The sequence below is a fragment of the Cyprinus carpio genome, chromosome B5 (genome assembly GCF_018340385.1).
Source record: "Cyprinus carpio isolate SPL01 chromosome B5, ASM1834038v1, whole genome shotgun sequence".
In the NCBI taxonomy this organism is placed as follows: domain Eukaryota; kingdom Metazoa; phylum Chordata; class Actinopteri; order Cypriniformes; family Cyprinidae; genus Cyprinus; species Cyprinus carpio.
The window spans coordinates 14,817,479-15,105,836 of NC_056601.1; the positions used below are offsets into that span (position 1 = coordinate 14,817,479).

At 36.5% G+C, this 288,358-nt stretch overlaps 8 protein-coding genes, 2 long non-coding RNA genes and 1 pseudogene across 14 annotated transcripts; 4 read left to right on the forward strand and 7 right to left on the reverse strand.

Moving 5' to 3' along the window:
* Positions 1 to 701: 701 nt before the first annotated feature.
* LOC109070157 (survival motor neuron protein 1-like) lies at positions 702 to 3,422 on the reverse strand. Its single transcript, XM_042724568.1, has 9 exons — positions 3,264 to 3,422; positions 2,917 to 2,988; positions 2,703 to 2,822; positions 2,417 to 2,614; positions 1,479 to 1,640; positions 1,263 to 1,337; positions 1,050 to 1,160; positions 886 to 952; positions 702 to 795 (listed from the first exon to the last, which is right to left on the reverse strand). Exons 1-8 carry the CDS (start codon positions 3,309 to 3,311, stop codon positions 896 to 898), a joined length of 843 nt encoding a protein of 280 aa, XP_042580502.1. The 5' UTR covers positions 3,312 to 3,422; the 3' UTR covers positions 702 to 795; positions 886 to 895.
* Positions 3,423 to 3,742: 320 nt separating this feature from the next.
* Positions 3,743 to 4,751, forward strand: hspb11 (heat shock protein family B (small) member 11). Its single transcript, XM_019086745.2, has 5 exons — positions 3,743 to 3,967; positions 4,076 to 4,182; positions 4,265 to 4,333; positions 4,412 to 4,455; positions 4,546 to 4,751. The coding sequence occupies exons 1-5, from the start codon at positions 3,747 to 3,749 to the stop codon at positions 4,636 to 4,638; spliced, it is 534 nt and encodes a 177-aa protein (XP_018942290.2). The 5' UTR covers positions 3,743 to 3,746; the 3' UTR covers positions 4,639 to 4,751.
* A 660-nt stretch (positions 4,752 to 5,411) lies between these two features.
* Positions 5,412 to 10,729, reverse strand: mccc2 (methylcrotonyl-CoA carboxylase subunit 2). The gene is made up of 17 exons (XM_042724567.1): positions 10,455 to 10,729; positions 9,866 to 9,932; positions 9,666 to 9,750; positions 9,464 to 9,565; positions 9,231 to 9,358; positions 9,024 to 9,136; positions 8,501 to 8,614; positions 8,353 to 8,417; positions 8,167 to 8,266; positions 7,988 to 8,083; positions 7,831 to 7,903; positions 7,664 to 7,740; positions 6,897 to 6,963; positions 6,618 to 6,774; positions 6,375 to 6,489; positions 6,156 to 6,241; positions 5,412 to 5,663 (listed from the first exon to the last, which is right to left on the reverse strand). The coding sequence occupies exons 1-17, from the start codon at positions 10,590 to 10,592 to the stop codon at positions 5,546 to 5,548; spliced, it is 1,701 nt and encodes a 566-aa protein (XP_042580501.1). The 5' UTR covers positions 10,593 to 10,729; the 3' UTR covers positions 5,412 to 5,545.
* A 435-nt stretch (positions 10,730 to 11,164) lies between these two features.
* On the reverse strand, positions 11,165 to 30,129 carry LOC109070148 (transcription factor TFIIIB component B'' homolog). Of its 3 annotated transcripts, none has more exons than XM_042724571.1 (44): positions 29,998 to 30,129; positions 29,256 to 29,492; positions 27,940 to 28,504; positions 27,696 to 27,802; positions 27,360 to 27,416; positions 27,003 to 27,116; positions 26,297 to 26,427; positions 26,009 to 26,103; positions 25,823 to 25,877; positions 25,595 to 25,720; positions 25,213 to 25,461; positions 23,509 to 23,679; positions 23,311 to 23,386; positions 23,103 to 23,238; positions 22,552 to 22,625; positions 22,280 to 22,453; positions 21,938 to 22,184; positions 21,464 to 21,512; positions 20,766 to 20,908; positions 20,462 to 20,669; positions 20,171 to 20,340; positions 20,000 to 20,051; positions 19,784 to 19,861; positions 19,509 to 19,677; positions 19,265 to 19,410; positions 18,638 to 18,839; positions 18,431 to 18,530; positions 18,276 to 18,342; positions 17,689 to 17,866; positions 17,378 to 17,582; positions 16,940 to 17,281; positions 16,633 to 16,857; positions 16,334 to 16,433; positions 15,722 to 16,004; positions 15,314 to 15,650; positions 15,052 to 15,157; positions 14,808 to 14,937; positions 14,567 to 14,717; positions 14,364 to 14,469; positions 13,438 to 13,796; positions 13,029 to 13,113; positions 12,658 to 12,937; positions 12,351 to 12,545; positions 11,165 to 11,835 (listed from the first exon to the last, which is right to left on the reverse strand). In XM_042724571.1, exons 2-44 carry the CDS (start codon positions 29,477 to 29,479, stop codon positions 11,721 to 11,723), a joined length of 7,182 nt encoding a protein of 2,393 aa, XP_042580505.1. In that variant the 5' UTR covers positions 29,480 to 29,492; positions 29,998 to 30,129; the 3' UTR covers positions 11,165 to 11,720. The 3 variants fall into 3 exon arrangements, with proteins under 3 accessions (XP_042580505.1, XP_042580503.1, XP_042580504.1); XM_042724569.1 differs by having other exon boundaries at positions 21,938 to 22,190; XM_042724570.1 differs by having other exon boundaries at positions 11,165 to 11,831; positions 12,350 to 12,545; positions 21,938 to 22,190.
* A 1,643-nt stretch (positions 30,130 to 31,772) lies between these two features.
* LOC109086786 (disabled homolog 2-like) lies at positions 31,773 to 53,708 on the reverse strand. 3 transcript variants are annotated; one of them, XM_042724575.1, is made up of 14 exons: positions 53,326 to 53,708; positions 45,230 to 45,438; positions 41,251 to 41,399; positions 41,022 to 41,120; positions 40,794 to 40,925; positions 40,543 to 40,626; positions 39,743 to 39,766; positions 39,604 to 39,636; positions 39,067 to 39,129; positions 36,758 to 37,369; positions 35,313 to 35,460; positions 34,302 to 34,790; positions 33,595 to 33,674; positions 31,773 to 33,431 (listed from the first exon to the last, which is right to left on the reverse strand). In XM_042724575.1, exons 2-14 carry the CDS (start codon positions 45,309 to 45,311, stop codon positions 33,363 to 33,365), a joined length of 2,064 nt encoding a protein of 687 aa, XP_042580509.1. In that variant the 5' UTR covers positions 45,312 to 45,438; positions 53,326 to 53,708; the 3' UTR covers positions 31,773 to 33,362. The 3 variants fall into 3 exon arrangements, with proteins under 3 accessions (XP_042580509.1, XP_042580507.1, XP_042580506.1); XM_042724573.1 differs by having other exon boundaries at positions 34,302 to 34,793; positions 53,330 to 53,706; XM_042724572.1 differs by having other exon boundaries at positions 34,302 to 34,793; positions 53,326 to 53,705.
* An 11,109-nt stretch (positions 53,709 to 64,817) lies between these two features.
* Positions 64,818 to 184,445, forward strand: tmem8b (transmembrane protein 8B). The gene is made up of 13 exons (XM_042724576.1): positions 64,818 to 65,122; positions 102,153 to 102,342; positions 111,478 to 111,685; positions 123,095 to 123,228; positions 125,278 to 125,546; positions 154,119 to 154,498; positions 165,787 to 165,883; positions 166,865 to 166,988; positions 167,870 to 168,012; positions 170,328 to 170,506; positions 171,024 to 171,170; positions 172,626 to 172,742; positions 183,160 to 184,445. The coding sequence occupies exons 1-13, from the start codon at positions 65,038 to 65,040 to the stop codon at positions 183,493 to 183,495; spliced, it is 2,409 nt and encodes an 802-aa protein (XP_042580510.1). The 5' UTR covers positions 64,818 to 65,037; the 3' UTR covers positions 183,496 to 184,445.
* A 3,130-nt stretch (positions 184,446 to 187,575) lies between these two features.
* LOC109073287 lies at positions 187,576 to 191,374 on the reverse strand (annotated as a pseudogene).
* A 25,485-nt stretch (positions 191,375 to 216,859) lies between these two features.
* On the forward strand, positions 216,860 to 224,895 carry tars1 (threonyl-tRNA synthetase 1). The gene is given in 19 exon segments (XM_042724577.1): positions 216,860 to 217,041; positions 217,364 to 217,429; positions 217,985 to 218,175; positions 218,730 to 218,853; positions 219,049 to 219,167; positions 219,864 to 219,984; positions 220,103 to 220,167; positions 220,384 to 220,462; positions 220,652 to 220,798; positions 221,713 to 221,811; positions 222,109 to 222,275; positions 222,429 to 222,591; positions 222,864 to 223,001; positions 223,149 to 223,226; positions 223,322 to 223,422; positions 223,609 to 223,713; positions 223,804 to 223,876; positions 223,969 to 224,083; positions 224,613 to 224,895. Coding segments are annotated over 19 exon segments (2,157 nt in total). The 5' UTR covers positions 216,860 to 216,984; the 3' UTR covers positions 224,762 to 224,895.
* Positions 224,896 to 225,276: 381 nt separating this feature from the next.
* On the forward strand, positions 225,277 to 227,507 carry LOC109065636. Its single transcript, XR_006154876.1, has 3 exons — positions 225,277 to 225,661; positions 226,216 to 226,273; positions 226,560 to 227,507. It is a non-coding gene; the product is annotated as an uncharacterized LOC109065636 (long non-coding RNA).
* Positions 227,508 to 259,021: 31,514 nt separating this feature from the next.
* On the reverse strand, positions 259,022 to 260,969 carry LOC109065549. The gene is made up of 3 exons (XR_002013534.2): positions 260,813 to 260,969; positions 260,624 to 260,733; positions 259,022 to 260,065 (listed from the first exon to the last, which is right to left on the reverse strand). It is a non-coding gene; the product is annotated as an uncharacterized LOC109065549 (long non-coding RNA).
* Positions 260,970 to 280,211: 19,242 nt separating this feature from the next.
* Positions 280,212 to 283,038, reverse strand: gas1a (growth arrest-specific 1a). The gene has a single exon (XM_042724578.1). It carries the CDS (start codon positions 282,483 to 282,485, stop codon positions 281,703 to 281,705), a length of 783 nt encoding a protein of 260 aa, XP_042580512.1. The 5' UTR covers positions 282,486 to 283,038; the 3' UTR covers positions 280,212 to 281,702.
* Between the last annotated feature and the right edge of the window lie 5,320 nt (positions 283,039 to 288,358).

Sequence of the window (288,358 nt, forward strand, 5' to 3'; positions counted from 1 at the left end):
ATTAAAATGCTCAATTTTAAGAGGAAAATGTATGGCTTTAGTTTATTGAGGAAAATTTTTTTTTTTTTTTTTTGAAAGATTCTTCTCACATTTTCTAATGTCTTCTATGTACTGTATGACTTTGGAGATATGGCAACTTAATTGTTCTAAGCAATAAGTAACCAGCGTTTTATAATTATATTTTATTGATGACCTTTCTTAGATCATTTATAGTGAAATGGATTTGATTTAGGTCAACACATAAAATAAATGTATGTGTAATTGTATAAATAAATAAATTAAATTAACTGCATGAATAAATGATCAGATTTGTGTAAAATGTGTGTGATGTGTGTAAATTACCAAACAATTTACTGAATAATTAAAACATATAGAAGTTTGAGGTGTCCGTGACAATAGAAATAGCTTGATTTTTAGTTGCTTTATCTTAATTTAATAATGTTAAATCATCTAAAGCACAAACCAGCCACTTGTAGTACAAGTTAGTACATTTACATTACAATTTAAATTGGCTGGTTTAAATAATAAAGCCCTAATACTGTGATCTTGAATTTAATATTTTGGACTTCAACCACATCAGTGACATTCAGCAAATGAAATCTGAATGTAAATTTGTAATGCTTGATCATGATCCCAAAATGATTTGTAGGTAGTCTCTATTAAAATGAAATATTAATAAAAATATGCACACACAAACACACTTTGTGCACAATTACTTTTAATTAATTTATTTACAAACAGTACAAAATAGAAATCTGAATCAAGCCTGCTGCAGAATCACGTTCATATTCCACTCTAAATGGAAAAAAGTAATAGTGAACCTAAATCAGAAATTTGAACAAGTCAAAGCAATTTGTAAAAATTCTAAGGTTAATAAAAACCAACCGCTGGGTCTTTATTTCCGATGTGATTTCTTAGATGCCGCAGCCTCTCTACGACCTTGTTTTAAACCCTGTGAACGAGACAAGAGTTTAAGTTTAAAAACAAGAAAACAGGTGCACAAGACGACACTTGTGAATGGCAAGAAGTAACAAATAGTAATACTATACCAAATAGTATCCTGTGTGATAGCCACTCATGTACCAGGAAATAAGCATACTGCCCAAAGCCTCATCATCCTCTAAAGAGTCTGGACTCATTGGTGGAGGTGGTGGGATCATCTGGTCCCATAATAAATTCATATTTTAGTTAATTTGCCCCATAAAGGCTGTATGTTTGTAAAGATCACTTTTCATGCAAGAACAGGTTTAGAAAGTTCTTACTGGAGGACCGGGTGGAATCATTGGAGGCCATCCAGGGAAGAAAGGTCCAGGAACTTCTGATCGTCTGCCATCCATCTGGAGAGAACATCATCTTTTTTTAGTGTGTGGTGCAATATAAAAACTACTTTTCTCACAAGCTAGCGAATCGCTTTGCAATATTGAATACTGCCTTTTAAAACAAGAAAAGACAGCACCACAGAGATTTTAAATATTCACCTTTTGGAAGTGAGGTCCTGGTGGGGGTCCAGGTGGGAAACCTGGAACCCATGATGGAGGCCCCATGGGAGATCTGCCTTTAGATTTGTGCTTCAGATGGCTGGACTGCTGCGGAGTGAACGATCGATCGCTCTCCTCTGTTGAAGACTCAGCCTCTTTGACCTGCAATTAGACAAATGAACAGCAATATTATACAACTGCATTATTAAAGAAAAACTTCACCCAAAAATGAAAATTTGCTGATTTACTCACCTCCAGGCCATCCAAGATGTAGATCAATGCGCTTCTTTATCAAAACAGATTTGGAGAAATAAACATTACTTGCTCATCAATAGATCCTCTGGGTGCCATCAAAATGAGTTTAAATTGGTGATTAAAACACCACAATAATCCACAACATGACTTCAGTCTATCAGATAACATCTTAAGTGAAAAGCTGTATGCTTGAAATAACTACAGTGACAATTCAAAAACAATTCTAAACAATTATGTTGGTAGATTTTGTCATAAGAGAGGAATAGCAGATTTCTGTTTTCTCTTTTCACAAATTTTCCTCTTTTTCACAGGAAGAAGCAGTGCTATGGATTATGTATTTGGCCACAGACGAAGGTTTGAAGTTAAAACACCTAAGTGATTAATTTGTTTCTTACAAACATGCAGCTTTTCACTTAACAAGATGTTAATTGATGGATGTAGTCGTGTAGATTATTAATGTTTTTATCAGTTCTTTGGACTCTCATTCTGACGGCACCCATTCACAGCAGAGGATCCACTGGTGAGCAAGTGATGTAACTACATTTCTCCAAATCTCTTCCAATGAAGAAACAAAATCATCTACATGTTGGTTGGCCTGCAGGTAGGCAATTTCAGAAAATTATAATTTGTGTGTGAACTATTCCTTAAACCCCTAATTAAAAGCAGTGTCACATTCTACATACATCCGCCGTTTTCTGAGTGTCTTCATCCAAATCTGAAGCCTCTGTCAGAAGGTCACTGAGGTTCTTCTCTTCCTCATTACCATAATCAGTATAAAAGACCACACAGGTGCCCTTCTCCTGATCGATTGAGGAAATCGTAGCCGCATACAAGTTGCCATCTTCAGACCAAAATGCGTAACAGGAATCCCCAACTTGCCACTATAAAACACATTTCAGGTCATCTGCATTGGCCAGCATTATTTGGATAGTCCAAATCAACTCAACTACTGACACCATTTATGTTTACCTCTTTATCAGGTGCTGCGCTACATCTTTTTCTGCTATTACTCTTTTTGTTGTTTTTCCGCTTCTTCCCGGGGTTGTCTTTTTTGTGTGGCATCACATTGTCCTCTCCTTTCAATGCATTCTGGTGGGTAAAGGAGGAGGAGAGGTTACTGTAGAAGCAAAGTAAACTGCAATGTATCAGCTGTCTGGTCGCATCTCTTTAAAAGCATCATTACCTTGAACGACGCCACCGCTTTATCATATGCTTGAATTAAAGCTGTATCGTCCCAAATGTCAGAATCATCGCTCTGAAGAGAGGGAAGAGATCATTGACCTCTGAACTCTGCTGAATGATTATGCTACATATTTCTCAGACGTTGTTATTTCAACTGACTTTAAAACCAAAACCACAAAGCAAAATAATCACAAACTAGAAATGTTGGAGTTTTAATGTGCGGCCAACATATGCTAGCTAACGAGCCACAACAACAACCTGTTATATTTAACGTTACTCAAATCTTAACTTAGCTAGCGTAGCTAAATCTAACATCTTTGTCTCTCTTTTAAATGGGTTAATACTTACTTGACCCGTCCCACGACAAAATACGATTTCTTCAGCATCATTCGCCATGGGGATTTTATATTTAACACAGTATTATTTCTCAAGTACAACGTGAGCACTGATGACGCTCAAATCATGCGACACTAGCCAATGCCATGCCCGATTCCTGAATGAACTGTTCTTTTGATCCGGATCTTTTCAACAAATGGATCTAAAACGGTGTGAACGATTCGAACAAATAAAACATACTGTAAATAAAATACTGTATAAGTGTTTTATTACTTCATAGTAATATGTAAACACAAAACAGATGGTTTTTATTAATAGCATATACAATGTGCAAAAACTTGTTAATCACGGCTGTAACTAGGATACATGAAATTGATAAACAGACATGCATATCGCAGATGACAGGAAGCGATGAACACGAAGCAAACAACGTTACATCAGAAAAAACAGAATATTTGAGTATTAAAAACCGGTTCTTTGAAACGAACTGTTCAAATGAACCGATTCGCGGAAATGAGTCGGCTGCGACACATCGGGTGTACGTGTTGCTTAGCAACTCAGGTTTCCTCTCGTGAAAATTCCTGCCTCTGGCATATTTCTGCATGTAAATATCTAACATCCACAATGCTGGACGCTGCTTTAAGTTCATACGGAGCACAGGTCGTGCTGGCTACATCCAGCGATGAGAATCACCCACCCGAGAACATTATCGACGGGTCTGTAGATTGCTAAACGCTGGAAGAAGAGCTAACCTAGCTAATGTTGTCAACACTAAACAAATGTGTTTTGCTGTGACTGATGTATTTATTTGTTAATTTCTATAGAAAAACAGAGACTTTCTGGATTTCAACTGGCATGTTTCCACAAGAGTTCATTATCCGCTTCCCGGACAACATGAAGATTTTCACTGTCTCCATTCACAGTTACAACAGTAAGTAAAAAACACAAGCATCTTCATGCAGCGCTGTCAGGCTTTAATATGGTAATATCTTTACATTCACATTTCATTTCAGTTAAAAGGCTGAGAATAGAAAAAGGCACATCAGACGATGCTGAGAAATTTGAAGCGGTTGCAGACACCGGTAAGTGAAACTATTATTCTATTATTTTCCATTCACTGATCATTTGAGTGTTTTTCACGTGAATATTGTTTGTTTCAGAGTTTGAGCACACAGAGAACAGCCTACAGGCTAATGATATTTCTGTGAGTTACATTTTAAAGATTTGACTCCTCAGATACAGTAGAACGCTTAAAACCAAGATCTCACTTTTTCCCCCTTTCTTTTCTCTTCAGGTAAATGTATTAAATACAACACACTTACGGTTTCTCATACTGTCTGGATACGGTCCCTTTGTCTCTGTTCACAAAGTTAGTGTACAGTCATGAGATGATCTCCATCTGCCATGCCTGCTTGTGAACTCACATGATGAGTAACCAAAGTGGATCCCTGTATAGTTTTCTTAACAAATAAACATTCTTATTATTTCTGTTGTTTAATATGCAAGTCTCCTCCAGTGTTGATAACTCAAATTAAAACTAAACAAATTAAAACTTAATTAAATAAAGCTGAAATAAAACAGAAATATTAGACAAAAAATGAAAATGAGAAATGTGACCCTGGCAGCTAATTGAAATAAAACAAGTTGAAGTACAAAATTACAAAAACCATAACAAATGAAAAAGCAAAACAGAAACATTTAAGAACAAAAATCCATGTAAAATACTAAAACCTAAACTAAAATGAAAATGGTCTAACGAATGATATGGTTTCTTTCAAATTTAGTTTGAAGCATCTAATTGAACAATACCTTTGACTTTGAATTATTGACAGTGTGGATTGAATCATGGAAACAAATTGCTAGCCAGTTTGTCCCACATGAGCAATTTGATGAAGCTCTAAAGTGTAACAAATGGAAGATTTGAAATTAAAAAGTGTTGTTGGTATTTGAGTAGTGCATTCATATAAGCACATATTCATTTGTTAAAGAACCATGGTTTGTTTAAAAAACACACTATAGGTATGCTTACAATGATTCTTCCTTTTAAAAATATAGAAAACTTAAGATGTTTACTTTTATGTTCTTACAACAAACAATATTTTGTGCTGATTTACTGTCTTATGAAGGGTATAAAACAAACTTATGAGACGCAACACTCAGTGACTGGTTTTACACATTTTACTGTTGTTTTCAAACATACAAAGACACAACAAGTCTATAAAGTTAGTGTGTACTGCCCAAAAGACATAGTAAACTAATTTAATTTAAAATTTCTAATCTTTACAAAACCAGATTTACATTCTGAAGACACCGAAGCGTGTTTTCTGTGTGGGAGCGTTGAGAGCAGCACTCAGACTCAAGCCTAGCACCAGTCGAGTGTCGGCAGGGTCAATGATCCCATCGTCCCACAATCTGAGTAGTAGAAGAAAGTGCAAAAAAAGGGAACATTAGACATTACACTGGGAGGGAGCAGTAGGAAATATGACATTCTACCGTTCAAAAGTTTGGGGCCAGTTAAGACTTTTTTTTTTAAGAAATAAATGCTTAGTATAAATGCTTATTAATAATATATTAAGTAGCACATCTGTTGTCAGTATTAATAATATACTCTGAAATATTTCTTTTAGCAGTAAATCAGCATATTAGAATGATTTCTAAAAGATTATGTGACACTTAAGAAAATTCTTTTTTGCCATCACAGGAATAAATAACAGTTTAAAATATAAATGAATATAACATTTACAGCTTATGTATAAAATACAAATATTGGCAAGGATTAGAGACTTCTTTCAAAAACATTACAAAAATTTTACGGAGCCCAAAATTTAAAGAACAGTAGTGTATTACACTTTAAAGCAAAATAAATTAAAAATCTACATCTCACGGGCATTCTGAACTAGTTACCTGGCACTGGAATAATATGGATTTCCCTCCTCCTCGAAGCGTTTGATAATTGGCTCTTTCATTGCAGCTTCCTGCTCTGCAGTAAACTGGAATATTAACCGAAATTGTTACAAGTTAGCTGAAAAATAAGCTGTAAAAAAATGAATAATTAACTTAATTTCCCAAGCCCTAGAAAAGATTAATAAATTCAGTAAATTTGCTTTGTTTTTCAATTCGTACCTCTTTTCCTTCCCTGGCTTTTTGATCCTTCGTTATGGTGGCCAGCACTGTGGCTGCCTGCTCCCCTCCCATCACAGAGATCCGGGAATTAGGCCACATGTACAGGAACCTGGGGCTGTGAGGTGCACACACAGACTTTTGAATGAGGTCATTTATTATGTGTTGTTTAGTCAACTGGACACCTTGAGCAAGTTTTTAGTGTTGTGCCTTTGAGCAGCCAAGTTCATTTATAATAAAGCTTACCCATATGCTCTGCCGCACATGCCATAGTTCCCCGCACCATACGATCCTCCAATGATGACAGTAATCTTAGGCACATTGGCACAGGCCACAGCGGTCACCATTTTAGCTCCATCTTTAGCAATACCTCCAGCCTCATACTCCCTGCCAACCATAAAGCCTGATAAAAAGAGACATCATGATGTTAACAGCAGACATGTATGATTCAGTGCTGACTCAATCAGTAACAGCACTGTACTGGAACTCTACATGTATACATTCAGATGAAGCACACATACTGACCTGTAATGTTTTGAAGAAAGAGCAGTGGAATGTTTCTCTGACAGCAAAGCTCAATGAAATGAGTTCCCTATAAAATCAATTAAAAAAAAAAACATTTTTTTGCAATTATTTAAAAGTATACACTTTCACTATATGGAAAAAAGCTTCATGGAAGATGATACCAACCAATAATTTAGGTTTGAATTTTCATTTTTGTGTGTATTATCTAACTGCAGCACAATGCATTTTAGTGCTACATAAAAAAAATAAATAAATCAAAGATTACAAGATTAAAGTCGTAATATTTTGAGAATAAAGCCAAAATTACGAGAATAAAGTTGTAGCAATATGATAACGAATATTTTGAGGAAACTGTCAAAATTATGAGAATATATTCATAGCAACACAAGAATAGTCAAAATATTTTAAGAATACAGTCAAAATTATGAGAATAAAGTCTAAATATTTTGAGAATAAAGCTGAAATTAAAGTTGACTTTATTCTCGTAATTTTGACTTTTCTTATTTTTTAATGTGCCACTAAAACACTCGTAGAAAGTAGATTGTAACTTTAGTTTTAGTTTTGAATTGTAGTAAAATATAATGTGTTAGTAGTTCCAGAAGTTTTAAATAGCTTTAGCATAAAGATGGATCAATTTTGCTCTGTTCCATTGTGTGGCACTTCCTTAATATTAAATTTAAATTCTCAATACTTCTTTACACTGCACTGGAAGTTGACTGATGAACTTGAAGCATTAATGGTCAGAGCGATGATCAGGAGATACTCACCTTCTTTGCAGATTCTGAAAACAGCACACCATTATTGCCAATAATTCCCACAGGATAACCAAATATCCGTGCGAAACCTAAAGCAAACGAAGAAAGCCAGAACAAAGCAAGTAAGAAATCATTTGTGAAATTCAAATCGAAAAAGATGTTTATTGAAAAACATCCACCTGTGACGAGTGTGTCTCCATAGAAGGCCTTGAATTCGTCGAATTTACTGCCATCAACAATACGAGCTATAACCTGAAATTAATAAATTAATACTTCAGTCTGTTGAGGACACATTTCAACAGGCTTGTATTCCGGAGATCAAACTGTGGCCATTACCTCTCGAATGTCAAAGTTGCGTTTGAGGTTGTCCCCCACAATACCATAAAGCTCATCGGCAGGAAACAGAGGAGCTTCGGGAGCTTCAACAGTGACCTAACGAGCAGTGGACAAGTTCAAGAAGATCAGCATCAAGCCATGAATCATCTCTGAGAAGACAAGAGCAGTTGTGTCCTCACATCAAGATTCTTCTTGTAGTTCAGGCTTCGTACGGCTTTGCGTGCAAGATGAAGGGCGTGATTATCATCCAGGGCATAATGATCAGTTACACCCGACTTTCTGAGAGGAGACGAATGTTGAAAATTATATTAGTCCCATCAAGCTCAAAACAAGTGTTTATGTGAGCATACAGATGTTCCTCTAACCTGCAGTGAAGGTCTGCACCTCCCAGGTCTTCAGCGGACACCTCTTCTCCTGTAGCAGCTTTTACCTGTTGAATACAGAGTGGGACATTTACCACTTATGAACATAAGCGTAGTGTCAAAACATGGCCCTTGGGACATTAACACATACCAGCGGTGGGCCACCCAGAAAAATGGTCCCTTGTTTGCGTACTATGATGCTCTCATCAGCCATCGCAGGCACATAGGCGCCCCCTGCTGTACAGGAGCCCATCACAACAGCAATCTGAAACACATCAGTTACAGTTGATCCACCATGATGAACCAGCAAAGCCATATGTCATGTAATCTAATATAGTCATAAAAGGCTTATATTAATGGTTCTCAAACTTTTGGACTCCAAGGCATCCCAGTGTCCGACAAAATTAAGCTAAAATGATAAGAACACTGCTTTTCTGAATTTTTTTTAATTAACAGAAACTGTGAGTGTTGATAAATTAAACTAGCTAAGATACTGGAAATACTGATTCTGTATGTTCTTCGATAAAACTATAGTTATTAAGAGGAAAAAATAAACATTTCACTTAAACATCATTACATCTAGACTTTTTGTGTCTTTAGTGCAATTTTTTTTTAAGATATTCGATGTCACCCCCCAGGTTAGGAACCACTGGCGTATATGAAAACAATAAGACCTGTGCAATGCCCTCTGAGGAAAGGCGAGCCTGGTTGAAGAAGATGCGTCCAAAGTGATCTCTGTCTGGGAACACATCTGCCTGTCTGGGTAAATTGGCTCCTCCAGAATCCACTAGAGAAAAACAGATCAGAGATAAAATATTAAATATAAGTATTACTAGGAAAATGTTATTTTACACAGAACATGAACCCTCTGAGAAACTCACCCAGGTATATGCATGGTAGATGGTTTTGCTGTGCAATCTCTTGGGCGCGCAAGTGCTTCTTCACAGTGACCGGATAATAGGTTCCACCTTTGACAGTAGCATCATTCGCAACTATAATACATTCCACCCTGTGAGGTGCACAGACATGGTCTTATGAACTATAAACATCTGTAGGTTATTAACAGACGTACCAATGCATAGGCTATATATTGATGGTATTGTATGCTGCTCACCCTGACACCCGACCAATACCAGTGATTATGCCTCCCGCAGGAACCTCCTCACTACCATATAACTGATAGGCCGCAAACTGGGAGAACTCAAGAAATGGAGACCTGCATTCACACAAAGAAAAAAAGTTCAGTGTGACTGGACAGCAACATTTAAATCACAAACATTTAATTGTTTGTTTATAAAAAATGACTTTGTTCTTACCCGGGGTCCAAGAGTCTGTCAATGCGTTCCCGAGGCAGGAGCTTTCCTCTGGATGTGTGTAGGTTTCTTGCTTTTTCTCCACCTCCTTTGAAAGTGGCAATATTGTGTAGTGTCAGGAAATGTGCTAATGCTGGCACCCTTGTGTAAAATTCATTCACTGTGTTTAGAAGGATCAAATTAAATACTTTGAACTGGCTCACCAAGTTTGATCTTCTCTGCTCTGTCCTTCAATTCCTTCACCAGCGCTTGCATTCGCTCATAATTTTCCTACAATATGAAAGATTTCTGGATGGTCAATAACCATATTCAGAGTTTATTATTATATAAACAACTAGCCCCTGACTAAAGTCCTAAATATGGTTCAATCAAACCTCACCAGACGCAGTTTATGGAGTTGACAAAAAAAAAAAAAAAAAAACGCCGTATTTTTTACATATTGTCTATCACTCATGTACCAAAAGCAGTAAAAATTTCCTTCGTTAAGCCTGTGTGACCTTGGCAAACTAATGGCAGGTGAAATATGAAAAGAGAACAAACCTTAATATTGTTTTCAAATTTCAAACAAGTTTCCTCGTCTAATGTATGAGTATTATATTTGAACTATTTCACATGTCTCTTTAAATACTGACACAGGCATGAATAACTAAGAGAAGGTAACTTTTTTAACGGTTGTTGTAGCAGTTGTGCATGTAGTGCACAAGGACACGACACGCACGGCTGCAGAAGCAGATGAACCCCGCTGCCGGCTGGCTGCTAGAGCTCGAGTCCGAGGCTTCACTCGCGGCCTACCTGAAAGACCGGAGACTGTGAATCGGGCTGCGAGCCCACTGTTGCCACTTTGTCCGCATGATATAACCTGGAAACTGCAGCATTTACGCTCCTGCTCCGAATGAGGGAAAGCACCGGTCTAACATAGTGCAGAATCATGGTTCATCCTCTATCTGACAGGTCTAAGGACGAACTCAACATGCAGCGTCCCCTGACCTCACCGCCGCTTCTGTCGGACAGCAAACGGTTAACGTTGAAGGTTAGCTCCCCTTTCCTTAGCCAATGAAAACTGGTGGATTTGTAACAGCCCCTTTTCTCTTGACAAGCATTTTCTTTTACTGTCTATGATTTCGATCTTAAATTTTACGATCTGCAACTTTTTGTAATAAGAATTTAATCGAATTGCAGCCGGTGTGCATTTAGAATAGTATTTTGTGATTCAACTAATGCTGCTTGATCTCAATAACCTTGAGTTATGACTCTTAGCCAAGATGCTGTTATTTTGTCAAAACCACCATTACGGTTTTAATAAATATTTGATTTTTACAAAACTGTCCATCATTTGAAAAAAAAAAAAAAAAAAATCAACAATAACCGGGTAACACACAGTAGTTGGAAAAATGTGTTCAATTTAAATCTCTCTCTTTTCTTCTTTTTTGGTCATTTACATTTTCCTATTTAAGTGCACAGTATTTTCTGAGAAAGAAATTCCATCTTAAAAAAAAAATAGGTTGGAGAAAGTGATTATTCATTTATTTACTTATAATTTCTCCAGTGCTGTAATATCCAGACTGTACCACAAATTGCAAATACAACTAACAATATCTAATTATTCATAAACATTCTTTATAATATATTCTCACTGGAGAAAGGTATTATAACCCACAAAAAGGGCTTTGCCCTCAGAAAGAAAAACAAATGAAAGTAACATACAGTAACCATAAAAACAAATATATTTGCACAGAACAAAACAAGATCACTCAGTAAAAACACACTGATAAAAGTGTTTCGATGTTCAGCGTTAAATAAATAGAAATAAATAACAGAGCTGTGACTTAACCTGTATCACCGCATGGCTCATCACCAAAGAAGGGCAAAGGCCTCATAACAGTAATGTATATAATATTTATAAATGTTCCCTTCATGAACAAAATTTAATTAGAGGAACTATATTACAATTACTAACAGGTCTAAAATTAGCAGTGTAACAGTGTTACACATCGTCCAGTAAGTGCAATGAACTGGAATAGCAGCAGTGAAACTGAACCAAAACAATCCAAATGAAAGTCAATCCAGATCCACAACTTCAGTGAAGATGTCATGCAGTAAGATGTGGGACACTTGATCAGGAGTCTCATCAGCATCCAAACTGGAGACGGGAGGGCTGTTTTGAGGAGACTGCACAACAGAGGATGTAGCATTAATGAAAACTACTAATATAAAGATGGTCATCGATTTAAAGCTAAGAAGTCAAATGTGACCGTAGTCATAAGGGTCAATTTTTGGAAATTGAGATTTATACATAATCTGAAAGCTGAAAAGTTAAGCTTTCCAATAATGTATGGTTTGTAAGGATAGGACAATATTTGGCAACTATTTGAAAATCTGGAATCTGAGAGTGCTAAGCAAATTACATTTAAAGTTGTCCAAATGAAGTTCTTAATGCATATTACTAATCAAAAATTACATTTTGAGCAGTAGGAAATTTACAAAATATCTTCATGGAACATAATCTTTACTTAATACCCTAATGATTTTTGGCATAAAAGAAAAAAAAATAAATAATACCCACACAAAAAACAAACTACTATCTATACAAACAAACCATACCTACTCAACACATGACTTGTTCTCCACTCCAAGCACACAAATAATGTAAATAATGCAATGATTTGATGATAGATGACAGCATGTACCTGATGAGCCTGTGTTCGGGAGGGTGTGGTGGACACTCTAGCTGGGGACGAAGTATGTGTAGAAATGTTCTCATCAGTAGCTTTTAATGGTATACGATGAAGGACAACCCTTGGCGAGTAACCTGGCGGCATGGGTGATCCTAAACCAGAGCTTCTGCTTCCATGCAAAGCCAGAGATGCCTTGTCCATCTCATTCCTAAGAATACAAACAGATGTTTTTACTGTGAACAGCACGAAATATTCTAATTTCGACAATCTGAAAAGAATTACATACTATGTCATTGGCATGAAATGGAAAACATCATTACCCTCTAGAAGTGGGTTTTACAGTGACAGGTGTGCTGTGGTGCTTTGGTTGCAGGACACTTTGAGCACTGCAGATTTCCTCTACAGATAACCTTTCTAACTGTACCCAGCATGCACTTGAGATCTCTTCTGTTTGTTGTCTTGTTGGAGTTCCCATGGACTCTTGCACTTTTGATGTCGGAGTTCGCTGAGGTGCTGTTGGGTCAGCTTGGGTTGACTTCAGCATACAAGGCTGATCTTTAAGGCGTCTTTCAGGTGACCTTAGTGTCATCTGAAATGTACCTTTTTGAGAGAAATCAGAAAAAATAAATCAGTAATACAAAAAATAATGGAGACAAAGATTAATAACAGTCTGAGATGAGGAATGACTAACTTCTTGCTGGTGATTTTTTTGCTTGTGATGCTGGCAGACTCTCATTTGATTTTCTCATGTCAGAAGTAGTGTCTAATTGGTGTACCTATAAAACAGGTTTTTGCATTGTCATTTGCACCTTGTTTAAAGTTTTATATACAGTAGATTAATCTCGAAAAACCTGTCCAGGTCACATTTCACTCCAAAAATTAATAAATAAATATTTTGTTAATTTTATTCCCTCTTTATATATTTTTTAATAAATAATTGTATTTTATTATTTTTTAAATCATTTTAATTATTTAACATATTTTTGAAGAAAGGCTTTTTTTTTTAATATAAAATGTGATCTAGACACTTCTTCATGAGACTTATCCATATAAAATCAATTGTTATGAACTGCAGCTAAATGCTGCTTAAAATAACATACATCACTTGAAATTTCAGAGGTTGTCTCCTCACTCTTTGTCGGACTAAGCGTGGTTTGCTCATGCTTATGAGGACTGCTTAAGACAAACACTTTTAGCTCTGTGCTGTTCTCTCCAGTCTCTTCAGAAACGGGCACAAATGCATCTGACAGCAACATGTGGGAAACTCCTTCACACCAGTTCTCCATCTCATCTGAGTCCACGGGCAGCATATTGCTTCTGAGAGACCATTCCGCAGCTTGAGGGTCCAGGGACTGCTGAGGTGTAGCTAAAGAGGTCTGTGTAGAGCTGGGCTGACCGAGGTCATTTTCTGAAGGATCATCTTTTCTTTTTGACAGTTTAGGCATTGGACGCAGTGTGCCTGAAAAATAGATTCAATATTGATTGAAAGCATGAAATTAGAAGCATATCCAGAATCATCTGTTTAAATAATAAATGTGTGTTAATAAATGCTTAAATTTGATGGAAAAAAATTACATGTTAAAAAAAAATCATGATTTAGAGTTTTTTTCTGGATCTGTCGCTCCCAATGAAAGGGCAAAAATGATTTTTAATTGGTTTCATTTTTAACTTAAGCTGCTATTATGGGGGAGTTAGCTATGTTTCACGGTTAAAAAAAATATATATATATATAGCTAACACTTTAGTATAGGGACCAATTCTCACTATAACGTTTCTTATTAGCATGCGTATTATTAACATATTGGGTATTTATTAATACTTATAAGCACATATTCTGCATGATCATATTCAACATCCTAAATCCTACAAAATACCTTAACTTAACAACCTTACTAACTATTATTAAGCAGCAAATTAGGAGTTTATTGAAGCAAAAGTCATAGTTAATGGTTTGTTAGCGGGAATTGACCTTAAAATAAAGTGTGACAATTATTTTGCTTTATATTATTATTTTATACAATCTTACCTCTTCTACAGCAAGGTGTTTTCCATTCCACTGCCACAGATTGACTTGAGGTCATCTCTTCCATTTCAGTATTTGTTGGTCTCTCAATATCTGTTGACTTCTCAACCTGTGGCAGGTAAAACAATTTATATTTTTGCTGAATTTTTTGTTAGGATTAATGAGTACTCAAGCGATCAATGACCTGTCAAAATACAGAAACATACTTCTTGAAGACCAGCAGATAAGGGGTCTTTGTGATGGCTGCATTCAGCGGTCTCATCCAATACAGGCACCAAAATATCAGACAGCACAATGTGTGAACCTCCCCCAGATGCTTCCTCATGGTTCTCCGAGCCAGTGGGCAGGAAGTGAGCACTATCACAGAAAGACCAACCCATTAATAAGTAATCTGATATTTTGGTGAAAATGTGAAATGTATAGATCAGAGAATAAAGTCACTCATACCATGTCTCAGCACTGCACTGTGTTGACTCCGAGATTAAGATTGACAGAGGAACGGTTTGTGATTGCTCGCCACTCTTAGGGGAATCTCCAGTCTTTCTTTTGGGAAACGTCATCTTTACCAATAACTTGCCTTAAAAGCAAGGGGCATAAAAAAAGAATCAAAAATGTTACTCAAAGAAAATTCATCAAATTGTTACAGAAACTAAACCGTGTGTTGAGGAAAGTTTTGAAAGCGTTTCATCACTTTTCTTTCGAGTGGGTCTTTTCCTCTTGGGTGATACTGATGGTCCCACATTTGATGATTGTGACACTTGACAGAACAGGTCTGCGGTATCTGGATCCTCTCTCACCTGTAGTATAGATTTCAAATAAAAGTCAAATGAATTATGGGTATTACAATTTTTGCCAATTTGAAATAAAAATTTACATTTAAATATTCAATATTGACCAATACCAATAAAAATCTGCCAGTACTCCTTACTCATTATGCCATTCAGCTAACTAACCTGAGATCTTCCTTCCTCATGAGGGCTTTTCTCTCCAGCTGTTGTCCGTTCCTTGTTTAAATCATCTTCCATTTTCTCACAGACGGGGATCAACATATCAGTCAGCAGCATGTGTGAAACACCCTCATGCGAAAGCACCTCCTGGTCTGCTTCTGCAGCGACAACCTGCTGGCTCTCTTCACCCATTTGGAGACTGCTTTGGACAGAACTTCCACTCGCCATATGATCACCATTTTCCATTTCAGCAGAAACCGGCACCAATATATCAGGCAACACCACATGTGACGCATCCTCATGCCTACCCTCTGTTTTCAGTTCCACTGGATGCAATTCAGTGCTATGACAGAAAGTTGCCTATAATAATTGTACACAGATTTAAGGATATTTATTAAATTATATGTTTCTTACCATGCTGTTGATTTTACAGTGCTGAATGGTATAAGCTGTTGAAGTTGTGAGGATGAAGCAATCCCAGCAGGCTCTCCGTCTAATTCCTCCTTTGGAATATCAGAGAAAACTTCTTGCTCGGATCTCTGTTCCACTTTACTGGATTCTTCTTTAATCAGAGGTTCTGGTGAAATTATTTGAGTTGTGGCTGGATCATTATACCCAAAGTCAGATAGCTTCTGTCTAGAGCAATCGTCTTCAGTAGATGTTGTTTTGGGGATTTTAGGCTTCACTTGCAACTTGCCTAGAGAACAAGGAAATAAAGGTTATTAAAAGTAAAATAAATAATAACTGGTTAGTTCTCAAGTGTCAAGCAAGTAAGTGTGCTTCCATTTATCCATGATGTGCTTTATGTATGCATGTATGTTGATCAATAAAAGCCAAAATTATATATGGTGTCTTTTCTTAAGACTTGGATTAAACCACTTAAAAATATCTCAAAATCTCTCAACAAAAAGTCTCATGGGTTTGTAATTACATGAGGGCGAGTAAATGATGACTATTTTAATTGTTGGGAGAGTATCCCTTTAAACAGATAAAATAAGTCAGTTAAAGGGACATTAATATCATTACCTCTCCTAGAGGGCATAGTCTTCTCTTGAAATGCAGATGATGACACACATCTCTCTCTGCAAGTATCAGGATTTTTAGAAATATCTGCCATTATTTCCTCCTGTGGACATAAGTACTAATAAACTCATGTGATGTGTTCCAAGTGAGCTTGAAACATTAAGTAAAAAATGAACTTCAAGGAGATTAAAAAAGTAGATAAATACTTATTGAGCTTTATTTCTGGGAAATGGACCACTCGTCAGGCAATTTCATAACATTGAGGACTAATGTTTTGTTTGGATATAAACAAAAACACTTACTTGGTCAATAACTGAATGAACAGATTTCTCACTCTCTGTCAGACATACAGATAAGCCCTCAGGTATTTGGAGCTCACTATCATAAGGGCTTTCTTTTTCCTTATTAAAAACATCCTTCATTTCTTCTGATGAGAGTACGAAGGCATCAGCCAACACTATGTGTGAAATACCCTCATAACCAGCTTCGTTGTTCCCCTCAGACTCCTTTATGAATGTACTGTGTACCTGTGAAGAAACACTTACGTGAATGACTGATTTATACAGAAAAAAACTGGTCTGTTTCAACAGAGAACAGCCTCTGACTCACTGGAGGGTCAACAACAGAGTCCTCATTCCTCTGGAGTTCTGTTCTGAGAGGACATTCCCACTTCAGGTGACTCTCATCTCTCATATCTTCAGACCCTGGAACAATGGCTGTTGATATCATGCCATCAGGCCCAGGACGGGCTTCCCTCTCACTGTCTTCAAGGCTTGAGTGGCTTTCAGGACCAATTGTTTCCTGCACAGATAGTTTCTGGTTGGTCTCAATCTCAGTTTGTGCTGTGGTTTGAGATGTTGGTAAATTCTGACATCTACATCTCCTCTGAGAAGGTGCTTTAGTTTCTGGGGATTCTGTCAGGATCTCATCCAATTTCAGCACATGTGTTGGCTTTTACCAAAAGAGAAAACATTTTAATTTCCAAAGCTGCTACAAAATATAAACACTCTGCAAATTATGATAACAAAAGGGAGTACTACATCATACCGTGGCAGAATTACAAGAGAACATCCCGAGTGGACTAATTAAAGAGTTCACATCATCACAACTGCTTTCCAGTGAGGATATCAATTGTGTACTAGCATCATCTGCTGCTTCCTTTGAAAGAGGATCCAGGGAGTCATCCACCACCTTGCGAGAACTACTTTTATATAGATTACTGGTCTCTTCAGACGCCATGTTCGGAGATGCACTGCAAAACAAGGTCATCAAGGATGAAAGGAATGGATGATCAAGGATTTTGTTTTTTACTGTGTAAAATGTTACCTAATTAAATCTAGACTGGAAGAGAAATGTACCTGGAAGGCTCTAATGTGAAGTAATGAGAATGTGAACTGCTTGAGAACAGCAAGGGTGTCTGGACTTGTGCTGGCTGCAGTTCATAAGGGGGAGTGTCCTGCTGCCCAAAGGCAGACTCAGAGACTGGAATCTCATATAGAGTTAAAATAAATGTGGGCTCCTCCTCAGAATGTTTATCTGTGACAAGGAAGGAAATTGTTAAAACAATAATATACACTACCATTCAAAGTTTAGTGTCAGATTTTAAAGAAAGATTTTTTTAAATAAATACAAAGTATCTTGAAAAAAAATGTATAGCAGTTTCCACAAAAAATATAAAAGCAGCACAACTAAAATTAATAATAGTAATAAGAAATGTTACTGGATCACCAAATCAGCATATTAGAATTCTAATAACAAATAAATGCAGCCTTTGTGAGCTTAAGAGACTTCTTAAAAAAAAAAAAAAAAAAAAAAATCTTACCAACCCAAAACCTTTAAACAGTAATGACAGCACAGTACATTTACAATATTGTATTTATAGAAATTTTCTATAGTATTTAAATTTCTCTGGATCATGTGTTCATGTCATCACTACCAGCTGCACCTGTATCCACTCCAGCTGAATCTGAAATTTCAGATTTTGCATTTTCATTGAGAGAGGCACTGCATTCCTGCCAGAAAAAAAATCATTAATTCAAAAGTTGTTTATTCCATTCAGCAAACACAGAATACACAAGGTATTGTTTTTCAGGACTCTACCTCAGAAGCTTCTGATGGCTCCTCTGTGCCGTCCTGATTTTCTGAATCCTGCTCGTCTGGTATTTGAACGTCTTCAGCTGCAGACTCACTAAACTGCATCCTAAAGCAACATTTAAACAACATAATAACCTTAATTTAATAAGACTATATAAATTATTAGAAACTATTATTAATTAAAGCTGCTAAAAAAAGCTACATTTTACATACATGTCCATATCAGACATGTTGCTTGCAGGTTCGTTTGGAGGATCAGAAAAAGGGGACAGGAGATCCTCATCCTGTTTATGTTCCTGTAAAGTTCCTTCAGATGACAGAAGCTTATCTTCTCTGGAGATCTTCTCTTTGTCATGATCCAAATCACTATGCTTGGCTTTAACAGGACTCTTATGTTCAGGCTTCTCAGCAGGATCTAAATGAAGTGAAAGTGAAAGTGACGTGACATACAACCAAGTATGCTGACCCATACTCGGAATTCGTGCTCTGCATTTAACCCATCCAAAGTGCACACACACAGCAGTGAACACACACACCGTGAACACACACCCGGAGCAGTGGGCAGCCATTTATGCTGCGGCGCCCGGGGAGAAGTTGGGGGTTCTGTGCCTTGCTCAAGGGCACCTCAGTTGTGGTATCGAAGGTGGAGAGAGCGCTGTACATTCACTCCCCCCACCTACAATTCCTGCCGACCCGAGACTCGAACTCACAATCTTCCAAGTCCAAGACTCTAACCGTTAGGCCACGACTTCCCCCATGAAGATGTCATGTCCCAATCATTGGCAGCAACACTAGTGACATTTAAAGCAATATTCTCAATCTGAATAACATGAACCCCACCTTCATTAGGCTCTGAGGTCTGTTGAAGGTTTATCATGACTAGAGATGCCCCTTCCAGCTTGGTGGGTGTTTGCTCATCAAACTGACCGTGTCTCTCTGGGGCAATACTGCCCTGAGCATAAACTGAGGAACCATCAGCAGAACAGCTGTACAGATGACACCACAGAGCAAAGGCATTGTTAAAAACAGTCAAGACAAACGCTTTTAATTTGAGCAATCTATTGATTCATCTGCCACTGCACACCTGACTGGAATAATCCTCTTCTGCTCTGTCTGAGGTTCCTCGATCATAGTGTCTGTGACTTCAGACTCAACAGCCTCTGAATCCTGTTCCTCCTGATCAGTAATTCGATCTTCATTCTCAGACGTCCGAGATGGAGACCTTTCAAATTCTCTTCTTCTTTCAGGCACATCTGTAAAGGTCAGTGTCTTTTAACTTTTTTTTTTGGATCTGCTGCAAACCAAGTTAAGCACTTTAATTGTGGGTTTTTGATTTCTGAAAAAAGTCTTCTGTTGTACCTTTGTCTGACGGTGTGGTGTCAGGAACCAGAGGCCTCTCAAGAAAGAGTTCGATCTCCGGGTCCTCTGTCTTACTCACTATTGGAAGCGTTACAGAGACAAATACGTAAAATTAAAATGAGTTGAAAGAAAAAAAAACAAAGACAGAGAGACAGGAAAGATGGACGGAAGGAAAGACAACCAAATATATATTTAAAAAAATCCTTTTAATCTTACCAACTGATGTCAAGGAAGGAAGATCATCTACTGTGCTTTCTGCTTCATCATCCTGGACATACAAAAAGGCATTAAAGAAGAGAAAACTCACTTCAAGTCAGATGTATGTTTGGTTTTCCATCACATCATCAGAACACACACTCAAGGCACTCCTTTTACAAGATCCCTCACCTTCACATCCTGAGGGCCGCTCACTTCTGGAGTAACACAACATGTAAGCTCTTCCTCAGGACGGTCCCTGTGCTCTTCAACAAGGCATTCATTTGGAGCAATCTTCACTTGGACTTCCACAGGAATGCTACATTGCAGCAGCACTGATTCATGTTTGAAAGACTGGGTATCTGGATTTAGAAAGAACACATGCCTTTGATTAGAACAGAAAACAACACACAGCATTATACACTTTACACAGGCCACTGGATAGTCTTCTTAGCTCATGGTTTATATGAATCTCAAGCTCACTTTCATTCAGAGGTCTGCGGATGGACTGTGCTGCCCGGCTCAGACTGGGTTTGGGCTTGGAAAACCTTCTCCTTTTTTCAGCAATGCTTAGTTGGGCAGAAACAGAGGCAGTGTCGGTTTCCTTCACATCTGGATCTTGAGAGACCCTCTCTTCCAGAACACCACTAGAGGAGCCGTGCTCATCAAGACCATCCCTATGCTCTCCCACCTGCAAATCACATCAACAGTCACTGTAATGATTACTACATGAGCAATGCGCAAGCATTAACAGATCACACAAAGAACAAACTCCTCCAGTACTGACATGATGGCCTCTGGCAGGTGCTGTGTCCTGCGGACTCTCAGAGGTTGTTGATTCCTCTGCAGTGGTTTGTGCTTGACTCCTGAGGTAGTGCTTCACTTCGTCATTAGACACCAACACAACTGCTCTTCTCAGTAATGTCTGACCTAAGAGGATATTAAAAGCAGCATTACAGCCATTTTCAACTGGTAATATGCGTTGCACCTCAACAACAGATTTGTGTTTGAGATTAGATAAAGCCTAGAAATAGACTCTTGGTAATTTCATCCATTTGCATTCATTTACATTACCATTCAAAAGTTTGTACTGTCTGTTACTCAGCAAGGATGGATTAAATTCATGAAAAGTGATGGTAAAGACATTTATAATGTTTCAAAAGGTTTCTATTTCAAATAAATGCTGTTCTTCAAACTTTCTATTCATCAAAGAATCCTAAAAAAAAAAGTATCACAGTTTCCATAAAATGTTAAGGAGCACAGCTGATAACAACAAGAAATGTTTCTTGCTCTCCAAATCAGCATGTTAGAATGATTTCTGAAGAATCATGTAACACTGAAGATTGGAGTAATCACAGACAACAGTTATTTCACACTAAAGTAAGCTTGAGTACAAATTTCAACAACACACAAGTGCTCACTTTGTCTAACTGGTTTTACTACGATGATATGAATATCAAAACATCAATATGAAAGCATACTCACAATTTACTTCAGATGGAGTTAAAAACTCTAAACGATGTAAATTTAAATCCTAAAAAGAAAAAAAGGTAATTGGTCTCAACTATACAGATGTGTATTATCTAAAATGAGTAGTTAAGTCTTTCTGTTGGTCTGTTTACATTCAAACCCTGATCATAATAGTGACATATTTAAAAAATCTGTAAAATAATATTCCACATCAAAATACTGTACAACAAAAACCTCATCGGTTTCACTGAAGTACAATGCACTACAATCATAAATCTATACATACAGTATAATGATCATACAGTAGCTTTAAAAAACATTACAGAGCACTAAAGAGACAACACCTTTATACTTTAGTGATTTCTAGCACTCTGTTATGTTAATGTTGGATAAAACAGATCCATGTCACACTACACAAATTCAAAGCTTCTCTTTTTTTTCAGTATTGTAGGAAAGTTGAGCACATGCAATTAGAGCTATTTGATTCACCTCCTCCATGCGTTGATCATCCTCCATCTCTTTAGAGTCCTGGATGCCCAGTTGATTCAGCATGGTAGTGCTGCTCACATCCTCTGGTGATGGATGTGAGCCAGTATGACACTGGTCTATCTGATCCCCTTCTGAAGCAGTCAGATTGTGCTTGACCTTGTCTGCTCTCGTCTGCCGCCCAGGAGAATGTTTGGAGGAGCTTTGTGAAATCTGCTCCTTAGTTGAGCTCTCTGGAATGAGCTTCACCCTGACACTTTATGAGGCAATTGATGAAGATTTGTAATTAGAGGACTACTGAAAGAAAATCCCATACCCTGATCTTAAGAAGATAATTTTGCATACCCTTGATCCTCTTTAACACCGGGGCCTGCTTTCGAGACTTCACTACCATCACCGGAGGCAGTCAGATTGCGTTTGACCTTTTCTGCTCTCATCAGCCGTCCAGGAGAATGCTGCGGGCTCTGGGAGGACTGTGGTTGGTCTTGGCTTTCAGATGAGCTGTGTGAACCTTTTAGCCTGTGATGTGATTTAATTTATAACATCTGAAAGAATGAATTTTTTTTCAAAAGATCACTGTGTAGTACTGTGAGTGCGGAAAGAATGAATCAATTTACCTTGAAGGAGTTCTTTCCAGAACAACTACCGGCTGATTCTGCAGCTGTTTCTCTGCAAGACGGATGATCCTCAACTATAACGATCAAAAAAAAAAAAGAATGTTTCAGGATTATCCCAATTAATATTACCTGAAGTTTTCACTAATGAAACACACTGGTGTCTTTGAGTTTGTTCAATGTAAAAAATTGTTTTAAAAAATGGTCTGGTAGATGAAAAAGCAGTATGATCAATGCAAAAAAAGGGATATTTCACCAAAAGCTTGTCATCCCAAACCTGTATGACTTTCTTCAGTGGAACACAGAAGGTATTTTCAGAAATGTCTCAATTAATGTCAACATTCTTTAAAATATCTTCTTTTGCGTTCCACAAAAGATATTTATAAAGGCTTGGAGTGACACGATAGTGAGTAAATGCTGACAATTTTCATTTCTGGATGAACTATCCCTTTAAAACATTATTTTATCCTGGGTGGTTATCTATATACTGTGGTAAACAAACAAAAAAGAGGCTAGGCAGGTGTGGAATCAAACTCAGATGTGTGAAAACATACCTCATTCTCTGCTCCGCTGCAGCTCTTATCTTGACATTCTTCTGCTGTATCCTCAATCTCTACTGTTGCTTTTGGCTCTGAACATTTTTTGGCTTTTCTTTTTGCCAAATTGAGCCTTTTTGAATGTTTGGAGGAGCTATGTAATAAAGATTTGCAATTAGAGCACTGCTGAAAGAAAATCTCTGACTTTGGTAAAAATTTTACATACCCATGATCATCTTCAGCACCGGGGTCTGTTAAGAGGACTTCACTACAGTCAGCACCCAGCTCAGATCCAGTACACTCTGTGTAGAACATAAAAATCAGATGAATTTTACAAAACAAACATACATTTTCAGTGAGCACTTTGAAAAATCAATTGTAATGCATTGTAAAATCCTCCTCCAAAAAAAAAAAAATCCACTACCTTGCTGTGATTTTTTGCTCTTTTTAGTCTTCCGTTTACATTTTGTAAGTTCCTGTTCTTCCTTCTTGCACTTTTTGGAGCATTTCTGTTTTTTAGTTTGGATGCCAGAAGCCTCATTACACTCGTCATTCACTGTGCCATTTTCTCCATCAGCAGATTCTTCATTCAGTACTGGAAGTTAACAAAAAGTATATTTTAAACATGCACACTGCATTTCAAAGGTTTGGGGTAAGATTTGTAATTTTTTATGAATACTCTATTCAGCAAGGATTTAAAGAATTACACTGATCACATGTGACTAGATTAATGTCTGCAGAAAATTCAGCTTTGCTATCACTGGAAACAGCAGTGTAAATCTGCCAAGTGAATTTTTAGTAGAAACCTTTATGTGTCTTTTTAATCTTCTGTTTTTCTTCTGTTTTCACTTATTCTCTCTCCTGGGGCCTGTACCATGAAGCCGGATTAGCTGGCTAGGCAGGTAAGTTTCAGTTTAGTTTGCACCAATCACGGGTTTTAGGTACCATGAAAGTGGCTTGGCTTTTAGCGACATTCATTGCCATAGTAACTTAACTCCACAGTTAACCTGCTCCAGGGAAGGTTTTGTTTTGTGTAAGACGTCTCAAACTAGAATTGGACCAATCAGATGTGAGCAAAGTGACACATGACTGACACAAAAAGTCACTCCCCCAGCTTCTCTTGCTCCAAATTAAAGGTCACAAATACTAAAACACACACACACACACACACACAATGTCTGGGTTTAGTGATAATTACTTAAGAGTTATTTTATATGATTTATATAATTATTATATGATTCATATTATTATTAATCCATTGCACACAAGCAATTTTATTTTAACAGTTATTATAAATCATTTATGAATATTAATGTATACAGATCATGTGATATAAATGAGCTGTAGTTTCAATAGATAACACTATTTTAAAAATGACTACATGTCCTTACGTTCGAGTCTCTCTATCTCTATGGCTATATATTTTCAAATGTATAAACTAACTTAAGTTTCACTTGTGAATTCACTGATAGAGCAAGATAATTTCTTTTATTTGTCCTCTTTCATGTTTCACGACATTTAAATTTGTCATATTTTTCAATCTCTTAACCTTTAGCAAAACCTTTAACCTTTAGTTTTGAATCACGCTGGGTCTCTCACGAGAAGTAAATAAAACTTGCTTTGTGTTGCAAGGCTTATGATTGACTGTTCGCCAGTGATGTCACACATTCATGTGTACGCGCTCTACAAACTCAGGATCAAAGCCTTAGTTGACAAAGAAAGTTGATGATCAGCATCATGGCACCAACAAAGCCAGATTGGAGAGGCTTGGTTTTGTCAACTCGAAACTAATCCTGTAACTCTGAATTTGTTCAGCTACCATCATGGTACAGGCCCCTGGTCACTCTTTTTTGATTGTTTGCATTTCTTTTTTTATACGGACATACATGACTGATCTTCATTGTCCATACACACAAGATCATTATCTTCAGCTTCCATAAAGCATTAGCCTGAAATGAGAAGCCGATCTAACTGTTATTCAGCTGCTTATTAATACAGGAACCTATTATGTTCAGACACTGTGTGGGTTTTGTACCATGCTCTACAAAGCGACAGTGAGAATGGACAAATCTGAATTGCAATTACGAGTAATCATGTATAACATATTGCCAAACACATAGTGTGAAACCTTTTTTCGGTGTCTTGTTTTTCTTCCTTTGCTTGCACGCTTTCTCACATGACAACACTTTTGGCTCAGTGTCTTTTGTGCGTTTACGCTTCTTGCTTGTACTTGACAACACATCCGCTTCATTCATATCACTGCTGTCCTCATTCTCCTTTTCTAAATCAAAACAGACACTGTCCACACTGCACAATTCATCATCTTCATCATCATTAATTAAGTCCTTGTCCTCAAGCTGTTTGGATTTTTTACCACCTGGGTGAGAGAAGAGAAGGGTTTAGAGTAAAAATAAAATAAAAATAAAAAAAACAATGACACAAACAATACAGTAGGACAGTGTAGTACAGTGGGTTCTGAGATCTGACACTGCAGTTCTTGAGCACATTACCTTTGCTTTTCTTTGCTTTACTGGATTTCACAACCAGTTTTATGGATTTGCCTTTTTGTTTGTCTTTGGCCAAGATCCTTTTGAGCAGGAAACTGAAAAGCTCGCTGTCATATGGTTGCTTATTTCCTAAATAGTCAAAATGTCAGAGCAAGGACTGTACAGTAGATTTTTAACAATACAATAGACAGGCAGACGGATACAAAGCAAAACAAAAACAAAACAACTCACTGAAAGCTTTATCCACTCGCCATGAATTTGTTTTCTCCTCCTTCCTAAATTTATTCTATAAAACAGGGGAAAGACAAAAGCTCACAGATAAATTCTAAGACCTAATGTGATCAAATTTAAATGAACACATTTATCCTCAGGGTCAGTCAATGGTATAAGTATGTTTGTTATAATTAAGGCATGTACCTTAATTTCTGCTCTGCTACGGTGAGTCAACAGCTGAGCAATCATGGAGAAGTCTGTTCCCACCATACTAATGGCCAAATAGAACATATCCGTTTCTGAAACACACACGCACTAAAATTTCAAGATGCTCTTAATGTGTTTCTTCACATAACAGGGAAGGAATAAGCCAATAAAAAGTACAGCTCATTTAACATTCAACCTATTTTTATGCTCAACAAGTACGCAAACATCAAATCTCATGTTTCTACACAATTAAAAACCAACAGCTGTAACATTTAGTGTTCGTACCTCTGATAGACCAATTTTTCACATGGCATTTTTTCCTGAAACTTGTGTATGTTGTAGTAGAGCCTCGCTCAAACAGTGGATTTGCATTCTCCACAACTGTATCCGACGTCCTTTGCACGCGCACTGTCAAACTGAACACAACACTGCAATTTATCAGTAATTAATGAAAATTATGCATTACATAAGATGAAATACAATGTTATGGGCTGTGCTAAATGACATCTTTAAATCTATAACGTGTTATGCATCATTACACATAACAAAACAAAACACCTTAACAAACAACTTGAAATAAGATAAACATTAACCGAAATAAAATATATTAAAGAAAAACTTATTTCAGTTAGTTTCCCAGTCAGAAGTATTATAACAACTAAAACTTAATAAAAACAATATAGATATGTGTAAAAAATAAATAAAATGACAAAAACAACAAAATGACTAATGTTTTGACTAAAATTGGTGTAAAATGAAATTGCATTAATTAATAAGGTTTGACAGGACTAACAAGTTTAATTAGTAAGGTCAAAGTTTGGGAGCACATCTGAGAAGCAGTAGGGGAAATGAAAGCAAGCACTTCCAAAAATCTAGCTAAATAACTGAACTAAATAAATCAATAATTCAAATCAATACATTCAAATATAATGCTGAGATGAAAGTTTCCCTTTTTAGGAACTGGATTTTACATTCTTTCAGGCCACCACACCTTTCTTCATCTAAAATCAGTGAGCCATCTTCTGCCACCTTGACTTTGGGAACAAGCAGTTCCTCATCAGCATCTTCCTCCTCCTCGTCTGCTTCTGCCATATTTTTCTGCACCCTGAGACACAAAAACAATAACATTATCTTGAAAGACATGGCTCTAAACAGCATGCAAATCAATCCAAATATTTAGTCTATAATGCAGGAAAAACTGCAGTCCTGAATGTCATTAATTTTACACCGAGTGTCAAAAACAGTGTACATAACAATATGAAACGAAGTACCCCAAATACAAACAGCAATTCCTTTGATGTGACACATATGCATATAAAAATAATAATATAGGTCTAATTTCACTTACGTGGGAGTTGGTGGAGCAGTGGTCTGTGTTTGAGTCTCCTCTGTGGAAAGGGAGGACTTTGAGATGTAAACAATCATTAGTAAGCATGAACTAACAGTGAACTCTTATTTTGCATCTAATTCTACTTCTCGGTGTAAGATCAAGTGTTTTATTGGTTAACATTAGTGCACTGCAAACTAACATGAACATTTATATTAACTAACATTAACAAACGGGTTAATAAATGCTGTAAACATATATTGCCCATCGTTAGTTCAAACACAGCATACATGCAAAAAGAAACCAAAAGAGGGTAAAAGATATCATTGAAGATGTATTATATCAGAGTAAACTTACTTCATAGGGTTTGACTCTGGCAGGTAATAAATGAAGCCAGCTAAAGTCATTTTTTCATGATCTGGCTCAATGCAATGCTCACGTTTATGCAGTCTACTCTTCTTCTCCTTTGAAAACAAAGTTTACATACAGGATTTTAAATTTCGACTTGTACTTGCTTTTTAATGGAAATTTGTTGAGATTTTAGTAGATATCTCTGTTGTGAGAAGCTTAAAAAAAGTGGTATTTTTCTTGTTGACTTTACCATTCTTTCTTTCTTCCTCTCCAGCTTCATCAGTTCTTTCAGTTTGAGGGCCCTCAAGACCAGCCGCTTGTCAGAAGAAATTTTATCCCTGAGAGGAGAGTCTGGTCCATCAACACGAGACAGTTTCACATACGGTGAGAGTGTGCATGACATTGGAGTTGCTCCTTCTTGAGGCCTGAAATCCTCATTTGGGATTTTTTGGGGAGTTCGGCAAGGCTCTTGTTGTGACGGTGTTGATGATGGAGATTCTGGACAGCCAAATGTGGATGGAAGACATGGTGAGGATGGAGGGCAGTTAGCTGCTGTAGTGGCATCTGAGAATGTAGAGTGTTGTGAATCATCTCTGCTGATAGCAACTGGGATGGGAGACTGAGGAAAAGACTTGGCTGCCTGGAAAGGGGATGATATCTTGGATGGCTCTGTTGGAAGAGAAACAGTCTTTCCAGTGGATGGAGGAGCAGAACAGACTTTGGGTCTGGCCAGGTTTGGTGTGGCAGAGAATCTGCTCCTCCTCTGATGTACTGTAGTTGCAGGTGTGCTGACACTAGATGGCGCGCCATCATTACTGTCAATGGAAAAAAGAATAAAAAAAAAAAACACATTTGATTTGAAGTGCTTCTCAATCTCAGGTTTGATCACATGAGACTTTGAAGTATAGCTGCCATTTAACTAACTTTTAACATACTTTAGGCAGTCTGAAGATGAATACTGATATTCATTTTTGTGGTTGACAGTTTTTCTCCCCCAAGTACCTAGTCAGGAAATATAATCTGAAATACCAAAGTTCACATTCATATGCAACAGCAATGCAATAGAAGATAAAAAGAAAAGAACATTGAAAACAAAATGAGATAAATCTAATGTTTATGATAAGAAAAACACAAAGATAAGTCAAGGACTATGATGAAACCAAGTATCAAATAATATTTTGAATGAGATTTTATTGTTATATTTCAACTTGAATTTTATTTTAATTCTTATTATTTTCTGTTCTTTTTTCTTTAGCTTTCACTTATTTTTTTTCCAGTTGTGTTTTAGTAACTTAATATTTCAACAAACTTTATTTTAACTGATTTTTTTCCTAATATTATGTGTCTTTACTCTCACGTTCGAACATTTTAATGCATATTTGCTGAATAAAAGTACTAGTTTCCTTCAAGATCATAAATAAATGTATTAATTTCCACAAATGTTTGAATGGTAGTGAATGCTTAATCATAAATGTTCAATTTGAAAAAAAGAAAGAAAAAAAAATAGTTCCAGGGAGATTAAATATTATTTAGTAAATTCTGGGGGTGCTGTCAGGGTGTGCTTACATGTTCAGTGATGCTTTCTCTGATGGACAGCCGGGCACATTTCCATCTCCTGTCGCCACAGCAGACTCTTTGACTTCCAGCTGAGACTGTGGAGAAGATGACAGCTTTTGATGGGTGTCATCAACAGCTGTGGACCCTTGGGAGCTCTTGTCCTCAGCTGCGGGTGCCACACCTCGACCTCCTGGCCTGACATTGGGTTTAATAATAATTCTTGCTCTTCGCATCTTCTTCGAGTAACTGTGGTCAAATCAAGTCATGTATGTCATACACACACGTCTATATAAGGATGATGTGTCACGTGACTGAATTTGAGTTGCACTCAGTCACAGCGATACAAACCCTATATGATATAGATTACAGTTGTGTCATGTGGTCAAGACTGACTGATTTCATCAGTCTGGTGGTGGCCATTTCTCGCGTGGCTGCTAAGCTAAATTTCAAATGATATTGTGGACAGTACTGTCCAATTCCTGTAATTTTTACCTGTAGGCGTAATGTATTTTGTTGACTGAGTGAATTAAAAACACCAACGGTAGTTGAGATTAAAAATATAAAAGGGGCATCTTTGAATTGTAAGAAATATAATTTTAAATTGGACACACAAACGCCTCAGACTCCCACATGCCTCAGTGTGTGGCGTGCCCACACTGATTTCCCATTGCGCTGACAGAAATCAAAATGCTGAATTACAAGCGATAAAGCGGTAAATGTGTAATAACAACAGAAAAGCATCAAGCCTTACTTCAGTTTAAATCACCGTGTAACCCTGTCAATGTGGTTGTCGCGATTTAAAGTGGTAAAATCCCTTTAAAGCTAGTCACATGGCTCCCTGCCGCAACTTTCCCTGCGCACCGGCCGGTCTGACAACCACGCTGACACCTCTTCTCAGTCCGCGAACGGCATTGTGGGTCTTTGTAGTTTTACTGTTACTCACTTTGCCGCGTTCCTCCAGCTAAAAACTACATTACCCAGCAGCTTCAGAAAGTCAGCTATGACTGAAAGTACACACGTGTTTTTTTTACAGTCTATGGGAGCAACACTCTGTCGACCAACCGCCATAAAACTCCTAAAGAAGAAAAAGAACACTCTGTCGGAAGGCACGTCGTTGACATGCAATTCTATGAAATTAAAACTACAATTTATGTTTTTATATATATTTTTTCCTCCAATTTTGTAAAGAACATTTTATGATAACTGAAAATCCTTCTTACATCATAAGAAAAATTTACATTGTAAGAAGAAATTACATCGTAAGAAGAATTATTTCGTAAGAAGAATTGCATCTGCACTAAAAGTAATCTGTTTCTTTCTTATTTCGAGGTCACCATAGCCACCAGATCCAGTACCTATCCAGATAGTGGATCAGCACCTAGAAGACCTCTACAGCCCTGAATTTCAGCAGAGACCAGGACAACTAGATGAGCCCCAGAGACAGATCCCCAGGGAAGACCTTGTCTCCTAGAAGGCCATCGGGAGAAGACCAAGGGAACCAGATGAGAACTCTGCACAATCTGTCTTTGCTGCAGCAACCTGCTGGTTTGTCTGGACGGAGGAGAACTGGTTCCCCAACTGAGACTGGTTTCTCCCAAGGTTTTTTTCCATTCTGTCATCAGTGGAGTTTTGGTTCCTTGCCGCTGTCTCCTGAGGCTTGCTTAGTTAGGGACACTACATTTCCAGCGATATCATCGACTTGATTGCACAGATACTATTTAAACTGAACTGAGCTGGACGATGACATCTTAAAATTGAGTGTTTACTGTTGTCCTTTTGCATTGACACACTTTTTTCCTATTTGATACTGTAAAGCTGCTTTTGACAAAATCTGTATTGTTAAAAGCGCTATATAAATAAAGGTGACCTGTCTTGAAAGATCAGTGTTTAAGCTGCTTACCCAAATGATACACACACACACACACACACACACACACACACACACACACACACACACTCATATTATAGATATATATATATATATATATATATATATATATATATATATATATATATATATATATATATATATATATATATATATATATATTCAAGAGATAATTCAATGGCTGATTGGAGCACCAAAATATAATATTATACTAGCATACTACTCTTACTACCTCAGTTTGGAGACTAGGCCTAGGCAAAAAATGTTTGCTTGACTTGACATTACATTTTATGTGTGCTGAATGAACAATCATAGCAATCATATTAACCACAAATTTTAACAATCTTTTTGGACTCCAAACTTTAGTCTGAGAATACCCCCCATCCCCCTGCTATAGCTGCTTTAAGATATAATTAATTTTGAAGTGATAATTGTGACTTGACTTGTAGCATACTACAGTTATGTAGGTAGCACGCTAGCATTCCATTCTGAACATTGCCAGTCTGAAGTTTGAAGTGTACTTCATTCAGCACGTTTATTTTCATCTAGTTTAGAAAATGAATTGAGTTCTCTTCTGATCCCATTCAAAGATTATAAACCATTATACTAACAAAACTTAAAATGTGAGGCTCAAAGCATTCAGCCATTCATCACTTTATTGTGAAGTAGACCCAACTGGTCTCATACAGACTTGAATACAAACTTTGCAAAAGATAAATAGGACAATTCTGAATCTATTCCACTAACTAAAATTCCAGTTTATTGCAGCGACTACATTTTTTAAAACACCTTAGTTCTATAGCATCCAAGGTAGAGATGGCATAGTGCATAACAGAGCAGATATTTATATATGTACACACATACAATTCACATAGTTCATTTTGACAAACTCTTCAGCATCCACTACAGTCAGTATAGTACACACATTGTCTCTTTTTTTTTTTGCTTATCCATTAATCCACTGAGATGAATGCATTTCTGTTACACGTTTAAACCTTGCAATATTATGTTTTCTCCACTTAATTTGTCTGGTGGAAAATGATTATATCCCCACCTATCAAAAGGGAAAAATAAAGAGCACTGTAGTAAAATATCATAGATCAATCAGACACATCAGTATGCTCTTATCAAGTATTACCTGAAGCATTCTGGATCATCATGTTACACACAAAACAATGTGCTTAAATAGTATCATCCTCCTATTCTATGGATAGATATTATTTTTGAAGGTGTTTATATTAGCAGAACCGTTGACAACATGCCAGTAGTAGCAATTTAGATTATTCATTCAATATGATTATTCATTCAATGTCAAATCAAAACAAAAACAAAGAACTTTTGACATAATGACAGTACATACTGTATATATTAGTGAATATCGCAAGCTCACCACCTCACAAATAACAGAACACAATACAGATCAAAGAAAATACAGGTTGATAAGAGTCAGTCAATCTTTTGTAATGAACAGGTCAGTACAATATGATGTTGATTGCACAGTTATCATATCAGAGCATCTCTACAGATATTATATACACTGTCTCTCTGCTGTCCATCATGATGGTTTGTGATTGGACATTTAATATTGGATATTTCAAAAATCTGTCATCTTATTCAGTTTATATGCCAGTTCATAAAAATGTTTCTCAAAATTAGTAACCAGTCATGCCCTAAAGCTTTTGATAAATGTGGTAAAGTAAACATATAATGTCAAGATAATACTGCAATGAAGAAAAAGTGATCAAACAAGGCAACAATAACTTGTCTACTGGTGCAAAAATGACAAAATTGCCTTCAAGTGCTTTTAGTACGGAAAACCAAACCACTGTCATCATGTTGTCATTTATAGACAAAATGCACTCAAATTCATGTTTGTTTGGGATAAACATGTTTTAACAGCAGACCAGCACTGGATGAATTATTTTTAGCCTGTCCATGACCATGGTTCATAAAACGAGGAGGGTTGCACATGCTTCATTTGGCTGTCAGACATTGGCTGTGACATCAGAGCTAAGAGACCTGCTCTTGAACAGGATGCACTTTAGTGGCAAAGCTACATAAAAATGGTGCTCTGTGAAAAGCGGTTGTCGTTATGTATCAATTAGCTTAACCACAACATTATAAAGCTGAAACATCTGGGATGGAATTGTATTTTGCATAATTTCTTGTTCAGTGATTTGTGTTTGATCCATACTTGGACCCTATGGAGTCATCAAGATGTCCGGATATCATGCAAATGGGTTTCCAAATGGGTCTCTGAAAGGATCTAAGCCCACTGTCTTTATGGGAGGTGCACTCTGTAAAGGTCAAAAGAAAAAAGAAACATAAATATAAAAGAAAAATTAAGAAGAAGAAAAAGAACAAACATAATCATTCTTGAGGCTTTTAGAAAAACTCAAAATAATGTTATTGTTTGATAAAATGTTTCATAATATCTTATAAGGATGCACATATACATACAGTTGCAGGTACAGATGTGCCAAACAGATTTTTTCCAACAGAGTTGTCGAATGGGTTCTGGCCTCCAATCTTTAGTTCATCTGAAATCAAATACAAACTTTTATTTCAGCTAGTTGTCAAAGCAACATTTCTAATTTTAAACAAGTTTAACTTGATGTACTAAAATAATGAAAAAAAAATCTATATATAAACAGACTTTAATAAACTAACAAAAATAACTAAAAAACAACAAAATTACTAAAACTTAAAAAATAAAATAACAAAAAACAACAAAATTACTAAAACTTAAAAAATAAAATTTAATAGAATAAAAACAGAAATCTAAAAATTAATTCAAACTATTATATGACACAAATATATCACTGGTTAATGGTCACATGACATGCATGTAAACGCAATCTTTTTTGTTGTGATATCATTGCAGTCCACATCACATTCACACTGTGTTTTTAGGAACAGAATAATAATAAATGTATTGTATGCATATTATTTTTTAACTCTAATTCTAAAAAATAAAGATACTGTATAACCTATTTCTGAAAACTGTTGAAAATGAAATAAAGTGATCCTGGTGTATGCTGCATTCCCAAATGCACATTATGAGCAACTCTAAATGACATCAGATGCAGAGGTGAATTTCATGCCATTGTCATGTAATTGTTAAAACAGCTGAGATTTTAATTACTAACACATTCATATCTGCTCACCTTTCCTCGCTGGCACGTTTGGTGGCTTAGCCATCTGGAAATCCTTAAACATGTCCTTGATATCTCTCTTCTCCTTTTCTCCCAGAGGATCCAGGTCAACAAAAGCATTACTGTCCACTTTTGGAGCTTCTTTGGTGGCTACTGCCCGAGGTGGAACCAGTGGAGGGAGACTGGAGCTCTGCTGTCCATCGGGCACAAGGCTGGGTGGAAATATGCCTGTCTGGAAGGGGTTCCCCAGGGCTGAATGAGGGCTCCAGGATCCATTGCATCCGTTGGAGACTGGGGTGGTGCTCCATGACGGAAGCTGTTGGGTAGCAGTTGAACTCCCAAAACTTCCAGGAATGTTTCCCCAGGCAGGCGCAGGAGAAGTGGAGAAGACAGGTGCTTGATTGAAAGGCTGAGAGACACTGGTGGTGCTGGGGAAGATGGAGGAGAGCGGCTGATTCCACAGAGGAGTGGAGACTGCAGGTGGAGCTTGTAGAGACAACCCTTTTAAAGAAAATATAGTGTTGATAAAAAGAAGATGAACTATTATTATATTCAGTGTTCTACATATGACAAGCATCGAATGGACCATGCACTCCTCTTGATACTAAGAGCCATTATTAATTTCAACACAATGGTATTCACCATATCAGCCCTCATTTTGTGAATTTTATACTACTGTACTTGAGTCTATTTGAATCATGCATATTGCTTATAAATAGTGTAAAGTTTTATTTGTTCACCAAAGTCTATTTTCCCATGTGTTTGCCACTTGCTAGGTATTCATTTTGGACTCTGATGTCAACTTTCAGTGACTTACGCTGCGTTCAAGATTTCCCTGAGAACCTTTGGCCCTGCTAGTGCCGTGCCCTACTGTTTGAGCTACAGTAATATACAGGTATGAACAGAACCACACTCATTCTAGGCTCAAGCTTTCATTTAAATGAGAATCGCTGACATTTTGAAAAAGCATTTTTGGAAGCTCACAAATGTCAAGATATTTATGTATTGTCTCAAACATCTTACCAAGAGCTGTGAGTGTGTCAGTGGAGGAAGGGCTTCTGCTGAACAGACTGACGGAGTTGACAGGGCAGTTCTCAGGTTGAGGAGGTGGTGATTCTGATGGGTTTGGTGGAACAAATGGATCTGTCCCGGGTTTTTCATTGGAAGGGGACTATAAAAGAGAAAACAAAAATAATTATAAAAGAGATTCAACCCATTATCAAACCAAGATGATTAAATAAAAGTAAAAAAAAAAAAAAAAAAAAAAAAAAAAACAGAACACCGATTAAACAAGCATATTGTAACAGATTAAAGGGGTTGAGAATTGAGAAATCAAAATTCCCTTGATCTTTTCATATATAAGAGGTCATTTCATCAGGCTATAAAAACATCCTGTAAGATTCAAAATTTAAGACTTTTTTATTAGTCTAAAATCAGCTTATATTGATGGCAATCTGCCAAAACAGTTTGTAGAATCTACACTTCCACTTTATGATGTAAAAGTGCAGCTAAACACTGCGTCCGCAGAAGAAGATCAATCCCTACTTCTTTACTACTTTAGCCCCGCCCACCGATTCGCACATGTTGTAGGTAAATGACAAGAGCACCACACAAGTGAGAGTAGTAACTGTTTTTATTACGTGATCACTATTGCTTTCTCTGTTAAACAGATCATTTAGTATGTACTTAGTATTGATGCTTTTTTTAAACTAAAACACAGCAGCTGTGAAGGATGTAGACTGTCAAACATACACAACAGTTAGCCAATTATATCAGTGGGCGTTTACTTCCGAGTCTACAATCTGCCACGCCTATTCAAAAAGAGTGTTTTGATGAGGGGGTCAAAACAGGACAGAAAATAGCCTTTTACTTCTAAATCATTATATTTTTTAGTAAAAAATTTGATATCATTATAACTTGACCTCCGAAAACAACACAAATAAAAAACAACGGCAGTTCATGACACCTTTAAATGAATACTTTTGTTTAGTAATGATGCATTAAAATTATCAAATTACAGTAAATACATTTATAATGGTACAAAAGATGCTTGCTTGAAATAAATGCTGTTGTTTTTAACTTTCTATTCATCAAAGAATGCATAAAACACACACACACACACACACACACACACACACACACACACACACACACACACACACACACACACACACACACACACACACACACACACACACACACACACATATATATATATATATTCACATGTAGCCTAATGTGATGGGAAAGACATTAGCAAATCCATCCTTACCTTATGAGTACAACTCACTGAAGCATTAAAAATGGAGGCAAACAACATTACCAATCATGAAGTGGTGTTAGATATAGATTAGAGAGCTTAAAGAGACACGAAAGGAAGAAAAAAGAAAGCTTTGAGAGGTGAGGTAGAATGTTATTTATCGAATTAAAAAGCAAGAAATAATACAGTGTCATCAATGCAACCTCACCTTTACACTCCTCCTGCCCCTCCCGGCTTTCATGTTGAGTGGTGGAGGGCTTATAATGACCGAATCCTTGGTTTGATTGACAGGTGGCTCTATGCCTCCATTCTCATGTTTCACACCATTCTGCACCGGCTGCATTTTCTCTGAACCTCCCACAAAGGGATTAGGGATCGCTTTCCCATGTCCATTCTGCTCTTGAACTGGGACAGTATTCTGAGTCCAGCTAGTGGCTTCTGCAGCTCTGCCATCTAAAGGCCAATGGCCATTACTGAGAGCATGGATGATTGTCCTGCTGGAGAGTTGGTCAAACTGCTGGCCTAAGTAGTCAGAGTCACCATTCTTAGGACCACCATTAAACAAGTTATTAGGGTTGTGGTTGGCTATGGCAGGGTCATCTCTGATTGATTGATCATCACTTTTGGAAAATGGGTCGTCACTGAATGGGTCATGGATAGGGGCGGGGAAGAAGCTGTGTTGAGAAGAGAAGGGGTTCTCAGGCGAGAGGCTGGATGGGGCTCTGGGGACAGAAGACGAGGTGAAGGGGTTTCCTTTAACACAGTTCTGATTGCTGTCTATCTCAGTGGACAAATCCATCAACAGGATGTTCTCAGATTCCTGAAAGAAGATTTGAGGAGGGAAGAATAAATTCTAAGCGGATGCCAATAATATAGATTAAGTCACGCATGAAGTAAAATAAACTTTAGGTAGATGCTGTGTTCAAGCAATCAGAAATTTTAACAAGATGGGCATGCATGACGTAAGTGTAGGGCTGCCAACCATCCTGTATGATACAGAACTGTTCTGTTTTTAGAGGAAAGAACTGCATTTCATTTTCCACAAAGGATACACTCTGTTCTGAATTTTAGCATGTTATACCCACACAGTTAAGAACAATATTTTCCCATTTGAATCAGTTTTACACAACCATTCAAATGTTTGGGGTTGGTAAGATTTTGGGAGGGAAAAAATCTGAAAAGCTGAATTTATTTAGAAATACAGTAATATTGTGAAATGTTATTACAATTAAAAAAAAACTGTTTTTTCGTTTTTGATCCTGTGATGGTAAAAGCTGAATTTTCAGCATCATTACTCCAGTAATCAGTGTCACATAATACTTCAGGAATCATTCTAATCTGATGATTTGCTGCTCAAGAAACATTTATTAAGCATTTCAGTATTATCTTTGTCGAAAACTTTGGCTTAATATTTTTGTGGAAACATATTTTTCAGGATTCTTTGATGAATAGAAAGATAAAAAACAGAATTTATTTGAAATAGAAATCTTTTTTAAGATTAGAAATGTGACTTTGCACTTTTGAATGGTAGGTTTCATACAAGTAAAAAAAGATCCAAATACTAATTGCAAAAGATGGATGTGAAACCCAGAGAGTTGTGAACTGCCCTAATACTGAAAATGCTACACAGACGCTACATTTGACAGTAAGCAAAGAATCAAGGAAGAATAAAGGGCAGCTACTGCTAGCTTTTCTTTTTTTTTTCTTTAATTGTAAATGGTGAAACCTAAAGACATTTGTCCATTATCTTCCGCTACTGAAGTTGGCAACCCTGCTTAACTGTTTTTCCCCAAAATACCATGCTTTCGACAACACGGGTTGAATAATGGATGACTTAAAATGAATGAATACACTTGACAGTATATGCACACATTACCTGAACTTGTTCTCTCACAGTGATCGCAGTGTTAGAAGTTAGAAGAATAAGACTCTGCATCAACACCACTTATGAAAAGTTCAACATGAAAGTAAACTCTAAGCAGAAGATGAGGGACTACGGAAAGACTCATTCTTTTTGTGGAAACTCATATATATTTTACATGTAACCTATTTAACACTTTCAAGGGGCTGAGAATTGAGGCAAAAACAGCCTCATACAGCTTTTAAACTCTTCTAAAGTGCAGTGTCTTTAAACAACTGAGCCTTGTTGAGTTTTTAGTGCTTGTTATTTTCGTTGGCCTGAACATAGTCCTTCTACTCCCCATGACGGCATTTTCTTCATTTGAGGTCAATCAAGCACCAAAGACTAAACAAGGACTATAGCAGGATATGAGACTTGTCTGAATGCCGCTAGTCTCTTTCAAACAGTGTAATGTCTCATTTGGATAATGTTGCTTTGGTCTGGTGTATAATAGATTTCCGTGGAAATAACATTAATAATGTTAGTGTGTCTTTTTGTGTTAATAAAACACAGTGTTACCGTCAATACAATCCATTAATAAACAAAACTGGAGTGAAAAAGCCTCACATTCAGTCTGAATGTGACATGTGTGACTCATTCTTGCCCAACAGTCTTACCGAGGGAGAGTTTAAGTCAGGTGGGGTCGACATGTCTCCAAACAAGTCCAGCTGTTCGACGCCCTGCAGCACAGAGTTGAAAAAGGAAAAACAAGATTCAGACCAGATTATGGAAGCCAAACAGAGTCAGAGTAACCAAAACACCTAAGAGAAGCGCTATTCATACTGTGGGCAGATGAATAGGAGGAAATGAGCAATGAAGAGAATGAGGAGAATTGTGTTTTTGTTTTTTTTTCCAAAGACTTTGAGTGAAAGGAGAATGGCCAGAGCTGCTATGTGATGCGTCTCAGTTATTTCCTGTCTGCTAACTTCATTAGCTTCCACCCCCTGAGGAGACTAGTTTAGGTGCTGTGTGCAAATGGTGAACAACAACATGAAGACAACCCAGCAGGGGGCTTTAGGAACTGAGCCAGAGGGACACAACTCTACTGCTAACTCTGCCTTCAGGTTGGAGACCACTAACAAAATACTTCCACTGTTGTTTTGCAAGATCAGAACCATTTGGTAAAAAACCATACCACAATAAATCACACTTACTTTTCTGTCATTGTCTGAACCTTCACTGCCATTCTGTTGAAGTAATATTGACAGAAATTGAGATATAGTTGCACTGGCAAAAATATACAGTATGATATGAACATTTGGCAGCTGAAGCTTTTAATGTCTCAATACTTACTTCCATCACTTTATTATTTTCATCCTAAAGAGAAAACAAGGTCTGATTAGTAGGTCAGAATAAAAAATGACAAAACATGATAAAAGCAATATCAATACACAAGACAGACTAAAGCACAGCTGAACAGAAATGTTTTCAGTCTTCATGTTATGTCTGAGAGACGAATGCGTTATAAATTTACATAAAGTCTATAACAATGTTTGATAATGCAGGTTGTGGTGATACATACTATATACTACCTTTCAAAGGTTTGAGGTTGGTAAGATTTTTGAGGAAAGATGTTTCTTATGCTTAGCAAAGCGGCATTAATTAGACCAAAAATACAGTAAAAACAGTAATAATGTGAGATATTATTACAATTTAAAGTATGTTTTCTATGCATATATATTTAAAATATAATTTATTCTTGTTATGGCAAAACCAAATGTTGTTCATCAGCTATTACCTCAGTCTGCAGTGCCATGATTCTTCCGAAATCATTCTAATATGCTGATTTGGTGTTCAAATAAAATGTCTTATTATTTTCAATAATGAATAATATTCTTTGAATGGAAAGAAATTTTCAAAAGAACAGCATTTAAATAGAAATCCTTGCATAATTATAGATGTCTTTACTGTAACTTTTGATCAATTTAATGCATCCTTGCTTAAAAAAAGTAAAAAAAAAAACAGTATTTTTTTAAACAGTAGCATACAAAACTTGTTGCTACATTTGATGATCGCCTGCGTGTACTGTAAATGTTTCTCAGCAGCTCATACAGCCTAAAATCATCTAAGAATCATTTTAAGAGGTCCTGCACCTTCTTTGAACCCTCAACTTCTTTTTTCTTCATATTAAAGATTAGCTGGAAAAGATCCTTCAGGTCAATGACAAGAGGCTCCGCCTGAGTGAAAACACAAACAGTGTGTTAAAAGGCATGCTTCCTGCCGGTTTATGGGTGAATGTTTTTAAGTGGGGGGAATGGTTTTTCAGAACAAGTTTGTCTGTATGTGCCTAAGGCATAAGAGTGTGAGGAAGGAAAGAGCTTTGCTCAATAAAATCTCACTGGACCTGCTGTGCAGTTTTAATGGCGAAGAACTGGTGCTGGCCTTCCGCACCGCACACATAGCCAAACGCTCTGTTGTCAGTGACATCCCGAGCGATGAAGGAGATCTTATTTACTGCGTGCTCCAGTAATGTTGCCTGGAGAAGTCAAAACAAAATAACAATGAATACTGTTGGCTTTTAAATGATGTTTCTGTTGAAGAGTTTATACTAGAGTAAGTGAGAAGAACGCACCCCTGTTTTCTCATCAGTAACAGTGATTCCTGAGAGAGAAATGTTCACCCAGACTCTCTGCTTGTGTTTGCCCTGAGAGCGAGCCGCCACCGCCTTGCCCTGTGATCACAGAGAAAAAAGACAAATTAATGATTCATAAACAATATTTTGACTACTTGATTCTGGATGTAGTCAGTATCCTGCTAAAAAATGTCTGTCAACATGCATGCATGCTCAACCTTACACTGACCTTTAGTTTCATCATGGAGTCTTGGCTCATTTTGTCTCCTCTTGCTTCAGGCACATCATCTACACCAATCAGCTTGGCTTTGTAGCGAACTCCATTACCTTTGAACCTGGCAAGGAGGAACTCATCTGTTTTCTCTGGGCTCGCTACAGCTGAGAAGAGGAGATAAAGAAAGATGATAATCGAAAACAAAATGTAGTACCGTGCGAATTAAAATTATTTCATTTAATCATTAGTACAGTGTGTGTTGGCATGTATTAAAGGAGAAAGAATGTAATGCTTTTTAATTAAAAAGCTTATTAAAATAGTTCAACTGCAGTGACACAGATCACCATAAACAGATACTCTATAAATGACCTTTTAGAGAGATTGAGACAATTGATATTTATACTTAGTTATGTTAATTCCGAACCAGAGATATGAATACCATAGAAGGTACCTGGACAGATTTTGATTTAGCTTTGTTAAACCTATAAAAAAAGAGGCTTACAAATATTAGGGCTGTTAATAAAGTAAATTTTTATTTATTTTTTTCAATTGTATGTTTTAAGAAAACACACATTTATCTGTTTTAAGAAAAGAAAAATACATGTGCATATATTTTATTAAATGTGCAAATATACACTACAATTCAAAAAACCTTTTTTTTTTTTTTGCTGTTCTTTTGAACTTTCTATTCATCATCCAGAATTCAAAAACTAGCATCATGGTTCCCACAGAAATATTTAGCAGCACAGCTGTTTTCAAAAATAATAATAATATGAAGTTTTTTTTAGCACCAAAACTGTACATGTCTTGGATAGGTTTATCCTTTTGAAAAGAGCTGAAAAAAGCAGGTTCTTCACTCATCCATGAAACCACTAATTAAGTGTCCTTTCTGTAGTGCAGGACTAGCCCCTGTCATTTAACCTTTTTAAAATACTTCTCCATGTAATTAACTGATTACAGTTTACAGCTGTCCTCACAAATCCAGCTGTCATTCAAAACAAAAGCATCTAAAATGGGAATGAATAGCGCAGTGCAGAATCATTTATGAAATCCTCTATTCTTAGAGGAATGAGAAACGATTCAGCGACATAATTACAGGTGTCACTGGGACTGATTGATGCCATTCGGAAGGAACTGATGGTACCAGCTGTCTGAGAGACAGAGTTATCTCTAGCAGCTCTGAATCTCAGTCTGAATGTTATTCAATCACTGGAAATGTCAGCAAGTTAGCCAGACGCTCATCAAAATATGTGCGATTGCTCAATTGCGCAAAAAGATCTGAAGGAGGCTGATTAAAATGAACACAAAGTGCGTCAGAGCGCTGCTGATATGCTGATCATGGAAATTTATCGGGTTCCTCCCAATGCATGTTTTAATATACTGTCTGTCTGGCCACATTCTAGCCCTGAAATAGTGTTGTTTTGAATATGCGCCACATAATTTGCACATTATTAGTTTGAGAATTCATATCAGTCCTTCTTCCTCGGAAGCAACTCCTCTCCTCTTCATTGAGTCTTTTCATTATCATCTAACTCAACTTGCCTTTTGATTCTCTGGACTTTTTGCCATTATATTTTGTCTGTCTGCACTGTGTCTCAGTTCAAAACCAGAGCTCAGCTGACTATGTGGCGATGTCCCCTTTTGGCAAGTGGCGCTGCTGAGATGGCAGAGGCGGAGAAAGAGGGAGTAAGCCAGACACAGAGAAACAAAAAGAAACTGAGAGAGAACAGCCTGGCGGAGGCCCAGACCTCATGCCTTCTGTGGCCAAGCTGAGGGACAGCATTGACATTCATCCCATGCAGGAACTCTACAGGCTTGAGGTTTCTGCTCTACGACTCCCAACCAACATGAACATATAATACCTGTAAATATGTGCTTGCTTTAAATAGACACTAAAATAGATTGTTCTTTAAGAGTTCTTTACATGTAACAACAGTTCTATTTAGAACCATATCATACTGAAGAACACTGAAATGGTACTGAAATGGTACACTCAAATGGATGAAACACTGTAACTCTAAACTCATTTGTGTATTTCAGATGCTTTCGCATTTCACATCCTCATCATCTGCAAAAAGAAATTGCCACTCAGTTACACCAAAATACACACATAGTGATGGACTTAAAGGCAAATTCCATTGAAAAATGGTGTATTGCTCACAAATGAGCCGGATCATGAAGGAAAGCTATGCCATTTTTGTGCCAGTCTAAATCAAAGAGTTTACTTAAAAGCCAAAAACATATCAATCTATAATAAAGTTAAAGATATGAAAGAAAAATAGGCCTATACATAACATGTGGCTGAAAGATCAAATGGCATGTTGCAGCATTATTTTTATGTTTCTATGTCCAACACATGACTATGAAAGACCTCCTTCAACCCCAGATGCACCTCATCACCCAAGTCACTGCTGGCTCCTCAGCGTGAGACTGTGGGAATCATTCTGCTTGTTTTCATGCCTGTGGAAAAGGCTCATAAATAGACATGTTGGAGAGTGTCTTGCAGTTGCAGCTGGAAGGTATTGTGGAAACAGCAACAGGACTGTAATGGAATCCATCACTAGTGTTCTCTGTTGGTATGAATGAGCTAGGCAAGACAAACAATACCTCTGTGCACAAGGTTCCAGCTTAGAAAAATAAATCCAGAGAAATATTGGGTCAAAGAGGCCCCTGGAGCTCTGGACAGAGGATTGTAAGTTTCTGCAGGTGGCTGTTCGCCAACTTTGCACTGCGCTCCACGACATGTCAAGGAATCTCCAATAGTCCTCTTCAAATAGTCATCTTGGTGCCTTATTGTACCAGAAAGACCTTCATTTGTCAACTGTAATCACTAGTTTATAAACATATTGCATAATCATCATGCTACTACTGCATCAGCTTTGCATTTAAGTACCAAAAAAGTGATTCAGATTAGGTTTAAATAGAGAATGTCTGATCTAACATCCAAAATTTGCTGAAAATATGCTAAAGTAATGAGAATGCAGAAAACATGGTGCTTGAATTTTGTATTACAAGATTTTGTAATTTGCTTTTACCATTGCATGCAGGCTGCAAACAAGCACAATGTTTCTAACTGTGCTCTATAGAAGGGAAAAAGTAATATATTCAAATAGATAAGTTAAACTGGCACATCTAAGATGAGGACATCAAAATATATTCAAATATTAAAATGTCAAAAAGGCTTAAAAGCAATTTCATGTGAAACTAATAAAAAGCCCACCCATGCTTAAAATTCCACAACAAAAAAATAACAACTGAAACCTTCCAAAGAAAGCTAATATTTTTTAATAAACTGATCAATTTAGGTTAACACATTAAACTATTAAATCATTTTTATCTGTTTCCAACTGTACAGCCAGAGAACAATATGGCAAATCGTTTGGATTCCAGACTGAACCATAAATCATGGATGTAATCTCAAAATGGTTTTCTTAACCAGCTCTTAAATTCATGTAAATTCTCAGATCAAATCTCCAAAACAAGCTGCCTTTTCATTTAAGGAGGTGGCAAGTACAATAGAAGTATTTTCAGGTTTCAAAACTCTTATGAGGGCTTAGATTTACCTCAGGTTCATTACATGTTTGTTGTGGGTTTTTCTAGGTGCACTGGGGACGTGGACGCTAGCTCACACACTCACACACAGCAAGAGACTCACAGTAAACCTCAGCGGGACACTCACTATACCACTAATGATGTGCTAGCAGACACAAGTAGGTCAACAAAGACATCTACTAAGATTTTGTACTTTCTTATAACAATACATTACATATCATCTTATAATGGCGAAGTTTCAATCAGGAACTACCAATTAAATAAAATGAAAAAAAAAAAAGATTGCAGCCTTTTAAACAATGATTGGCAAAGCTGTGCTTGAGAAAAAATGATGTAAAAGTATTTGAACCATTTGCATTTGAACCGTTTGAACCCAAGGTCTGGACTTAACAGAGCAAGATACTGAGATGTGCCAAGTGAAGCCCCCTGCCCTGTCACATACCCTTTTTCTTTTCTTTTTTGGAGGGTGTCTTGAAAGGTGCCTGCTCGACCGGGGGTGTGCTGGATTCCACTTCTGCAGACATGTTTGGAGGCCAGCCTCGTGCAAAACAAGTGTGAAGACAGGATCAGTTGAAGCACTCTTGCTCTCCTCTCTGCAGTGTGTGCACCACAGCTTAACTCAGCAGTGGACCATGCTCAGCTGTGCCCGCACTGAAGAGGAAAGAAAGTGAGAGAGAAATCAAAACAGGAAACAGATTTAGTAGCTTTTAGAAGTCCTCAGTAGCTTAGTAGCTATTTGCTACTAGGATGAAACATTTAGGAGGCAGGTTACATTTTCAGCTGTCAAATATCAATGATTTAAATTATATAATCTAGTTTGTGTTGTTGTATTAAGTGTAAATTCATTGATGATGGATGCATATAGTGATTCTGATTACATTTGTATCATAACTTGCACGCACTCTTATGATATATCTGATGAAAATGCATATGAACACACACACATTTTCCCATACATGTTAGTCACAGCCTGTATTGCTGAGACAAGCATTATAGCATGACAACACTATAGCTGATAATGAATTCAATGTCGGAAGTTGGTGAATTTTTTTAGCGTGTGCTGATCACTTGCTTTCTGAACTCATACTGGTTAGGTAATGTGCTTACCAGCCCTGGTTTCATTCCAGCGAACTGAATAAATACACAGGGAATACTATTAATCAAAGTAGCTGTGCTTAAGCAGAAGCTGAATAAACACACTGGACTCTAGAGCATTTAGCTGTGGTGACTGCACTGTTCAGCCTTAAATACTCTCCACTCGCTGCCTTTAACGCACCATGTGATTCATGTTCTGAATTCATTCAGATAACTGGCTCTCCTATAGACTTATCTGAGGTGATAGGTCACCGAGGCATTTTTGTATTCTCTAACCTGTCCTTTCTTGGCATATCCATTACAGGACCACAGTCTCCTGCTGTCTCTGCACTGCAATTATCCTGCCCTGCACCCAAAGACAGGAAGTCAGAGCTTCCCTTCCATCTGGGATCTATTCATTCTCCACTTTCTTCATAACACAGACTGGCTATTTTTGAACATTTGTTTTCAATCAAAAAAAAAAAAAAAATTCCAAGCTGCTCATACATAAAAAAATATTTAGGATGTTTTTACCCTCATCTATCCACTGACTCAATCTGCCTATAAATATACAGGCTCCAACACTTTTCCTTGAAACATCCTTCCTGTGGAACATTCAACACAATGCTGAAATAATGTTATGTAATTAAAAACTAATTAGAATGTTAATATCATCTACAGATTAACCATAAAATCCTTATTAACCTTCTCAAACTATTAAAACAAACTATTTTCTTTCTTTTTTTTTAAGAAAAGCTAAACAAATAAAATGTAAACATTAGATGAAAATTTAAACTAAAGGAAAATTAGAAATGTCGCCTAAGCAAATACATGAACTAAGTTGAAGCACTAAATAAAGCACTAAAAATTACACAAATTAAGCACTTTATTAAAAATGTGACTAAAATGAAAAACTTAAAAATATAAAATTCAATAAATATAAATAAATTAAAAGTGGTCATTTATTAATCAAAGTTCCAATTAAATTTCTAAAATAGTCTACCTTCATTTTCTTGTAATCAAATTTGTTATTTAGTCCAACTCAAAATGGTATGCTTTGTGTCTCACCAGCTATAAATAGCTCCTAACCCATAATCAGCTTCACCTCTCACACTGGCGACCCTCATGTGACCCCAGACTTCTTGCTGGTCATCTATAACTAGTGAGCAGATTCTATTATAAGAGTACAGAGTACCAGCTGCTCTTCCTCTGAAAGACAGCTGCTGGCAACTCATGGTAGACAGAGCAAACATGGCATAAAACATCCACAAATGCAGTGTCCTTCCCTTATTCCTGGCAAAAAGGAAGAATGGAAAAAAGGAAGAATGTGTCATGCTGGTGACCTATTAAGATGTCCTAGACAGGAATAAATTCTTGGTCTCTATCTAGCTGACACCCTGATACTATTAAGTCTACAACAACAGACTTGAGAAAACATACTGTGTTTATATCTAGCACACAGCCACTGTTAGCAGGGCACACCTAAATAACAATTCAAATCCCAGATTGCAAGAACCACATTTACATCCATACACATTTAGGTAATTTGGTCGATAGAGAGTACAAAGATATCTTTAAAACGCCATTATCTTAGCATTATCAATTTATGAGCACTAAATTCCTGGAAGGATTTCTAAACCATTCAGTACTGAATTCATTCAGGTGTTCAAAGGTGAGTAGTAACAGAAACTGACACAGCTGAAAGAGACTGACACGGTGCATCAAAGACAAGTGATGGTTCATTGTAGTAAACAAGTAATTCTGACTGAAAACTAGAGTAATGGCTACTGAAAATTCAGCTTTGTCATCACAGAAATACATTTTAAAAGATATTAAAACAGAACAAAATCTGAGTGGATGGTCTGTGCTTTAAGCTACTGTGAAATGACTGTAGATAAATACTGCAGAATCTGAAGTGGCAAGTTGCTACGTTACGTTAACAGCAAATAACATAGTTAGGCTAATGATCTATACTACAGTTTGGGGTAGATTTTCCCCCCATGTTTTTGAAAGAAGCCTCTTATGCTCACCAAGACTGCATTTATTTGATGAAAAATACAGTAAAAATTGTTATAAAAATTGTTACATTTTAACGTATTTCTGTGATGGCAAAGCTAAATTTTCTGCAGCCATTACTCAAGTTTTCAGTGTCACATGATCCTTAAGAAATAAAAAAAGCATATATTTTAAATACACAATTTTGTAACAATGCGAAAGTCTTGGTTTCTTGCTTAAAAAAATAGTAATTTCTCAAATAACACCCCAAACTTAATGATTTTACTGACCACAAGATTTTGATCAGTGTATATTACTTTTACTAAGAGTATAGTTATTTACAAATTTATTTCACTGTAATAATTATAATTAATAACATTAATAATAAAACACATCCATTTCACTCAACATGCTTTAATAAATCGCACAGTGCGAAAAGCTTTAAAAAGCAAAAGTTGTCATTGTTTATAGTTTCAGCTCATTTTTGGAGCTTGTCCAATGTACAGAAACCCAGTACACAGGAAACATAAGAGAAAAATGTAAACGTGTGCAGGAATTAGTGCATTGTAATAGACAGACCTCCCACTAGTGCAGTGTTTTGTTTTGTTTTGTTTGCTTTGTACACAAGCAAAACCTCGTAATGTGTTACATCTGAAAAATAAATGTGACATTTAATTACAAAAACATATTATCCATTACCACTTCATAAACTGTGGTCTAAATTCTTCAAAAAGTCTCATTTTACAATGACTACATGGTCTCAAGCACAGAATTGGGCCGTTTTGTCTAAACAGACAATTCATGCTCTTCTGCTAGCCAGTAAAACTCAGTGAACTCTATCTTCCATCCAACCATATGGTCACCATATGAGGCATAAGTTGTTGTACAGTATATGGGCTCTTGTACCTTTAAAACATTTTTTGCACTCTTCCTCGCATGACTTTAGTACTTCCTGGTCAAAGTGCAAGAAAAACATCAATAGTTGCACTTTCTCGCTGGTCTGTCCATTTTCTCCTCCCTGGCATCTCAGCGGGTCTTAAGCACTGGAGCCGGAGAGGACTAAGAATGGGTATATAAACACCATCTTTCCTCTTCCCTGTCCCCGGCCCCAAGGCTGTCGCTTAACATAAGCTATAGAGTATGCGTAAATATCCCCATGAAAAAAAGGAAAGCCAAGACACATCCTCCCCAGCTCAATGCCAAGAATCTCAGAGCTCTGAGGTAAACACACTGGACAGACAAAATCTCCAGGGGTGTGTTGTCAGTTGTCAACAGGACACTGGATAACTAGAAGGAACACACAGTGTACCAGGAACAAAGACCCGATTATACTCATGCCACATGCAGGACCGATCAATGTATTTAATGGCCTCAAAACACATCCACATTTAAGACTCCTTCAGTAACTGGCTGAGGCTAATGAACTGTTTGAGAATGGAGATCAGAGAAGAAGCTGGAGGCTGCTGAGGTGATAATGATATTGATTCTTGTAACATTTTGCAATTCAAATGTAACGTGCCTAGCCAATTATTGTATGACCCTTATGGCTTTGGATTGTGAGGGTTGCTATGACAACCGTTGACAGGTATGGGCAACTCTTTTCATAGTGCTGCACTCGCAGGCTGGCTTTGCACAGCAAACACACAATCCATCATCCAAGACACATAATCAAACAAAATGAGGGCAAAGCACACGGTACACACAAAGCTCGGAAGACAAGTTAAACAATTACAATTCACTTTGCAAAAAAGCAGCACAAATGTTTTCAACACTGCTAATAATAGATGTTTCTTGAACAGCAAATCAGCATATTAGACTGATTCATGAAGGATCGTGTGACATTGAAGACTGGAGTAATGGCTGCTGCAAATTCAGTAATTACATCACAGGATTAAATTGTATTTCATAATATTAATACATAATTTTTACTGCATTTTTGCTAATAAATGCAGCCTCGATTAATGTATAAACCAATCTATTTCACATACAGTATACAGTATAAAAGTCTATTAACAGTAGTCTATTAACATTAAAAATTCAGCTACATTTATATTTATCAATTTATACTTATAAATCGGAATATTAATCCAAACCTGAAAGCAATAAATTAGTGCAACTGTACCAAATTCCAGTTGAGTTCTAGAATAGTACAATGTTATTGTACTTCAGGCTAGATACGTTAACTTGTGCTTCAAATAGCACAGCAGAAGGAGACCAAACCCACTCCTAAAGTCTTGTAGAATGATATTCATAGACATCTAGTCAGACTGCCCCTCGTTAAACCTCTGGGGTCCTCAAAGTGTAACCGTACTACTAAGGCATACCCTGTACGTTGATTTCTCAAAATGAAGGCTGAAAATGTCATGCAGGCTTTCTCACAGGAAATCATTATACAGTTAATCTTCTCAGCATGAGGGCCCATGATAAGTAGAGGTTTTTATAAGTAAAAACATTTAAAAAGCACAGTAACCCATAATTTTAGCTCTATGCTTGTGTGGTCGTTCAGGTGTTCCAGAACTGCTACAAAAGAAGCATTAAAACGTCTGGTGTACAAACACTGCCTAGCCCATAACACTATAACTAGGTTCATCTAGTGACAAAACAAACTCTTTATGGAATACCAAGCAAAGGAAATTCCTCTTTTCACACAATAGTTTACTGAAATGAAGACAAACAGTACAGTAAGCCACAGGAGTGTTTAAAAGATACGAAATGAACAGACTAAATACCTGTGTTTTAAACACAAACCTTAGACTCAGGGTACTTACAGAGGATTAAAGTATGTTGTTTGTGAACCTATATTGTATATTTATAGCGGTTTGTAGAAAAGGTGAAATTGAGTACTTCAGTACAGGCAAAAATGCAGCAAAATGTCCTAATGATTTTCAAAGTTTCTGTCCTAAACAAGAAGGACAAGGAGAGTTTGTCCTGTCATGGGTCAAAGTCCCTTCTGATAAGCCGAAAGATGGACAGTGTCATTGTAAAAGTTGATTCTAGGGAGAAATCTACACTTTATTTATCAGAGACCATCTAGGAAAGAAAGAAAATGGGTTTATAGCCAGATAAGAAAGCGTTTGATTCCTGCATTATCTGAGAGGATAAAATGGGACCGCCACACATTTAAAAAGATAGTTCACCCCAAAAAACTTAAATTCTATCATGTACTCATCCTTATGTCATTCCAAACCTGAATGACTTTCTTCTATGGAACACAAAAAAAAAAAAAATAATATCAAATATATCATATATTTGGAGGCTGTAACTTCTGTATATAGATCATACAGAAAATCGTCTGATCCCGGTCCCTGGCCGGTTGATCGGTGCATCTCTTAAATATATCTAATAAATACACAGTTTTTTTTATTTTGGGTGGACTATCCCTTTAAGTGTGTGGAGGTTAAGTGTTATCTCAGCAGATAATGTTGAAAGCAAAGGTTTCCACATCTGGCCCTAAACCACTTTTTCTTTCCTTACAGGTATAAAGGAAAAATCCCAATTTCATTCCTTTTTTTTTTTTTGAGGGGGAAAGTGCAGTACAAACAAACACTTGGGGCAAAGGTCACTTACCTCAGCATGTGGCCACTACAGTAAAATACTACTCTAAACATAAAAGAGCTGCCATGACTTCTCTGCTGACCTATATATGTCCACAATGAAATGCAATAGCAGTCCCTTTTGTCTAATAAAATTTCACAGAGGCAGGAAAAGACAGCAGAGTTAGTGGAGAAGAGTCTTATTGAAGTCCAAAGTGATGGAAAGTTGCCTTTGTTTCTCTCTTTTCTGGACGACTTTCTCCGCTGAAATATGTTGGTCTTTTTATGAAAAGAGAGGGAAGAGGGTGAAGGTGCTGGATAGCATTTAAAGAGTTCAGAATGAGGGACAGAAGAGAAAACTATGTTGAGTGCCAACATCTGGTTCCAATAAAACAGCACACACATCGTACCAACAGGAGAAAGAAGAATGTCTTGATGTGAGTCATACCCAGCATCATTTTTAAACGTAATTCACATTTGAAACTGTTAAAAGAGTTGGCTACTCATCCTTGGTAAAGTCATTTACACATACTTAAGTAAAAGCACATTTGCTGTTTTCAATAAGATTGAAAGCGTCTGCCCATATCCAATGTTAGGAACAAAGATGTTTTCCTTCAAAGCTTCAAATAGGTTTTTATTCTTTTTATTCAACATCGAAGTGAGCTCACTATAAAATTGTTACATGTTCCCTCTACATTTCCAGTTTTGTGAGAGGAACAGGAACGTATTTACTGTGGCATTTCCTCCTCTTAAAGTATTATGGGGGATGGTGAAGCAAAAGAAGATGAAAATGCCATACAGGGAAAGTTAGAAACTGTAGGCCTTACAGTTAAAGTGACTGAAAATTCTCTTGTCCTCTCATCACTCTTACTCTAACACCACATTAAGTTTGCATGTTAAAATTGAGCTTTTCCCAGTCTTGCACTGTCATTAAGAACTACCAGGACTTAATGATATACATTCCCTGGAACTTAGATCATACCTGGAACCAAAAGTAAACAATCACCTAAGCTTGTGTGTCGCTTAAAAAAGCAGGCCATTATTTAAGGTCATAACATAGTATATGAGGACATTATCATCCTTGGGCCTCATGTGATACTGCTGAGAAGTCTAAAAAATTAGGTTTAGAAAATACAAAACTAGCCTACCTTATGAGATTTCACAGTTTAACTTCAGACATGAAGGTGAGGAGGCTGTTTTTAAACTGATATTAAAAGGTTCAAAATGCTGATCATGCTATTGCATGTTTTATTTTATGCCATAAGCTATATCTCATAAATGCATATGAGTGTGGCATCAACATGAAGTTGTCTGACATCGGATGTGGTCACTGTTGATGAATGCAAACATCTGTGAATTTAGGTCAGACCAGCAGCCAACATCAGTGTCGTATCCACCTATTTTTCACTGAATTTAAAATAGAATCGTATAAAATCAACAGGTTCTATCTGCAAAAAGAAATAGACGTAGATTTCATACAGATACCGTATAAACAGGAGGTATATTCCTCATTTTCATAAGACCTGTAAATGCCTGAAGATTCAAGCATGTATCGACGACTCAACGGTAAATGAAACATGCAACACTTCTTCTAGGCACGTTAGAATGTCACATTTGTCTGGTCTGTGAGAATGCATTAGCACGCGTTACTGTGTTAATGTCTTCGGTAATTCCGTGGAAAATCTGTAAAAAGCATACAATACGGCATTGCGAAAGACAATATGAGGACTTTAGACAGTAACAGAGCTCATGCTGCAATGAATGGAAACGGACCGCTATCATTAAAAAATAAATAAAAATGAAATAAAACCCCTAATTATTTTCCCCTCCCGTTCATTCGTTTAAAGCACGAGATCCGTTTCAATAGCTGGCCGAAATAGTCAGGTTTTCTGACACAATAGGCTACTACATTCATTTAGGAAAACGTAATACACACCTACGTTAAGACATTGAGCGGATCCTGGAGCTCGCATACTCCGAACCGGCAGAGAAAACGCGGCTTGACAACAGAGTCGACGCGTGTCCGGTAGTGCAGTAGGTATATTTCCCGGGATATGGGTCTGAGATGTTGACGGTGAAGGTCTTATTCCCGGGATGTTGGCAGCTCTGAGGAATGTGCTCTGATGTTACTGCAGATTCGGTAACTCCCCCTCAAAGTGAAATTTAACCCTCTGAAGACCAGAGACAGACGGCGATCTCCTTGTATTCACTGCATCACACGACACATGATCGTCTCTAATGCGCTCTCACTGGCTGTTTCTATAGTGCATAATTCGTCTTTTATCAACTACTGATTCTTTGTAACTCCCACCTATATTTTTCGCTTGCCTGTGCACTTGTTTTCTTTTCTTTGTAATTTTTGTCTTGATGACAAAATATTCATACTGCAGCTGGACATTACAACACTGCTGTTTCCAGTCAAAGAAATTACGCAATAATTTACCGTCAACAAGCTGTACATGGTGTTCCATGAACAAAATTCAGTCACCTTTAATATGTTTATGTAATTTGATTCATTTCATTAAAAAAATATTTTAAGTAATTTGTTCATGTGTAATAGGCTATTGTAGATTTGTAGATTTTAAAGTGTTTTTAAAAATTTTATAAGATATAGGCCTACATCTTACATTTTGTTTCTCTGTTCTGTATTTTTTGTTATGTGTTATTTATATAGCCTCCTCCCAAAATAATATCTTTAGAATATCATGGAAAATATTAGGCCTATTAGAATGCAATTAATATAATCCTATTATTAAAATATTTATATTATAAACAATACATAGGCCTGCTTATTACACAATGGGACTAGAAAACATGGGTATTTTAATGGCAATTAAATGGTTACTTGTTCACAATAATTCTTGTGCCAATTCTTAATTTTTGGCCCAAACCAAAATAGGCCAAGCCTAATTGTTTATGATATGGCTCTGGTCCTTCCTTCAACTTAAGTCTATGGGATTTGTATCATCTATGATCTTTGGTTAGTGGGGGATATTCCATCTGTAGAACAAATTACAGTGTGCCTTGAACAGAGGAGGGCTTGACAGTGATAGTAATAGAGAAGGAAAGCAAAGGAGTTGTTTTCTCAGTGCTGCAGCTGATTGACAGCTAAATGGACAGTATTTTTAGAGCAGGTTTTGCATTGTTTGAGAGAACATTGCCCTCGTTTTAAAATGGGATCCCTGCTAAAAACAACGATATTACATGTGAAGTATGTAGAGTCTAACCCTTATGTCATGTTGTTTATTCTTTTCAGGTTTTATGCATACATTATATATAGAGAGAGAGTGTTTTGTTTCAGTATTTTAGTTTCAAGCATGTTCTTTTTTTTTACTCCCTATTCAAGTGTCTCATGAAGAATGTCAGGCCAGGAAACTGTTAAGATGTGGCCCTAAAGCGAGCACCGCTGCTTCTGAGGGAATGTTTTTTGTTCCCTGACGTCAGTGTATGAATGAACAACATGTACAGTACATTGAAAATAAATGCTTGTGTTACAGTGTAAGTCAGAAGAAAAAAAACTTGTTTTGTAAACTAAAATATATTATGTGCCTAAATGTGAACGCTGAGAGGAATATATTTCCTGAACCTTGGTGTATACACTGTAGATATTGTATAGTACATAAATAAAGATGCTTATATTGCACATTTAGACACTGAATTTTGTTAACAGCCATATGATGAATTGTGACACAGGAAAGACACCAAAAGGTGAAAAGGAAATGAGTAGTTGTCTCGTTGCCCTTGAAATGACAGACATTCCCTCCTTCTGTCCCTTTCACTTCCCTTTTTTCTGCTGACTCATCAAACATGTGAAAAAGAGCCACATTCATAAAATCATTGGAAAGAGGCATTGAAAAACAGGCAAGTTTGCTCCATATCTGTTGTTAAGCACAGGTCTAGATAGCTCCCTTATCTAAACAAACTCTTATATAGGGGTTTGCGGATTGGTCCATCTATAACTAAACTGTCAATCAACAGTCAGATCAGCAGTGGGGTGTTGGAAAAACTGAGCAGACGACACCAGTCCTGAGATATATCATGACATTCTATTAGTATTCAAATAAACAGGCTCTTGTAAACAAAGCAAGTTTAATCCACACCAGACGTATCTTCAAACACTAAAGCTAAACATCTTCTAAACCCCTGCTTATGGCAGTCTTTATTTGGACTAATATGAAGCTTAGTTACCATAGAGATGGGTCCATAACAGGGCTGAATGCCCAGAGCTTGTTTTACTATTTGACTTTTCAAATAATGCCAGACATATGAAGGTGTTTTTCTCTGGATAGTATGTCTGAAAAAAAGATTTGGAAAAGAAGTGGGGATGGATAAATGGAAAATTCTTTATAGGAAAGTTGGGGGTGTAGATCTTCCGGCTTGAAATGCCTCGACTCCTCGAAGGCCACTGCAAGCCATTCATCCAAGGCTCCGAGTTCAGTGGTCAAATGACGTTACCTCATTTTTTACAGGAACCCCTTCAATGGGTTGGGGTTTGCCAAATAAAGGCTACATTCACTGGCTCTGAGGCTCTTGAATTTATGAGATGAAGAATCCAGTTAATCGTATGTGTGTTGAACAGTCCAACACTGGCGTGTCTTTGTTGCTGAACTGTACACCAAATGTTTGGGTGGTTAAGAATTAAGCAAAACATCAGAGACGTTTCCTGAATACAAAGGATTCCCATTTCTGCTTTATCCCAATGGATCTATTTATTTCTTATCACTGAACACAAGTTAACTCTTTGCAGATATACTATACTAAGCTTCTCTGCAAACATAGATAAGATAAAAACAGATATGTGCAGCACACATTTAATATAAACACAGAAAAATATAAAAGTGTGCTGTGTTTTCTCATGATTGCTACAGAGAGGACAGTCCATGGGCGTGACACGTGTATATCTGTGTTTATATATCATGTTATATATATCATGTTATATATATACCATCAAAGAATCGTGAAGTACACACACACACACACACACACACACACACACACACACACACACACACACACACACACACACACACACACACAAAACACTTCAGTGTAAAACACTTTAGTAAACACACTAGTTTAGGGACCAATTCTCACTATTACCTAGCTGCTTATTAGTATGCATATTAGTTGATCACACTTTATTTTAAGATCCAGTTCTCACTATTAAAAAAAACCAAACAATTAACTACAACTTTTGCCTCAATAAACTCCTGATTGGCTGCTTATTAATAGTAGATAAATTTACGTATTGGGTAGGATTAGGGATATAAAATATGGTCATTTAGAATATAGTAAGAATAAACAGCCAATATGTTAAGAAATAAGCATGCTATAAAGCAACCAATTAATAGTGAGAATTGGTAAAGTCATAAACATCTGGGAAGACTTGAGGATGAGTTAATGATGAGAGAATTATCCTTTTTGGGTGAACTAACCCTTTGAAGAGCAAGATGTGATGCAGAGGCTAGAAACACATTCCAGACAGAATATAAGAATGTGTTGAATTAATGAGGAGAGTCAGAATTAAAACATACAACATGAATGTTTTGAAAGACCACTTTTTTGTGTGTTGTCTATTCAAAGCCACTGTCTAAAACGACAATTAATCTTAATTGATTATTTGGGACATTTAGAGTTTTTTATTTCTCAGCAAATATTGATAAATAATTATTTGCAATTAATTTTATTTGCACTCAATCTTGTGCATTCAGCCAAAATATTACACAGCTAATGGCTCTATCAAAACAGAAATAATAATGAATAAGCCTTTTTTGGGAAATCACAACTTTGCTACCTCAGTATGATTCCTCAGATTTGATGGTGAACTTTTACCTGATGAAAGAATTCATAACTGAAGTAGAAATGTGTGTGCTTGATGCGTGAAAACAATGATCATTGGTTCTCATGTCAAGCACGCACGTTTGAGCTTCCCTTTACCATATGTGCATAAGATAAAAGAAAATGTACTTTTCAACATGAAATAAAATTGTAAGGAGTAAAAAGTACTCTTTTTTTCTTCAGAAATTTAAGTAAAAGTACAAGTACAAGTAGTCCGTTTAAATTATACTTGAAAAAAAGTAAAAATCCCCCAAAATAATACTTAAGTACAGTAAAATTAAACAATTATACAACACCCCTCATCAGTACAACAATAAGACATAATAAAACAAAAAAAAAATAAGGAACATCACAATTTATTTATTTATTTATTTTTAACATAAGAGTTAAGATTTCTTACAGTACACAAATAGTACAGAAGCTAGAGCAGAAGTAAAAGTAGAGTATTTTTGAAAAATACATAAATAAAATGTGTTTACAGGAAAGGTCCTTGCTGTTATGCTCTTTAAGAATCAGATAATAAGTCCTCCTCACATTTAAGCTATTGGAGTTGCAATACAGTATGTTCTTCTCACTGAGTATTTTGCTTTTCTCAGAATGCTGATTCTTACATTCCAAGAGCCGGTGAGACACAGGCATGTGCCAAGTTTACACTGTCAGAGTGTGTGTGGGAGGGCGGCAGCTCATAATGAAGAGAGCTTTACATCTAAACACTCAAATCTGACAGTAAACTGCAGTTCAAATCAGAACAATTTATGAAACAATCCCAAGACTGTCAAACGAAGTCATGAATCTTTTCTATTTTGAAGTCTGGCATGAAAATGGTAAATTAAGGGACAAATTTCAATGTGAGTGACGCAAGCAAGAACCATCATCAAGAATCATCCGTAAACGGACAACAGATGTTTGTTTCCAATGCTCATGATTTTTACAGTGAAAGCCTGGAGTGTATTAAATCCCATTCACTGCAGGAAGAAAAAAAGTAAGAATGACAGAGAGAGCATTCCCGGAATGTAGGAGTTACATCTTTTCCCAAAATTCAGCTTTCTTACTCATCTCTCAAAGGAGATGTTATAACAGATGCCTAGAAGTGTTTTCAAATTACTTTTTTGGGACAAGAGAACAGAAAACAGTTTTCCAGTAAATCCTGAGTTGTTTTGTAACACATTTCTGGCATTGTTGCATGTGCACGTGAGTGTGTCAGTATGCTTGTGTTTGTTTACCATAGTCTTTCTAAAAAGTCACCTCACAAGTGGACACTGAACAACCACACAGCTTGTGCCAAACTGGCGAGGAATGCCTCAGTGGGTTACAGGCTTCACATCACAATTTTCCTTCACAAACACAAGCAGAGCAGCACTTTCCAGCACAAGAGAGGCTCCCCATCTTCACAAGAGTCTTTGAGCATTCTTGAAGTCACTTAGTGTTTTCATTTCCCTGTCAGAGGAGGAAGCTAGTGGTCTTTGAAGTGAGAGGCCAGGCGGACTGAGAATCCTGGTCCGAGCTCCAGCAGTCTTACACAGCAAGCACAAAAGACTTTAAACATTTATGTGTTTTTGTGGGTGAGAGTGTGTTCAAATCTCTTGGAAACAATGCTGCCCAAACATGAGCAAAGTACCTTTTTACACCAACTAGTGGCTGTATTAGTGAATTAGGTAGGGAAGTCTGGCTTGCTGCCCAAGGTACAACAGAGGCTGCCTTGTCGAATGCTGAATAAAATGTACAACAGTGTGCCGTACCCCTCTCCTTCTTGTCCAGTAAAACATTTCTGTGCTTGATGGAGAAAAAAAAATCACACAGACCCACAGATGGAACTTATTAGTGTGCTAGGAGAAGACTAAAGCCAAGAGAACTGTGGAACTAGGGCACTGATCCACAGAGAGATGTTAAAAAACCTGGGGATGTTAACACAGGCTGAGGTGAGGCTGTAATGGAGGTTGGAAACGTGTACTTTGGCATGCAAAATATGATTTCATCATTGTGTTTTAATCACATGTATTGCTAAGTTTAAATACATCTATAGTTAGATGACTTCTCGAACAACACTGAAACAATGAGCTGAAAATCAATACTGTAAAATATAATTTAACGCAAAATTTTTAACTACAGGTACACTACAGAGGCTTTCTTATTTAACTTTTCTTATTTAAATACCCATATTTTTCTATGGGTACATATGCTTTTGTGCTTTCAGGAAGGATACTGGTTTGCAGCTTGTTTTTTTTAACCAATTTATGGGCATATCAGAAACATAGGTCAATCATGGTTTGTTTTGTACAATTTTAAGTCCATATGGATGGTTTTACAGACAGTAGTGATTATGAAAAACAGTATGCAACAATACATTTTGTCTGTTTCTCACCCACTGAAGTTACGCTCCATGTTTCAAAGTGTAATATTTTTTTGAGTTAGGATAGTTCACCCAAAAATGAACATTAGTCATTATTTATTCATCCTCACGTCATTCCAAACTTGTATGACTGTCTTTTTTCTGTGGAACATAAAACCATAAAACCAAACCATTTTGGTTCCCATTGACTTAAATACAATGGAAATCAAAGGGAACCAAAACTGTCTGGTTTTTTGATGCAACAACATGAGGGTAAGTAAATGATGGCAGAATTGTAATTTGCATAAAGTGCATTAGCTTCATTTTTATTTTAAAATTTCCAACATTTTTGTGGACAGAAAGTTGTACCATATTTTACTGAACAAAAAAATTGAATATATGCTGTTTGCTTACACATACTTTATAAAAAAAAATTTTTTTGGATATACTTCATCTTCTTGTCAATGGGTCTTGATGTTAAATCACAGATCAGTTCTGATATGGTGATCAGTCAATCATAGATATACAGTAGACCTACCTACCTATTTTTTTCTCAAATGGTTGCAGCCACAGATGGTGACAGAGAAGCTAGAATTATGTAGTGCATCTTTTAGACAGCAATAAGGGGTTTTGAAAGTTTAGTAATTCTGTGGGGAAAAGGATAAAACATCTCTTGTGAAGGTACTCCCATAAATTGAAAATATAAGCGAGACAGAGTGGCTTCTTGTGTTAAGGTGTTTGAGAAATGTGGCAAGAAATTTGTAATGTTTCCTCTGTAGCATCATTGAGAACATCTTGAGCACCAACATTACCATCCGATTTGGCAAAGACGCTGTTCATGATAGAAGAGCCACCCAGAGAGTCGTTGAGATCTTTGAGACAGATTTACCATCTTTTACAACAACAAGGCCTGCACCATTATTCAGAACCATGTTTATTACAGCTAGTTAATAATCATTAAGCATTAGATTCTTTAATCTTCGACTGTAAGCAGAATAATGTATAGTCAGACGGTCATTATTGCGAAATAAACAATGATAGGTTTGTTTTGCGATAATGATCAGTTGACTGTATATTATCATATATCATACATTATCACGCTTCTCAAATAATTACATAAATGGCCATGCAGTGCTGATTCAAATTGAAATGATTTGATTATATGAGACAAGAGACTGCAGAGCGAACTTTTGCACTCTTGCAAAAATGTTACTAGTCCATAATGGATACACTGTAATCCATATATGTTTATTTTTCATTTCATTGAAGAAATGGGAGAACTGCTTTCATGGGAATGATGAAGAACAAATGCTGCATTTGAGTCTGTCATTAAGTGGCTTTCTGCCCTGGAACACTCTTCAGCTATTCAAAGTCTGCCTGTGTTGTTTGTGGTTAGACTTAGAGTGACATTAAATGGTGCATTGACAAGACTAGGACTCTTCTAACACCATAAGTGGCGCAGTGCGTTCAAAGCAGAAATCTCCATCAAACCCCCCACTTATGTAGTGCTACTGCTATGTTTTCAGAAGGATTATACTCAGCTTGGCAAAAACAGCACTAAATCATAGTGTGAGAAGAAAGTGCATTACTTTTTCTTTTCTTGGTGGTCACAATAATAACAGTTTTGAAGAGTCCAAGCGTGATTTATGACACTCTTTTTCTTCATGCTTTCTCTGTGTTTATGACACTCCTTTTCTCCATGCTTTTTATATAATTTTGTCTTGAAGTATTATAAAGTATGATACGACGGAAGCCGGTCATTTCAGGGATGAATTGAAAAGAAGTTTTTTCTTTCTAAAACAGCATGGCCTGAATCATTTTTTTTTTTTAAATTGTATGGTCACTTTTGGGAAACAAGGATGTACAGTATGTCTCTAGAACATGAAATCACATGCACATGAGTTCCTGAAAGCTACTGACCGCTGATGTAAAGGAACATCTTTTTGTCAGATCAGCTCTTTTCCCTCTCATTCCCTTATCCCTAAACGAAAAAATATGCATTTTGTAGTGACCCAGTTAAACTGAGTTAGAATGTACAACCTTTTCTTCAGGATGCACCTGTTATGGTTTCCTGGAACAACTCAGGTTTAATTTACTGATCCTTTGACAAAACCACAGAACTTAAGAACTGCATGACCTTACAACACAGGATACTGCTTCTAAAACCTCCTGCTTCAAACATATGCCTGTACAGTTAGAGTAGATGCTGCATTAACATATCAGACAGTGTAATCCAAGTTAAACGTTGTTGTTTTGACTGCACTGAGAATAAAACATTGGCGCTAGTTTCTCAACTAGCAGATTTTGATTGGCATTCCTCATTGAGAATTGACTTGAAGTATAGATAGGTGGTTACAGGAGTCTAAAAATAATTGTGACTTCATCTCACACAATTGCAACTTTATTACTCCTAACTGCACAATTATTTCAAAATTTGACTTTGTCTCACAATGTTACTTTGTATCTCACATTGACTTGACATTGTGACTTTTTTTATTTGTTATTTTAAATTTAATCTCACAATTATTATTATTATTATTTTTTTTTAATAAAAAGTAAATTTTTAAAACATTTGAAATCTCCTATGTTCACCAAGGCAGCATTTATATGTTAAAAATAAACAATGACTGTTTTCTATTTAACATATTATACAATTTTATTTATTCGTGTAATGGCAAAGCTTAATTTTCAACAGGCATTACTCCAGTTTTCAGTGTCACGTGATCATTCAGAAAACAATTGTGCTGCTTAGTTTTTTTTGGAAACATTTTTCAGGATTCTTTGACAAATAAAAATTTCACAAGAACAGCATTTATCTGAAATAGAAATCTTTTTGTAACATTATATATGTCTTTTATTGTCACTTTTGACCAATTTGCTGCTTCCTTGCTGAAAAAAATAATTATATATATATATACCATTTCTTATGAGTCATCAGTTTATAAAGTCTGAGCAATAGAGGACGACTAGAAAGACCACAAGTGCTGAGTAAGCATGCGGCTAATGTGGGTGGTCCTCCATAAACCCACTCAAACAACACACACACACACACACACACACACACACACACACACACACACCCACAACACACACACACACACACACCAACACACACACACACACACACACACTCACACACACACACAGACACATACACACACACACACACACTCACTCAGAGTTTCCCCACTGTCCTCCATTCCACAGGCTGAATTCATGCAGGTCTGACAGCAGTAACTGTGAACACGTGAGCTTCAAGCAGCTGTAGGGGGTCCAGCTGGCCAAAATGAAACCACATGATGGATCCTCGGGCCTACAGAGCGGCATCTGGGAACTATTAAGACAGTCAAAAACAGTGATGGTGTTTCACAAACAGAAAATTATTCATTATCAAATGCATTCTCACCAAATACGTCATTAAAACTATAAAAACACACCAAGGGCAACACAGCGAGAAATATTATTAGGTGACAAAATAAATAGTCTAGAACATACAATGAAAAACAATACTGGTTTAAGGGAAATTCAGTGGCTCTCCCGATGCAATTTACCTGTTTTTCTACTCACTATATGTTCAACAACTATTGTTTATCTTCAGGGTTAAAATGAACAGCAGGAGATCGACCATACAGTGTCATTTTAATTTTGCTCAAATATTAAAAAAATATGAGTCAGTTCTGGTGCAAAGTTTTCTTTTGTAATCTTTTACTAACCTATTTTTGCAACATATGGTGAATATCCTATGGTAATTATAATACACTAACAAAAAAGATAATAATAAGTAAATGCAAGAAAAAAAAATGAAACAAAATAAGAAAAAATGACTGCAAAGGTCCACAAAGTTTTAAATATTTATTCACGTCTCTACTGATCAGTGATGGGGCAAGAGCGATATCTAGCGGTGAAAACCAGAAGTGCAGGTTGTGATTGAAAGACGTATTCGTTTGGGTTCACCAGACTAGCAGCCATAGTTTGTGGCTGTAATAAACAGTCTTATCAAAGAAACCAGCCTAGCTGAAGGTAAGTGAACTTTAGTTAACTGTCGCTTCTCCGACTCAGGTTCACTTTCACACATGAAAAACATCGTACATTTGTAGTTTTACAAAGCGTTTGCCTGACAAAATGTAAGTTTGGTAGCGTATTAATTTGCAAACGCAGTTTTATCCGTGATTTGAATTGGTCACAATGGATTGTAAACACTATGCAACATAAATTCACCGTTGTGGGGGAAAAACGATTCATCTGATATCTGTGTTTTGGAACATAGATGCTGTTTAAAGCTGGTCTAAGCTGATCCAGGCTGGCCAGGCTCGTAGATCCAAAGATTTTGGTAGACCTCTAGAGCCAGCATTCTAGATACCAGCTGGTCATACCAGTTTAAGGTGGTTAAGCTGGTTTTTGGAGCATGGCTGCTGGTCAACCAGCTAGAAACGCCCAAAAAACTACGCTTAAATTATAAACATATATTAATACACTCAGGGCCGGCTCTAGCCCTTTGGTTGCCCTAGGCGAGATTGAGTTTTTTCATTTGATCTACTGTGATTTTCATGTTGAAATATTGGGGGGGTTGTAACTGATGGATTTGAATATTGGGGTGTTACCTCCCCCCCATCCCCCCCATAAACTACGCCCCTGCTTCAGGCTGAGTATCCCTGGTCTCAGTGGTCTGTGTTTCACTGGTTCCCTGCTTCATTTTCTTCATCAACTGCGCACTTGCCTAACGTAACGTAACGGCGACCCAAGAGGGTGCCCGCGCCCCCAACATATTTGTCGCCCTAGGCAACCGCCTAGTTCGCCTATAGCAATCGCCGGCCCTGCATACACTGTAAAATTCGTGGATGAAAAATTCTCAGTTCCCTTATTGAGATGTCAGTCTGCGGCCAATAGATGGCTGTATTGGCCTCCTTCTTCGACAGAGCGAAAGGGTCTACGAAATCTAATGAATATTACCTTAAATGTAGCCATATATTTAATTACTACAAAATAGTATTTATTTTCTGTTTACCTTCAAAGTAATAACAATAAACAACGCTATAGTCACAATTCATTGATAAAAGGAGAGGTGTCAAGGGCATTCCTTGTCATCAAGTAGGCTAGTTGATGTATTCAGTTACAAAAAAAAAAAAAAAAAAAAAATTGAGGGGGATTTAAAGACACGGAACACCATCGCTGTAACTTGGTTCTTGAGGAAGTAAACTTGAAATGCTGCTCATTTGTCGGACAAACCACTCATGTCTCCTACCAGCACAGAGCGAGACGCCAGTCCCTTTGACTGACCTTCCCATCCGCCAATCAATCGAATGGATGTGTGGCGAACCTCCAATCACAGCAGAGAAGAGGCGGGGCGTTCTCGGAATAGCCTCTTCACTATTACGTCATGCGCGAACAGCTGGTCCGTTGCAAGAGCTGAAAATGTGGACAAGCGGAGCGATATAAAAATCGCGTCCGTGCCGTCGGGGCGTAAACAGTCAGTTTATCACGATGTGGTGGCTGGAAGGGTTTAGGTCGGGGATGGGCCGCCCGGAGATCCTGTTGCTTGTTTACACCTTGCTCTGCTCTCTCGGAGGTGAGTCTCTCAGTGAGGGTTGAAGTGAGATCTCTATCTTGATGCAGTGGAGCTGTCTTTTGTGCTGGTGCTGAACTACTTCACTCAATGGCTCGGCCGTAGCATACATCGCATTCAGTGCTAGTGCACTTTGACCACACAGCAGGTGGAATGCCTTGCTTCTTTGCGCTGGTGTCTTATTTGTGTTTTAGTGTTGTCCTAGGCACATCCCCGAGAATAAAGCACGGACAGAGTGCTACATTCTTGAGGAGCTTCGCGCGAGAAGTGGATGCTTCTTTATGCCTAGCAAGACTTCTATCATAATCTCGGGCTAAACTGAGAGCAAAGTAATTATGTATCACGTTCCGCACTTTATTGCATTTTATCCCAAGTGTACGTTGGCCTATATCGGTTTACCTCAGTTTTATTCTATTGTAGCCAATAATCAGTTTTAGTTCAGCGTGTTTCCCGTATCGGAATCAGTTGCCTTCGGGAAATATGCTGGCCAATTATCCAATTATTGCTTTTTAATGTTAGCGTGTAAGTCTCGAAACTTACCTCTAGTCATCAAACGCTTGATAGCGCTAGAAGAGCTCCGAGTTGTTTCCTTGTTTATCTCTAGATGCGTTTGTGATCGCATCGATAAGGAAGTTCATCTGGCTGCCAGAGCAAGACAATACCTGCGCTGCTGTGTCTGAAAGCGCATCTGATGGATGCTGTGCTTGCTTTAGTGTCAGCTCTACTTGAGTTCCGACACTGACTTCACATCTCTTGCTGTTCTTAGGAATAGCAGGCACTGTGGTCTTCGTGTGTCTTGTGCTCTGTTTTTCTTTACTCCATCCCGTTATACGAGGATGATAGTATGATTACGAACAGCACACAAACCCAAATAGTAGCAATATTATTGTGTATTTGCTGGTGGGTTTTGGAAACGTTACAAGGCAGTTGTTTGTTTGAAAAAACAAAAGAGATATAGGCGAAAATAACTTGTGTTTAGATTTTTTTATCACTGTAAAATGTGTTGTTGTTATTAAATATTATTATTATATTATTATAACATTTTTTGTTTTTTTATTAACTTACAATTCTTGTAATTTTTTTAATCTGAGTTTGAGTTTCAGATTTTTTTTGAATGCAGCGTGGTTGAAAAAGTGTTATGAACCTTCTAACACACACAAACACACTCACACATAGTAGAAAATGTTTTCGTTTTCCTCCTGTGATTAACTTTTTATTATTTGTCTACTTTACCTACTGCAGACAAGATTCATAATTCATGAGCAATTCATAAACATCACTTGATTAACAGGGCACCAAATGCGTTACAAGGAGATACGCCAGTCACAGGACTTGGCTGCGCGCTCGCACTGATCACAGTATTGACAAGCAGCAGGAACGGAGTGATGCTCTTAGGCTAGCACAAAGAAGCAAGACCAATGAGCCATCCAGTCTCATGGAAGAATGAGTCAGAGCACACCAAAGAAAACAGTTCAATGTGACAGACATAGACAAAGAGCTGGGCTGAGACTGAGTGACTGAGAGAAGAGTCCCCTAGCCTACCGATTCTGTCTCTGTCTCTGTTGTTAGTCTGGAATCTGACTGTCGCTCTCACACTCCCTTAATGTTTTGACCGGGTTCGATCTGATACTCAGTCCCTTTGTTTTTTTTAGCTGTTACAGTGAATACACACATTTTTCTGGGTCAAAAGAATTAGATAACTGAATCTATCTATCTATCTATCTATCTATCTATCTATCTATCTATCTATCTATCTATCTATCTATCTATCTATCTATCTATCTATCTATCTGTCTATCTATCTGTCTATCTATTGACAATGTGTGTTTGAGTGTAACAAACCTTTGTAGTATTTTGAATATGAGAGTGACTTTTATGTTAAAACGAAGCATGCTTGTGAGATCCCATTATGCTGAGATGTGACCCGTGAAGGGAAGCTTTGCACCGTGTGGTAGTACATTACTTAACACTCACATTTAATGTGTAAGTAGGTGGTGTGTTATTATTGAGTTGAACTCACTTTAACATGAGGATGACAACCGTTGCTGAGGCAGCACTGGCTCATCTGAACCAGCAGCTGTAGTTTATTTGTTGAATGACCAATTAAGATTTATTCCTGTTGTGAAGCCAAAAGCTTAGTTGTGATGTCAGTTTGTTGGCCAAACCAGCTAATTTGGGTTGGGAATTTCCTACGGGGTTTTACATTTACATTTATGCCTTTAGCAGATGCTTTTATCCAAAGGGACTTACAAAAGAAAAAAAGTTTTTAGATTGATTTATACATGGATCTTACATGGTTCATAATTATGGTTTATGATTTTATATTTTTTGGTAAAATATAGTAAAACATCTGTGGTTAACATTATTTGAAGAGACTTTCATGTTTTGTGCCATACCTAAAATAGTGTAAAAAATTTCAACAAAGTTGTTAATAAAACAAATAATATTGGAGTGTGTTCGTCTGCAAATTTCAGCTATTTTACTTGTTTACTTGTGTAACTTGCTTTTTCTTTGTAAAATTTACTAGAATTTTCTTCTTTTTTTTTTCTCTCCATGCAGTCATTCCTCATATGAATTATATAACTTGTTAAACAAAAGTTACAACTACCACAAAGGATGTTAATGTCAATTTATGTGCTTGACAAATTGGATAGTCTTTATGTAGAAAATTGGTGTTCCTTATGTAACAGTTTGCTAGCAACTTGTTTTTAAATCACACAGCAATTTCAGAATTCAAAACTTTTAGGATATTTAGCATATATATAGGTATGTTATAAGAAGCCTATTTTTCTATTGTTTGTTTAAAAATACTTTGATATTGCCATGAAAAAGCTGTTGATAATAAAGAAAAATAAAGAAATACATTTTCAAAATGAATTAAATGTAAGAATTTGTGTCATTTATGTCCCATTAAGTGATGTTAACCACAGATAAGTTATGAGATATTTATTTTACTCAAATCAAAACTAATATTCTAAAAAGGATATAGGCAATTCTTGAGTAAACCCATGGCTTTACTGTACTGTACTGTACAATATTATACAAATATATTTTACATATCAGATATAGAAATTTACAAATGTCTCTTCAGTTCTTTTGTATAAGGCCTTATTGTATATTGACAATGACCACTAACATTTTTTTTTTTTATGAATTTGAAATAATATTCCACAAATTCATCACATCTTTGCTTTACAGTCCTGTATAACACAGTGCAAACTTTGGTTTCATCAGCTGTCCCCATCCAGTGATGCATATATCACCTTTACTCACAAGCAAGTCCGAAATCAATTAAAACACTGCAAGATGAACGGCGCCACAACAAACCCGCAGGGAGATTTAGGGCTTCATTACTTTGCTCAGTCCGATGAATGCGTGTCACTGCTCTCTGATTGATGTGATGCCATCGCATAATTCAATATGCGCCGCACCAAGCTGCTAATCTCAAAGTCTCCGGTAACTAATGGAAGTCTGCTTTTGTGATGTCTAAATTGTTGAGCACTGTCAAAAAGTTCTTCAGATGGTTGAGTCAAGTGTGCATCCAAACTGTGGGAAAATTTTACAGTCAGTGATAAAGATGTGGAAAAAATGTTTATAAATAATATATGGAGCCCTGGATAAACTCTTGAGATTTTTACACATGGAAGCCTTCTAGCTTCTCTCTATGTTCCTCAAGATCGTATGATTGGGGCAACCTTGTGGCTTCTTCCTTTATTGAGAATAATGTCCTTGGGGGTGTTGCATTTTATGTAATGAATTCTTAATATCAAATTCTTCTTGTTTTGCCAGAGAAATAGCTAGAAGAACAGCAGTAATCTTCTACTGAATGTAAGAGCACAATGTGCAGTTGTTAAAAAAAAATTCAAACTAGCTTTCTGAAAGGATATTGCATAAAAATATAATTGCCTGAGAAAGATGTATGAAAATGGTCACACGCAATATGAGTGATCTCACTGCCTATGTTAAAACCATCTTGAAAATGTGTATATTCTTGAAAACTGCAGTGATAACTAATATGTTTTGTGCTTAACACAGCATACAGATGGTAGAGATGCTTTAATCAGGTTGAGTTCAGTACAACAGGATATCATGACTCAAAATGTGCTCCACTGGTTGAGAGGCTTGTTAAAGGGATAAGGAGCTATTTCTACCTGATCTGACACTTAAAATTGAACTGCGTTGGTGTATCTAATGTAATCTGGTTTAATAATTTATAATTAGTTTTTTTTACTAAAGTTACTATATTAGACCTGTTAATTTTAGATGTGTTTCCTGTGTATTTGTGCATTGCCTTTGACCTGATAATGTTGAATTTTTATATTTATATTTTATATAAAGATATTTGTCGTATTTTATATTCAAAAACAGCAGAAAAGTTACTGTATTCACATGTCATAATGTAGATTTATTTAGCTTTATGCTCTATTTTTTGCTCATAACAGGGTTCCTACATGGTTAGGAAAAAAGAGAGCAGAGTATGAAAAAATATTTGCATTTCCACTTATTTTGACTTTTGCCCTTATTTAATTTTTATAATGGAAAATTAAGAATTCAATGAAAATAAATTTATCAGCAAGAAGTGTGTTTTCCGGACAGCTGTTTAGTGATTCTTTAGTGATTATTTAATTATGCAGAATGCAGGTTATGAACATTTTGGGTTTCTTCTCATGATATTCTTAGCACCGTATTACATAGCCCTTAAGGACCTCTGCAAAAATAAAAAAAATATACAGACTTTTATGTGCGCACAAGAAAGCATTAAATAGGATATATGCATATAGGACAATGCACACTGAGCCACCTACAGTATTGAGCCATCAGCCCACTTCGCAGTGTGGTTTCTTGGCCGCCACAGGATATGTATTAAAGAAACCTAAGGCCTTGAATTATGACATACTGCCCTAATGAAAGCCAAGTTTTGAACAATTTTTTTACAGTACCAGTCTTTTTTTATAGACCCTTGAACTTGGCAAATAGGACAATGCACAAAGCCGTATTATGCCATCAGCACATTTCATGTCATGGTTTCTCTGCCCCCCACAGAGGATGTGTTAAATTGGACAATAGGTCTTGATATTAGAGGTACTACCATAAGGAAAGCCAAATTTTGAGCATGTAGATCTTTATTATTTCATATGCATCCTTTCTCTCATTTTATTCATAGTAAGATGGCAGTGATGCACAAAGGAAATAGGTTATATAAAACTAGAAACTGTAGTGCGTAAGCATGCAAAACATTCCCATGTGCATATGAGTAGTTTCTCTAGGGCACAAAAAATTTCTTGTGTTCATGCTGAAGTATATTCTTTTATTTTAGGGGCTCTGTATCTTGTCATTTTGAGAAAATCAATGAAAAAACCCTGAGAAAATAAAAATACTTACAGATGACTGTACTATATACCATATATAAAGCTGAAAATAATGCTGTATGAACTATTTATGTTAAATATGATCTGGAAATCTACTGAAATGTTTAGACATTTGAATATGGAAATCTTGAAATGGAAAATGTGTAGGAATCCTGTCATAACCTCATAGTCACGGTGCACTGCTGTTTGCTGAAAATGTGCAGAACAAAATCTGGAATTAAAACCAAGACATTCACCAGAATCACCAATTCATCTTTTCCAATACTATTTAGCAAGGATGAGTCATTATGAATGAATCATCATCGTGGGATAATTCAAGACACATTTTTTTTTTTCTTTTTCCTGTTTGTTTTTAGAATCCTATGAAATAGCTGACAGCTCTAAAGATAAGTTTGGCTGTGGAAATAATGTTCAGCAGTTTTGCAAGTACAGTAGTGCACAAAACATCATTAAAAAATTCAAATGATGTTGTATAACGGAGCCATTGGCATAAAATTTAATTGCCAATCACCTTTCAGCAATTTGTTCTACCAAAATTGCATGTTTTTACATTGCAGTCCTGACATCTATCTAAAAACAACCACAAACAAACAAGCAAACCAAAAACATGTGTTTGTGTGTGTGTGTGTGTGTGTGTATATATATGTATATATATATATATATTCAGAGAGAGGATAAAAACACTCATTGGTATGACTGAGGAAATGCAGCAAGTAATTGATGAAGCCAAAGATATTCTCGGATTTAGCCTATTGGTGAAGATGACAGTTTTACGACTTGGACTTTATTATATCTGCATCAGACGCCCTGTTTGTCATTTATTACTGCCACACTATCTTTGCCATGAATCACTTTAAGGATCACAAAAAACAGTCAAAAACAAAATCTATTATAAAGCCATCCGTTAACTGACACTGACTGCACTTGAGCAAGTGACAGCTGAAGTGATTCTAAATGCTTTTGAGCATAACACCAACATAAAACATAAGGATGGCAGAAACATACACTGGCATTATCAGATTGTGTTTGTTTTGAGTGCCACCTTCTGATCCAGCAGCTTTATTCAATTTAAACCAGCAGTACTCTTCTCTCTGTTGTTGGAATGAGGAGACATACGGTGCGACGTACACGACACAGAGGCTTGTGTTCTACTCCAGAGGGCTGGTCTGTCGTCCTCTGTTCTTCTCTGTGTGATTTTGGCATTAGGGCCACTTTGCTAATTGCACTCGGCTCGGCACATCCGTTCCCTTACTGAGACACCAACTGCTACCAGGGGAAAAGAGCTCTCTATCCCTCATCAGGATCTCTTTTGCCTTCTTTTTTACAATCACACTCTCGCTCCCCATGACTCTATATCCTCCAATTCACCGGCTTGCTGTGAAAGGTTACCACAACACATTTCTCTCATCCTCAAGCAAACATTAATTAGCGGAACTGTCTGAAGAGGAAACTTCTCTTTTCAATTTCAAAAGACTGTTCTTGATTACAGAATGTGTTGAGTGCAACGGCTTAGAGAGAAAACAAAAACATTGAAAATCGTTAACGAGCGGCTTCGCCTTTCTGTTGTACAGAAAAATCAGCGCATATCGAATTTCCAATTCGCATAAGCTGGATTTTTGTGATTTCGCTTTCAGTTCTTCATGTTTCAGATGAGAAGGATTGATGGGAATTAGGAGAGATCAGGGCCATTAGGAGCACTAATCCACATGTAATCCAGCACCAGCCAAACTAAAGTTTCCTCTGGGAACTTGTGCTACTCTTGGTGGGGAAAAAGCGCCTGCTTTTGGTCTGCATAAGAGAAAAGGACATGATAGAGTTTGTGTGATTATTAAAGTGATAGTTTACTAACCAAAAAATAAAAAAATGTTATCATCTACTAACCCTCATGTCTTTCCAAACCTGTGACTTACTATCTTCTTTAAGAAGAAATTTTGAAAATTTGACTTATTGTATGTAACAAAAACATTCTTTAAAATGTCTGCTTTTGTTTTCCACTTGAGAAGGAAAGTCATGCAGGCTTGAACAACATGAGTAAGTGAATAATGACAAAATTTTAATTTTGGGGTCAATTAATCCTTTAATGAAGTAGGAACATGAACCAAGCAGCCCAAGCTCATTGGCAAAACATATCTGTGGCGACATTTCTGGAAAAATGCAGAAACTCCCCTCATCTCACCATCCAAACTTTGATGCACATTTTGTGTAAACTTTAAAGTGAAATGGCTTGTGAGTGGCTTTAAAAGTGTGTTCAGTTTTATTCAAAACAGATGAATGTGATTCTGGCAATGCTTTATTGCATTGAATGTTGTACAGGTCTGAAATTAAATGTCCAGTGAGGTCAGTGCTCTATTGCATTTGACAATGATATACACTACAATAAACTCTATATCCTAAACCTATCCGATAGTGTAAACAAAAGCAAACATGAGTTGAAACTGCATTTACTGAAGTAATTACTCATGTTTCACAAGACTCACAAGGCAATCACAAGGGAAATGCTGTATACCAGATGAGCTACCGAGCAAGTTTACTAAACGTCTGAAAAGTCATAAAAGGTGCTGGTTATAATGCGAATGCCAAAATGTGAATGTCAACGTTATGTGGGGTCATATCATTGTATTTTGCTAGGAAGCACACAAAAATATGTGTTAATTAATCAATAATTTGCTCTTAATTTGTGTTAAAAGGAATAATAAATTGTTGGTGTTCTACTTAGTGTTCATTTCAGTTGGAAACTGCAGTGAATTTTTATGCATTGGTAAGTTTTTGTGAAAATGTAGGAAGTGGCACGTTTTTCCAATGAGCCTATGTTAAAACCAGTTCCTGTCACATTTTTCATTGGGATGTCTACGAGCCATACTGTATATTTACTCTGAAACAACGAGAGAGGAAGCAAGAAGGAGCGTAAATATGAATGCTAAGAAAGTGACAAGGACAGGAGAGAGAAATGGAGAGAGACGAAAGCGAGAGAGTGAAGCTGACAGCTGCTTTGCCTGTGGCCATCCAGAGCGGCTGGTTTGCTGAGGAGCCTGTTTGCACAACTGAGGCCTGACGGATAAAATTGCGGACGGATAGTTTGGATGCCGAGAGGAGAGGAACAAGTCACAGGGAGAAAGAAAAAGCAGAAAACTTTTCTGCTGTGTCTGCTAGTGCAGTAACAACGTCATCCATCATTCCTCTTATTATCATTAATTATTATCAACGCACCAGAGGCCCATTTACATCAAGCTCACAGAGAGGCAGAGAGGGGATTCCTGAACATTCACGGAGCTGCTGCAGTCTGTGTGTGTGTGTGTGTGTGTGGGCGAGCATCTTTTTTGTGTCTGCCAACGGTGTTGAGCTTATTTCCAACAGGCCTAGTCTAGGCAGTGACATCTTGGAGTGTGGTATTTTTGGCTTTTTCTTTTTTGATTGCTTATGCAATGCCCAAGTGTCACAGGCATTTTCTGCTGCTCCCTTTTAAAAGGGCAAGTCATAATGGCTAAAATGGCCCCACAAGGGCCTTCTGAATCGGCCTGTTTTAACATAAAGAAAGACCTGCAATATAAATATGTGTGTTTTATTACTATCATGTAATCATTGTCATAATTGTAGATCTGTCTTTTGGGAAAATGCCTGACAGAGTCATGGGGTTTGCTGGCTTTTGTTAACTTTTTTTATACTAATAGTACTAATTAAATTTCTAAAAAATTGTTTGATCATCAGTTGTAATAATTGGCCATCATATCATTTCCATGCACACACAGTTCTCTCCCAGGCTGCATTAATTTAAAAAAAAATCAGTAAAACATGAATATTGTAAAATAGTTTTTACAATTTTAAATGAATGTTCTCTATTATAATACATTATAAAATGTAATTAGCTCCTGTGATGACAAAGCTGAATTTTCATCGGCCATTACTTTAGTCTTCAGTGTCACACAATCCTTAAGAAATCATTCTAATATTATGATTTGGTGCTCAAAAAAAACTTTTTTTTTTTTTCTTCAGTTCAGTTTAAAAAAAATATTATTTGTAATTTTTTTGGTTTTTATCTATAAGGCGTTACTGTCAATTCCGTCAATTTAATTCATCCTTGCTGAATAAAAGAAAAAAAAGGAAGAAACGTAAATCTTTTGAATGGTAGTGTGTATATATAAGGGATAAAAAAGACTTTCAGTGCTTTGAAATAAAAATATCTCAGCTAATTAAATGTAAAATTTGTAGATCAGTAAAAATAGATTGGTACATGCAAACCTGCAATATAAATGTGTTTTATTGATCTAATATAGTACCAGTAATAATGAGATGATATTTGCATATATCTCCACTGTGGGAAGTTTTTGAGTATATAAGAATATTAAATACGTCCAGCTTGGCCAGGCTGGGCAATCATCTATAGACCAGTTGGCCAGGTTGAGAGACCTTGTTTGAGGCTAAATTGTTTGTTTGTGAATGTTTTTTTCTTCTTCCGTCCTGCAGGGTTCTCTTTGAAGGAATTCAGTTTTACTAAAAGCATTTTTGGTTTTTGTAAATCCCTTTTTGACAGGAGTTATACAGATATTCCCTTTAAAAATGGTTTCGGGTGTAACATCAAAATTCTGATTTGCCATGTCTTTTTTAAGCATTTGTACTGTACATATCCTCTAAGACATTTATTTTGTGTCCCTAAAAGCAGAGCCAACCCCACTTCCGAACCCGTGCGGTATGTTTGCGCTGCAGTTGCCGTGGGTCTCTATTCAGCAGATGATGCCTTGAATGATTCATGACCCGAGTAAGCTACAGGGGGCACCTGGGCAGGAGGAAACTCCCCTCAGGAGGTCTGCCTGTGTCAAAGGAAGGCAAAAAGAAGAAATCAATAGGGGAAGATTTCTTCAGACTCTGAGCATAAGGGCATTGCAGGCATCAGAGAGCGTCTCAAAATCACTCCAGTGCTGCAGTGCACAGCGTTCCGTGGTTTTGAGATGGTGGCATAGATTCATATTTGATTGTTTTGTTAAAGAAATATTTCAGGTTCAGTTCAAGTTGAGGTCCATCAAAATACTGCTTCTAAAATATTGACACAAGAGGTATGTTAACAATTTTATGTTTAAACTTTGTCAATAAGACAACACAACTCCATAAACTAACAGAAAAATCACTGATTTAAATTTTCATTTCAAAGCTTTACAGCTCAAATAATACTCAAGTAATACACAAGTAATAATACACAAGTAAAACTTTACAAGCTTTACAAAAAATAATACACAATACAAATAATTCACAAGTAATAACACACAAGTAAACCTGCTATAAAATCATTTAAAAGCTTTACAGCTCAATTAATACACAAGTAATGCAAATACTTAATAATAATAAAATTAATACTACTGTAAAAAGGATTTCAAAGCTTTAAAGCTCAGATAATACATAAGTTTTAACAGTGCTATATAAAATTATAAGCTTTACCTTTCGGCATTCACTTCCATTGTAAGTGCCTCCATTAACCTCGATTTTTTTGGAGTCAACATTATGCCACAAATGCTGTCAGTTGCTGAACCCAGAAAATTCCTTGAATACATTTTTAACAGCCTTACATAATGCCCTAAGCTTCATGTCAAATTTACCACATTCGTATTTTTTTTTATTATAGCATATTGGATTATTGAAGTGTGTGGGTATTTTTGCACACTTTGCTAGTCCCACAATCTTCAATCAGTCAATAAGACCTCAGCACTCAGCTCACACTCAGAGCTGCACGACCCAGCAGGCAAACAGTTCTCCAATCTCTAGGCCTCGCCGCCATCTCGTTTCATAGCCTCTCTGAGTGCCCTCTCAATTGTTCGTACCTGATCCTACGTCTCCATTTTCACCCTTGCTAACATTAATATTAAAACCTCACATCTTCTTTATTACAGTCTTTCACCTTTCAGCAAGGCCACACCGAACTCTCGCTGCAGCCCTGCCAAGAAGCTGAAATTGGCTCTCGGTCTTTGCCCTGGGTCCTGTCAGGTGCAATATGCCAAACGCCAGAGACAAGGCTTCATTTTTGGCAGCAGTAAATGGGCCTGGCAGGCCTGCTCTTTTTATAGGTTTGACAGATGAAGAGTGAACATTAAAGATTTTTTTCAGAGGCAAATCCTTCACCTGTGAGCTAGCACTCGAAACAATGCTACATAGCCTGTTTAGAAGGCAATTAGCATACCTCAGCTGAGAGGAAGTGTGCTGTAGAGTGCCAGTGTGCTATTTAGGATTTATGTGTTCCTGTGGCTCAGTGGTAGAGCATTGCGTTAGCAGCACAAAAGGTTGTGGGTTTGATTCCCAGGGAATACATGTTAGGTAAAAAAGTCGCTTTGGATAAAAGTGTCTGCTAAATGCATAAATGTAATGTAAATTGTTATGTCGTGCCATTTTCACACTGGTGGCCTTTTCGTGTAATATATTTGTTCTTTAATGGATTGCAGTTGCTTGAGTTTGTGTCAGCCATTCGTATAAAGAAAGGAAAAGAAAAAGACATTTGCATGTTTATCCAAGTTGAAATCTGTTTTTTTTTTAAATACTAAAAATGTTCAAAAAATATTTTCTACATATATATATTTTATAAAAAAATATACATTTTAAATATATTTTATATATATATATATATATATATATATATATATATATATATATATATATATATATATATATATATATTATTTTTTTTTTTATTTTTTTTGCTGTATGTGCTGGACACAAAAGAAGATATACTGAAGAATGTGTGCGTCTCCATTTTTTCCTCTTAGGAATAAAAACAATAAAATCCTTCAGGAAGAAATGTTGAGGAAAAAATGTTGTCCATGTGTCTGTCAGAGATTAGTAGTATATTCAATCAAACCTGTACCACTTTAGGCTACAGAAACTCTGTAACAGCAGTAAGCCCCACAACACGGGCAGAGACTTTCCTCATGCTGCTGGAGATCAGTGTGACCCCTGGGCTGCTAATCTGCAGACAGCATATCACTGGGCTCTGCAGCGTTCTGTGTGTGTCTTTCTACCCCAGCAGCTTGAGAACATATTTGAAAGGCCATCACAACACCTCGCCACAGAGACTGATGGGCTTCTCAAGTCATTCGGTTGAAAGCTACTGGATAATAACCAAAAGAAACGTCCCTCGTAGTCATCTAATTGCATTTCCGAAATGTTATAAATGCTTAATGACCTGTTCTGAACCCTAATAAAATCCTGTGCTGACCTTCCTCTCGGGAGCTACTTAATTGGATTACTTTTTACCTCCATCATCTGCTTCTCATTTCTGTGAAAAACCCTTGTCCTTGATTATCTCACATCTTATCTTTTAGCCTGCTACCTCGTAATTTTATTTCAAGATGAGATTGTGTATCTTTCTGGCTGGTTATTGGCAATTTCATCTGCATGTCTCTACATCAGAAGAGAGACAGAAAGCACATTGTGAGTGCCAAAAACCAGCCTGATCTCATTATTCGTTGGTATTTTACAAAACAAGAAATGTACAACATGGAATTTTTTTTTTTTTTTTTACAGAATCTAAAACATATTTACATACGCACAGCTTTAGAAATGTAAAAATACTTAGCAATCCACTAATGTTATTATATATATTATCTATATTACAATTTTGATGTCGGTATGATTTTTTTTTCTTTACTTTCTTTTTTTGCAGTTTTAGAAAAAAAGATACTTCATTAAATTGCTAAAAAAATGAGTGAGTATTAGAGACTTCTTATAAAAATGTATTTCTTACAAAAAAAAAAAATAAAATAAAATCTTAACTAAACTTTTGAACAGTATGTGCTAGAACCACACTTTATAGATGAATGCATTACTAATGATTCACATTTAAGAGCTGCACTTTTGGCTTGTAGAGTTGCCATTCAACTGCAATCACATTAGACAGAAAATGACATTGGCTTGTCTCAAAAGTCAAACTAAGGTAAAAGGCTTCTTTTTCCCCCACTTTTTGATGGTTGCAGTCTATTTTTCAGATTCACAGCTGGAGTATTAAAACCAATTGTGCCATAAAGTTTATTTACAGAGCACTGGGTTAATGCCGGTCATAAACGGCAAATCAAATTTACCCTTGGTTTTACACCAGCTTTGAGAGTACTTATCGACGTGTGCTCTCTGCCTCCTCGTTGCAAAGGTGTGTTTTAATGAATCACTCCACCATTAGACATAAAATACCATCCTGTGCTGATCTGTGCATTTAAAGTCTTAAAAGATGTCCTGCCATAAGTACAAATCGATATCTCCTCACCTCCAGTTTTAAACTGTTGCACATTTAGTATTCTGTCCCTGCTTGTTACATATTTAAGGAAAAATATCTAAATGAACCTTCCTAACAGCAGGCTTGTTCTTTGTCTTATAAAACAAAGAAAGGCTTTGAAGTATGAAAAAAAAAGACAATGTCTTTTATTGAATTGCACATATACTGTAGCTACTGTTGGCCTTGAAAAAAAAAATCAAGCTTCCTGTCAATACATTATAGGTAAAAAAGACATCAATCTTTTGGTTGCATATACATATGGAAACTTTTCACTTTTCCATTTTTCCATCTTGTCGATGAGTCCATGTTTTCCTGTGCCCTTATCTTTTCCTTTCTCTGAGTCTCTCTCTTTCTTTTATTTAACTCTGGCAATATATCACTACATCAGTTCTGAGCAGGTTGCCATGCAACGCAAAGGCACGGATGGTTCCTCTATGTGTATGGCTTTGAGAAACAGGCGATGAAGTGGAGATTCAGAGCTTCTCTGATATGAATGTTGAGTTGTTTCTGTAAGGCCTGCAAACTGAACAATGATGAAGTCATAAACAACTGCGTGGGTGTCATGTGTTGCATCCGTATTTTCATTTTATTGGCATATGTTTTCTTACTACACTCACTTACAATCTGCATTGTTCTGCAGATATCTCTCTCTCTCTATACAGTATATATATATTTGGATTGTACACACTGAAGAAATGGCCATGGTAGTCATGGGCCCAACTTACAGAGACCTCTTTAATAAGTCGGATAAACAGTTGCAAACTGAATTATTTGATTTACTCTGCGATTCCTGCTTGTCAACTTTTTAAACTTTTCAAATAATATCTAGCTGGCTGACATAAATGAAGCTTTGCTGAAATGGAAATAATGATTTGTGATAGCCTTGGTGTCATTGTTAAGGAAAATTGCAAACCAATCAGTAATGCTATGGCATCATAATTTTTGAAGTCTTGGATTATCTTGTTATAATTACTCATACTTTTTCTATAATTAATAATATTTGTAATAAGATAAAATATTTATGTGTTTGAAAAGCGTGCAACAAATATGTTTAAGCATATTAACAATTATACATTTAAAGGTGCTGTATGTAGGATTGACACCGAGTGGTTGAACTAGTATTGCAGTCCAAATTCAAAATATTGGAGAGGGTTTTTTTCACCCGGCCCTTCCTCCTCAGACTTGTCGCACATGTAGGTTGCCAGATTGATGACACAAACAGGAACGAGCGCACTTGACGATGAACGAAATGAAATACGCTGTGTTTTCCGCCAACTGGCAACCCGGGATGCTGAAATACAATTGGGTAAACTGACAGTGGGCGGGGTTTACAAACCAAAACAAACACCGACATTCTGGCCTAGAATGGACATTTTCAAAGGAGAATAACTGACCTTAGCATTGTTTTTTTCAGATAAACAAGTATGTTAACTTAGCATGTTTCTTAAATATCTGCAAACATATTGTGGTATTTTTATGCTTTTGTAGAGTCAAAATCTTACATACAGCACCTTTAAGATTAGAAATTATAAACGCAAATAAATGATTATATATTTTAATTACCACCAAATCTTTCCGAAAAAATTACTTTAAAATGTAAGGTTTTATTTTTTTGAAAGAGCAGGGAATCTTAGCTACTGTCAACTTTATTGGCAAGTAGAAAAAAAAAATTCTTTACTGTTGTAACGTGCTTTAACATAACAAGCCGAAATTGCATTTAGTGAAGGATCTGGCTCAAAATAAGATAAGAGAGTTTTATCCTCATTTAAAGATAATCTTTGAAGTCTTGAAGTCAGAACCAAAAATAGAGAGTACAGTAGTTGCTGAACTGAGTTTTTGCTCCCTGCCAGGCTGTGCTTTTGAAAATAAAAAAACTTTGTCTCAAAACAAGCCGTCTCCAAACCATGATAAAGAATTCAGACGCTGGGAGTGCTTATCTCCTCAACTACTTTGGAACTTCACTTGTCACTTGCCGTTTGTAACTCTCAACTTTTCATCCCGGCCATTATTAATGATTACTTTTCATATGCAGCTTCTTATGAATTTGCATATGCTGCTGAAATTCTCCTGGCAGTCACAAACAACTCTTTGTTCTATCATTGTAAATTTTTTCTCTCTCTCTCAATTTATGCTTATTTATTTTGATTATTTATTTATTCAATTTTGTTTTCTCTAGGACGAGGTTCCAGAGAGAGTCAGTATTTGTTGTCATTTTCTAAAGAGCAGATACAATGTTGATGCCTTCACATGTAATAGAACGATCTGAATAATTCAGCTAGCACTGATTTATGGTGCTTTATATATATAGTGTACACACTGAAACATGCTTACTGGGCAGAGTTTCTATCAGTAGTCTGAGCCAGGTGGTGGCCTCGGGTTGTCCAATCAGAACACTGCAGGGAGACGACGCTATGTCTTCCCCTCAACGTAGTGTGTGTTTCTGGGGAAATGGAAACAAGGTTTTGCCAAAGGACAAGAGCTGCTATTCGACATGTGTTGGCAAGGTCATCATCTCTCAGGGAAAACACTGGTGCATGCCTGGAGTACGAGACAAGCTTGTGCCAAGGTGGAAATGATGTAAAGTAGCTATTTTGGCTTCTGTGCCTAATATGAGCATTCACACTGCCTGACCAGGGATGGCACGTAGGCTTTCATCCAGGTCCCACAGTTCCCGCTTCTGTTCTTTCTTCTAGTTTTGCTCAATCCTTGTGTGCTCTCTGACCTAGTTTGAAACTCTTGACTCGACTTGATTCATCCCTGCACTCAGTGTGAGCTCCCCTTGCTTGTGGTTTTGTTTATCCTCAAAAAGAGAACAATTTTTATTTGGAAGCAATGAGAAATAATTACTGGTTTGACAATGTCGCGTTCCTTTTTTTTTACACATTGAAAAAAGAGAAAATATGCTGTTGTTATTTAAGGAAACTTTTTCTACCTCATCTGATATTGGTGTAACCTATTGTTGCCAGGTTGTTTCAGTCATATTAAATTACTTTTTTTTTAGTAGGAATAAAACCACTTCAATTAGATGTTCCCACATGAAGGACGTTTTTAGGTTACCTGACAAAATGCTTTATGGTAAGATTAAAGACATTCACAATTTACCATTTGGCATGCAAACACCCCCTTTTAAATTAATATACCTTATAAATGTATTCACATTTTACTCTTTTGTTTCAAGCAGCTTAGTACTATCATTTCAGTTAATTTAGTACGAGCACAGGAATCGAGCACTATTGAGCACACTTAGTGGAAGATATCACACAGTGGAGGCGATTTCTGCATGATCAATGAGTTCACGTGGAAGAAGACTGCATTTATACTTTGTAGAAATATAACCTCAGGTTTTCAAATTGAGAGTTGATTGGTACATTATTTAAAGGGTTTGCTGCATTACTGTCAGGATTTTAAAGGAATGTTTCACCCAAAAAATACATTCTGTTATTTACACCCACCTTTGTGCCAAACCTCTATGAATTCTTTCATTTTTTCAGTAAACGTAAATCTCCTAAAATAAAAAAATAGAAAAACATACACTATATAAGTATGTAAGTTGTAAGTGTAATTCAGTATGCATTATTCAGATTTGAAAATGTTATCATCCTCTTGAACTCAATTATGGGTGAACTATTCCTTGTGGTGAATAAGGTATGTTCAGTGAGATAATGAGAAACTACATTATTCAACAGCTGTACTGAATAATAATGACAGACTATGAGTCTGTATATTAGATGTTATGCCAGTAGAAGGTGCCATATGTGATTAAATTCCTAAATTAACATTAATTAATTTAAATTAATTAGGGTAATTGGGTAAGTAATTTTATCATACACACAACAGATTTGTTTAAAAACTCTGTTTCATTCAAAAATTACTTTCTCAAAATCTCTTGTCTTTATGAATAAAATACTGAATCATTTTGCTCAACAAATTCATTTAAATGCTGATTAATTTTGTTTAGAAACAATCATGTTGATAAGTGAGTTCATTCCACTCAGATTTCACTGAAAGTTCATTGGGCTTAATAGAAAAGTTATATGAACTCAGTTATGATTATTTTAAGTAAAACTCAAACTGAATGAGTTATAGCAGATTCCTAGTTTCCAGCATGCTTTGCTTCAGATTCTGTAAGGAGAGTAAAACTTGAAATGGAATGCTCTTTTATGCGTTTTTGCATGAGATTAATATAAGCAGAGATCTGTTGGTGTTGGGATTTAAAAGGATTTCTATTATGTTTGAGTTTTTGGGGGTTACTGTTGTGCTGTAGAGTAAGTCGAGGATGGGTCATGTTAAGATTAACTACTACTTTGTAACTAGTATTGGCACTTATTGATACAGCAATAGTTTAGTTGTAGTATCACTGTGTTCCTGCTAGCTAGTAGGTAAATGTAGAAAATAAAAGTCAATATTATTAAAGACACAATATGTAAGATTGTTTTTATTAAAATATCCAAAAAACACTAGAACAGTGTTATATATTTATATGACTTGTGTACTTACATTATCCCAAATGTTTCGAAGAATGTTTAAATGCAGAGAAATAAGCAATTTTAACTAGTGACACCAACCGTGTCCATAGTGTCATTGTGTCACCTGCCAATGACGTCATAACCCCTTGATTTTCCGGTTTTGTTTTGTAGAAAACATGTAAACACCAAAGGCGTTTTAATAGACCGGTGACGACCACACAGAGTAGCATTATAACAACTTTCAAACGTATCTAGTATGATGCTTTTTTCCCCACATACGCACGACTGGAAAGAGCGAAAGCGGTCGACTATGGCATAATAAAAACTCTGCTGCTTTCGAGCCGTGTGTCGCGCTTATTCAGCGGCCTCGTTTCGCTTCGACCTGCTTCATTCTACTACGTTAATAAATCATTAGCTCATCCATGAACATGATTTCTGCCCGAGTTCCATCGGATTGGATCAGCTGTGGGGATGAAGAAGACAACTCCCATGATTCCACACTCAGTCACGGCGTCATCAAACTATGCCTTTGGTTCTTTACTTGTTTTGAATACGTGCCCTCTAGCGGCGAAAAATTACATATTGTGCCTTTAATGTAAGTCCTTTAAATTATTACAGCTAAGTTTCAGTAACATAAAATAATCGAGTTTAAATGTACTTTTGGAAATAAATTCTTTTAGTGAACTCACTTGTAACACTATTGGTTTCTAAACTTGAATGAATCAAGGCAATTCGTTTCCTTAATTGAAATGAGTTCACTTTACAGTGGATTTACAGTGTAGTTACACAATATTATTTATTATCAATAATTGTATAAATAATAATGATTATTTCTTATAAATAATTGGTGCTGAAACAGGACACGATGTTTACCTTTAATGAAGTGATGCTAGATGAGGTCATGCTATAGTATCTTTATTCTGGGACATTTTGCTTGTCAATAACAAAACCACAACACAACATACTGGCAGAGGCAGCTTGGTGTGTCTTCATGTTTGACTGTTATTATAGTAAGCCACAACCACGCTCATAAATCCTCAAGAAGGTGAATATCGATTTGAAGGAGAGATGGAGTGAGACTGATGGCCGTTTTCATGTCAAAGCCCTTGGCTGGGCTCTGCAAGCAGTGCAATAACACGAATGGTCCAGTTTATCAAACTACCCTCCCCCTTCATATCATGGCCTGTTTATCACCTTGGCCAGCCTCATAAAAACAGAGCTTCATCTGCTCAGTTCAGTGACCTCCAGCTCTCAGCGACAGTCATGTACACTTATCGTCTCATTTGAATAGGAGTTTTTAGAACACCACAGCCAAGCAATTAATGGATGCTGTGTCATATGAACACTTAGATATGATCTTACATATAGCAGAAAATACTGCACACATCACTCATTGTAATGTGGAATAAACATAAACAAAAAGAATAAAGAATGTATTTACAGTTCAAAACATTTCACCTTATACTGAATCAACCTAAACACATTAGTATACATCAGCAAAAATATTTTTCATGCATCAGATCAGGTAGAAAAAAAAACTGTTTGTAACAGTTTGTATAGTTATAACCAATTACATTTATAGTATATTTTGGTATCTATGTATCAGACTAGTATCTGACTAGATGGCTAACTTTTATATGAAATAACAGTACAAGCACTAGAGAATTTCTGTCTCTAGACAACATCTGGTCTGTTTAGGTGGGTTTGATATAGTATACTATGTTTTATTTGGGTCAAGCAATCCATCTTGAAGTTTTTCAATTCAGAGTGTCTAGCAGTGGTGCAAAAAATCAATTGCTTTTTTAAGAAGTCAATTCCACCATCCATTTCAGGATATTTGTCGATAATTGAATGGCCATGGACTATTTCCCCACCAAATGGAAGCACTCACCACTAAGTAACCATATAGAGAAGGAGAGTCTGTTTGGTTTCTAGGAAAGCAGATATGTCTGTGTTGCATGATAAGGATATATTAAACCATAGCAACATATTCCAGGAAAGAGCCCCAGCACAGAGACATTACAATCTTATTTTATGTGATCCTCATAATGGAGTCACTGTTCAGTGCATGTGTCTTTGACCACTGGAAAATAAACTACAGGAAAAAATATATATTTGGTCTAAACTACAAGCCTGGACAGGCTTGGCCTTTTTTTAATCTAAATGCTTAAATGTGTACACTCTCAGAAAAAGGTACAAAATATGTCACGTGGGCAGTAACCTTTCAAAAGGTAATAATAACTAATATGAACACTTGCGGTAATGATATGTACTTTCATGGTACTAATATACACCCTTTAAGAGTAAATAAGTAAAAAAGTGTACCTTTTGAAAAGCTACTACCCCAGTGACAATTTTTTTGTATTTTTTCCCAAGTTAAAATGATTTTTGTATACACATTATGGTTGTGTTTATTTACAAAACAGCATTTTAATTGCTATTTTAGTTGCATGAATTCCTTTTTATTAATTTATTTACATTTGTGGACTGGAAAGGAAGAAAAGCTCCCATTTTGACAAAGAATAGCGACTATAAAGAGGCTAAATTACAAAATCTTTATTTTAATATAAATTAATTTTGTTTCAATTTTGGTCACTACATATTGAAACCTCAGTTTCTGTTATTTAATACATTTTTGACATTCTTATTACTTTTAGGAAGTGTAAAATATGAAAAAAATAAAGAATATCCATTAACACGTAAAACCTTATCACAAACTGTATAATTATTATTTTTAAATTGTCTTAAAATAAAACGGCATATTACACATCTCATTCGAATTGCTTTTTATGATGGGTAAATGCTCTGTACTGACAGATTAATATTACGAGCCCAAACTCGTTTGAAGATTAAACAGGTATGCTGAACTCATTTCCACAAATCAATAGGAGACTGTTAAAAATGCATGATCACATTGATCAATAGCAGGAGATGAGAAGAGCTCTCATGCAGGAAGAATCATCAATACCTGAGACTAACCAGTTTAATTCAAGAACATGTATGAACACAAATCAAACAAGGTCACTCATTATATTCTTTTTTACACAAGGGCTTATTGGCATTTCAAACATAATACAATAGAGATACATACAGATAACCATTCAACCCTCAGCGAACAAGCACACACCCACACACACTCGCACACATTCACCCAGACTCAGGTAATAGCTGGGTTTTCTTTAATACAGTGAATGAATACATGTCAGCACTGCACCATGGTATGTGATTTCTGTTCCTCTGTAGATGCTTTGAAAGCCTACCCCAAGTCTGAATGCTTTTCCATTGATGCATTATGTTTTTAAAAGTGCCATTTCCTTTAGATTCAGGGTCAGTTTGGAAGACTGGTTCCAGATTTCATGTGAGATTTGCATTTAAAATGTGGACCTTTACAGTAAGTTTACATTTATGTCAGTTGAAACTGACAAAGAAAACATAGACTTTATACTATTGTAAAATAAATAAAAATTGCTTTTATTTCTACAAAACTAGATGTTACAGCATTCATAAAATGTCAAAAGCTGGAAGAAAAAACATACAAAAATCTGTTTTTGCACGTTTTTAAAATGATAAGAATTACACTTGCACTTTGAGGCCACATTAATTTAGGTTTAGCAGATGGGTGCTCTGTCAGAAGGCTAAACATGAGCTGCCTCCACAAATATCAATCTATCCTATATCGCTGCTGCGCCATAATTATACGCTCTGAGTGAGCGCTGCACTATTTTTGGGGTGAGCTAATAAGTAGCACATTAGTAATGATCCATTTACTACCAGACAAGCAAATGTTACTGCGTTAATAGTCGTTAGCACATAGCTGTAAAGTCGTTTTTAAATGTTGCTGCTCTGTGTTGAGGGTGAAGACAGGAATATGCAGAACAGACCTGGTGTTTTGTTCTTTTTTTATGCTGTGGCATCATCAGTCATTTGACGTTGAGAACAAAAATATCAATAAATAAAAGTGGTTCACACATCAACACATATTCAAAAACACGCGCAATTAATGAAAGTAAATAAATTTAAATTATTATTACCCTGCTTTGTGGACATGCTTCCATGGCAGTACTATAGTATTTTTTTGAAGTACACTAATGTTCAAAAGTTTGAAAATTTAGAAATATTTTTATAGAAAGTTCGAAAGAACAAAATAAAAGTATCAGTTTGTTGTTAAAGTCTTACTGACCCCAGACTTTTTAAATGGTAGTGGATTTCAAAGCACAATATTAAACTGATTTTTAACAGGAAATTTGAACCCTTTCAATAGAAATACAAGGCATGACGTGTTATTAGATGGTGTAAGTGGCCTTCCTTTCAAAGTACAACACATTTTTCGCCTTATTTCTCCTCTGTTAGACCTGTCATGCCCTTTAAGACTGAAAGTTGTGTGCGTGTAAGTGTGCGTGCAAGAGTTGTTAGCCCACCAGGGTTGCTCCCTTATTCAACATGTGACATTTGTCATTTTGACATGTGCTGATGCCCTATGGAATTGTGCCATTTTTACTTGCTAGAAAATCTTCATATTCTGACCCCCTTCTGCCACCCTGTGAGACACAAACAAACCACAGCAGTTAGGCTCCATCCCTATTGTTTTCCCTCATCCCCTGGGATTCTGCATAGGACCGTACAAACGATTACTGAGAAGTTATGATAATCCCAAGTTACAGGGACCAATTGTCTTTTCAAGGTTAGTGTGTGAAGCTAGGCATGCCACATTTGCTCAGGCAAGTGTCTGGTTTTGTCAAGGACGGCCTTTGGAAATGCACTGGAGAGAGAGAGAGTGAGAGACAGAGAGAGGTGAATACCAATTCAGGGTCTTGATCTCTATTCAACTGCATTAACCTTAAAAGAATTCACAATAATTAACAATTAAACAGGCTGTTATTCACACATGACATTATCTCTGAGATGTACTATGACCACGAAATGAACTTTAATTACTAGCTTGTTTTTTTTTCACTCCAGATTTTTTTTTTCCATTACATGTGCCTCTGAAAGGATGTGAAATGGATGATCATGCAGCTTAAATTTATTCTAATCTCTCAAATGTATCTATTGTGTTTTCCACAAGTACACATTGTTCCATTTGGATCAATGAAACCATTGCGGATATTAAACCAGAGGAGTCATGGAAACATTAAGAAAAAATTGGCTGAAGAGTTATTAACAGCGGTTAGTTATATCACCCATCACCCAGTTGCTAGGAAGCTAATTTTAGGTGATTAGTCAATTCAGAGAGCATACAGTAGAAATGTAATTAGGAGTCTCTTTTGTTCTAAGAGGATGACCTTGTGATGAATGTTTACAGGCAAACCAGTCTCAGGGGACGGTGGTAGACTTAAGACAGTCTGATCTTGAGCAAAGTCATGGTGTATATTATATGAAGGTTTGTGTATGTGTGTGTGTGTGTGTGTGTGCGCATGCGTGTGTGTGTGTGTGTGTGTGTGTGTGTATTAAGGGCTATCAGTTATGTAAATTAGATAAATGTAGATGTAGATAAAATCAATCTATCTATCTATCTATTTATCTATCTATCTATCTATCTATCTATCTATCTATCTATCTATCTATCTATCTATCTATCTATCATTTATCTATCTATCTATCTATCTATCTATCTATCTATCTATCTACAGTATCTATCTACAGTATCTATCTATCTATCTATCTATCTATCTATCTATCTATCTATCTATCTATCTATCTATCTATCTATCTATCTATCTATCTATCTATCTATCTATCTATCTATCTATCTATCTATCAATCAATCAATCTATCTATCTATCTATCTATCATCTATCTATCTATCTATCTATCTATCTATCTATCTATCTACAGTATCTATCTATCTACAGTATCTATCTATCTATCTATCTATCTATCTATCTACATTTATGATATTAATAACTTTGGAAATGCATAATCATAGGGTCCATTTGACAAATGGACATGTGGTTTTTTTCTTTGTGTAGATGTTCTAAAAATAGTAAATTTGATTTTAACTCTGTAAATATCCTTTTAGGGCTAAAGTGCCTCAAAAAAGTCCCTGATTAAACACTAGTGTATGACTTGTGGACAGGGCCTTGTATCGTGGGCCCTGAAATTTGCAGCAAGCTGTTATCACATCAGCATAATAAAGAACAGCATGCTACTTGAAAATCATTTGAGGATGTACGCATATTCTTTTTCTCATCTATTATTAGCGGGGTCCATTTTGCTGTCAATTGTATTTGCCTGATGTTGATAGTAGGATTTGTTTTTCCTCTCTGAGATCTTAGATTGATGAGTGCTAAGATAAGTAGAGAGAGAGAGAGAGAGAGAGAGAGAGAGAGAGAGAGAGAGAGAGAGAGAGAGAGAGAGAGAGAGAGAGACAGATGCCGAGACAAAGACGGAGACAGAGATAGTTTGGCAGGCCTGTTTGTTTGCCCTTGCCCGAGCCAAGCCTGGTGTTTACAGCCACTGCTGATCCACTCCACAGCACTGCATAGATGAGCGATATGAGACTCATTAGCCTTCATTGCATTTATCCACTTCTGTGCTCCACTGGCTGGTGACAGCTCAGGCTAGTGATGGATAGAAATACAACAGGGGTCAAAAGCAGAGAAATTAGACTCTGTTGAGTGGAGGATTTAAGTGTTTTGTCGGTACATATTGTGTGGTTGCTGGACTGTGTGTTTGTTAGCAGAATTTTGTGTGTAAAGCCACTTAAAGTAGTTATTAAAGTCAACATGAAATCAAAATTCATCCATTTGCATAGTACTTGTTGTTGGTCTTGTTTTGCATGCATAGGGTCAATTCACTAAATTGTTGTTTCTGTTGATTTTCTGTTGATCATGGCAACAATTATTCTTCACGGTTTGCTACACTTAGAAAAAAAAGCTACAAATATGCACCGTTTAGGTACTTATATGTGACCCTGGACCACAAAACCAGTCATAAGGGTAAATTTTTTTAAATTGTGATTTATACGTCATCTGAAAGCTGAATAAATAAGCTTTCCATTGATGTATGGTTTGTTAGGATAGGACATTTGGCTGAGATGCAACTATTTGAAAATCTGGAATCAGAGGGTGCAAAAAAATCTAAATATTGAGAAAATCATCTTTAAAGTTGTCCAAATTAAGTTCTTAGCAATGCATATTACTAATCAAGAATTTTAAGTTTTGATATATTTATGGTAGGTAAGAAATTTACAAAATATCTTAATGGAACATGATCCTTACTTAATATCCTAATGATTTTTGGCATAAAAAAATTTAATTTTGCAGCAAGCAAGGTGTACCTTTTGAAAAGGTACCAGCCTAGTTACAGCTTTTGTACTTTTTTTCTGAGAGTGTACTTGTACTTGTGTACTGTTTTGAAAGATTTTCGTATTTTTATTCAACAAGGACACATTAAATTAATCGAAAGTGAAAGTAAAGACATTTGTTATGTTACAAAAGATTTCTTTTGCAAATAATCCTGAAAAGAAAAATGTATTCCAGTTTCCTCAAAAAAAAAATTGTTTTCAAGAAATGTCTTAAGCAGCAAATAATGGTTGCTGAAAATTCACCTTTGCCATCACAGGAATAAATTACATATTAAAATATATTAAAATAGAAAAAAGTTATATCAAAATTGAATAAGATATCTTGATTTTTGGTCAAGGCTTGGTGAGAATAAGAGACTAAGACCCCAGACTTTTTTGTTGTATAAGAAGGATGTGCATTAGTGTTGAACTGCATAAACATTTTTTTTTTGTGATTTTTACAATTCTTTTTTTCTTCTCCTGTATACATCCGTGGTGTGATGGCTTAACATCTGGTTTAAGTGTGATCATGTATGACCTCACTTACTCTGTACCATACACCGTTGCTCTGTACTAAGAGTACTGTAGAGAAATCAGTCCCTTTTGAATTAGCACTGTTAGTCTTATTGCAGTTTTCTATTCATCTTTGTGCAAACTAAATCTCAGACAACAACTTTTCCAGACTAACAAGTGGCCAGAGTAATCCTGTATGAGACTCAATTAAAATCGGGGATGCGTATTGCATTATCTTGCAAACACTGCTGCAATACCTCATGGCTTTCAAGCATCTTGACAAGGCTCCAGTATTCAAGCTCAGGGCTGGAAAAGCATCCTTTCATGTCAGTCTAGATCAGTCATCGCTGCATGTGGAACCTCGGCTGAATGTTGTTATGTCAGGCAGAATGTAAAGGGCAAGTGACAGAGCCGTGGTAAAGAGCTCCAAGGCAGCAGTCTGTGCTTTTATCAGGGATACAGGCTCAGAAACACACGCGTGGAAGGAGAAAAGAACTGCTCTCTGCTCACTGCCATTAATTATGGAGCAGACAGCGATGGCGTGTGCAGACAGACTGTGTTTTATGCAGGTAGAATGAGTTGTCAGTCTCGGGGCGGCACATTACTGAAACCCTGGGCAGCACTGACAATTCCCAGGATTTCATAAAAAAGCACTTTCAGTTGACTTTAACAAGGAGGTTATATAGCAAGTCGAAAATTGCTGTCTAGGTACAAAGTATCAGGACTGCATGATCAGGGTTCACCAAGGGCAATGTGACTGATGCTTATGGGGTGGCTTTCACTGCTCTGTCTCACCTTGTGCTCTTCTCTCATTTGGCCTTTAACGAGTGTCTGTGCACTTTTGAAAGTACATGCTGGTCTTCAATATGATAGCCTCTTATTTGACATCTGCTACCTTTTTAACTTTGATCATGTAGGTGACCTGAGACTGATCCATGACAATTGTAGTCATTTTTCTTGAGAGAAACACCCTTCATGTCCCAGCAGGCTTTTTTCTTTCTCACCTCCGGTGTTGACTGGAAGTAGTTTCTGCACTCAGTGAGATGCCTCGCTGCCTACAGAAGCGTCCTAATTGTCATGGATCATGAACTGGAGCACTCATATGCAGTGACTTCACGCGACATTCAGTGTTGCTGACTATTGGCATGACAGCAGATTTCATGCTATGCAAGAGGATCATATATATATAGTCATGGTAATATCGATAATGGTGGTGGATGATAACTTGGAGACGAAGAATTGTTGTATAAAGTCATTATTTTTGTTTTATTGCACACAAAAAGTATTCTTGTAGCTTCGTAAAATAACAGTTGAACTAATGATGTCACATTGACTGTTTTATCGATGTCCTTACTACGTTTCTGGGCCTGGGAACATTTCAGTTGTGTTGCACTCTAAGGAGGGTCAGAAAGCTCTTGGATTTCATCAAAAATATCTTAATTTGTGTTCCGAAGATTAACAAAGGTCTTATGGAATTGGAACAGCATGAGGGTAAGTAATTAATGACAGAATTGTAATTTTTTGGTGGAATATCCCTAGTAAAAAAGTAATAGATTTAAAATGCATTTATTTAGTATAGTTCAAGTCTATTAACATAATTACTGACACATCACACGAGACTTACTGATATAATGTTTTTAATAAAATTTTATTTGAAGTACTACTTTGTGCACAATGCACATTTCTTAATATTAAGCCTAAAATATGTTTTAACGTCGCTATTGATGAGATTGTATGATCATTAAATAATATTGGTCTTTAAATGCAAGATACTTAAAGTGTACCTAAAGTATACTTGCAATTCCACTTTAGCACAATCATATATTAAAGTATATCTTTAGTTGGACTTCATCACAATTAAATTGCATTAAGTACAACATTAGTTCCAATTTAGCAGACTTTAAATATTCCGGTTTGGTATAATACAAGTACAATTGCAGGGTATTTTTATATAGTGCATAATATGTAAATGTATTTGTAGTATACTTAGCCTGAAATAAATGTATTTTAAATACATTTTTGTATATTTAGTATATTAGTATAAAATACCTTGCAATTGTACTTTTAGTATACTAAACTGGTATATTTAAATTGTGCTAAATTGGAACAACTAAATTTGTATTTAATGCACTTTAATTGTGCGGAAGTAGTGCTGAAGTCCACCTAAAGATCTACTGAAGTATATTTGATTGTGCTGAAGTGGAACTATTGCAAGTATACTTCAGGTACACTTAAATTATATTGCATTTAAAGACTGATATTATAGATAGATCATACAATCCTTATTCTTAGGAATCCTTATAGTGATATTAAAACACATTTTAGGCATAACATTAAGAAAGTAAGTTTGTGTTAATTTTCAGTGAGTCTTAGGTCACTCTTTCTCTCTGGACAAGAACTGGCACTTAAAATTGATGTCTTACTTCGGTGTCCTATGGCCATCTCCTTTTGATCTACGATTTGAAGTATTTCCTTTCCGTCCAACCAGGGGCTAAACAAGCTGCAATATGTCACCATGATGTATGTGCTAATACACAGCTATTAAAACATTTCAAGTAGGGCGATTTCACACAGGCAGATTTTTGAGGTCTAAGCTTGCAGTAATTTTCTTAGTCCCCCCATCTCTGGGACGTGCTGAAATACTAGCGGCCTAGGTAATGATGTTGCCAGAGCAGATTACAGCAGGCTTTGCTTGGAGTGTCTCTGTGAGCATCTCTTTGAAGATTGTAATCCATGGATTTGGGTACGGATGTGGGAGATGAATGGAGAGAACGCAAATCGAACTCTGAGAAGAGCATCCACCAGGTCAACCTGCCTCGAGAGCTTAGTCTGGGAGATGCAGACATTGCTTGGAGGAAGAGTGTCAGTGTGTGACCCACAAATGTGCATATTTGTTTGATGCAATTTATAAACCTGATTGTCTAAAGCAAAAAGAGCAGTTTTGAAAGCATTTCATGTAAAAAATGTAAGACTGGTGGCATTTTTGGCAACATGGTAGCACTGCAAAGGGAGCTGCTGAGTGTGTGTGACCACTGTTAAAGCTTTCTACATTATTATCTCAGTGAGGTTTCTTTATGAGTTGAATGTTGAATTGGTTCTTGTAAGAAATATCATTATAATAGCAACACATTTAATATCAAATAAAATCAAAAGGATGTATGATGTATATGTATAAACATTGCACTATGCTAAATATGCAGCAAAGAAAACTGGTTTAAACTTTAGCCCATCAAATCAAATATTAGAGAGGTAGAAAAAGGTAGAGAGTAAACCATAAAAGTGTTTTTTTCTTTTCTTTTACAAAACACTTTTTTTGTGGTAGTTTTTTTTTTTTTTAGTTTTTGCAAAATGTTTTTTATGCTGTCTAAGGCTGCATTTATTTGATCAGAAATAAAAGCATTAATATTGTGAAATATTATTGCAAATAAAAAATGGCTAACTTTTTTCACAGTGTAAAGCTGTTAAACAATTTAATGCATCATTGCTGAATAAAAGTATTAATTTCTTTCAAAAAGTTAGAAGTGACCATCATGGCCACTTTGTGGTTTGATGAATTGAAAAACAGCTCAAAAGAATTACAATTCAGGTTTTTCCCATTCACTCCATATATAATTGTAGCTAAAAAGAGCCATGTGCCACCTTTTATTGTGTCATTTGCACTCAAAACACCAGTTACCTACTTCTCTTTGCATAAATTAGTCATGTTTCTGAATTCTTCTCCACTCTTGTTCCTCCATTATAAATGCAGATCTTCTATCTCATATGCTCCCTTAAAACACTTTCTCCTCATCTACTCTCTGCGCTCTCGCTAAAGCAACATACTGTAGGCAGTACTGCGGATTTAGGGGTTGGATGACTTTCCCTCTGGAGATGCAATCCGATGGTAATTTTATGATGCACATGTCACAAGTCATCTCTTCATCACAGCATTCCAGCATGATGAAAACTGACAGAACAGCTTCTGCCCTGATATGCTACTCAAGAGATGAAGATAATTAACGCACCGAAACTGTATAACCTTAGGGAGAAGAATGACGTAGATGCACATATATAGTAGCCTGTCTATGTGTGAGTGGTGTGCAAATATGTGTGCCTGCTAACTCGGTTTTTCCTGGAATCATTCCCAGCGCGCTTGTCTTAAGCGAGCATTTGAGGATTTCTATCTCAATCTAAAGCATCCTTCCAAGAACTCCACAAGCTTTCCATAAAACTCCTCTGTTGCAAGGACACACTCCCTCCATGCTATCTTCATAGCACTAATCCACCTTGTGTCAGTACAGATCACCTCCACTGATGTAGTGAAGCTTCTCGGAGAAATACTAATGGTTGTAGACATCTGTGCGGGGAGTTTTTAAATTGGTGTGGTAAATTGCTTATACACTTTTTCGTTTTTGCAGGAGAGACCAGGTGTGATTGAGAATGACCATGAATCTTGTTTATTAAAGAGTGTATTAAAGGTGACATATCATGAAAATCGGACATTTCCAGGTTTTAAGTGCTATAATCTGGTCCCCGGTGCATCTACCAACCAAGGATACATGAAAAAGATTGACCCAGTAACTTTGTTTTGGTAAGCCTTTTTCTGCAAGCATCTGAAAAACGAGCGTGTCTGATTTTGCTCCCCTAGTGATTTTGCAAAGGGATCTCATTATGATATTACCGCCCTGTAGGTTTCCACCCACCGCGCAGTCATTTTGATTTCACAAGCTACAATGGTGTACCAGTTCTAATGCCATGGTGAAAGTTTGAGCAACTTTGGTTGCACAGACGAGCACAGAACAGTATTTAGAGTCCCAGCCTCAGAGGAGACAAGACAGCGGTGTATTTATTGATTTACTGTATATTATGCTGCTGCCACACAGATCTAATATAAACATGCAATTTCTTTCCCACCGGTTTACCTTCACAGACACAACGGACTGTTTTTGTAACTCATGTGTGTTTTTAATGTAAACTTGTGTGTGAATGAGAACTTAGTTTAATACTCACATGCTGTGACAGCCGCTTTCTGTACGTGTGCTCTAAGCCGTATATCAGAAGTTTAAACTATGGTTTAAAATGCATGATTTCAGTGCGATAAAAATGATAATCAGAACCAAAACAGATGTTTTTAGCAGGTCTGAGCTGTAATGGCATGGCTCTATTCTGGAAAAGGGGGCGGGGAGCAGCAACTCATTTGCATTTAAAGAGACATGCATGAAAACAGAGTGTTTCTGCTTCCACTCAAAATAGGCATTTTCAAAATTATATAATAAATGATCTCTGGGGTAGTTTTTTAGTATTTATGTTTTTATTTTAATATCAAGTAGTAAAATGTCTGTAAGAATCAAATTCTGTCATTCAGAAACATAGCTTTTCATATCACTGCTATGCTGATGACACTCAATACTACCTCTCATTCCATCCTGATGATCCGACGATAGCTGCTCGCATCTCAGCTTGTCTAACAGACATTTCTTGCTGGATGAAGGACCATCACCTTCAACTCAACCTTGCCAGGACAGAACCGCTTGAGGTTCCATCATAATTCCTTCAAAAACAGCCAGAATGCTTCGAGTTATGACTGATGATCAGCTGACTTTCTCAGACCACATTGCTAAAACTGCCTGGTCCTGCAGAGTTTCTTTATTCAACATCAAGAAGATCAGGCCCTTTCTTTCGGAACATGCTTCACAACTCCTTGTTCAAGCTCTTGTTCTGTCCAGGTTGGACTATTGCAATGCTCTCTTGGCAGGTCTTCCAGCCAGTTCTATCAAACCTTTACAATAATCCAGAACGAGGCAGCAAGATAAATTTTTAATGAGCTAAAAAGAATGCATTTCACACCTCAGTTTATCAATTTGCACTGGCTACCAATAGCTGCTCGCATACAATTCAAGGCATTAATGTTTGCCTACAAAACCACCATTGGCTCTGCACCCATTTACCTAAATTCATTACTTCAGACTTATGTGACCTCTAAGCTTGCGTTCTGCAAGTGAACGTCGCTTGATTGTGCCATCCCAAAGAGGCACTTCTAAATGAAATGTTCCCTCCTTGTGGAATGACCTGCCCAACTCAATCCGAGCAGCTGAGTCCTTAGCCATCTTCAAGAATCGGCTAAAAACACATCTCTTCCATCTTTATTTGGCCCTCTAACTCTAGCATTCTCTATTCTAATTATATTCTTAAAAAAAAAAAAATTGTCCCTTTTAGAATTGCACTCTATTCATTTACTGCTTGTTTTCCTAAAAGAAAAAAACACTTACACTATATCGTTTTGTATTCTATTTGTTTTCTTTTTATTTATTATACAATTAAAAAAAGCAATAAGGCCCCTAACACTAGCTTGCTCTATTCTTTTCCTATTCCTGCTCCGGGTGTGTGTTCATGGTGTGTGTGTGTTCACTGCTGTGTGTGTGCACTTTGGATGGGTTAAAAGCAGAGCACGAATTCTGAGTATGGGTCACCATACTTGGCTGTATGTCATGTCACTTTCTATCGGTTTTCTTTTTATTTATTATATAATTAAAAAAACCTTGTTACGTATAATGCATTAAGCTAACTGACACTTGTCATAGCAATTGTATATCATTGCTCTTTTGTTGATTTTGATTGCTTCCATTGTCCTCATTTGTAAGTCGCTTTGGATAAAAGAGTCTGCTAAATGACTAAATATAAATGTAATATACAAATGTAAATGCAGTTTAAATAATAATTACAAATGTTAAAAATGTAAAACAATTTTAAAAAACAAACTTTAATGAAGCTTAATGAAACAAACAATATATTGTAACATTAGGAGATCTCTTCTTAAGAAAAATTAAGATGAATTTAGTTTAATGAATAAAAATATATTTACTTGTGAAGACACTTTTGTAATTTTTTTTTCGATGTGTTCATCTGCCACAATAATGTTGTAAATATTGTTTTGTTTCTAATTAATTTTTAACTGATTTACAGCCCTAGTTTTTTTCTCCGTCACACTGTGTCCTAATAAGACACGACCGCTATGAGTGACAGGACATTTTGTAGGTCACTTGTTTTTCACTTCTGCAGCGTCCGGGTATGTGAAAACTCGTAGGTCCAAAATCACGTTCTTACACATTACACATTTTGATGTAGATTCTGTAGTTATGCGTAGAAACCTCATTCGACCGCTCCAGATGTATCCACCATTGGTCAACTTTTCAGATACTGCTTTTCAGTCACAGTAAACTAATGAACACAAACTAATGAATTTTCATTGAAAATGCCACAACATTCTGCAGCGTATGCTTGGAAAAGCCATAGATATCTACAGTTTTAACCAGTATTCTTTTCTATTTAACATATGCAGCATTATCTCACAAAAATGCTAAACTAAAGCCTGTGAAAATCAATAGTTCAGTAGTCTGTTAAAGACTGTTAAAGACGCTAAGAACTATACTTGCAGACGCACACTCAATTTGCTGTGGACTGTTCAGTGACAGGCTTACATATAGACATCTATGGGTTCTGCTGCAAACATAAATAGAGATTTTGCTGAAAGGCTATAAAATGTTTTTCATGAAGACATACGGTAAAAGCAATCTGACCTCAATATCTCTGCCTCTCATGTGTAGAAACAACGACAGTGGGGAATATGGGGCTCTACATATGTGAGAGAGAGACATCATTAATTATTGATTCCCCGTCACTGCTGAGAGGTAACGTGACTGGGAGAAAAAAATATTCATTTTAATACTTTAAAGAAGGGAACCTGTATTGAGCAGCAGTAAACTTTGTTGTGTGGGGAATATTGACATGAAATGTAATAAAAGGGTTTTGTGATTTATTACTCGTCTGGTTCATTGTGAAACATCTTTTGTGGCCTGTGTAGTGGCAGAAAGGAAAAAGACACATAGAGACATGAACAGACTTTCCATGCTCCAAAGGACAATCACTTTTCTGTGGCTTCCTTTTAATTAGTGCCCATTTTTAACTGTTGTATTTCAAAGATTCCTCAAAGTTATTTAAATACTGATTAAATACTGTTAGATGCTAGTTATAACAGTGCTTAAAATCAGGGTTTGTGCTCTGTGAGAGAATCAAGAATAAGATGTGCTGTAGGGACAGAATTACTTTAGAAATATTTATACCCCCATACTTAATAAGTCTAATGTATTAAAACAAGCTCAGTGTCATCATGTATTCATTGAAAATTAATAAAAAAATAAAATAATAAAAATACTAAATTAAAACCAATATTTAAAATCAATAACATCAATATTTTACCCTTTTTAAAATATAAAAATATACAATTTTATATCATTGGCTTGTAGGAGTAGATCACTTTTTTCTTATTCAGGATTATTTAGTGTGATTTAGTGCATGCAATTTGGTATTGCTGGATTGTAATAATATTGGATCAAAAAGATGAGCTTGATATGAATCAGACATAAGAACTGGCCATCTAACCTGACTTACAAACTTATGTGATCAATGTGTGTGAGTGCACTGCTATTTGGCAAGTTTAGTATCATCAAACCCACTACAAATTGTTGCAACAGCAATGGTAATATCAGGCTAAATCATTTACTGTAGCACTGAAACATTTTGCTATGTTGTACTAAAACAGATAAATGTTGTTCCCTTAGTGGAGGACAGTTTTTACTGCATACTGAAGGAGAATTTCACTAAAAATGAATTACGCCCACTAATAATGTTGTTTATTTGCACATGCTGTCTTATTTTACACATGCTGCTTTATTTTGTTCTTAAACCTGTTTCACTTTCATCTGTAAAACACAGAAGATATTTGAAATAATGTTGGCAATTAAACCAGCTCGGTGACCATGTATAGACAAAAGAAACACAGAGACATTACTCAAAATGAAAAACACAAAAGAAAAGAGAGTCATACAGGTTTGAAACATGTTCTTTCTGTATCATTTTCATTTGGAAAAATTCTGGTTGCTGATTATCCTGTGTCAGATAACATTGTTTTTTTTTGTGATTAATGTTTTAAACCTAATTTGAATAGAAAAGAGGAATGTTTGTGTTGGATAGAATGACACTGATGTGTATTAAATACACATGCCATCACATGCGCCTGGTTAAGTTGTTTGCAAGCCGAGATAAACGTTTAGTGACATCACCACACAGTATAAAGGTGTAATTTCCAAACCTTAGTATCCTGCTGCTTTCAAAGCACAAGGATATCCTTGTCTGCTTTGTGGACAAGACATGCGGATGTATTTTGACACACCTGCATTGCATTAGCCAAGTTATGGTCAAACAACATGACATTTCCGTTGTTCCTGATTGACATGAGGGGTAATCAGCCTGTCCACTTCTGACTGGGCCACTAGCAGGGTTTCTGTCTGACAGAAATGCTTGCTTGGAGAAGTAAATCACTTTTCGAACTTAGAGTTTCAGTTTGCTGTATAAATTCTAGAATTGTTTACTTTCCTGAAAATTCATCAGATTTTTTTTGCTCCTAAGATACATTAATATATTTAAGCCATTGAGGCAGTTGTTATAAATTCTACATTTCAGCCCTGGATGGACATTGTTGCAGTTCATACGGTACCAAATGGTGTGGGTCCATCCGCTATATTTCACTCAGTAATTTTACTTGCACTGTAAGTGATTGCGCGTGAAGCCCATCAGTGGGATGTGCTGTGCTGTCTGAGCTAACAGATGAAGAGGCCATACTGGCGTCATACCTCTGAGAGTCCATCAGCTTAATAAAAGTGTCACAGCGGTTGATTTGTTGTGTCTGTTAATAACAGAAGCAAAGGGTTCGACGGGAAAGAGATTAAACAGACGGCTAGAACTGACATACAGGTGCTTTCATTTGTCTTCACTCATCCGGCTTCCCAACCTTATACATTTCTTCTCATTTAATCTGTACGTCACACACAAACTATCTCCAGAGATATTTACACTGCAGTGAGGCTGCTGTGTGAGCTTTGGGGATGTACAGTATTGATGGGTATGAGATTTGAGATCTCCTCAGTCTGGGAGCTTTAGGATGTTCAGGCTCAGGCTGGCAACAAACGCATTGAGGGCGACAACTGCATTCATTTTCAGGACTGAATTATATTATTGTTCTGAATGTGTATGGCAATGTTAGGAAGGCTACAAACTACTCTTAATTTAAGTACTTAAATTTCAGTAAAGCTACTGTGTTGAAAAATTATTTTGTAACATAATTATATTATATCAGATTGGATCAGGAAAAAAATGATTATATAGTTATTTTCTAATTTAATAAGAACTCATAAACAAAAGGGGTTTTAAATGAATGAATCTTGGTTAGGGAGAAATGAATATTTTTATTCAGCAAGGGTGCTTTAAATTGATTAAAAGTGACAATAAATACATTTGTTACAAAAGATAAATGTTTATTCATTTGCCATTGCTAAAATAAAAATACATTTTAAAATATAATCAAATAAAAAAAGTTATTTGTAAATTGTAATAATAATTCACAATATTACTGTTTTGCAGTACTTTATCAATTAAATGCAGCCTTGTAGAGCATAAGAGACTTATTTCAAAAACATTATTTTCTTAATTAAAACATTATAAATTGAAAGTTCAAAAGTACAGAAGAACAATTCTTACTGACCCCAAACTCTTGGGCATGTAGAGTATAGAGAATATTAAGTCTACTGAGCATCTTGACTGCTCTTGACAGTCATAGATTATCGCCATGATAAAAGGGCAATAAAGATGCTCATTAGAAACAGCAACATTCATCTGGGGCAAGCAAACTGCATTTGCACCTGTGTGTTGAACACACAGGGAATACATGAATATCAAGAAAGCAACTGGGCAGTTGAGTATAAATGTTTCCCTCTACAAATCTGAGAAAGACTGGAAGCCATTAGGCTCTCTGACGATGGAGCCATAGGAAGCTACGGCTCATTAAGGCAGATTGCAAATGTCATTTTGCTGCTTCCTCCCTGGCCTTGTATTGAGGGATTGCAACAAAATTAATTTTGCATAGAGTCTGGGTTTTTGAATCGAAGCCAAAGCATGCGTGACCCACGGCAAGTGTGATTAAATCACTGGTGGAGCTTTCAGAAGGAAGGTCAACCAAACCGCATTAAGACTGATTCCTTCAACCCTCTTCCCACTCAGCTTCTAGCCAATCACCAAAGATCACCATCTTTTATCTAAATAACTCTCTCCTTGTTCCATTCCCTAGATTGCCTGTTTGTAACTGACTATTTCACCCGGACGCCTCGCAAGCTCAACGCCTACCGCTCTTTTGCCAGCGTGGAGCTGTTCCACTTCAACGTGCCTGAAGACACCGTGGTGGCTGTTTGGAACCTCATCACCTTCAAGGAGCAAGGGGGCACCTTTGGAGACAGCTGCCCAGACCGCAATGTGACAGTGTGAGTTGGCTAAACCTCCAGGTTACATCCATTGAGGGTTGGTTGGGGGGGCAGACAAGGACAACAGCGTAATGTGGTCAGATATGTCCAATCAGCATTTTAGATGAGATTAGGGGATATGTAAAAGCCAAATGCCACATGCGTGTATATAATGACCTTTCAGGCATGCACACTGAAGAGTACTCAGTGTTTGCCCTGATAAAATAGCTTTTAATCCAAGTCTGAGGATCATTTCCCAGATGCTGTTCATTTTCTGTGCTCTCCATAAAAAGTGTGTGTGCTGGCAGAAATCACAGCATAACTGCACACTAGAGACCCATAAGCATAAAATACCAAGTGACACACAGATAAGATTTAAAATTCAAATCTGACACTTTTACTAATTTCACAGGGTCACATTCAGTAGAATTGTTTTAATCCATTTTAAATGGCCTCTAAAATTAGGATGGTCCTATATTTTATTAGTCATAAAAGACATTGAGTCATTTGGTTCTTATCTCAAGGTTACAAAACAAAAAATGAAATTTTTTGGTTGATGAGAATATGGGATATTATCAGATTTAGCACAAGTTAAGATCAGTGTTGATTACTGTGACAAAATACAAAAAAAAAAAAAAAATTCATTCACTGGTATAATGTTAATATACCAATCTACTGTAGTACTAATATATGTCTTGTACCATTGTAATACATCAACAACCACCAAAAACAGATTTGATGAATCACAGATAATCACAAACAGCTCTTCCACAAACTGAGGAGGTAAATACTAATATATAGAAGGTGCACAGTGTCATTCACACAAATACAGAACAGCATTATGGTAACACGCAGGTTTGTAAAATAATGCAATAAACAACCATTTAATGACATTAGATGTCAGATAAAACCCTAATGTACACAACTGATAAGAAAAAAAACGAAGTAGAAACAGTTATTTCAATGAAAATGTACAATGTATTTCACTGTACAATAACTTTTCACGTCCAAAAAAACATAATTTTAACAGTGCTTTTACTGTAAAATAACATTAAATGTAAGGTTAGCTATAGTTTATTCACTGTATATACTGTAGTACGGAAACGTCCTGTCAACCAATTAACAGTTTTTTTTTTATGTGCCAATTTTACTGTTAAAATCGCAATCATTTTTTTACAGTGAGTGAGGTTTTATGGGTTATCTATCATGGCAACAAAGTTTGTAAAATTGAATATAACTTTACACAGAAAAGGTTAGTAAGTGATTTTCCCAATAAAGTATTTGTATTTTCTTTGAAACAATTTTTTAATGTTTGCAGATTTGCTGCATTCACTTGCACTGTAAGTGCCTCACTGTAACCCAGATTCTTCTTTTAAAGAAAAGGACGGTCAAAATGAAATAAAATTTTGTGGTAATCAACACTATGCTGTTGATTAAGCCAAACTTGTATTGAATGCTGAATATCTCATTGAACCTGGTCAGATTTTAAGCTAATTTTACAAATAAAAAACAAGAACATTATCCTATTTCCATGCTTTCTAGGCAAAGATGAAGCCAAAAATGTCCTGAAATTAAATGTGAACACACTCACTCTTGTAGATTTTTTCTTCAGTGAGCTCTCAGATACTTCATAAGGTGTTCTTTTAGCCTTTATCTTTCTCTGTCCATTTCTTTTAAGTCATCCTTGAATGATCCCTGTGCACTTTCATAGCCAGCACATTGTGTGCTAGCACAAGAGCTGTTGTTAAAGTTAGTCTTGGCCCTTGGGTAATCAAAATGTAGAATATTATTCACTGAATACTCAGGTCTTCAAATCCCAGCACACTGGCTGTCATTAAAGTTCCATCAAAACACTGACCTTGTTATTGCCTGTCACTGAATGTACATCATAAGTGGTGAGGAAGTAACTGGCTGTCTTTAATGTGTGACATTATAAAGAGGAGAAGAGACTGTCCTTGAGTCAATGTTCCACTGCTGGTTTCTCTGACAAATAGCCCCATCACAGAGGTCTGCTTTTCACGCATTCAGCATTAGCATTAGAACATTAGTGTATTTGCTGCTACCGCTGCTGCTACTTTGACCTAAAAAATTAACATAAAAGGAGCATTAACTCTAGCATTAAGCACAGGTTATGATGTTTTAAATGCACTCCCTCCACAGATGCTCTTTGGCTCTTATGCTTCTTTGATGTCAGATTTCTTTCAGACTGCACATATAGAAGAACCTTCTCAAGCATCCTCTTTTATCTCCAAGGGGTCTATATATATAAAAGTTGCGGTATAAACAGTGATCTCAGTGTTAACTTCGGAAGGACGTATTTTAAACTCATAATGTCAGTCATAACTCCAGGGGAACATATTGCCTTTCATAATTACAGTAAGTATGCCTATGTTCCAGTTTGAGCAATAATGAAATATGTGTCTTCGGGGCCTAACAAGTAATATAAATGGCCTGTCTGCAGTTTATATATATATAAAAGGAAGATGTTAGAAAGAAAGTTGGAAGGATGGATAGAAAAATGGCTAAAGGATAGGTGGATGGATGGATGGATGGATGCATGAACAAATGGATATATGGATTGGTGGAGGATGGAAGGAAAGAAGTATAGATATAAAGATGGAAACAGAAATATAGATGGACAGATGGATGGATGGATGGATGGATGTATATATGGATGGATGGATGAAGGGAAGATGATAGAAAGAAAGATGGATGGATAGAAAGATGGATGATAGAATGATGGATAGGAAAGGAGGATCGAAAGATGGATAGATGCATGGATGGATAGATGATAGAAAGATGGATGAATATATATGGATGGATGGATGGATGAATACAGATGGATGAATAGATAGACAAAGATGATCGAAAGATGGATGATGAATGCATATTGAGGAATGGATGGATGGATAAATGGATAGAAAGATGGATACATAGATGGATGAATGGATAGAAAGCGAGATGGATAGAATGATGGATAGACAAAGATGGATCGAAAAATGGATGCATGGATGGATTATAGAAAGATAGATGAATATATATGGATAGGTGGGTGGATGGAAGGAAAGAAGGATAGACAAAAAGATGGATTGATAAAGAAGAATGGATTCACAGACAGACAGAGAGATAGAAAGAAAGATGACTTTATGGAAGTTCAGATTGATAGATGTGCCTCCATAGATTGCACTGTTTTTGCGTACAGAACATTTACCGCACAAGGTTTGCCATGAGGCCCCAGGTCTTCTTGCTGTTTTCATAATGAACAAGGCAGGGCTCCATTCTGTCGATTCAGCTGTCAGATAGCATGCAGGGGGTGCCATAGAGAGATGGTAATTAAAACAGGCTGTACTCAGAGCTGGGGGAGAGATAAAGCGGACGGATAAGATAAAGAAACGGGAGAAAGCAGGACGACTGGGTCTAGTGGATAACAGCCCTGCGCTAAAGCCTGTAGATCAATATGATGCTGCCGGACAGGCCGTGACAACTCTAATTGCAGTCCATACAAACCAGGAGGCCTGGGCAGAAACAGTGCTCCCGAGGTCCTCCCAGCAGTCCCTTTCCATTGGATCATCCTTCAAACATCAAACCAATGCTTTTGGGAAGTCTTCTTATGTGGAACTGACACACCACATCAGATAATCAATGTGCAATGTGGGTTTTAGGGATAAGTGATGTAATGTTCGGATTCACATTATAATTGAGGTCACAGATGTGATTCTCCAGTCTGTTTGTGTCTGGCCTCCTGGCTGAAGCCTGGAGTCTTTGCTTTATCTCTCCCTCATCAATAATAAGACAGCGAGTGTCATGCACATTAATGATCTTAAGATCTAATTCATCTCACATGCTCGCTGAGGGACCAGGCACTCAATGCACAAGGCATGGTAATGCGAGACAGCAAAACAATGATGGAAATCACCTCACCTCAATTAGTCTTCAGCACTCAATCTGCATTTCATGCCTGTTTGTTTAGACAAATACAAGAACAAGAACAGCAAGATTTATGCCATTCATTTGCATAATGCAGGATCTAGGGGATGAGATTGTCAACAGACCTAATCAAGACATAAACTAGGAGATGAGTGACAAAAACACAAAGGCTGCATGTCAAATTTTTCATTTTAACCTCAAAGTTTACCACAAGTTACATGCAGAACAAAGTCTGTTTTAAGGACTAAGGCTGTGTAGGTAAAACTTTTACCCAGCCATCCATTCACAGTGGAGGAGGGACGGGGCAAATATCACCAACCGTCACATTCTACTTGTACAATGACTGAACACCAATGGAGAAATAATAGCTAAATATTAGTGGTTTCCATTCATGGGTGTAACTAAGCACTTCGCCTTCAAAGTGCTCTCAAGCGCCGCAGCTGGGTGTTTTCAAAAGAGTGCCTGGCATTTTCAGCTGGCAAAGAAAAGATTGGACATATGGCCTAAATGTAAACTACTCCTGCTATATACCAGCAACACTGACGTAAAGCCTTGATATCTGGAGTATATTAATATCAAGGTTTTAGACCTGCCTCCCAGCAGAACTCTATAACTAAATGTTATGGTATGCTTCATTTGTCTTTCTGTTCGTCTGCTGTCCATGGTGCTGAAAACAAGATGAGGCAACAACAAATAATAATTAGGGCTGTCAATTTAGCATGTTCATTTTTTACATTCAATTATAAAAAGTTTTAAACTATTTATTCTTGCAAAAAAAGCACCTGACACATCAGTGGTCATTACTTACATGTAGTATCCCCAAGTGTGCACATTTTAAATGCCTCCTTTCTCTGACGCACTCATTTCTGGTTCTGGAGTCTCTAATATCAAGCTGATGAGTTGAATGAGATGCATTTGATTGAACCCATGTTTAAAGATAAAAAAAAAACAATATATTGAGTTCAAAAAACATCTAACTGATATCTATTTAATGCTTAGGGCATGTTACATATCTGCTTTTCATATCACATTATAATCCTTTAAGCTTTTACCACCGTATTGAAAATATCCTCAACCAATAAAACAATAGTGCAGTGGACTTAACCTAGATATCTTCTCTGGGCTGGCATGCTTTAGTCCAGATTAAATGTTTAAAAACATAAATATTGTTTGACTTACTTTATTCTCTGTGACAAACTGAGTGTTGGAAAGGTATAGTTGTGTTATGTACCAGGTTAACCAGAGTATTTTTTCTTTTCTTTAGAATGAAGTTGCATTTGCATTTGGCTTGTTGCATCATACACACAGTGTTGTAAATTTTTGATGAACAAGAAGCTAATGTATGTTCTAAAAGGTAATAAGGTACCAAGACTTATACACTGTATTTTTAGTGCCTGTGATAATTCTGTGCATAATCATTTCCAAAATATACTGTATTACTGAATATGTACATGTACACATACTTACTTACAGTATCTTCAAATTACCTTCATGTAGGATCTTTTCTCTGAAAATATTAATAAATGTAATTATTTGCAATTAATTTGCAAGATTAATCATCATATCATGTTTACTTGATTACATTTGTTTTAATGGATTGACATTCATAATACCAATTAATGTCCTTCTTATCTTTGTCTCCCAGCTTTTGTGAGTGCTCATTTGTGTTATTTTTGTAGCCAAACTTGCCTTGTGTTAATTACCAAACCTTGTTTTCACCTTGTTTCAAACTCTCTCCAGCCTAATTGACAACTAGAGATTAATACAGTGTGACCTTAAACACTGTGAGGAAATGCACTGACTACAAGAGCATGTTGATCTGATTATTATGATCTGTTTGCTGAAGGGCCAGTTTACATACAGCTTGGACTCTGATCTTAGGACAGCTCTGTATTGCTTTGATGAGCCTGGCAGTAATATGTTTGGATGTGATTTGCTAACATGTATGGATGTATAACTAATTGGGGCACAACAGAGCACTGCATGCTCTGCAAAGGGTAATGAAGCCAGACCTTTGGAGCAAAAAATTGCATATGGCATGCATATTTTATATGGCATGTTTTTTTTCACCTTGTGTGAGCTTAAGTATTTGAACTGTATGGATAAGAGCATTAAGGATGCATGGTAACCTTATGGGGTAGATTCATTCAGTCCCAGGGAAATGCTCATTTACAGTACATGCTAAGTTAATTCGAAAAAAAAAGAGTGTCTTTTGCTGTGGTCATTTATGTATGTGTATGTAATTCCTGTGTCACAATATTGCACCATACTCAAAGTTGGCATTGCAGATTATAAGAAAATGAAGAATAAAATTGGTAACACTTTACAATAACGTTCAGACTGTTAAAAGATATTTATTAGATTTGAATCATTACTTAGAATCAATAACAACAATGTTTTACTGCTAACTTATTTTTAACATTACAAGACGCATACATTGAAACAAATTACTTAATATATTGTAAAAGAACGAATTAATTTGGAAACATGAATTTAGCAGGATTTTATACATTTTAGTTTATATTGTTATATAAGTTATGTACGGAGCCCCACACATGGCATGCAGGAAAATATAGTAGGCTAAATCGTGCGCACGATTTACTAATTCATTCCCTCAATGTACTAAAGCGTGCAAATGATTACTATTGCGTTCCCTCGATTTACTATTTTGTTCACTTGATTTATAAATTGTGCGCTCGATTTACTAATTCGTTCCCTCGATTTGGAAATCAAAGGATGTATTTACTCACCCTCACATCTTTCAAGATGTAGATGAGTTTGTTTCTTTACTTGCTCACCAGTGGATTGTCTGGAGTGAATGGGTGCCGTCAGAAGGAGAATTCAACAACTGATAAAACGTCACAATAATCCACAGCATGACTGTAGTCCTTCAGTTAACATCTTGTGAAGAAAAAGCTGCATGTTTTTAATAAACATTTCCATCATAAAGGTGCTTTAACTTTATCACTTCTGGCCAAAATACATTAACTGATGAACTAGGATTACTTGTGGACTATTGTGATGTTTTTCTCATCTATTTGGCCTCTCATTCTGATGGCACCCATTCACTGCAGAGGATCCACTGGTGAGCAAGTGATGCAATGCTAAATTTCTCCAAATCTGTTCTGATGAGGAACCAAACCCATATCAGATGACAGCATTTTGGGTGAAGTTAAAGTTTAACATTGCTAAAAAAATAACCTAGCACCATAGCTGACAGTCTGTGCAGTGTGTTCATATTACCTGCACAGATGTCTTTATAGTTTGAACACTCCCTCAGAACTCTTAGTACAAATCTGGAGCTGCCACTGCAGCCTCAAAGAAAAATGTTCATGGCTCAGTGCAAAACACAACCCAGATAAAATCATTATCCAGTGCTGAAAACATCTGTCTGAAAGTGCTGGATACAAGCTTGTGCTTCAACAGCGTAAGCAGTATGGGGTCTCCGTCTTAGAATAAGACCCTGAATGATGGGGCATGTTTTAGGTATGCTAGCTCAGAGTACAAGAAGGGCAGGATGACTTATCTAATAACCCTGCTGAGCTCTAGCAGAAGTACTTTGAGTTATTACCTGTCAAGGATCCAGGACCTCTTGGTTAGCATGACCATCTCTGAAGATTGCATGTCTGTTTCATGAAGGAGAAACACACAAAGAAATCCGAAGACATTATAAGGCCATTCAAAGAAAAATGGGAGAATTTGTGTAATTGTCAATTTGTAATTGTCAAAATATATTATCAAAACATTTTCTTGACAGGTTTAGTAGATAGGAACTGGACTACTACTGCTATGCAACAGCAGTAGATTGCCTCCTTAAAGGTACTTATAATGTATAGACAAGAAATCAGTTTTAGCTGGTGAGATTTTCTGATATTTTAAATATAAAGGGGTTTATGTGTTTTTGTTGAGGTAGTTTATTTACTTATTTATTTATTTTTTTGTTTGTTTTTGTATCTGTAAGGGTAAAAGGTATTATTTACCTTTCTACAATATAATTTCCTGTTTTGTAGACATACAAGTGACATTTTTATAAGATATTGTCTTTCCATGAAAGACTATCCAAATGAATATTAATTATTATATATTTTTTAATTAAGTAAGGTGTATTCAAGTCATTGTATATATGCCTTTATTATATACAGTATATATAATTTTTTTGTGGATTAATAGCTAGGACATAAAGTGAGCATCACATCATTGACCCAGATTTCAAAAGGCACATTTCCGGAGGGTGCTGCACTACCTGAGCAACGGGAAACAAACAGCTTTCTCCAGGTGTTATATTCTTCTTTTGGTGGGTGTTTAGCTAGCTGTGCACAGTTATGAAGATAAATCCATACGTGAACATTTAAAATGTGTCTGTGATGAATGCAATATCAGTATTCATCATGGATATGTCTGAATTATTGAGACTCTATGTGGTTGTGCTGTCTTTTGCCATTTTTCACAAAGCCATTTTTTACCTCTGAAAATGAGAAATATTGAGAATAAAAGAGTAATTGATATTCTTTGTTGTGAAACCCTTCATGAAGGGGCTTTTTTCCACACAAGGATTGTCAGGGTTGTGACTGACAAACTACAGGAGACACAAAGCAGTGCATTGAGCAAAAATAATTGCAGACAGTGAAGACTTTTAGAAAAAGTGTCATGGCATGATTTGTTGCAGGCTCCTACTGTCTGTCTGTGACTGACAGGCTAGAGACTGAGGGAAGACTCTTTACTTTCATGGCCTTGTGCTCCCATGTCGAAATGATGAGAAGCACATTGCGGTTTTGTGTTGAAAATGAGTCTGATGTAATTGAATGATTTTCATCTCTTTCATTCTTCTCTCCTTTACTTGTAATTGCAGCCTAGTCGAGGCGCTGTTCCAAATCAGTGCTTCCTAAATTTGTAACCATTGCTCAAAACGTTAACGATGAAGTTAAATGTTGGAATATTTGTTTGCGATTTACTTCCTGCATAATTTAGAATCAGTCACAATGCTCCACTTCCTCTCTTGTGATCGAGTGAGAAATTGTTGCATCTTCTGCATTCTAATTGATTCAGGACTGATGTCAGTGAGCTCTCTCTGGCCCTGTGTTTCTCACTACATGGACTCAACTGGTTTCATTATATTTCACTCCAAATGCACATGTGATATAGTTTTCCTATATAGTGGACATAAATGATCTCTTCCAAGGAAAGAGTCCACAGTATGTCTTGAAATGTAACTATCATCTTGGTTTACAGGTACTTCAGGTCAGGAGCTCCACCTGTAATCAACCCCCTCCAGACACGTTTTCCAAAGGACACCATTGTACCAGGCTCCTTCGCTGTCACTTTGACATGGACGCTGCCCAACCGCACCACAGGGGTTTTCAATGTCACCAGCCCCCTCCCAGGAGACTGGTTCCTGGCTGCACACTTACCAAAGGATGAGGGGAAGATCTCTGTCAAGGTGAGTAAAAACATACAGGATAAAGCAGTAAAGCTGTTAGTGATCACAGGGCTAAAAATGAGAGAATCGTTTCTGCTTTTAACAAGAGCTAAGCTTGTTGATTATGAAAAATGCCTTATGTTCATGGTTGTGCACGTACTGTACGTTCCTCTCGCCATTTATGCATTTATAATTGAAGCTGCTCACTTCCGCACAGTTAGTGGGTGGCCTTCATGGGTAGTAATTTAAAAGTGAGCACTGTGAGTTCAGAACTTGTCATAGACTTCTTTTTCAAATGAGATTATGTATGCGTTTCCTGTCAGAGTGCTCATTATTTCGCTTGGGTTGTAATCTCAGAGACAGTGGCATTTTTCTTTTGTATAATGCCCTGAATATTCTTTTATATATATTACATGTTAGAAGTGCATTAATTTTTTTAAATTGGTTTAGTTTAGTTTTTTGTTCAGAAAACCACACACTTGTCCGAGTATGACGTCTGTCTCTGTGGGATGAAAGCATGTTTCCAAGTAAAGAATAAAAAACATAATTGTGAGGTAAAGTGTAGGATTAGAAAGCCATGCTGTGAGATATAAAGTCACACTGCGAGATCTAAAGAGAGTTTTAAAGTAACAAATGAGTAGTCACATTGTGAGATGTAAAGTTAAAGTTATAAGTTGGAGAAATTAAGTATCGATTATGAGAAATAAAGTTTATAAAAAGATTATACAATTTTTATACACTTTTTATTCTGGCTTTATTACTGCCTGATACCAAAACTATTTTCATCACGTTTGAAAGTTCACAGAGCTACTGTTTTGCTATACTCAAAAATGGTTGTTGAGTCTTCTATAGACATCCAGTGCTTTTTTTGTGTATTTAATAAAAAACCAAAAAAACAAAGCCAGTTCATATTAAAACACAAGGGGTCAATTACGCATCATAAGATATGCACAAGTAATAGCATGTCAGCAGTGGCTAAATTACGGCCTAATAATGCTCCCTGCCAGTAAACACAAATATACAGCAGGTTGTAGTATTCTTATTAAGGGTATTACTGCCCAGAGGGAATATTTAAATAGGGAAAATCAGCCAGTGGAAAGTGTTTAAAAAGCTCATGCTGCTGGGAGTCCACTAGGAAGCACAATGCAATGTACTGGCTCACAGTGAAGACTGAATTCACATAAACAGCTTACATATACAGCTTACATATTTTAATTCACTAAAAGAACGTGCATTTAGTCTCGTATAAAATATTTAGAACAACTAAGTCATGCAGGGCAAGTCTCTTTCGTTCATTCCTAGTTCTGTTCACAGTATGTATTTATCTTACAAATAAATGATGTATTTGTTGTTCAGAAGTATTACATGGTAAAATACAATATAATGAAAGTGCTTCCCTAAAATATATTTTTTTGTATTGCGAGATGTTTCATAGAAATAAGCAGAACCTTCAGACCAGAACCAAGACTGTCACAATCAAGAGTTGAATTATTTTTTTTATGTTTGCATTATTATAAATTTAAATGCTTTACATGCTGTCCAGCTACATTTTCTCCTGGTGTATATTATACAGGCCACACAATCGCCTGGTAAAAATTGGATATGCCAAGATTCATCCTATGTCTGCCTTACAGAGTTATGACTGGATATATTCCACTGGTTTGTATTTGCATGTAGATACAGAGAACTTGTTTTCTCTGTTTGACTCACATCTGCTTTAATTGTGCTGTCATGCATAATTTAGCCGATGTCTGACAGTTCTGTAACATGGGAGAAAAGTGCTATTACAATCTGGAAAATAGGTCTAAAATATGATTATGTACTTGCTTTAATTGTATTAGAAAATAACAATAGCCAAAGTATGTTTTTGGCCTCTAGAACTTCAAACTGTGCAAGTGAAACGTATTATTGAGATTTGTTTTTTAAAAGAACAGTTCACTCATAAATAAAATGGCCATAATTGAATTATCTTCATGTTGCTTCAAATCCTGATGACTTTTTTTTTCCACCCGTGGAGCACAAGTTGAAGATTCATGAGAACTGTCCAGGTTGTGAACAATTAATTGTTTTGAGTTGGATATTTGCAAGGAATCAGATTCAGTTTACAAAATCAGTCTAAATGATTCGTTAGTGAATCAGCCTGATCTTATTATCACTTGTTCAGTGATTCTTTTAACAGCTTACTGTTGAGGAACTTGTATCTCTGTTCTTCACAACAAGCCATCATGTTACATCAGAAGAATCGTATTTGATATATATATATTTTGTATCCTTCTGAAGCTTAGAATCTTAGTCCCCATAATTGCTTGGAAAAGAGCGTCCAGCAAATGAATCAAAACGTATGGTTTTATGTTCCATGAAAGAAAGCAAGTTATATTAGTTTAGAACAACACAAGGGCATGCTAATTATTTTCAAGTGACCTCTCTGCTTAAGATTTTAAACAACATCACTGGCTGCGGTGGATTGCATCTAAATGGATCTCACATTGGAGTAAACTTCTCGCATTTTAATTGGAATTCTTACGTTCACAATAGCATTACCTCAATCTCCATCCACGATCTTAAAAAGTCCGCCTCAGCTGAGTTTTGTCCTTTGCTGCTCTTACTTATCTCAGAGCCACCAGGCCCACACTTCAGCCTTTCTCTTTAATGAACTGCAGCAGGTTTGGCCATGGTGGAGGCCATTCTCCTGGATTAAGAGCAATAATTCTACTTCGGTGTACTCCGCTTTAAGGGCACCGCTTTCCTCTGAGCCCACAGGGTCACAGTGCCAGCCAATTAGACAGAGACAAAGCTTGGAACGACGAAGGCTTCCTCTTTTTTCTGTTGGCCTGGGGAACGACAGCACCTGTGGAGCAGAAAAGCTCATGGCTGAACATACTGAGGTGGAGTAATTGGAGGAAGTGTGGAAAGCGAGGCCATGCTTTCCCTGAGGAATACATTTTTTATTTATTATTCTGTGTAGTGTAATGGGGGTTATGTTGTATTGGACTTTTATTTTGTTGAAGGGGCTTGTAGTTAGATTGTGCCACAAACTGTCTGCACAGTGAACTATCATAAATTTACTCATAATTGGTAATGTTACCTGGGCATCAGTTTTTTATGTGTACAATAAGCAATAAGCAATAAGTTTTGGACACTGCATTATTTCTCCATTTCTCAGGACTGTTTAAAAAACATTATTCAAATCAAGTTGCTAAAAAAATTAGGCTGGCATTTTGGAGTAAACAAACTCTGTTAAAAAGATGATTGGTGCCTTTAACTGAATATCCATGGCCAACATTGACAAATGCATTTTTTAATTTTTTTATTTTTCTAATGGGTGGTCCCTCTCCTTCTACTTACTCTGACATTCAAGGAAAGTTGATAATGAAATACAACTGCAAATTTACTACTACTACTGCTACTGTTATTATTATTTTGTATAAAAATTACAAGATAAGATTCTAAGAATTTAACGGTTGTTAAATTGTTAAGTCACAAGCAATGAATAATAATATTAATACTGTTAATAATTATAGAGACTGAGTTTACATTGCTGTGAACCTTTGGAACTGATAAATAATATTATGTAAATAAGATGAGATTTGAAGAATGTAACAATTGTTACAGTAAGTCACAAGCGTTTGTTGTTATTATTATTGTAACTTAATGGATGTCTTGTACAGCAAGTAAAATTCTTAAATTCTTAAAATCCCTTGAAATTCACATCATGATCGCAAACTGCTACGACCCAGGTACAAGCCTGTAGCTGACTGTCAAGTAACAGCTTGCTGGACTGAAGCTCCGTGCACATGGTGCACAGAGGTGAATCTCAGCAGAGCGATGCTGCAGCGGCCCACAGCAAAGTGCATGTCTGTTCTCTCAGCTGATGAGCTCCACAGTGTCTGTGAGGCTAATCAGGGAGCAGCCGGACCCTGCTCTGCAGGCGCACAGTCACACAAGCAGATGGCCAATTGTAGAGAGAGGAAGAGAGAAAGAGAGAGGGAGGAAAGGAATGAGGAAAGAAGGGGGGTGAGTATGAGTCAAGCACGTAGTAAAGATCAGCCGGCCGTCTCTGCTGGATGAAGCTGCCACAGTGGATAAGCAGCGACCAGAAGCTGAGCACCCTGACAGTTTGCCTTGCACTAACTAAACTCTCGGAGTAAATCAATAAACTAATTGGAAACTGTCAGCACTTGGAGATATGTTATCGTTCAGTGCATCTTTGTTGTTTTGGGGTAAGGTCTACACAAGTGGGGAGGGGGGCAGTCAGTTTTGTGGCTGTTTATCTCTGTATTGAATTTGTTTTAAAGATCGTGAACAGGCCAAAACACATTCTAGATTTTCTGTGTTATTAAGGTGTGCTAGGTCAATAGATGCAATTGTTCTTATTTAATGAAATTCACTATATTGCACACCCATTTACTAGGGTTAAATCATTTTCAATTTTTTAAATTCCTTGTTTTATTGTTGTGATTATTTTTTTAATGATTATTTTACTTTCTTTTATGTAAAGCACTTTGAATTACCATTGTGTATGAAATGTGCTATATAAATAAACTTGCCTTGCCTTGCCTTATACTGTAGACAGTGTTTGTTAGGGAGGAGGAGAAGGTCAGCCATTTTAATCAGATAATGATCTATGACTTTACTCAGTTGGTTAATGGTGAGGTGTGGATTTTTTTAAAATGGTAAAATCCCAAGCTTGCCAGTTTAATACACTCAGACTACAAGGTATTCATAGGTTGACTGCCCTGAAAAGTGTAAATAATCTGGTTTTGACACACAATCAATGTATTTGAGGTTGCAAATAGTTTGAAACGGTACTGTAATTATTTTTATATTCAATTCTTTGACAACAATGATGGGGAAACTTCATACTTATCATTTAGCACCCTCATGCATATAACGAATGACAGTGGACAAGTCAGTGTTGTGTTGACATTTGAGTTTCATTGTATGAAAAAAAACAACAACCTTGAAACACTTTTCAAACTTTTCTGAACTGTCCCTTTAATGTAATTGCATTTTCTGTAAACAGATCTGAGCTTTACCTTTCTGATAGTATCCTGTCTTTTGACAAATAATTTTTTAAAATCTAATTATAGGGCTGTCACAATATCAGTTTTTTACCACACGATTATTATGGCCAAAAGAAGTCAAGTAATTAAAGTATTATCATAATGTCTATTGAAATATGGAAGAAATAAATAATGATATCAGTCAAATTCATTTTTAGCTTTGTTTATTTAGTTTTTTCTCTTTTTTGCCAAAAATCAAGCTGGAAATATGACTGTAGGGAGGTGGAGAGAGTTTGTAACCATAATACGAAAATAGCTTGCTGTTGATAGGCACACCCTGCAGACTGGGGTGTCTTAACACCTCATCTTTTTTTTTTTTTTTTTTTTTTAATGGAATCCAAAAACTCCCACACTGATAAGCTATAACTTTTTTGGGTGCAGGTAGAGTGTATCATTTTCATCTGTCATGATTTTGAGAGCCAGTAGTCACCACACACTACATCATCTGCTGTTTTCTGTTTTATGATGAGTGCCAACCAGCATTAAGGTGTAAAACCATCACCTACTATTTACAAGTGTCTACTAGAGAGTTACTAGCCTGGATTATTAATGATATTATTATGTGTGTATTGTTAACACAATATATATATATTTCAATTTTTAAATTTGATCATTATTGTCAATTCTATATTGTGAATGCAAAGTGAAAAGTGGTAGCTATACAAGCACCCAGCTGTTGATTGAAGTATGAAAACTGGACTTTTATGTCGTTACTGATTTATTTCTGGACTTGGGAGCTAGAGCACAGAGCAGAAGTGGAGAATTGTGGGAGATGTGCGGGGGAACACCAGGCGTAACCAGTAATAAGACTGTGGATCCCTGCAGTTCTGTTCCTTCACAAATGATACGCTCAAATGCCTTGGTGCCATATATGCTGCGGGTTCATTCTCAAGTATTTTTTATTTTTTTGACTAGCATGTTAGTTACATTACCAAACACATGTTTGGAGTCCACTGTGATCCACCATAAATGATAAATGAATCTTTTTCTCATTGGCCATATGGACTCTTCCTCATGGTTCTGCATGAGCAGTGTGTCAGAGAAATTATCCCTCACACAGCTGGAGACCACATTAAACATGCACAATGCCAACAACAGTCCGCTATTATCTGTGTACTGTTTGGTGCTCTGCACGCATGCTCTAATTATTTCACTAGTTGCTCAAAGTTGCCAAATTTGTGCTGTGAAAAGGGAAGCAATTATTTGCATCTTTTTCTCTCTCTCTTCCTTTTGTCTGTGCTGGCACATGAGTTGCAAACATCCCCCCTAATCAAATCAGATCAATGAAGAATTGTAAGGAGGCAGAGGCGTCACGAGTTGACAAATCTTGCATGTCAGACACAATGCAAAAAGTGCGGGGTGGGGGCACAGAAGCAAGGCCTTGTCTGCCTCCACCAGCACCAGCTGTGCCTGCTTTATGTATGCAGCCATGGACAAACAACAGATGGGGCTCCTTCTCAAGTTTGTTATTTAATGGTCGCTGTTTTGCTTTTCCATCCTTATTATCCCACCTACAACTCCAACCTGACATTTTAAGATAAAAAGTGATGTTTCCATTTACTTACATGTAGATTGTGTAGTAGTTATTCATTACATCTTGGATAAAATATTGTATCATGGCCAGAAGAACACTTAATACTTAACACTTACTCGCTTAGTAGGTACTTCCCTCTGGCAGGCATTTTAGATTTTTAGAATAGTTTTCTCCCAAAGGCAATCTATTCAATCCATTTCATACTTGTAGTTTTATTTTTCATATTTACACTACCATTCAAAACATTGCGGTCAGTAAGGTGAAAAGAAAGATTTTATTCTGCAAAGATTCATGCAATTGATAGTGACAGCAAAGACATTTACAATGTTATAAAAGACTTCTTCTTTTTTAAATCAATGCTGTTCATTTGAAATGTCAGTTTTTTACAGAATCATGAAAAAAGTTACAGTTTACACAGAAATATTTTCTACATCAATAGCAATGGTAAATGTTTCTTGAGCAACAAATCAGCATATTAGAATGATTTCTGAAGCATTCTTCTTATTATAATTTTATAATTATAATTATAATTCTTCTGAAGCATATTATTATTATAGACACTGAAGGCTGGGATAATGGCTGCTGAAAATTCGGCTTTGCCATCACAGGAATAAATTACATTTTAAAGTATATTAAATATAAATATATTAAAACATATTTTAAAATATTATTCTGTTGTATTATTTTGGCCATCAAAAGGACATTTTCAAAATTGGTGCTCATCCATCACACTGGATGTGAAGTTCAAAATGTACAGTATACTGCTAATAGCAAATGTAATGTAGTAGTTCACCCCAGGAGATCTAGAGTAACTGGTTAGTATTTCCCTGGTAGCCTCTGCTGGTTGATACCATTACACATTTTTATATTATAGTCATCTGGATTTTTTATATGTATATACTGTACGTAATATTAGAGAAATAGATAGGAGTAGTGTGGCAGCACAAGCAAACTGCATAGCAGTCTATGAAAAATCCTGCGGTAATAGGGGAAACAAAGGGTTTATTGAAGCCATCAATGAATTGTTCTTTGCGTGTCCATGTAAATGTCTCACTTATTACCGAGAAGACAAACCCGACGCCTTGAGACTATCTTAGTTCTGGTGTATGGCTGCAGAAGTGATTTGCACAACGGTTCATGCTGAAATGAATGAGTCTTCTAATCAAGCTGAGAGCGAATTAGACCTTGATAATACACCAGAGATAATGAGCGACACATGACTCAGAAAACCGTCTATGCAGTGACACCTGCCCAGTGGTGCAAATCCACCAAATAGACCTTAATGAAATGAGAATGTGTTCTGCCACCATTAAAACACATACCTCTATCAGGGCTACTTATGAAGGCTCTGAGGTTTCCAGGGGTTAGATGCATTACGCATTAAAGCAAATGATGAAAAATGTGTGGTTTTGATTAGCTGCTTCTTCTGAAATATTGATATTGATGTTAACTGTCATAATGAGAGCTGCGAATAATAAATGGTGGATGATTTGCTTGCTTCTTGCGTGGGACATTGTCAGTGAGCTGGCCAGGGAGTCAGCTGTTTCTAAGGTGTCCCTTTGTCAAAATCACTTGAGTGCACTGAAACGTTTAGTCCCTTGAAAATACCCAGACTGCGTCGGCTGCTCATTATATTCACTAACCAGAAATATCTTCGTAAGTCTTTCAAGTGTAATTATATGAAGACAAATCCTTATTTTTCCTGTTTTTAAAAGAGATTTTGTTTGTGATTATCTATCATCTCTAAGATGCATGATGTTGATGAATTTTTTTTTTTTAAGTATATATATATTTTTTTACACAGTATTCAGACTCAAAGTAGTCAGAAAAAGATTAAAAAGACACCTTTTATTTTTTTAAATTTACTCTTTCATTTATGTATTTTCTGCCATTTTTTTCTATTGAGATACTAATTTATATTGTAAAAACAGCAATATTGTGAAATAGTGTTACAATTGTTTTCTATTTTAATATAAAATGGAATTTATTTATGTGGTGACAAAGCTGATTTTTCAGCAGCCATTATTTCAGTCTTGCCACATAATTCTTCAGCAATTCTTCTAATATGCTGCTCAAGAATAATTTCTTCTTATTAATAAAGTCAACTTTTTGCAATTTGTAGCACATCATATGGCAATCTATAAAAATGAAACAGAAAAATGTAAATAATCTTATTGAAATATATTTTTTATAACAATATAAAAGTCTTTAACATTATTTTTGATCAATTTATTGCATCCTTGCTGAATAAAAGTGTTTTGACCCCAAACTTTTGAGTGGTAATATGTGCATATTATTTGGTTTTCTTAGCAGAAAAATGCAGTATAAAAGCTTATGCATTTTATATTGTCATTGTAGTTTTTATCAGCTGCTATAAAGATGCAGACTGATGTGTTTATACAGTGTTGCCTGATATGTTTTAATGCACAATGTTGCAATCATGTAATCAGTGTCCTAGTGTTTAGTGCAGATGAAAGCCTTCAAATTCTCTGAATATGTGTTATATTGTACTGTTATACTGTACTAATTCATATCACAGTCATTTTGGAAATGACATAAATCACACACAGTTTTTAGTTAAGGCTTTTTAAAGATTTTTTTTTATTATTATTTCATGTCTTGAAAAATATCTAATTATAAGATGACTATTGAGGCAGTGAATCGCACAGCATAATTAATCACACACCACTGCAAGCCAATTAGCTCTTTCCGTCGCCCCGCCCCCACTCTTCACGTCTACTGAATAGCATTTCAGTACTGGAAGAGGCCGCCGCTGCTGACGACTGCTCGGTTATTGTTTAACTGCATTGAACTGACAGATGCGCCAGCAGACTCTCGCTCGCTACCTTATGAAGTAATAACATGGCTGACTGACCTCAACAGGAAGACGGCAGCGATATGCGGTTGATATTCGACAGCTCTGTGGGTTGAAAAAGCCAATGAAAATGACCCCGTGTCTCAGGCGGTAGTCCAGTACAAACAACAAAAACAGAGGAACGCGGACTCTGAAAAGCTAATGTGTTCTTTTAGCGTGATTACTAGACATTTAATACCTCTTTGTTTGGTGTGATTGTGTTTCTCTGTGTGGAGATGGTAAGAAAAGACACTGGCCCGAGTGGAGAGGAGGGGTTATACTATGCCGTTCGACAATGATGAATGTGTTTAGGGCAGGAGTACCTGCATGAGAGAAGCCGAGGTTTCCATGATGAAATGCTGCACTGTAATTTGCCATGGTGTGCCATAATAAATAAAATCTCTTGGATTCTCCCACCTTCTCTCCGTCTTTAATCCCTCCACCTCCTTTTCTCACACATCAAGTCTTCATGCAATTGCACTGTGAAAAATTGTCTGCGGATCTATACAGATCTTCGGATCTTTAATTGGAGCATACGCCACAACATCTGTCGTATACTGAAACCAATGTGGTTTTTACAGCTATACGCATCTCTTGATAACACTGCTAACTGTGATCCTGTAATGGTGAAAACAAACAGTTCAGATTAAAAAGACTTAGTATAGTCTGTTAAAGCAGTGCATATCATAGTTATCAGTGGCATGTTAAAATACATTGCCGTTCAATCATTAGGGGTCAGTAAGAATTTTTTGTGCTTTTGAAAGAAGTCTCCTATGCTCACCAAGGCTGCATTTACTGTATTTGATCAAAAATACAGTAATATTGTGAAATATTATTACCGTTTAAAGAAACTGTTTATTCCAAAAAATAATTTATTCCTGTGATGACAAAGCTGAATTTGCAGCATCATAACTCCAGTCTTTAGTGTCACATGATCCTTCAGAAATTATTCTAATATACTGATTTGGTGCTCAAGAAACAATTCTTGTTATTATTAGCAATGTTGAAAACAGCTGCTATATATATATATATATATATATATATATATTGTTTTTTGTGGAGACCCTAATAACATAATCACCCACATAAATTTAAAAACAACAAACTCTTATTCCAAATATAAATCTTTTGTATCATAATAAATCTTTACTGTCACTTTTGACCAATTTAATGTATCCTTGCTGATAAAAAAAAATCAAAAATAAATTGTACTGACCCTAAACACTTAAACGGTAATGTGTGTTACATTTGCATTTGTTATTTACACCTGGCACACCTAGTGAAAGGCACACCACCTCCGACTATGAGCAAGGAACCAACATTTTTGACACATTGTTTTATATCAGACATAATTAAACAGATTCTGCTAAATAAATGTCTCAGATTTCCCCTGTGCTCAGTATTCATTTTTTATTCATGAATTTCAATTTAATTTCATTTTATCAAAATAAGTTGTTCCTTCTTTAAGATGAATGATTCATGTTGTTGTATTCCTCATTTTTAAAACCACTTTACATAAAGGTGCCTGCTAAAAGAGGAAATGTAAATGCAAAGCAGAATTCAAAGAAGACAAGGTTTTGGCTGAATCCTCCACTTGTTTGGAACCAGTAAAAATTGCAGACAGTTCAAAATCTTTTATCTGAATTTTTCACCAAGTGGAGAAACGACAATAGTGTTTGATCTTTTTCTCCTGAGTCTGAGGTGGGAGTTGTTGTGCAGTTGGCCATGAGAAATGTCACACAGCAAATCACCAGAAGCAATGCAAATGCAATGACAGTTTTCCTCCATTTGAAGTGATCATAAGGCTCTCTCATTGGGAGTTGCCCCCCTTCCACGAGTATTTCCATATCATGATACGCATGTATACATTTTTGTGACACTGTATTTCATGGCTCAGTGTATTTGAAGATGGATACTGAGTGGATTTTAGCCTGTAACTAATCCATCTATTTCCTGTTTGTTTCACTGTTTTTGTCCAGGGTCTTCACGAGGAATGTCAGTACCTCTTTCAACCTCAGCTCATTGTTCAGAGACTCATTGGGATTTCAGTGCTGTATCCTGGTTACTTCATTGACCAGATGATTCCTCTTCACAATAGATCTGTACTCTACAAGTGAGTGATTATTTTTAAGATGAAATATATCCACTTACACACACACACACACACACACACACACACACACACACACACACACACACACACACACACACACACACACACACTTTTTTTCTGTGAATTGTGGGGACTTTGCATATACTTCTATTACTTTTATACTGACCAAACAATATTTTCTATCCGTTAACACTAAACCAACCCCTAACAGAAATCCTGTTTGATTTGCTATTTTTAATATATATTTTTTTTTATTAATTTTAATAAAAAATCCAGGTTTCAATCAACAAATCAACAAATATTCAAAAATTATAGGGATAGTTTTATGCCAAAAGAAAGTCTGTTGTCATTTACACTAACATTGAAAAGTCTAGGGTCAGTTTTTTTTTACCCTGAAAGATTACTATTTTAATCAATACTTTTATTCAGCATAAGTACATTAAAAAGTGCATTAAATTCAATAAAAGTGACAGTAAAGACAATTACAAATAATTTCTATTTCATATAAATGCTGTTCTCTTGAACTTTCTATTCACCCTGAAAAAAATGGATGATGGTTTCCACAAAAATGTTAAGCAGTGCAACTATTTTCAACATTGTTAATAATAAGAAATGTTATTTGAGCACCACATTAACATATTAGAATGATTTCTAAAGGATCAAGTGACACTGACAATTTAGCTTTGCCATCACTAAAATCCATTTTAAAATATATTAAATAAAAAACAGTTTTGCTGTATTTTTGACCAAATAAATGCAGTTTTGGTGAACACTTCTTTTAAAAACATGAAACAATTTTACCACCCCAAACTCATGAACGGTGGTGCAATCACCCACATGTCATTTCAAAACCATCTTTCAAGATTGTGAGCATTTCTATTCTATTGTCATCTTTGCAGACTTACACACATCTTTACTTATCAGACACACGAACACACACACACCATGCAAGTCTCACACCTTTTCTCTCCCTCGTTCTGCTCTCAACACTTTACCATTCCACACACATCCTTTTCTCAAGCTTCCCTCCATTTCAGGCTTCTACTCTCATTAGGTTCAGATATTAAAGCTCTCCTCTCAATTAGCAAATAAAGTCTTTCTAAATGAAAAAGAGGGAAATGGAGGAGAGAGAGGTGATGAAATGCATTCATAAACAACAGGGTACACAGAAAAGACCTTGAGCACTGGACATTATGAAGATGGGCTTTTTTGTATCATTGAAAGCTGGTTTTCAACGGTGACACTTAGACAGCTGCTGTTTAATGGATGTCTGGATATTAGTATACACTATTTTATAGCATATATAGGATATCTGCCACATGAAATAATGTGTAGGAAGAAATAGGAATAATCTTATATGTAATAAAATCTAGTGGACTATGTTAAATATAATTATTATGCATAGCTCTTGTTATTTAGTTCGTCAGTTAAATAAGAATCTGTAATATTCATAATAGGACATACTATTTATTCAGTTGTGAAATACAAAACAGTACAGCATAAAATTGGAAGAAGGGATAAATTAACCATGCAGTAAATGATTTTTTTAAATTTCAAAGACCAAGTTCATATTCCAAAACACTTTTTCCTTAAGCAATACAGCAGATCTGTAAACAACTTGTGTTCTGTTTGATTGAGCATTTGGTGTGCTGCTCATATTGTTAATTATCAAAAACCAAAAGACAAAGCCAATTGTGTCATGGCCAAAAATGTAGATATTAATTATTTATTCTAACTTCACAGTTGTTCTCCATCTCTGTTCAAATTGAAAAGGGCGACTTGCATTTGTTTCCTGATTAGTTGTTATTGATGTAGAAAATTAAGACAGAGAGATATCACTTAATTGCTTTATGTATTTTCAACAAGTTTGTTATAATGGGCTGAAGTTTAAAGTTCTCCTGAGGGTACAAAAATTTTAAATCCCATTTAAATGCTTCCTTGGCATTTCGATAAGCATACTAGTATTGTTATATCTCATGAGACAATGTCTACAGTCAGTGTAGCTTTCAAGCAGATGTCAGCTACATTTCTTTCCCTTGTACCTGGCAGAGTGTTCATCCCAAACTACATCTCTCGGGTGAAGGTACAGCTTATGGACTGCAATACAAAGAACAGAAGTGGGGAGAGCTGTCCGGTTCTGCTGAAGATCCGCTCAAGGGCCCCGCCGGTGCATAACTCCAGCGCTATGGACTGCAGAGAGAACGTTCCCTGTGAGCTCGAGGTCCCGCTGCCATACTGGGAGCAGTGGTACTATATTTTGGTGGAGCGTTACCTCAGTAGCTCAGATGTCTACTTTCGTATTGGCATTCAGGTTAAAGGTAAGAACTTGTTTTAAATTCTAATTGGTATTGGATTAATCATAGATTCATAATCAATTTGATCATTCCTTCCTCCACAACAATCACTCTGTATTCTCTATTTCTTTCTAATTCTGTTGTCTAGGGCTTTGCTAAGCCTTTAGCTCTGTATGAACATACAATAGCCCCAAAAACTATTTGGACACTTGTGAATCCTAAAAAAAAGTCAGAAATTTTGCAAACAATTTATGAGTTTTTTTCTTTTCTTTTCTTAACTTTCATTTTCCTTTTCTTTTTTCAAAGTGATTTAAGTGAATGTGTGAAGTTCTCCTCTAGTTCACACAGATATATCATAGATTAGATATCTTTATTGAATAAACTCATCTTCGGCCCCACAAATAGATAATAAATAAATAAATAAATAAATAAATAATATTAATAAATAGATAACAGCAGTTAGTTACATAATATTGTTTTATACTTTGATCCAAATATAATATTTATACATTTATATTATATATTATTTATCTATTTTTTTTTTGGTAATATTTATAATTTTTTTATATATCTATTTTATAAGTCTTTTTAAAAACAAGAATACAGTAAATAATAACCAACCTCAAACTTAGAGTAGTGCACAGTAAATGTCACTTCATTTGGTATGATGTATGTAATGAATGACGTTTATTCATTAAAACTTACAAGTACATTTTCTTTGGGTCGACTGTGTGTATAATGTTTTACCATCTTCTGTTAATCTGCAACAGGTAAAATTTAATGCAGTAATCCATATTTTGATGAACCCATAATACAGTACAATCAATGTTTTGGGTTCTGACATATCACTTACCATGGGCTTTCCACTGGCACATAAAATCACACTATGAATAGGCTCACCTGGTATCATATTTTCCAGCCAGTGTTTGGGGGCACGTTACTGGATGCCAGTACATTCTCTGATTCGTTGATGACCTGTAGTGCTGTAGGTTGCCACAATCCCAGCAGACTCCAGTGGAAATATTTTAGTCCAGCACAAATGAGAGGGCAACAGCTTGCAGATTTGATCCAAGCTTCATTAATTCTTCATTGGGATTTATCATTACAAATGTTACAGGCATATGGCTCCTAGTCATTGTTTGGTTTCAGCATTGCGATGAATTGCATTTGAGCATATTAAAGCTTCCTGGAATGCATTCTGACTTCACTGCTGGAAGGGTTTTTACAAAAATGGCAGGTGTTCTCATGGCCCAGGTGGAGTTGGGAAATTAAAGTGTGTTTAGAGAGAGACAGGCTTTGTTATGAATCTCTGACAAACTGGAACCTGGGTGGGCTCAGATGAGGACCCTGTCATGGATTGGAGCCTCCGCCTTTAAATCTGCCTGATGTTACAATGAAATGTTGATGAATTTTGTAGTTTTCCGTGTCTTGAGTCCTCATGATAAAAATGGCAATTGGGCTGCTCGCAAAGTGTGAAATAGACGGGGGACTCAATTCGGTCACATGGACCGTATTATTGCAGCATGGGGAAGTTGCACGCTCACTTTAAAAGACTCGATTTGAGTCAGATTTGCTCATTCTGCTTAAATCTGAACGTTGTTTCAAATTACACATCTGTTGTTTATGGTACGCTCATATCACCTGATTTTCCCAGAATGTCTGATTGGATCTCAATTTTAGAGCATTAAAATATTATCACTCACAACTTTAATGACTTTCCTATCAAAAAACACCTCCAGTTTACAAGGTCAAAACTGAACTTCCCTCCTCACAAGAGTTAGCAAAAATCCCCCACTCTGCTTCTATCAAATCTACCTCGTTCTCTCATTTTGTGTGAGGTTTCTCTGTTAGTCTCTTGCCCCATTTTTCCTTCACGTCCTGTGGTGCAGCAGAATCCCCGCCTTTGTTACAGCCTTGATGCCAAGGGATGTTGGTGCTGATGGCTCAGTAAGAGGGGATGAAGAGGAGGGCCATTGATGTGAAATGAGGCTGAACAGTCTCAGACCAGCTTAGATAAAGCACTCACAGGGGGAAACAATTGGCCATGATGAGACGGTGTACCTGCGGAGAGCATTATCTGTGCGTGTAAGGTGCGGAAAAAGGAAAAACCTGTCTAGCAAGGACTTATTGCAGTGCCGTTCTGTCACATTCAAGGCTGAGAGTCAATTTTATCACTTCAGACTATTTGCCGCATTCATAAAGGAGGAACAAAATCCCTTTTGCTCAATGAATTTGGGCCGTCAAAATATTAAAACATTACAATAGATTAAAAATATCACAATTTTTGCAGGTTTTTTTTTGTTGTTGCAGATTTCAATTCAATTTGTTTAATAGGAATTGTTATTACAAAGTTATTAGGAATAGATTTGCAAGTAATCTCAAATTTTCTCATTACTTTTTAATGCATTCAGTCCTTTTTTCATGAAATATCAACATAATAAGTACCAAAGATTTGTACTACTAGCCTACAGCAGTCCATGGGTTTTTTTCTGCGTTAACAGTGTTTTTGCTCCTAGGTGATTTTTCATATTTGTTGTTGCTTAAATTCTTCCATGCAAAGACTGTAGATGAATATAAATTTGTTAAAAAGTATAACAGTCACAGAGCAGGCAGTGGTCGAATTGTAAAAATATTTCAGGGGGGATGGTGTTGTCATTGTCTTTTTTGGCGGGGGAGGTGGGGGGCTAATTTTAGCTAATCACTAAGATAATAATCACTGTAGCTAATCACTGTAGCTAATTTTACATAATGATTACAACATTTGTTTAATTTTTAAAAAGTTTTTTATTTAATGAAAAATTTGCCTTATTAAATGAACTAATGTTTATAAGCCTTTTTCCCCTCTGGTGCCTGAAATGGAGGAATTTTGGCCAATATTTTGCTAAATGTGTTTTTGTGCTGGTAGTGCTGGCATCTTGTCTGGTTAAGGCCTGTCATGGATAAATAATGATGACAATAAAACCGCCAGTAGGTGGCAGCAAGTCCATGATTCCATGTTTTAATATATTATTTATTGAAACATTCAAATCAAACGATTCGTTCAAAACGGCTGATTAAATTAGAAACGAAGCAAGTGTGTCCATCTCGATTCGTTCAAAATCTGATTCATTCAAGGAACAAAACACCGTGTTGCTAAGCACTGTTGTATCAAATTAATAGCATATTTGTGCTTGTGTAATGAATATAAAAACGTAAAAACTCATACATGTGTAATGGGACACGGTTTGGGCACAACAAGTCCCAAAAGCCCCAGCGTTATATAAGGAAGTAGTGAAGTTTGTTTGCTCTTTCACTTCCGCTTTTGATTTTGGCGGATTTAGAACTTTGAAAAGAATGGTAGGCAATGAGATTTGTTTGTGAGAGGTGCCCTCTCACTTCTTCGCTACTTTTATTGATTGCATTCCATGTATGAATTGATGTTGCGGCAGATATAGCACTTTAAAAGAAGGGCAGCAGATAAGCAGTTATGTTAAATCCTTCCGGAGCTCCGTCGAGGACTGAACATATGATGCACTGATTAAGGAGGTAGTAGTTTTGTAATATTGATGACTTAGTTCTTAGGAGTTCGTTTTAATATATTATTCTTGTATTATTCTATTTTTAGTGTTGTGGCTTGATTATTGTCTGACTGATTGTTTCCTGACTGTTCCAGTCGAAAAAACACATGGGTATTTTTTTCTTTCATTGCTTGAATTATAAGGGCATTCTAACTGTATTCTAACAGGCTTAATTGCGCAGTGAATGCTTTTCGACTCTCAAGACGTCTTTTTGTTTGGGTTTTGCAAAGTCGGTGACTCGATAATGTCAGCTCTACTATCGTCTCTCAATCCCTCACAGTCACACATTCAGCACAATAACAGAATGTCGGGGAATGTCTTTAAATTGTAATCAAGGAATAATCATACCTTTTCTGTTGTCTTCTTTTTAACGAACTTCAAAGTTGCGCTTGAACCATTTTGTGCGAAAAACTATGAAAACTTGCTTCTGCTTGTGAGCAGCTTGTAACAGTACCGAATTCTGATTGGCCAATCGCCGCTATTTAGATTTATCATAAGTAGGGAATTTTAACATTTCATTTGCATTATAAGTTTTACAAAATACACGTTATTAATCTAAAGGGGATGGAAAGGGGGGATGGTGGTTTTACAAAGGAGATTCTTTTTGTCATTTTTTTCAACCAGGGGGATGCCATTCCCCCGCATCCCCCCTCAATTCGAGCCCTGAGTGCAGGTAAAGTGAGACAATATTTTGTCACTGGCTTTGTTCTTAAAACATGATCCAAATGGACACATCAATGTCAATGCACAATAATTACGGATGACATTAATTCAGATTTAAAGTAATGGAAGAATGTATGCGTAATGACGGATAATTATGATTAAGTATCCCACTATACCCGTGTTCACCCGTCATTAGTACCACTTATTACTAAATGTAGCTAATCCAGTGACCCGAGAGCACTGCAATCAAGGTAACTACTAGACATTATCTAACACTGTCATTCATTTCTCCTCTATGCTATTTTTCACCAGTTGTGATGGTCCATACCCTGCATCACATGACCTTGTAGTTTCACCTGTGTCTGAAGGTTTTGGTCAGCGCTTCTGTCAGCCTTAATTCAATTATTCTGAACCTAGCTCCCCTTTCCTTGATCAATTTCTCTGAACAGCAGATACTGGCTGGCTGCCATCTCTCTCCCATCTCCCAAGGCCGTATGACCCTCCATGTCCTTCCTTTGCCGTTTCTCTACACCATTCAGTTCTCTTGAGATTCTTAATGGAGAGAATAGATTGTTTATAAGTTCAACAAGAACCATCCGGAGTTGCTGTGTGTTGGGGAATTCATTTGCTTGTGTTTATTGATAGGACTAAACTGATTCAAATTCTGATTTTATATGGTCGTCTGATGAATTCAACTACTCTTATGGTGTTACCGAAATGATTATGAAATTACTGTAATACTGTATCAGTAGACATCTTAAAAAAGATTAAAAATTTTAACTTTTTATTATAGTGATGTGAAATTGGGCAATGGATTTGTTTCAGTAGACGCTGAATATTATTCTTGTAATGGCTTTGATGTATGGTCGTTCTTCTCTCTGTGAGATACAATGATGTCTTCATCATCCGAGTGAGTCATATCCAGAACAAAACAAACAGAAACCGACAGAAGTTAGACAGTGACCGCTGTTCCATAGTGTGTTGTTATTTTGTAGGAATGTTGTTGAGGTCTGTATCTGCTAAAAAAAGACATGTTGTGGATGTTCAGTTGATCTTTTAGATCAGGCCTGTCAAACACATGACTAGTAGAGGAGTCAAACTTGGACTGAAGGATGATTTGAGGGGAAAACTAAATTATGCTGAAAACATTCCCATTCACTTATTTCCATAATAAATATTCATTCATACTCTGATAAATTAGATTTAGTAGTTTCCATTTGCTCCCTTTTGTTTTACACCAAATTCTGTGGCTGGTAGTATAAAGTCTTTCAGGGTAGTCATTTTTTTTTTTTAGGCTTGACTATTTTAAGTTAGTTGCATGAAAACAGATTGGTTTTAATTTGAATCTAAAAATATATTACCTCTCAGCTAAATGCTAGTTGGTTAAACTTGTTTTTAAGACAAAGTCTTAATATAGTGACTGTTTATTCAGTTGGCCCTGGAATTTAATTCAGGTGACATTTAGTCCACTCTGGGCAGTGTAAACCAATAAATTGACATTTTACAAAAATGTCCAATCTTGAATGAGTTTGACACCCCGTCTTAGATAATCCTCTTTGGTTTTCTTTCCTTGTATAGTAGACTAGCTCGATCTAATCACCAAGCATGATTTTATGTAGTTGTACATAGCAGTAGTACTGTATTAGTAGTAGTAATAGCAGTACATAGTAGTAGCTCAAGGTGCTGCAGTTTGAGACCTTTTTTTTTTTTTCTGTTTTTCCAATTTTTACTTCCCCTGTTGCTGTTGGTGACACCAAATGGTCATATTGATAGTGTCATTAATTGTGCTAATCACTCATGAGCTCCAGGCTTCAGGGAGTCCTCTTTGTTTGAGAGACATCTACAGAGCCAAATTGAAATGGATCCCAGTCGTGGGATTTCAAAAGCAGTTTCACAACAATGAGCTGCAAATTTTAGCCCCCGAACTGCACTTCATCACACAGTTGTAATTGAAGCAGTCAACAGAAAGGGTTTGGGGGTTTAGCCACACTTGCAATTACTGCAGACCACCGTTGTTGGGAGAGCTGCAATGCAAATATGTGATTTTACATTTTGCTTGATTTTTCTGATGCTTATTGGACTCCATTTAGCCCTCAAGGAGACAAGAAGGTTAAAACACAATAAAAGGAGGCTTAATTGAGACTGATGTGTTTTTATCAGCATTAATAATGAGTTTCAGTGTCTTAACATGGTGATATAACTGTTAATAGATCCAGACCCTCCAGAGCTCCGAGGACTGGAATGAGCTAATTCAACACTGAATGAAATAACTACATTCTCTACAGAGGCATATTTCTCTTCAGTAATGGCATCAGCACAAATGTGATTGGGAACCGTAACGCAAAATGGAGAACAAATAACATAGTTAAACATAATTGTGTTTTCGACGAGCCCCATTGTTATTGCTATTGATTGTTTGGCTGGTCTCATGAATATCTGGAAATTTCTTTTAGGTTTAGCTTAGGTTATGGTTAAACAAGCTTTAAGCTAGCTGTAAAGTAAATATAGACATATTTTTTATAAAAAAATCTTTGTTATTTGACCTTACAGATCAAGTGTGCTGTGATAATGCACAGTTACATGTTCTAAACGATGAATAAAAAGTGCAAGAGTGTGATCAATATTGAAGAGCTTTCTCACTTTGAGGATATTGAAGCTGTGACCTTCTAACACAGCATTTTAAATGCAAAATAAAGTGTTATTTGCCCACCGGTAGCCATGACTTCGCAATGTCCAACCTTCATGGAGCCATAAACCAATTTCACACAGGGAATTGCATTTTTATTGACTTTTACATTCTCTACAATGGGCATTAGAAGCAAAATGTTTCAGATTCAGGACTTAAAGGGTTAAGTCGGATTAATATATGGTCAGTGACAAAAATGGGTTGGCAAGATGAGAAATTCAAAAATGTTTTAAAAACTTGTTTTAAAAGCATGCATAAGATATTTTAAAATGTACACAGCGTGTTTATGTTGATTTTATTTAATTAAAAATGACATATGTACCATTTTTTTTTTTTTTTTACGAAAGTAAAGACTGAATTGTAGCATATCAGAGTGAATCAGACAATTTAAGATTTGATCAGATTGGTGTTGAACAACCCAAAGAGCAAAAATTCCACAAAGAGGCCCAGGATAACAAGACAACGTCATAAAATCGGTCCTCGATACCCTGGCGCCATGAGGAGAAACGCCACCTAGTTTTGTCAACTTTTACTCTTTTCTTTCTTTTACTTTAGTTTCTTTTCTTTTCGTGTTCTGAGTTAAGTTTTGCCGCAAACGCTGTGTCTCCGAGTTCACCTCGAGTCTGTGACCGTCTCAAAACTTCAACCAGCCCACAACTCCGCATCTACAACCAACGCCCAACCATTGGCTTTCTGAGACATTGCTTCAATGACTACTGAACTTCTAGCCAATCAGCAACCTTGGGAACCCCTTTCTGCAAGGACAACAACAAGGGAACCAAGGGAACCTCCAGTACCTCCAGATCCTAGCTGAATTGGTGCATTTAATATAAATTTTAACCTCATTGAGGAACTCAATGCGAGGTTTAATTAAGTGATTGAGGTTGTTAAGGTCTATGTAATTGCACATATTGCTATAAACTTGGGATTTCACTTTTTCATTCATATTATGTTGCTAAAAAGAACATTATTTTGTGTGTTTAGTGTAATGAAATGTGTTTATGCAGTTTAAGTAAAAAACTGTACTGTACATTATTGTTTCTCCTCTATGCCCTACCTACCTGAAACACGTAGTTTTTACAAAGCTCATCATTCTGAAAAGCAAGGTGTGCTCTGATTGGCCAGCTATCCAATGCTTTGTGATTGGCCGAATGCCTCAACTTTGTGATAGAAATGTAACGTCCCTTGCCATACTGTGATGCGTACAGTACAATACAAAACAAAACCAATAAAACCCATTACAAACGAGGCATTTGTAGCATCCAATGGGGACATTTTTACTGATAATAATGACTTATACTTTCTTTTTACATATTGCGTTGCATCGCGCCGCATAAACATAAAACCATGCATTTGTGAACGGAGAAATGACAAACAACAAGTGCTACTCTACACTGCTTAAAACTCAGTGGCAAATCATTTACATATGTAAATGTACTTACAGACTGTGAATCAGAACAGCCGGCAGTGTAGTCTACTCCCAGGATCTGGAAACAATCCTCCATAAAATGCGATGCGCACAGCTGTATATTTGGGTCGAACTGTTCTGGAACAGTGTTGTAAATACAACTTAACCGCTGTCCTCTTTTGGCAATGTATTTTCACTTTCACAGCGAAACAGCATCTCCGCAACATGGCACCAGCTCCAACAGTATTTGTATTGTAATTTTGTATTGTAATGTGGCATCTTTTGGGGAAAAAAGGGACTCTGTGATATCATATTATAAAATATCCGAAATTTTATGAATTGTATTTTACAGATGTAAATTGTAATATTTGGTTAACATTTTTATCTGTGAATTTATATTCAAATGTAGACACCCACTTCCTTCTGCTACATTATTAAATAACTTATGTATATAATACATTAAATGTAACTATATTTTGCCTAAAGGGATAGTTCACCCAAAAATGAAAATTACCCCATGATCCACCCCCACACCCCTTTAAACCATCCTAGGTGTATATGACTTTCTTCTTTCAAATGAATACAACTGGAGTGTCATTAAAAGTGAATGGGTGATATTCAATAGTCCAATAAACTGCATCCATCCATCACAAAACAGTGCTCCAGACTGCTCCAGGGGGTTAATAAAGACCTCCTGAAGCGAATCAATGCGCTTTTGTAAGAAAAATATCCATATTTAAAACTTTATAAACCATAATCTCTAGCTTCTGCTATCTATCGAACTTGTGTTAACCACACATTTTTAATAAAGCATTTAAATAATATATATGAACTCAATTTAACTATTGAATATCACCTATTCAAATATCACCCATTCACTGCCATTATAATGCTTGGAAGAGCCAGGACATTTTTTTTTAATATAACGCTGATTGTATTTGTCTAAAAGAATTAAGTCATGCACCTTGGATGGCTTGAAGGTGAGTAAATCAGGTGGTAATTTTCATTCTTGGGTGAGCTATCCCTTTAAAATTTAAAGTGAATGGAATAGAAATATGCATTTAAGCTAAACATTTCAAATACACTAATGTTGTGCAACATAATTATTTTATCCTAGACTTTCAGAGCTTTAATAATAAAGTTGTAGATAAACACTTTATCAAAAAATATAACATTAAACACTTGAAAATAGTTTCTATTAGTAGGTTAGTTTATATAATTTTTTTATTTAGCATCATAAACTAGTGATATTTAACTAAATTGGACCCTAACAGAAAGGCTTGTAATATGACTTTACATTTCAATTTAATATCAAATATGACAGGCATTATCATGGATACCTATGTACTGTATGTACATGGCCTTGGTGGGAATATTTCAAATGTAAATTTTAAAGTAAATATTAATTTTTATAATAATGGTGAATTATCAATGTATTCACGAGGTCATACCATTTGACATGCATACCTTAGAATACCTGACCATACCCGAACAATGTCAAATAATCAAAAATTTTAAAGAGAGTTACTAACGTTTGCATGCAGCAGTTAGTATCACCAGAGGCCCTTCTCTATGATATAATTTCCTTTCACATGATCTTCTTGTAAAATATTAACAAAATGGCTCTTTGAATGGTGGTTACACCACCTTGACACTCAAGGAATTTGGTGCACCATTTACTTGTATTTAATATTAACAGACACAGCTCTCATGGAGAGATTGAGCAAGACTAAGCATATGTACTGTATGCAGAGAGATCAAACACCTGTGGAAAGAGACAAACAGCTGCTTATCCTTCTTGTTGACACACTGATGAGAGATAATGGCAGGAGATAATGAGGAGAGACATGTTTAAAGTGTGCTGTTGCTATTGATATGTAAGCTGTTCTGGACACTTTCCCTCAGTCTTCTATTGGGATCACCAGTTGTGAGGCTAAATGGACCAATTTAATGGATAAGGGAGTTTGGTAGTGGCCCTACGTCACAGAATTGAATGTAAATAGTGAAGAAAAAAAATGCTTGTTACATTTTAGAAAACAGTGTATACATATAATAAACATTATATGCAATATGTAATGTTACATATTTGTACACATACACAGACACATAATGTCAAATAATATAATAATCAAATAATTGGCATTACATTATCTGGTAAATATTTGCTTTTTAAAGTTATTATTTCATAAATATATACAGGTTTTTGCTGTTTAAAACTACTGTAATTCTGCACAAAAGTAGATCACTGTCACGTGTAATGTATGTTCACGTTTAGTTCCTCTTTGTCCTTATTTGGTCTTTCCTGTTCCTGTCCCCATCTAGTTATATTAGTTCCAGGTGTTTCTCATTAGCTACCCTCCTCACCTTTCTGCCCCTCGTTATCTGCCCTATTTGAGTTGTAGCCCATTCTGTTCTCCCTGGTCTGGAATTGTTGATGTTAACCCTTGCTACTTGTGTTTTCCTGTTACCCTGGATGTTATTAAAGACTGTATGTTTGAATTGGACTCTGTGTCTCCTCGTTCCTTGCTCTGTGCTCCTCACAGCATCAGACCATGACAATCACATATTGTTGCATATGAAAAACCTAGCTATACATGTATTTTTCATGCTATTAAAACATTCTACATGTAATTAAACCATTTTTTTACTAGTTAGGCTAACATGTAGTCACCTTGACCTACCTTGGACTACTTTAGGCCTTAGAGCTGGAGCCGTGCCTGGTGGCCATTGTTTTTTTTTTTTTAATAGAAATTTTTTTTTTCCAAAACAATACACTCATTGTCTAGACTTGTCAACCAGAAAGCACGTGCTTGCATAACACTTTTGTGGTGAATTGTTGCCAGACAATTCAGCAGTATGGTAATTTATTGTTGAAATGCAAAATCCTTTTCAGAAATGTTTTGTTTCTGTTGACGTTCTTTCAGGTTACTGCTGATGTCTTGTCAGTGTTCGTTTGCTTCACTAATGCTACTGAGTTGAGTTCCGTGGGGCCACTGTGGGAAATTATTATTTTAGGAAATCTTAATTCCAGCTGCTAAAATATAATGGATCTAGAGATGAATCAGAAAAATCAGTCTAATAGTTTATCATTAGAGCACATTGTAAAACATTAGTGCATCATTGTGTATTTAAAACATTTTATGTAAAATAATTTTGTTTGACCTGGAGAAACACATACATGCAGAAGTCGTCTTATTCATATGTTAATTTTGCCACACCATTAATTTTGTTTTCTTTGATTTATTATTTTTGTTCTAATAAACACTGGGGTTTGTTCTCTTCATTTCACAGTGGCTCTACCATTGTGCAGTGATGTTTACAAAAGCACTCATCTCCTTCATCGCCTCTGTGATTGAATGTTTTATTATTTTCTCATGGACACAGTAACCTCAAAAGCCTGCAATCATAATTTCTTCAGGCCATTCATGTGGATTCCTTAAAATCATTTTCATAATTAGATGGCATGCCATTGAATAATTAAAATGTGTAATTCTGTTTATTATGATTTAAATTATGGCAACAAAGCTCATTCCTCTCCATCAGCAGCACAACAGTTTGGGCTGTTAATACTTAAGAGAATTATTATTATTTGCACATCACTGGACTGTCACGCTTGATTTAAGAGAAGAAAAACCAGTATGTTAAGTGCATAGTCAAAATGTTAACCCTGAAGCCATGCATATACATTTAATAGTGCACTTAGGGTTTTTTTTTTTTTTTTCACAAATAAAGACATTAATATTAATCAAAACTGTCTTGATGGATTTGTTTATGAAAAACATGCTGCCTTTCACTTTAAGATGTTAATTGATGGACTGGAGTCATCAATTATTGACATTTTTTTATTTGCGGTTTGAACTCTCATTCTGACGGCACCCATTCACTGCAGAGGATCAAGTGATGTAATGTTAAGTTTCTATAAATCTGTTCATATTAAGAAACAAACTCATACCTTGGACAGCCTCAGGCGGAATATATTTTCATTTTTTGGGTGAACTATTCCTTTAATAAGCTAAATTAATGCAGGATATGTGTCAGTATAAAGTTCAGGATCACTGGGTCAAATAGAAGTCAATGAACCATAAACCAAATATTACCGACTGCACCTTTAAAAATAAGCATAAACAACAGACAAGACTGATGGAGTCATTCTCTTTATTCTTCTGTTAATGAAATGAAAGGCACTTGGTCAGCAGGCCGATATGTTGATATGGCTTCAGATAACTGTTTTAATTACTCAGTCAATTAGTGAAGTGAAGCAGGACTTTGGTAGTAACAGAAGACATTAGTTTCAGTAAACTAATTACCTGCTCTACGCTCAACACAGCGGGGAAAACAAGCTATAACAAAACCATCAGTGGATATTACAGAACTTATTTAATGCGGCAAATAGGGAAGGCTAGAATAAATGCTGAGCTTTTCCTATAAAATCAATTGTATTGATGGAAATGTCTCAGAATTTTATGACTGTTCTAGCTTATTTTAGACATTGTTTGGTCTTAGAGTTATTACTCTCATTCTTTCTTTTATCTTATTAAAAGCATAACCATAAACAGGCCACCTGATAAGGGCTAAAAAGCAACATAAACCTTTCTAAAATAGTGAGTGATGTGCCTCTTAAACAGAATTAGATGGCAAAGTTGTTATAATGCCATTACTATTGCATGTCTTGTAATATGACGTCATGCAAGAAAAGTGGCATCAGGGCAATTTGTACTGATCAGCTTTATGTTTTGCTTATGTATTCATTTCTTTTTAAATATTCAGAAATGCATTATGCCTTTGCATCTGGTGTGTTTGTTTGTTGACTTTGCAGTTTGTTTCTTCATTCTTTAGTTAGTCAAATTGCAGATAAAAGTGTGCGTATAAGTTTTGGATTTTATCTATCCAGTTTTTAAGTCATCCAGTCTTCAGTGTCACATGATCAGTGTCTTCAGAAATCATTCTAATATGCTGATTTAGTGCTCAAACATATATTATGAATGTTGAAAATGGTTGTGCTGCTTAATGTTGTTGTGGATCAAACAGAACAGCGTTTATAAGAAGTAGTTGTTATTAAGATTAAATGTCATTACTGTCACTTTTGATGAATTTAATGCTTCCTTGAGGAATAAAAGTACAGTACTAATAATAAAAAAAGTACTGACCTCACATTTTTGAACGGCAGTGAGTATGTATGTATGTTCACTTTAGATGACCTTACATAAGTTATTCTGTGTTATTAGTATATATAAATATGGTATGTGGTGTGATTAGTATCATTTAGGATCCGTAAGCAAGTAGTGTGATGTATATGGTTTGAAAAGCAGCATGAGCTGTTGTGTGTGAAATATGAGTCCCACAAAGAAGGCATGAAGTTTCCCCTCCTGTCTCTCTTCCCACTTGAATTCAGAAATGAAGTATGTCATGGAACTTTTACCTCAGTGTGACTGGAACAGAAATTCCCAGAATCTCATGATTGGTCACGATATATCCATCAAGTGTCACTTTATTCAGATTTACACAGAATGTCTTGTTGCTCTGTGCTTTCTAGTTTCCACAAAAGAAAACTTAAATGAATTTCATTGTGACACAGTGGTGTCCTGACAACAAGAAAATAGGAATTCATGCCTTGTTTTTTCAAACAACTTACATTCAAAGGAAAATAAGGCGATTATAGTTCATGCCATGCTGGTGTAAAAGTTTGGCTTGTAGGTTTGTTCGCTTTAAGTGGCTTTTTATGTACTGCAGAATACTGAACACATCTTTAAACAGCCTAGGAACTTAAAGAACCAACATGCATGCAAAAAAACAAACAAACTCATGACCACCATAAAAATTTTGGCCCACACCTATTTTTCATTGTTCCTCCATAACAGGCCCATTTCACTGGAGTCCAGAATAAAGCGCCTGTAATTAGTAAAGAAACTGCTTATCACAGCTTGTGTGTTGCTGCAAAACTCAAAACTATTCCAAAAATATAACTCTTAATTAGTGTGCCTTTTCTTTTCTTTTCTTTTCTTTTCTTTTCTTTTCTTTTCTTTTCTTTTCTTTTCTTGATTATTAAATTAATTTCGCCATTCTCCATTGAAGTAACAGCAGTGTAGAATAGTCCGACTAGACAGACAGAACAGCAAAGACATACAAATCAGTTAGAACAAGGGCCACTTGCTCCTTAATTAAATATTCATTGGCCTAGGTGCTGAAAAATAAAATTACACATGCCATGAACACAAAAAAAAATAAGGGCTTTCCAATTTGAGCATAGCAGAAAAGTTGATAAAGAAAGCACATGTGTTTTAGGCTGATAAGCCACCGTTTGACATTGGCCCTCCTGCCATTTTTTGTTATGGCGGTGCATGGGTTAGAATTAAAAACAGAAAAGAAAGAAATTTTAATGGGCAAAAGAAGGAAAAGAAAAGAAGTCTAACCTTAAACAACCTCGTCTCTGCGGGAGCCCGCGTCTCAGCTGGGGGAAAAAACTTCCATGCGCCTGTTGACCCATCGTTATCAGGACTCTGTGGAATCAAAGAGCCAATTAAAAAGGATTTAGAGTGTGCTTCATTTCCCACTTATGTTAGTGAACAGCATGAGAAATATTGCCCGTGTCGTACCGAAGCAGCACAGGCAGACGGGGAGAGCAGCAGACACGGATTCCCAGACCGCCTAGCAACTAAAAAACAGTTAAGTTTTGTTGTAAATATTCCATGAGTCATCTTGTGTCAAATAGCAGATGAAGGTGATTCATCTTCCCAAAATATTCTTGGTTTACTTTTATCTTTTTTTCTCCTTGTGCCTGAACACCTCATGCATTAAACTTTAAAGCCACTCTGTGCAGACAGGCGTCCTGCATTAGCCTGCAAAGATATTTAATAATAACCCCATCCATCTTACGAGATAGAAGATGACCTTGTTTAACATTGTTCTGAGATAACGGTCAGATGTTGGGAAGAGCTTTTCATCCCCTCTGACAATAAAGCTTGGGTAGGGATGATTGCTTTTTTTCGGTATGGCACAGAAATCCCTGTAAGTAGTGTTGTCAGGAAGATGTCTACAGCGAAAGGAATTGTGTCGGCTACAGAAGGACAGAGAACCTGCATGCGCCCCTGTGTCTTGGTGGATCACATCAGTGCATTTGCTAATCTTCTGGGAGTCGAGAGATTGTGAAAGCAGCAATTTCTCTGTGGATGTATGCAGTGTTTGTCCTAGAAAGCTTGAAAGCGTGTTTTCTCAACCTTAACATTACTCTGCCTGTGACTAACGTCTTTTCGGCGAGAGTCCCTTGAGGACTGGAGTTTCCAGAATGTGGAAATATGATTTTCATTTATTACACAGTTCTGTGGATTGCTTGACTCTGATTGGTCAGTCCTGGCGGTCAAATGACCTCAAAATATTTCATATTTCACCATTGTCCATGCCAGCATACTGCCTCTGGTCTCATCTCGGATCTCTGATCTCTTGTATCATGTTGCAAATTGCTTATATTTAAAATAATATAAAAAACATTTTTGCAATGTTCATTTTTATAAGCAGAAGATTTAAGATGAATGACAAGTAAGATAATAACAAATTTTAAAATTAATAATAATTAAAATTTCCTTAAATAATTTCGATAAGAAGTCTCTGCTTTGCATTGAAGTCTGTAAATTATCCTTAACATTTTATCATGTGTGGAAAGTTGGATATTATGCATTAAATATTTAAATATTTATAATTATGTATTAGGCAAAGAATTTTATCGAAAAAATGATTGAGATTGCATACATTTTATCAGTGCCCTGGGAATCAAACCTGTACTATTTGAGCTACAGGAGGGCAAAAACTGTAAACGTTTTTGAATGTAGGTTTATTTTTTAGGATAACAAAAGCTTGGTGGTAGAAGCATTGATGTTTATGTCAGTATCCCTGCCAGTACCTGAAATAATTTGTCATTTTCAAAGTGTTTTGCTGAAAGTGACAGTTGTAGACTAGTTTTTACAGAATAAAACACCTGCTCTCTATTTATTACACCATTTTTTTTTTCAGATTATTGATCATATTGTCTTTCACATGTCCAAAGGTATTACTCTTTTATAAAACGGATTATCTTCCCCCTTTATTAAGGTTTGTAATTCAGAGTATACAGTCACAGTACACAAACTTTGTGATAAACTGTTTACACAACAGTCATTTCTGTTTGTCTTAAGTTAGCCTTCAGTAATGTCTCCATTATGGCCTTCAACTGTAAGAAATGTCATTTCATTGCTGTTGTCATACCTTTGATACTTTCTCCTGTTGCAGTTCAGTATACAGAGACTGTTATTAAGCCATTAGTACGTTTATTCCCCAAAGTACCACAACTGGTTGAAAGTTAAAAACTTTTAGTTTATTGATTTAATTAAACCAGTTGCAAACATTATTTTGATGTCCTCTGCTCATTCTAGCCATCCTCCGCTCACTTTAGCCAGTCTCTGCTCACTAGAGCCGGCCTCCGCTCACTCGAGCCATCCTCCGCTCACTTTAGCCAGTCTCTGCTCACTCGAGCCATCCTCTGCTCACTTCAGCCGGCCTCCGCTCACTCGAGCCATCCTCCGCTCACTTTAGCCAGTCTCTGCTCACTAGAGCCGGCCTCCACTCACTCGAGCTGGCCTCCGCTCACTCGAGCTGGCCTCCGCTCACTCGAGCCATCCTCCGCTCACTTTAGCCAGTCTCTGCTCACTAGAGCCGGCCTCCGCTCACTCGAGCCAGCCCCTGCTCACTTTAGCCAGTCTCCACTTAATTTAGCCAGTCTCTGCTCACTCGAGCTGGCCTCTGCTTCACTTCAGCCGGTCTCCGCTCACTCTAGTTGGCCTCCGCTCACTCAAGCCGGCCTCTGCTCACTTTAGCCAGTCTCAAATCAATTTAGCCGGTCTCTGCTCACTTTAGCCGGTCTCCGCTCACTCTAGTCAACCTCCGCTCACTCGAGCCGGCCTCTGTTCACTCTAGCCGGCCTCTGCTCACTCGAGCCGGCCTCCGCTCACTCTAGCCAGTCTCCGCTCACTCAAGCCCACCGTGTGTGATGCTGTATTTCGTTGTGAAAGTGAAACTACTTTGTTTGACCTTCCAAAAGAGGACACAACTAGAAATCAATGGTTAAGTTGTATTTACAACACTGTTCCAGAACAGTTCGACCCAGATATTTAGATGTGTGCAACGCATTTTATGGAGGACTGTTTCCTGATCCTGGGAGAGTAGACTACAATGCCAGGTGCTCACAGACTTAAGTACGTTTACATATTTAAATAATTTGTCGCTGATGATTCAAACGCAAGTTTTGAGCAATAGCGCTTGTTGTTTGTTGGTTCTCCGATCACAAATGCAGACATGGTTTTATGTTTATGCAACTTAACGCGTAAAAAGACAGTATAAGTCAGGGGTTTTCAACCTTTTAGGAAATGCGCCCCCCCAAGTTTGTCTAATTTCACTCGCGTCCCCCCCCCACCATGTTCACAACGAATTACTTTATTAACATTAACATAAACGCAAATATCCATTAAAGCTATTAAAGCAGTGAACAATTTTTCTTTTGCTCTTTTCACGAATCCGTTATACTGATGTAAATTTTATATTTTCTTTACTGTTTACATTTATTTAAAACAACCGACTGTGCATACAAGGATACTTGTCAAGACAATCATTGGTATTCACTTGCTGTCTGAGAAGGCTAAGGCTATCTGTTTGTGCACTTCACATGTGTGTGCGCGAGTTGCACATAGAAAGGCTATCTGTTTGTGCACTTCACATGTGTGTGCGCGCGGTGCACATAGAAACGCTTTATCACAGCTCATGAGTACCGCATTAAAATGTCTTGGGCTTAAATGGCTTAAAATTACTTTAGTGTTAAAACTGACAAGACTTAAAACACATGAGAATGAAAAACTTTCTTGAGGAAGCATCACTGGCCTGATCGTTAAGATAGTTTTGGGGGGCTAAGGTGACAGATAAGGGGGCTAAACCCACCTAAAAAGGGTTTAGAACCGCCCATGGTATAGCTTGCGTAATTATACTGAAACATAAATATACTGTATAACCAGTTTACATGATTCAGTGTAATGGCTGAGTGTGTTTCTAAGAAAACAACATACCAATCCGTGGTTGGATTTCCGACACGGCTAACCGTAAATCATCTTACACTGTCAATAAGCGTGACTGATACTCGAGCCAACTCTGCTCTAACTGTTGACTAGCAGTGGGAATCAGATTGCCCCCTAGTGGATGGTGAAATATTTGCTAACTCATATTCATAAATCCTCAAGGTAATGTCTCTGAATTAACTGATGCTCGCGGCCCCCTTGACAGGTGCCGGCGGCCCCTGGTAATTATGTTCCCACTGGATGCAACAAATGCCTCGTTTGTAATGGGTTTTAATGTTTTTGTCTGGTCGTGCTGGGAAACGGCATCACAGTATGGTGAGGGGCGTAACATTTCCGTCACACGGTTGAGGTATTTGGCCAATCAAAATGCACTGGATAGCTGGCCAATCACAGCACACCTCGCTTTTCAGACCGATGAGCTTTGTAAAAATTTACGCGTTTCAGAAAGGCGGGGCATAGAGGAGAAACAATAATGTACATTATGTGGAAAATAATGTTATTATTTTTTATTAAAGGGGTGATATGACATTGCTAAAAAGAACATTATGTTGTGTATTTGGTGTAATGCAATGTGTTTATGCAGTTTAAGGTTTAAAAAACATTATTATCTTTTGTAAGGCCAAACAAAATAGTTTCTCTTTCACAACGAAACACAGCGTCTCCACAACATGGCGGCAACAACAATACTACAGCAAGAAAAAAGTTACGCCTTCTTTCTTTGTATGAACATTTGGGCGGTGTTATGCAAATCTCCCCACACAGTGACGTAGACATGTGGGGGTGTGTTTAAACGAGGCATTTTAGGAGAGCATGAACGAATCTTAACTTTTATAAAGAATATCTCTATAGATTTCAGACTTTAGTCTTTGCAACTTTACAGATCTTCTTTATGCACCAAGAGCTTGTAACACTCCAAAGAGAAAGGAAAAATTTAAATCGCATCATATGACCCCTTTAAAAAAACTTGGAACAATGAAATTCTTGAAGACTTTGAAAGTCTTGATGACTTTGACATTTGGGTAGTGGTTTTCTAGTTCCTCCCAGCATGCTTTGCATAAGAGTGAATAAGCAGAATAAATGTTGAAATTAACTGTTATTTACAGTAGGTCTGTGTTGAAGACTGTTGCTGATTGTGCTGACAAGTAGTGCTTGAGTTGAGGCTACATAAGTGTACATTAATTTAGTCTCAGCCTCAGATGTCATGCCCATGGACCATTGATGCATATGGCACACAAAATTGGAAACACTTCAGGAGTTTATAAGTTGTCATCTGATTGGTTGAATTATACAGGATTTTCTGTGTGTCGCTTTCTTTAATGTTCTGTCTGTTCTGGAAAACAAAGATGCCGTAATGCCAAAACCCCCTTATTGAAGAAGAAAGTTGTCGTGTTTATAAATTATCAGGATCAACTAAACGCTGGATTTTCAAAAGTATGTCAAATATGTAAAGTTCACAGCATATACTCTTTAAAATACGTCCAAGAGTTTTACACAACGGTCTCACACCTAAACAACACTAATACACCCCTAAACATGATGTGGCACAAAATGAAACATAATTGATTGCATTGCGTGTCAGTCACGTGGCCTCTTGGGCGGTCCTTGGCCATTCGAAGCTGCCAAGGTTCACAGACCTTCTGCCGTCAGTCTGAACTTAGGTGTGGCTATACGAGACTAACAGTAATTTAACTCCATATCCAATCCAGTACTACCTGATCATTAACTATGTTAAGATACATATTATCCGATATACTAGCTGTTGATTTGAACCAAAATAGATCAAATTAATTGTTTACAGAAACACAACTCAATTACCGGTAGTTGAAACAGCTTTTTTTTTTTTTTTTTTTTTTTTTTTTTTTGAGTAAAAAACTTTTTTGTACTTTGTTGGTTAAATATAATTTAAATAGAAACATTAAGCACTGTTGCATTACTTTTTGTTGAGCCAAAAAGTGATGTTCTGTATCAGAACATGACCCTGTTTGTTTTAAGCATCCCAACCACTCCGTAAGAGCAATATTGACTCATTCAGTGGTGCGGCAGGATTATGTGGTACTGTATGTTTGTTGGATTAATGGAAGATGGGTGGAATGTGTGTGGGATCTCATTCGAAAACAGCAATTCTGTTTGTGGTGCAGAGATACACCACCAAATTAGAAGATGGTTACTGTTTACCTGTTTGACAGCATTATTTGGCACCCTTAGTCATCTCGGCCGGAAAATTGAGGACTTTGAGAAATTGAAGGGGCTTCAGATGAGTGCAATACTTTTGTGCAAAGATTTCAATGAATTTCTGAATCAGGCTGGCTACACAAGGGTATGTTTTTATCAAAACTCCCACTCACAATCACAAAAAGCAAAGGTCTTGCAAAAAGCAAACACTTGTGCTTGTTAGTCACTGGTTGCATTTTTAACCACTCTTTGCTTTTAGTGAGTGTGAATAGAATGAACATCACAGTGGGCCTGCCACATGTCCCACAGAGGACCAGAACTTCTGTTAGCTCAAGACCTCAGTCACAGTACATACAGAAGTGTTTGTGGAGGGCAGAACACTTCCAATCCACTGTAGTACTGTAAGTTACTAAGGCTTTTAACAAGTGACTGGGAGCTCAGGATGAATGTTGTTGTGAATGTGGCAGACAGTTGCTCACTTCCTCTCTGTTGTTTTCTTCAAGTTAGCAGAGGTGTTGCGCTTCCTCGTCTTTTGATCTTGATTGTCATGTTCTGTTTGTTAACCAACTTGCTTTCATCAGTGGATTGTGTTTTAATTTGGAAATAATAGAAGTTTTTGTTTCATTTGTTATAGTGTTGACGCATGTACAGTGGTTTGAGGTTTTCAGACACGTACTTCCATAATACACCTGGTAGCTCTGACAACTTGAAAATGTGAAGTATACTTTGAAGTGCAAGTGTCTGATGTTGTACAATAGGTGCTATCAGTGGAATAAGGGAAGTAATGTTCTTCTCAACAGAAGGCTGGAGCCCATGTACAGCTGGAAAGGTAAACTGGGCTTCCTCAAAAAGATTCCTAATGCAAGCCTGGGGCAAGGGCTTTTCATATTCTTTACTCTTGAAGAATATGGAAAAGTCACGTTGAACGTCAGCTTTCTATGCATCGTACAGTACATGCTAAAGGCAACTTTTACAGCTTACATGACCAGTCTTTCTATAGCACAGCAGTAATAGTAAAAAAGCCATGCAGTTTTTTAGGATTCTTTTTATGTTTTTAAAAACAGCATTTATTTAATAGAAATAGAAATCTTAGAAAGACATTATAAATGTCTTTACTGTAACTTTTGATCAATTAAATGCGTCCCTGGTGATGAACAGCTTGTGTGTGTTTGTATATGTATATTTAGTCTCAGAGATGCTTTTGTCTGAATTTCTTTGGCGTTGAGCCTGAGGAATTATTTGAATGATAAATTATCAGGGAATGTTTGGCAGATTATCAGCATTGCTTGTGGCACACTGCATTGTAAAAATCAGAAAATCTTTACAAGTGCTCATTAACAAGCTTTCCTTCTTTTTTTCACACATTTTTTGTGTGTGATGTGCCTCCAAAATCTGTATAGTGTCAAACAAGAACATTTATGTTTTGTTTTGTCTTTCATTGATATTTCCTTTATAAGATTGTACAATTTCCCTCTGCATCAGAGTCAAATGTTGTCAATTTGTGAATTTTTAGTCTGCAAAATTGTATGTGTGCTCTTCTGAGACACCTTAAGCCTGACAAATTATATCTTACAATGATGCATTGTGGTAATTAACAATTACAACAGATGGTTTTAGGTCATAATGAAATTAAAAATACAGTAAATTGTTCAGATAAGAACATCTGCTATCTCTGAAAATGGCCTCTTCATCAATATTTTACATTTGCTACCAATTCATCTGTTAATTTTCTAACTCTCAAAACCTTTGGAAATGCATCAGCTGGAATGTTTTTTATTTCCTTCTATTATCTATTATTATGTTGAAGCATATGATCTTGTCTCACATATGCTATTTGTTGAAACCTAAAACGGTTTTAAAAAGAAAAAAGATTTACAATTGCATACAGCTTAAGGGTCCTCAAGTTTTGAAGTAGTTTGTAGTATCAATGCTAAGGAATGAATAGTACTTAAGTAAATGTAGCCCCTTTTAATTTTCTGCAGAAGAGAAAGGCATCTGTGCAAGCCTCCTGTTCAATATGCTCTCTTAAACCTTTTCCATCTCATAGAATAGTTACCATAGCAATACAGCAGGAGTTATTTCCTCTCTCCTCTGTTTTACTTGACCTCCACCAGCGGCCATCTCAGAAGAGGACCTAGATCGCCTCTGATTCTGAAGAGAGACCCCTGCATAATTTCTACTGTAGTAAAGTCATGTGTATCACAGATGCATCCAGCCTCATGATTGGGGGTGTGACTTGCACTGGCAGGTGTCTGGGGGAGGAATATGCTTGAGGAACATGTACCAGCCACCCACATCTCATCTGTCCACTCCTCTCATTCATCTCTTCACACCACACCACTGTGGAAGTTTAATGAAAGTCTCAGCTTGTGCTCAACTGTATGATCTGATCTTTTCCGCTCTTTCCGAATCAGATAGATAGATAGATTGATAGATAGATAGATAGATAGATAGATAGATAGATAGATAGATGGATGGATGGATGGATGGATGGATGGATGGATGGACGAACGGAGGGATGGATAGACATTTAGATGAACAGGTAGATGGATGGATATAGATAGAGAGGGATAGATAGATAGATAGATAGATAGATAGATAGATAGATAGATGGATGGATGGATGGATGGATGGATGGATGGATGGACGAACGGAAGGATGGATAGACATTTAGATGAACAGGTAGATGGATGGATGGAAGGACGGAGGGATAGATAGATAGATAGATAGATAGATAGATAGATAGATAGATAGATAGATAGATAGATAGATAGATAGATAGATAGATAGATAGATAGATAGATAGATAGATGGATGGATGGATGGATGGACGAACGGAGGGATGGATGGATGAACGGAGGGATGGATGGATGAACGGAGGGATGGATAGACATTTAGATGAACAGGTAGATGGATGGATGGAAGGACGGAGGGATAGATAGATAGATAGATAGATAGATAGATAGATAGATAGATAGATAGATAGATAGATAGATAGATAGATAGATTTTTATGACAGATAGATGTATTAATAGATGGATGGATAGACAGAGACAGATGAATAGAGGTCGGTGGATGGGTGGATAGATAGATAGCTGATTATGAAAGTATGTAGTTTTTCACATCCCTAATGGATGGATGGATGGCAATATGAAAGAAGGAAAAGAAATGAGTGCTCAGTAGCCCAGCAACCTGTTTCCTCAGTAACAGATATTGCCTTGTTAATCTCAATGACATTATTCACTCTTTTCACACTGCATCTGAATCAATACTGAGCCCAGCACACTTTCATTAGAAAGCAGTGGGTGCACACCAGGCTTTATTGGTGCTCCATGTAGTAAGAGAAACAAAGAGGAAGAAAAAGAGAAACAATAACATGGTGGACAGCCATGGCAGAAATGACCATTCGCTCCATCAGAGCCGCACAGATAATGGGGTCATTTCAGTAACTCAGCATGAGAGACGAGTTGCACTCTTACTCTGTGCTCAGCATGATGTTTTCTTTGTTTTATATGCTTTTCATCATCACTTCAAAAACCTTTTGACCTTTTGTGTGCTTCTACGATTGACTTTTGTTGCAAGATACTGGGGATTGATGTGAAGTATGAAGTGAAGAATTTATGCAAGCATTAATTAATACACATCATTCATTGAACACTAAATCTTCATTTTTAACTTCAAGAAATCACATGAAACAAACACATTTATTAACAAAGGTGAGTGCAATGAATTCAATGTAACACAACAGTACAGGCTTATTCTCCCAGGCACTCCATGTCTCACACATCTCCACTAATTTGTGCAACATTTGATCATACATATAAGCAGTGCCATTAAAATGGTACTTAGCTAAACTGAGCCTGCATTAGCCGTGAGCACTAGTTAAGAAGTGGAACTTTGATCTAACTCAGTCTCAGGAAGGAAATCTCTGGGCCCTAGAAGGCAGTTTTGCATACATTTACATCACCAGATGCTGGGTTCACGAAACGGTCGGAAGCCAAACTAGTTGAAGCTGAAGTTTGTTACTATAAAGTTTAATATTAGGCCTTGGTGGTCCAAAGATAACGCCTCAGGAAATGTATTCTAGACACATCAGACAAAGATTGCGTTTGGTTGTGATTCTGACATTGAGTGAGAAATGAACAAACATTTGCTGACAGTCACAAGCGAACATCATCGTGGAGTTTGTTTGTAGCAATCTGATGGCAGTACATTGCTGCAAAAGGTCTGTGCTGGCTTCAATGTCAGGGTTTTTGGGTCTCCAGGAACTGATTTCATGAAAAATACATACCTACATATACTGCTTGTGCTTTTCCTGAGGATTTTTCCTTTGCTTGACAACGTCATGTCAGTCTGTCAATATCAAAACACTTTTAACTGTTGTGAGATGTTGTGAAACCCTCAAGAGAGACGTGTTGCTGCAGAAGAATTCAGCTTAATCTCCAAGTGAATATCCAGTGGGAAGTGAAGAACTTTTTTCTCATAGTGTTTAAAGGTACCTGTGAAAAGCAGTACTGAATTTAGCCTCCCTTGACGAATACATCACACAGCTTTTAAATCCTTTATGTGCCCACAGAGCTGTTGATAAAAGCAGCCTATACATAACAGCCCATATATGTAGGCTGTGTGCGATTTGGCTAGCATGGCTGTGGCTAACATGGACTGCATTTGACCCTAAAGCACACCTTCTATTCCTTATAAAAAAAGAAAATCAGAAAGTGTATACCAGGTGGTTCAGTGATTATGCTATAGTCTTATGTATTCTTGCTTATTTTTTATGATGTATTTGTGTTTACACCACCATTAAAAAGTTTTGGGTCAGTCCTTTTTTTTGATAGAAAATAATATGTTTATTCAGCAAAGATGCATGAAATTTCTATTGAATTTACAGTAATTTCAAAGGATTTCTATTTCAAATAAATTTCAAATAAATGCTGAACTTTTGAACTTTCACTATTTCCACAAATTTTTTTCAACATTGATAATAATAAGAAATGTTTCTTGATCAGCAAGTCAGCATATTAGAATGATTTCTGAAGGATAACGTGACACTGAAGCCTGGAGTAATGATGCTGAAAATTCAGCTTTGCCATCACAGGAATAAATCACATTTTAAAATATATTCACATAGAAAACAGTTATTTTATTCTATTTATTAATTCAATAAATGTGTGCTAATGGAGCTTAAGAGACTTCTTTCAAACATAAAAAAATATATAATTACCCTAAACTTGGTAGTATTTATTTATTTATGCACACGTTATAAAGAAAAGGCTTACAAACTGTATATAAGATGCTTTGTCTCTCAATGTCTGTGATGTTTCCCCCATCCAGTGGTGAACAGTTAATATTATTTGTGTGGAGATCATCATCATCTTGATAACACATGACAGTGTCATCCCATAAATCATCTCCAGTTTAATTGGTGTGCCACTACTGTAAACTAATTTAGTGCAAATCCATCATAATCCAGATTGTTTTCCACATTTGTTTTCCTCAAACATCAGGGAACACTGGATTGTTTTGAGCTAATTTCAGAAATCCAAGTATGCATAGAGTTATATATTTTCATGTGAAAATCTTGCCAGGAAAGCCACTTTGACATTGTTATGCGCTTATTGGATGTTTGGTTGCTAGGTAACCATCTCTTGAAAAAGAAATCTCTGACACTTTCCCTTTATATTGTTCCACATCTATATCTAAATAGACAATGGTAAGTTGGAGAATGAGTCAGTGATTCCTAATACAGTTCTAGCGTTATTTTCTCAGCCTGAGCAGTACGTATACAGCTAACCTTCAGCTGCGGTGCCTGTGGCTGAACAGGTGCTGAATAGAGCACACAATGAAACATCCTCATCCTGAACCAGACGGCATGTTCAAGTGCAAGCCCTCAAAGATGTCCTCAGCTCACTAATTGTGATCTTTTGTCCATCATTGCTTTTGTCAGCAAGTATTATAATGACATTTTACGGCAAAATAGATGTAATTACAGAGGAGCAAAAAGGATTGATTTGATCAGACGGTGAGGGCTTATAAACACTGCAGGATTTGCGTACTAATCAGGCATGCCAGTTTCTCTTGAGATGTTTCTGCCAATTTCACCCTTCTGTGACAAATTATTTACTTTTTTTTTTGTGTGTGTGTGTGTGTGCATGTTTAAGTGTGTGTGTGTGTGTGTGTATACATATATAGCTTTCAAACGTTTGGGATTTGTGTTTTTTTATGTTTTTGAGAGTAGTTTTTATACCCATCAAGGCTGTATTTATTTGATCAAAAATACAGGTTTAAAACTTTTTACTTTTTTTAGTAAATGTAACATTGTGAATATTATTTTAAAATCCTTCTAATGTGCTAATTTGGTGATCAAGAAGCTTTTATTATTATTAGCAATGATGAAAGCAGTACTGCTTAATATTTTTTGTGGAAACTCTGAAACATTTAATTTTTTATTAGGATTTTTTAAAAAATAGAAAGTTCAAAAGAACAGAATTAATTTGAAATATAGATCTTTTGTAACACTATCAATGTCTTTACTGTCACTTTTGATCAAATCAGTCTGTAGTAATTAAAAAATAAAACAATAACTGCAAACTTTTGAATGGTAGTGTATATTTTATATTTTGGTAACATATACATAATTTGAATCTTGACCCATAGTATAAATGATTGTTGATTCATTTTCCATCAGGGGCGATTATAGGATTTTCATTTTATGGGGGTGAGGGTATAATTATAGTTATGTGAGGGTATAATTATATATATATATATATATTTGTTAGATAGATTGTGATCTCATTTATTATAATGCACATCAGTGATGAAATGTACATTCTGCACTCCTGTGATGTCATGCAGCATAAAACATTTGGGTCACCAGAATCCAGGTACAACGCTCTTCAGTGACGGGCATTTAATTACCCCACCCAGCAATAATCCACCTTTGAGCATGATGAGCTTTCTCATCAGGACTGTTTTTAGATTGTGGATGTGTAAAAACAAACAAACAAACAAACAAACAAAACCCTTAATCTAAAGTCATATCATGACTATTGGAAGCATTCCCTCATGACTGGCTCAATGGCTGGATGTAAAATGAAAGTGAAAAAGTGTTTCAGTAGGAGAGCAAGATACGTACTGTAAGCGATAACACAGCAAACAGAGCTGTGGGGGGAAAGTGACCTGGCATTTCAATAATGATACCATTTCCACCTGATTCACTGCATTTTGCAATAATTGTGGGCGAGAAGAGAAATATGACTGTAAGACTCCCAAGTCCTCAGTAGCATAACTGAACGTTCACACCCTGAGGCAATCAGGAAACAATGAGATGTGTGGAGAATTTCCTTATTGTCCTCATCAGTGCCAATTAGTTATCTCAATTCCGCAGCATTGTTTTGCAAATTTACATTTAATCAAAGGTTGTTCCATAATCCTGTCTAATTTACAAAGTACTATGTTATGACAAAGCCTGCAATTAAAAGATGTTAAGAACAATCATGAACTTGTTTTTATGTTTTGGGACACACTGTTTTTGTATTGCAAAAAATCAGTCACCATTTGAATGAAGACTTTAAACTTCAAAAACAAGGGTTTAAATTGTTTGTGTGTGTGTGTTGGGGGGGGGGGGGGGTGGGGGTTCTGTGGTCCTACATAAAACACAACACACAACCAACTCAGATCATTTCAGACTACATAGACACTCAGCAATCATTTGGCCTGTCATCTCGCTATAGACATCTAAGCATATTCATGAAACGGAAAAAAAGTATGTCTCTGCTGAAATGCTAGTTAGATCTAGCACAAAGAGACGGGAATGACAGGAAGATGCTTTTAGCCTCAGAGTAACCTGAGTGGAGAGTTTGAGCTGTCGGCTTCAGTCAAGGGATTCGTCAGAGTTCAAGACATCTTTATTTCATTCTTATTTCACATCTCCCGAACTAGCTCTATACCTTCAAGTTCCTCAGTGGAAAACGTGCGCCGTCTCAATTTTAAACACCTCCTTTGATCTTTTCTCTGCAGACTGTTCCAAGCCCAGTGTCTCCAAGGGCTCCTCAGCCATGAACATGCCCCAGTCATTTGGCACTGCGATGGGTTTCTCTCTATCAGAGACCCTGCCTGCTGCCAGCCTGCCTAACGTGCCCCAGAACGGTTCGGATCAAGGATCTCTGTTAACTGCTGAAGACAGCATCACTTACTTAGCACCCATGGCAGACACGAATAAATGCTGGCCCATCCGGCCAACGCTGCGGAATGAACTGGACACATTTTCAGTTCATTTCTACATCTTCTTTGGACCCAACATCTCCATCCCTCCAGACCGGGCAGCGATATTTGCCATCAACCTAATGCCGGTGCTGGACAGCGGAGGCGTCCTCAACATGGAGCTCAAACTCAATGTGGTGAGTTAAAATTGTAACATACCAATGGAGTTGTTTTTATCTAGTGCAAAAAAATAAATGATAAACAACATAAAAAATATCTATTTGTATTTATTTGATAAATGCTACAAATTGTTACTAGCAATATAAAATGTATTGTTACTACTGCTGTCAAAAGATTAATCGCGATTAATCACATCCAAAATAAAAGTTTTTGCTTACATAATATATGTGTGTGTACTGTGTATATTTATTATGTATATAGAAATACACACACATACATGTATATATTTCAGAAAAATATGCTATTTATATATTAAATATATTTATATATAATATAAATTTTATGAATATAAATATATACATGTAAAAACATACTGTATGTGTGTCTTTATATATACATAATAAATGTACACAGTACACACACATGTATTACAGTATGTAAATAAAAACTTGTATTTTGGATGCGATCAATCACAGCACTAAATTTAACAGCACTAAGAATTGTTACATTTACTTACATTTACATTAAAGATCTCATAACAAAAAGACACTGTCATTTTATAATGATAACTAAAAGGCCTTTTACTTGCTAAAAAAGGTATAAACTTTTCACACAACAAAAGATTGTGTACAACGTGTTTTTAAAGGGTTCATATGATGCTGCTAAAAAGAACATTATTTTGTGTATTTGGTGTAATAAAATGTGTTTATGCGGTTTAAGTTTTATTTATTGTTTAATTTAACATTATTATTTCTCCTCTGTGCCCCGCCTTCTGAAACGCATTGATTTTTACAAAGCTCATCGCTCTGAAAAGCGAGGTGTGCTGTGATTGGCCAGCTATCCAGCGCGTTGTGATTGGCCGAATGCTTCAAGCATGTGACGGAAATGTTACGCCTCTTAACATATTGTGATGCCTTGTCCGGAGCAACGAGACAAAAACATAAAATCCATTATAAACGTGATATAAACATGATTTCTAGTCGTGTTTTCTTTTGGAAGGCCACACAAAGTATTTTCGCTTTCACAGTGAAACACACAGCATCTATACGACATAGCGGTGGCAACAATAATACTACAATGAGAATAAAAGGTTACGCCTTCTTTCTTTGCGTGAACATCTGGGCAGCGTTATGCAACTCTTCCCACATACTGACGTAGAAATGTGGGGGCGTGTTAGGATGAGCCGTTTCAGGGGGGCGTGGACGAGTCGCAACTTTAATAAAGAATATCTCTTTGGATTTGAGACTTTAGTCTTTGCAACTTCACAGATCTTCTTTATTCACCAAGAGCTTGTAACACTCCAAAGAGAAACGGAAATTTGAAATCGCATCATATGACCCCTTTAAGCAAAGTTTTATTTATGTTGATATTTCAGAGCCCTTAGAATTTTAAGGATCATGTTTTATAGTGTTAAAACTGGAAATACATAGTGGTGTTAGACTTGTATACCTTTTTTACTTTTTAATTTTTTTTTAAACATGTTTTTACATTTCACATTTACATGCATGCATTTGGCAGACACTTTTATCAAAAAACAACTTACTGTACATTGCATTCAAGGTATTCATTTAATTACTTCAGGCATTCCTTGGAAATTGAAGCCATTCCCTTGCCATCGCTAATGCCATGCTCTACAGTTTAAACTACAAGAATACTGTACATACACACATGTACACTTTTACAGTTTATATCCAGGTAAACATTCAAAGAGCATTACTTTTTTTTATTTTACCTTCTGAAATGTGTTTACTTTATGTTAGAATGGATTACCTTGTGTACCAGCCACCATGGTTCTTGTCAGAACGAATGCATTCGTAATCTGTAATACCCTTAAATCTGTGAGGGTATTACATATACTTCCCTGAAATCCATCAAAAAAGCATGAAACCGCCTCTCAAAATGGTAGAAAAGCAGAGATTTTGCTTTACTATTTATTGTCCTAAATCTTTTTTTTTATGCTTCTGTTGAAAGAATATCTTTAATGCAGTGTTCTTCCATCTGCTGGAAAGATCAGGCATTCGGTGAAATACCCATTGGGACTCTGGTACCCAAATACCTTTGATGGAATCACGCAGGCAGTTCTAAGGTGTTTGAAGGATTATGAATAATTCAGATCTTTACATTTCTCCTGAAACCAAGAGCCCATATGGCATTTAACTGAGTCAGGGTTACAGCTCAGGAGCTCTTCAGCTAAATTCTTGTGGGTGGCAGAGACTTGATGCACCATTGCCTGATTAATATCAAATGTTAGCAAGTGTCAGCCTGTTCTCACAGCATGAGAGGTGTAAGACTAAAAGGGGGATGGTTGCAAATGTCACCATGCTTGTTCGTTTTAGGTGCTTGGTGAAAGTGTTGGCTTGTAGTTGTCGATAATGTGTATCTGCCTTCATCTGTGTGTCACTAAAAAGCCCTTAAAAGTTTCTATGCCAAGTCCACACGTCCAAACAAACAGAAGACGAACATGGACCTATTTATTAGTTGATATCTCACGCCTCCACTGAAACCGTGTTGAAGGCCACAGTTCTCTCGACAACCTCCATTTCTCTCAGATTGAATTGATGCATTTAATGGATGTTTCCTAGAGTGGCACTGAACAGGAAAAGGAGAGAAGAATGAGCTCTCTGTGGCAAAGGTTACTTTAAAAAGCCACATATGAGGCTTTCAGTAGCTGAAAGGTGGGATGTTTGGCAGCGAGAGTGAACGCTGTGAGATGCCTTAGCGGTTAGGACTGTATTGTTGAGGAGGGAGGGGATGATAGCTGGTGATGAAGAAGGGAGAGTGAGTGCGTGGTAACAGGTTTCTTGACAGCTTAAATGCCTGCGACTGCATTGGTGTGAAGAGTCATCACAGAATGGCCCCATTTCCATTTCTCAGAGTAGGAGATTCTTATCTAAAATTCAGTCTCTGAGAGCATAATACGGCTTTTATTGAGGAGCTCTTGACTTGTTAAATATTTAAGTTCAAACATTTAAACAAAGTATGAAATTGTTTATCTTTACTGTCTTGATGTTATATTCTGGGTTCAGTGCAAGTTATGCACACAAAAATAAATAAATAAAATACAATGGGTTTGTATTCTTTAAAAATGGAGGTTATAAAAGGCACTTGCAAGAATGTGCCTTTCAAAGCACAGTGGAAGTAAGTGGGGCGAGTATTTAGAGGATTTAAAAGCATAAATGTGAATAATGTTTATCATTTTATAAAAATACCTAAATTTTAATATTTAATCATTTTTGCAGTCATTTCAGGGCTTACGACATTACAGTTTTATGGTGATGGAGTTGTAAATTTGGAAATACTCTACCGTAAGAAACTTTGGACTTTGTAAGATTTTTATTTATTTATTTATTTATTTTTTTTCTAAAAACGTTCAGTGGTATAAAGTAAAACTGTAATATTATGAAATATTATTACAATTTTAAACAAATTTTTTTTTTCTATTTAAATTAGGGTGACCAGATGTCCCGTTTTTCCCGGGACAGTCCCGTATTTCAGCTCTACAGTATTTTCAGTGTCCTGACTTATTTTGGAAAAAAATACGTTTTGTCTTGTATTTTTTTAAGTTTCTTTATGACTGGGTGATCAAAGTGAGTAGTAGAAGTATTCTGTCATGTGAGAACAGACTAATCAAAGGTAACTAAGCTTATCGTAAAGCAAAATTACCATCCAATCACAATTAATTAACTTGCAGGAAGTGAAGGCGTGACAGTTGGAATACACACAGCTGTCAAAATGTCTATTGTGTGGAGCATCTCACATAAATACAGTTGTTGAATGTAAACAGGTGGGTGGAAACCGAATTATTCGTCAGCATATTACATCAGTTCGGTCTTAAAGGGACAGCAGCGTAATTAAATACCTGTCTGTCTCATTAATGTTAATCAAACAACAAAAGATGTTAAATAAAATAAACGTTAAACCTACCGTATTTGAAAAATTAGTTTATTTAATATTTAATGTGTATCTATTGTATTTGTCTTACAGTTTGTAATTTGGTTCTTTATTTTTATATAAAAATAACTGCGTGCATATGTACACACACACACACACACACACACACACACACACACACACACACGCACACACACATACATACATATATATATATATATATATATATATATATATATATATATATATATATATTAATTAAGATATCATGAAATATAATTTCTCATATCTTGGTGATATATCACTATACCAACCAACCCCTCCCCCCCATTACTCCAATTTTCAGTGTCACATGATACTTCAGAAATCATTCTTTTATGCTGATTTGGTGTATATTAATGACACATTTATTATGGTAAAACATGTTCACATTACAGTTCACAGTACAGTTATACATTCATATTCAATCAAATATTTAATTCTGAACATTTAATTCTGAACAAATATTTAATAAATTTTTTCATGATTCTTTGATTTATATATATATATATATATATATATATATATATATATATATATATATATATATATATATATATATATATATATATATACTTTACTTTTTTATTACTACTATTCAGTTTTTTTGTTGATGTTTGTTTTTTTAGTGATAACCAACATCAGGCCACAAACAAATTCTGACTAATGATTTTTTCTTTCTCTTTCTCTTTCTTCTTTCTTTTTTTTTTTTTTTTGTTGGCAAGGAACTTCAAAAAAGTTTCTCTGCTCCATTTTTCAGCTAAAATGGGTTTGGATTATGAAGGAGAAGATTCAATTTTCTATTCAGCACTTTGGAAGGTAGATGAAGACTGGTGGTATTTTTGTCTTTTACTGGCCATCAAGGGTATTTTAAAGGGTTTTTTAAAGGTAGACCACAGACCAACCTTGTGAGTGGGTGCCATGGTCGTAAAGTAAATGATTTTCATCTTCTAGCCATATGCTGCCATCAGGGAAATATCTTGATAAGACAGCTAGATGATGGATGTCTACTCCATTGACATATCTCAGGTTTATGAGCACCACGCTTAATAGGAGCCATTCCTGTTTCTACCGGCAGGCACCTGGCCTCTCCTGGACTCAGGGCAAGTCATCAGAAAGTTGGACAATGGAAAAGTGAATTGTAGCACAAAGTATATTATGGAGGAATAGTTCCCAACTGAGTTTTCCTCAAACAGAAGTCAGTAGGGGGGAAATGACATGGCTGCACTGTTGTAAAGGTACACAACAGGTAAATGTCCTCAGGCTTGCATTATTTCTCTCGGTTTGTTAGAAAGGGTCCATCTGATCAGTCCTAGATTCACCTCGCTGCCCTTCAGATTCCAGTTTCCACTCCTGATTACATCATTAAAGGAAATCATGCCTTCACCTCAATGCATAACTCAAAGGGAAGAACAAAACAAAACTGCTTCACGAGTCACTACATGTGGGATTTGAACTAACAACCTCCCGACCTCCAGCAACAACTACATCACTCTGCCACAACTTTGACATTTGCCAAAAAGAAATACCACATTGAGTCAGCACAACCCAGTTTAGCTGTAGCTGTGACAGCATGGTTTTGAATACAAAAAAGTCCACTCAGTTATATTTTGTTGTAGTGGTCTTAAGGTCAGGAGCCAAATTTGGTGAGAATTGGACAATTTATAGAAGGAGTAGGCTCCCAAACTATGCTAAGAGCATGGAGTGTAGGACCACTGAAACGGTTCACATTAATAGACCGAAGTCGTGATACATTGGCTAGGAATTATAAATGAGGTATTGCTGGAATTCTCATAACCCAAAACAGAAACCTGGGTGATCTTGTTTTACGTTTTACACTGATTATATGTTTATCAGGGTTACAGTTATTCCTGGGTATTCATAAGCAAACATTTCAAACTGTACAAATTAACCCTGGGCTAAAGGTCTTATTGAATTTTTGCAAATCAGTATCACTGACTGGATGAACGTGACACTTGACCCATTTAGGATTAAGCCAATATTACCAATTTTGGTGAAAATCTGACAATTTATAATATTTTATAATACTTTGAGGGGTTCATTAAAAAAAAATTGGAAGAACTCAAAGCTGGTCTGGAGATTTTTCAGGACCATTTCAGCCAATTATCACAACAACACTCTGAATGGTTCTAGTGGCTCCCATTGGGCAGAATAACAGTAATAAGGGTACTAGTGAATGCAGAAGCTGTCATCAGCTTCAGTGTTCGACCTCTAATAATGAAGTAATGGCTTATCCTCATGTCAGGATCCACTCAGAATGGCAGCTTGGAAAAAGTCTCAAAAAGAGGAAATTTCTTTTAATGAAATGAAAGTGGCAGTTACTCAGAGAGCCAAAGTAATCAGCAACAGCACAAGTGGCATTACAGGCTTGTTTGATGAAATGTCTCAATTTTAAAAACTGATATAATAGCACTGATGCCCTGTACTGCAGAGATAATGGTTTTAGATATGATGTGCCTGAAGGCACTGCATGGAGATTTCCCAAGTTGCTGTGCGTCTGCTCAAGCCTCTAGTCTGTAAGAAGTTGAATATATGGTCACTCAAATGATATTTGAATCAAATACTAAATTCAGACTTTAATTTCATCAGTAGGCTCAAATTCTCACAACAGCAATATCTGCTTGAATTGTTATTACATTTCCGTACTAAAAAAACAGCAATATTTAATGAAATAAGACAGCACTGTTATTTAGTGGTATTTATAGACCACATTCGATGAATGACATCCTTGAGTTAAATCTCATATGACTTGTGAGTGCCATCATCTTTTATCATATTGCACAAGGCGGATCTATCTAGACTAGTTTTTCTTTTCATGTGTCAAGCATAAACACTACTGGTAAAAAGTCAGTAAGAATTTATTTATTTTTTTTTAATGTTTTTGAAAGAAGCTTCTTATGTTCATAAAGGCTGTTTTTATTTAAAAAATACAGTTAAAAGGGTAATACTGTAAAATGTTTTTTATTTGTATTTTTAATTTTTATTATTTCTGTGATGGCAAAGCGAAAATGTTCTATATTATAGATCAGTGGGGCCGAAGCAAATTTATAGCCTTTTGTATTTATGTTAAAATTTGTGATATGCACAGACAAAGCCATTTTTTTAACCAACGCTTTTTTATTCTAGATTATATTGTACAATAGCTTTGCAATAATAAAGATGCATTTGCAGTGTTTATTATGTGTCCTTTTTCCCTAATAAAATACAAAAGTAAGTGGATAAGTTCCAAGTTGTAATGGGTTACGAGTAGTCAGAGGCTCTTATTAATTTACAAACATTTTCACGCACCGCTTGGATAACAACGCTATTGGGATACTTGCCATACGAGATTAAGTACTTGCATGCAACTAATATCTTTCTTAGTGCTTTGGGGAGTCAGTCTGATTCTGATAGCACTGCAGTTGAAAGACTTTGCAGTTAAAAGACTTTTTTTTTTTCTTTTTATACTCCATTGACTAAGGATGAAAAGTTGAAAAAGGTCAGAGTACTGTCACATGAAAAGATCTGAAACAGACCTAAATTACTGTTCCCCATCAGCTTTAAAGGAGAGCAGAGACGCAGAGTGTTTTTATCTGATTTACCTAGATTTTCCTCCTATCTGGGTGTCATTGTTCCTTTCTTGTTCTTCAATTTATTAAGCTCTCTGTGCTTCCCTAAATTAGATGTTATTCAGCCGTTTTACTCTGGCAGCATAAAATGCTTTCAGTTTGGCCAGTGTTAAAGCACAGTCAATCTAATAAAATGTGCTACTTAATTTGATGTTTATTTTGATGCTTTGTATCATTTTATTTACTGTATATTCATGCATTATCACAAGAGTGCTGATATTTGAGAAAACATCACAATTGTGAGGGTGACATTGTCTTTATACAGCAGTTTAATAAACAGAAAATTAAATATAGAGTAACTTACATTTTAGACCCAATATAGCTAGTTACTTTGTCTGTTTTTGCTCTGCCAATGAAATTAGTTTCAGATAAAGTCACAGCATAGCTGTTGCATGTCTATGAAGGAAAAGCATTAGTAGTGTTTTGTTAATCAATGAATGAGCATTTTTTAAAAATGAATCAGTGTGTATGATTCAGCGACTCACTCATAAGGATTTTATTTCTAAAAGAATTAGTGTTTCTAAACGAGTCAGTATGAAAAGAACATTTACTGTATCTATTTGCTAAATGCATCTTAATGATCTTGTGCGATCAATTCATCCATGCATATGTTTAATTGAACTTTTTTGTTGGCTTGTAATTTTTAATCAAAATATCATACCTTGAGTAAACAACAGACTTTTCATTCAGATCTGCCTTCATTCAAATAATAACTGACAAATTGAACCCCTACAATTCCGTTTCACGTGGATGTACGTCATAACACACACACACACGCACACGCACACACACACACACACACACACACACACACACACACACACACACACACACACACACACACACATGCACACACACACACACACACACACACACACACACACACACACACACACACACACACACACACACACACACACAACAAATTATCAGGAAAGATCAACACGAACATTTCCAAACAGCCACAATCCTTATAATGAATTTTAAAAAATGCATTCCATCCGTTATTGGCAGAATATTTATTCTTAACAGCAAACACTGCTCATCATTGCTTCTCCTACTGTTGCAATCAATTCTTTCCACTCATCAGGTGTTGCCCTGTCTCATGAATGCCAATACTGTGGTAGATGTGGCTTTTACTTTTGACAGCAGACGTGTCAACCATACTGTGGTCACTACAGTTTTGAAATGCATGGAGGAAACTTAGGAGGCTGTTAATTTTTAAACCGTCTTGAATGACAGCCAAGAGCTGCCTTGAGTGAACCCATCTGGTCATCCATCATTGTTAAAAACTTACATCCCTGATTGTGGTCTGGTCTGAGGCCAGCTCAACACAGGTGCTTGGCACAGCATTGACATTAAAGCACTCCACGCTGAATATCGAGCAAAAGAGAAGCCAGGAAATTTCAGTTGCTGTTGTACTGATTACTAAAAATACTGGCTCGATAAAAGCCTGTGGTTGAGACGCTCTTGGTTCATTTAGATTACATGGTTGCAGACAGTCCTATGTCACAGACAGTGGCTCTCATTCTTTATTTTCTATTTTCTACAGCTGTCAGGCCTTATGCAGGAAGAGACAATGTCAGAGATTTACAATGATGGATGACTAAAGCTTGCTAAAACAGACACAATAGATATAATGAATGCAAATAATATAGAAATTCTCAGGGTATGGTTATTTTGTATGTAGTTAATTTGAAATTATAATATGTATAGATAATGTGTGTCACTGTATATACACTGCCTGGCCATTTGGATTTAAATAAGCAAATACTGAAGAGTTTAGGATTGGATTATTATTGCAAATAACATATTTCCGGCAAGTTGCATGTTTTGCAATGATTATTTTAGCAATACCTGATAAAGTACGTACTGTAGCTTTTCACATCTTAAACAACCATGTCATATTCGAGGATGACAATACCAAGAGTAATCAGACTTGTGAAATAGTGGTTTATTAAGCATGAGGAATCATTTACTTGTATGAATCGGCCACCGCATTGTGAATCCAATTCAAAAGTCTTTGGGATGTGCTTGAGACAACTTTACAGAGTGGTTTGACTCTCCCATTGTCAGTATAAGTTCTTGGCCATAAATTGATCCAAACCTTGATGGCAATAAATGCTTTAATCTTGTGTGATAATGCCACAACTAATGCACAATATAATCAAAGCTAAAGGCAGTCCATTGAAATATTAGTGTGTTCAACCTTTTTTGGACAGGCAGTGTAAATTCGACTCTAGCACATCCCAAAGGTTTTTCAGTGGGGTTAAGGTCAGGACTCTGTGGTGGTCAATTTTTTACAATTTGAGCCTGGTGAATCTTGGTATTATCATCTTGGAATATACATGCATTGAAAAAACAACTTGTAGGATTTACTTGATAAAATCTTCATAACAATTTTCTCTAACACATTTTAAGTACATTTTACTGCTACTGCTCTGTATAATTTAGAAGTTATTGTTGAGTAAAAGCTACTTGCCTAAGTTAAGTAAGTTGAACAAAGAAAATAAGTAACTTTAGTTTGGCCAGTAAAAGTTTGAGTAATTTTTATCTAGTCAAAGCTTACTTTGCATTACTTTTATTTAACTTTATGTTGAATTAAACCATGCTTTTGAAGTGTATGTGTTAGAAACATCTAAGTAAATAATACAATAGATATCATGTAGTCTGTCACCATATCTACATATTTAAAAAAATTCCATTTATTTTTCCTTCACCACAGAATATTTTTTACTGGGTATATCAAAGTTAGGGATAAAAGAATTGTTGCAAAACATATACGCCAGAAACATATAAATCACTGCAATAATGATTCAGTCTTAAAATTGAACATATTTGCTTACTTAAATCTATATAGTGACTTTTTTGACCATGCACTGTATGTGTATGTATATATACAGATTATATATAAATATCATAATATTTATTATTATATGTACATATGTAATGTACATATAATAATAAATATTATGAATAAATAAATACCACCTGTTTCTACAAGTTTGTTTGTTTCTAAAAGTCTGTTTGGTGAACCCTGAAATTATTCACATTTATACACCTTTAAATATGAAAACAACTCTTTACGTCTGTAATACATTAGAAACAGACTCTGATCACTATTTTTTCTTGAGGTCCAGATTAAAGAGTAAACGTTGAGTTTTTGGAGCCCACATGCAAAGGACATGTATGTATATGGTTTCTTTAGGGTTCAGATAGCACCAAGAACATGACATGTCATTGAATTATTAGCCTATCATTGCTATCCGACTGCTTTCTGTCATAAAATGTAATGAATAACTCTGATTAGTCGGAGAACATGATACTTTGCTTCAAAGTGTTATTTTTCCCCTCTCTCCTACAATTTGTGCATGTGCGAGAGATCACTAATTTGCCTCGTGTCCTGGATTCGCTTATTCATCAGGCCTCTCTGTATTATTTATGAACGGGGTGAAAGACAAGGGCGAACGTCTTTATTTTCAGATGTCTTTGGATAAGAGGCTTGCTGTGGGAGATGATTGGCCTTTCGCTCATCTACAAAGAACCTCTTTTCCTTTGATATTTCTATGAAATTATCACATCTCCAACAGTTATACCACAGCCTTCTCCCTTGCTTGCCAAACCCTTGTTTGACCCGCTTTATGTCACCCACTGTCTGTGTTTCAAAGTAACTTGTTAATTAACTTTGATGTTCACTTATCTTATACAGGATTCAAACCTATTTTGTCTTTTTTTCTCTCCTCCAGTCTTCAGTGAGAGGAGAGAATATTACAATCTTTGGCTGCCTGAATCATGGGATGCCACTGTCCCTTCACGACAACACTTCAGTCTCATGTGAATCTGGTAGGAAGCTCATAAAGCCATATGTAGACTGTATAGTATCTTCAGCATCACATTTTTAAATACTGTTTGCAGTTTTAATAAAAAAATGAATGCTAAAATATAATTGTAAAACTTTTTTATTTTTACTGTTAAAAATAAATAACAGTAATAATGATAGGTTAATTATAAGTTATCTCACAATACAGTATATAGTAAAAAATTATTAAATGAGCAAATATATAGTTATAGTGGTATACTGATTAGTAAAAATATTGATAATATATTAAAGTACAGTAAAAATTTATTAATTCTAAGTTTAAAAACATCTACTAACAGTACCTCTTATTATTTTTTACCTTAACATTTATAGTGAAAAAATATGTGAGACATCAAATTTGATTAGATTCTATTTAAAATAGTATATGTATTTATATATTTATATTAATAATATATATATATATATATATATATATATATATATATATATATTATATATTATATATAATATATATATATATTAGTGTCATGTTTTTTGGTGAAAAACTGTTATCATAATTTTTACAGTGAAGAAAAAAAGTGTAGGGACAGACAATGTTTAAATGTATTTCCGTTTGTCTTTTAAATTGCTTTGGGCCAGTACCCTTTGCTGTAATGTTAATGAAGACAACTCACGTTCCCTAGGGCTTTGATCCCAAATCATGGCAATAAAAACAATGAAGTGCCTTTTTTGGAAACAATTCAGGTGAAACAAAGAAAGATGTCGCCATTTCTATGCAAATGTAACATAAATTGCATCGCACGGTTGCAGGTGAGATGTGGTAAACTTGCTTCTACCACATGAATTTTCTTTTATGGTCCATTTTATGGTTGAGCACATCACTCAGATATGCACTTATCAGGGTTTTCTTTAGAATGCTCACAATAATAATTGTGCGTTCAGTCATCTAATGGTGGTACTAAGTTTTGTCTTCTCCTTTACCTGTTCTGCTCTTTCTTTATCAGAATCAGTTTCAGGATTTCATCTGTCCATTAACACCACTGCAAATATCACCAAGCTGAGGATTCCCTACCCACAAACGGGCACGTGGTATCTGAGCCTGCGATCCCTGTGTGCCACTGAACACGGGTGAGCATATTTGCATGTCTTTCTGTTTGCGTTTCTGCACTAAATTATCAGACTGCAGTTGCTGAGAAAAGGATGTAAAATATTCATAACACTCCATGTATTTACCTTCTTCAACATTTAGCAAGTGCAGTAGTAGCAGCATGTGAACTGTGGGATGTTTCCTATTTGCTGCTCTGAAATACAGTACTTGTGAAACAATTCACTTTTCTGTTAACGTAGACTCTCGTAACCTTCCATTTTAACACATTCAAAATGAAAATGAATTCTGACAGTGAGAGTTCATGTTAAGTGTGATATCTTCATTCGAAATTGCACACAGAGGCTGTACGGTATTTATTTTTACACTACCATCGAGATTATAGCATCAGTTTCCCATTATATTCACATATTCACATATATTATCTTAAAGGAAGAGCTCGCCCGAATTAAGGTTCTGTTATCATTTACTCACCCTCGTGTTGTTCCAAACATTTTCTTTCTTCCACTGAACACAAAAAGAGTTATTTACAAGACTGTGCTACTTTGTATTTTCAATGACTGAGGAGTTCAACTTCAAGAAAAGCACACAAAAGCACCATAAAAAATATTGTAAAAGTGATCTATGCAACTTGTGAACTATAATTCTTGTGAATTTTTGTGCTATAGCTGTGTGAGAGAAACACAGAAGATAACATCTCTAATTTTGGGCTGTTTCTCATACAAAGCTTGAAAGCTTTTACAACCCTAAAAGCTTCAATCCCCATTTATTGTTACTGCATTTTCAGAATTCTCTGAATTCTCTGAATGTTCAAAGAAATTTCATACTGTTCATTCTTGGTAGTTTTCCTAAAAGCTTATTTCGACTTTTCACTTTTTTTTGTCATCTCCATGTTCTTGTACAGGTTTGAGATGTGCACTAACGTAACCGCTGAGGTGTACCTTCGATCTTACCTGACCCCCTGCATCAATGACTGTGGAACCTATGGCCAGTGCAAACTCCTGCGGACCAACAACTACCTGTATGCTGCATGCGAGTGTAAAGCAGGTGAGCACCCAAAGACTTTCTTGACCCATGTGTTCTCTTTTGTAAAATGATTGGTGTGATATCTTAAGGCAAGAGTGGAAAATGTCAGGTTTCACCTTCCAGGTTTTAAAGGCTGAGGAACTTAAGAATCAGTTCACATATACTAGATAAAATTTTCATGATTTTTAAAGGTTTTTAAGCTTTAAGGCAGCATTAGTTTGATCAGAAATACTGAGAATTACAGAGAAAAAATATTACAATTAAACTTATTTGTTTATTGTTTTTGTATATTTTAAATTGTAATTTATTCTAGGCTGAATTGTTAGCAGCCATTACTCCAGTCCTTCAGAAATCATTCCAATATGCTGATTTAGTGCTCAAGAAACATTTATTATTATTAGTGTTGAAAACTGTTCAAAATGTATATTTATTTGTTCTATTTATTATAAATAGAAATCTTTTGTAACATTATAAATGTTTTCTTTTACTGTGTTCTTGCTGAAGAAAATAAAAAATAAAAATCAATCAAACAATCAATCAATCTTACTGACCTAAAACTTTTGAAAGGTAGTGCATTTTCTTCATTCCAATCTGTTTGGTTTTGTTTTGTTTTGCCAAGAATCAACTCATGCACTTGCCATACTAGAAATACTAGATGTAATTTTGTGTCACAAATCAAAAGTGGCACCGAAATCCCCCAGCAGTCCAAAAAGTGGCGTGCAGGACAGTTTTTGGTTCCTATACTTATAATGTGACGCGTGTGATTGAAAACTCCTTGAAACTTTATCTTTCAGGAAAAATAAAGGAGCAGGAATTCTGTGTCATTCAACTAAGTGAACAAGTCTATCCTCCCTCCCCAGGGTGTTATCACGCTTGTGGTTAATATGATGATAATCACAGTAATATTTTATAATTCCATGTATTATCTTTCTCCTCTGCTGTCAGATGCCAGTCAGAGTTAATTGTCATGTTAAATGCTTCAGTTACACATGTGCCAATCATGTTGTGCTGTATAACTGTGAGATCACAAATCAAGTGGTTTTTAATTAGAGGACATTTGATGATCCTGAGAAATATGCTAATCACAACCTCTCAATTACAGCGCCATTATAAAGCTCTGGTGCCTCGTTTCCCCTCTCCCCCTGTATTCCTACCCATAGTTTCTTTTGTCATTAGCATAGACAAATTTACCCTTTTAATGAATGTTTCCTGGCAAACAGCTGAGTGCTCTGATACAGCACGCATGCAAAGCTCTTCTCTGTTCTCAAGTGTCTGGTAAAGCTCAATTGACCGTCTTTGTCGACACTCAGCGAGACTTCAATCACGACATGCCTTTGAGGATTTTTGTTTGTGGTTTGGCTAATTAAGGCTTCGTAATCAGAGAGATTTCTGGTATATTTTCTAGCAGTTTGTATGAGAGGTTCGAGGTGCAGTACATCTATTTCCTTCATGGTGTTTATATAACAGTAGGCTGCCCGAATCCAATCTATATTTATGAAGCTGTTTACAACAGCCGACAGATGAGGAACAGAATGTGTGTGTGAACGAGGAAGAAAGTACATGTGTATTTCTGTGATGTTTTTTTTTCTTTGTTAGCTTTACATGCATTGCCAATGTGTTTTATTATTTTGTTTTTCGCTTGCTTAGTCTGCTTTGAGGATAAGGACAGGAGTATATTGAACATACACTACCTTTCAAAAACTTGGGGTTGCAATACAGTAAAAACTGTAATATTCTGAAATATTATTACCATTTAGAATAGCTGTTTTCTGTTTGAATATATTTTAAAATGTAATTTATTCCTGTAATGGCAAAGCTGAATTTTTATCATCGTTACTCCAGTCTTCAGTGTCACATGATCCTTCAGAAATCATTATAATATGCTCATTTGCTGCTCAAGAAACATTTATTATTAGAATTATGAATGTTGAAAACAGGTGTGCACCTTCATATTTTTGTGGAAAGCATCATGCATGATATTTTCCAGGATGCTTTAATGAGAAGCAAGTTCAAATGAACAGCATTTACTTGAAATAGAAATCTTTTTAACCGTTAATAATTTAATGAGTCCTTACTTAAAAAATAAAATAAAATAAAATAATAGTAGTGTATCCAAAAATGAAAATTCAGTCATCATTTGCTCAAATTCATGTCATTCCAAACTTAAATGACTTTCTTCTGCAGAACATAAAATACATTTTGAAGACGTTTTGCACATTCTTTTCCATGTACAGTGAACTGGGACTGAAGTTTTCAGGATTTACGCTTAAAACTGTATTTTTCTTTGAGTCTAGCTTAGGACCTTTTTGGTTAGTAACACGTGTTTGCTTTTCTAGGTTGGGATGGCTGGGGTTGCACGGACAACACAGAGGCGTACTCATACGGCTTCCAGCTGCTCTCAACTCTCCTTCTGTGCCTCAGCAACCTGATGTTCGTCCCACCTGTGACCATCGCCATCCGCAGTCATTACCTGCTGGAGGCATCTGTCTATATTTTCACCATGTTCTTTTCCACTGTGAGTTTGAAGGCCTGGTTTATATCAAAAATACACCCAAAATGGGGATAGCATAAACATTTCAGTTGCTAGTTGCATGTTAATATTAACAGGTCATATTCCTCAGTCGTCATGAATCACCTGAAATTAAATAAAGATATGTATAGTTTCGAACATAATAAGAATTAATAATCCTAACTCTAAATTCTGACTTGATGAGATATGTTCAAAGCCGTTGTAACTTGTAAATCAACTTAATGGACCAGTCGTATGAAAGCACTGGAACTAACTGTTGTATAATTTATATTTTATACTAGATTTGCATTCTGTTCCAGTTTTGAACAAATATTCCTAATTAACACAATAACTGTTTGAAGACCTGCTGACTATTTCACAAACCCATCATGAGTTCTAATTCAGCATATCAGTGGCAGCTGAAGTATGGAGATTACAGTTAAGGACCAGTGACATGTCAAAATGTCATATTTTATTCATGCCTCCTCTGACCTATTTGTTTTCTTCTTTCACCCCTGAACAGTTTTATCATGCCTGTGACCAGCCAGGCATTGTGGTCTTCTGCATCATGGAGTATGACGTGCTGCAGTTCTGTGACTTCCTCGGCTCGCTCATGTCTGTATGGGTCACTGTTATCGCCATGGCCAGACTCAAATCCATTATCAAACAGGTAAAAATCACTCAGATGCAAACTCATATGCAAAAAAAAAAAAAAACTTGTTAAACTCTGTGCTTCCAAATGATTTGTAAGTGTGGCTATAATGTTCAGTGAGTGTATTTGCATTGAATAAAGAAGAAAACAATCAAACCATACAGAAATTATACCATTCAAAACTTTGGGTTGAGTATGATTTTTAAAGCAATTAATTTAAATTAAAATAGTCTTTTGTTTAGCAAGTTAAATAATGGACAGTAAAGAATTATGTAATGTCATAAATGATTTCTATTTTAATTAAATACTGTTCTTTTGAACTTTATATTCATTAAAGAATCCTAAAAAAAATGTATCACAGTTTCTAGAAAAATATTAAGCAGCACAACTGTTTTCAACATTGATAGTGATAATAAATGTTTCTTGAGCACCAAATTCAAAGAAATGAATGAAAATTCAGCTTTGCTATCACAAGAATAAATTGTTTTAAAATATATTAAAATTGAAAAAATTGTTTCAAATATTTCAGAATATTACTGATTTACTGTATTATACAAGAAATGCAGCCTTGATGAGCATAAGAGACTCCTTTCAAAATCATTACAAATATCACAGTCCTCAAACTTTTAAAAAGTAGTGGATGTGCCCAAAAGTATCTTTTTAGGGCCACTGTACTGTATATAATAACCACAATCTGATAGTTAAAATTACATACGAAAGCCCTGGGGACCAGAAATGCTGTATATTTCTTGTGTCATCAATTTCTATAAATTCATTTTATGTGATTCATGGAGGCCAGTAGTTTTTCATGGACTTTATTAGCAAGAAAAGAGCTTTCCAAGATGTGCAAGAGAGCAGAAATTTTGTCCACCTCAGTAAAGCGCTTACACAGAGTGTAAATATACGAATGTCAGCAGTCTGTCATGTGCTGTCATAATGATGGTGACATTTCGCTGTGGAGCTGAGTAAATATAGGTGGACATTTTCAGGTGTGTGCATACTCTTCAGTTGCTCTACCGCTAAGGGAAAGAGTGAGATTTAAGGAAAGGAACACGGGGAGAAAGACAGTAATGTGATTAACTTTATGTTTGAGTAATTTAGAATCAGAAAAATAAAGTGAGAGGACTGCTGTTTGTGATGGAAGCGTCTAATGGAAAGACCAAGAAAAAATAGCTCTCCTCTAGGGAGAACGCTTCTATATGCGTTAGGTGATTGCGTGTGTTTTGCTGAGTGCTGCAGTTTGCAGACACTAATCAAATCACCCATGTCACAACTGTTCTGAACTTTAGGAGGGAAGGAAAGAGAGTGAGAGAGACATTTTTAGCACCAGCACTCTTTACTTACAGTCTGTCTGAGAGAGGGTGGCCGATGCAAGATGGTCCTAATTGGACTGGGGACTCACTATCGCCTCTAGACATGATGAGTTGTCCATGTTTGGACTAATATTTTCCCTCTTTGCCACTGTCCTACCAGGTGTTGTACTTGCTGGGGGCGATGGCTCTGTCAATGGCCTTACAGCTGGACCGCCATGGCCTGTGGAACCTGCTGGGCCCCAGTCTTTTTGCTTTAGGCATCATGGCCATCGCCTGGGTAAGTAGCATTGTGCACATGCATAGATTCCATGTGTTTAGGACTGTAATGCATCCTTATTAAATGTTTAATATACCAATAAAACACACCAGATTGGATTTCAGTTATATGGCTCAAAGCATAAAAAATTAACAGATGCTGGAGTTGTGGTTGCAAGATAGAGACATTGTTGTTTGTCACGAATGATTGTTACCTTAGTTTTTGTCTTCTAAACCTTCACCTGCTGAAACTACTGGTGTAAACCAGCAAATTAATAGTGTAGTTTAAGTTGGTTTTAGCTGGTCTTCCAGTCTGGCCAAGCAGGTCTTTAGATAATTTAACTGGATAGCCAGTTGGTCTTTAAGCTTGGCCAAGCTGGTTTTAAGCTGCCAGTTGATCTCCCAGCTGGTATATCAATGCCTTAACTGGTTTAGGCTTGTCTTCAACTGGACTAGCTGATCCTCCAGCCTAGACTTGTCAGCTAGTTGGTCTCCCAGCTGGTTTATGCAGGTCTTAACTGATTTAAATTAGTCTTTAGCTGGCTTAGCTGACCCTCCAGCCTGGACAAACAGTTATTTAGCTGGTTTAGTTAGACATCCAGATGTTTTTCTTGCTGGTTTAAGCAGGTCTTAGCTGCTTTAAAATTGACTTGAGATGTTCCACTTGGTCTCTTAGCCTGACTAGGCCCAAAATCCTTTTGAAACTAGCGAACAGACCAGCAAAACCAACTTTTACTGATTTAAGATAGCTTAAGATATATTCTTACAAGCTTTTCAGTCTCCTGAGTGGATAAAATAAATGTTTTGATTGTTTGTAAATGTAATGAAAACATCATACAGTATTATAAAGCAATGTGCCTGTGTGTCCAAAAATAACCTTGTTCTTTCAGTCTGATGGATCCGGCAGTTAAATGCCAGTGCTATTTTTTTCTTTGGCTGCTGAGTGACAACAAAGCACCTTTTCAATATCTATAATTTATGAAGGCATTTCACGTTACCTGCTCCAGCATGCGACCCCTCGTTCAAGGCTGCATTTATCTATGCATTAGCATGGTGTGGCATTAAAAGTTTTTTTCTGTTCTGTCTGTATAGAGACACCCTTGCTGTTCTGTTAGCAGGCAGCTTGTACTTTATGCTAATTCTTCAAGCGACCACACTGCTTTCCTGAAGTGAGATGATAAAAAAAATGATGGGTGTTGGACAAGGAAAAGTCTTTGCCAGAGCCTCTGGCAAATTACAGTTGAGTGTGAGAAGCACGTCCTCCCTTGAGTCAAATGTGCTGCTGGATATATACATGCAGAGAGAAGGGGAGCCAATGAACTTCTACTGCAGCTACAAAGATATACTGTATTGTGTGAGAGAGAACAGCACACGTTCAACAAGACTACGACAAGCAGAGATCATTTCTTCCTCACGTAGCCTAAACTCACATCTGAAGGCACTAATAATGCTTCTAATAGAACAGAATGAGGAAAATCACATCTGAACAGAATACGACATGTTTGTATTTTCTTATTTTGGTTTTGATGTGCTACATATTTGCTATGCTCAAACCTGATGTTTGATGCACATTTTTGACAACTGGTGATGCAAATGAATGGTGTTCAAATTTTAGTTAATCTAAATAACTATTATTAACACAGAACTGCAAACAATTTTAATATAAGCACTACAGACAAAACAAATGAATAGGCTGAAATCTTCTTGCATTTCTGAATGTCATATTCAAAGACAAGAGTACAGATTACTCTAATTCTGTCTAAAATTCATTGAATGTGACACTGACTGTCAAATACATGTCTATCATCTCCATGGCACATAATGGCTTTGTAGTTAAAACATGTCAGTTACACCTTTATTTCAAAGCTCCCCAAGCCTACGCAAACACAGGACAAAGCATCCCACTGTGTGATTCTCACATCTTTTTTAGCACTGAGGAAAAATCTACAATTTATCAAGCTTGTGACATGCTACGTCCACACAATTTGTTTACAGTGCAGTTTATCATTATCTTCTGTGATCCTGTTGTTGTGTTTTTGGGCTCTGCATTCTGAATGTATACGAAAAGCTTAAATTAGTGCAGGTAAAAAAGTGATTTTCTATCCTAGTAATTTTCTCCATTGGCATTTAAAAATTCTTAAGTGAAGAGTTGTACGCCTAAACTAAACTAACCAACAACATTATATCATAATATTTTTTTTTACAAATATTGAATAATTTCATCCGTGTTCATTAAATTTTTTTTAATTTAATGTATTTGGTTATATATACTGTATATATATATATATAAATATATATATATATTTATTTATTTATTAATGAAGAATCTCTCTCTCTCTCGCTCTCATTTTATATATGTTTGTGTGTGTGTGTGTGTGTGTGTGTGTGTGTGAAGAGAGAAAACAGATAACCCAGTTTCTTCAAAAATCATGTTTTTTTTTCATTGTGCATTCCAATTCATCTCAATTAAACTGCAGTTGGGTTATTTTGATTATATTAAAAATAACTAAAAAAATACAGCTAACTAACTCTAACACAATATAATCATGATAACATGACATGAAAAAAAACGATTTAAGAAAAAAGTTATCTGAAGTTATCAAAAAGAGTTATCTGTTTTTGCAAATAAACTCTTCTCTCTCTCTCTCTCACACACACACACACACACACACACACACACACACACATATACAGACACACACACACACACACATATATATATACATATGAATTCATGATAGGTCCATCTTCTTGAATGGTTTGTTATTGTTAAAAATCTATTTCTTTGGAAAATTTATGGGATTTTTACTTCTAGAACACTCCTGTTGATCTCTATTGAGAGACAAAGAGAAACATATTGTCTGGATGGGTCTTCTCTCTTCCCTTACAGTGAGATGTGAGTTTCATTTGGTATATCCAATAACAGCCACAATTTGAATTATAACACTTAAAATCAAATTACACCTGCTAGAGGAATAAACATTTTATTTTTTACATTAGAATAATGCTTGAGATATCGCCTACAAACCAAATAAAGGCACATGATGTTTAAAACATAGCTTTGTGAGGGGAAGAATAAGAACCCTTTGGAATTCTCAGCATTTCTGTATGAACGTTTCTAAAGTGTGATCGATGTCAGAACATTTTCTGTAAAGCTTTCTGTTTTGATCATACCACTCATAGCAGTTAGGTATTTTGACTGGGGTTTTAATTGTTAAGTTTTAATTGGGTTTTGGGATGTTTTGCTGAAATGGCCTGCTTTGATCAGGGCATAGCAGTTTATTGGAGGTCAACATTCTGACTAAGCCATAATAAGAATGTATTTGATGTGGATATACAGCTACTTTTGGACTGTCATGTTGCATGACCCTTCTGAGTTTCAGATTCAGGGTCATTCAACAACTTCTGCCGTGGAATTTCCTGATACAACTTTAGTGCAGCCAGGCCCTGATGCAGCAAAGCTGACAAATCTCATTACACTTCCCCATGCTTCATATACAGGATAAGGTTTCTTTCTCCTCAGATATAAAATATTTAATTTTTTCAGTGATGATTTGGAATGTGGAGGAGGTCTTTGCAAACTTTCTGTGGTCATCAGCAGTAATGTTTTAAAAGAGTTTGGTTTATCTCTCTTTGGTGACCTCCCATGGCTCTGTTTCATACTGTACGTTGATCCATGACTCAAGCATTTTTTTGTTATGAACCTCAACAACTCCACTTTATAAATTCTCTGACAAATATTACAATTACGATTAAAAATAAGTACAATTAAAAGGAAATATTTACGATTTCCCCACTAACTAAAGAAATTTGTCTGGGAGGCCTGTAATACTGCATAAAGTATCATATACAATAAATTTGTATTTATTTTATTTTATTTTATTTATTTTTATTTTTTGTATGCAGAAATAGATTAAGTACTTCTTGTGAACATAAAAGACAGTTGATAGAGAAAAATATCATTTACATCTATTTCATCATTTTTAAAAAGAATTTTTTGCAGAATCAGGTATGGGTAAAATAATAATAATAATAATAATAATAATAATAATAATAATATATAGGATATATATATATATATATATATATATATATATATATATATATATATATATATATATATATATATATATATATATATATATATATATATATATTGTTATATATATATATATATATATATATATACAGTGGGTACGGAAAGTATTCAGACCCCCTTAAATTTTTCACTCTTTGTTATGTTGCAGCCATATGCTAAAATCATTTAAGTTCATTTTTTTCCTCATAATGTACACACAGCACCCCATATTGACAGAAAAACACAGTATTGTTGACATTTTTGCAGATTTATTAAAAAAGAAAAACTGAAATATCACATGGTCCTAAGTATTCAGACCCTTTGCTATGACACTCATATATTTAACTCAGGTGCTGTCCATTTCTTCTAATCATCCTTGAGATGGTTCTACACCTTCATTTGAGTCCAGCTGTGTTTGATTATACTGACTGGACTTGATTAGGAAAGCCACACACCTGTCTATATAAGGGATAAGCAATCGAGGGAAAGATTAATGCGGCCAAGTACAGGGATATCCTGGACGAAAAACTTCTTCAGAGTGCTCAGGACCTCAGACTGGGCCGAAGGTTCACCTTCCAACAAGACAATGACCCTAAGCACACAGCTAAAATAATGAAGGAGTGGCTTCACAACAACTCCGTGACTGTTCTTGAATAGTCCAGCCAGAGCCCTGACATAAACCCAATTGAGCATCTCTGGAGAGACCTGAAAATGGCTGTCCACCAACATTTACCATCCAACCTGACAGAACTGGAGAGGATCTGCAAGGAGGAATGGCAGAGGATCCCCAAATCCAGGTGTGAAAAACTTGTTGCATCTTTCCCAAAAAAGACTCATGGCTGTATTAGATCAAAAGGATGCTTCTACTAAATACTAAGCAAAGGGTCTGAATACTTAGGACCATGTGATATTTCAGTTTTTCTTTTTTAATAAATGTGCAAAAATGTCAACAATTCTGTGTTTTTCTGTCAATATGGGGTGCTGTTTGTGTACATTAATGAGGAAAAAATTAACTTAAATGATTTTAGCAAATGGCTGCAATACAACAAAGAGTGAAAAGGGGGTCTGAATACTTTCCCTACCCACTGTATACACACACACACACACACACACTGGCCACTTTATTAGGTACACCTTGCTAGTACCGGGTTGTACCCCCTTTTGCCTTCAGAACTGCCTTAATTCTTCATGGCATAGATTCAACAAGGTGTTAGAAACATTCCTTCAGAGAATTCATCATGCCCGAAAAGACGGTAACCTTTGGCCAATCCTGGATTTGCGAGTCTTGAATCGGGCCCTTCACAGCGTCTGTTCAAGATGTTGATGCAGAAGCGCATCATCAGATGCATTCAGTCCCAGGATTGCTTTGCAGTGGTCAACCTGAAGGACGCTTACTTTCATGTCTTAATTCTTCCTCGACACAGGCCGTTCCTATGGTTTGCATTTGGGGCTTGGGAATGGCTGTACAGGGTCCTCTCCTTCGGGCTTTCCCTGTCCCCCGTATCTTTACGAAACTCGCATATATGTGGACTGCACCTGGAGCTTCAGAAGCTCTAAGCAGCTCCTTTTCTGCTATGGAGATCAGCAGAAAGGGAAGGTTGTCTCCAAGCAGAGGTTGGCCCGCTGGATAGTGGATGCCATCGCCTTGGCATACCAATCCCAAAGCAAGCCATGCCCCCTGGGGGTGAGGGCTCACTCCACATGGATCCCATATGCGTTTTCTTCTATGGAAAGGTTTCCCTCTCTGTAAACCCATGTCTTCTCCTTGACAGACCATTCTGTCTGTCTCTGCTGGTGTCCGCTCCTCCCTACTCCTAGGTAGGACCTGCCTCAGAGACGCATTCCATATCAGTGTCTCCACATGATACCTCACTTTGGGTAGGACGTGGCCTCTGTAGCATCCTTTTCTGGAAGGCTCACTTCCCCATCGTTATTGCCAAGCTATAACAACAAATAGGACAGACTTTAAGCAATCTTTCATCGAAAGTCAGAAATTTATGTGGTAAAAGGACCAGCAGCTTGGCTAACACCAGCAGCAATATACTCACCTTTGTTCCCTGTGGGTACCAAGGTCAGCGAATTTGCGCTGTGGTGGTGGAAAGGTTATGACCTTTGCATAGCATTTGTCTGACACGCGACTGCTTGTCAACATTTGCAATGCCTTAGGGTTGTGGTGGGGTTCAGGTTGTGGTGCTTTCCATGGACCCCTAATGTCTACATCAACATAACTCGAAGTGACCGACAGATAGGGAATATCTCAGTTCATAAAGGACATAATGTCTCCATTCCCTCCATTCAGGGAACGATGGTTATGTATGTAACCAAGACGTTTCTAGTTAATAAGCTTCTATTCTGTGATGTGAATATACTGTCTGAGCTTCATGCATGATGCAGCATCTTAAAGACAGAATGATAAATAACTGCTGAAAACATAAGCAATTATGCTGAGTAGTTTGTGGGCTAATAATACATTTTGCTCTGCATTTCAGTGCTCCAAAAGCATGCTAACCAGATTTGAGGCGTGAAGCACCATGTTTCAGCTTGTGTCCAGGCATCATTGATTTATGTGTCATCTAATCAATATCTGAAGGCATATCCTGCTTGACTGATGAATTCTTTATAAATGTATTAGTGCTTATCCCTCAGAGGTGGTTAAATAAGTGTGATTCATCTCAGGAGCAGCCTGTACTGTTTAAGGATGTGGTCAGGACCGTGGGTGTTGGATTCCAACCCCACTGTCAAAACAGCAGCCTTATAATTGGAAATATAAATGACAATCAATTTCAATGCAAGTCAAAAGAAACATATGGGAGTCAAGCACATTTTGAGAATAATCCTCTTCAATAAATAGCATGCTTCATGAAGACCAGGACATATGGGTTTGCTGTGATGTACAACAGTATGAAGTGTTGTTTTGTTGTTGTGTGTTTGGGTTGGTTCAGACTAGGCCCATCAGTTAAGTGTCACATTTAGAGATCATCCATTTTCATTCTGTCCTTTTGCAGCATGCACCTGTTATGTGCCTGGAGATTAATGAGTGGGGAAACGTTGACAGAGGGCAGGATGTTTCTTTCTCCTAATGGTTTAAGCTGTAGAACTCATTATAAACTCATAATGATACTGATATTTGCATACACTGTAAAAATGTTTTGTCATCTGTCTAAATGAACTGTTTTTTATATTTATTTTGTTAATGTGACTGAATGAATGTGATTACACTAGGTTACACCAAAGAATGTTATTTTTAAGGGTAAGCACAGGTAGAATTACCACCATACTGTAACAAAGGCACATTTTAAGTAAGTATAAATGATAGATCGATAGATAGGCTTGAGACTGTCCCATAGACTGCCAAATAAATAACACTATCAAGGTCCATAAAAGGTACGAAAGTCATCGTCAGAATACTCCATCAGCCATCAGAAGTACAAGGATGCGCTGTTTTACTTCAAATCAAAGCTAAATACACATAGAAACAGCGCATCCTTGTGGCCCGGATGACACAGAAGAGCATACACAGCATACTGTGATATGGAGAGACACAGAGGAGACCGTTGACAAAGGATTTCTTGAATAAAGTCGTTATTTTTGTTTTCTTTGCTTACAAAAAGTGTTCCCATCGCTTCATATAACCCAGATTGCACATCTGATGGCAGATGAAGTATTCTGACGACGACTTTCATACCTTTCATACCTCCCGGTTTTCATCCAAAATATCTTAAATTGTGTTCCGAAGAAGAACTGAGCTTTTACGGGTTTGGAACGGCATGGGGGTAAGTGTTTAATGACAAAATGTTCATTTTGGGGTGGAGTATCTCTTTAATAATAATGTGTGTGTAATTAATTAATTAATTAATTAATTTATTATTATTATTATTATTATTATTATTATCATCATCATTATTATCATTATTGTTGTTGTTTAATTTATTATTATCATTATGATTATTTTTTTTTAAAATTGTGTATTGCAGGAAATATTTTTTATTCTCATTTAGAGGACAAACGTGGATAAATTGCAGCACTGTAAAAGAGAACAGTGAATCTGAGGAATGTTTCTACCTCTTAAGTGTCTTTAAAGACAAAACTTTAATAAAATGAATGGGTGTTGGCATAAACACAGGTTGAATCACAGCTGAATTGTCATCAGGAAAATCTATAAAATGCATTTTTTTACAGAGAAATGCATGTATAATAACTGTCAAGGCCACTCAAGCAGTAAATTCAATAAACTTGCACAATCGCCGTAAGAAAGGATTCGGTGAGTGCTCTTTCCAATGTATGGAAATGACAAAATATACATAATGGCTTTGAAGGCTTTCCGGGACATTCTCAGATAAGGATCTTCTGAAGTATGTGACTGTAATGTGACAAGAAATGAGGACAAGAAATGCAATTCCTCAGCAATTATAAAGTTTCACAAACTTTAGTAACTTCGGTTTTGAAATTGCACAGGAAGCCGGCAAAAGCTGGAGTCGAATCAGTAATCAGAGGGAATATAACATTTGCAATGTCTCGGAGGACCCACACCTTTCTATATGCAGAAGAAATGTGATTGAGTCATCAACAGTCACCTGAGTGTGTGTGTGTGTGTGTGTGTGTGTGTGTGTATGTTTGATTGACTGCTGCACATGCTTGACAGCGGTAACAATGTAGAATCATGAGATTTAAAGCGTCTCTGCCATTTTGGTCCCTTGCTTTTTAAATCCTGCGGCTTGCTATACTGTCATAGGATATTAAACATCGGCTTTGAGTGTGTGCTAGAGCTACCATTGTGTATTCCCTCAGCTATATAAGACAGTTTTTCACAGTTAAAATTCATGCCATGGCTATAAAATTGTGACCTGGGGCAAAGTTCTAGTCTACATGTCGTCAACCAGTGGAACATTATAATTGAAATGTCAGGACAGATAGGGAGAAAAGCATAGCATTTCATTCTCTCTGCACTGTGAGGACAGGAGGAAGGTTAATAATGACAAGGAGAACATCAATAAGTGGTAGGGCAAATCGGATGGACACAAACTAGTGACAACTGTGCAAAAGAGCCTCTCCAGTTCTAACCGTAGAGTTTACATTTGTTAATCTGTGTTACACATCTGTTAAACAGTGTTTCTCTACACTCAGTTGATAGATTAATACCGTGTAATGGCATTAGTAGGAGCATGAGTGGTGTGAAGAGCGTGTGGTGTGAGGTGTGGGAGGACAGCGTGCTTTACGGTCTTCATAAATATCAGGATCCCTACAAGCTGGAGAATTGAATTTCTATGAAGTCTGTAAATTGTATGTCCAACTTTATAATTGTGTGCATTCAGATCCAGCTCAAATAGCAGTGGTTTGTGTATATAAGAGCATCTTTATGGGTCTGCAAAAGCATCATGGGCATTAAATCTAAAGGGGCGAGTTCAGATATCTGAGCCAGTTGGATTTAAAAAATGTTTATGTTGCACCATTATTGTAAGTAATAAAATTAGTGTTTTAAATAATGTTACAACATAGTCATATTTGTGTCAGTCAGTCTCATTTTGGTCAGTCTACTTGAGCAGAGTTGTTTTTTTCCTCCATTCAGTGAAAATTCACACTGGCTGTTAAGTTCCATTGCAGATGTGTTTGGTTTATTAAATACAAATTAAAAATTAGGTCAGAATTCATTGTGAATGCTAACAGCAATGTGAAATTAAACGTTTGTTGACTGAGTTTTTGCTACTCTTACACTGGGTTTAATCAAGTTACCCAACTATGGAAACCTATTTTTGCCACATTAAAAAAAAGAAAGAAAGAAAGCTATACAAAAGTGTTATATTTTTGACAAAAAATCTTATCATAAATGTGACAAAGTAAAATTCTGACATTAAAAGTTTAAATTATAGAAGTCAAAACAAATAAAAAGTCATAATTGAGGGGAAAAGTCAAATGATGAAATAAAATTTTAAGTCGCAATTATGACTTATTATAATTAGAACTTTTTAGTTCATAATTCCAACCTTTTTTTGTCTTATAATTATGATTTAGTGTTTCAATTAAACTTGTTTGTCATAATTTTACCAGAGCAGTGGCAGAAATGGGCTTCCAGAAGTGCTACTTACCAAGAAAAATAAATTTATGTACAGTATAATTTACAATGTACAGTAAAAAGTATAATCAGTTTTAATTCTTTTAAAAAGTTTTTAAAATGAGTTTGAAGTTAAAACAGTAGCCTAATACATAACTGTCAACTGTTAAGTCTTTGAGATGACCACAATCGGTGAACCTGATGATACCCAGTTGGTTTGTGTGTCTTATTAATTCATGCATCTTTCTCATGCATTTTAGACTGTGCTGATTTATTAATGACTGACTGTGTGTGCGGCTTTGTGTTCTTCAGACTGTGCGCACCATCCGCCGGCGCCGCTGTTACCCGCCAACCTGGAAGCGCTGGGTCTTTTTCCTGTTCCCTGGCACCACCATTGCCACATCAGCGGTGGCCTTATACGCCTTCGTGGAGACAGAGGAGAACTACTTCTACATCCACAGCATCTGGCACATGCTCATCGCCGGGAGCGTCGGCTTCCTTCTGCCGCCTCGTGCCAAACCTGACGTGAAAGTCACTCCCCTGAAGCGGCGGCGAGGCTGTGGCTACCAGCTCTGTGTGAACGAGCACGAGGAGATGGGACTGGTGGACCCAGCGATCATTACCATCAACAGCATATGCACCAGCTGATGACGTTTAACAACATGGACTTTTATTTGCCTTTCTTCTCCTTCCTTTGGATTATAAAAACACGGAAAACAAAGCCAGAGAACTTACTGATGCACTGTAAATAACTTTTGACCGAAACACACACAGACATACACACACTCTTGCATATATGTACAAGTTTTTGTCATCGTTATTTGGATTACTATTATTGTAATAATATCGTTTGCATTGTTAGTATCTGGGAATGGTTTGTGTCAGTACAGCGATGCACTGTTATTAGTGCATTATTTAAACCGTCTGAGCTGATTTTTCTGCTGCTATTGACAGTGACTGTAAAATTGAAAAATGTGTCATGTAATTTATTCATTGTTTTCTGGCACTTAAATGACCAAATGTTTTATTGTGTTTAGGGGATGCAAAGGAAGAACATTATGTGGATGTATCAAGGGCACTGCTTTTTTAGTTTTCTTTCTAAACATCTTTTGCACTGAGACACAAAAAATGTGATACTGTACATTTTTTTAAATATAAGTATAGTTATGATCCAGTCACAATGTGTACATGTATAGTATAGTTGTTTTCAGTGGAATGTCTGATTGTACTTTGGATTGTATTGTATTGCCTTTGCAGCATAATTGATTGTCGATTTATAGAGGGTTTAGGAAAGTGTCCATTGCCAAGACCAGGTTTTAATATGAAACCTCAGATAAATAACCTCATATTTCCTGTTGTATTTACCTAGTGAGGATCAGAGGGAGACATTTTAAAGCTAAAGCAAATAAACGTTTTATTTTTTCGGTATCAAATCAGATTCTTTATTTGGCTAGGTGTAAAAAGTAACATGTTGCTACTTGAAATTGACACAGCAGACTGCTGTCACACTCTGATTTATCTAAGAGATGAGAAACTGCAAACAGGGGCCTCTGGGATTCAAAACCCATTTTTAAATAAATCATTTTCTCTTAACTTCATATCATGACATCAATCTCTGTATTCATTTGTTATGAGGATGTGTGTCTTAAAGTTCCCGGCGTAAGTGCTTTCATACCACACATCAGTCTTAAACAACATGGAGCTTAAGGACATTTTTTTTGTCTTTTGACACCAGACAGTGGTACACTATATTCTTCTGTCATATCTGCCTTTGACTGGGGATGAATCATGTCTCATGCTACTTGTTAATGAATAATTATCATTGTTCTCCAAACTGAACATTTGAACTGTTTGTTGAACAAAGTAACTCCATTTAACTGTAAGGATATCCAGTGATTCTAATTGAAATTAAATCATTGCTATCTTTGTCCTGATATAGGCAAAGTTGCTATAAAGAAAAAAAAAAAAAAAACATTTATGCCCGGTCATGAAGATAATTTGCTCAGAAACAAACTGTACTTAATTTAGATGTACTTCGGTGTACTTTAAATTTGTTTTTGCAATAATGATCTATAAACCCTAGTGTGTTCATTGTATATACTGTGTGCCCTCCCACATCCACAAACAAATCAAGGCCTCTCTAAACTTGATCTTGTGTGATTTAGTGGTTTGTGTTGATATTGAGCTTTTTGCCAGTGGGCACTATGCTCATTTCTCCTCACATAACATATTCGCTAAGGCTCTGTCATGAGTCAGAGCAATCATTTGCAATTTTTCTAGTCAAAATGGGAATGGATGAGAGATGTCACGCCGAGATGGGGGACACAGTGAGATTGGCTGTGGTTTCTAGATGGTGAGTAGGTAAACGAAGTAGGCCTCTGAGCTAATGAAAACCATTTATTTCACTCATTCAAAATCATTTTCGATTCACAAAATGTCCTTTAACTCTGCCACAGTTTGCAGTGTAATTAGGACATGGTATTAAAATTATGATCTAATCAATGCTCTTTCAGTAAATGTCTGAGAATCTGTATTGCAAAGGAAGTGGCTCAGCAGGAGTCTGGACTGACAGCAGCATTGCATATGGGAGGATCAGCGTAACGTGTTTTAATTAAAATATGCATATGAATTTGTTTGCAGCCACTGAGGGCAGAATGACAGCACATGAATTAGTCCACTGAACGAGCGACACTTAAGCCTGCCAGTGAAAGACATAAAGTGTAGTGCATTTCCATTCATAATTTACATTTTATTAGACATGCATGTTATTCAAGTCTCGCATTTTTGGCATCAGTGCATATCATAGTACACAGAAAAATCATCGAAATCATCATGTTTTGTGCGTTGCACAAAATGATGATTGTAACCTAACAGGTTTCCTTACACTTCCCTTATCTGCTACTGGTTAAATAAAACTGATGGTCCCACCCAAATCTAATCACACTGTATGAGACAATTTTACTATTGTTGGGCTGGTTGGGGAAAAAAAAAAAGTTTTAAAAGCAGCATAGTAATACAATTTTCTTAGTAAGAATTAACTTACAGTTAACACCCACATGAAAAAATACTATAGTATTTTTGAACCATGGTATAGTAAAGTGCATTATACTGTATTCTAGTATTTACAACACTTGAATGCTACAGCATACTGTAGTATTAACTATAGTAAACTGATATACTGTAATAAATACTGTTGTATACTTAAGTTTTTACTACAGTAAACTGTAGTGTATTGTAGTATAATATAGCCTATAGTTGTAGAAAACTAAGAACAGTATTCGGTAAAGTAATTTGCTTATATTGCTATAGTTGTTATATTACCACAGCAAATATAGAATTACCACAACAAATTAATTCAAGTACTTTACTATAGTATGGTTCAAAAACACTATAGTATTTACTATAAATTACTATAGTTTTTTTTTCAATAAGCTGAGCTAGGAAAGAGTATTTTAAAACAGAAAATAAACACACTCCAGCATTAAACAATAATGACAGCTTCTGAAATAAAAATGGGGGAGTATTGATGTATTCTGCTCATAATTCCTGGCTCATAACCCAAATGATGAGGGGAACAGCAAAATAACTTAAATCAAAACTGACAATGCAGCAAATCAGCACAAAGATAGACCACCAGATATTTTTGACAATCACAAAATCTGCTTCAGCAGCATTGAGCTATTTTGCACCAGGACAATATATTCACCTATTGTACTCTTTAAAAAAAAAAATCACAATTCATAAATATTTTTAACCAAATTGGTGGTGAATCTGTATGAATTGTCATCCACACGTTCTTAGGTAGTGTTTACGCTCCACTTACAGTTAGATTTGGGGGTGGTCCTTTTCCCCCTAAAAATCATACATTACCATATATGATACACATCGTACAAATTCATACAAAACTGCCACCTCATAAAATAGTTTATGCTTTTTGTCCCACAAATCAAAAACTCTTACCCAAATCATTAAAATCTCACATGAATTCATGTAAATAATCACATAATTCTGACATCAGCAAGTCCAAAGGCAAATAACCTTCACATACACATAGTCAAGAATTAAAAAAAGTGCAGAAAACTACAAAAAAAAACTAAAACAAACAAAAAAACATTTGTTGGTAACTGACCTTTATCAAAACAACCTTATAAAGCAGCAGTCCTTCACTCATCAGGTTCATCAAATAGATTAACCTGTTAGGGATTGTGCACACTGCATAGGCTATGATTCACAAGATTATACAAAAAAATCAAAACAATGACATTTCAGGAAGGCACTGGAGAACGCTTTCGCGAGAGAATGTTTAGGATATAACTTGACTGGGGGAAAAACAATATATATATATATATATATATATATATATAAATATTTTTATTATTATTATTTTTTTTTTTTAATGATCAAAAGACTGTCTCTTACAACACTAGTAAGCATTTTTTCTGCACAAACAAAAATTACATTCACAGCATCCAAAATAAAAGTTTTGTTTACATACTATATGTGGGAGTACTGTGTATATTTATTATCTATATATAAAAACTCACACATGTATGTACATAAGAAAAATATGTTATATTTCTATATTAAATATGTTTCCATAAACTATAAATTATGTAAATATAAATATATACATGCAAAACGTAAATATACACAGTGCACACATATATATATCATAAACAAAAACTTTTATTTTGGATGCGTTTAATCGCGATTAATTGTTTGACAGCACTAATTCTCAGTATTGTGAGGTTGGACATAACATAAGTCGTGGAGTATGAGTGCAATGCTCTTAAAGTGCATAAAGTATTTTTTACATGATATGTCATTACTGTCCAGATCTTTCTTTGCATTAGTATCCATCAGCACCTCAATAGCAGGAGCTCCGTAGGTTCTTACATGTTCTGTATTCAGTCGCACCAGCATGGACAAAAAGCAATCTGAACACTCGCCCACCTCCTCTACAGGCCCGTCTGAAAACAACCGGAAGACAACAGAGCTGTTTGGACACCAGAAACACATCCAGACAGAGACCTGGAACCCCCCTGCTCTATATGGAGCAGAGGGCTGCTCACAGTCTCATGAGCAGGCAGTCCAACGTCAGCCAGGTTTCTCATAACCATAGAACGAAACATGGCAGAAAGCCCTCTGGTCATGGCAACAAACTGCTTATCCTCAGGATCATCCACCCCATCTGCAGTTATACTTTACCTGTCTGAGGTAAAGTCATTGAGAATCATTCCGCTACTTGTTAAGTATTGCCCGGATCCCCATGTGCTGTTGAGCGAGGTGGAGATTACTATGAAATTGCCGTGACTATCAAGGATTCCTACATGACTGCTTGTGGTATTTAATGTGAACATCTCTCTCTGACTGGTGTTGAAGAATTAATTCACCAAATTTAGGATGGCATTATAAGAGGCAAAGGCATTACTGAGATCTCCATGGGTCAGAAAAGTGAAGGTTTTGCTCTCGGACTCTATCTAATATATTGGATACCATTCTACCTGTGAGCTGGTTGGGGGCTGAAAGAATGCTGTATTTCTCCTCTGCCATGATAAGGGGCTCATTGATTTCTCCGCTGGCCTGAGTGGCAGCAAGGAAAGCCGGTCTCTCTGCTTCAGAAATGTCTTGAGCCAATTTTACGGCCAGGTTTACCGGGAAATGGGAGCTATTTAGGCTGACGCTCAGCAAAAGTTCTGATAGATTCCCTTTGGCAACATGCTTGCCCTCTGATTTCACACGGCCGGTCATATCACAGAACAGATCGCACAGTCTTGACTGGAGTATTTTGTCCTTGTGGGTTTCTAAAGCCCTGGAGAGGATTCCATTGATAAGGAAACACTCTTTAGCGAGTTTTGTAGCACCCTCGAAAAGTCAACTCCATTCTAATTTCCCGTAGTTGGAATGCAGCAGTCGAAGGCCCTACAATAATGAGGGAGCACCATATGTAGGCCACTTCTGAGAGGTGTCATGTATCGCTTTAAATGATCTTGTAGTGTGATTGTACAAAATTGCAGAAAACACTGCACCTTGAAGAAAAGGGAAGCATGAATGAATCATTCAGCAGCCTCAAAAAGTAGTTTATGCTTTTAGTAACCTTGTGAAAGGTAAATGCGGTGCTAATTAGTTGTAGATATTAACAACAAACAGTATGCATTTGAGAGTCTAAACTGCTCAAATATTCATGTAGAGTGTTTTTTATTGCTAATGGGCCTTTTACATGCTTAATTTCTAGAACCTTTCATAAACATTATTTTACATCTAAAGAGACGGTCTTAAAAACCACTCGCTAAAACCATTTGAAATGCATAACACTTCAACAAAACCTGCTCATGGTAGTTTTTTTAATTTACACTCAATATTGCAAGTTAAACATTAAAACTGCAGATTTCAGGAAATTACATCATGCATCAGAAAGAGCTAGAAATCAATGATAAATCTCAAAATCAATTATGAATGTTAATAACACTGGCAGTGTTGTAGTCGAGACCAACTCATTCAAGTCCAAGTCAAGACCAAGACCATGTTTGAGTCAATGTTTAGTCTTGACTCCGGCTTAACAATTTTCCGGTCTGGCTCTTGGCTCAGACTCCAATGTGCTGGTCTCGACTACAACACTGAGAATTGTACTTTTTGTTTTAACCAACCAAGACTGTGGCACTGAAACATTTGATTTGTTGAAGTGAAATGGTGAAAAGTGCATGATACTCAGGGTTTTTCCTACATTGAAATTTTTTTGGCGGCCGCCAAAACGATTTTTTGTCCCGCCAAAGCCTTATTTGATCTGTAATTGGGTTTTGTGAGTGAAGCAGGCTACAGACGGAGCGACGGAGAGAACGAGCACAGCGCCCCACCCCCGCGCGCGCACTCCCCGTCTTCAGTTCTGTCTTTGCTCGCTCCCTCGCATCAAAATCAACTGATCCTAAAGGTCGGAAGACCGAATCCATGTTTCACGTGGTGCATTCGGAGAATATTTTTGCTGAATTACCGCTGGGGGTGAATTGCAGTCAAAAAAAAAAAAGTTGCCTTATCTTCTCTTACAACTTGTGACAAGCATTCCGCACATGCAGCTGCTGACATAACTTTAAATAAACGCAAAAAATAATAATAATAAAAAAAAATCTATCCAGTTAATATGCTTTCATTTTCTTTAAAACATAAATACTGTGTGTGTGTGTGTGTGTGTGTGTGTGTGTGTGTGTGTGTGTGTGTGTGTGTGTTGACAAATCTTTCGCGATGTCCTAACAGCCAGGATTCACACACCGCTAAAGTCCGATTCGCGACCTAATGACTCCTTTGTGCGATTCATTATAAAGCAACTGGTCTGCCGTCAGTGTCTGAATCGGTGTATAACAAATCATTACTTCTTAGAAGAACATACACATCTGAAATGAGAAAGTAAGTGTGCTTACCCCATTTAGCAAGAGTGTTTAGTAAAATTTTGCCTTAATTATCCACAGTATGTAAAAGGCCTATGACAATGTGTAGTAAATTTCCCTATAAAATCATTTAGTTTAAAGTTAGACTGGAGTGAGATGAAACTAGATCAAAGCACAAAGCAAGCTGTTGCTAGCTAGCTGCTAATTTTATATTGTAAAAAATTATACTATTAGACATTTTAATGCTAAGTTTTTAATGCTACTTTTTAATTGATATGATTATACTAAAATAATTATCAGGTCTATCAAAAAAGGATTTTATCTTTCAAAACTTTGAAAGCCAGTCGTGGAAAAATCACAGCTTTTTTTGCAAAGAGGGTAAGAAAGGATGACAGTGAGAGTGACAGGTAATATCTGTGTCTGATAATTGCATAATTTGTAAATAAATAAATTGTGATACCTTTGACATTTCAAATATACTTTGGTATCGATGATGTTTACATGTAAAATAAGTTGTAATCGCTTTCTTTTCCTATCTAGCCTGACAGTGATTTTTTTATTTTTTTATTATTATCATGAATAAATAGGATAAGAAAAAAAAAATCACAAACTGTTTCTTTGTATTTATTTTAAATTAAACATTTATTGTCAATATTGGGCTTGCGAATCATGTGGGTGGATGACCATGTCTGTCAGCCACCACCGAAGACCAATTTTGACCCAGGAAAAACCCTGATACTATTACTGACCTAATTCAGCGGTGTGTGAATGAACAACTCTTAGGCAGAGTAAAGCAGCAATTCCTGCATCGACCACATTCCCTTTCTCCTGAAGATGCTCCTTACCAATACTGGAGCAGTTTGCTATAAGTCACACAGGAGACATTAAATATCTTTGATACATATTTAAGGATTATCTGCCACAATACACATATTTGTTTGTATTATAAGTATTAATGAAAGGAGTCTTGCCAGAGTCTGTGATGATAGCAGCATTGTGGTACAGTGATTGACTGTGATCATGAGTGTGACTATCATGATCATGATGATGATGATCATCATGATCATCTCCATCTTTGTGGTCATGGTCATGGTCATTGTGGTCACCATCATCTTAATGATGTTCATGGTGGCGTTTGTGGTCTTCATCCTCGGAAATCTTGTGTGTCTTGTTAGTGCCTTGATGATCTGAGAGGTCCAGATGCTCCTCAATTCCAGGCTAACAGTCATTCCACTCATAGATCATAAATCTGAAAACAATTCCCAGAAGAATTACAGCCACTGTGACCCTGATACAGGTGTCTTTTTTCCTTGTCCTTCCTTGCTGATTGATGAAGTGCCTGTATATTGTAAGAACAATAACAACGTGGAGTCTGCAGGAGCAGTATTCACAAAGCTCAAATATAAAGGAGTTTTTGCTTTTATTTATGTGATGCTTCTCTGAATCAATCTGAGTATATCAGTAGCCAGCTTATCACTTTGTTTTTTGTGGCTGATAACAGGAATACAATGCACAGCTGGACACTGAAAAGTTCACCCAAAAATGAAAATTCTGTCATACTCATGCTCTTTATATCTAAACCTGTGCACCCATGTTCAGATGCACACAAAACAAGCAGCATTTGCTATGGCTTCTACGGTCTGAATGCAGATGCAAACTGAAATTTTCAAGCATAGATAATGGGAATTTGAGAGTGGAGGTTCAATCTTCAATTGACTGGCGGGAGTCCTCGTTGGCTGGCTGGCAGCTTCAGGCAGCTGCTGTAGATCTGCGAGTATAACGCCTACCCTATCACTTTTATTATAATTATATCTTTTTTCCCAAATTAAAGCAGTCAAATGAACACGATTACTTTAGGGAGGAATCACTTTACTGGCGCTTCGTTTGGATGCTCAACCAGCCAGCCGTTGCTGCCTCTCATTTCAAGGAAATTATTCTGATTCGTATGGATAGTGACAGTAGTTGTGACGATATTACGATTTATGTTATGTAATAACATTTGTTATGCAATAATGTAAAGCATAAAAAATACCTATTAAAAAAAGTGAATTATCCCAATAACATTAATCTTTCTCATGAAGTAATTTCAGCGACAACAGGACAAACTGCAATGCTTTTTAATAATTCAATAAAAGAAAGACAACTTAAAATTGTAAAATCACGGAGCACAGACTGTATCAGTATTTTATAAAGATAAAGACTATTTACAAATAAAAACAAGAAAAATAAAACTATTTACAAATGAAATATAAGAACAAATATATATATATATTGCTTGTAGCACTTAAAACTGTTATTCCACACAGTATCCAGCAACAAAGGCCATTTCCGTTTGGAATCTGTGGAACCCCTCTGTCTTTCTGAGAATCAGACTGGTTATCTATAATCAAGTAAAAACATAATCATTATAATTGTATCACATAAATTGTGCGTTAAATGTAGAATTGATAACTGCATAATTAACACACTATATTTAATTGGGATAAACCCACCTAAAACGGCAATCAAGAATAGAGCCATATGAATATATTCATAATAATAAAATAATGTATTTCCATGCAGCAAGAGTGAACGCGTTATACTCGCAGCCCCGCAGCAACTGGCTGGTTGAGCGTGGCTGGCAGAAGCTGCCACTGACAGGTCACGTGACCTGCCAGTGGTTGCCTGGCAGCTGGCAGTACACTATTGGGAACCATTGATTTATGGCAGATTTATGTTTTGTTCTCCTTCCACTGTAGCTAGGGGAATAAAATTATTAGAATTCCTTGGAACGAGGCGGCTGTCTGACTGAGCGGCCAGTGGAAGTGACAATCAGCTGCCAGTTGGGATCATGGCCATTTGGTCACTTTATTTGGGATAAACCTCCCTAAAATATTGATCATGTAAAAGAACAGACCCATAAGAATAAATTCATAATCATAAAATAGTGGTAGAGTGGTAGAGAACGCGTTATACTCGGAGCGCTCTTGCGGCTGTCTGACTGAGCAGCCAGTGGAAGCGAAAATCAGATGCCAGTTGGGATCATGGCCATTAATAATCATAAAATAATATATTTTCTTGTAGAGAGAGTGGGGGAGTGAGTTTCATCAATTCCAGTCTGTTCCTCACACAAAGTTTTTGAATGACTTCACATGACTTGTGTTATATAGTGCAAGAGCTAGGCTACTTTTATGACACGATTATCATGTTTCCCAGCTTTTTGAAAATAACATTTCCCTGAATCATTCAAACTATTTTGTGAACAGGTTGGAATTATTCCTTGTAAAAAGAAAAAAAAAAGCGTGGTTGTTGCTTTTAATTTTATTTGGCATGAGAGAATTAAAAGAGCATTTTAAGTAGGCTAGGCCTAATTATTTATCAAATTAATTGTTAAAGCAAATGAATCGCAACTCTTCATTGGCAAGAATATCTATCTATAAGCGATATAACATAGAGAACATTTATACTGGAATCTATACTGTTAGCGACGCGATACTGCAAAACTTGAAGTAGTAGCACTAGCAGCCACGACATAGGAGAAAATGCACTTGACATTAAAACAGATTCTTTTGAAATGACATTTAACTTGTGCAACAGACATCATGCAAATTTTACTTTCATTTTGTCACTTACGAGTGGAAATCTATCGTAATTTCATTGTCCTCATCTTTGATACAATCGTTGTCATTTTCATCTCGCACATCGCTTGCAAGTAGGCTACTTTATATTTAATAGTCCTCTGCACCTTTTTCCCTGTGTGTATATTGGCTCTGTCATTAAAAGTGCCATAGAATGCATTGATACAATACTTTAAATTGACCTCTGATGTCCTCAGAGAGTGTATGTGAAGTTTTCTCTCAAAATACCCCACAGATGATTTTTTTATAGCTTGTTGAAATTGCCACTTTTAGGGTATGAGCCAAAACGTGCTGTTTATGTGTATGTCCCCTTTAAATGAAAATGAGCTGATGCTCCTGCCTCACTTCTCAGAAGAGTGCGGAGCTTTAAGAGCTCATGCTCGCAGGCATACCGTTTGGGCATACAGCACTGAACTGACCCTTGTTTGTGAGGCAGTCTGGCATAAAATGTTAGCACAAACCTATAGGACGTTTCTGTTTTTTTTTTTTTTTCCCAGGACATTTCCTTCAAAAATGAAATGGAACCACCGTTTCCTCAGCAGTCTATGGAGACTCCTATGTTCGTTGGTGCATCCCAACACACAACACTTTTAATGGCTCTTTGGAGTTGACATTGTATCTCCAGCAGCTACAGCAAGAAAACATAAATGGCGGACCGCTGCTTCTCACTCAGGGCTGTGTATATGCTAACAGGGCAGAGGGCATCACAAATGGGCGGGACTTTCACCAAGTATGATGTAATAGTCTGGAACTGCTCTGTGGAGAGACTGTTTATGATTTTTTGGGATTATAAAACAATGAGTGGGTAGATTTTACCATTATGGGCTGGTTGTTTTCACACACTGCGGCCACACAACTGTGTTCAATCACCTTATGAAAGTGATTTTTGCATTCTATGGCACCATTAAAACATTGATTCCAGTAACCTAGAAATCTCCAACTTCCTGTTTGTACTGACAGTCAGGCCAGGTAGAAACTGCACAAACCCTACTGATAGGCGTGCACGTCAAAGTTATTGTGTTTCAAGACAGCTCACATTTGTTTCTACATTTGTTTCACCAAAATTTGTCTATTCAAACTGTGTGTAGTTTTTAATCTACCTTTTTAATCTACCTTTAAAAAGCTTGGTAGAGGTTTTTTTTTTTTTGTTTTTACGTCTGTGAAAGTCAGATGTGTCCACAAAGGCTGAGGCTCAGGGTGAAGCAGTGGGGCTGGTCTGTGCTGATTCTCAATGTTCCAGTGACCTGAAAGCGAGCTGAGAGCATAAGCCTCGATATTCCTTTCATAGTAGCCTGTGACTCCAAATATCCATCTTCAAGGGAATCGTGGTGAACGGCTTCCCACCTTATTTACTTTTTGACATTTACTGGAAGGTTTTCAAACATGCAGAGTGTAATTGAATATAAAATTCCCGCAGAGATGGTGAGAACCGCTGTCATATCAAGATACAGCGAGAGACTGAGAATCTCAGCAATACTGACCGGCTTAAATGTCACTCATGTGGCTATGACTTTATTTGTTTATACCCTCTGTTCTTTGGGTATCACTTGCCCCCCTCTATTCCACATGTAGCTCTATAGCGGTATTCAAATACACCTTTATACAGCCAATAACATCACAACATAAGAATATAGGAGGTGGAAGAAGAAGAAGAAGCAGAAGAAAAAGAAGAAGAAGAAGAAGCAGAAGAAGAAGAAGAAGAAGAAGAAGAAGAAGAAGAAGAAGAAGAAGAAGAAGTTTCTATGGAGTACAATCTCTTTGATCAAATTTATGTGTGCTTGAATAGACTTTGAAGTTAGGTGGTTTGTAAGATATACTGTCTGGCACCAGTTCTTTTGTGAGTTTTGTCGCTTTTTATATTGCCTGGTGCTTTATTTATTTATTTATTTATTTATAAGAAACTATTTATTATAATATTATTATAATATTATATTATAAGAAAAATAGTTCTCAAGAGACACAATTAAAAGGCAAAGATATTGTCAACAGATTCAATCAAACTTCCTCATTCGTATTTGTTAATTTAAAACAAATGTTCCAATATTGTGAACATAAAGTTTGTTTGCATATCATTAATATTCTGCCAAACATTATAATTGTATAAAGGATCATACTGTATTACAGGCACATTTCTTTGTGATTGTCCTGCTTCAGGTTTACATTTTAGCATAGCCAAAATTTTTATTATAGTCCTTTTACTATAAGGCTTAATAGAAAACCTAAAAATGTAGTTGTAATATGAGGCCCAAGAATGAGGATGTAAATGCAGCATTTACTTAAAACCACAAAAAATCCAGGAAAGAAAGTATGAGAAAGAACTACTCACCAGCAGCCAGTATGAGACAAGACAAAAGAAACTAAGACTAAATGCACAAGACAACCTAAGAAAAGCTGATAATAAACCAAAATGAATTGTTGGCAGATAAATGAATGAAGGCAAAATGAACAAAGACATCACTAAGGACACTAAAATTTAAAATAAGATATATATATATATAAAAAAAGATGCCTGAAAACAAAAACAATATCGACCAAACCTGTGCCAGCAGCATGAATTCCAAACCTCTGACACAAACATTTGCAAATATATATCACCTACCTATGACAATAGCTTAGTAATATATTTCATGAGTTAAATGAAGACAGGAAGAAAAAGCATGAGGGGAATGAATGTGGATCTAATAATAAATAGTCTACTGTCAGAATTTGTAATTGCTTCTGGTCCTTGAAGTCAGGATTCTGTATCCCCTCTTAATTGGATAGACTTGAAGGCCTCCTCAGCAGTTTATCATATCATAACCCATGGACAGCCCAGAACGGCCTGTTTAAAGCCTGCTGATTCGACCTGCTGTTGCTCCTAAAGCTTTGTGAGGATGCATTTGGTAAGTCAAGAGGAATAAGCTCCATGCTACTGGTCCATATGGGGAATAAGGATTTGCAAATTATTGATAGGAAAAAGGTTTGGCACGTATTAAAAATCTATTTTATTGGGGTTGCTTATTTGAAAAGCACTTAATTTTAAAGGTTGCTCTTCTTTGATAAGTTTTATTTTTCTTTTTTCTTTTTTGAAAACTAAATGTAGTGGCAGGCTGTCAAAATAAAGGGGCAGTTTGGCATTTGACAGCACTTTTCAAACTACTAGAGCGATACCACAAAATTTTGATTGAGTTCTGGCTATATTCATGAGAAGTTCTAGAGATTCCAAAAATAGAGAGCAGATACTTACTGTATATATACAGACAGACAGACCATCTAATAATCTAATGCAGTAACAGAACCAATAAAATGTTACTTCCATATAGTCAGAGGGGCCAAATGTAAACATAATTGGTTGTGTATTGTGAATATAGTCTCTTATGGCATTAGTCAGCTATTTTCCCTTACCACTGTATAACTATTTATCCACTTATATTTGATCAAATGCTGTTTTTATTCTCATATATGATTTCATCATATTGAGGAGATACACAAGGAGCTATATTGGCTATATTTGTTTTGATGTTCAAAAGAAGTCACTTATGCTCACCAAGGCTGCATTTATTTGATTGATTTGAAATACTATTGGAAACATTGATGTTGTAAAATATTATTACAATTTAATTTTGGTTCTTTTAATATATTGTAATTTATTCCTAGGATGGCAAAGCTGCCATTACTCCATTCTTTAGTGTCACAAGATCTTTCAGATCTTTTCAAGATCCTTTGATACATAAAACAGAATTTATTTAAAATAGAAATCTTTTGTAACATACCGTTCTGCATACTCAAAGAGGTTACTGAATGAAATGAATGTGCATGGTGTATATGTATATATATATATATATATATATATATATATATATATATATATATATATATATATATATATATATATATATATATATATATATATATATATATATATATACTTCGAATTCAAATGAAAATAAAACAAACTAGATAAAGAAAATTGAAAGAAAATATAATTAAAAATATAAAATTATGGCAAGGAATTTTTTTTTTTTTAGTTTATGATTGTTCCCCCTTCAGCAGTGGCCCAAATATAGTAGGCCATATTGAGCAGGAATGGAGTATAGGTTATGTCCTAGATTTTTCTTTTTCTTTTCTTTCTTTTTTTTTTCTCAATCGGGCACCTGTGTTTTCAGTCTCGGCACATTTGTTAAGTGCTGACATACTCCAACATTCTTTTGCAAAGTAAATTTTAGTCACTAAGAAAATGCCAAGTCTCCCTGGAGAATACCAAAAAGATTTTGTTTCTATATTTCCATATTTTATGAAGAATCCCATTTCAAATGTATTTCAACCCACCTGATCATTACACCTACATCAAAAAGCTTAGTTTTGGTATAATCCCACCCCAGAACTAATTCTAAGCCTTAAAATCAGATTGTGTAGATCTCTAAGTAGCAGTTAATCACCTTTCATTCTGCAACTACCGAGATTTCCTCAGAGAGTCATTCAATTTCAGTTCAAGTTTTATTTGGGGAGAGTACTTTGTCTCAAAGCAATTACTAAATCACACAGACTTTTCTATCAAACTGTTACTTAGCAATGCAAATTTTTAACCGGTTTCCCTTAAGGATAATAATCATTTATTGTTGTTTGGATGTTTATTGCTATTTTTCAATTGAAAGAGAAAGTTTTTGTGCCATTTCAGTAGATAATAAGATGGTACCATGGGTTAGAGCCCAACAAGAAGCCGATTTTACTGGATGAGAAATATGCTGAAGGATATTGATAAAGTCACCTTGCCCCCACACCCCAGCAAAAGAGCACCATAATTAACTTCATGACACACTATGTAACTGTTGAGCATGCCTCATAGCTGTATGCAATGAAATCAATATTTCTATCCCGGTCTTCACTGCACTTATTTTCGTACTTCATTGACCTTCCTATTGATTCTTAATCTGTTTACCTCCACAAGCAACGAATGTGTCTCCACCATAAGAACAAACAGTGCCATCTACACTAGATTTATCTATATAAAAAATAAAAAAAAAATAAAAAAAAATTGGGAATACAAACCTGAGAGTGGGCACAAACTTCTGAAATAATTTTTAATGATTCTCTCAGCTAACAGACTATTAACAATTAATACGCAATCAGTTTGGATGATGCATAGAATATATGTGGATGAGCAAGACTACTGTTGTACCAAATTACTGTGAATTACCTACAGTATTCTTTCCTCTGCTAGCCACTTCCCAGACAATTTTATTGGCAGTTAGTTTCTTTGCATTTGACAATGGAAATACTTCCATACAAAGCCAATGCAGAATCAACAGCTACACATCTCAGAGCAACTCACAGCAGTGGTATTTTGAATGAAACTGTGTACTTAAAATAATTTGTTACCTGTTTGCCCATCAAAACCACTTTGTGATTGGGTGCAGTGTGTCAGAAGATTCATTCTCCAAAAGTTGCACAAAATGTTCTGGCACATATCAGGCAGACCTGTGGTGGCATCACGGTGCATTAATGACTCACTCATAACTTGTTTAATTGCTGAAAGAATCAATGTATTTCAACAAATCGGTTGAGTGAATTAATTAATGAGTATCTTGTATCTTGTTTCTTTCTTGAACGAATCAGTGTACAGTATTTCAACAAATCGGTTGAGTGAACGAATCATTGACGTTGACGATAAAATAACTGATGATTAAAAAACAGTCTCTGAATGAATCGATTGATTGGTTGGGTAAATGAATAAATGATGATCATAATTTGTTTAGTTTCTGAATGAATTAGTGTTTTTGAACAAATCAGTTGAGTGAATGAATCAGTGACTCACCCATGATTGTTTAATTCTGAATGAAACTGTGTATTTGAACAAAATAGTTGAGCGATTGAATTAATGACTCACTCATAACTGATTTGTTCTTGAATGTATAGTGTTCTTTTTTATAGTGCTAAAAACAGTCTCTTGTGCTAAACAGTCACTTGTCACCTCCTACTGGTTTTATGATGTAACCTGCAAAAAGAGTCACAGAAAATTCCCAATAGTAATGCTATGCTTGGAGCATGCGAACACAGACAAGCTGAGTAATACGAACAGTGAAAAGTTAATAATAACAACAACAATGCTGTATTTTTATATGAGGTTATTTGAACAAAACATTGGATTTTTCCTGCAGTTATAATATTATACAATGTATCTTCTCGTTACAAAATAAAAATCTGAAAGAAGAGCATTTATGTGGCCATTTTATTTTCCATGTTACCTAAAAGATAAGAGTGAATAAATAATCAGCATGAACAAACAAACAAGGTTTGATACCCAACTGTGATAACTGCCCATTTTTCTCCATAAATAATTTTCACATTATCAGAGAGCACAGTAAGACCCAGGTGTTCCAGGGAAGAGGGAGAGGGTATAACACATTTCTCATGCTCTTATTCAGGTAGCTGCACTAAATAAATGATTGTCCAGTTCTTATCTGGCAGTTCAGTCTGTCAACCACACTTGCTGAGGTGGAGCCAAATGATTTGAGCTTCAGAACTTGACGCCGTGATATCTTCACAAAAGAACATGGAGGCTAGTTCAGATTCTGCCTCTGCCATCACGAGATTAGACTCCCATCCCACTGCCTGCACCGGGGATCTATGTCACCTATTGTGAAGGCCCGCCCTTTTGTATAATGTGTAGGTCATTGAAGTACTACTATTTGAGAGAACCCTGCAACATTACTACAGTAACATTAATACTGATGTGAAGCCTTTTTCACCTCAATCAATAACTGACATGAAAGATGCCACCAGTTTCACTTTTATGAAACAAGAGAGCATGAATTTCGTTGTGATACCAGAGACATGAACATGGATGACAGTAAATATTAGGAAATCGGTCTGCTAAAAGCCATGATTGATCAGAACCCAGTTGTCAGGGATCTGGAAGAAGGACCCAATCGCAGAGTAGGTGACAAGGGCTTATTACAAAACAGAGTGATACAAGAGGGTAGTGAGGTGTGCAGGTGATTCAACGGCAGGAACACAGTTAACAGAGAGAGACAGCTAGGGAACACCACTGGGACAGCCTAGGACATCAACTGGCAAAATATTAGCAGAGGAAGCGGCATGACCAGGCAGATGGAGAAGACAGAGCAAGGCACCATAGAGGTGAGAGACACAAAGAGACAAGACAGGACAAGGCTCTACAGGAACACAAAGTACATCAATGCAGGCAGGGGGATAATTAAAAAAAAGTGAAGTAACAAATAAGTAATAATTGGCAATTTAACCAACACAACTAAAACAATATCAAACAAAAATGCAAAACAAAAGATCAGGACTAGAAAAACTGAATAAATACTAAAATAAGGGCAAAAGGCTAAAAACAGACAAAATGCAAAAAGGAGCAAGACAAGAACATGGAACTACAAAGGACTAGACAAGACAAAGGCACAAGACCAACCAGGAAGGGAGACAGGAACACATACTCAGCCAAGAAGGCAAGGGGAACCATGAATAGGAAGGAAAGCACATGAGGAACAGGTGGATGCAATTCCATTAAATAAGGACAAGACAAGGGCTAAACAAGGGGGCGTGGAAAAATGAAACAAGGGGGCAGGACCGGAGGAGCACATGGCCAACATAAACAAAGACAGAGCCATGTGCTCAGACACAGGACAAACAAACAGAACAACCCTGACACCAGCATTCCAAAGACTCATGCAGCAAGTACTTTAAACACCTTATATTCACCATTAGCTCCTGTCACTCAAACAGCAGAGTAGGACGCTACCTATTATCTTCCGCTCACCCTGTTACTGACCCCTGTAGGTAGCATCATGACCTCACCCTATCGGGAAGAATTTTGTGCTGAAATAGCTCTGTTAACACAGTGCATGTCAGACTCTGACAAATGCATTTATCAGCTCTGCAGCAGTGCTCATTTTTCACGGCTTTGCTAATTAGAGCACAAAGGGCATCCATGTCTGCCGCACTGGACACTCAATCAATACAAACTCGCAGTTCACGCCGGCGTAAGAATCCTGGCAGAACTGCAAGTGGAAAGGTTATTGTGCTCCAGTTTTAGCTCAGCGTGTCAAAACAGTGTAGTCCTCCTCAACAGTGCTAGCATGGGAAAAATTCATAATAATAATTAATGTAAAACACTCTTTAAGTGCACTATTAAAATGCAGTATCTTGTAATTCTATTATATCCTTCATCAGTCTCCACATTATAATATCCCATTAAAGAACATGATATATAAAAGGCACTGTACAAATAAACGTGTTATTCCTAATGGTTTGTTTCACAGGTAATATCAATGCATCAAATGATGAAGGCTTGTTTGGTTTGTGGAACATGACCTTCAACAAAACAGGCATCTGTTGAGTGTTAATTTTGTTCCGGAAGACTGCCTGGCTCATTGATAAGATGCTACAGTTTCAGAGGCTTGTAGATATGTGATGTTCATTAGGGGCCTTACAGGTCAATTATGTTTTGAGTCACGATCAGGAGGGGGAGAAAAGCTTTTATCGACGCCGGGCCATTAAAAGGAAAGTGATCCATGGCACCCTGTGGCATTTCTTTCCTCTGCTAGCCACTTCCCATTTTCTCTAATTCCTCTAATGGTTAATCTTTCAGAGCCAAGGAGAGCACAGTTTTCCCCTTGCAATTAAACTCTCAATGTCTTTCCTCACTAAAAATGCATCGGCAAGGGCTACAGTAGGAAAGTGCACCTTATGGAGAATGGAAGGCTTTTCACATTTCGCATTTGCAGGGGGTGAATATGTGTCGATGATGAAAGACTTCTTTGCCTTAAAGGAAATGGAATCATATTGGGGTAAACTTGAACTGATGTGTTGCTGATGAAGCATTCCCACACACAGCCGGCCCAGCGGCTGAGGATTGTAATGCATTAGGTTTGTATAATGGAAAGTGTGTTTCAGTCATATTACCAAGAATATTCATGGCTGAATTTCATGCATGTCAACTAAAACAATTTACAACTGCAAATGAGTGTGCCTGAAATTTTAGCCATTATTTATGGCTGCAGCAAACAGGAAAATCATTAATATATATTTTTTTACTTTGAAAAAAGTATAATTTTGCCTGGTGTTAAACCTCAAAACAGTAATGGTGAAAGAAAAATTTTTTTTTTTTTTTTTCCTATTTAATGTTTTATTATTTATAAGAAGCCTTATTGTATTGTATAATGTTCAGATTAAGCTTTTTTTTCCTTTTTTTTCAGATTATTATTATTGTTGGTATGTATACCATACATTGTATTGGTATGTATACAATACATTTATGTATATATAATGTTTTGTATTTGAAATGACATAAAATAACATAATGACAGATTTTTGAAAATAAATAAAAATGTAATGATTTTTGAAACTTTTTATTAATGAAAATATTCAAAGCAAAAAAAAAAAATGCAATTTTATTAAATTGGAAGACACAAAAGTATAAAAGAAAAAAATCATGTATACTTGTTAAAGGGAAAACTCTTTAAAGATTTACCAAGGTATATTAGGACCTCTGTGAGTTTGCTGTGAGCTGGTCTGATGTGAACAGTCTCCATCACTCATCTGTGAAAGGCACAGGCCACAAAGAGAGCAGCCACGGGGTTTGCACTTGACAGAGTAGCTTGTGCCAAATGCATTGGCCTGTCAGCTTGTCTCCCTTTAGTCCTCATTTATTGAAATCTGGGCTATGACGCACAAGTGTTTTTCTCACTAAATGTGATGCATTCATATCCAACAGTCATTGTCCTTCAACACTCATAAAATCTATATGAAATATAACAAGGCAAATCTTTATATTTTGCCTTGTGCACATTCAATCAATCATTGGGTTGTTGTGACACTTGAGAGGTTAATTAGGCCATTTCATAGCTTTCTTTCACAGGAGATTACTCTGTTCACGTCACCAGTGTGGGAAAACACATCGTACATAATCTGTCTGTCTGTTTGGTCAATAACACAAGTCTATTTTAAAGTGTGTTTAATTTGACATGCTGTAAGCTGCCTGACCTTGAGGCCATTGTTTGGGTGAAAGCAGCTGTTCACATACAGCAGAAAATGGGCATTTTTAGTTACTAATCAAAACATCACTACATCAAAACACTAAACACACTGGATTAAGTATTTAGATTTTTAGTCAACTGCTTCTGTAATTAAAAAGTGTCTCACTCTTCACCTAATGTAATGTAGAGGCCACTGGACCAGCCAGAAAATCAATTAACAAATTCTAATTCATCACTTTGAGTTAGGGGCAAAGTAGATTTCTAACACATCAGCTGCGTCATTCTGCAGCCATCAGCACTGATGCCCAAATGAATAATAATGATGGTCTGCCTACATCTGAGTGAAGTGGTAATATTGCTTCTTAAAGTATTCCACTGATGTGTGACAATCAGTGTCATCTTAACTTGGTACATTCATATTTAAGTTCATCAACCTTCCTTGTGCTGAATCTAATATGATCCATGTATATGTAAAGTGGCCCAAAAGTGTTTAGACACTTTAAACTGTATAAATTCCAGTCCAACAGAATGTAAAATATCCAAGCAAGTGACAAAAATATTAAAAGTGAATATTAATATAGCCTGTACAAGTAATAAGAAAATATTTTGACACTTTTGGTTGACAAACATAGCTCTGATGAACTTCTCTGCTGATGTTCTGGGAAGTCGTGGCCTAATGGTTAGAGAGTTTGACTCCTAACCCTAAGGTTGTGAGTTCAAGTCTCGGGCCGGCAATAACACGACGGAGGTGCCCTTGAGTAAGGCACCAAACCCCCAACTGCTCCCCGGGTGCCGCAGCAAAAATGGCTGCCCACTGCTCCGGTTGTGTGTTCACGGTGTGTGTGTGTTCACTGCTGTGTGTGTGCACTTTGGATGGGTTAAATGAAGAGCATGAATTCTGAGTATGGGTCACCATACTTGGCTGTATGTCACGTCACTTCACTTCACTAAAAACCACTGGGATACCATGCGACTGGTTTGTTATTTTTGTTAAAATGCATTTTTTTTCTTTTCTAAGATGAGATACGGGAGATGTCATATTCTGTTCTGTCAAGACTGCTTGGCGCTTTTGTGTAGAAAAGGCGATGGTTTGAGAAGGATGTGATTATGATTAGTTTCATTACTCTACATTTCAAAGCAATTGCATTTCATTTTCAAAAAAGTTCCCACAGTGGGGCTTTCAAACTGCTCTCATTACCAGGCACACCAACAGTAATACAATAGCAAGTATTCAAGCCTGTCTCACTGGTGGTTTGAAAAGCATAACAGATGCACCAGATGTAGGCTTCTATTTCGACACATTGTACCACATCACTGCCAAACGATAAGAGTGGCTTGTAAGTGGAAAGTTATTCATCTGTCCAGAGAACTCAAAATATGAGAAAATTGGAACTTCTTAGACACTTTTGTAGGATGTCATTATTGACATCTCTTTTCAATCCAAAATGGAATAAGACCTAATTGTGTTTTTGACAGTTCATGTCAAAAGGTTCTTCTATTTGACATATTGATTGCAGCTATTAAAGGGTGATACACTTAGACCCTCAACACAATACTGCCAATTAGTGCAATTCAGGTTTTAAACAACAAATCTTACGCTGAGGAATGAAGGGCTCTAAAGTAATCAATATCACTGCAATAGAACTGAATGGCTTTTGAATTGTAGATTGATTGCTGTTTCTGCTCTCCATACCAGACTAAACACTTTCAGAAACAAATAATGGAGACAGGGAATCGGTGGTCAAGACACAATATGACCAGTTGGGAATGAAGTCGTTAAAAGTGTTGATTATCTACTTTTGTAGGACCTGAGAGATGTGGATAATCTTAATGTGATTTTTAGGATTATATGAAAGAACTACCTTTGTTTATTTCATAGAAAGTTTGAGCAATTTGAAGAACTGTGGCTTATGTTTATCAGCCAGTATGTTTCCTGCATCTGAAGTCTGAATAATTAAGACCTGTCACAACTTTGGCTCTGTTATTAATCTCTGACACTAAACTGTCAAGAAGCTGTAATGGAAATCTGAAGTGTACACCTGAGCCAAAGGAATTTCTTTATCAAAGCGGCTTGATAAGAAGTTCAAACACACTGAAGAAAAAAAAAGATTCACTGAATTTACTATTTTTTTTTTTTTTTAAGGTAAGTGGTTGCAATCAATTTATTTTAGCTACATTTAAATAAATTTTGTTGACTAAATTTCAACATATTTTTATTTTTATTAAATATAGCTAAACAAATAGTTTGCAATCACTTACCTTAAAAAAATAATAATATTATCTTTTTTTTAAGAGACTGGAATATATATATATTATTATTTGCTGAACTGATTGGGATGTCTGGAACATTCCTGTTATTTAAAATTTTACATTCATTATAAGATGCTTATTTAGCTCTTGTTTAAAATCAGACCTCACACTTGCCCTCTGATAAAATAACCCAATAATTCAATATAATTTACATATTTTGTTATAAAATGTGTGACGACAATTACCTGAGATTAACTAACAATTCAACATGGTGTTTCACCATTTCAGAATCTATGATAAATTAAATCTATAATAAATTCTGCAGGATTTGTCAAACATAAAGAATCAAATACCTTTCATTTAATTCAATTGTCTCGCATTAATCACTAAGCATTACTAATAAAACAGTGCACAGTCACACATGTAGCTGATTAATTGCAATTTTTCTGACTTGGTCATAATTATCCTCACTTAGTTGTTTCCCACATCTTGATGAAATAAATATATAATTGTTAAAAAAAAAAAAAAGCCCAGCATGTTTTGTTTACTCAGCCTTGCGTTTGACTAATTCGCTGTCTTTCTATTTGTGTTCCCAAGGTTGATTGAAATTGCATTGCTGAATTTCAAATAGTCAGAAAGCGGCACACACTGTAGAGCTTACAAACTTAGAGAATGTATGCTGACAGCTCACACTGACAGTCTTAGTGGGAGTGAAGCTGAACACTCACTGGACTGAATAAGTTATAGCAAAAAAAGAGGAATGGCTAGCTTGTTATTTTCAGCTTTTCAGAACACCAGACTTTGCCAAATGTCATAAAGGACTAACAAGGCTACAGTATGGGAAGACAACTGGACACCATCAGTACAATCAAGCATTGAGAATGGTGCCTTCAGCGGTGAATGTAAAATTCACGAGGGTAAGATGTTAGATATCTGTGGAACTGAGGCGTTGCAGAATAATAAGAGTAGAGATACAAAGTGTTGAAGAAAGTGTGAGAATTAATGATATCTCCAGAAAATGCAGTCCAATGTGAACATGCTCCAGCAGCAAATATCTAGGTTTATAAAAATATCTATTCACATGTGCTTTTAGTGTTTCATCAAAATGAGAAGTCCAAAGGTCCGAGACCACTAGCAAAAATGCTGCTATTTTGCATTTAACTTTTTTTGTTTTGTTTTTGAATTAAAAATGATATACATCCATATTTCAAAGAACCTCTTGTGGAGGTACGACCTTGTTCAAAGGGGTTCACATGGTCAATGTCATATTGATTAATCTGAGATCTTTTGAATTTTTCATATTTTTTATTTATTTCTCAACATAACATTTTTTTGTATTCAATTTTTCAGAAACGTCCTGTTAAAGGGATAGGTCACCCAAAAATGAAAATTTGATGTTTATCTGCTTACCCCCACCAACTGTCCTGAGTGCGTTCTCAACAGCAGGTGCCTGAGGCGTTTTTTTCTTCTTCTTGCTTTATGGCGGATCGTAGACTTAAGTGCATTACCACCACCTATTTCTCAAATGGACCATTGACACTTCATCTACAATCTCAGTTAGGAGTGTCAATGGTCCACTTGAGAGATAGGTGGCGGTAAAGTACTTATAAGTCTGCGATCCGCCATAAAGCAAGAAGAAGAAGACACATCACGCTCGGACTGTTGAGAATGCGCTCAGGACAGTTCAGACATTGAGGTGAAAATCATAGGTAAAAAAACAATATAAATACAGTTCAGTTTCTTGCACAGACCAATAGTTTTGTGTCTTTACACATCAATGTATCGCCACGAGCTGCAGGGTTTAATTTGGTTTTGTTTGTGTATTTTTTTTGACTCTCAAAGCCGTGATTCCTATCCACTTCCATTATATGACTGACAGACTGCAACGGTTTTAGTTCAAAATCTTTTTTTGTGTTCTACTGAAGAAACAAAGTCACCTACATCTTGGATGCCCAGGGGGTAAGCAGATAAACATCACATTTTAATTTTTGGGTGACCTATCCCTTTAATTGCAGTTTAAACTTTTTTTACTAACAATTATTTATAACTACATTTTCAGTGTGGACTCAGACTTTTCAGACATTCCAAAAACCAGTTTGAAAGCAAGTCATCAAAACTGGTTGTGATATCTTGTGGTACATTTATTTACAAAATTTGTATTTGTGTGTAGAGAAACACACAAACACATCCGAAGTGTTTTTACTGACACCTGCTGTTAACTCTCATGAGCCTTTTTAATTTAAAGCGATAGTTCGCCTAAAAAGGAACATTTATTCACGGTTTACTCACCCTCGTGTTTTTCCAAACATGTATGACTTTTTTTTTCTTCATCTATGGAACACAAAAGATGCTATTTTGAAGAATGTATCAACAGTTTTGCACATATACAGTGACGGCCAGTGGAGTCCAAAACAACAAGGAACCACACAGACCTTCTGTGTATGGATGAAGAAAAAAAAAAACAAATACTGTATAGAATATACTATATTTGGTTTGGACAACTTTCTACATTCGGTTTGAACAACTAAAACTTTCTTCATAACCATTAAAAAGTATGTTCTACTGTATATAATATGAATGTGTTTAAAATGAATGACATTTCCACCACGTTGTCACTGTCACTGTCACTTGACCTACACTCTAAAAAATACAGGTGCTTCAAAAGGTTCTTCACAGCAATGCCATAGAAGAACCATTTTTGGTACCACAAAGAACCATTCAGTCAAAGGTTCTTTAAAGAACCATCTCTTTCTTACCTTTTTATTATTTGAAGAACCTTCTTTCGTCACAAAGAACCTTTTGTGAAACAGGAAGGTTCTTCAGATGTTAAAGGTTCTTTATGGAACCATTTAGACAAAAAGGTTCTTTAATGGCATCATGAAGCACCTTTATTTTTAAGAGTGTATGGCATCAATTGCATACTTCACTGCCATTCACAAATCATCTCACGTGGCCTTGTGGGATAGTAAAGTGTCCATCAGATGCAAATTTCAGAATCTTGCTAGAAGTAGTCATCCAGGTACGTTTTATAAATATTTTTAATTTGGACATACTCTGCTCACATGCTTTTTGCCCACTATATAGAATGGAAGTAGGCATTTTGAGTCTCAGAATATCTTCTTTTGTGTTCCACAGAAGAAAGAATGTTCAAGTCAAGTTTGGAACCAAGTAAATGATGACAGAACTTTAATTTTTGAGGAACTATCCTTTCAAGGGGACAAATTAGGTGCAGATTGAATTACCTCTTTTTTTTTTTCAAATGCAAGTTATGAGCTTGAGCCAACTTTAGCCAAAAGCATAAAGGCAGCTTTGGACCGTGTGGTTCCCAATGACAAATGTTAAATGATGAACTGAGACGCCATTGAGAGATAATGTATTTTGGGGGCAAAAACACATTTTGGAAACTGCAATTTTAGACAACCAACTCTGGAAATGACATTTCACAGCAGGTGTCAGATTCATTTCTCTTTACGGCTAGACAGCCTTCCTCCACTGTAGTCCCATACCCACCCTCTCCTTCGTCTCCTCCTTTCCTCTCTGCTTAAAGGAAGGTCACGGGTTCATCAGGCCTGTCACCAGAACTGCACATGCTGAGCTATATGGATTGATCGGTCCTGCTGTGATGACAGTTACAGATACAGTCCCCGCTCTCACCACAAGGTGAGACAAAAGGTTTCCAGCCCTACACAATCCCATCCTGTCACTGTAATTCGTTCATTTGCATCCAAAGTGCACAGCACCCTCGGTCCTTGGTAAGATATTTAAAGGCTGAGCATGTACCACTGGATTTGAACAGAGGGCATCGGCAGACCTGTTTCTGCTGACAAACACAAAACAAGCACATTGGGGATTCAGGGCCACCTCTGCAAGAGTGTGTTGAAGAATGAGGAAGAAGTTGGACAGTATATGTGTGTGTGTGTGTGTGTGTGTGTGTGTGTGTGTGTGTGTGTGTGTGTGTGTGTGTTGTTTGGCAGGTGTTTGGAATGCTTTAGTTGCTTCAGGGCCTCGTATCCCATCATCCGCTGCTGATTGTGACGCTCCCTGGAGAGAAAGACGCAAGATGAAAACAAACAGAGGGGAAACAGCAAAGGGAAGAAACAAGGAGAAAATGACAGAAAGCAGAACATATGGCCCTTACAGACAATGGTTCCCTATATCAGCGTTACTTGAAACAAGTCACTAAGTCAACCAGATACAAGAAATACATTAGATGCAGCCCTCTACATTTAACAGCATTTTTCTGCTGAGAGATCTGTGTGAACAGGAGTTCTTGTCAAAATGTCAAATCATTATTGTTATTGTGGGATAGTGAATTATTGTGATATCTTGTTCAAAAAAGCTTTTCTTTACCATTCTGTGCTGTACTCAACTGGTAGGCTAACTGAAAACACAAAGAATGGAAAATGTTTAATTAGACCAAATTCAGCATCAGGTGATATAACGTGATATGTAATTTAAAAATCATTTATTTAAATATTTTCATAATTGAGAATAAATGCAATGCGAAACAAGTTTGTTTTACTCAAATAAGTTATTTATGTAACATGAAAAACTCAGTAGCTGATTATATTAAGCAGAGCTTATATATACTGTGTGCTGCTTTATTTGAAGAGCAAAAACTTTGCATATTCCAAAAACAGTATTAACTTCTCTGTTAGTTACCTTAGCACATACATGTATGTTTCTGTATTTTTTAACTGCCAAAAATTTACTTCAAATTGAATTTACAATTTACAATTCAATTTACTTTAATTAAATTAAGATAACCCTAAAAAGGTAATGCATTCAAAATACATTTAAAATTTACTTCATACTAAGTATAGTTAAAATCAAGTAACATATTTACTGACACATTGCTTGAGACTACTACTTGTGTACACATTTCTTAATATGTGCTTTAATGTCACTATTGATGAGGACTGTATGATCTTTGAATAATATTGGTCTTTAAAAGCAAGATATTTTAAGTTTACCTGCAATAGTTCCACTTTAGCACAATCAAATATACTTCTGTAGATCTTTAGTTGGACTTCAGCACTACTTCTGCACAATTAAAGTCAATTATGTACAGAATTAGGTGTTCCAATTTAGGAAAACATTAAGTATACCAGTTAAAAAAAGTATTGCAGAGGATTTTTATTAAGTACATAAATATGTAAACGTATTTGCAGTGTACTTAGCATGAAATAAATGTACTGTATTTCAAGAACATTTTAGTAAATTTATTTTTCACAAGGGAACACAGTGCACTTGCTGAACATTTTATTGCAACTTTATTTCATTCTGTTTATTCCACTTCAGTAATGTAAAATTAAACTTTACTTAATTTGTCTTTGGACTACATGAATTATTGTTGCATTAATGGACACTGCATGGGTGGATTTTGTGTTGTTTTTTTTCTTTCTTTCTTTCTTAGTTATGCTTTGCATAAAAATTTATTGGTGTTTGTTGCTTTATTCAGTGAACCGCCATGCTAGTGTCAGTGCAGTCACTGCTAAAAATTCTCTAACTATATGGAAAATTATGTAACAATTTTAACACAATTCATGTTGGTGCTTCTGCATTAATGGAGGAAGTTTGTGTTCATTTCTGAGCAGATTTGTCTGTGAATGACCTTTCCATGTCATTGCTTAACTAACTCAAGAAACTGCAGCATATTTTGATTCGACACAAACCTCTTGAAAATGCTGCTGTTAATAATATACAGCAGTCTAGAGAACACCCAGCAAACTAAACTAAAACAATGCTCTCTAGACTGTGCAGATGGCACATTTATCACAGGCAGTTAATCTTAACCAGCGATGGCAACACCAAGCAAAATATGCATAAATGGCTCAGCTCGGAGAAGCGATCACATAGTACAGCAGTGCACACAGAACACTGCAGCACCAGTCTCAAATGCAGGGATTTACCGGAATGGAGAAGCTCATTATTCAACGAGGAGTTTTCATGTCAGGAGCGGCAGGGGGGCCTGGGATTGCCAGGGGCTTTTCTCTCTTGCATTCATCCTTGCTTTAATACTCTATCTTAGCCCCCCTTATTCCCTCTGAGAAGGTGTGGAGTTCATTCTTGTTATTACTCAGGAGAGTAATGAGAACTGCGCTGCCTATGCGTGTTTGGAGAATGCATAATGATTTTGTTAAACATTATCGATGTTGACCCTCAATGGAAAGTCACTGTTAGCATTTTTAAATGAGTGTTGGAACATGAAATTGAATGTCACACTTTTCCAAACCTGACCAGATTTTCAGATCCTTTCTTTCATCTGGTTAATTGAGTTTATATGCGTCACAGAACAATTCTCTGACTGTCACACTTTCACGAATATTTGCACTTATTAACCTTTAGTCCTGTTGGGACAGATGAAGAAATTAATATTCATAGTGAGGCATTAAATACATTTAAAGACAAACAATATTTGAGACAAGCCATGAGCCAGTTATTTGCACTTTGCACTACACTGCAGCTTATAATAATGTACACAAATCACATTATAGCCAATTACAAGGACAGGTAGCTGATAGGCCTGAAACACGGCATAGGCTGCTGTTATTGCAAATTCAATGAACTTCTAATCATGTAACTATTAAGCCAATATACAGTACAGCTAAATACCACTGTGGAAAAAGAACTACCCTGCATAGGGATATATTTAAGCCATGTTTAATTACTGTATAATTTACTCATCTTATAGTAAATGAATCCAAACATATGTTATATAAAAACCTTGCAATGCAAAAGCAACTATTTTGCTTCTCAAAAGAGACTTTAAAATATCATACGTATATGTATATATATATGTATATATATATATATATATATATATATATATATATATATAATATATATATATATATATATATATATATATATATATATATATATATATATGATATATATATATATATAAATAATTTTTGTTACCCTCACTGCTCTATAGAATTCTTCTGGTCTCACTCCTTGGATTTGTCAAAAATCACAAAATTACCAATATTTCAAATGTTTTCATGAACACTGCATTAACATTTTGCTAAAGACCATATCTAGTTACACTAAGTGTAAAGAAAGCTAGCTGCCATTTACACTGAGTGTACTGTAAATTGTAGCAGATGCTGTACACACAAAGTATAAACAGAAGTAATATGCTATTTGTACTAAATATCTGAGCAATACTGGATGGAGTTAGTGAAAGCAGCCTTTGCCAACAAAGTTAGCTATTTGCATTCAGAGTAAACAGACACAATGAACAGCATCTATATGTGTGGACTTTTGTCGGTTTTATGAATGTTTCCATATGTCTGTTTAAGAGTGTGAAAAAAGCCACAGGGCTGAGAACTATCCAGTATTTTTCTTATTTTAACACTTACATAATGGTATGTTTATGCAATTATGAGTGTTTGAACTGTTGTAGGTTTTAGTGTGCTTCTTGTTAGTCTTTATATGCATAGGGTAAAATTTTGAAGAATGAATGAATCATTTTGGAGAAATAAAAAGATAATTTTTTCAACATACTGTTTGTATTGTCAGTTTTGAGCAATTTAATGCATCCTTGCTTATTAATTTCTTTAAAACTAAATAAACTTAAACTTACACAGTAAGTACATTTGAAAAGTTATTATGAAGTGTTACTGAAGTGCATCTTGAAGATTTGTTTGAATGCACCTGGGAGTGTCGGCTGGTCTGACAGTTACAGTGAGTTCACTGCACCACTTCTCACATGAAACTGTCACTGTCATTACAGCTGTCAAGGTCATGGAGCGCAGACAGTGAGAGACATGCCTCAAGAAAATGGTAAGTGTGTGGATAAGAAACCAGTGACCTGTGATTATGGAGACATCTTTAAAGCTTATGCTCAAGCCAAGGCTAAAGAGTGCAACAACTGTCTGCAGAGACGGTCGACAGAATTACTGCTGACTCTCAAGGAAAGACCCTGTGGGCTGGATATACGAGTTGAGATCCTGTGGGAACGATCTTTTCCACTCGACATCTCACATAGACTGACAGCCCTCCTCTGTTGCGTGCAAACTAATGGAAAGCATGCCGACTGATCGATCAGGGCACTTTCTTGGGAGATGCTTCTTCTTTGTAGATTATCGGAGTGAGTTTGGGAGAGGCCATTCTTTGATGGATAATGTGATGGCAATAAGATTTCTTTGAAATTTATAATTTAACCTCAGCAGAGATTCTCTTCAGACCAGTAACTCTTTTGCGATAAAGAAACTGTATCTAAGCCCGCCAAGATTCATTATTGTTCAGAATCCATCATTTTAAGTTAACTCCCTGCACAACCGTAAAATAATGTATTACCATTAAAGAGTCAGACCTTAAGAATCAATTTTAAAAAAACTACAATTCAAGCAGTTGCACAATTACCATAAGGAGATCACATCACAAGAAATAATCCTCTGCACACAATCTGTTGTCTTTTTTTTCTCTTCCTTACGTCTCAGAAGCGTTTTCTCTAAGGCCAGTGGATGGTTTGAAGCCTGTGTGACTCCCCTAGAATAAATTACTGACATGCACAGGATGAATTTGCTTAAGCCATTGGCCTATCCTTTGAGAGTAGTGGTTTTAAAAAGTAGATACAGACCCTTTGTCACTATACGAAATTCAGTGGAGTCACCTGTTCCACTCTGCCTGCTTGTGAATGGCAAACGGGTGAATTAAACAAACAAGAGGATAATCCAGACAATATGCTTCCTTAAGAAAGTGTTTCTTTCTAGACTTAAAAATGTAGGTCAGACATGTCCTTGACCTTTTTTAAATGTTATTTTTAGCAATTAAACTCCGCACACCTGACTGCAATAGAGAGGTGCGTAGGAGACAAAGACCAAGAAGGTCAAAAACTAAAAAGCAAAAAACAAACTATGCAAAAAATCAAGTTATTTATTTAATGACTACATTCTGGTCCGATGACCTTCATCTGCGATTTTTTTTTTAAATGTTATGCATGTAATAATTTGATTTATTTGCACAGATAGTGTGCAGGATTTGTTTTTTGCTTTTTAAATGTTATTTTTTAAATGTATTATATGATTTTAACCTTTGTTTTGTAGTATACATCATTACAAAACTATCACCTCCATTTTTCTGTCTATGTGTCATTACAGTAGTAACCAGAATTTTGATGTTTTTGTTCATTTATTATAGTCTCAATATTTAAGACACCGATAACATTTGGTAAAATCAACATTCCAGCAAAAGTAAGGAGCAACTGAAAGGAAAATAATTATTTACAACCCTTTCAACGAAAAAACAGGAAGCATTGGCTCATTTCTTTTAAGTGAACTGAGAACTCTACAGTGTTATGGCCTCAAAATGCACTTTCTGGACCATGAAATTACAAGATATCTAATAGAGACCCTCAGGTCAGTCTGACACTACGCTCACTTCTTTGCAGTCGCACATGCAGTTCAATGGGCATACTTGATGCTATGCAGCTAAAGTAAACCTCTAAAAAAAAAGAAAAAAAAAAGGGTTTTCAGGATTATTGCTTTCAGTATGCTCAGTCTTCTGTGCTGTCTTTCTCTGTTTTATGTTATCTTGGTTCATGTTTCAAAAATGCATGAGAGTGGGTGGACATAATAAATGTCCTCAAAAACAGTTTTTAAAAATTAAAGAGCACAAAATTTTAAGCACCGAAAAAAAAAGCGATGCAGCTGTGCATTCAAGCAGGCTAAGACCATGGCTGACACGGTTCCATGATTTCCGACCATTGCACCAAGGGTGCAACCACAATTTTGTTTGAGTCCATGGGGCTTATTTACACTGGCATTCAAAGTCCAAAACACCCTTGAGTTTATAGGCTTTGTTTGGGCATGCTGAACAATTAGCTTTTCTAAATGAATATGTAAATCCTCCTCAGTGGAGTATGAAGCAAATTTACATGCCTGCTATTACACCGCGATAACATGCACCACAGCTCTAACAGGCATGTGAATAAAAAATAATACAGGGACTTTTAAAGCACTGTGTTGATGAATTGATGCCTTAAAAATATGATCAGAAACTTCAAAAGAAGAAAAAAGTTAAGAATATAAAGGAAAATGCTACAGCAAACTTAACTTTGCACCCACTTCATTGTAGACAGAAATAAAAAAAGTGAATAAAAAAATTTAAATGTTCCAGTAAACCCTGATCCTAAACAAAAACCTTTGTTTTACTAATGACCTTTCTTCAGTTCCACAAAAACCTCTACTTCCATTTGATAAAATATATGTTTTCCAGTCCACAAGGGCTTTCAGTTCAAGAGCCTTGCTTATGAATAATACGCCAAGTTAAAAGTAGAAGTAGTAGTTAGAGGTAAATAATGTGTCGTACCCAGCAGGTTCGCTATAAATACTCGATGTAAACAAATGCTTTTTGTATAAGTACTCTCTAAGGTGCTGTTTCTATACCTCTGTGTCATATTATGTTGTTATTAATTGTTGTGCTACTCATTTAGGCCCACTAGGTGCCACTAGAATGCATTGCTTTTATACAGCTTCTCGAATTGAACCCCTTTATTTACGTTTGAGGGGAAAGCCCACAGATATGGGTAAAACTTTTTGCTGAAGAAAGCTCCGTGTTGTTAACTTGACTAAAACTGCACATTGTATTATATTTAGCAATAACATTACAGACGTATTTACAGTACAAACCTGCCTTACCTTTTATAGTATGTCGTTCGCGTTGCATCATCTTACTGCGCCAAAAATGAAATATTCTGCCTGATGATTGGTTTATACTTACGTCAATCACAGTGAATCACCAATCACGGTTAACAATCCAAATTTATCACATTGTTGCATCAGCATTTCTCCCCTCAATATCCGGGAAACGTGTGTGCCGGTGTCCTGAATAAAGACTGTACAAATCTGTAAATTGTTGTATCGTGTTACTTGTTCGTGCTTGTGATATTTTTGTCTAATTATGGCGGATGAGAGCGTTACCGAACAGATGAAGGATCTGAAAATGGACGAGAAGAAGGTATCAGATGTGCATGCAGTTGGCTAACTTAGCTAGTGAAGAACTCCTCTGAGACAGTCATAGCATGTTGCTGTCAAAAACCTTAATACCTTATTTTTTATAGTTTTTAGGAGCTTTGATACACGTTGTTCTTGTTATTTGTCTCACAGCTGTGCAATATAGATATTTAATATGCTCTGTTTATTTATAGGTTTGTCAGGTTGTTTCTGTATCACTTTACAGCGGGTGGAGTGACAAGTTTGAGCTCTTTTCTTTGTTGACATGAAACAAATAATTGACAGTTGAAAGTAATAACCAATGAACGTCGCACCCTTTCTTTCAGAATAGCAAAGATGGAGGAAAGAAGAAAAACAAGAATGCTGGTGGAGATGCGGGTGGCAGGGCTGAGGTTTGTGGTGGTATTATTCTGTTGCTGTGTTGTGTAGGACAGGGTTCTCAAACCTCTCCATGAAGTACCCCCAGCACTGCACGTTTTGTATATCTCCCTGTATCTGACAAACCCACCTCAGGTCTTGCAGTCATCACTAATGAGCTGATGAGTTGAATCAGGTGTGATAATTGAGGGAGACGTACAAAATGTGCAGGGCAGGGGGTACTCCAGGACAGGTTTAAGAACTAACGTTACTGGTGTAGGATATTGCAATGTTTTTGCAACTATTCCACAATGCACTTCAAAGGTTCTCTGTGTAAACGAATAAATGCATTGTTAAGAATGTGGATAGTATCATGCACATTGTGTAAATGAAAATATTTGGCATGTGTGCAATTGTGCATTGATTTAAATTCTTTTCCGGAGGAGGATGGGCTTGCTTTGGTTCATAACTGTAAAGACAATATATCTGCTGTTATTATTTATGATACATGCACTTTTGAATGACCCTTGAAACAATAAATAGTGTTTATGTGATAAAAATATGAGTTTTGTCTCTTTTTTTCTCTATAGTTGAATCCGCTACCACAGTACATCGATGAGCGTCTGTCCATTTATAACAAGCTGAAGGCAGAACATGATGCCCTGCTGTCTGAGAAAGCAGAAAAAGACAGCAAGCCCATCAAGATCACACTGCCCGATGGAAAAGTAGTAGATGGGGAATCCTGGAAGACCACACCTTACCAGGTTGCCTGTGGCATCAGGTTAGTGACTATCTAAACTAAACAGGCAAGCCTTTTCAACTAAATGACATAGTTAGCAATGACACCTGTGAAAGATTGGTAAACTATATATAGTGTAGTCTGTGTATAAACACTGAGGCTTCATAATGCAATCAAAACATTGTTCTGTTTGTGTGAGTGATCTGGCATAGAAATATTGATTCAGCCAGTGGCAGGAATTTTGACACTAGATAGAGTTGACAACATTTATATTTATCATTTAACAGAACTTTTTTTTTTTTTTTTAATCCAAAGCAATCTACAACCGAGGAACATAAAGAGTTTGTCGATATTTATAGTGTCAGCTTCCAGGTTTATTAGAAAGCCAGACTAGGTGAAATGCAAAAAAAAAAAAAATTGATAATAATAATGTGTGAATAGTTATATAGAAGTTTACCTTAAACTTAAACTTCTCTCTTTCATTGAAAGTCACCGAAAATAAAAAAGTGTTTTCTTGATTGTGAGTTGCTTGATTGCATTATGCTTCCAAATCAAGCAATAACTTGTATGACATTATAATGTGTTTTATTTAACAGCCAAGGCCTTGCTGATAATACTGTGATCTCCAAAGTGAACAATGTGGTATGGGATCTAGACAGGCCCTTAGAGGAAGACTGCAGTCTAGTGTTTCTCAAATTCGATGATGAAGAGGCACAAGCAGTAAGTTGAGTTTTTTTTTCTCAAGTTAGCATTTGTGTTATTTATTTTAATGAATGCTAGTCCACAATAGCAGTGACCCCACCACATATGAAGTAGTGCACACAGAGAAAATGTTTATCTTATGAATTATTTTATTGTAAAGATGATTGAAAGAAAATTATATTTACATTGTTTAAAAAAAACTTCTTTCTTAAGGTGTATTGGCACTCAAGTGCCCACATAATGGGAGAGGCCATGGAGCGAGTCTATGGAGGATGCCTTTGTTATGGGCCGCCCATTGAGAATGGCTTTTACTATGATACTTTAAAATAAAAAAGACAAACACATACTCTGTTTATTTTTATTTATTTTTTTTTTTTTTTTTTTTGAATTAGAATGATTTGGGTTGTTCATCAACAGAACTGGAGTATTACAGGGCAAACTACAGGCTACAGATTATAATATGCTTTTCACGACTGTTGTCATCCATGCTAATGCAAGTCACTATTGTGTCTGTTTACCATCTATTGTTTAGAACTGTCAGTTAAAGCTTGAAAGTCACATTAATTTATCTGTGGTTAGAAATTATGCTAAGTAGCTGGTCAAGAAATACAACATTTCATGTTTTTGTTCAGGAGTTTTCATTCCTTTTTAACAATTACATGACCTTTTGTTTGACCAGGATCAGTGCAGTGGCTTTAGATAAGCTGGAAGGAGCATAATAAATGCTGTAGTTTACTTGTTGAAAGCCAATATATGCAAATGTATTCATTTAGATAATATCATTGTCAAGCTCTGCCTTATTTGTTAGCTTGGCTCTGTCTGGTCCAGAGTAGGTATTCTTCTGAAAATGCATTGCTTTCTTGTAGAAGATGACTGCTGGAAGACTAAAGTTTCTTTAATTGGTGACATCTGTGAGATGTTTTGTAATTCTCTGCACTATACAAGAGCTTATGTTTTTTTTAATGAAACCTCTGCACCTTTGTGTACTTTACTTTCTCTATCCTCTCCCCTCCTCACCTGCCGGTTCTCAGAGGTGTATCGAGTAATGATTTGCCCTGTTTGGAGAACTTGTGTAAGAAGATCATCAAAGAGAAACAGCCCTTTGAGAGGCTGGAGGTAAAGAAGGAGACTCTGTTGAAGATGTTCAAGGTAGGTGCTTCCTTTCTAAGAGTGAGAAATATAAGCTCATGCTATGAATAAACCCTTAACATTCGAGCGTCTTGAAGTTCAGTCAGACCAGTGAAATCTGCTTCTCTCTTTCTTCTAGTACAACAAGTTCAAGTGCAGGATACTAAATGAAAAGGTTACCACTCCAACAACTACAGTTTACAGGTATATTTTGGTTGCAAAAATACATTTAAATAGAAAACAGTTATTTTGAGTCTTAATAATATTTCACAATATTACAGTTTTGACTGTTTTTGGACAGATTGATATAGTCTTCTGTCAAAAACATTTTAAAATTCTTACCAACTTCAAAATTTGTAATGGTAGTTTATATACAACGTAATTATACCTTATCTACACATTTTACTGTTGATTCTGTAGGTGTGGACCTTTGATTGATCTGTGCAGAGGGCCTCATGTAAGACATACAGGAAAGATCAAGGCCTTGAAGATCCACAAGGTGCACAATTCAGCCCTTTCCTTCATTTTTCTCCAGTATCCTTGCAGAAACTTTCAAAAATTTAAACTAACTCCCCATTAAAACCCCCTTCCAACTTCCTCTGTCATATTATCCCAATTTGTACATTAGGCATTTTATCGCTACAGCATGATGAATAATCCCAAATGATGCATATGATGTACATCACAGAATTCTTCTACATATTGGGAGGGCAAGGCTGACATGGAGAGCCTCCAAAGAATCTATGGCATCTCTTTCCCCGATCCTAAGATGCTAAAAGAATGGGAAAAATTCCAGGAAGAAGCCAAGAACAGGGATCATCGTAAACTAGGAAGGGTATGTGCAGATGTGTGAAAATTTACATGCATATGTGATCAAAGCCCACCACTCATCTGAAATCTGTAATGGATTTCTACGATAAACCATGTTACCGTAAATGCAGGTACTGTTTACAGATGAGCCAGAAATGTACATGAAATATGCATAGGGCAGCACATCATAAAAACATGAGGAAAATGTATTCATACAATGGCCCCCAAAAATACGCAAAATGCCACGTCAGTGGTAATCCTTTTCTATGGATTATGTAAATCATACAATATTTAAATACTTTGATGACAAGAATTATATCTACTAATGATGCACAGTGCTGACTCATAAAAAAAAGTCTTAATCAAAAAGTCTTTCACACACTACAGTCCTTACTGGCCACTAACTTTTGATTGGTAATGTCCAGCAAATCCAGCAGCAACATGTATGCACATCCGCAAAACTGGAAGTGAAAAATTATAAAAAAGTCAGTAGTGCAAATTAATACAAAAAAGCCACTGAACATTTGGGGGACAAAACTGCTCACGCTGGAGAACATGTGGACATTTCGATGTGCTAATGACTCAGCCAGCATCTCATTTGATGCACTGTGTAGGGAGTCTCGAATCTGTGGTGACTGAAGACAGGTCTGATAGGTGGGCTGGGTGGGGAGAGAACAGGGACTGTGCCCATAAAGAAGGCAGATGTCTGTCTCCTTAATGTGCCATCTGTTCACGGGCATGCTGATGGGTGCACAGGGAACACTTTGTCACAACAAAAGCAAGAGCATAATCAGCCATTTGTCCTAATTTTTTGTCTCATTTGAACTTCCTTTGTATCCTCCTGTATTTTCGTTTAGATTTCTGACTTGTATAATAATTGTTTCTCTCACCTTTAATGTTTTACACACACACTCTCTCTCCCCGCTTTTGTCTTTCCAGGAGCAAGACTTGTTTTTCTTCCACGACCTGAGCCCAGGTAGCTGTTTCTTTCTGCCTAAAGGAGCCTACATCTATAATACGCTGATCGAGTTTATTAGAGTGAGTTTCCCCACATTTTGAATTCAGTTCATTCTGTTACTACAGAGCCAATATCATCCATTTATGAAATTACAATAGCTGACAAAATAAGGGTGTGATGTGGAGCAGGGTTTGCAGAGGTCTATTAGAATATGCTAAATTGCATTTTATGGATGTCATGGTTCAGTAGACCATGTTATGGATAGGTTGGTCCACTTCAAGGACCCCATTAATGATTGTGAGCCAACCACTTGAATATTTATGCATGTTCACAGACCTTTTTTTTTTTTTTGCACTGTTCTAAATTTTATTGTGTAGAGTGAATACAGAAAGAGGGGATTCCAGGAAGTGGTCACACCGAACATCTACAACAGCAAACTATGGCAAACCTCAGGACACTGGCAGCACTACAGCGAAAACATGTTCTCCTTTGAGGTGGAGAAGGAGATCTTTGCTCTCAAGCCCATGAACTGCCCTGGACACTGGTACAAAACCATTCTGTATTCACTGCAACAGAAGTTTTGAGGTGTTTTTAATTGTTACAGGCATTGACAGTACCCCCGAATGCAAAAAGTTAAGCAAAGGGAATCATTTTTTGCAAAATTTTTCTTTATGTAAACCTGTTTCTTATTTGGCAGTCTGATGTTTGACCACCGGCCACGCTCTTGGAGGGAACTGCCTCTGCGTTTGGCTGATTTTGGGGTCTTGCACCGTAATGAGTTGTCTGGAGCTCTCACTGGCCTGACCAGAGTCAGACGTTTCCAACAAGACGACGCACACATCTTCTGCTCTATGGACCAGGCAAGTTACTTTGGAATAAATTATGCTTTTTTTGTGACTTGCTATTTAGGGTTCCCTTTATACAATTTTTATTGTACATGTAAATGTATCGTGTTATGCTCTTTAAGCCATGGAAATCTGTTGGTTTATAGGTGTGGAACCCCTAGATTTTTCAGAGTGTTAAAGGACTATGTTCGATTCACAAGCCTATTGATGATTTATTTATTTGAATTGCATTTAAGAGATCATTATTCTCCTCATCTTACCTCCTTACCCATTTTCCTATCTAACAGATTGAGTCTGAGATAAAGGGTTGTCTGGACTTCCTACGTACAGTGTATGATGTGTTTGGCTTCACCTTCAAATTGAACCTTTCCACCAGGCCAGAGAAGTTCCTAGGAGAACCTGAAGTGTGGGACCAGGCTGAGAAGGTAAAATGTGACACCTTCCATAAACACAAAAAGAACATGGGCAAATAAATGCACATACAGTACTGTTAAAAAGTTTGGGTTGGTAAGATTTAAATCATGCATATCTTGTCTAGTTTGACTTCATTAAGCCCATGTTAATTGTTTTAGCAACTGGAGAACAGCCTGAATGATTTTGGAGAGAAATGGGTTCTGAATCCTGGTGATGGAGCTTTCTATGGACCAAAGGTGCAACTGGATAAATAAAGCATAGTATGAAATATGTGCATTTAGGAAATGACATTACACTAAAGTATTTTTTTTATTTTTTTTTTGTGATTCAGATTGATATTCAGATAAAGGATGCCATTGGCAGGTATCACCAATGTGCCACCATTCAGCTGGACTTCCAGTTGCCTATTCGCTTCAATCTTACATTTGTGAGGTATGTTTATTCAAGTAAACATTACATGTTTTCCTGAGTAAAATAACAAGAAAAGGTGAAAACCTAATAGAACATCCAGATCAATTTCTGTTCCCTGCACAACAGTGACATTTTGTGGTTATATTTGATTACTACACCCCTCCTGCAAATTGCTGACTTTGTAACTCAAACGTTGTCTCTCTTCAGCCATGATGGCGATGACAAGAAGAGACCGGTGATCATCCACAGAGCGATTCTGGGTTCAGTGGAACGCATGATCGCCATCCTGACTGAAAACTATGGGGGAAAGTGGTACGGCTTAGGAAGGGGACTCTCACATGATAATGTTTAGTCACACACCATATGTGCGCGTACCAAATTCTCCTGCTTTGTTTCCCACAGGCCACTGTGGCTGTCCCCACGTCAGGTGATGGTGGTTCCTGTAGGACCCACTTGTGAGGAGTACGCCCAGAGAGTACGTTCTGCTCGCTATTTCCCATGTACTAGTATCTGTTAGCTCTGATTCCAGCACAAACATTATCAAAAACAATCCCTTGTCAATCTCAGGTACAGCAGGAGTTCCACAGGGGAGGGTTGATGACGGATGTGGATCTGGACCCAGGCTGCACCCTGAACAAGAAGATCAGGAATGCTCAGTTAGCTCAGTACAATTTCATTTTAGGTGAGCGATCTAGAGTCTAAATTAGAAAACATTTTGATAGATAATTAAAAATCATGTTTGTTTTTTTTTTTTCCTGTTAGCTACTGTAAATTATTTTATTTTTGTGTATATATTGTAATTTAAATGTGTGAGGCTTCCAGTTATTTTACGTGTACAAAAACAGTCTTTAATGCTGCTTTATTTTGCAAAGTGTTATTTGTTATCATATTATTAGAATGATCATAATCATAAGCACACTTATTTTTAAAGCAAATAGTTTTACAGTTTACTGCGCTTAATTCTTCTAGTTATTTACCTAGAGCAGCTAATGAATATTGTTGCACATTCAAAGAAAACAGCGTGCTTCTGCGTTGCAAAATAAGGTGGATAGATTTTGTAAAGTCGTAAACTGCACAAGCAAACCATGATTGCTTCTCAGTAGCTTAAATTAAAATGCTATTTGCATTTGTTTTAATTGACAAATGTCAGCTGCAGATATGTTAACATAAATTCATTGTGATCCTAACTTTTACGGTTGATTCAATGACAGTGGTGGGTGAGAAGGAGAAGAGCAGTGACACGGTAAATGTTAGGACTCGTGACAACAAGGTGCATGGAGAGAGGAGTCTGACGGACTGCATGGAGCGACTCAAGGAGCTGAAGGCCTCAAGAAGCCGCAACGCAGAAGAGGAATTCTGAACTCGCTAAACATCCTTCCAAGTCTTCCTTCATATGCTCAGATGCTACTGGGCAGCAGCGTGCTGCTACTCTGAATTGATGATCCATAACTTCTCAACTGGATCTGTGTGGTTCACACTCACATTTAAAATCAGAGTCACAATATAATAAAAAAAAATAAAACAATCCAAAAAAACTCAAAAGATAATAAAAATTTAAAACACTTCTCTAAAAAAAAACAAAAAAAAAAAAATACCCTGGGAATGTTTATTTGTCAGATAGCCATTATACTTTGTTATTGGAAAGGGTCTTTTCTATCAATATATGTGAATGGTTAAAAATGACAATAATGTCTGGTAGCTTATCTGATGTTGTTGGGGATGAAATAAAACGGTATATCTTTCCATTCTTTTTTTCTTCTTTCTTTTGCTATAACGACTTCAAATGCAGTCGAAAGCTGTTATTTTTTGAATATTTATAATCAACATAAATAGTATTGCAGAACACTTTGTTGTAGTAGACGTAGTTGTTTACGTGTTAAAGCCCGTTACTTTCACTTTCGCTTACGTTGTGCGGGTGATTTCTAAGAAATCGTCTGCTTGCAGTTCGTGCGTCTAACCGGATAAACGAGCGAGTAGTAAACGACGAGCAGACTTAAATGTTTTAATATTTTTGGATATATTCTAGCTTATTTTAACTCCTATAGTGAAAGTATGTATGTTTTCCCATCGTGTACTTCTGCAGTCCGGCGTTTCGACCATAGACTAAAAGGTTTCGACATCTGACGTCCACAGGATGTTTATTCAGAATTTTTATTTTCTGTTCACTCATAAACAGCTCTTTAACTACCATTAAACGGAGCTCGGCGCTCCTTTATCAAAAGAAGGATTTAAAAAAAAAAAAAAAAATTTCCCTTTAAAGGTAAGGCTAAACCATTTTGTATATATGTGTGGGAAAGAGTACTTTACATTATTACTAGTATCGTCGATACTGTGCATAAGCTGACCCTATATAAAGTCAGGATATGCATAAGTTAATTAGATCTTCTAAAAACTAAGTGGCTATAGGGCAAAAGATTCAATCTCAGTTTTTAATTTGAAATGTTCCTTTTTACTGACAAACTACGTTATTGTAAAGAAAAACGAGTAGACTGTTTAATTTCACTTTCGTTTATGCACAGTCAAATCTTGCTTGCTTGAAAAAAGGCTGTGCCGTTTTTTCTTTAAAATTATTGAAATTTGAAACGATGTTTTTCTGTCTGATGCAGACAGTAAGTATAATTTTTAGCGTCTAAGCATTTTTGTGCCACTGTAAATGATTTAGACGGAAGCTCAAAGACCCGACAGGCCGTCAAAACAGGCTACATTAAAGCTTACCTTTCATGCAATGTTTAACTTCTAACTTCTTTCAAGAACTTCTTTTTTAATTAATAATAATTTGCTATTATTAACTGAGAAATTATTTACTGGTTTCAGTTCTGCGATGGAGTTTACAGATGAGGAGAAAATATGGCTGCAAAGAGTGTCTGCTGAAGTAAGAATACTGCTGTTTCCTCTTTTTTATAATATTTATTTATTTATTTTGTATATTATTCCAGCAGGGGGGAAAAAAATCATAGTTAAAGTCTAAAAGTAAAAAAAAAAAAAAAAACCCGCTTCTTAATCTTTGCCATGTGATGGCAGTATAGTACAGGGCTAAGTTCATCATGTCCTCAGTTGTTCTACTTTATAATTTTCACCTGTACTTTGAATAAAATCGTCTGCTGCATACATAAATGTAAATGGAAAAATAATAATAAAATAATATTTCACTTATTTAGATACCTGAAGGAAATGAACTCACTCCAAAAGAGAAGCAATTACAGGAGAAAGCAAAGCCAGAGACTGAATTTCAGGCCCAGCTCTTCCAATCTATGGCCTCCATACGATTTGGACTGAATGATTTAATAACCTCAACAATAGAGGTGAAAAACTCTGTCCAGCAGAGGAGCAGCGTCTCATCGCAGTGTGGATAACCATCAAATATAAAGAAGACGTCGCGTTTACTTTTTCTTTTTGGTTATATAACAGTGAAGTCAAGTGACTTTGGCACTTTGTAATTAGCAACAAGTTCATGTTTTTCATGATCTCAGCAGGGTATTCTTATGTCATTAATGAGTTATTGGTGGATGTCAGGTTTAGATCATAGTTACACCAGATAATGTAGCGGCATTGAGTTTTAATGACCTCAGCTCATGAAAAACAGGACGCTCCACTATGCTACTTTGAGAAAATAATGCTATTGCTGTTTGCATGCTCTTTTATTGTAGTTCAATCTATGAAATCATGAGAAAACAGGAAACCAAGTTGTTGTTGTTTTTTAAAATGTTATTGGTGCTTTTTTTCACGATACACATTAATGCTTTTGAAATGTTTGCCATGCATAGTTCTCCAAAAACTCTGTATGCTTTGATTTTTATCATGTTTGCAGGGATGATAACATCTCTACCTCAAATACAATAGCAAACAGTCCAATACATATTTTCTTTTGCACACATGTATAATAAATTGGACCATGGGATTTTGGACAGTTGCAGAGTTCAATTTTTTTTTTTTTTTTTTTTGATGCTTCAATATTGTTTATTTATATGATTTCTATCTATGGCTCACACAAAGCTTATAAAATTTTTGTTTCCAAAATGTCTGTCCATTCCACTCTGTTTCCAATTTTAATCTAAAAATTTGAAAGAATTTTACTGTATTTTAAAATGAATAAAAATGAAAACGAATCAATGGAGTGTATTATTATATATTTTTATACGGTATTTTGTAAGATCTCAGTATAAACTGCACGATTTTTAGCTGTTTGTGTGCAGAAAATACATCACTTGTTGCTATTACTCTGACGTCCACACGGTGGTGTTACTCTGCAAAATTACAAATGCCACAACGAAAGAAAAAAGTAAGACAGACTGAAGTCTAATCTTCTCTTCAGTTGACCCCTGGCCCCAAGTGATATACTGTATAGCGGAGAGCCGGTGAGCACTCCATGAATCTTCCATCTCCTGGCCGGGGTAGATTCTCACCATATGTTTCATTGGGCACCTGGCCATGCAGGGTTAGATTGCTCCATTGAGCTAAACAAACTGAGCTTCTTTTGCACACAAAACTCAGTGTAAGAGGACAATGAGGGCTGCATGAGTCCGGTGTTCTGGATCAAGAGTCTCCAGCACACATGAACAGCATCATGGCCCATCAGCTAACCTCTGGAGAGAAACTAGTGAAAGAAACATGCAAAGATCGCTTATACTAAACAAATGAATGAACTTTCTATTAATTTCTTTGGAGAATCCTAAAAAAAAATTATAGTTAGAATAAATTTTTTTAGAATAAATATCAGAAAGATTTCTGAAGGATCATGTAACACTGAAGACTGGAAGATTGATGCTAAAATCATACACAGTAGCAAACTGCATTTTAAAATATATTCAAATAGAAAACAGTTATTTTAGATTGTAAAAATACTTCACAATATTATTATTTTTGCTGTATTTTAGATCAAATGCAGCATTTTGAACAGAAGAGACTTTTAGAAACATTTAAAAAATCTTACTGATCTAAAACTTTTAAAGAGTTTTAGTGTGTGTGTGTGTGTGTGTGTGATTATTACTATGAACAGTATATTTACAAATTGACATTAATCTAGTTTAATGAATACTGCAAAAGATTTTTGTTCGTTATGTGTTAACTAATGCTCTACAAAATTAACATTATTAAATGTTACCAAAAGTATTTTCCATGTGGTCTTGCAGTTTATTTATCTATCTATTTATTCATTCTATTTTATTAATTAATTAATTAATTAATTAATTAATTAACACTTCTCCATTTCTCACATCAAAATATATGAACATGAACAAATCCCTGGTGAGTTACCCATGAGGTTTTTGCTTGGGAAACCAAATTGCCATCTTTAATATCATAGTGTCACAAAATCGCATGGTTCTGCATATGCATGTTTGATGACATTCTCGCACATCTGGAAAGATTGTTTGTGACCTCAAGCAAAGCCTTCCTGCAAAATCACAAGTATGACCTCTGCACATGACCCGATGTAAATTAAGCAAACCGCTTTACACAGGCAGCTTGGCTGAAGAGGGGAGCGTCACACTCCGCGCATGTGCAAGCACTTTTCAACTTTGAAGTACATAATATGGGTTTAACCCCAGATAGAACACAGTGAAACCAAATATTTGCTCTCAGGCGCACCACATCATAAATTGCACATATATAACTGCAAGGGACTTGGTCTTGCAAAGCTTCTGACTGAAGAATTAAAAGAGAACGTTAAATGTAAGATATATACGAAAAAAAAAGAGCAATATATGTTTTCAGTGTAGCTTCAATTAATGTTTTGGATTTAATTTTATAAAAGGAAACAGCATATACATTTTAGTTACAAGGTTATAGCTTTACCAAAATATGTTACATTGATTTATGCTGTGAATTACTAAAACGTGAACCAAATGAATGGCCTGACCCCTTACACTGTTAAAGACTTATTGTGTAAATGAGCCCAGTCTTTGTATTCCGTGGCCTGGGCATTTTGGAAACTTCCCCCTAATTTGTGCCTTGTGGCTACAGAGGTCTGACCAATGACATGACATGAATAAATCATCTGTCAAGAAAACCTCCAATCAGAAAACACCCCAGGTGCTAAGCAACAAGTCTCCAAAACCTCCTTCACACAACATGCCACATAATGATCATTTGGTGGCCAATTAGTGAGTACCCCATGCTAGTGCTAACACCTTCCTCATAATGAATAGAGAAAAGAGACATGTGTTCTTCATAGTGCTGCTGATGTTTTATATTAAGCTGTGGTGAGATCAGGGCGCTGTTTTGATTGGTGATTAAGGCAGCACTGAGCAACCGAGAGTTTTGTGTTGTGCATTTTCCCACATGTAAAATAAAGGGAGGAGGGATGTGAAACGCTTCTTCTGTCGACACTCACTTGTTGACTATGTTAAAGGGCCACTACGCCAAAAAAAAAAAAAAAAAGAACATAAAATGTATGCAGAAAGTGTTTGTCTAAAAGCAGAAATTTGCCTCTTACTTACATTAATACATACAGCATTGGTTGTGGCTTATGGCTGGCTGGAACTTATACTTCAGGCTTGTGCTCATTCACACAAATTACAGTCATCTCTCAGTCAGTTAAGTCATCTGTCAATGTAAAGTGTTTGGACTGACAAAATGTTTAAGGTCTGTGCTGCCTTTTAAAGGGATAGTTTACCAAAACATAAACATACTGTCATCATTTACTCAAGTTTACCCAAGTTACTGAACATAAAAGAAGATATTTGTAAGAATGTTGGTACCCTTGCTGGTCCCCATTGACTTCCATAGTATGGGAAAAAATACTATGAAAGTCAGTGGGGATCAGGGACTATTTGTTTACCCAAATTCTTATAAATGTCTTTGTGTGTGTGAGTGTGTGTGAGTGTGTTTAGCAGCAGAAAAAGAAAAAAAAAAAAACAGATTTTGAAGTAGAGGGCTAGTAAATGATGACAGAATTTTATTTTTTTGGGTGATCTATCCTTTTCAAAAGAGTGCCTTAAATGACAGGTAAATCTACTACTGATTTTAGACACATATGCCTATGAGATTAAAAACTCATTATTGCTATTCTGTTTCTAAAACCACCATGTCTTATATTACTGTACATATCAAAAGTTTTGGCTCTGTAAGATAAACAAAGTTACGTATACCTACCAAGACTGCATTTCTTTGATCAAAATTTCAGTAATAAACAGTAATATTGTGAAACATTACAGTAAAAAAGTTTTCTAATTTAATTTTTTTATGTAAAATATTACTGTGGCAGTAAAGCTCAATTTTATTAGGCATTTAGTGTCACATGATCCTTCAGAAATGATTCTGATTTGCTAATTTGCTGCTCAAAAACATTTCTGATTATTATCAAACTTGAAAACAGCTGTGCTGCTTAATGCTTTTGTGGGAATTGATATTTTTATTTATTTATTTATTTATTAGGAATATTAAGTACAAAAGAACAACATTTATTAGAAATGGGAATATTTTTTAACATTATAAATGTATTTTACTGTCACATTGTATCAGTTTAATATATCCGTGCTGAATAAAAGTATTCATTTATTTTCTTTAAAAAAATCAAATCAAATAGAATAGAATAGAATAAAATAAAACAGGGAGCATTTGCTAAAAATTATGGCAGATTGCAAGACAGATTTTATGATTGCAAACACACACACACACACACACACACACACACACACACACACACACACACACACACACACACACACACACACACACAAAACCAGGACTGCTTACTGCAAAGAAGAACACATATAAATCGTACTATTATTCTTATTTAAACAAGAAAAACACTTTTCACTGCCAAAGTCTTGAAATATTAATAACAGATGCCCCTACAGAACATATAGCCAGGAATCCAGAATCCAGATCAGGATAATTGATTGACTGTAAGGATTATAAGTGTGGCGCCAGAGCTCAAGTCATGATACCTGGTTTCTGTTCGAAGACTGTCTTTCTTGGCTAGCCAGTGCAACCAGTGATGTCCTGTTCTGATTGGTTACATCTGAAGAACAGCATTTAATATCTAAGACATTTTAATTTTCCACATTCATTTCTTTTGTATTTTAATTCATTTCTTTTTTTTATCTGCAATTTTACTTATTTTCTTTCCTTCATTCTACACTATGGTCTACATCCAGCTGAACAACACTATTTTATTTTTTTATAATAATTTTACATATTTTCATTTCATATTCGAATGTTTATGTAAAGAAATGTCAATAATAAACAGGAACTGAAATGAATTTGTTGAAATGAACTTTATTTTTGATTAATCATGATCGACATGCAGAAAACAAAAAAGTTGTGAAAGTGCAAGCTCTCTATGGGTATAATGTCAACAAGCATATACATAAACTTACTTGGCGTCTAAACACAATTATCACGCACAATTTCAAACATCTTTTTTCAGCTCCCTCTCTTTCTGCCTCTCAACAGGCCAAACATTTAAAAGGGGACATATTTCAGAAGGGAAACTGAGCAAGGCAGAGGTATGCACTCAGTATTTTCCCCATTTTTTCTTCCTTCTTTCGCTCTGCTTTTTCTCCCTCCCTCGAAGGAACGTTTACTTTAGCTCCTTAAGAGAGAGGCCGGGAGGCTCGGGTCCCGATTTGGGTGCCCACAACTCACCAGGGCCTGCAAGCCTGATGAAGTTCAAGCTGACAGCTGCATAAATCACAGCCCACTGGAGCTAATAGGTGGCAGTATTAAAATCCAGCCCCCTGCCTCGGACCACCCAGGTAGCCTTTACAGGAATAGGAGCATCCAGTCATATCTAACACAACTGAAACTGTACAGCCATCTGAGGCACTTAGCCCCCCGCTCGCCCCCCTTCTGGCTGCTCCTCGACGGGTGGGGGGCTCTCTTAGTAACACAGGAGAGGCCCGTTTGGCATCCGGACTACAATGATTCATATTTGGCACTTCCATAAAGGCTTCAGTTTCAGGCCCAATATGGCATAGTCCGTCTCGCTCACGTTCTTTTTCTCTTCTTCTGGAAAAACCTATAAAAATCTAAGCCAATAACCCAACAGAAGTTACTAGCGTTCTTCTAAGAAAGAACTTGTGATGTTTTTGAGCCACTGTTAGTCTTTTAAAAGATGGAAAAGTGCAAAAATACCATGTTAAGCTATTGGCCCCCATTGGGCCAATTCATAAATGTTAAAATACATAGTAAAAAACCAAGACACAAACAACATGGGTGTTAATATGATTATAGGGTGAAAAAAAATGCTTAGCTTTTCTTTATAAAGTTCAACCAAACTGGTAACACTTTAAAATAAGAACTTGCATGTATGACCGTTAGTGGAAGTTAGAGAAAAGTGTTTATAACGTTTTAAATATGAATATTTTTCTTGCAAAAATGCATCGATTCGCTACAGGAGGCCTTTTATTCACCCCCGCCGGAGCCATATGAGGCACACTTTATTGTGGATGGATGCACTTTATTGCACTTCTTCGGACTGTTGAGAAAAAAAAAAAAAAAAAAAAACACCCATCCAGTGGCATTATAACGCTTGGAAGAGAATGGACAATTTTTTTTACATAACTCCGATTGAATTGGTCTGAAAGAAGAAAGTCATGTACACCTTGGATGCCTTGAGGATGACTAACGCATGGGCTAATTTTCATTTAGATAACATAACATACATTAAATAAACTAACAATGAAAAGTACTTCTAAAGCATTTAGCAATTTCAGTTTAATGTTAATTTTAATATTTACTAACACATTATTATAATCTAAAGTTGTATCTGCTACTATTATTTAATGGACCTGAGCGTATGTGAACTAACAATGAACAGCTGTATAACATTAACAAAGGTTAATAAATACTTTATTGCATTAGTTAATGTTATGAAACACTTTATTGTAAAGTGTTTCTATCCAGTTTTGCTTGTTGCCATGAAAATCAATCCACTAAAATAACTTAAACAGCTTTCAGTTCAAATAATATGTTTTTAAATTTTGTATTTATTTAATAAAGCTTTTTATAAAATGTTAAGCATCACATTTATACTTTTAAATTTGTCCGTTTTTACTTTCATTGTATGTGCCTAACTGTAACCTCATGTTTTTTTTTTTTTTCTTTTATTAAATGGGGGGGGGGGGGGGGGGGGGGGGGGGGGGGGGGGGGGGGTGGGGGGGGGGGGGGAGAAGGAGTACCCCTTTAACCTCTGTTACTTGAATGAACCGACACAGTACAGCCAAAAAAGCAAAAGAATTGTGTTGCATAGTTACCGTATTGTCCGGCTACAAGCAGTGTAAAAATGGGCCTCACCTTCCCTGTGGGCCCCCCACATGGTGGCTTGGCCTACACTCATTTCAGCTCTGTTTTCCCCATTTCAGAGGGTGAATCCCACGTTCTGTCATGCTGAATCTGAAATCAGACCTGACAGAATCACTTCTGTCCCTGGAAAGCACTCCTAATCCTCCTGCTGTTCGTCAAAGCGCTTCGCTCAAAGATCAATTTAGATTATACTTGGGATGTATGACTGCTTAAAGATGACACCGTGACTGACACACAAATTCTGTGGTTGTCATTAGCTACAGTATATGCTTACTGTTCATTATGAGCACATTAAGCCTTATTAAAAACTAGTTCACAAGCATAAACCTCACTACAACATGTTTATTTCCTCTCATGTTGGATTGTATGAAACATTTAAACAACTTCGAGCTGTTGTTTTGGCCTAGGGTTACCTCATTGTAAACTGTTTTTCTAGCCAGTTGTTAGGAGATTTTAGAATCATCTTGGAACATTTTAGTACACATTTATCATATGACACCTGGGATTCACCACACACACACACACACACTGCCACCGCCACACACGATTATTTACCTTACAGGCAGCTTGCTCTGTTCTTGCCTTTTCACAAGATGCATCATCTTAAAATGATTTGTAGTTGCTCTTTTTACAGTGTGTGGGATCTGGAAGCAGTACAACTGATTAAAACAACCTTAAATTATGAAGCCCTCGGAGATGGCGGAAGTTGCCTCTAGTAATGTGTGAAGTGCAGACAAAAAAACTATAAATGAAACCTTGTCATTGCTGAATTACAGACATTGCCCAAAGCCAGCAAACTTCACCACGAGAAAACTCATGAAACACATGCCCTGTTATTATTACTACTATAAATGATACATTTTAAAATATGAAAATGTAATAATAATGTATTATTTCATTAATATAGATATATTCATAGTTCTAGTAAAATATTACATAGTTCTAGTAATATATATATATATATATATATATATATATATATATATACTGTATATAGCTATATAGCCTATATCAAATGTTAATGTATATATATATATATATATATATATATATATATATATATATATATATATATATACATACATATCAAAGTTGTCCTAAAACCTGAAACCAAAATGCGTTCTTGTCTTAGGACAACTTTGATGAACTTTTTTGATCCACTTCAAATGTTGACTACTCTCTCTCTCTCTCTCTCTCTCTCTCTCTCTCTCTCTCTCGCAGTCTCTCACTCTCTCTCTCTCTCTCTCTCTCTCTCTCTCTATATATATATATATATATATATGGGTGTGTGTGTGTGTGTGTGTGTGTGTGTGTGTGTGTGTGTGTGTGTGTGTGTGTGTGTGTTTGTACCTACTTAACCATATTTTGGGGACAAATTAGTAGCCAAAAGTGTACTAAACCTGACAAAACCTCCAAAAACTTCCCTTTGGGGATGTCCTCATTTGTAAAACTGGTATAAAAATTAAAGTTTTTTTTAAACTGTAAGGGGTAGTGTTAAGGGTGTGTTAGAATTAGCTTATTAAATCTATAACTATACGTTTATAAAACAATAAGTCTATGTAATGTCCCCATTAAGACATAACTTGTTTTAAGTCCTGCATGTTATATCTTAAAGACGAAAATCCTTATTATCATTCTTGTAAAAAAAAAAAAAAGATGAGATGCAAGATGAAATAATGTATGTAATATTATTTTATTATTGTAATATTCATATGATTTTAATAAAAAAATTGAATTTTAATTATGTTTTAATACATTCAGTATTTAATTTTAAAATCTACCATTTTTTCATTATACTGATTTCATAATATGAATATTTTCTTATGCATCAATCACTAAAATATAAAAAATGATAAATACGGTAACTGAGTCTCAGCAGGTTATTGCTATTTTAATGTCACATCCAAACAAAATTCAGCATGTATTTTTCATGCTGGTGAGTTGATGGGAGGAATGTTGCCTATATGCATGTCAAAGCTTGTCAAAGCACAGCGGTGAGTTGCATTTCAATGAGAATCTGCGTGCATTCAGCAGTCCCTTCAACTTCCATTACAGTGACACCACTCCACCCCTTCACACCATCAATACCACTCTTGTGCTCATGTCTGAAAAACATAAATAAATAAACTCAGTGCTAATGACCAGGCTCTTAGGTCATTGCTTTGGCGACCTCAGGATTTGGCCCGTTACAGGCACAGTATGTGTGTGCTTTATAGTCTGTAAAGTGTTTGAGGTCATAGTCATTTACTGACATTTACAGTAAAAGCTGTGTACGGGCGCTGATGAAGGGCGGTTTGAACATTTGAGGGAAAAAAGAGAAAACACAAACACTGTTCCAAACAGTGCTCACCCCAGGGGAAAATGAGACACTCTCCCTCCTTCTGTACACATAAACACATTCAAGGATGACAACATATCAGAAAATGTGACAGGCAAAAGGAACTGAGCTGCTGGAAAATAAGAAAAATAATAAATTCTTGTCAAGCAAACAGTTTCTAAGGAGCGCCGTTTTACTTCTCAAGAGCATAGTTTTTCATGTCACACTGCATGACAAATTGTTTTATGTCTTGAAGTGATTCTGTAAGACATGAAGCATTCAGCAATAATAATTTCCCAAACAACATATTCTTCACATTTCTATTCATTTTTTTCCAGACAAGTTTTTGACCAATTTAATGAAACAATTAGGTTATAATAAAATATATTTAAAATATATATGTTAAAAGACACCACCATTCAAAAGTTTGGAGTTGGTGGAATATTGTTAAACATTACAATTTATAACTGTAACCTGTTTATTATGTTTTAAATTGTCATTTTAAAAGCCAAATGGTTTTATCAGCCATTACTCCAGTCTTCAGTGTCACATGATCCTTAAGAAATTGTTCTAATATGATAATTTCTGCTCAGGAAATATGTAATATTATTATTAATGTCGAAGACAGTTGTGTACTGTTTTTCTTCAGGATTATGGATGAATAGAAAGCTTTTGTAACATTATACAGTACTGTTCAAAAGTTTGGCATCAGAAAGATTTTTTTTTTTATTGTGAAAGAAAAGAAAACTATAATTCAATTCAAAAAAGAATCAAAAAAATTAAAAAAAACAACAAAAAAAATCTATAAAAAAACTTGATATCACATAAAAACTCTTCTCTTGTTGAGCATTCTGTTTATGAAGGAAACCTGATATTTTTTTACATAATATGAACTTGTTTCATATTATTTTAATAATAATATATGTTTCTTAAGCCACAAATCAGCATATTAGAATGCTTTATGAAGGATCATGTGATGCTGAAGACTGGAGTAATAATGCTGAAATTCAGCTTTGTCAACACAGAAATAAATAGCATTTTAAATAGAAAAAATTTAAAAAAAACTCAAAAAATATTACCACTCATTTATTTACTGTGCTTTTACTTTTACTGTAACTGAGTGGCAGTGGATATGGTTAAACACATACACAGTCCCTGATCAGTGATGACTATAGCAGTACGCTGGACATGAAGAGGACTGCAGCAGCAGCGTTGTGCCAGCGTTCTGCGGTGTTATTCTATTGTGGTTGCGGAGCAGGATTTGAAAGAAACTAAAACAGGGCTCTCCTGCAAGTGGCCAGTGAAAGCACGTAAGGCTGACCAGGGTGACCACAGATGAAACCTTAAGTGTGGTAATAGTTTTGAATTTTAGGGGAGTTTTTCTTCTTTGGGTTAAGAGGTTTTGCAGCTTTTACCCACCTGCTGTCTCTTTTTAATGAGGCACAGTGTCCGTATTCAGTGTGACCAATATGCATTGGAGAGCCTTTTGAAGAGATTCCAGTCTTTGCTTCTTGAAAGCTTCAAGCTGATTACAATCCCCGTCGTCAGCGAATGCTGGGTCCAAGTATATGTCTGTCTTGAATCCTGGATTAATTAGACTTCTGTGATACGGGCAAGAGGCCAAATTAATTTTGTAATCTGTCTTCGAATAAACAAGAGCCTTTGGGGAATGCGGCATTCCTCGGTTTTTGCTTCATTAGGACCATGCAGTTCTTTTGAGAGGGTTATAATGGGATTTCTATGGACTGAGAAGCACCCTGAGTGCTGTAATGTTTAGTACCGGGTGCATTATCCAATTCTAAGCACTTAGAAAAATGCACTCAATTTTTTTTTTTTCCCCAACGCTAATGTCTGTTTTTCATGATCTCCCATTGAATACTTATGACCCTGTGACCGAATGTTAAATTTAATGCCCAATTTAACACGGGCTTTCTTGTCAGATGCCTCTTTGTAGTCGTGGTCCTTCTAATCCGCCAGCAGGAAGCTGGGTGTTGTTGATGTCTGAGCTACACCAGTGGAGCTCCATTGTGCGGCTGTGACAGCACGTCCCTGGGTCTGGCCCCAGAGCTGTCAGGTCTCGCTGTCACACTTCTCAGCGGGCACGCCATGGCCAGCAGTCAGGGGTCCTAAAGCCAGGTCTTGAAGCAAGATGCCAGGCTCGGCTGAGTAGCAACAAGCCGTGTCAGGCTCCAGGTTTCATGGGTGAAGTGCGGCTTTGTTTGTGTGTCAGTGTATCAACAGACGTCTCAGAATCAGAGGTTAAAGAAATCTGCTGTTCATTTGGAGCACACCATACAGCTCAAGTGTTACAGTAAGGTTTGGATAAATATCAACATGAGTTCCTGGAAAAAAATTATGCCAACAGTTTGTCAGATGACATGACAAATCACAGCATGTAAACAGTTCAGGCAGCTCTCATGACTGTCAAAATGGCTTCAGCGAGAGAAAAAAGTAACATTCAATACTGTTCAAAAGTTGTTTGTGTGTGTGCGTGTGCGTGTGCACTCTTAAAAATAAAAGTGCTTCACAATGCCATAGAAGTATCTTTTTTGTCTAAATGGTTTCATAAATAATATTTAACATGTGAAGAACCTTTTTTGTTTCACAAAGAATTGTTCTTTGTAGCTAAAGAAGGTTCTTCAGATTATAAAAAGGTAAGAAAGAGATGGTTCTTTAAAGAACCTCTGACTGAATAGTTTCTTTTCAACAAGAACACATTAAATTGTAAAGACATTTATAATGTTCTAAAATATTTATTTTACAAATATTTCAAATTATCAAAGAGTCCAACATAATAAAAGAAATGTTTCCTGAGCAGCAAATCAGTATATAACAATGATTTCTGAAGCATCATGTGACACTGAATACTGGAGTAATGGCTGCTGAAAATGCAGCTTAGCTATCACAGGAATAAATTACCTATAAATATATATTAAAATAGAAAAGTTTTATTTTAAAATTTTATTTTATTTTATTTTATTTTATTTTATTTTATTTTATTTTATTTTATTTTATTTTATTATTTTATTTTATTTTTTTATTTAATTTTATTTTATTTTATTTTATTTTATTTTATTTTATTTTATTTTATTATTTTATTTTATTTTATTTTATTTTTTATATTTTATTTTTTATTTTATATTATTATATTATTTTATTTTATTTTATTTATTTTATTTTATTTTATTTTATTTTATTTTATTTTATTTTATTTTATTTTATTTATTTTATTTTATTTTATTTTATTTTATTTTTATTTATTTATTTATTTATTTTTTATTAATTTTATTTTATTTTATTTTATTTTATTTTATTTTATTTTATTTTATTTTAGTCTTTCAGGAGTGAACTGAAGGCCCATCAGCCACCTCCTCTTTCATTTCCAATTCTTCAGGAATCTCTTAAAATCATAAAATGGCTTACCTGCAATGCCATTAACACCCACCCACCCCCCCATACACACACAAAAAAGTGTGTGAGAAAAATCTAACCCACTGTAGCCCACTGCATAATGCTTATCAACATAACATGCAATCACATGTCAGCCACAAAGTGCATTACCCTTTTGTCACTACAACCCCTGATTGCGCACAGTACAGTAGCCCACATTTCATTCAAGATAAATGACTAACTGTTTTCATTTCCTTTCATCTTTCACCTAATCCTTTGTTTGTGCAGCTCTTAGTCTTGTCATCGTGGTTTATTTAGGTGCTTTGCCAATCTTAACAGAAGTTGTCTCTCTGCACTGTTACAGTCCTTGGACAAGCCTGTTGCTGAGAGATGTGAAAGGCCCAGCATTTGCAACAATCCTATTTGCTTTGTGGTAATGATTATGTTAAGCTTCACATTTACACACCTAAACTAAAGGTTAAGAAATGTCTCTTGGGTAATGTGTTAGTTAAACTACACTCAGATTACATAAACTATACTGCACTAAATAGATAGACAGGGAATAGAATAAGGGAATAATAGAGATGGTAATAATTTAAAATGACTTTTTTGACAACACATGGCGACAGATTAAAGTAAATATCAAATATTCACTTTTGTGGAGAATAATGAAAATATTATTAGAAACTGTATAAAAATGTATAAATATAAAATAGTATAATATTTATAATATAAATGATGGGATAAAACAAGCTGAACATGAAGTTAAGTCAAATTTCATCAGAATAGAAAACAGCTCTTATATTAATAATAATATTTATAATATATAAAAACAAACTGTATAAAAGTTAGTTTTCATTTATTTAAAATCACTGGGCTGACTTTAATTGAGTAAAACCATCACCAAACTCAGCAGTCTTAGATTGATGGACAAATTATGCTGTCACATCTGGAAACATAATGGGCGTTAATGACAAAATGAGGCATGACTCTGAGCTGAATTGGTAAGTTGACAAATTTGGTCCATGAATATGACTTCATCTTCTCTGTCCAGAGGTTATATGGACAGCACAAGAAGGAAAGAGTTTTTATTTTCTCACAGCTGCGAAGAGCAGTGACTCATACCAGAGCTTGTCACAAACGGTTGAGTTTTGACAGTTTAATATATAGGATGTCAAGTCTTCAGACAGACCTGTGAAGTCACAGAGGTGGGGAGCATAGGTGGGTGTATGGAGAGAAAGAGAACCTTTGTTTTGCTGGATGAAGCCATGGAATTAAAACATATGTCTAGTAGTGCAACTCCATTACCTTCACCAACCAAAGTGGTTAATAAAAAATAATAATAATAATAAATAAATAAATAAAAAATCACAGACTGTGAGATAGTCTAAGATGTCTTACTTTAACATTTGTGCAATGGACATTTTTTAAAATAATATTACAGCATGTTTTAGAACTAGTTTGTGTTGGCAGAATGAATTTGAAAATAACTTTGGACTAGAAAAATGGGGGAAAAATAGAAAGCACTGCATTTTACAAATTTTTCGAAGGGCAATACTAATGTTTTCACAATATATTAAGTTAAATTACTTTAATTTTAATATTATTTTATATTTAATTTATTTATTTTATTTAAAGTAAATATGGAATAAAAATGCAAAAAAAAAAACAAACAAAAAAAAACCTTCATGCATGGAAAATTGCATTTATATAAAAATATAAAAAAGCCATCCAGTAATGGAAATGTACCTCTAATTAAACACACTAACAAACTAATTAGCACCCCTAAACCACTTTGCAGTAGCGTCATGCCAGATAAGAGAGTGAGGTATCTGCTGAACACTTCACCTGCCCTCTTCGAATGGAACCACTGGTCTGTACTAACATTTCTTTTAACAACATGATTATAAGCACAGCGAAGGCCACGGGACAGTGGGGGGGTTGAAGTTTCCAGCGCTCGCTCAAGAGAGGGGCGTTCCTCTGCAGCCCAGAGCACTGAAGGTGGAACTGGATAATTACAGGGAGACAAGACCTGCGCTGAAATCACCACTTCCACCTGAACCATGTCATGTCAGCCCTGATTTATTCAATAGTGAAAGGATTCCTTGAAAGCCTTAAATAAATTTTAATTGCAGTAAGCTGGTTAACACAGGAGCTTTGACGTTCTCACTGTCTCCTCCCCTTCTTCCCTCTTCTTTGGCTGAGAACTTTGAGGGGATTAGGAATTGGTGGCGGTGACGGAGGGGGTTGTTGGGAAAAATTGTGAGCGCAGCATGGCTCCCACAAGCCACAGAAAACTCATGCTGGATTGTTCTAGCTTTCAATGCAGCTGTCGGGAAAGTCGCCATTAATGTCCTGTATATTTCCTGTATAAATGTAAAAGCAAACTGAAACACACATACCAAAAAATTCCCCCTTTAACATGCATGTCAGTCAAAAAGCTCACAATATAACAAAACTGAGTGATAAATAAATGCGGTTGTATGTGTTCAGACACTTTAAGGACTCAACAACGGCTGCATCTAATTTGAGACTAATTAACTATTAGGTAAGTGTGTGTGGGTAAGTGTGGCTCTGACAAAACAAATCACTGATCAACATACTTAGTAGATATACATTTCCTCAGTTGTACCCTTCAGCTAAACTGCATTCTCAAGGTTCTTGTCTCGCTTGTTAAGTCATGTTGTGGCATTTATGGGTTTGGTGTCTTTGTTTTTGTTCCTATGGGGTTGAAACTGCTTAGCATCCCAGCTATTTCTGATGTCAATGGCAACCTTAATTGAAGTGGAAAGGAGATATCAGAATGACTCAGATCTGCCATGATCAGAAAAAACCTATGATCTCATACCAAGCGGTGTTCAAAATCTCCAGACATTCAGTTTAGATTATAAATATGCCAGTATTCAAAATATCTATTATAACTAGAATCAGAACTCATGAATGCAATGTGTAATGAGGTTAGTATTTATAGTCACATAATTATTTATTCTTTTTGCAGAAGATTTGCGCAGAAGATGCAAGAGCAATAACAGCCATTAAGCGAATAGCAACACAAACTGAGATTCAGCTTGTACTGTGCAGATCTTCAAATTCCCAAATGATTCTGAGGGTGAGAAAGAGGATTTGGTTTCTGAAAAAAGCATGTTTTTGGCTGGCCTGAAGGAGGATGCATTTCAAAGAGCTTCAGTACATGTCCAGGCCTGCTGGAGGGGCAGATAGAAGAGAGAGAGAGAGAGAGAGAGAGAGAGAAAGAGAGAGTGAAAGAGAGAGAGCAAAAAAAAAAGACACAGACAGACCCAATTACTGACCTCAGGAGGGAGTCAGAATTCCTCAGATTAGAGTCACTGGCAGTTTGCTTCACAAATGCATTTCTCGTAATTGAGTACGCAACCTGGCTCCATTAATCGCCTGTCTTCTGCCAATTGGTGAGATCAACCCATCCGAGCAGGCTAAAGTTATTAACTGTTAGGACTGTTTGATTCAGTGCTAAATTGGTACTATTTCTGAAGGGGGGGGGGGGGGGTGCTTTTGGGAGCTGGAGGTGGGGGGGGGGGGTGTTCATGTATGATGATTGGCTTACATGCTGGAGCCATTGTGTTTTTTACGTTAAGGTTTGGCATGTATTGCCTCAAATTTTAATCATGTCACTCTCAGCAAAAATGGTGCCAGCTTATTTTCATTTAATACATATACTTCACCTTATACAGGAAGGCGTTTACTCGCATCTGCTTCCAGTTTAAATCAAAGACCTTTTTTTATATATTTTTATATTGTATATACTCAGGCCCTATTAAGAGAGTTCCCCGTGTTTCAGAGCCAGCAGATATAAAATGTAGTACAACTGCATATGATGGAAAGCTTCATTTACCATAAAGGAAGGTTATGATGTTGCAAGTAAATCCATATTTAACTCAGCGGCGTATAATGTCCTATTAAATGACGCAGGAGAATGTGTTACAGAGCATATCGCACCATGCTTGGACATGAATAGAAGCATAATTTAACAGTATAAAAAGACTCGATTTACAAGCCTAGCCCTGCAAATGGTGTAAAAAGCAATTATTATTAGTTCTGAAATGATAAACTTTTCTGAGCTGCCACAACACAGAATGTGCACAACCATAATCCATTTGGACATCAGTCAGCAATGTGACCCATGTCATGGTGACATATGGCCCAGCATTAACCTTCGCTCATTTAAAGGTGGGATAGTGTCATGCGGGGTCTCTACGTGGCTCTCTGCCATTATGAGATGAAGCCATCGATCCATGCCTTTTCAAAGCTTCTTCTTTCAGCCATACCCTCAGGCCACAGTCTTTAACAGATGGGCCATTCTTCAGAGGCAGCCTTGCCTCAGATGGTGATACAGTCACTTTAGTTCATAGTTGGGTGTAAGCCCTTTGAGGCAACTAGCTATACCCTCTAATTAAGCAGCTTGATGGCTTCTTTCACTCATTCTGCAAAGAGCTTGAGAAACCAGTGAAGAAGACAACAGGAGCAGGTAATTAATTCATTTCACAATGATATTCATGGGAATGTCTGAGTGACTATGATTGAAACATAAGCCCTTTTAAGGCGAACACCCAATACCCAGATAACAACTAATGTTCTCATTAAGTTATGAAAACATTATTCCTGAATGTTCTCTAAACATTCGAAACATCCTTTTTTAAACCTCTTATTTGGTTATGTACACATTAAGCAAAACATTAAGGGAGTGTTTTATTTTATAATTTTGCAAGCATTATGGGGATGCTACTATAGAACGTTCCGAAACAAATAGTAAGTACAGTAATAACATTTTAAAAATGATTAAAAATGTCCAAATAAATTGTTTCAGAACAAACATCCCATGAACAATGCATAAATAATGTTTTGATCATTTTTAAAGCAGTCACTTCCATGTGGAAAGCGGAAGCTTTGAATAGTTGTGTAAAATAAATTTTGCAGTAACCTGTATGAATGGCAATGCCCACAGCATGGTATTGTTCTGATTCACATCAGAACAATACATCATGTACACTAATGTACAATTCTTCATGTTTCATCAAAACATATTAACCACAGTTTACAATCATTAATTGGGTGTGATGAAACTAAGTAAAATGTTGTCATGTTATTCCGATGCATATTTTATGATTTAAATTGGAGCGCACAAGCAATGCTGCTTTTGTATGCACAGTACTTCATAGTCAGACCAACTTTTTATTAAAGAAATGCAAGAATAGCATACAAACAACCAGGGCCGGCGCTAGCTGTAGGCAGAGCAGGCAATTGCCTAGGGCCTCGGGCTTTGAGGAGGGGCCTCCACAACCGTTGCATCCCCTATATGACAGTCCACCATTCAACACGGGCAGCAAAATACTGCCTTTTTGTTTATTGGATATAGTTGAATTGTCACTCATCTACAATTAAATCAATTAATGTTGCAGTTTCAAAGCGGGTCCTGCCTTCTGAATGTTTGCGTTACGAACACAGGCCGTGCGATGCAAACGGCTTATAGGCATGGAAAGAAGTACAGCTCCTAATGCAGGTGTGTGATTTGTCGTCATCTATTTTAGAGTGATTGCAATGTATTCTCTGTTGTTTCTGGACAGATCATTCACAGCTTTATTACGAGTTTAAAAGAGCACAAGCACCATTGACGCTTTACAAAAGTAAAAGCAGAGAAGTCTGTATTCAAAGTTAAAAATACTAGAACATTTTAAAAAATTCAAAATATAAAAAAAAAAAATACAAACATACAAAATTCCACAATCAAATCAACTCTATGTGAAGGAGATGTGTTGCACTGCGTGAGGCAAATGGTGGTCACACCAGATACTGACTGGTTTTTGGACCCCCCGGGCCCCCCAATACAGTAAAACTGCACATTTTAGAGTAGCCTTTTATTGTGGCCAGCCTAAGGAACACCTGTGCAATAATCATGTTGTCTAATCAGCATCTTGATATGCCACACCTGTGAGGTGGATGGAGTGGTATCCTCAGCTAAAGGAGAAGTGCTAACTAACACAGATTTAGACAGAATTGTGAACAATATTTGAGAGAAATGGGCCTTTTGTGTACATAGAAAAAAGTCTTAGATCTTTCAGTTCAGCTCATGAAAAATTTGGGCAAAAACAAAAGGGGAATATATATAAGGGAAAATCCTGCCCATGTCCGGCTGGGAAAAAAATAAAAATATATAAATAAAGTACTTATGTTCATCTACTTAAGTGGTATTCTGGAACTATGAATTAAATTGAATAAAACAGCAAAATAATAACAACAACAACAACAATAACATCTTCATCCAACAAAAAAGAGATAACCTTAGATAAAGTTTGATTAATATGTACATAAGTTTGGACCCATTCAAATTTTTTAAAATGTTTTTGAAAGAAATGTCTCATCAAGGCTGATCAAGCCTGCATATATTTGATCAAAAATACACAACAAAACAGTAATATTCAGCATGGATATGTTAAATAGATTTAAAAAAAAAGTGATAGTAATGAGACTTGTTATAAAAGTTGACAAGAACATGAATTTTGCCTAAGGCCTCCAAATATCTAGAACCGGCCCTGCAAACAACATATTACATTAAAGAGCAATAAAATTGGACACGGTTATACATCTCATAAAACAATTAACCATGAGTAATGACTGTACAAATTAAACAGTAATAATGTTAGCATTGCTTTCATGCACTTTCTTTTGTTCCGATACAATAATCATGTATTAGATCAAATTGGGGCTATTCAAATAAATTTATATTTTTCAGAGTTGATTATTAAAAAATAACTGGTTTTAACATCTTAAACTAAAGCTTGCCTCTGCAGAAAGAGATCAATGCCTAATGCTACAGCATCATGTCTTTGGCTCCGCCCACTGGAGCGTTTGTGAGATCATGTTGCATAGATCATGCGGCTGTTGCTATACATAAGTCTTCCACCATATTAGAACAGTCAAAGACTGTTCTTGAACACTGGAGAGCAAGTTGCATGTGTGTATGCAACTGTAGTTTTATGCAGGAATGAATATCTATATCTGCAATAGACTTCAGCAGATGATTTTGCAGAAATAACACGATACAAAATGATGAAGCCATTAGCTAACACCACATTAAAAATTCATACATGTGAGACTTTATCCAGTTTCTTCAGGAATTGAAATATAAGAGGTTTTTACAACCAGAGGCTGCACAATGTTGTGGTATCTCATTGATCAACAAAGCTCATTGATTTTTATTGTGAGTGACAACACATTGACTGTTCCAAGAAAGCGGACACGTAAATGTGTCTGGAGCAATCAAATGTGGCATCTACCTATACACTCTCCAACACTCTCCATGATAAGTTATGGGGCAGTGCTGCATGGGACTTGCTCAGGAAGAATGTCTCCAAAGAAGTGTGTTTTTGGTTGTAAGGGAAATAAAGTGCTTCGTAAAGAACCCAGCATTATGTAAACAGTGGATACAGTTTGTTTTTCTGGGGCAGCAACGGAGTTTCATTTACATTTATGCATTTAGCAGATGCTTTTATCCAAAGCGACTTACAGTGCATTAAGGCTATACATTTTTTTTTTATCAGTATGTGTGTTCCCTGGAAATTGAACCCATGACCTTTTGCACTGCTAACACAATGCTCTACCACTGAGCCACAGGAACCATAAGTGTATTTGTTGACAAACGTTTTATAAACAAGGCCCAATTCGACGTAGGGTTTGCACATCGTTTGATACTGAAAGATGGAGCGGTCCCACCTATAAAAGATCCCAGTCATGATTCAGAACTGCAGACGGTAAGCGAAACGGTATCAAATGGAAAGTCGTGGTGGGGGAAGTCGTGGCCTAGTGGTTAAAGAGTTTGATTCCTAACCCTAACGTTGTGGGTTCGAGTCTCAGGCCAGCAGTACGACGACTGAGGTGCCCTTGAGCAAAGCACCTAACCCCCAACTGCTCCCCGGGCGCTGCAGCATAAATGGCTGCCCACTGCTCCGGGTGTGTGTTCACAGTGTGTGTGTGTGTGTGTTCACTGCTGTGTGTGTACACTTTGGATGGGTTAAAATGCAGAACACGAATTCTGAGTATGGGTCACCATACTTGGCTGTATGTCACGTCACAAATGTCTTTTTTGTTGGCATTTGGTGCTCAAGTGCTTATCACTCTTTAGCTCCACCCACTGCACGCCTCCAGGAGCTCGGCTTTTTCCGGAGAGAATCGTAAAGCTGTATCTTTCTTTTATAAATATGATAAAACTAAATACTTTTTTGGAAATATGAAGGATGCAGTACTACTCTATAGGTACTCAAGATTAACATGAGATTGGGTGAAACTGTGTGTTATGCCCCCTTTAATGTCTACAACTAAAAAAATAAAAAAATATTACAAAGATATCACCAGAACTCAACACTTAATACAGATGTTAACCACTCATAGCAATGGGCGTTTCCATTGAAGTCTCACAACAGATACGCCCCTTCCAATAGCGTGTACGATTCAGAGGGCTTTTGATGTTAAAATCTTATTAACATTTTAAGTGTACCACAGGAAACATTATCAAATAATTCAAAATGCAGTTCATGACCCCTTTAATGATTTTCAAAAATATTAAATGCCACAACTTTGAACATCTAAAAGTGTGACGGCTGGTAAAAGAGGAGGAAGCAATTGCAGGCAATCAGAAGAAGTTTATTGATATCAGAGTCCAGAATGTAGGCAATGGAAACGAAGGTCTACGGTGGCGTGAGAAGAGCTGGATGGTGAAGTCGCAGGTGAAGGTGAAGACGGTCAACTGGATGAAACCAGGAAACAGACCGGAACACTGACACGAAGACGACAACACGAATATAATCCAGCACACGAACACGGAAGACGGGAAACCAACTAAGCAGTGGAAACATGAATGAGGATCTGACAACAGACAGAGAGATGGGTGAGTATATGTAGCTGAGTGGAGATGAGGAACCGCTGGAGCGAGACAATCAACACACAGGTGACAACAATCAAGGACCAAAACGAGCACATGGAGACTACGTGAGTACAACACAACAAACACAAAACATGACACGGAGGAAAACAATGGATTTCCTACCGTGACAGTACCCCCTCCCCTTAGGACGTCACCTGACGTTCCCAGCCTGCTTTACCTGTAGATTGTAATCATCAATAAGGCGGTGATCCAGTATGTCCCGAGCAGGAACCCACCTTCTCTCCTCCGGACCGTACCTTTTCCCAATCCACCAAGTACTGAAATCCGCGTCCCCTCCGTCTAGAGTCCAGAATACGATTAACCAAATATGTGGTTTCCCCATTAACGATACGAGGCGGGGGGGGGAACCGGGGCAGGCGGGTTAAGACGGGAAAAAAAAAATCACCGGTTTAATTTTGGACACATGGAACACGGGATGAACCCTCCTGTACGCCGGAGGAAGGCTAAGACGCACTGTTACCGGATTAATGATTTTGGTAACAGAAAACGGGCCAATAAATTTGGGAGAGCAAGCTTATTTGAAACGGAACGCATCTGAATATTCTGGGTTGAAAGCCACACTCTTTGACCGACGACGTAACGGGGAGGCTTCGACCGGTGGCGATCGGCCTTAGCCTTGGTGCGCGACCTAGCCCGGAGCAGAGCTCTGCGAGCTCTGGTCCAGGTGCGGTGACACCTCTGGACTAGTGCGTGTGCGGAGGGGACCGAAACCTCGGATTCCGTACTGACAAAATTAGGTGGTTGGGTACCCTAAACTAAACTTAAATGGAGACATGCCCGTAGATGACACTGGTAAAGAATTGTGTGCGTACTCCACAATTGAGAGTTGCTGACACCAGGACGAAGGATTATTGGAAGCCAAACATCGCAAAACCCTTTCGACATCCTGATTGGCTCGCTCGGTTTGACCATTGCTCTGGGGATGGAACCCGGAAGAAAGACTAACAGTCGCTCCTAACAACTTACAAAATTCTCGCCAAAATTCTGGACACAAATTGGGGACCCCTGTCAGAAACCACGTCTGTCGGGAAGGCCATGTATACGGAAGACGTGGTCAATGACAGCTACCGCTGTTTCCTTGGCTGATGGTAATTTGGGCAAGGGAATAAAATGAGTCGCCTTCGAGAACCGGTCCACTACGGTTAAAATCACCGTATTACCCTTAGAGGGCGGGAGGGCGGTAATGAAATCTAGCGAAATGTGGGACCACGGGTCTCGAAGGGACAGACAGCGGTAAGAGTAACCCATCTGGAGGTCGATTGGAAGTCTTACCAATAGCGCAAACTGAACAAGCCAAGACGAAGTCGTGGACGTCACGAGCCATACCAGGCCACCAAAATCGTTGCTTGACTAGAAACCTAGTTCTACTAACCCCTGGGTGACAAGCAACACTGGAACAATGACCCCACTGGAGAACGTCTGACCGTAACCCCTCCGGCACACAACAATCGGTTTCGGTGGGCAACGAGCCGGGGGCGTTACCCCTTCTAAGGCAGTCAACACCTTCGATTCGACCTCCCATCTGAGCGCGGAGATAATGATGGTCCCCGGTAAAATGGGCTCGGGAGTAGCAGTACGATCGGAACGCTCAAAAAGACGGGATAAAGCATCGGGTTTGATGTTTTTGGAACCCGGCCGGTAAGAAAGTGTAAAATCGAAATGACCGAAAAAACAATGCCCACCGAGCCCTGCCTGGAGTTAAGTCTTTTGGCGGTTCTAATGTATTCGAGATTCTTATGGTCCGTCCATACAATGAAAGGTACACCCGACCCTTCAAGCCAGTGACGCCATTCTTCCAGTGCAAGTTTGACTGCCAACAACTCTCGATTGCCAATGTCATAATTAACCTCTGCAGGAGATAAACGGTGAGAATAATACGCGCACGGATGCACCTTTCCGTCTGAGGATGCGCGTTGGGACAACACTGCTCCTACCCCCACCTCTGACGCGTCGACCTCCACTATGAATTGACGTGAGCGATCAGGGGTGACGAGAATGGGAGCTGAAACAAAGCAGCTTTTCAGTTTGGCAAACGCAGCCTCGGCTGCGTTTGACCACCTGAACGTCAAACTAGGGGAGGTCAAGGCGGTCAGAGGAGCGGCTAGTTGGCTGAAATTGCGAATGAAACGCCGGTAAAAATTGGCGAACCCCAGAAATCTCTGCAGGGCCTTGCGAGACTCTGGGGATGGCCAATTTACCACAGCCTTAACCTTCTCAGGATCCATGCGAACACCCTCAGTCGAAATGATGTGTCCTAGAAAAGAAACAGACTGTGCATGAAAAACGCATTTCTCCGCCTTGACAAACAATCCATTCTCTAGCAACCGCAGAAGCACACTCGTCGTACGTGTTGCACGTGTTCCTGGAGAGACGAAGAAAAAATCAATATGTCATCCAGGTAAACATATATAAACAGATCAACCATGTCTCGCAACACGTCATTAACGAGTGCTTGGAAGACTGCCGGCGAGTTCGTTAGCCCGAAAGGCATCACGCAGTACTCAAAATGGCCTCTAGGGGTGTTAAAGGCAGTCTTCCACTCATCCCCCTCCCTGATGCGGACCAAATGATAAGCATTACGTAAGTCCAATTTAGTGAAAACGGACGCTCCCTGCAACCTCTCAAAAGCTGAAGACATAAGCGGCAAAGGATAGGTATTCTTTACCGTTATGTTGTTCAGCCCTCGTAGTCAATGCAAGGTCGCAAGGATCCGTCCTTCTTTCCCACAAAAAAGAACCCCGCCCCCGCTGGAGAAGAAGAAGGGGCGATGAACCCCGTTGCTAGAGAACTGGATATATATTTCTCCATGGCCGCCGTCTCTGGAATAGACAAAGAATATATAACTTGCCCTTAGGCGGAGAAGTTTCCTGGCAATAACTCTATCGCACAGTCATAGGGACGATGAGGAGGAAGAGAATCAGCCCGAGACTTACTGAACACCTCCTTCAGGTCGTGGTACTCCGCGGGCACGTTAGCCAAATCCACTGCTTCCCCCTGAAACACAGACTCAGAAACATTAACACCAGCAGACAAAAGACAAGACAAATGACACTCCTCGCTCCAGCTAACCACAGATCCGAGGCGCCAATTGATCCTGGGGTTGTGTTTCTGGAGCCAGGTGTGACCTAGAACAATGGGGGATTGAGGTGAGTCCGTGATGTAAAATGAAATCTCCTCCGTATGGTTGCCAGATGTGATGAGAGAAACCGGTACAGTGGTCTGTGTGATGACTGGCAGTCTGTGTCCGTTGAGTGCAAAAGGTGCAATGGGGTGTTTGAGGGAGGTGAGAGGAATGTTGAGTTTAGTAGCCAACTTACAGTCCATGAAAACTACCCTCTGCTGCCAGAATCCAACAAAGCGTGATGATCTAGTGCGTGGGTGGACCACCGTAGACTCACCGGAAGGAGTGTCGATGTAGATGAGGTCTTCCTGGCAGAGATCCCACCCGATAGTAGCCTCCGTTTTACTATCGGGCTTGGTCTTTTACCGGACAGCGCTGGATGTGATGTTCTTGGCTGCCGCAGTATAAACATAGTCCCAGGGATCTCCGCCTGATCCTCTCCTCCCGGGAGAGCCGAGCTCGCCCCACCTGCATGGGTTCAAGATCTCCCGGTGGGCTGACCGCAACCTCTGAGCGCTGACGCTGAGCCTCCGGTCTGGTCGCGAGAACTGCTCTCCCCCTCCGTCTGGCGGCTTGGTCGAGTCGGTTGTCTACTCTGATGGTGAGGTCGATCAGGCCATTGAGAGAAGTGGGGAGCTCGACGGCGCGGATCTCCTGTTGGATGCGGTCAGCCAACCCATGCAGGAAGTGATCCCACTGCGCCTCTTCGTTCCACTTACACTCCGCCGCCAGGGTGCGGAACTCAATAGAATAGTCGGCTACGGACCTGTCTTCCTGACGTAGGTCCGTGAGAAGTCTAGCCGCCTCCCTCCCGGCGACGGAGCGGTCGAAGACCCGTCTCATCTCCTCCGAAAGGGCGTGGAACGAGGCACAGCAGCTGTCTTGGTTCTCCCACACCGCCGTCCCCCAGAGGGCAGAGCCCTCCCCGTCAGTAGTGACAAGACGAATGCCACCTTCATTTCCTCGGTGTGAAACGTGCGGGGCTGCAGGGCGAAGTGCAGAGAACAATGAGACAGAAAAGATCGACAAAACTTTGGCTCACCCGCATATTTCTCAGGGATGGGGAGGCGTGGTTCGGACTGGGAAATCCCTCCGGAGACGATCGGCGGTGTGTGGGTGGCGTGGGAGGCGCAGCGGGTGGCGGTTGTTGTTGTCGTTGAGCCTGGAGAGCGAGCTCGGACACCTTCGTCACCATTGCTTGGAAAGCTCGACCCATCTCATCTATCGCCTTGTCTTGGCGATCCATGCGATCAACGGCTCTCTGCAAAAAAAAACTCCTCTAGATGAGATGGGGAGCGATCGCCTGCTGCTTCCATGATGGTCAGATCCTACTGTGACGGCTGGTAAAAGAGGAGGAAGCAATTGCAGGCAATCAGAAGAAGTTTATTGATATCAGAGTCCAGAATGTAGGCAATGGAAACGAAGGTCTACGGTGGCGTGAGAAGAGCTGGATGGTGAAGTCGCAGGTGAAGGTGAAGACGGTCAATGGATGAAACCAGGAACAGACCGGAACACTGACACGAAGACGACAACACGAATATAATCCAGCACACGAACACGGAAGACGGTAAACCAACTAAGCAGTGGAAACATGAATGAGGATCTGACAGAGAGATGGGTGAGTATATGTAGCTGAGTGGAGATGAGGAACCGCTGGAGCGAGACAATCAACACACAGGTGACAACAATCAACCAAACGAGCACATGGAGACTACGTGAGTACAACAACAAACACAAAACATGACACGGAGGAAACAATGGATTTCCTACCGTGACAAAAAGAACCTTACCAGAATGTTAACCAAAGTTATGAGAATATTCGCTGTTAGCTTGGTATGTACTTAATGCATTTCAGAAATATTCCCACAACTTTCTTCTCTTTTTACCTTCCACATTTGTATGTTCTCACATTCCTTTTCTTTATCTGCTAGTTCATCATTTTGTTTTACAATCTAATTTGTTCTGATACTTATAATTCTAGTACTACCATCTAAACTTTGAGTTAACAAGAAATAATCTGGGTTTAAAACAAGTTCAACTCAGCTGACAGCATTTGTGCCAGCATAAAATGTTGATCACAAAAAAATAAAAGTGAGGCACTTGCATCAAAAGTTGCCATTTGTGTAATTTTTAAAGGATTTGAATGCAGAAATTCAAATGTTTACAGTTGTTGTAAGGTTTTAGGTGATATATTGTAATCATTGCAATGAAAAAAATGGATATAACTTTAAATATAAAAGATTATTAAGCAATTTTTCACACTGAAATCATATCATATTGTGCACATACTATCATACTAACAGTATGACTATACTGTTTTCAGATGGGTCGCATTCACTTGGATTGTAAGTGCCTCACAGTAACAGTAACTGTTTTAACTGTGTAATAAAAAGATTTTATAAACTGTATCTATATCCATTTTAAAGTCTGATAAACTGTAAAATGCAATAATACACAAAAAAAGAAGAAGAACGAATGAACTTAACCTGAAGCCTGTACTTGTTTAAACGCTAAACGAAACTTGCATGACATCTTTATGAAAGATAATTACTGGACAGTATGAATTGCAATAGTCAATGATAAGCATGTAGAAACAAAGTTTGTGCTTTTTTAATGATCAAGAGGAGACTCAACCAAGCCAGAAGGAAAAACAAATCATGTTTTCTAGCATTTTGAGTTTCTGCCAACCAATGGCTTCATTTGAGCTATTTCAAGACAGTTTTCTGCCTTTCCAAAATCACTAGGCCCAAGAGATGCAGCGTACCCTGAAAAATATGTCTGAACAAAACCAACAACCTCAAGCAGTGATTGCAGTCTAACAATGTAACCTAAGGCCTACCCGATGCACAGCGGGCCAGCTGGCACTGCAGAAAAGTAACACCACTCGGAGTCATGAGTAACTCCATCTCCACGCCGCTGCTCAGCAACACTCCCGTACTCCAGATTCCATTTCAGTCAGCTGCATGCTGGCTTACCAGAACTCTATCTGCTTAAATTACTCCTCACAAGCCTCTGCAGCATGGCACATGCACAAAATGAAAGATCATCCCTCAAATCCTTGCGTCTTTTCTGTCATCCTATATCATTCTTCCTTTCAGAGGTTTGAGACATACATTGTTCAACAGATCCCCACAGCAGTGATATGTCTGCAACCACGGTGTCACCATAAGGTTGTTATGTTGTTATACACAGGGTGAAAAGGTGATTTGGCTGAAAATGAGTGTTTGGAAATGGAAAACCTCAGTGCATACAGTATTAGACATCTTAACATGGCTCAGTCTCAATCCTAAAGAACAATAGAGAGCTTTGATTGTGAAATCCACTCTCTCGTAATGGATGCCGCAGCCAGCGCCTTAACACTTCCCTTTTTTGCTGTGTGGGGATTAGGGAGTGTGTTTTTGTGAGAGTGCTTGTTCTGTGTCAGTACACCTCATGAAGAGAGTCAATGGTGGGAACAGTCCCACAGAGCAATATCACCTTCTGCTGTGCATAACATTAACATTACATGGATCACAAAGTTATACTTTTTTTTGAATGCACAAATTTGCATGCATTTGAGAAGCCCAGGGAGAACATTTGGATCGCAAATATACTTACATTTAACCCTCTAAGTTGAGGTATAGACTAAATCCTAAACACATTTGGCTTGATGTAACAAAGTACCAAACAACAAATTCATGCTCACTTCACCAAGAAGAAAGGATCCAACATTAAGAAACAGAAATTTATCATATCATCCACTTACAGAATTTTTGGTTCCTCTTTCAACAGGTGATCTTCAGCTGTGCCATCTTTTCCCCTGTGAAAAGTGTATTGTTGCAGCCATTGTTCTTGAAAAAAAAATCATTCATTCATTCAGGATGTTCCAATGTTCCTGACAGAAATTAGATCATTTATAAATTAAAAGTGTATTCTAATCATTATTAACATATATAGCCTACTGTACATATAAATACCTTTGATAGAAAAATATAAAAATATTCACAATGCCTTGAGGTCATTATGCATTTCTGTATAAATATATAAAGTAAATTAATATTTAAAGTGTACAATTTAAAATGTATTCAAAATAGGTACATACTGTATATTTCAGTTGTTGACTATTAAAATAATATTTCAAAAAAGTGTTACATTTTTAGTAAAACTTTAGTTTAAAAAGGTCAAATTCTTGCTATTAACAAATGATTAACTGTGTCTTTTGCATCATTAAACTCCTAATTTGTTGCTTATTAATAGTTAGTTTAAGTTTAGGCACTGGGTAGGGATTAGGGATGTGTAATATGTGCTTTATTTTAAGCCAATATATTAATAATAGGCATGCTAATAAGCAACTAGTTAATAGTGAGAATTGGTCCCTTTAATAAAGTGTTACTAAACTATTTTTTTTTTTCTTATTCAATGGTTGTAATGTAAACCACAGAAATTTTAGAGGTCCATTACACAGTTTTTACTGTAGAGTAGACCAGTAAGGGTCTTAGGTAAACAAACCCAGACTTCTTGTGGCCAGACTCTTTGCATTAACGCTCATCTGCCAAGAGCAGAACAAGTTTACATCACGGCCAAATGGACTTATGCACATATCTACTCATCTCTTCACTTTTAACTTTACATACTCCACTTGACACTTGAGCTGTAATAGAAATGTTGGCATTTCTCACACTTGATATTGAATGGCTACTATCATTCATCATCCAAAACTTTATTACATTGAACTGTCAGAAAGATGTGGTCTTGACTTTAAAAATGAATTTTAATTCATTTGTAAACTCTTCTTTTCAGTACAGCTGTTCATTAAAAAAATGCAAAAATGAGCACAACCAGCAAAACCATGTATGAATCAGTGAACAATGAAATGAATCACTCATACCTGTAGCAAAACATCTGATATAAATTAAGGTTAAATTGTACTGAGTCTAGAATAAAAGCAACAGGAGCTTGTAAATGTGTAGGGAAGGATTACCCTCAGGAAAGAAGGACTCCACTTTAATGGCACCTATAAATGACTCAACAACAGTCATCCAGCTGCATAGACATGCATTATATTTTCTCCCTTATTTTCCCCTGAGTTTTTTCCCTTGGTGTTCCTTAGGGGGTAATAGGAAAAAAAAAAAAAAAACTTTGAGCAAGATGCAAAAAGGACTTGACACATGAGCAAACCTGAAAAAGGACCTAGCCTGCCAGTTGTCAAGATAAATAAAGCACACATGCACTAAAACCTGGTCATGTCAAGCAGAGTAGATTAGTTTTGAGGAATCAGGTCATAATTTTAACACATGACATCTTACCACTTTCCACAGCCCAGGCAACTTCAAAGGGAGAATATGGTATTTATTGATGGGCCCATAACTCTAGATCTTTTAAAAACGGTCAGGTTTCATTAGACAACGCAGGGAAAATAGAAACCAGATGAGAGTAAGTCCACTGGACTCAACTAAGCCTTAAGGCAGATAGGGTAAAGGTAAAGAGATAGTAGATCTAAATAGTAAATATATAGAGAAGCTATGACCTATATATATATATATATATATATATATATATATATATATATATATATATATATATATATATATATATATATATATATATATATATATAAACTTTTTTATATGAGTACTATTACAAGTTGTGTACGTAATTACAAGACAGAAACAGAAATGCTACCTTGTGTAGCAGAGCACATATTTGGTTTCATTTTGACGCTTATAAATAGCTCAGAAAATAGAGAGTTTACTTTGTAGGGACATAAAATGTCATTGAGGTAGAATACACGTAAGAGAGTGTTTCTTCTGAAGACTTTTAGAAAATAAATGATCTTAAAACTCCCATTTCACACTCTCACTTTTCAACAATGTCTAACAACAATGTAAACAATAATTCGGTCATTTTTCTCCATGAAAGTCCACTTTGTGATGGAAAATATTTTGCACATTTAAATTAAACATATTTTGTCTTTCTAAGGTTAATACCTGAGGTAGCATTACACACACACAAGCACACACAAAGGTTCTGTCACTCTGGTATTGATTGGATGGAGATGTGCAGTCAACTGTAAGAAGGAGTTTAAGTGGACTAAATGATTGGAGAAATCCAACATTCATCATCAAATTATAAGCTCAAATGAAAACATTAACCTATGCACAGATCAACTATTCACAATAAGCTGCATAACATGCATTTAGAAAATAGGTTAGGTGAATTTTCCCTTTTCCAAATAAAAATCAACAGCAGGACATAAAGGTGCTCAAAGTTGAAGAAACAGCTGCAAACATTTAAAGATGTGAAAAATCAGCAAATATACTGTATGACCTGTGTAAGTACATTACAAAACAATGGATTTTTTTCCTTTTCCTAAAAAAAATACTTGCCCTTATCCCTGTGGAGGCCATGAGTGAGACATGAGCGCAGATCATTATCTTCTTCACCCTTATACAGTACATTCCACACACACACACACACACACACACACACACACACACACACACACACACACACACACTCAGCAACCATGAGACTGATCCGTTCCATCTTACTCTACATGCCAAGAAGATTTTCAGAGAAAAAAAAAAAAAAACACTGCTGGGAGCTGCTGTTGCCAGAGCTCTGGTTACAGTGTGTATGTAATAGTACATGTGTATTGTGTTCATCTGTGTGTGTCTGTGAGTATGTTTCCTCCATGTGATCCTTCTTTAGGACCACGGGTTCAGATAGTTGAGGTAATGGGTCATATTTTGGCAGGGCCTCAAAAATGCTTTGGGGGAGATAACAAGATGTTCTTCTAATATCACATTGCATATCTGGGTTCTGTTATATGTGAATAGAAATAGTGAGATATATCTCACTCTGTCCATCTGTACTTCTGTTTGTCTGTCTGTCTGTCCATCTATTTGTCCACCTGTCTATCTGTCCATATATCCATCTGTCTTTCCTTCTGTATATCCATCTATCTGTCCATATATCCATCTGTCTATCTGTGCTTCCATCCGTCAATCTGTCCTGTTTGTCTGTCTGTCTCTCTGCCTGTCTGTCTGTCCATCTATCCATCCGTCTGTCCTTCCATCCATCCTCCTGTCTGTCCTTCTGTCAGTCTGTCTATCTGTCCATATATCTGTCTATCAGTGATTCCATCTATCGATTTGTACTTTCATCCATCTGTTTGTCGATCTGTCTTTTTGCCTGTCTATCTGTCCATCTATCCATCTGACTGTCCTTCTGTATGTCTGTCTATCTGTCCATATATCCATCTGTGCTTCAATTTTTCCACCTTTTCTTCCACCCATCTGTTTGTTCATCTGTCTCTTTGCCTGTTTATCTGTCCATCTGTCCTTTTTTTCTGTCTGTCCCTCCATCCATTCATCCATCCAGCTGTCCATATATCCATCCATCTGTATTTCCATCTGTCCACCTGTCATTCCGTCCATCTGTTTGTCCATCTGTCTCTCTGCCTGTCTATCTGTCCATCTATCGGTCTATTTGTCTTTTTGTGTCTGTCCTTCCATTTATCTGTCCATCCATCCATCCATCCATCAATCCTTCCTTTCTTCCATCCATCCATCAATCCATCCATCCTTCCATCCATCCATCAATCCATCCATCCATCCATCCTCTATAAGCAATTCAGTCAATGTTCTATCTAGATTATAAGAGGCCAGGATGAAGTATAAGTATCTAAAGGAAATCACCTCTATACCAACACACTTCCACAAAACAAGAATATACTCAAAAATATGGATCGTTAGGTTAATAGCATTACATTTAGTTTTAGTAGTTTTGTTTAAATATTACTGTAGCATCAAGAAACTGCTGGCCTCTTAATGTAATGATGAATTACAACATCTGGAAATGTGTTGATGTCAAAATTATTCAGGATTGGTTCAGGAAGTAGTGATGTCTCTGTGCTCTGAAATATATGGCTGGTGAGAATGTTTGCATACACATGCTTTTCTTTATGCATTGTCCTGTTCTCCGTTGCCTTCCCTGGGTGAGACACTGATGTTTTGAGATGTGTCAAGTCCCTCAGAGGTCTGTTTGAAGTCCAAAGTCCAGCCATATGGACACAGTTATGAAAATGACTGCAGGAAAGGGACTTTCTCACATGATCATCACGTCACAGACATATACAGAGAATGCCTTCACAAATGTAGACCTAAAATTGTTCCTGAATGACTAAGTATTGGAACTTTGACTTCCAAAAAAAAAAAATATATATATATTTTTTTTTGAGGCTACAAAACCCTCAAGCCTGTATTTTGTTTTGCTTTGTTCATGGTAATAAAATTTGAAAATTCAGTACCTCAGACATCTTTGATGCATTAGATCTCAGGATATTGAGTTTATTATTCACTCACATAGGATGACATTTTAAGGTCATGCTTCAAGGTCAGTGAATTTCTGTACAAAACTCGTGCTATTGAGCTGCTGTCAAAGATGATACACTGCTCAAACATTTAAACAATAAAAGGTAGTTCTTCCAAAAAATAAAAAAATCCATCATCATCTCCTCATGTGGTTCTATACCCATAAGCCTTTCTTCTGTGGAACACAAAAGTGCCCATTCTTGGTCCCCATCCACTTTCATTGTATGAAAAAAGAGCAGCTTGCACATCTTTTGGACTTCACACTAGAAAGAAAAGCACATCTGTTTAAAATATAAGGGTGAATTTTCATTTTTTTTATGAATATTCTATTTTCTTGTTCAGTTTTAATTTATTATTTTATATAATGTATAGAATATATAGATAAGATACAGGTTCGATTAGGCATAAATCAAATTAAGATAAATAACTTTACTGTCTCACTGTATTTTAATACTGTTGATTAAAGGGGTCATGAACTGCCTTTGTTTTTTATTTTGTATTGTTCTCTGAGGTCCACTTATAATGTTAGCAATATTTTTACATCAAATACATCATAATTTATAAGTAATAAGCTATTTTCTATTTTGTTTTTAACCCGCCTCATCAGAATGCTCTGTTTGAATAGGTGTGGCGGATTGTAGACTCTGAAGTAAACACCCACTGATATGGTTGACAGTTCTGTATGTTTGACAGCTTACATTCCTCAAAGATGGATACTGCTGTGTTTTAGGTCAATAGTGCATAAATAACTCAATACATATCAAATGATCTGTAAGAACAGACAAAGCAATAGTGACCACGTAATGAAAACCGTTACTCACACTTGTGTTGCGACATTACTGTCGGATCTAATATAGTCAGCATAGCATCGTCTTTTAGCTTCAATCTTTTTTAAAATCCCTCGTCGAATTGTGCCTTGTTTTAAACGAATCTGTGTAAAATGAAGTGAACAAAGGACTAAGTTCATACTGTTGCAGTCTGGATCTTCATTAAAAATAAAGTACACTCACTCTTTTTCTAATGTTTGCATCAGAAGGAAGGCAAGGCAAACAACAGCAAGGCAAACAAACAGCAACACCTTTATCGTTTGGTTTCTGTGAAGACCTGCACATTCGCTTCTCCCGTAAACAGGCTAAACAGGCAATGATGTCGAAGTAGCAGTGATCTTCTTCTGCGAAGGCTGTGCTTATCTTACATCATAGAGTAGAACATTCCAAAAGCTGACGTTTCGACAGACTGCCTTCAATATAAACAGTTTTTAGACTAACAACAAAGTTTAAAGATTTTAAACTAACAGGACATTTATCTAGTACAGTGTCCTTAAAAATGTCAAAAGATCAAGGGAATTTTGGTTTCTCAGTTCGTGACCCTTTTAAGAAGAAACAACTCTGGTTTTGCAGGTCACTTTTTCAAAACTCTCCACACAGTGAGCACAATAGCTGTCTATGTGGGCTAAATTGTGGATCATTTTCCATTTCTTTGACATTCAGTGACTGCATCTTCCAAATTAAATGATTTTTTCTCACAAAAGCAACCAATACTCTATGCACCTATAGATCAATCATTTACATACTTTTTTCAAAACTGTTAAACTTAAGTTTCAAACCCATAAAACATAATATAAAACTGAATATGATGGCAATCTGCAACATTTCTACAGTAATGCCATATTGATATATATTCTAGATGAGAACAATTAGATGTAGCTGAACACATACAGAGGTGTTTGTCTTTTAATTTTATTACCATACATACAATTGGGGAACTAAGGAATAATTTTGTACTCTCATTTAAACATGGGCCATGTAACATATACTGCATTAAATTCTAACCAATAGATAGCTGTCAATGTTGGTACGGAGAATGGTGTTAAGTGTTTTATATTGAGAAAGGAGAAGGAATTTCTTTATTTTCATAAATTGAGAGCAAAGAGAAAGTTTGAAATTCAGGAGCAGTTACTATAGAAGACTGGACTACTAGTTTCCAGTGTGCTTAAATAACTGCTCCTATGCATGTGAATTGCTTGGCATGGCTGCTTTAAACCGCTGGTTTGGCACAGCAGAGATGCTACTAGCTGAATGGTTTATGTGCGTCTCTGTTTGTTTACTGTGGTTTTCTGGTCATAAAAATGAGAGGAGTGGAGCGGGACAGCCCTTCCCTTGCTCTGCTCTCAGTCCTCTCACTTTTTCTCTTTCCCCTCATGCTTTCCTCTGCATGTCTTTCCATCCCCCTTCTCTTATATATTATTTTCATCCAAGCACACTCTCTATCCCAGTGTACTGGCGCAATCTCAAGCATGCAGTGTGAGATGATTTGACTCCTCTTTGGCAAATTTGAACAAATTGCTGAGTAATATCAGCCCTAGCAACCTTCTCTGTTGCACAGCAAAACAAATCAACAGGTCGTCAAATGCAATTTCTGCTGGTCTGTTTTTCAGCAAATTAAACAGCAGACTCAGGCATGTGGACATAGAAATGCTTACCATATCTAAATATGATATGGCAAAAAACACTCACTAGTTATCCGCCTCTCATACTCTGTTATATGTTGTAGGTGGAAATCTAGTTGTTTGCCTTTGGGAATGTATGGAAATGAAAGGTTGTGGTTTCAATCACACTGGTAAAGAAAAAATGAGACATGACTATGTATTTCAGAGGGTTCCTGTTTTGAAAGGCCTGATATCTTTCTCAATAATAGTGAAATGTAAAATAAGACCTGGCCATAGTAGACTTTTAATCCATACCAAAATGTAAATGATAAAGACACATTCCAGTGTCTGGAAAAGGAGTTTTCTTTCACCCTCACAGAACGGTACAGCACACTCAGTCATTGCTGTACATCGTTCCACATATGACTGTCCTTCTCCTTGTCTTTTTCCCAAACATTAATAAAAGTCCAGCATCTGGAAATCTCAGAACTGCGTCTGCTCTCAGTGATCCCTGGGCCTCCGCCAAGACTGTATATGAGAAGAGTCTCCTGCTCTGGAATGTGTAACGGAAATTGAAATTAGACTTACACATTCATGTAGGACAGAGGAAATTGAACTATTAAAATAAATCCCTTGCTTCATAAGACTTGAGTCCAAATGTTTTTATAAACCTGCTTAGCTAAAAACATATCAACTGCAGCGTGCAACTGTTGTGAAGGCGAACTAAATAGTCTTGGCCACTTGCAAACTTCTCATTTAATTTCTTAAATTCTTTAATTTCTTTCATTTTAGTGTTGCTTTTGGACCTAAAACTGTTTGATAATCTTTCATATATTTTCTCTCTTGATATTAATATTGAAATCATTAATTTCTACATTCATACATACATATACATACATGTACTTTATGTTTACATAATATATGTGTGTACTGTGTATTTTTAAATGTATATAAAAATACACACACATACATGTGTATAGGCCTATTTAAGAAATATTTTCATAAATATATGTACATACATACAGTATATAAATATGATTTATATTATATATAAATATATTTTACATATTTACATACTTAAATATATAAACGTATATGCATGATTTATATATGCATATTTATATGTGCGTGTGTGTGTATGTGTGTGTGTGTGTGTGTGTGTGTGTGTGTGTGTTTGTGTGTATCATACATATGCATACACACATAAAGCAAATTTATATGTATAACCATAATGAACCATACATTTGTTTTTCATAAGATTTTTAAATAATTGTGTATATATAATATCATGTTTTGTGCTGTCCATTGAATGCTTCAGGAATGCTATGCCTCTTTGCCCCTGAGAAGTCAACATACAAGTCACAACAACCGTTCTTCTTATCTCTGGATCTCATTGGCATGAAAGTGTAAGCAGTGTCAGTGAATGTGTCAGAGAAGGACAATGGCAGCAAGCAAACTCTGCAATGGTTTGCCACTAAATGAGCCTTATCCTAGCCATAAACGTCACATTCAGCTCCAAATAAACATTTTGTTCCAAATAAACACTTTCTTAAAGTTAGTCAGATAACACCATACTGATAGATATCACCACAGAAAAGCTGCATAAATAAACTGTGGACAGTGATATTAGAGAGAGAGAGAGAAGGGGAGAGATTTTTTAATTAAACTTTATTATATTATCAGAAGATAAGAAAACATAAAAAAGTAAACACACTTTTATAAACAAATAATAATAAAAAACAGTCATAATTAATAATAATAATTACATAAGTTTAACGCTCCATTTATCATTTTTCACTTTGATAATAATTCAACTCGACAAAGCAGAAATGACAGAATGCTAATTAAGATTTATTGGCCAAAACATTTTGGGTTGAAAATCACACATGCAGTCAGAATGATACAACCAAAGCCACAGCCACAAAGCTTTTGTGGTCTGCAAAGGACAGGAATGTCCATAAACACAGGGCCTGCCTTCTCCCTAAACTTGAGTGGGGCTGCAGCCGGCTAAATGGGTGTGTAAATCTTCCCTGGAACAGCACAGCACCGTGGGCTAAAGGCTAAAGTCAGCAATCTTGGCAAACATGTTTTCTCTGGAGCCCCTGTGGTGCACAATGATTTGGCTATTCCTCTAGAATGCCCTAAAGACAAACACTTTGAACACTGTTATCCAATCAGGCATTGGTTGAGGCATGCTTCCTGTTTGTTAAGCTTCCTGTTTGGTGCTTATTGCCTGGCCTGATGTCTCCTATAGTTGCTAGTATCTTGTCAGATCCTCTCTGAAGATAAACGACTACAATGCAATTGTTCTGAGCAGCTATTTCCATTTTTTCTCCACTCTTTGTCAATCTCTTTTTCTCTTTTCTAATCAGATGTTTCCTGATGTTCAGCTGTGGTTATGATATTAATAGGGATAAGCAACTAAAACAGTGATTGGCAAACCCAAAGTAAACAGCTGTGTGGTTCCGGACCTGTCTCCACCGAAGATCTTCCCATCTTTTGTGGCAGCCAACATAAACTTACTGTGATTATAAAAATTACTGTATATCCGCCTACTGAAAAGTTGCATAATGCATGATTTGATTGAAAGATTTTGGTACTCCGTTAGACATTATGGGTTTATAGATGTGTCCTATAAATGAAACTGTGATGGCACCATCAGTTATTGCTGTATAAAAGTATTAGTGGCATAGTTCAAACACTCATCCTTACATTGAAATATCATTGAAATATCACTTGAAATAACAAAATACAAATATAGATAGTAATATTTTGGTGACTAGTATAGGGACCAATTCTCACTATTAACTAGATGCTTATTAGCAAGCCTATTATTAACATATTGGCTGTTTATTAGTACTTATAAAGCATATATGAATACTTATTAAGCACATGACCTACATTCCTAATCCTACCCAATACTTTTAATAAGCAGCAAATTAGGTGTTTATTGTGGCAAAAATTGTAGTTAATGGTTTGTTAATAGCAAGTTAATTGGACCTTAAAATAAAGTGTAACCAATATATTTAGCAAATACATGAAACTTATATGAAAATCCACACTGTGGTATTTCATGTAAAATGTCCATATTGCAGTCTGTTGTTGTTACGTTTCTGATTCAAACAACCTTTTTTTTATGTAAGAAAAAAAGTTGAGCTTTTCATTTAGTTTGGACAGAGTTTGTGTTTAATTTAGAATTAAATACTCCATATGCATATACAGTTTATAACATCCATAGTTCACTATCACTTCAACTGATACTAGAAGCTAAATCTACAATTGAATGGTATTTCCAAGGGCCAGCAGAAACACTTAACTGAATAAACATATTTTAGCAATCATAATTTAAATGCCCAAAGTAGATTCAGCATACTGTTTGCTTTGAGGTTAAATTGTTATGCATGACTCTGCATGAATCTAGTTTTAGACTCTGAATAAACAATGGATGGACAACCACCAAAGAACTAAAGAAGGTCAAGAAAAAGAAACTCTTTTGTCACTGTTATTCTATATCATTCTGAGACAGCCGGTGTTTTGTCTTGGATGATGTTCAAGACCTTTCAGAAGAAGATGGCTCTTGTGTGCACTCGGAGAGGTTTAAGCTGTGGGTCAAACCAAAATGTCATCTTGGCAGATAGCTAGTAAGGAACTCCAAGCCAAATAACAACACAAGCTGTTCCAACAAGAACATTCAGTACTTTAAAACAAACTATAGAAACGTAATGTCAATACACAAGATTTTTACTTATAAATCCCAAATTATTTTTTCCAGAAACGGATGAAAAATGTAAACCACTTAAACACAAAAGTGGCAGTGATTAACTAGGGACTGTAAGGGAAATGTCAACAAATGTGAGAAAATGAAAAATTACGTTTTAAGCATAATCAAAAAAAAAAAAAAAAAAAAACACAAACAAAACACCTGTAAATAATTTCTTTGTTTTTAATTATCTGTTTGCCAACATTAACACTTTAGTATAGGGACCAATTCTCACTATTAATTAGTTACTTATTAGAGCATGCCTTTTATTAACATATTGTCTGTTTAAAGTACATATTCTGTATGATCATATTCTACATCCCTAATCCTACCCAATACCTAAACTTAACTACTAACTATTAATAAGCACCAAATTAGGAGTTTATTGAGGCAAAAGTCATAGTTAATGGTTTGTTAATATGAATTGGACCTTGAAATAAAGTGTGATATATTTCAACATGGTTTATCTATGGGTTTAGAACAGGCACAATAGCTGTGTTTGTTGAAAATATGAAGAGGGAAAAAAATGCCTTTGGAAGTGTAAAAATTTTAAATAAATCAATCATTAAAAAAAAAAAAAAAAAGAAAAAAGAAATCTATTTCTGACACTGGCACACAGTCTTTAATAGAGAGCAGAGTTTACAGTGAAAATGCTCTTTTACACTTTCCTCCATATGTCCACACAGCTGGCAGAGGCCGCCGCAGACACAAACAGAGGGAGAGCTCCTTAAGCCACTCAATGTTAACAATAATAAACCCAGCACACGGTGCTCACAGGCTGTGGCTACCCGATTACTCAAACATGTGGTCGAGAGTCGGTCTGTGTTAACCGTGCAACTATTGTAAAGTGTGAAAGTTGGTTTAGTACAGTTAATGAACCATTACATTAACACTTTCATTTGTGAATGGTGTCTTAATGCTTGTCAGGTCACTGAGGTGATTACAATAAACAAACAGAAGGTAGTGACACATGCCATTCAGTTTTATTCATAATCTCAAAATTCTATCATTTAAAACTGTCATTAAAATCACATTTAACAGCTGGTGTAATACTGGTTTACTTACAAGCTTTATGCAGTTTTGAAACATCTTGATATAAAACACACAGCAAAATGGGGAATTGGTTTTTGATATCTAACAAAATGTCTTCATTTTTAACCAAATGTATTTATTTCTTAGCTCGCCGTATCAGTTAACAATCACTCTGTCATTAAACTGCCATGTAACTGTCTCTCAGTTCCAAATTAGCATGAAATGATTTTTTTTAAAGCAAGTTATTGTGAATGATTTATCAATGTATATGGTTCTTTTTTTTTTAAGTTCACATTTTTAATCAAAAAGCCATAACTTTATCTTCTGGTTTAATGACAGTCTTGACATCACAACATGGAAGAGAATATGTTGTCCCAATATTGCATACAGCGCAACTTTAATCAATCATTGAACTTGTCTATAATGTAATGATTACTTTTTATAGTTGTAATTTTTTACTTTAAACATTTAAACTTTAAACATACTCAGCCTCACATTATTTTCTTTCTTCTGTAAAACTAAAAGAGATGTTACTCAAAAAGTCTATGCTGTTCTAAGACCGTCACACAAGAAGCACTACAAAAGTACCATGACAAAAAAGTAATTTTTACTTATTTGTTGTACATTACATGTCTTCTAAACACATACAATTGAGTTGTATAATAAAAAGACAAAAATTTAAGCCATTATTCACTGACGATCTTCCCCTCTATCATCTCTGACAAATATCATGTTTAAGTATACCCTCAAGATTCACATTTGCTGACAATATTGCCTTTGCATTGCATTAGATGGGATTATTGTGATCAGAGAATAAAGTGATGTGGGGATTTTAAAGGATTCTGACTAAATAGGGTTTATATGTGTCATTGACTTACTGTTTACAATGAGTTTAAACAGCATTCAGGCATTCAAGGGTTTAGCATAAGATGTATGGGGCTTTAATAGCTGTCAAAGTGTTTGGCTTGATAATCTCTTGACTTGCTCCTTGTGCTTGTATTGACATGTGTTTGTCTTTGAATTTCCCAAGCTAATGGAGTATTATCCTGTGAAGCTGTAGGCTAAAACAATGCACATACTGTATCTGAAACATAACATGCACAATTAGAACTTAAAACTTAAAGCTTTTAAAGCTTGGCAAAGTTGCAAAAACCCCTTACATTCCCACACACCCAGTTCCTCTCCAGACTTCTTCATGAAAACTATTAAAGGACTGTTGACTTTTCTCTCAGCTGGATGTGCTAACACAGACTCCATGTCGAGGTTGAGGGGGAGTTTGGATTGCGCTCTCCGTATGGACACAGAGAGATGAAAAGAGAGATGGAGGAATGACCTACTGTGAAGGTGTGAAAGCGAGGACCAAAAGGGAAATTCTCAGCATGGTGGTTTTGATGGAGGTCGAAGTGACAACGCACACCGAGATGGCCAAGAGAACTGGAAGAAGCTGCATAAATCACCCGGGTTGTGATATTTAGCTTGGGTTTGACTTCTACATGTTCTCTAGTTACTATTCCTTCACTGGACTCTATTTGACTTCACTAAAACTTTGAAAATATAAACCCCTGGTGATCAACATTGTCCAATAGGGTTGAAAAGCATAAATACATGTAAAGACAAAATACATTAACTTCACACTGTCAGCCAATAGTAGACTATTGGTGGAGACATCCAAAACAACACTGGTGCATTTTCTTTTGTGTTTTACTTAAGAAAACTTTATTTGGAACAACATGAGGGTGAGTAAATGATGACAGAGCTTTCATTTTTTGTGTGTGAACTATCCCTTTAAGTAGTATGTCATTGCTTTCTAAACAGTTTGTTTAAGGGGTGAGCTGTTTTGGTGCTCTGCACAACTGTTTCCTATCCAATGGCTCAGGGCAGAAGGGTTAAGCATCCCACAGATCTCACTGGCCATCTTAAAGCTCGAGCTGTGAAATGCCTGGAGCAAATGGATACATCCTAAAATAAACAAAAATTAGGAAAACCAAAAGGAGGGGTGGAAACAGGTGCTCTAGAAAGAGCGCTGAAATAAAAGGACAAAAGGCAAATGTGAACAAATTTGACCCTTTAACCTGTTCATTGCCGCCTTGTTTGGATAAGCACATTAGAGTTGAGAGGGCTCAGCATCAGTCTGAAAAGCTACTCTGTGCCTTTAAAAAGAAAAAAACCTTTGCTTTCTGTACTAAAAACATTGTTCTCTGCTGTGGATGCTTGTTTGAAAGTAAAACTGTATACCAATCATTTAAATAGCAGAGAGGAATTCAGATTATATTTCAACATATAATTTCAACATTATATCTCATTTAATATATGTCTTTTTGACTCACTTGGGAGTTTAAGCAGATGAACGTGTTTTCTGACGCATAAACAATAAGTGCAAAAACACATGGCCTCGTATCCCCTGTTTGCACTGATCCAGAAACAACTTTCACTTTTCTGATCTTTTGAGCTTAACAGTTATGAGTGAAACACTAAACTGGTTTCAGATCAATGGAAAAGGGCAGCTTCAGGGAGGGTCACAATGGGATATTGACCTGACAATCTCATGAGGTTTATCTCTTTTTAAAACACAGAGGTCATACTACATTTGCAATAAATGGGAAATAATCCCCTGAGGAATTGTGGGTGCTTTTCACAGTTTTAGCAGGTCCTTGCTCGCTCTTTGGTCCATGACATAACAAAAGCAGTACACCCTGAGAGGCGGCATGTTACTAAGATGTTCCAAAGAAGTGACAGTCAGTAATTCATAGCACAAGGTGCCTCCAACTAAATCTACTGTTGTGCCTTGGGAGATGAAAGAAAATGTACTGAAGGCAGCTGAAGGCATTTAGCCTTTCGAGAATTGAGCACAAATTACTTTTTCCCAGAAAATGCAAATATTATTTTACAGAAATTTCTAATGAATTAAAGAAAGTGGTTTGAGATGCCGTATGTTTGGATCACAGCTCTAAAGAGGAGAAAACTGATAAAATTAAAGCTAGGCATGGGTTGGAATGACATGGCAAAGCTTACTAAGATCTGTCTTGGATATGCCATCCTCTGCCCAAACATTTGTCAGCAGTAAAATTACAACATGCCATCTGAATATGTGCTGTGGTTTGTCCCACAACCAAACAACCAAAGCCAGAAATACATGTAAATTAAAAATGATTTGCAGACTACTAATTGCCAAATGAAAACTTAATTACACTGTAATTAGTTCCCCAATGTAATATTACTTTCATGCCTTTGGCAAGAAGTAATTGTTGAGAAAGATTTGTAGGATCTCATGGTCTTTAATTCCTTCCAAAGATGAAAGGAAAACTTTGTGAATAATAAATCTAACTTAGACATACACATCACATCCAAGTGTATTACAACAAAAATGTCCCAACTGTATGAAATTAAACATTTAATTAAAATCTAGTTTTGGGCATATCTTGTGCCATAAGCACAATCAACATCCACAAAAAAATAAATGTGTGATAAAAAAAAAAAAAAAAAAAAAAAAAAAAAAAGTGTGCTGTGCATCACTAAAATCGTCGGTTTGGGGAATGGTGCACTATTGATTCTGAATTTAAGCAGACTGATTCGTAAATCTTTGAAAGAAAGTCATGTAATCACACATTTTTCTTTTCTCTCTTTTGAAAGAAAGCAAAAGAATGTGATGCATGTTTCGAATTTAGAAAAGTACTTTATTCTCTCTATTAAAACTAAAACAGTTCATGCCACTCCAAAAATTAAGGCCTCAAAGCCTCTAAGGGATTGAACCAAGCATGCTAAATGCTGATCTATTTGTCTGGTATATGGACTAAAGTAAAATTATTTTTCTTTTTTCTCTCCTTCGGAAGAGCATTCATCACATTGGGCTTGCACTTCTTCATATTGAGCTAACCTGCTGTAATTTGACTCAATCTAATAAAGCAGCATTGGCACTGGAAGATTTCCAGGGACACAAGACACACACCTGGCTCAAAACCGTGGCCCAGATGCAACAGAGCCCTGAGCAGGATGTCAAGAATCTCTGATTAAAATTCCTCATTTCCCCCCCACTCGCTCATCAAGTGTGTTGAGAGAGCGAGGTCAGAGTAAGAATAATTGTGTCGGATTCCTTCTTCGTCCTTCATCAAGGTGCCATAATGAAGGCTGAAGGATCCAGGCCAAAGATCTCCTCTCTCGTAGACCAGTATGGGCTGTAAACCAATACTTTTCCAAAGAGAGAGACAGCGTGGGTGTATGGGGGATGGGAGGAAGGGTGAGGGCTGTCTCCTTGGTTACCAAGCCCTTTTAACTTTCGATGCTCTTTGGCAGAGCAGGGCAGTGAAAAAGGTTTCTGTGAAAGCAACAGCTGTTGTTTCCTCTGTTTTTTGTTAGGCTCCAAAGTACAAGAGTATTCTCTTTGTCAAGTCGATAGGGCTGTAAGATAACAGGAAAAAAAACAAGAAGTTTAAAGAACACACTTTTGTTTCAATGAGTCTAACAAATTAGGTCTGTGAAGATATCAGATTTTCACTGGACAATTATCATGGCCAAAATGATTCAAAATAGCATTATTGCAATATCAGGCAGAGAGGAGGCAGAGAGTACATTTGTAACCATTATTGTGCAAAACGTACACACTGTTGATCTTTTTTACGGAATTAAAAAAAACTCCCATGCTGATGAGCTTACTTTTCTCGGGTGTAGATGCTGTCTCTTTCGTCTGCCAGTAGTAGCTACACACTGCATCATAATCTTTTTCTGTTTTACAACAATTGGCAACCAGACCCAAAGACCCAAATACCACTACCTATATATGTTCAAGTGTCAACCAAAACAGGAGGAGGCAATACGCAGTTAGGTTTCATATTTTATGAATTATTCTCATCAAAATGAAATCACATTACTTAAGTATATCAGTACATTCCAATGATTCACTTACTCACCTCCAACCACAGAAATGTGTTAACAAATGACTTGATTTGTAACTGTGAGGCAAATAAAAAACAGATCTAGGTTCAGTTAACACATCAACAGAAACACAGTGTTGCACTGAACATGGCATAATACTGATAAACAGGATTCAGTTTGTCATCGTTACTCCAGGCTTGTTTTGAAAAATGCAGGATGAAGTCACCGACATTTTCCAAAACTTTTTTGGGACACAAACAAAAAGGTTGCACTTAGCACATTGCCTGGGAAAGAGCCAGCTGGAGCAGGTTTATCAAGGAAAGTGATTATGAAAGAAAAATGGGGACTAGAGTCCAAACATTTTCTTTCCCAATCAGTCTTGTCCTAAGGGGATGTAGTGAGAGAGCACAAATAGGCTGTTATTTTGGCTCCTGCCTTGACAGGAGGGAGAAAGGGAGGGTGAAAAAACAGTGAAGGGGTCCATATATGTGTCTGTGAGGGAGGATGGAGGGAATATTTGACCCACTGCTGCAGTTGTTGCCCATTGGAAGCAGGTCTGATTCAAGGCAGCTGGCCCCAGAGCTATAGGTATCACTCTTCTCATATCAGGTTTGGGTTTCTGGTGATTTTCATTGCCCACGGCAGCCAAAGCTCTTCTGTCTTTCTTTTTTTCCCAGCTACTTGATCTTTAACTTCCTGCTTCTTTTTCTGTCCACTATAAGAACCTAAATGTAGCCTTGCTGTACTGTATTTATTTAAATAAATAAATAGCTAAGTCATTAAATAAGCAGGTAATAAAATAATCAGATTATAGACAGATAGATAGATAGATAGATAGATAGATAGATAGATAGATAGACAGACAGACAGATAGCAACCCTGATGTATGTCAATAATTGTGACCAGGTCAACAAACACGAAACACAGACAAAAAAAAAAAAAAAGACTAATATATATATATATATATATATATATATATATATATATATATATATATATATATATATATATATATATATATATATATATATATATATATATTTGTTGTTGTTGTTGTTTTTGCTGTTGTTCTTCATTGCTTTTTGGATTTAAAATCATGGACTTCTATGGAAATGTCTTTAGCTTTAAATTTATTACTGGGTTTTGTGTTAAGATAATTTCAAACTCAATTCCAACTGAATTCATTATACCGAGAGCCTATTGGTGCTTGCTATACAAAGCCACTTAAATCTGCACACCATTTTAACATATTTATACCCCCTCTGTGCACTCTCTCTCACGTAAACACTCTCTCAGATTGTACCAAGTCACTAACCCAAACCATGGGTACTCTGGCATGGCCTTTGCCATGAAAAGAGACAACATAATGGGGGAAATGAACGTGTGAAGGATGAATTCTTTCAGGAAAACAACTGGGTGCAATTTGGCCCATGGCCCTGGGGGTCGACTTAATAGAGTAAAACCCCCAGCCCCCATTCAGTTTCTGAGAGACTATTAACTCTTAACAACTCCATTGCTAGGGCTTCATTATGTATTCTATTCAAGCTTTTCTTTACTCCTTCCCTCTCCCTGTTTGTGTTCTCCACTTTATTGTCTTTGATTGATATTGCACTTAGTTAATCATTTGATGTTGTTCTGTTTTGTAATTCATGGTGACCGCTGCCGAGTGCGCTCTTGACTTTATGTAGGCTGTTTGAGACGTCTGGCAATAAAGCATAATCGGTTGCTTTAAAACAAAGTTTGTAGGTTTCCTGGGAAGTTAACGCAACAAGTAGGGAGCTTAAGAACTGTTTCTCAATGAAACACAAATACTCAATTGAAACTGACTGCTACCATATTGAAAACCACAGCTCTGGGTTAGATTTCCAGCGTACACTGTAAAGAATGATTTTTCCAATTTGTAAATAAAACAATTATTGGAGTATGTTTTACTTGATAATTTAATGTTTAAATCAATGTGTTACTTGCTGTTTTTTTATAATGTTTGTAAAAAAAATCTAAGTGAATTTTTTTTGTTTGTTTTTGTTTTTTTTGGCAGGAACACATTTAGTTCACACCAAATTCAGTGTAGGCCATAAATTCGCACATGCCAAAACTAAACTGACCAAAAATAAAAAAAATAAATAAACAAATTTGATACCAAGAAACATGCTTTAAGAAGTTTATATGTTCAGAGGAATTGGCATTTATTTTGGGAATGTGAGAATTAATAGGTTAACATATATCAAAGGTGTTATAGTTAAGTAAGTCTGTAATCTAACAGCAGGGTAAACTGTCTGGTTTGAAAAGTACAGATGAGTGATGGAATGTTCCAGTAACCCTCAGGTGTGATTCACATTTACATTATATGATGCATGTGATGTGATGTATATTTTAAAAGTAATTTTGAAAGCAGTATACATAGTACTTACATGCACACAGTGACTCCAAAAGGTATATGTGGAAACTTTTGGACATGTAAGTCACACTTTAAACAAACAAACAAATATCACACCGCATGGTAATTGTATCTGCAAAAAAGCATGTTTTGCCAGCTCTTATACATTAACATCAACTATTAACAAATAGTTATAAATCATATATAAATAGTAAAAAAAAATTATATATAAATAGTTATAATATTCAATATTCTGCTACAAAATACTAATAACACTGAAACAACTGGAAAGTTAGGGTGCGGTAATTACACAATAATAAAATAAAGAAAAAAGAAAATCCTTCTTATTCATTCTTCATACACACATCCAAATTAATTAAAACAATCTAAACATTTAAACACAGAACTGCCATCTCATTCAGTTTTCAGCCGACCCTTTCATTCCTTAAACAGCACTGCTGCTTGTTTACTTTCATCTCCTTAGGGGTTAAATCTCTAAAAGCACATACCAACACATGCGGCTGTCTGCTCTCTTGAGGCAGAGGGATGATCAATAGGAAACTGCCATTGATGACTTGTTTTTTTAAATCCTTCTGGTCACTTCCTTCAATAGGAGTGGAGCTGGGATGAAGACTGAGCTGCTATTCAGGGTCAGTGGAGCCATTGAATTTAAAAAGGCCCTCCACAGCAGGCTGCTCCTCGCAGCTGCCTTGTGACCGTGGAAATTAAGTTATGCCCCGTGTCAGCAAGTTTTCTTCTTTCGGACACCCTTTCTACCTCGATCGATCCCTTCGGTGCTCATTTTTTAAACTTTCTCCTATTCATATTTATGAGAGAGTCTGTAGACACAAGGAGAGACTCTGAAGTGGAGTCTTAGCTGGAGTATTCACTGTTGGTAAATAGACATAATGGCAACGACAGGACAGAATGAGGTATTGTGCGAAGGCCCAGTGCGCTTGGTCAGTGTTAAGTCAATGGCCTCTCGTTGAAAAACACAAACACACACACACACGCTGCTTCTTTACCAACAGGTCTGCAGGGCTCAAGTGGAAAACCTCCTCTTTTTCTCAGTTTCCTGCCCCCTCTTTATTCGCTTAGCCTCTGTGTCCTTTTTCCTTCGACATGCGCTTGTGTTTTGCTTGTCTCTGGGATAGTTTATTTGTCCTGTGGTCCGATGAAGAAGCTGGATGATGACTCCTGCTTCTGCGGGTGTAATCGTGTGCCTGAAACAGCTGCTTGCTGCCAACAATTCAGAGCAGGCCATGTTATGCCTGATCATTTGAATACTGGGTCAGACACACGGGCTTTGTAAAGAGCGTTAGCAAAGGCTAAAACCAACTGAAAGATAAGCTGTCATATTCAAACACCCTTTTTGAGTTGTTTAATGAATCACTTAACAAAATAATTCAGTTTTATTTATCTGAATGCCATGATGACAGAGGAATCCGCAAGAGAATGTGGCTCACGTGCCAGTTTTCTGCTTTTAAAATGTTGTTTCTCTTACACAAAGATTATAATTCTTTACAGATTTAGTGCTGTTTCTCATTCTCTGGAACCATTACCCAGCATTCCTTTCTCTCTACCCAGTTTAGGGGTTTCTCCTCCTGCGTCTGCACGCTTCCCTCCCCTGTGCTGCCTGTCAGATGGATTTTATGGCTGTTGGTACAAAAAATGGGCTGTGGGCTGCTCTAGTAAAAAACACCTCTCCCTCCATCACCTCATTATCCTCCTGAGTGAAAACAAGCGGCCAAACGTCTCCTTCACTTGCTATTATTCCCTTAAGAGTGATCGAAGTTCCTCTGTTCCACTAGAGCCAGCTGTTACAGCATGCATGAATTACTTCATTATTCTCATTTACCTGTATAGCTGTTCAATAAACTTCATGGTAAGAATGAACAGTAATAAAACATAAAAACAACTAGTTTCTTAAGAGCTCAGCCGTAACATATGGACACTGAACTTTGGTCAGTTTAACAGCTCACACAGATGTCATGTGAATTAATAGAAATGACTTGCAAGCTTGTATTATTAAATTGCTGACGTACAGTCAGTTAAAATAAACACAATGTTATCGTGCTACATCATAGTTCATCAATGAGCTTTAAAGTGATATTTCACCCCAAAATGTAGTCACAATTTATTCATCCTCATGTTGTTCCAAAACTGTATGAATTACTTTTTTCTCTTGAACAAAAAAGATGGCCAATGTAGCCACTGAGGTCCATAGTTTTTTTTTATTTCTTTCTTTCTTTTTTCTCCATACTATGGAAGTCAATGGCTACCAGCAACTGTTTGGTTACCAATATTCTTCAAAATATCTTCTTTTGTGTTCAACAGAAGAAAGAAATTCATCCAGGTTTGGAACAACATAAGGGTGAGTAAATGTTGTAATTTTGGGGTGAATGCTCTCTGTACATACTGGCGACCAACTAAGGCAGAGATTCACATTTTTTGTCAGCCTTACATACCCTTGGAGTATATACCTAACCCTAACCCTAACCCTAACCCAACCCTAAGATTTTAAGTAACAATTTCAATAATATAACACCACATTAGCATGTTCAAGGTTCCCCAATGTCAAATAATAGTCAGTTTTATTTGTTTTATTACCTTTATGTCAAATATAAAACTTTTTTATTAAAAGTTTTATATTTTAAGATTTAATTACTAACTTTTCATAAATTTTTGTTTGCAAACTTAAGTTTGGGAAACTCTGAACTATGGCAATGCCATTTCAAAATGTCTTTGATTATTGCCATGGAGAAAGAACATACATCATACATAGTTTCACTTTCACCAATACTCATGTCAGTGTTTACAGCAACGCTAACAAAAAAGGTAGGAGCTGTTTCCAGTGTTCTAACCAAATAAGAACGGGACATTAAGCTTGCTCTATTGCACTAAATACAGGGTGCAGATTTAGGAGATGCTCTTAGCGAATTCTCAGGTAAGTGATCTCTTTGTGACCGACTTAATCCTGAGCTTTCGCACCCAGGGAAAAGTGACAGACCCCTCGAGAGAGCCAGGACATAGGTCTTTTTACTCATTTCAAAGAGCCGTGAACTCCACAAAGGTCTTCCATGATGAAATCAAAGTGGCAGCTTGAAGAAGAAAAAAAACTGATTTGTCTCTAAAGACCAAAGAACAAAGAAAAGAGAAGTTTCTTCAAGTCAGAAAAGGGAACATATGCACAGTGTGGGTGGAAAAAGGAATAGTTAAAAATACATATCAAACGACTAATAAACACACAAGATGTTTAAACACCAGAGACCAGCTCACGCCTTCCGTCGTATCATTTAGAAAACAACTGTTACTTAGGAATAAGACTACAGGGGCCTCAGCCAGCAGCTTCACCATCAAATACCTTGTGCTAACTTTAAAGGATTAGTCTAAATCCTATGCAATGAGCTTTCCATTTCAATGCTCAGCCCAGGCTCAGCCATACCAACTGTCTACACGTCTCATCACTTATCACATAATTTCTTAAGAGTTTGACAACAATTCTTCAGTCGAACCTATGCTTGAGCACTACGACAAAAGTATTGAAATTTTATGGGCTAAGGAATAGTTGCAAAATGTTGCTGAAATATAACCCGAAAGCCCTGTTGTGAGGTTTCCTGTCGTTTTCCTGTACCACTTGGACGTGGAACAATTTTTTTTTTTTTTTTTTTGCCAAGAGGTAATTGAAAACACAACAAGTGAAGTGTACAGCCTCAAGACAATTGGTGCATTATCTAAATTAATAATGAAGCAACTATTAAGTGTTTTAAATTTTGTTCAAATAAAACCTTTACTGGACGTGAACACTGAAAAAAATATTAAAAAAAAAAAAATTACAATAATGGTCACACTTTATTTTAAGGTCCAATGCTTGCTATTAACAAACCATTTACTATGACTTTTGCCTCAATAAACTCCTAATTTTCTGCTTATTAATAGCTAGTAAAGTAGTTGTTAAGTTTAGGTATTGGGTAAGATTAGAGATGTAGAAAATGGTCATGCAGAATATGTGCTTTATAACCGCCGATACGTTAATAATAGTTATAAGAGATAATAGTTTAAACTAGTTCATAGTGAGAGTTGGTACACATACTAAAGTGTTACCACAATAATAAACATTTTAAATACATTTTTGAAACACTTCATTTCTTGTATTGTCTTCTGCATTTAATAAAATCAGATTTCTCATTTAAACCCTAACCGTCAAACACCAAACTGTACACTCAAGATTAAACATTGAGAATTAAAGGCATTAACTGCAAACACATTACTTGGAAATACACTTCCATGGCAATAGTCTCTTTCATCCACAATGCCACTGCAGGAGAGTTACAGCAAAAAAAAAAAAAAAAACTTATCTTTTTATTGAAGAAGCCACAGTGACATGACTAGTTTAGATGCTCGATTTTAATTTTTCCATCCTATTGGTCATTCTGAGTGCACTCTCATTATATCATACAGCACATGCTGGGCTCTATTGCATGGACTGTAACTGAGCGCAATAGGGGGAAAAAAATGTGGTCTTCGAATACCCCCCAAAGATGATGAAATACATAGGCAGCAGTGGGGACTGCATAGAGTATGTGGACCGGGGGGCCAGAGGATCTTTCCCACATGCTACCCTGTGGTTCGGCTCTGAAGAGGTGTCAGCGAGCTCTAGAGGAATGAAGTGCCTGGGCATTGTGCTTTTGAACTATTATGTGCTTAACATTACCATGACAAAAGTGCCACTCGACTTCTCCTCCATTCAGCTGACTGAAGGGCCCTTGTCCCCACTCTAATAAAACATTTTGCAACCATCACCCCCATTTGAAGACCCTGGTGACAAGAGTGGGAGAATAAGATTGGTGGGTTTTAACAGCATGGAGCTGAGAGACAGAGAGAGGCCTAGCTGCACATGATTAAATGATATGGAGGCATCAATATATGCACATATGCAGCCTCAAAGCCCCAGATGAAAACCCGTAAACATGTAATTTTTTTCTTTGTAGGAAAGTGTTTACCAACAATCAAGCAAGCCATTACGTCTTATAGAGAACTTGACACAATTTCATGTAAAAAATGGAAATACATGCAACAGCAATTTATACAATCTATTAAAGAAATATCTATGTTACAGGAAAAAATATATAATTAAAAACAGCTGCAAATTTCTAATGGAAGAAATATTTAACTTAAAATTAGAGTAGGTCTCTACAAGTCTTTCCGCATTTACAAGACCGACTTGGGTGCTGGTATGATAGATGTACTGTATAACTTATCCCAGATATATATTTTCACTGTTAGTCTCTCTTATTAAGCTGGTTAAAGCAAAGATCACCAGTCACACTGCAGATAAAATTTGCTTTTTGGAAAAAGTAACATCAAAAATTAGTAACGTTCAAGTTTACTTTTATCCTACACAGTCCACACCCTTCTGACAGTTCATTTCTACTGGCTTTCCATTTTAGCATCTAAAAAGAGCAATCCACTCAAATATAGAACTTGTCACAATATAATCGATTTGCAGTTTGTGTTGGTCTGCTACTGTTTCTCTGTTAGTTTAGAAGAACTAAAGTCCTGCTTTATACTTGCAGTAGTGGCATGCAGACAAAGGCCTGTAAGCAAACACAGTGATCGCAAAATAAATAAACCTCTGTCTGTCTTGGCCCAGATGCAACACGGACACCCCAGGGAAAAGCCACTCGTGCTTTTGTGTTCACATTCTAAAGATATCCAAATATCAGAGTTTATGCCTTCAGCAAACACTTGTGTTTGCTAAGTCGTGTGTCAGCGCTTCAAGCTCCTTATGTGTGTGATACTCAATCTGTTCCTGAAAAGCTCTGCTGTGCTAGCTAGCAAATTCTAAGTTCAGCACTGGAATCCATGCATGGGGTCAATACAGTGAAACGTCATAATGACACTATGAAATATAACGAACATAAAAAACTACACACACTCGGGTTGAGTCTTTGTACTTTAGTTTTTATGCCTTCTATTAAAAGAACATCACTGAGGCAGTCATACAGTGGATTTAGACATTTCTACACAGTAAATAGTTCATCTTAGATAACAATTAAAAGATTCTCTGAAAATCTGTACACTGTACAATATCTTAAAAGAAAAATAATTACAACAAACATTTAACTTCCCTTTAAAGCTGGAATTATCACCCTTTATTTTGACAGGTATTTTATGACAAAAATAAAGTTCTCTCTCTTGAATCTCTAGGACTTTCATAAGGTGTATAGAGATCTACTCCTTATTCATTCCAGCATCCCTAACACTTTTTGCAGAAGTTACTTATCCAAAGTCTTTTACAACTTTATAAAAATACTTTACATATTTTAAAAAATCTACTTTTACATTGGCAGTGCACAGTTTTATAATTACAACTTTCGCTGTTAAGGTAACAAAATAAACTTTTTCTATATCTTTAAGGAAATAAATTTGTCTTTTACAAAATAGCACTTGAAATAGGCAAGTTGGTGTTTAAGGCAGTTGACTGACCTAAAGTACTTTGTATCCCTGCTCTTAACTTCAGAATCAGAATTTTAGCTTGATAATTAAAACTTTCACTAGACAAGGCATTGTTCACCTGGGCCGAATCGGTAACTGTTAATTTGCATAGTGAATCAAAACACATTTACAATGTGACAATTTCTAGATAAGAACTGCACCTCAATGTCGCACAAAGCTAAACTTGGACTCTTTGGAGAAAAATCATGTCAAGCTGTGTTTACACGTATTCCTTAAAGCTACCTATTTTTTATTTTTATGTTACTAGTACTTTTTTAATATGCTAGCAAGTAATCCAACAATGACCTTTTCTTCAATTCACTTAATTCTGCAGGAATTAGTATTTATTAATTAGTTACTTGTAATTTTGCTACTAGTCACTATCCCAAGTCATGTCAAGTAACTAATCCATTTTCACTGGTATAAAATTTTGCCATTAGTTTCTATGGGGAGCTGTGATTCACAAACTATTCAAACACGTATTAGAATCTATTCAGGTTTTTCAAATGAATATACACACTAGCCTACTGGTATCCTTTCAGTACGTTTTGTAATTTAATTTCATTTTTTATTTTATTTTATGGCTACAAAAGTAGCTACTCTGACTTGTCATTACAATTGATCAGTAAAAGCAACAGTAACTAGTTAGATAAGAAAGTCTGCTAGAAAAAAGTGGGATATATACTAGTAACTATTGGGAAAGCCACTAGCAACTTAAAAAAAGGAATAGTAGCACCTAATGAACACCTAATAAAAGTTTAAAATGATAGTCACTGTTGGATAGCTTGCTACACATAAAAATAAAAACTAGATCGTTTTAAAGAATAAATGTTTAAACAGCATGCCATAAACGAACTGGAAACCAGGAGAAAAATGACTAAATGCACTATTCCCGAACAGCCGTTGGAGCAGATCATTAACTCGACTTCAAAGTGATCAAGGAAGCGGCACTAGAGCCAAAATGGATGCCACCACGGTCAAAGCAGAACATGCCACAAAAGCAGAACCTGTGTTCATCGTGGGCTCTGGCTCTAGGTAATCCTCATCATCGGGCTCATCATCGTCCAACCCACTGGAGCCTTCTTCATCCACGGGGGGAGAGTCAAAGCAAAGCGTCTTCATACTATTTTTGATAAACTCGCAGATAGTCCGCTCTGAGCCATCACAGACGCAAGAATCCAGGAGTTGAGCTTTGGGAAGTTTGCGCATGTACGCGATGACATTGCGGCACGGGTTCGAGCAGCCGGAGCCGCTGAAGAGTTTCCCGCAGTGGAGTAAATAATCGCCCATGGCGCTTCGGCACTGGATGTCCCTCTCGCACTGGCGCCGGGCTTCGGTGCAGCCCATGCTGCTGGTTTTGGGTAAGCACGGCTCGATGGCTCGCTTGATCTCCCGGCAGCGGGGGTCCGAGGCGCAGCTGCAGTCCTCTAGCGCCGGACCGCTCTTGGTCAGGTTGAGTTGCACCAGTGACGAGATGCAGTGACTGGGACACTTCTTCCTCTGGCCGCTCAGTATCGAGTCACAGGCGTGCAAATATTGGTCATAAGCGTAATGACACTCTGACTCCGACTGGCAGTTCAGTATCGCTTGCCAGCATATCAACCGACGGCCGTGGTGGTTGGAGGAGGCGATGGAAAAACAACTAAAACACACAAGCACACAAGCGAAAGGCCAAATGAATGTGCGCGCGCCTCGAACCAAACCTGCACAAGTTGCCATATCGAACTCTGTTATCGTTTGGCTGGCGTCAGGTCAGTTTTAAGCATGCATATTTCATATTCCCATTGCATCTAGTGAGGGGAAAAATCCCCCAGCTCAGATCATGTTTGCAAGGTCCATCCAAAAGAAAAAAGTTTGTTCCACAACTGCGGTAAATCTATAAAGACATTTTCCTATAATCCATGTTCTTAAAAAGAAGCCTGAATTACGAGAAGTGCAATCTCCAGCAAACGGGCTGTTCACTTCATCTTCCCGGTTCGTGTCCGTGTGACAGTGCGGTGGTTCCTCCTTCCACCTCTTGTCTTTCTTGTGGGCAGAAGTGAGGAGCTCACGGGCTCGTCCTCCCGCGTCTCTCACTCACATCCGAATGCGCTCGCGAGCTACTAACACCACGCTTCCCCGACTGAACTGATACATTCACGGGCGTGCGCTTGTCGTCCGTCATTAAGTACGCACCGGGACGCGAACAGATAATAACACAGCGTTCAAATTCACACACTGGCCCCTTTCTGACCCGCTAGTTTTGCTTTATCCATTCTACTCCTGCGGAAGTTTTAGGGATTCCTATTGGTCAGACCGTTTGTTGTTGCAAATCTCGACGTCAAATTAGGGGCGGGAGAATGGGGGTGGGGCATGATGGGTCAGGAATGGTCTCTCTCCAAAAGTTTTGTATTACCTCAGAACAGAACGTGGGTTAGAAAGCCCAATTATACCGCCGTTTCTCAGACTTTGTAGAATATGTATGACGTACGTTATTGGGCAGCATCACAGTTGATTTTGTGACTATGCATGAATACTTGATCAGAGACTCAAGAATCGGTCGTTTCTGTTCAAGTACAAACAACAATCAATCTTCTTGAACATGGTTGCACTTTTGCACTGTTACGTTTCAATTAGGCTAGTGTTTAGGTTTCTCTGAGACAAACTCAAGTGTGTTTAGGACCCCAATATTAATATTAATATATATATATATATATATATATATATATATATATATATATATATATATATATATATATATATATATATTGTACAAGCAGTATGCAAAATGTTTAATGACTTTTTCAAGCAATGTATGCTTTTCATAGTTATTTTAAACAGCTGCGAAATTAAAAAATAAAACTAAATAGGGCCTAAGGTAATCCGTTCAGTAAGATTTCTGAATGATTTATTTATTAGACTAAAAATACTTTTTTATTAGATTAAAATTACATTTATTCTTGTGATGACAGCTGAATTTTCAGAAGCCATTACTCCAGTCTGCAGTTTCACATGATCTATCATTCTAATATGCTGATTTGCTGCTCAAGAAACATTTATCATTATTATCAAAGTTGGAAACGGTTGTGCTGCAAACTATTTTTTGTGAAAGTCATGATGATATAGTTTTTCGAAGAATCTTTGATAAATAGAAAATTTGAAAAAAAGTATTAATTTAAAACAAAAATCTTTTATGACACTGTAAATGTATTCACTGTTACTTTTAATCAACTTAATGCATACTTGCTGAATACACACACACACACACACACAAAAACAATTGCTGACCATAAACTTTTAAACAGTAGTGTATATAGCATATAGTAATATATAAATACAGTATAGTATAGAGTGAACAAGAGACAATTTCCTTGTAGACCTAAAGACTTCTGTAAAGTAACTTCTAATGTAGAGTCAATTGTTTATTAGTCTTAAGTCAACCCTCAAGTCAATCTTTTTGCAACTCAAGTGTGAGTTTCCATCCATGCTCATTAAATCTAACTACACAGGGTTTTCATGAAGGAATGTAACAATTGTGTTGTGGAAAGTCAGTTTTCTTTTATCAGATGTCCCTGCAGCTGTAATGAATTTATTTCAAGAGATATAATTAACATTTGGCCTTTGCTGAAAATACAAAGCTGTTACCATGCATGCCAGATTTAATTTTATAAGATTTTGTCCTTTTGGACAAGATCTTATAAAATAAATTCTTACATATCACAGCAAGTTGAAAATGCTTTTTGGGCGAATGTTATTTCAGCTTGATCCAGGCAAGGAATGTGTTTGAAAATGATAGTTCCTGGCTCACTGCACCGTGTCTCGTCAATTACAATAGAAAAAGAGACATTGGCTAGCAGCAACATCGACAATGGGTTCAGATATAAAATGTACCCATGAGCCATGAAAAAAGGTGGACTCCTTATGTGTAAAATGATAACATACAAGTTCACACTTGAACATGAAAAGGGGGCATTTGCTGATGCTTAGGACAGAGGATCAGTGGGTCCACCTAGCACAAAGAGGGTTTGTGTTTCAAACACTACTCTGGAGTTAGGAATGTACCTTTAGGCCACTGTGTAGCGAGCTTCTGACCCTAAACAATGAACTTAATGTCAGTTACGGATGGTCAGATCTGACATTGACGTTTTTGCACCAGTTCCAGGTGATGGATGTAGGGAACTCTATACCCCATGAGTCAAAAGTCTTGAGAGCACAATGATTTGATCTAGAGATAATAGTTGCTTCACTCTGTATCTAACAGTGAGATCAACAACCACCTTAGCAACAAGTAACTATTCCAGCTTTACCAATAGGCATCAAACACCATTCTTCATATTTTCTCTTAATACCTGAATTCACTGCAGTAACAGCTTCATTTATATTTAAAGGAGGTCTAAGCAGAGGGAGGAAAACATTTATAAACAACTGTTTTCTTTGGCAGGCCAAATTTAAATAAGCCAGATGCTCATGCAAGAAAGAGCTGCATGCCTTTACTTAAAATGGGGATTCATTTAAATTAACAGCATACAGCTTTAAATGGTGATACATGCCTCAATAATGCATTTAATAGCAAACACAATGAAGTCACAGCTCAAATGACATCCTTCCCTTCTCATTATATGAAAATGTTCAATTGTTAAACATTATTAACTTGACTTGTTTAAAATAATGTTTAAAATAATAAACAATGCGATGGTATTTTTTAGCAGGGCTTTACATTTTTAAAGTGTTGGGTGAGTGCTAATGTGTGAGAATCCATTTATAGATGTGTAAGAACTTAATCATATTATTGGTTAAAAGGTTAATTGATATGAACAGGAAATGTTTTCTTCTTATTCCAAATTCTAAAATATTGTCTATGTTTGTTTCTTAATATTTTGTTCTGTGATCACGTTACAGTCAAATGTTGCCAGTTATTATGCAGTCATGAAGACAAAGGTAAAAGTCACAAATTACGATTATAATTTTATAGTTCAACATGTATACTGCCAAATTAAAATATTAAAAAAAAAAAAAACAAACAAAAAGTCAACATTAAAAAAATAAATTGAAAAAAAACTAAAAAATCATAATAACAAGAGTTAATCATTTTTGCTCTAATCTAAGAATACCTTTCTTACACTTTTGGAGGCCTTAATGAGAAACAGGTTCCTTACAATAATCCATGGGGTGCTGTTGCCAAATTCCTGACCCTGATGGATGACCCCAAACAAAAACTTGTCCATGCTCCGAATTAGAATAAACTCACAAACTCTTTTTCCCTTTTTCATTGTATCATGGCTGTAGTGGAGGAACAATATTCACAAAGCAAAATACGGAAATCATAGAGCCAGAACATGAACATAAACAAATCCAACAACATGGCAATCAATAGTACAACATAGCAACATATTTAGAAAAATCCAAACAAAAATTTTAAATAAACACTAAAGTATTCCTAATGGAATTTTATTTTTTTTACCTATTTTGGACCATTCTATATGGATCAAATATGAATCCTCTGAAAACCTAAGATCCTTCTGGATAAACAAATTGCCCCCAAAAAATAAACAGAAAAAAAGTTTAATTTCAGTTTATACAGTTGGATCTTAATTGTTTCGTAGCTGGTTCTTGTAGGATTCCAAATTATGATCGAAATTATAATAACAGGAAGTTGTGACACAGCACAGCTGCTCTTGGTTTTATTGGAGCTCTAAACACACCAACAACTGTTGTTAGTGCCATGATAGAGATATAGACAGCTGCCCTATACTGTTGTCCAGAACTGTTTAGAAATGAGTTACTGCTTAAGTTGACTTAGAAACAAATTTTAAAGTGCAACATAACATAACCAAAACTTGTTTAAAGTGTTAAAAAGCATTGTCTTTTTAACCTGGACATAACTTTGCTTTGTAATTCTTTTTTATGAATAATTCAAAGCCAAAACCAAACACTAAGCCATTGAGCTTTTGAGGGAGGATAATCTGTATCTATGTGGAGTGTCCTCTGGAATCCAGCCTTCAATTTCGCAGTCAGGGAGGATGTTGACTAAAAACCTCATTCACTCTCATTCCATTCCAGCATTGCCATCAGCTGCCATCCCATCTTCTGACTGACACCAGATAGGAAGACAGATACTGTATCTTGCCAAGTCCTGTTTGAACCTATGGCCAAGTCAACTCCTTTGATCAGTGCACGCACACACACACACACACACACACACACACACACACACACACACACACACACACACACACACACACACACACAGACCAGCTGTTCCAACACATGGCCCCCTTGCCTTTCCATACTATAAGTGACTATTTATACAGGCCTAAGGGCCCATCATACCATTGCAAAGAGGGGAAGAATGCCATGTGTGCATATGGGGCCGGCCAATAAAGACATAACCCTCACAGACATGACCTTAATCCAACAAACATGGAGTGCAGCATGGAAGAATTTTACTGCTTGAGACACAACAAAGCCTGACAGTAAAAACGAGTGGCAACCACAAACATTCTTTACGGCATTAATGATATTTAGAAATCAAAGCGCAATGCTAAAGTCACGCACACGCAGACTTAAGACATTTCGTTTCGAATAAAACTTTGGATACGAGGTCAGGTGTATAAATAATTCAGATGAGTAATTCCTTAAAACTTGCACTAAATTATTGGCGCTTGTTTTTTCCCACACCCACATGCAATTATGCACTGCTCTGCTATTCTTTCATAATAGTTAATTCGCCAATTTGTTGATGTTTTTGGCAAGCTGCATTCATTACATGAATATTAGTTTAGAGACTATAAAATATTCACAGCCAAATAAAATACAACCACACCTCTCAAGCTTTGGCTACGGTGGGAAGATGTTCTCTGAATTTCTGAAGCCTCTGTCCAACACTTTGTCTGCTCTGTATTGGTATTTGGTAAAGAGGGATAGCTTGTAAAACACAAGCTCGCTGAACCTTTAGTAACCATGTGACGGTAAAGGGTAAGTGTCAAAAATGGCATGCAGGACTCCACCTCCGCAACCACCCTATCCTTTTGCCCTCTGCCCCCAGTTGTTGCAAAAAGCCTGGCCTGACCTGTCTGGTTATGGAGATGTAAAGAACGAAGTGGGCAGGTAATGTGAAACCTTTAGCATTATTCCCCCTTTTGGTACATTACGGCCATGGCCCCTGTAGTATAATGGGGCCACTTTGTTGAAGCAATCAGTGTGGACCTGAACGCTGGTCAAGGCAATGCTTAGAATAACCGAATGACACAATGGTTTCTTCTCTAAATAATCAGATGTGGGGAGACTATTAAAACTCCTAGCCCCCTTATTTCTTTGCCAGAATTTTTTTCCCTTAACTCCCATCTGCGAGCTGTAAGAGCAATTTCTCGTTCTCTTCTCCTCTGAGAAATGCTAAGTTTTCGCTCTGGGCAGCTGTGGAGCTGAGCCCTGCCCTTCTTATTTTACCGCTTTGATTAGATGATATCAGCTATCACTTCAGGCCCACATAATTGCATCTCACTTGCTTTCTCTCTCTCCCTTTTTCTTTCCCACAGGCATATGCTAAAGAAATTGCATGTGTCAAGCCCTCAAGCATTACCGTTTCTGTTTTAGGTTACAAGAACAGTCACATT

What these genes read in the sequence shown, in the direction of transcription:
- hspb11 (XM_019086745.2), top strand. Translation starts at nt 3,747, where the DNA reads ATGAACCGATTCGCGGAAATGAGTCGGCTGCGACACATCGGGTGTACG. An exon ending in TGAAGCGGTTGCAGACACCG is followed by an intron (nt 4,334 to 4,411) that starts GTAAGTGAAACT and finishes TGTTTGTTTCAG; the next exon opens with AGTTTGAGCACACAGAGAAC. An exon ending in TACAGGCTAATGATATTTCT is followed by an intron (nt 4,456 to 4,545) that starts GTGAGTTACATT and finishes TTTTCTCTTCAG; the next exon opens with GTAAATGTATTAAATACAAC.
- LOC109070148 (XM_042724569.1), bottom strand. Translation starts at nt 29,479, where the DNA reads ATGCGAAGAGCAAGAATTATTATTAAACCCAATGTCAGGCCAGGAGGT. An exon ending in ACTGCTCCACCAACTCCCAC is followed by an intron (nt 27,117 to 27,359) that starts GTAAGTGAAATT and finishes TTTGTGTCTCAG; the next exon opens with GGTGCAGAAAAATATGGCAG. An exon ending in TAAAGCAAAGAAAAGCAAAG is followed by an intron (nt 25,462 to 25,594) that starts GTAATGTGCTCA and finishes TCTCTCACCCAG; the next exon opens with GTGGTAAAAAATCCAAACAG.
- gas1a (XM_042724578.1), bottom strand. Translation starts at nt 282,485, where the DNA reads ATGGCAACTTGTGCAGGTTTGGTTCGAGGCGCGCGCACATTCATTTGG.
- LOC109070157 (XM_042724568.1), bottom strand. Translation starts at nt 3,311, where the DNA reads ATGGCGAATGATGCTGAAGAAATCGTATTTTGTCGTGGGACGGGTCAA. An exon ending in AAGCGGTGGCGTCGTTCAAG is followed by an intron (nt 2,823 to 2,916) that starts GTAATGATGCTT and finishes TTTACCCACCAG; the next exon opens with AATGCATTGAAAGGAGAGGA. An exon ending in ATCACACAGGATACTATTTG is followed by an intron (nt 953 to 1,049) that starts GTATAGTATTAC and finishes TCTCGTTCACAG; the next exon opens with GGTTTAAAACAAGGTCGTAG.
- mccc2 (XM_042724567.1), bottom strand. Translation starts at nt 10,592, where the DNA reads ATGATTCTGCACTATGTTAGACCGGTGCTTTCCCTCATTCGGAGCAGG. An exon ending in GACAGACTCTTGGACCCCGG is followed by an intron (nt 9,566 to 9,665) that starts GTAAGAACAAAG and finishes GTGTGAATGCAG; the next exon opens with GTCTCCATTTCTTGAGTTCT. An exon ending in GGTGCAGACCTTCACTGCAG is followed by an intron (nt 8,267 to 8,352) that starts GTTAGAGGAACA and finishes GTCTCCTCTCAG; the next exon opens with AAAGTCGGGTGTAACTGATC.
- tmem8b (XM_042724576.1), top strand. Translation starts at nt 65,038, where the DNA reads ATGTGGTGGCTGGAAGGGTTTAGGTCGGGGATGGGCCGCCCGGAGATC. An exon ending in CCAGACCGCAATGTGACAGT is followed by an intron (nt 102,343 to 111,477) that starts GTGAGTTGGCTA and finishes CTTGGTTTACAG; the next exon opens with GTACTTCAGGTCAGGAGCTC. An exon ending in TGGAGCTCAAACTCAATGTG is followed by an intron (nt 154,499 to 165,786) that starts GTGAGTTAAAAT and finishes TCTCTCCTCCAG; the next exon opens with TCTTCAGTGAGAGGAGAGAA.
- LOC109086786 (XM_042724573.1), bottom strand. Translation starts at nt 45,311, where the DNA reads ATGTCTGCAGAAGTGGAATCCAGCACACCCCCGGTCGAGCAGGCACCT. An exon ending in GTTCAGACAATGACAGAAAA is followed by an intron (nt 39,130 to 39,603) that starts GTAAGTGTGATT and finishes TCTGTGCTGCAG; the next exon opens with GGCGTCGAACAGCTGGACTT. An exon ending in CTGACTTAAACTCTCCCTCG is followed by an intron (nt 37,370 to 39,066) that starts GTAAGACTGTTG and finishes ATCTTCTTTCAG; the next exon opens with GAATCTGAGAACATCCTGTT.